Source organism: Heteronotia binoei, chromosome 12 (genome assembly GCF_032191835.1).
Source record: "Heteronotia binoei isolate CCM8104 ecotype False Entrance Well chromosome 12, APGP_CSIRO_Hbin_v1, whole genome shotgun sequence".
In the NCBI taxonomy this organism is placed as follows: domain Eukaryota; kingdom Metazoa; phylum Chordata; class Lepidosauria; order Squamata; family Gekkonidae; genus Heteronotia; species Heteronotia binoei.
The window spans coordinates 52,035,365-52,323,722 of NC_083234.1; the positions used below are offsets into that span (position 1 = coordinate 52,035,365).

Sequence of the window (288,358 nt, forward strand, 5' to 3'; positions counted from 1 at the left end):
CATAGAAGTCCAAAAGAACAGCAGTTAAAGTAACATTTGTTTTATGGTAAAGGGGGGCAAGGGAGAAGAAAAAAGGAAGAGAGGGAAGGAATGTAAGAGGAAGAACCACTGTGGGAATGGGGGGAAGCATTACTCTGAAACCAGCATCTTTTCTATAAAAGAAAGCATAACAGGCAGGCCTACAGGGGAAGGAGGGGAGGGGGTTGGAATTCCCCTTCTTTTCCAGGGCACTGGGACTCTGGCAGATTCTTTCCTCTGATTCATTTGCTGTAGAGCAGAGGCGTTGAATTGTGTCAGTATCATCCAGTGGCACCATCTCTACCACAAAAACATTTTCTGAATCCAACCTGAGACAATCTCAAGATGTACTGTTCAGTTTTGTGTCACATAAAGCATTAGTGAATGCTGAAAACAAGCTTGAGTTTCAGTTTTTTGAGGGGGGAAGGAGTTTAGAATTGCGAGAATGTTGCTTTCTGCAATAAAAAAGTTTCCATCCTAGTAACAAAAAGGGTGGTGGTGTAGGGATGCCTTCTAGCTGAGAGGGTATGAAAAGCAGGGCTCATTTATTAGGGATGTTTAGATCCAAAGGAAAGATTTTATTTTTTAAATAAAACCTATTCATCAAGCAGAGTTTCTAAAATGTGCAATATTGTGTATTTTCTACAAATGGTTCCTACAATTCACTTGGTACTCAATAGCTATCCCCTGAGGAAGACATGACCATTCAAAGACAGGCAGTTGTGCCCCCTCCCAATCCATGCATGTCCACCGCACATTCTTGTTCCCCTCCCAAGGGAGATGCTCTCTTTTGAGCTAAGCCTGTTCAGCCTTGCTACAGCGACAGGCACATAATTCCCGCTCCTCCCTCAGAAGGGATGCTTGCTTTCTCACTCAGACTCATGGGCAACTGCCTTTTGTCCTGCAGGGCCTTGGTTCCCGAATGGAGGCAATTACTGAATCCCAGCGCCTCCACAGACTGCCATAAATCTCAGAGAAGAAAGGCGGCCCTTCTGAGGCAGCCACCTCGGCCTCCTGAGTCATTGCAGCCACTGGGTGAATGGCTTGAGAAAGAAACAATCTGTCTGAATAGCAATGCGCAGGGCAGCCAGGATCACAAGAGAGCAGAATGGTGGCTTTAGAGATCCTTGCTTCGGGAAACCTGCTCTGCAGATGAGGCATGAGAGGAAAGATGGTGCAGAAAAAGATCCCCTGCAGGCAACTGCCCTGCTCACGACTGAAAAAATTAACATTGATCCAGGCAGAAATCATCAGGAGTAGATGTTAGTACAAAGGTCCTCTACCAGCCTCCTGGAATTCAAGAATCTTGTACAGCTTTACAAAGATATGCAGCTACTAGGGTTGCCATCTGGTTTGGGAAGCTCCTGGAGATTTGGGAACAGCGCTTAGGGAGGGTGTTCAGTGGGGATGTGATGCCCTCTGAAAGCTGCCATTTTCTCTGGGGGAACTGATCTCTGTACTCTGGAGATAAGTTGTAATTCCAGGAGAACTTCAGGCTGCAACCCTTGCAGCTGTCCATTTGCCAAGATGTTCAAAAGCAACCTTTGATTAATCAGTAGTGAGTTCAAGATATTTTGCTCATACTCAGGGGCACACATTATTTCACATGCTCCAGGGTCAAGTCTGGCCAATCACGAGTGGGCTATTGAGCTGAGACCTGGCTAAAAGCAAGTTGGTGTAAACCAGTAATCAAGTTATCTCACAGCTGTGAAGCCTTCCTGGCAACACGGCCTCCCAAAGCAGAAAGTCTTTCCCTAGCCAGACACAATTGCCAGATTTAGATCCTATGAACATACAAAGTCTACATCTTCAAGTGCCTCCTATCTGCTACTGACTATTTATTCTGAATTGTAAAGACTTAAGAATCTTGGTGGTTACTTGCGCTATTCCACCCAATGCTCTGCCAACTCTCTCCATATTAGGGCCCCATAGATTTCTTAAAACAACAACAAGAAGAAAATAGATTGGACTTATATCCTACCCTTCACTACCCGAATTTAGAGCAGCTTACAATCTCCATTCCCTCCCCCTCCCCACAACAAGCACCCTGTGAGGTAGGTGGAGCTGAGAGTGCTCTAACAGAAACTGCTCTTGGGAGGAGCAGCTCTACGAGAACTTGTGACTAACTCAAGGTCACATCAGCAGATGCATGTGGAAGAGTGGGGAATCAAACCCAGTTCTCCCAGATAACAGTCCATGCACTTAACCACTACACCAAACTGGCTCTCAAGCTGGCTATGCTCCTTTTCAGTCACTGGAGAGCAATGGCAGAAGGCAGTTTCATAGATGCCAGGTGAGACATCAAGTCACAGTTTTTAGCAGGGGCCCCGATGGACACCTTTCCCAAGACCCATCAAGTCATTTTAGAAGGTGTGTGGAGCTGGCTAGGGCTCTTGTTGAGAAGGTAGGCTTACTGTGTGCAAACTAATGGTAGACAAACTCCCATAATTGTTTTTGATGCCTGGTGATGCTCATCCGGTCAGCAGGTGGAAGCAGGCTGACAAAATTGGGGGGGGGGGGGAGTCCTTGTTGCTGCTTGATGATGTCACTTTCAGTGCAGCCCTGTAGCACAGCATCACACCAGAGTGACGCTCTAGCACTTGCCCAGAAATTCCATGGAAACCATAGATTAAGATAAAACTGTTTCAGGAGTAGCAGCAACACAGTGCTGGTTTTATTCTTTCTTGCTCCTCTTTCCAGTATATTTTTAAAATGCTTTTCTCCCCACTGCACTTGGGGCTTCCTCTGACTGTAGCTCCACCTCCTGCAGCAACAACCTCCTGTCGCTGCCTTTGCCACCTGCTGCAGCCATTTTGCTGTTGTAACCTCTCACCCCACCCCTGTGTCAAAATTGTAACAGTGTCCATAGGCTTGAAAAGGTTAGGGATCCCAGGCTTATAGTTTTGTAGCAGAAGAGATGCTTCTGGAAGGAAAAAAACTTTGATGTTTTCCCGCCTTCATTTTTAAAAGGAATTTACATTCTTGTTATTAAAATTAGAGACAAAATAGTGCCATTCCTAACATGGCCTAGGTTGTTTCACCATCCCCATGAACTATTCTTCACAAAGCTCCATTCAAGTAGTGGCCTGCAAACTAGATGTCCGGGTCTTGGGCTGGGCACAGAACTTCTCTAAATGAAAAATTAGTGGCCCAGACAGTTCCCATTTCAGAGGTTGGAGCAACAAATTTGATATCACTAATAGTCACTGTAAAACACAAATAGAAAATTATTATATTTTCTCGTCACCAGCACACAGAGATGTTCTTCACAAGAATATTTTGCTTTTCTCAGTGATGCACGCTGTGGAACTTCCAGCTGAAAGCAGTTTGACTTTCATTTCTCTTGTCTGCAGAAGAGGAGGAGGAGGAGAAGGAGAAGAAATTTGATTTGTATCCTGCCCTTCACTCAGCGTCTCAGAGCAGCTTACAATCTCCTTTCCTTCCTCTGCCCACAATAGACACTCTGTGAGGTAGGTGGGTCTGAGAGAGCTCTGCAAGAACTGCTCTTAAGAGAACAGCTCTGAGAGAACAGTTCTGAGAGAACTGTGATTGACCCAAGGTCACCCAACAGCTGCATGTGGAGGACTGGGGAATCCAGATTAGAGTCCATCACTCTTAACCACTAAACCAAACTGGCTCTCACTGCCTTTCCACCAAACTGAAATTAAGCCCTATCAGTGCTTAGTTCAGGATTACTGGACTGCTACCGAATATGTCGACATCCATAGCAGAAAAATGAAGCAGAGTCCCAAACCTTTCTATTTTCTTTCCCAAAGGTAGATGCTGATGTTGTGTTTGCAGAACCAGGAATTCTTTAATGACTTACCCCCCACCCACCCCCGCTTTCTCTCCTAGCAATAAATACATCCAGAGAGTTTGCAGTGAACTAAAACCACAAAAAGATGCCATTCTTAGAAAACCAGCTCATTTCACAAAGCTGCTCAAGATTCAGGCTGGAAATTTATCTGGATGCCAGGTAACAGATTGGGCAGTTGGTGTGTGAAAGTGAGAATTCAAAGACCTTAAAATGGGTTGAATGTTGGTATTTTTTTTTAAAGTAAGGCAGTGTGTCCACAGCACATATGTATATTTTATTAAGGCTAATGTGAGTCTGGCACAACAGGGCTTAAAAAGCACCTTTCCTAACAGGGAACAGCAGCTTTTGTGGATTAACTTTAATTCATTTAATAAACTAATTTATTTTAATTGGTTAAAAGTCAAGTGGCTCATTAAGCAATAGTCCAATAATCCCATCCAAGACAGCATTCTCATTTTTCTAATAAAAAAATTACTGCTGCCTGCCCACCCTTCTCCAATAAGAGGTTGGCTTCTGGTCCCATGGAAACCGATATCTGGCACCACCAACCACCAGTGACTATCCATGATGCCTCTGTTCACTCTTTGGATTCCTGGCTCATGGATGCAACTGTGCATTTACCATGGGGGAAGAAGAGACAGTAGGAGGAGAATAAGAAACTGGCCAGCATTCAAGTCTTTAGATGGCATTGTAATAGCTCATGCCGAGCGAGCTGTTAGCCCAGCAATGCACTTTAAAACTACTATGGCAGGTTTATGCTAGAGATGATCATACTTTCAGATGCCATGGGCAATACAGAGGTAGTGGAGTTCCAGTTAGCAGACATATATTTGCTATCAAGTTGCAGCCACATTAGGGTTTTCAAGGCAAGAGACATTCAGAGGTGATTTGCCATTGCTTTCCTATGTGTCGTAAAAAACAAAACAAAACTGAAGCAACTTTGTAAACACAATAAATGCAGATATTATGTTGCCAACAAGTAAGTGTTTTTGCTTTTCCTTAAGGTTTTTGAAATGTTGAGGACAGGCTTTCTTTTCAGTTTCTGCTTTAATTTGCAAGCATAGATTTCCAAGTTTCACTGACAATTCCCGTTTAGAAGGCAAGAACATACAACCTAGTTCCCAAACTCCTTCTTTCCACACAAACCAGTGGTCACTCATTGTTTTAGAGCTCTTTCACTTTTCACTGGACAAGGATTACTTTTCTTGACTAGAAGCTCCGTCCCTTTTCAGCTTGAATGGGGATCCACTGTGACTCACTCACTCCTTCAGCCTCTTTTCCAGGCTGCAGTCAGTGCTAAACTGTCTCTTATTCAACTGTCAGTTCCCAACTAGGGGTATGCAAAAAAACCCCACACAACCCTGGTATTTTTTTGTTTGGGTCTATTCTATTGAACCCCGGGGGGGGGGGGGGTGGAATCCCTCCCCGCTGAAAGCACACCGCCAGTGCATGTAAACCTGGCTAGGAGGGCTTCTGCTGCAGTGCAGTTTAAACTGCATCACAAGAGAAGCTGGCCCCAGGATCTGCATGGGGCAGGGAGCTCTCAGTTCCTGCCGCCTCAGCTGATCCCTGGCTGGCTCCTCTTGTGGTTCAGTTTAAACAGAGCAGCAAGAGAAGCCAGCCACAGCCAAGGCAGCACAGAGTTTTCATCTCTTGCCACCCATTCAGTATAGCTGAATATACCTAAATAAAAGCAAAAAATAAAAATCTGCTTTTATTCAGGCTCAGCTATACCAGTAGCCAATCAGATTCTCTGTATTCCGTTTAAATAATACCCCCCAAAATACTGGTAAGATGGGGGGATATTTTTCCGGCTCAGTCTATGCTAATTGGACACTTATAGCCCCTCCAACTGTCATTTCTTAACTGACAATCTCCACAGAATTCTGTTTGAACAGCCTGTCACTCAAAGGTTCTCAGACCTACCATGTGAAGCATTAACCCTTGATAGTCTGTCATACCTGGTCTATTGAGGTCAAAGCAGATGACTATTAGGGGATGACACCAAATCCAAAATGCACACTATTTTGCCTGCACAATATTTTATATCGTTTGGCCTTAATAAAAAGGTGTTGCATGGATTTGGTTTCTTATTCTGGATTTTGTGTCAGCCAGCATCTCCGTTCACAACTTTTTGTCTCCATCATGCCCTGCCTGGGAATTTCCAGAAAACAGCAGAAGATGCCAAGGGAAGACCATTAAAGATTAAATACACTTGAAATATCTGAATATAGAATATATTGAATAAATATCTAAATTTTCAAATAAACATCTATATAGAGTTGCTGGTCCACAACCCAAGACACATACAATTGCTCATGGCATATCATACATCAACACTGAGATACAAAGTAACATCACAGTAGCTGCGCTCACAGGCACTAATGGCATGGTCTGCACATAAATAAGCACAATGGATTGACCCTTCTTGCTTGGATGTAATAAAGGGGTCCAAAACCTCCAACACTTGTAAGTCAAGCAGAGGACAATCAGAGGGAAATCTCTCACAACTGAACACCTTTCCCAGGTAAGTGGACATTTCAGTTTTTCTTCTTCTGAATAAGCAGCTGAGTAATGGGACCCAAAAAGAGAATTATACTGACTACCAGTTCTTTTAGCTATATTGAACCTCAGGATTCTGCTGTTTTCTAAATTTACACACTAGGGATTCCTCTGTTTTCTTGCTACTTTGGGAATTCTCAGAGGCATTTCTGGAAACAGAATGAGGGGTTAGACAGACCTGTCTCTTATTTGGCAAGATGATATCCATTCCAAGTTGTTAATGCTCTCTGATCTGGAGGGATGGGGTAAAATAGAAGTGACAATTATTTAAGAAGATCAAAGAAAGGGAGAATGTATCTCCACCCATGCTTTTTCTTGTGTCCAGAACTAAGATGGGAATGACAGACTTGAGGAGATGGGTGTTGCAACTATGTCACCAAGGAAGAAAGGAGTCTGGCGGAAGCATTCAAGGAATGGGACAGTTCAGGCTAATATCAAGTCACAGCTGGCTTAGGGTTTTCAAGGCCAGAGACATGCAGAGGTGGTTTGCCATTGCCTGCCTCTGTGTAACAACCTGAACTTCCTTCCAAATACTGACCAGCGCCAACTCTGTTTAGCTTCAGAGATCTGAAGAAGACCAGATTATACCCTGCCCTTCTCTCTGAATCAGAGACTTAGAGCGGCCTACAATCTCCTACACCTTCTCCCCCCATAACAGACACCAGTGAGATGGGTGGGGATGAAAGGACTCTCACAGCAGCTGCCCTTTCAAGGACAACTCCTGCAATAACTAGGGCTGACTCAAAGCCATTCCAGCAGGTGCATGTGGAGGAGTAGGGAATCAAACCTTGCTCTCCTAGATAAGCGTCCGCACACTTAACCACTACACCAAATTGGCTCTGCTGATATTGCTGAAATATCTGCTGATATCGGACTAATCTGGGCCATCCAGGTTAGGGCATGACCTTTAGGCTGACAGAATTAAAGTAGTCCTTAACATTGGATTCCCTTGCTAGAAGGTCTGAGAGGCCAGCATACACATTTCTCCAGGACTAGAAACTTCACTCCTGCTGGAGGGGTAAGTCATGAAAAGCCAAGAGGAGCTGTGTATAAACAAATATGCAGGCTTATAGAGATCCCAGTTGCACCTCTTGAGCCTTACTGCTGGAAAGGAAAAGCAGCTAATTAGAGCCAGGGATCAGGGCATGGCACCATTACAGCCCCAAGCAATAAGCCACAGCATCCTATCAAAACAAATCCCAAAGCAGCTGCAGCAGCTGCATGTGCAAGCCAAGGGTTGCAAGGAGCTCCAGGGCCCCTGATGTGGCAGGCTTCCCATGGGTGTGGATAGATTCATGTGTATTTTTGAAAATTTCAAAGGTAGGAAAAAGCTTTACAGAAATGTGTAGAAGCTTACATATATTTTAGGGATGAGGAGGGCACTGTGAGTCACTCCTATGAAATAAAACTGCTAGAAACTAAATACAAAGGAGGGATTTTTTGTTAGAGGTGGAACAGACCAAAGTCTGGGCTACTCTAACCCACTGTCCATGGTTGCTTCTGCACAGAAGTGCAGTTCCACAGAAGTGGAAATAATACAGAAGACTCCCATGGAAGACCTGCTGCCAGTGCATACACCTCTTCATTTGCTGCCTAGACAGTCCCAAATTATTCAAACTGAAGAGCCACCATACTTTTGGAAATAACAAGGGAGAGGCATGAGCTGCACTATCTATGTTTTTGTGGTTTCTTCTCCTTCTCTTGACCATAGGATCAGCAGCATTCCAATCTGGGACTGCATGCCAATCTGAAGCTGCTTTGCATGAATGCAGTAGAGGAAAAAAAATGCAAGCAAGGCAGAGCAGGAAAATGACTCAGTACCTCCTGTGCTTTGACAGCCTTCAGTTGGCCTCTCAGCTAATTTTATCTGCTGACCATGGAGAGGCACCCTCTATGGCATGTTCACACAGGCCATGTAGCGTTTTGAAGCAGAGGAAGGGCACCACATAGGAAGTGGAAAATATGTTTTATGGTCTTTTCTCTGAGTGGAATGCACTTGAACTCACTTTTCAACAGAGATTCACCATTAAATATTAGGGATGCAAAAAAAAATTGTGGCGTAGATCTTTCCGCTCTCCACCTGTTTGTCACTGCCAGGCATTTCATGCCTTAGCCACTGTGGTGTAATGGTTAAGAGTGGTGGACTCTAATCTGGAGAATCAGATTTGATTCTGCACTCCTCCACACAAAGCCTGCTGGGTGACCTTGCATCAGTCACAGTTGTCTCAAAGCTCTCTCAGCCATCTACCTCACAGGGTGTTTGTTGTGGCGAGAGGAAGGAAAGGCAATCATAAGCCGCTTTGAGATTCCTTCAGGTAGAGAAAAGCGGGGTATAAAAAACTCCTCCTCCTCCTGAATAGCTCTCTGCTCCTGCACAGTCATTCTGCTAGGCCAGGGGTGGGGAACCTCTGTCCTGAGGGCCGTATATGGCCCTTGAGGTCACTTGGTGTGGCCCTCGGGGATTGCTGGGCCGAACTGAGCATTGTGCAGTCTCCCTGGGGCCTGGCTGGCCAGCAAGAATTGTGGGGCCCAGCCATGATGTGCAGCAGCCTCCCCAGGGCCAGGCAGGGATCACAGGGCCCAGATGTACTGTGTGGCAGCCTTCCTGGGGCCTGGCCGGCCGGCCGGCCAGAATTGCTGCCGGGCCTGGAAAAGTTACTGTCACAGTTCAGTTTGCACTTGATTATGCCAGATGGTGTGGCCTAATATGCTAATGAGTGTGTGGCCTAATATGCTAATATTAGGGGATGTGGTTTAATATGCTACTGAGTTCCTGCTGGGATTTTTCTACAAAAAAAAGACCTGGATCTAGGCATTTGCCTAGGGCAGTGGGGTGTGTGTGTGTGTGTGTGTGTGTGTGCGTGCCAGATTAGGCTCTCCCCACCTTTACCTTTGCATAACTTCAAATAGAAAAACAATTACTTGCATTAATTTTGCTGGCCTGAATCATTCTCCCTCGCAGAGCACTGTTTTTTATGGCCTGTGAATGATGTTATAAACATCCATATGGCCCTTGGCAGAAAAAGGGTTCCCCGGCCCTTGGCAGAAAAAGGGTTCCCCACCCCTGTGTTAGTCAAAGCCTTCAGCATTCTGAGGAGAGACTTCAAAACTCTTCCGCTCTACAGCCTGTAGCTGGTCCTTCAAGTGCTGCTGCGGGGACAGGCCTAGGAGCTAAGGCTTCCAGTAGTGTGAGGCTGAATGTGTCCTCAGATGCTGAAGAAGGAGAGGGGAGTGTGCATGAGCAAGTCAAAATCCTAAAAAATATGCAGGCAGATCTGTTAGGCCAGTTCAACCCACCACTGGTCAGCTCTTATCCAAGTCACTGCTGAAGACATGCTGGTTGTAGGCTTCAGCAGTTGCTACCAAAGTGTCCATCATCACTCACAGAGAAGGCCAATGGCTTCTTCCTTCCTTGAAGGGCTTTGCAGCACAGTCTGTGGATAGCAGCAAAACCAGCATTCTGGGCATGAATGTTTCTGATTACTGGCAGGTGGAGAGTAGTAGTTACATAGGCAAGAATTCTACATCCTGGGTTTGCCTTCAGTGAACAGATGTCAATGTTGCAGCTACTTTAAAATTCATCCTGGACTCACATTTGGGCTCTTGTTTGGGCAGAGACCAGTTTAAGAGCCTGCCAGAATGAGACTGTGCCATACAGTCTATGAGCCCTAACAAAGGATTCTAGCGAAGACTGTCATGTGGACTGGGAAAGCCTGGTCATTCCACACATCACATAATTTAACAAGGCCTTTTGCTATAGTTTGGTAAGCAAACACGAGGAGTGGAAATCATTTGGGCTAAAGGCCAAATCTTTGGCAGAGATGGGCCCCATAAAACATGTTCTATATACTGAAATGTGACAAGAAAAAATAAACAAACAACAATTTAACAGTAATAAGTAGTGACCCATTGCAAATGGAACTCCATCAGGGACTCTGGGGACTGTAGTTTTATGGATTCAGATACCTTTTCTGAAAGACCAGGACTTTAAAAAAAGAAAGTTCAGAAGGAAGACAATACAAGAAAGGGAACAAGGCAAGAGAAGGGACATGGCAAAAGTCGAGCTATAATTTTTTTTTAAAAGAGAGGCTTGGGTTAATGCATTTGGAGTTTTATAGTTAGAAGACAGATGATCAAAGAAATGGTAGAAGGAGATACAATAGAAACTTGTATATGAATTTAAAATATGATTTACAAAATTCTCCATGTGCTTCAAAAGTATATAACTGCAAGCTTCTCTTTGGTGAGATTGGACAGAAAGAAATATTTCATCCTGACATGTAACACCAGAATTTGGGATACCTCAGTAATGTATTGAAAGTTAATGCACAAAAGTACTTCACTGAACATTCAGTTTACTTAGAGAATTTGCTGTCACAAGACGGGGTTGGCCACTGACAAGTGGTGCTAAAGGGATGTTAAGACACATTTGTGGGAGGAAACGGATCTCTCAGTGGCTGTTAACCACAATAGCTTAATCAGACTCTTATACCCAGAGGCAGTAGACTTCTGATTCTGAAAATGAAATGCTACAAGCAAAACAAAACAAGAGAAATTCAGAAAGTCTGTTGCTGCCATGCCTTGTTTGTGAGCTTCCTTGGAGGAATCTAACCATCCACTCCTGAAAGCAGAATGGGGGGGGGGGGGGGGTAGAGATCTCTTGTCTGATCCCACTGCAATAATCTTCTGTAAGAATCCTTTGCACCTTCAGAAAATGACTGGGGAAGCCAAAACTCTTTAAAAGGCTCCCAGTTGGCTCAAAATCACAGGGCAGATGTAATTTTGGGGTAGAAGGAGCTGCCAAAGCTCCAAACAGCCCTCATTTATTTTAAGAGTATTTATGAAGTGCTGATAAGTGCACATGTATTATGTTGGAAAGTTACTGAACCAAAAACATTGGCTTGCAAATGCAACTCCTCTTTCCAGAGAAGTCTGATTTCTCTCTTAGCTCTAGCTACCTGTATGAATCAGCAACTGATGATGCAGAGAGAGCAAAGAAAGCCATTGCTTCTCCTAAGGGTACACAGGTTTGGGCCGAATGGGTCCTGCTCCCCATTTCATTCCATAGGGTTCATCTATAAAAGCACCCCACACCACTTCCACCAGCAGCACTCAGCCTGGGGACAATGTTGGTTCTCTGGCAGCAAAGAGCTGCCAGCGAAGGACCAGTGCACACTTTCCCTCTCCCCCTCTTTTTTAGTGTGGTTTTTTTTGTTGAGAGTTTTATTTCTGCACCTAGAAAACAAACCTCACCAGGGGCTGTTTAACAAGCTCCCATGGATGCGCCCAGGCCTAATCTTTCCCTTCCAGACCCTTCTTATTGTCTGGCCTGAAAAGCACAGCACAGAGGCTCTTCCATTAATTGCCAGTTTTATGTTTTCTCATGACAAGCATATTGTCTGTTGGAACAGACTCCATTGTGTCCTCCCACAGCATGACACCAGCTGTTGATACTACCAAGTCTGTGGGGGGGGGAATGGGGAGGGATAGAGGCACTGGGCTAGGAAGGATACTTCAGTGCCATCTTTCCTAACAAATCTGAGTAACCTAGGAATTCTTCAGCAGGAGAATGCCTAACATCTCTAGGATCTATCCTAAGTACCAAGTTTGCCTTTCTTTGTGCTCTACATCTAAACTTGTACACCCATTTGCCATTCACAGGAAGATTCAATTTTTTAAAATTTAAAAATAATTATGCTGCATGTATTGGAGCCTAAAAGAAGGCATTTTGCAGACACCAAAGTTTATAGCTCTTGGAAGGAAAAAAACCCAACCTGATCCATTTAAGTTTTTCATAAGGATGCACTGTGTGATGGAGAGGCATGGTAGGGTTGCCAGTTTCCAGATGGGCCCTGGAGATCTCCTGATTTTACAACTGATCTTCAGTTGGCAGAGATAAGTTCCCCTGGATAAAATGGCTGCTGTGAAGGGTGGACTTTATGGCATTTTACCATGCTGAGGCCTCTCCCCTCCCCAAACCCCATTCTCTCCTGGATCCACCCCCAACATCTCCAGGTATTTTCCAACACAGACCTGGGAACCCTATGCTGTAGATCTTTTGGAGGGGGGGGGTGAGCATCAAATCTTCCCCGAGCCCATCGTCAAACAATATAATGACAAACATCAGAGTGATCCACTTCAAAATGGACACAGACTTTCATCCTACTACTTCAGCTGAAACACACAAGGACTGAGCTAAAAGAGAACCATTCCCGTACTATGCCCAGTGTGACTTTTGATGTGGAAAGAACACTTTTGGATGGTACCAGGAAATTATTTGGGGGCTGCAACAGGGAGCAGAAAGAATGTTCCTGGTACATTTGGGGAGCAATTCTAACCAGGTCTGCTTGGTAGTCTTATTTAATGGGGTTTATTTCCAGGAAAGTGCGCTTAGGATTGCAGCCTTCATGCCTATTACTTTACAAAGATGGGGTGCCCCATCATGGAGGATAAATGCAGACTTTTATTCTGTGTGAATACAAAACCTGCTGGCTCCCTTTACAGTATAACCCCCCCCCCCCAACCCAAGATGGTTCCCTTTACAGGGCACATTTAGAAGGGTTGTGCATGTATCCCAACAAGGCAGCTTCAATGTAGGCAAAAACAAAATGAGACTCTAACCATTATGGGTGTGGAGATGTTAATAGTGCTTGGAGAGTGCCAGATCAGGACCACAGACTGCAGTGGGTGGGGGGGACACAGCGAAACAACCGGTATTTTATATACCATTTTTGCCTCCTTCACAGAAAGTGAAGGAGAAAAGAAAACGCATGTGTGCAAACAAAATAATGGTTTGCAAATTAGGATTTTTTTAATTTAAAAAACTGGGGTAGATACCACTCTGGTGGTTTGATAGACGCCCAGGATAAATGTTCAAGATAGCCTGTGAGAGGGCTATGGGATGAAAGATTCTTTTTCAAGCTGCCAAAAAAGGACACATTTTTGTTCAGGTCTGTATTAGTTGGCAGGCCTTAAAGTGCAGCATTTTGCCCTTTTGCCAGTGTAACTGCTTGCCCTCTTCTTCCTGAACAGACCTTTATGACTGCCAAGCAGCAGGGAGCCAAGAAAGTGGGAGGCACTGATTACCATCCAAGTCTTATTTGAAAAGAGTTGAGCTGTCCAGAGGCCTCCACTCTCTCTCAGTGTGCCAAGGGCCCTGTTTGCAAGAACGAGAACCATCGTCTCTCCAGCCTTTGGGCTAAGTTCACAACTGAGGACTGAACAACATTCTCCTCTCACTTTCCACATCTTTTATATTAATGATGCTCCAAAAGGATACTGCTTGAGTCCAATAGGTCTGCAGGCATAACCTGGTTAAAAGCCACACGTGACTGTCCACACTTTGCTTGTGGCCTCTCTGTTGCTTATTAGTTGTCACATCATATTGATTGCATTGACTTACACAATCTAAGTCTGAGTGTCAGTGAGAAAGGTGGCAGATAGATAGATAGATAGATAGATACCTCAGAGTGCTCCAGACAGGTCATGTGAAGGGTTTGCTAGACACCTTAGAAACAGCATGTACCACCACCAAACTTCCAAAGTGGGAGAAGGGCTGAGGAGCTGAACATTTCAGGGCTTTTTGTGTAGAAAAGGCCCAGCAGGAACTTATTTGCATATTAGGCCACACACCTGGACATCACCATTGTTTTGCACAGGGCATTTTGTGTAGAAAAAGCCCAGCAAGGATACATTTGCATATTCGACCACACCCCTGGCACCAAGCCAGACGGAAATGCATTCCTGCTTTTAAAAAAAAGGCCCTGGAATGGTTCACCCCGAGAAGACCAAAAGTACTGAATTTACTCAAATGCAAGTCTAGCACCCCCATACCATCAAAAAAATAGAGAATTGGCCTAAATTAACATATAGCTATGTACATATGAAGCTGTCTTATACTGAATCAGACCATCGGTCTATTAAGGTCAGTACTGCCTATTCAGAATGTCAGCACTTAAATATATATATATATATATATATATATATATATATATATATATATATATATATATATATATATATATTTAAATATATATATTTACTAAACTTAAATATATATATTTAAGTGCTGACATTCTGAATAGGCAGTACTGACCTTAATAGACCGATATATGTATGTATGTATAACATATTTTTTTTGGGGGGGGGTTGCCTTACATTTGAGATAATAGCATAACAATTACAGACACCCATTTGGCACTCACATGCTCCAATTCAGTCTGGGAAAGGGAAAAGCTCCTAATCAAGTATTGGAGTAGAGATGCCAGGATATGGAACTCTGAACAGATCCTACTAGACTTTCCCTCTAATATTTCAATACTGTTCTTCAGCTAGCAATTGTCTCCAAGGAATCAAAGTCCAAGACAAATGACAAGCAAAACATCCCAAATAACTCCTTTGTGTTCAGCCCTCCATGTAAAACAGATGAGCAGCCTCTTCAAGGTCCACACATTGTTATCTAATGCTCTATTGTTATGCTATAGCAATCACAACTGGATTATCCTATGTGAACAAGACAATACTGCTGTGGATAATTGCAACAGCCAACAATATATGGATGCAGCCTTGGTCTCTTTGTTTAAAATATTTATACCTTGCCTTATCCCTGCAAACTCAGGGCACCTAACAAAACAGCAGAAGCAACAGGATACAGACATCACAACTTCCCCACAAGCTAAAACCAATACAAAATTAAAACAGAGTTAAAAGCTAGTACACAGAGTTAACACAGTTAGAACAGTGTGTGTATTTAAAGTGCTGTCAGGTCACAGCTGATCCATGGCAGCCCCTCACAGGGTTTTCAATGCAAGAGAAGAACAGAAGTGGTTTGCCATTGCCTTCCTCTGCATAGCAACCTTGGACTTCTGCGGTGGTCTCCCATCCAAGCACAGCCAAACCTGCTTAGCTTCCAATTTCTGACAAGATCAGACTAGCCTCTGGGACAGAACACTCTGGAAATGCCCTCTGGAACAGAACACTCTTACACAGCTTCTTGAATGTAACACATGAAGACTCTTGCTGCATCCATTATGACAGGCCATTTCAGAAGAATAGACCTACCACCAGGACTTTTCTTTGGAGCAGGAACGCACAGGAACACAGTTCCAGCTGGCTTGGCATCAGGGTGTGTGACTTAATATGCAAATTAGTTTCTGCTGGGCTTTCCCCACAAAAAAAGTGTTAAACAATGGTGATGTCCGGGGGTGTGGTCTAATATGCAAATGAGTTCCTGCTGGGCTTTTTCTACAAAAAAGGCCCTGCCTACTACACACAGTGCCCATGACTGGACTGCAATCTATAGACTGCTGTGAAGCGACTACTGGGAGAAGGCTGTTGGAGAACACAACTGGTGCATGGGAGCATACTGGGACATACAGTTTGGGACATATGAGGGTCCCAGGCCATAAAGATGATAACTGGGCACTTTGAATTGGGCCTGGAAGCAAACAGGCAACCAACAGCATTGTCGTTATATGTTCCACACAGCCATTGAAGCTTCTAAGATGTTTCCAAAGGCAGCTCCACATACAGCACATTACAGTAGTCCAGTGTGGAGGTTCCGTTATTGTGGATCACCCAAGCTAACTCACCAGAGGCTAATTCAAGGGGCTAATTTATGAGTCAGATACAACTAAAAGAAGGTGCTGCTTACAACATCATTGACCTACATATGCATTATCAAGGTTGGGTCCCCCCAGCTCTTAACTTGTTCTACCAGAGAGCACTTTACCCCATCTAAGGCTGGTACATCTCAGCTGTTGCTCCCTTCATTGTAGTCTCACAATATACTGAATAAGACAAATACCTTGCCAACAATATGATGTTTTGTTCCTCAGAGCCCAGGTTTAAAGTACAGGGAAACAGCAAAAGCTGTGGGAAACATAATAGTTTTGAGGAGGAGAAATATGTTTTTAAATACCTCTCCACCTGCTCTCTGACCAAAAGGAACCCACCATCCAGAATGGGTTCAAAGGAAACTTGCTAGTCAAGAATATCCTAGGGCTAAACTAAACTTTACTGTTTATAAAGAGTTGAGTCTGGGTTTCATAGATCTAAATCATAGTCCCAACAGCTGCTGAGGGAATAGCTTCTTTTAAAAAGGAGAGCCCAAATGGGCTCAGAATGGCATTGTAGGAGGTAGAAGGGCTCCAATTTGTTTTCCTATGTGAAAACTGTGGTGGGAGGAGCAATTTCTCTGATTTTACTGCTCCATATGGAGGAGCTGTGCATGTGTACTAAACAATAATGTTTAGTTTGGCCTCTGGATAAAACTGCTCAGGTAAACATGCAGTTACATTTCTTTCTTCTTCTTTTTTTCTGGATCCATCTCTGTCTGTCTGACTCTCTCTCTCTCTCTCTCACACACACACACACACAGGCCAGGTTTTCCCTCAAGCTTTTCTATAATCTTCAGGGTAATGGATATGACTAGCTCAGGGTTGGTGACTCTGCCATATACAGCTGGAGGTTCCCTCTATCCGCTGCTGAAAGGTCAAGCTTTTTAAAAAGTACTTAAATAAACTCACTTTTAAAAATGTGACTATTTACTTATTAGACCAAACATGGCAGTATAATGTAGCATGTTCCCAGTCTTTTGGCAGGCTGGTCCCTCCCAACCCTGATATGCCACCTTTGGGCAGTGGGCCACCCTTTTATTCTATCTGTCTGTCACATCTTTGTCCTGATCTTCCTCCAAGGAGCTCAGGGAAGCATATGTGGGGCTTTGCATATTGTCTACCAGTTTGTATGCATATTAAGCTCATAGAGATGCTGTTTGCTTCATGCAGGATAATAGAAAGCTGCAGTACCAAACTCCGAGTCTGATCACCAGCCTCTTTTGACTTAGTTTTACTCTCTGTGGCTGTGGTGCCATTCATAACATTTTGCTTGGTGAATTTCTACTCTCCGCATCCTAAGAACATGGGAAGGCCAAACAAACGCAATATGCAAGCTAGTGGGCCAAGTACTAGAGGTCATGGTGCACTTGAGCCATTTAGTCTGTACTTGCTCACAGGCATTCTAGATCATGTGTTTCAGGCCTTGAGAGCCAGTTCCCACAGCATGCTAAAAGAAGGCCCTCAAGATGCAAGGGAAGACGCAGCCCAGCATTCCTACTTCATGCCTGGCCTGGCACCTCCTGAAAGCTTCTCTCTCTCCAGATTCCACCTTCAGGCAGCATCCAGACTACCTTCCCATCCTGCATGGATCTAGTTCAGCTGTGAATCCCCTCCCCAGAGAACACTTGTGATACATTTTAATGACATTTATTTCAGCGTTTCTTTTTAGTTCCTGTGAGCTGCTCTGAGAGCCAGTATAATAAACAAACCATGAAAAGAAATGCATTTTGAGCACACTGAACCATCCTGTGTTGTTTTCTGATGGCCCATGGGCTGCCACAGCAGCTCCATCTCCTGGACTTGTTTCTTTTTCACCGGTTCCAGGAAGATGAATGTGCATAACTTTCAACTGGACTATCTTGACCCTTTAAGAGGAAAAAGAAGCAAGGATAACTGCAGCCTCTCCCCATCCGATCTCTTGCAACTACAACAGCTCTCACTGAGGAATAAAGAGCTAGATTTGAGTTCGGGAGCACCTCAGAGACCGAAAAGATTTTCAGTGTATAAGCTTTTGAGAGTCAAAGCTCCTTTCTTCAAATACCTCTATCTGGCAAAGAGGCCTTTGATTCTCAAAAACTGATACCCTGAAAATCTTGCTCTGTGTTCTGGTCTCTGACCATAATAAAGCCGAACTGAACTTGTTGCTCTGTAAGGTACTACTGTACTCAAATCTAGCTCTTCTACTGTAGACCAACAATGGCTACCCTCTGAAACTATCTTCTCTGAGGAATATTCTTTTGAGTGGGCATGAACCTTCCCCACCACAGAGACAAAGCAATACATTTTTTGTAAACCTCATTTGGATGGGCCAACATGCCTCTGTTACTGATTGGCAAGGGTGTATGCAGTGACCCCTTGTTGACTTTTATTACTCCTTAGATGCCTGCTAACTCTGCTGAATGCCCTAAAAGAGGAAACTATTTCTCAGATTTTGAGCTCCTCTGTGTGTGTTTGGGTGTGTGTTTGGGTGTGTGTGTGTGTGTGTGTGAGAGAGAGAGAGAGAGAGAGAGAGAGAGAGAGACTGATTCTGGAAAGAGAGCATATCTTGCAATCTGTCTATACAGAGACAGACTTTGATTCCTGACTGTCTTCTGCTATTCCAAAGGAGTACCTGTATTAGTGTAGACAGAAAAAGCAAAAAGGAGTACTGTGACAACTTGAAGGCTGACAGATTTATTGTGGCATCAGCTTTTATGGACAAGAACCTTCTTCAGCAGATACACAAAATGAGGAACTTCAGTTGACAACTATATTATATATACACTTGGGTATAGTTTACCTTTTATGATGTTTTATTCAGACTCGCCTGTGGGATTAGGCAGTAGGAATGATGTTTGCTTTGCTTGTACCCCATAAAGATGTGGGAGGATCATGCAATCAGCACACCAACCTGCTTCCCTATAATTCTGATGACACATGAGCACAAGAGCCTTACACCCGTGTTCAAACCGCATTTCTGCTTCTTCAGATAAATCTATTCCTGACAACTGCTGAGCTGGTATTAGTTTCTTTAGACTAGGCAGACACGACGTCATGGTAAAGGAGGGTATGTCTTCCGGTTAGTGCTTTTGTCTGTTCGATGCTGTAAGCTGGTTTATTTCTGGCGCAACTGATGCAGAGATAAATAAACCCTTGCTCAGAGAGGTAAAGCAGATGCATTTTTTCCTCAACACGCGTGTTGTGTGGTTCATTCCAACAAGTGGCGCACCGAAACAGGGACGGCTCACCAAAGCAAGGACAGCTCACCAAAGCTCAGCTCCCGGGACAAGGAACAAGTTCCTGCTTTCAGGTATCACCTGGCATAGCCCAGCAGCTCAGCTCCTACTTATCAAACGCCTGGCCAAGGCCCCTTGAGTGCACTCTTTGTCATTCTCAAATGACCCCTTTCATTTGGTAAGTATGGGTGGACAGTTCTCTCAGGCTGAGAAGAAACATTTAGGTAAGTTAAAGTTTTTGATCCAAAGGTCCGGCAGGTCCGTGATTTCTGGCCAACTTAAGACTCTGGTACAAGAGATCAGTAAGCAATGCCCCTGGTATCCGAAGGGAGGTTCCTTTAAACTTCAGGACTGGGAGAAGATAGGGAAGACCTTTCACACAGAGCCCCAAGCTTCTATTGAACTTCTGCAAGTCTAGCATAAATGCAGGTATGCAGTAGAGAAATTTATGCCCGTTTCTAACCCAAGCCAGCTCTCCAAAGATTGTTTCCTAAAAAGCACTGGTGTTCAACTAGTGCCCCCTGACCCCCCCTCTTCTTCCTCCTCCTTTTCCCCCTCCTCCAGCAACAGATCCACCCATGGGCCCACCATCTAACGCCCTGGAACGCATGGTCTGTGAAGTTTTGGAGAAGGAACTTGATCAGACTAAATTGGAAGATGTCCCAGAATTGGCAGAAATGTTGTCTATTTGCCCTGTACATTTGACAGGGGAAGAGTTGCCTGACCTTTTATCGGTAAAGACTATCAGAGATATGGGCATAGGGGAAACCAATGTGCAAAATCTTTTAGAAGGACTCTCTAATGGCTACACTGTGAAATGTGCTTTACAGGCTGTTGTCAAGGTACCTACAGAAGGGAAACTAGCCCATAGTTTTGCAACTGTCTGTCAAAAGCCACAAAAGTTCTATTTAGACCTTATCGTCTTCAGGCAGCAATCAGAAGACATGTTGATAATCCTGATGCAGCAGGAAAATTGATGATAAAATTAGCCAAGGAAAATGCTAATTTGGATTCAAAAAGAGCCCCATGGTGCAGAGTGTTAAATCTGCAGTTCTGCAGTCTTGAGCTCTGCTTACGGCCTGAGTTTGATCCTGGTGGAAGCTGGATTTAGGTAGCTGCCTCAGGGTTACTCAGCCTTCTATTTTTCTGAGGTTGGTTAAATGAGTACCCAATTTGCTGGGGGGAAGTGTAAAAGACACACTTTGCTTTGTGGCAATGCTCAGTGCAGCAGGCTGAAATTATTACTATTCACTCAGGCTTTCAATTTAAAAGTTGATACCTTATATGCACTTAAATTGATTTATCAATTTCATGTTTTATGCATGTATCTCTCCAAATTGACCTTGATTTGATTGGCTATATTTTTAATCTTGCAGGTTTTAATTTCTTGTTGTTACTTTTCTCATTGCTTACTATTTAAAGTAATTTTAATCCTCCTGGTGTGATTGCTCAGGGCAATGCATTTGCTGACAAAACTTTGAAAGATGTCACTTCCCTATTTATTCTTTCTTTCAGTTACCTAAAAACCCAAAACACTAGACAAACCGTTCTTGTTGCTTTTGACTAGACTTTGCAAAATTGTTCTCTTGTGTTCACATTGGGTTAATAATCCCAGGTTTGATTCCCCACTCCTCCATTTGCAACTGCTGGAACAGCCTTGGGTCAGCCATAGCTCTTGCAGAGGTTGTCCTTAAAAGTGTGACTGCTGTGAGAGTTCTCTCAGCCCCATCCACGTCTGTTGTGGGAGAGGGAGATAAAGGAAATTGTGAGCTGCTCTGAGACTCTTGAGTGGAGGATGGAATATGAATCTAATGGTTTTTTTATGCATACACACATGCACATATATATGCATATCTGTACTGTGGCTAATAGCAACAGATGGACCTCTGCTCTATATTTTTATCTGCCCTCTTGGGACTGGCTATGCTTGTAGCAGCCACCACCTCTTGTAGCAGTGAATTCCATATGTTAATCATCCTTCGGGTGAAAAAGTACTTCCTTTTATCTATTTTAACCTGACTGCTTAACAATTTCATTGAATGCTTAGTAGGAACCAAAAGCAATTGGCACACTTACCCATTTTTTTCCTCATTGCTAACAACTCTGCTCTGAACTTGCACACCAGCCCTGCAAGGCAGGCCAAGTACAAATAGCAGGCTTGTGTAATGAGGACAGAAAAACAGCGCACAAAGTCTTACTGCCAATAGCAGAGCGGCAGATAAACAGATAGCATTATTTTAAAAACCCCAGCCAGATTTTTTTTTACAAAAGTTGCTCCTTCCCCCACAGAAGAATTTTTAATTAAAACAAACAAAGAAAAAAAATCTTAATCAGCCATGTGATATAGAATTAATTTTGTTTTTCTCTTGATTTAATCTCATGTGTTCTAATATTTTCCAAACTTAAGATATGGTCTCACATGCACACACACCAGCAGTAAAAATGCCCCTACAAGCATGCATTGGAAAACCTGTCCCCTCTGGAAACAGCAGTAACAAATGATGGTTCCAGACATACATCCTCCCTGTTGCAAGAACACAAGGGGGGGGGGGGTGATAATAGATTTTACTATGTGTCTGTTAGTTTTGTACATGCAAGACAAAGCCTCTGTCTACATTTTTGTATTTCTTTTGCTGAATCCCATTTTATTTTACCTGTTTTTCTGAATTTGTTGATTTTTGTACACAATGGAACATTTAATTCCAGCATGGCATTTCATGTAATTCCACAGGTCAAGCTATTGTGGAACATGCTAATCATACATTAAAAACCACTCTTCAAAAACAATTAAAAGGAGTGAAAATGAGGGTTCAAATTGAATTTTGTCTTATTAACTTGGCATGGTCCAGTTTCCCCCTTACCTGGGGGTACAGGCATGCTGCTGTGTTTTCCCTTGCAGGTCTTTTGTGGGTTCTGGCACGTTGTGTTTGCTCGGCTAAAGATGGCATGGCATCAAGGTCTCCCAAATCTGATTCTCAATTTCAATCTCAGCCTCAAATGCTGGAAGAGGCTGGGCAAGAGCCTTCTCCAGAGAATTTGGTGGCTGCTATTTTTGCAACTCACAATGAAATCCATGACTAGTCTCTATTGTTTGTATTTATGTATTTTGTCTCCTGTTAAGGCTATTAGTTTTACATTTATCACAATTTTCCATCTTATTGCTTCACAATTTTTATTCATTTAAATTTGAAAATTCTTTTTGTTGTTGGCTCTGAATTTTTTATTTTTTGCAAAGAACACTGTTTTAAAATTCTACCTCACAAATTTTGGTTCCTACAAGACCTCTTTTCATTTGAAGTTATAGCATGTGTTATAGAAGAACATCTTATTTTTATTATTTTTTATTTTATTCGATTAACATCTGCACTCTTCCTTGGATAAAACTACCCTCTCACTGTGCATCTTCTCTTTTAAGTCTTGAAAAACTAATACCTTGTCTAATCAGTGACCCAATTACTCTCAGTGTCATGTTTCTCATAGAAATACCTTTTCTAGATCTGTTGGTGATTCACTAGGCAGAATTCCTGAAAACTCTTGGTCTTCATTAGAAATCTAGTCTTTAATAATGTTCTGTATTCCTCAAATGTATATCTTCATTTGCTCTCTTAATGTCATTTATAGTTATTTTCATCTATGAACTGTACATATCAGTCTTCCTATTTAGTTATTTGGTGAACCTCTTACCTGTGGAAAGAGGCATCTACATGCTTATTTATTTTATTTTATGCCTCTATAGTATCTTGTTAGAGTTTAACTTTTTCTGTGTTTTGTTTAGAAAATCCTTTCTATATTTCATGTTCTTATCATGATAGGACTCCAGTTCTGCTTGATTTTGTGTTTCAATCCCGTCTACAGTCTTGGCCAGGCTTGCTACTGGATAACACATTTCCATTTGCTTGTTTTAAGTTTCAGCCTTTCCATTATTTCAACCATTCTTCACCAAGGTGCATGTTAGCACCCTGCTGTATTCATCACTTCTAAATTCTATCTTTGCACTGCCCCACACATCTTCTTGGCTGTGCAAGCTCCTTACTAGGTTTTCTCCTAAGTTTATATATACATTGCATGCTTATTATAAATAGATTTAAGAATTGTTTTGTGGTTTTGACCAGGTATTAACCATAATTTGATTTTTAGGATTTTTTCATTGTTTTATTAAGTTTGCTCATCTTTACTTTCAATATCCTGTGCAGAAAATCTGGACCTGCAAGTCAAGTTTGAATGCATGTTCATTATGATAGTTTTAAGAATTGCTGGTGTATGTCAAGAACTGTGTATTTAAGGATTAATTATTATTTGTTTTTAGGAAAAGCTGACATTGTTCTATTGAGGCCTCAGTTTTATTTTGTTTGTTTTTAGTTTTTTCTTATTTTTGACAATTTCATATGTTCCAAAGCTATAGCAAAAGTTTTTCTTTCCTTTTTTGTGACCATTTTTATAATCCAGGGGTAATTTCAACTCTGGAATCTTTTTTTGGAGCTCCAGTCTTGTGCACAATTTCATGTTTTCTTTTTAAAAAAAAATATACCTGTTGCAACAAAGTAAAAAGCCTCTCAGGAATCTCTAGGTGCATGCTTTTTATATGGGTGTACACTAGCCTGAATCATGAGAAGTGATGCATAAGGTTTATATTGTGAATTTGTATTCTGCATAATGTATGGTGTATAAAATTTGCCCTTTAACATTGGAAGGGCAGAGACATTGTCAAACTAAAACTTCATGTGAGGAGAAGAGAGTCTCCAGTCCAAAACAAACGTGGTAATTTAGTTATGGCAATTTGTGGACAATCAAGAAAAGCTTTAAAAGAAAAGAAAAAAACCTTTATTATTGCTATTTTGTTTGTTTGTTTCTCCAAGTATTTTTTCCAGGCTCTTCCATATCTACCCAGGGGTCCTGAAATTGCCTGGACATGCCTCACTGATGTTGGAAGGAAGGCCTCCCCCCAAACCCCATCCAAACTGAGTTATGGAGAAAACTTATTTCCAGGGAAATTCCTCTGCCTAACAAAAGGCTGGTGGCCCCAGCTAATCACAACAGCAGCTCCACGGCCACTTTTAAGTCGTACTTCCAAATAAAAATAATTCCTTTTGGCTGCAATAGACACACATTTCCCTGTGAAAAGATTGTCATGCATAAAGCACACAAACTCTCCATGAACTCAAAAAAGAAGACCTTTTGTTAGACTAAAGGTGGAGGGGAACAAGAAATGAACAGTGAAATGGTTTCTATATTGTAATAATGAGCCAGTATGGACTGCCCATTTCTGGCACTGCTTTCACCTATGTTAATATGGCCAGTATGGACTGCCCATTTCTGGCCATGCTCTGAATGTATCTTGATCACCTAGGCTACAATATGTTGCTTGCCGTAAAGGCACATGAATTGATTCAGTTGATAACATGTCACTTGCATATGTCCCTCAGTATTGCTTATGTGCCTAGAAGTTAAGATATTCATCTTATATTTTTGCAACATAGCTAATAATGTTTATTGATAAAAAAATTTCAATATCAAGACACATAGGTTTCCCTCATGCATGAAGAGCTTACTTTTTGGTAATTGGCATTCCCATCCCCCTCTTGTCTCAACTGTGTTTTAACCCTGGTTGTTTGAAACCTAAATGAGAGCACATCATGCAATTTGGCCTACACTCTCCAGGAATGGTACAGTGCAGGAAGGAGAACTGATACCAGGGTGCTATTGTATAAAGAGGGTAGCCTAGTTTCAATAGAGACCTGGTGGGCCCTCTCACGCTAGAGAGGGTAACCTAGCCTCAAAAGACATGGTGGGCCCTCTCACGCTAGCCTGCATACCCAGCCCCATGATGGAGACTTAAACAGCTCTGTAGTGGAAGGCTGGCCTGCCTAGCCAAAAGTATGCCTCTGAATAACCATTCTCCATCTACACATGCATCTTTTCTGGACGGACAATAAGTAAATACTAAGATGTGCTAGTGTGAATGCATAAATCTATCATTGTTTGTTTCCCACCTGTGGCTTATCCATTACCCCATCTTTATTAGTACACCTTTTTTATTAACTCATTGTAATGTCATTCCACTTCTTCCTGGGAATGTCAAAATCAAATTGTTATTTTGCTGCCCCTTGTAAGCAGCCATATAAAAGAAAAGAGTGGGATGTGGGATTAGGCAGTAGGAATGATGTTTGCTTTGCTTGTACCCCACGAAGATGTGGGAGGATCATGCAATCAGCACACCAACCTGCTTCCCTATAATTCTGATGATACAAGAGCACAAGAGCCTTACACCCGTGTTCAAACCGCATTTCTGCTTCTTCAGATAAATCTATTCCTGACAACTGCTGAGCTGTATTAGTTTCTGTAGACTAGGCAGACACGACCTCATGGTAAAGGTGGGTGTGTCTTCCGGTTAGTGCTTTTGTCTGTTCGATGCTGTAAGCTGGTTTATTTCTGGCGCAACTGATGCAGAGATAAATAAACCCTTGCTCAGAGAGGCAAGGTAGACGCATTTTTTCCTGTGGTTCATTCCAACACTCGACAATGGACTAATGGTCTTATTTTAATCTGATTTCATTTATACAACTATGTGATATCTATTTTATCCTCTTGTTATGCTTGATTTGTAATGGTCTATGGCTAAATACAATAAATATCTACTCACTCACTCACTTGGGTATATACATGAATAAGTTGTGAACTATGGAGTCCAAATGCTACAAAATGTACCCTTGAATAGTCACCAGATTTTTATCAAGGGAGGGAGAGATTTAGGCTTCACTAAGTACAAATCTGGGAGATGTAAGGGTCTTACAGCACAATCCAGAGGGGGGGGGGGCGGAAAGTCTTTTGGGAGCAGACGAGCCGCTACGTGGGCGCAGGAAGGGTTTGCACTGATGTACGACTGGTGCCGCCACAGCAGGAAGGGGGAGTTATGTGGGTGGGCAGCCATCTGAGTGCCGCTCCGCCCGAGGGCAGCGGCGCCTGAGGGCTGTGCCCGAGCATGGGCAGAAGCGAGGTGGAGCATGGCATTCAGGCGGAGGAGGGGGTGGAGTTGGGGGCGCAGCCGGGCTTAGGCTGCTTGTTGAGCAGTTTGGTCCATGACACGCCTCCCCCGAGAGGCGCAACTTTATGCCGGCAAAAATAGTGGCATGTCCCATAGGCACTCGTTGAAACCAAAAACAAAGGTTGCCTCTGCCGCTGCGGAAGCTCGCAAACCCCTTAGGGAGCAGTGTGATTGCCTCGCCAATTCCCTCGCACCTCAGGCTGATGAGGCCCCTCCCCAGCACCCAATCGCGGTCTCCCCCCCTCCTAGAAATACTTCTACTCTGGCCTTGCACAACTCAGTTGTTAGGGAGGAGTGCATGGTGGGAGTTCTGCTGGCGAGCTCCCGGCCATAGAGATTTAGAGTGAGGGACAGACAGGCATGTTGGTGACGGGTTTTGCACTGCATGATTGCTTTGACAGTATCTTTAACTTGCGAGAGGGAGAGAGAGGTCTCTCCCCTGAGGCTAACTGCTCTTGTTTCCAGGTTTCCACAGGTTCTGGGCTCCCAGAGGCTCTGCATGCAAGGACTGTTGCCCATGGCTGGGTAAGTTCCACTGTCCCCCCCCCCAGCCTCCCCCTCCCCTCGCTCTCGACTGCTTGGTGTGCAAGCATCTCTGGCACTTGAACTAGGCAGTGGGCTCCGGCAGGGTGCATTTGCTGACCCCACTCTCCTGTGCCGCCGCCTGCTCCCTTCCCTTGGTCTGCCCTCTGCCACGTTCCCAACCCCTGGCAGGGCACGGGGTGTGTGTGTGGCAGCTGCCCCGTTGTGGGGAGGTGGGTCAGAGACTGTCCCTTTAAGAGTGTGCTCGGCTAAAATGCAGCCTGCTCTTCCAGCCACTGCTCCTGCAGGTGCTCTTCATCTCTATCTCCATTTTGCAGGTGGGACTCCAACACAGAGGCTTCTGCCCTCCCCACTCCCTCAGCTGTTTCTGCCCATCACTCGAAATGGAGACCCACCCACGGCGAGACTGCCCAGCGCATGCCAAGGAGACTGTTGCACTCTGTTCTGGAAAAATAAAGTCTGAGCTGTGCCCTCTGTTGTCTCTCCTGCTTGGCATCTGCTGCATGTTCCCTGGGCAACCCCCCCTCTGTCAGTGGCCTCGCTAAGAGAATGCCTGGGAGGGTGGGCAGACTTGGTTTTTTGGGGGGACGAACGGTCTATGAGCTGCCATGCTCCCCCCTACATGGCTGGACAGGGGAGGGGAGCACCGCCCGGGCTGACAGCCTACCCGACCCCACAGAGCTGTTGTGCACAGAGCACTAAGGGGGGCTGTCTGATGAAGTGGACTCAGAGTTCTGCAGCTGATGCACTCGCACTCTGAGTTCCGCGGCCCCCGGGGGAGGTGTTCCGTGCACATGGCAGGGGGGGTCAGGGCATCACAGGGGGTCTCTGGGTGGGGAGATGTCTGCTGCTGGGCTGCTCACTCCCAGACACACATTCCAGCCGCTGTCTATGATAGCGAACTCCTGCACTTGGTACTTCCTGCTTGTCTGCCTGCCATTGGCAGAATCTCTGACAGCAGGAGGGTGTGAGGGGATTGACGGCTTCTCCGTGGTCCTGTGTGGCCCTGTCTTGCCCCTACCCCCGCCTCACCACCAAGCCAGGCTTCTCGTGCACACATGCCCAGCCTCACTCCTGTTCCCTCCCTGTATTGGTGGGACATCTCTCCTTTGCCTGTGATGGTCTGCTCATCATTGGCTCCGTTCTCTGTTTGGGGGCAGGTTGGGGATGGCTATCAGCTTCTCTGGGGCCGCCTCTCCCCATCCCTGACTGTCATGAGCCGCGGCACATGCGCCAAGACTGGCCAATGGGGGGGGGGCTGACCCTCCCCTCCGGCTGCCTCCCCCTCCCTTGTGCCTATGCCAGCAGTGTTGCCATGGCGACCGTCTCCCTCACTGCAAGCTACGCCTCGCCCCTTCCCATGCTTCAGCATGCCGAAGTCCTCAGGAAGTCTACTAGCAGTGCAGCAGCTATGCTGCGGCTGGCTGCCACTTATGTCTGGATTGGACTGTTAAAGTTTGGGGTGGACACATACCACATTTTTAGAAATTGCATTCTTCCATTATAGTTTGTTCAGAGTATTCAGGAAGCTCTCTACAATCTTGAAACTAAATCTATAATAACATTTCTTCCTTTTAACATTCCAAAGTTTAAGAAAAATTTAATTCCGAAAATAATGCTAAATAAATAACTTGTTCTCTCCCTCTCTATATCGATATAGATATATATAGATATACATTCCTCACCAGTCATATAAATATATATTGGGAAATAGAGGCTTTTTGCCTCCCATTTGCCTTCCCATAATGCTTCCTCAAACTTTGATAATCCACTCCCCTTGAATAATGGAGACCCTTTGTTAGGAAAGGGGCTATGTGAGATTTTAAATTTTTTAAAACAAATCTTTCCATGGAAATTAAACTTACCATCTTAAAAGCAAATAATAATAATAATCAATTGCCTTGGAAGCACAGAAGCCACAGTATCCCCAATTCTCCATGTTTCCCAGTTAAGAAAAATGCTGTTCTAACAACAAAGATGATTTTATTCCAATGATAAAAAGAAAAAGAAATTTACTGAAAAAAATAAAAGCATATCTTACATGGTACACTCATGTAGGTACATTTAACTTATTGTGAACAGATTTACATAAAAAAGGTTAATGCTACATCTGCAAGCCCAGGTAAGAGAGAGGAGAGGTCCTATATAAGATGAAACTGAAGGCAAACAATGGCCAAAGAGGCTCAACATCTAACCCAGGGGTGTCAAACATGCAGCCTATGAGCCACACGTGGCCCACACAGGGTTCCTATCTGCACCTTGAGCAACTGGCTGGTTCCTTCTTCCTTCTCCAGTTCTGCTTCCTCTGCATCGCAGCTTGGTCTGCCAAACTCTCTCAATTGCACAGGAGAGATAGCTGCACTAGTTGAGGCTCCTCCTTCTAGAGGGAGGGATGAAATGAGCCAGAGTTTGCTTCCTGGCCAGGTTCCCTCAATTGCATGGGAGACAAAGGCAAGACTTTCTTCCCTTCCATTGGCTGAGGTGCCTTCCCTTTATTTGGTTGCCTTAATCATACAGGAGAAATACAAAGCACCTTTAAGATCAACACAATTTTATTCAAGGTATGAGTTTTTGTGTGCCTTGTTACTAGGCTTGCCAGTCCCCAGGTCTGGGTGGGGGATCCCCAGGTTTTGCAGACTCCTCCCCACTGCTAGCCTGCTGGGGGAAGCCCCATCCCAACAGCCACCATGAACCTTTATATTTCAGTAGGCTTAGAAGAAGCCTACAAACTGCCTGTGTTTTGGACTATGTGTGTGCTTTTAAATCCTGTGGTTAGTACTTGGATGGGAGACCAAGAGGAAAGTGGGGAAGTAGGCAGAGCCATGTGGGGCTTCCTGGTGAGTGTTTGAAAATTCCCTCTGTTTGTTTGGAGGAAAGCTCCAACCCCCTATGCTGCTCTGGTTTCATTTTCTGGTTTATCTGAAGAAGTTGGTTGAAATACAGAAGATGGTTACATTCAGCAGTTCCACTGAGTAAATTGCCCAGGAAGATCACAAAAGTGTGTGCTCGCAAACTGCTTATTTTGGCTGTTTTGTGAGAGTGTGTGTGTGTGTGTTCACTTTAATTTAGTGGCGGGAAGCCTTTAAAGGCAAAAAGGAGAATGAGGAAATGAAGACTGTATTCAGGGAAACTGCACTGCTGTATTTTTATTTATTTTAGGGGATGGGAAAGTCTCCTGCCTCCATCCCCCAAATTTCCCAGCTCTGCCCCCAAAGTCCCCAGGTATTTCCTGAGCTGGACCTGGCAACCCTACTTGCTACAGTTTGTGTGTATTTTGTTGAGCTTGTTATGCTGTGTATGTGTGTTTTATTGGGTTTGTTATGCTGTGGCTCTCCTATATATAACTAGGTTTACCTCCCCTTATCACAGTATTCATGCCCTCATGACCCAGTCTTTCTCAGTAGGAAGACAATGTTTAGATGCGGAATAACAAGAAGCCAGGGAGGTGGATTAGGCTGAGTGTGTGTCCAGACCAAGTTCATCCAGCACATTGCCTTTGTAGACTGCGGGTTTTGAACCTAGGCTTTCCAGATAGCAGGCTCATGACCACTATACATGACTGTCTCTCTGTTTTTGCACTGCCTCATAGGAGATGCAATTATTTTTCTGGGAAGACTATAGTTCTGCAGACAAACATATAGCCCTCACTCTGTGTCATGATACCTTCACATTTTCTTGACCAACACACTAAGCAATTTATGTTTTTAAAAGTTTACGATGCCAGCCATTTGATATTTCCCCCTGGGTCTTAGCCTCAGAGCACTGAGCATGAGATTTCTGTAATGAATGTCAATAAATCAAAAGTAGGTTTGCAGTTTACATATACCTAGAGAGCATACTCAAGATTGCTACAGCACAGACATTTTGATGCAATAATTCAGAGCAAGAAGTGTCCGTTATCACAGACAGTTAAACAAAATATTGCAAGAATGCTAATGTTCAAAGCTTGTTTTTGTTTTAAGTTTTAAAAAATCTTGAATTGTGTTTGTGTTCTTTATAAAGTTTATATCTCTGCTACCTGGCATTGTACTGAATGATACTCGTGATCCAGCCTGACAAGGTCTCATTTATGCCAGATCCAGCTTTCACAACAAGTGAGAGGGTAGGGCCTACTGCCAAGTGTACCTATGTGAAATAACTCTCTTAACCCTTTCCCTCCCAGATCTTTTCACATGCAGCATTACAATATTCAACAAAACTGAGAAGATATTTCAGGCTGTGAACTCTCAACACCATATTTCTGGGCATTTTTACCATTTCCATCATTGCCTGATGAAAAGATTTCTCTAGTTGTACATGTGTAATAAAGTTAGCCACTAGATGGCACCACTGCCCTGAATTCAGTCTCATGCCATAGGGGATTTAAAAGTTAAGAAACTGGCATTGACAAAGGACTCTCATTTGTAATTAATATAAAACAAACCTGCTCCAGCTCAAAAGGGGTTAAAAAAAAAGATCAGTTCAGCAAGTGTGAAGCACAAGGGGCTTTGAAAACTAAGTCTGACTAATCTCTATGATGTCACAAAGAGAGCTCTAGAACAGTCCTCCTTTGAAAACAAACTGCTTTTTGTAAGAACAATGACTTAAAAAAAGATGATAAATGTTCATGCTATGTTTTCAACAATTATTTTTAAAAATGCACAGAGCCTACCTGAAATATATGGAGGGGAGGGACAAGACTGTCAGCAAGTGATTCGCTGTTCAACAAGCCTGTCATTTCAACTATGAGGTGGGTGGAGGGTTCTCTTTCTTGATATGCTGTGAGTTCTCTTGCATGATATTCTGTTTGCCTTTACCTTGCATGGGGAAATTATCTGCCTTTCAGTGCCTCAGTAACAGAGTACCCATACCTGGACATTCCAGCATGTTTTGCAATTGTACTTTAGCTTCATTGTGTGTTTAACAAAACAACTATAGGCTCCTGCAAGCCCAGGTAGTTGCTCTATGTTCTGTACACTGCCTGTTCTGAAAAGTGTGCTAGTTATCAAATCCTACTCACAGTGGCAATATGGGTCATCAGAAAGAGGCCATATTTATACCCGTCCATGGCACTGGGTTGCAGCAGGCTGGGTACAGGCCATCTCTCTGGAACTCTGCAATCAACACGCTATAGCAGAGGTGACAGTTCATCTATTTCTTCCTCCTTGCTGGGCGTTGTCCTCAATGGCTCCACCCTCCCTTACTCTAACCCTAGGTGCATCTGGCCACTTACTTCAGTGCCTGGCTGTGCATGCATGTCCTTCCCAGGTGTAGGTTCCCCCTCCCGGGCTTATCTTTACTTTTTATCTACCTGTTCATCCCAAGGACACTTACCATGCAACCATCCCCAGCTCAACCTGCTGATGTGTGGTCATACCTTCTCCCACTGGGCTTGACTACCTGGCTGGTTCACTCTTGATGCAGCAGCTACCTACCAGGACCAGCCTCCTCTTTCTAAGTATGGGGCCAGCCTCAAAGTCCTGCCAGGTTGTCCTGCCACACCCTGCAAGAGAACTGTGAATCTTGCCCATGCACTCAGCATTTTTCATTGGTGCAGCTTGTGTAACCAATGAGGAAAGCCACTAGTGCTTTTTCTTCATTGGTCATGGCAGATGCTGCGTTTAGAGCTGACAATAAAGGCCTGGCTGTGCAGCGTTCCTTTGCATACGTGCAAGTACCTCCTTTGGATCACAGCTTCCTAGGGCTACAAAGAAGTGTTGCGCAATTCAAACTCAAAACTGATTCTTACGACTACAGACGGTTAATCAATTCAAAGCATTAAATTATGCCTGTACTAAACTAACTTGAACATTGTGTCTACCTGTTACATTTTTTTTTAATGCTGCTCTTCTTCCAAGGGACTCAGGGCAGTGTACACAGTTCTCCATTTTACCATCTCAACAATCCTGTGATGGCTATGAGGGAGTGACTAGACCAGGATCATTCAGGGAGCTTAATCATTCAGGATCATTCAGGTCTCAAACTTGCCCTTTTTGGGCATAATTATTGAGAGGGCTGTGGCGTTGCAGTTACAGGGCTTCTTGGATGACGCTTCCACCTTGGATCCATACCAGTCCAGCTTCCGCCCGGGCCACAGGGTGGAGACGGTGTTGGTCGCCCTCATGGATGACCTCCGGCGAAATCTGGATCGAGGCGGCTCGGCGGTATTGCTGTTGCTAGACCTATCAGCTGCGTTCGATATGGTCAATCATCGGCTGCTGACCCACTGCCTCGCCGACGCAGGAATTCGGGGGCTAGCCTTACAGTGGCTTTCCTCCTTCCTTGAAGGCCGGGGACAAAGGGTGGCGGTTGGAGGAGAGATGTCCCAGAGACACCTACTTAACTGTGGGGTGCTTCAAGGGGCAGTTCTCTCCCCGATGCTGTTTAATATCTTTATGCACCCCCTTGCCCAGATTGGGCTAGGTTGCCATCAGTACGCTGATGACACTCAGCTCTATCTATTGATGGACGACCGGACCACCGACACCCCTATAAAGTTGGACCGGGCGCTGCAAGCTGTGGCAGACTAGATTAAGCTGAGTGGGCTGAAGCTGAACCCAGCGAAGACAGAGGTCCTTTGCGTGGGTCGCAGCTAGCTAGGGGGGGAGATCTCCCTACCAGTCTTTGACGGTGCATCACTGATACCAGTGCGCAGGGTCAAGAGGCTGGGAGTGCTACTGGAGCCCTGCCTGACAATGGAGGCACAGATAGCAGCCACTGCTAAATCCGCCTTCTTCCATCTTAGAAGGGCAAGGCAGCTGGCCCCCTTCCTGGAACGTAGCGACCTAGCAACAGTGATCCATGAAACGGTCACCTCGAGATTAGACTACTGTAATGCCCTCTACATGGGGCTGCCCTTGTGTCGAACTCAGAAATTGCAGCTAGTGCAGAATGTGGCGGCCAGGCTGCTAGTGGGACTACCTCGGTGGGAACACATGCGGCCTGGGCTGAGGGAGCTGTACTGGCTTCCAATTGTATTCTGAGTTCGCTACAAGGTGCTGGTTATTACCTTTAAAGCCCTATATGGCCGAGGACCTGCCTACCTTAGGGACCACCTCTCTCCATATGTTCCCCAGAGAGCACTGAGATCCAGCTCACAAAGTCTCCTAAAAATCCCTGGACCAAAGGAGGCCAAACTGAAAGCAACGAGGGAGCAGGCCTTCTCAATCCCTGGACCACTGGTGGAATCAGCTACCGGAGGAAGTGCGAGCCCTGCGGGACTTTAACCAGTTCCGCAGGGCTTGCAAAACTACCCTCTTTCAACCCTGAAAGTGACATCTAGCCTTCTGGATATATATCTCACTGAAATGTAGCACCTCTAATTTATTGTGGTTTTTAAATTTTATGTAACTATTTTAACTGTATTTATTAACTGTATTTTATCATATGAATTGTATTATAATCATGGTACACACCATGTCTTGTTAGCCACCCTGAGCCTGCCTCAGCGGGGAGGGCGGGATATAAATAAAATTTATTATTATTATTATTATTAATGCTTGAGAAGAGATTTGAACTTGTGTCTCCCTGGTCTTAGTCTGGCACCCTAACCACTGGTCTAACACTTGGTCATCCCTATGCTGCAAATATGTCAAGTAGTTGAAAGTGGGACCAATTCTCCACGAGGCTTGTTCTGGTGCCAGAGTTCTCTCCCCCGGCCCCGATGCTTCCGTCCAATTTCACACAAGCTGCCGTGGGGCTGTGACTTGCCTTGTCTTTTTCCCGTGGCAAGCAAGATCCTCTGAAAACCAGTTTCTGCTTGCCAAGAGAACGAGGTAGGGAGAGTTGCAGCCCTGAGGCAACTTGTGTAAAATTGGATGGAAACATTGGGGGGAAAGAGCTCCGATGCTGGAACAAGCCTAATGGGGAATCAATCTGGAAGAATATGAATTTTTGGAAGCAAATTTGAGTTGAACTTTCCTAAGCAAGTCACCTCCTTCATGACCCCCCTGGCCAGTCTTACCTCTGTGCTTCCACCAAGTGCCCTTCCTGCTTGTCAAGCTGCTCTTTCAAAAAGTTTGACGTCTTGGGGGCTCACTTCACGTTGCTGCTCATCCTACCCCCACCCTCCTGCTGCAATGCTAGTCAGCTCTCAGTATCTTCACTTTCTGTTCTGAAGGTCCCCCAAAGACTCCAGATTAAAAGCAAACTACTTCTCTATGGGCTAATGAACACAGACCTCCTTGCCTCTAGTCAGCTACAGCTCTGCCCATCAGGGGCTCATATAGGAAGCAGCAGATGCTTCTACATCAAATATTTGCCAAACTGTGGGCTTGCTGAGCCATTGAGTGCATTAGTCTCCAGTAGCTCTGACGTTGCCTTTTTCAAGTTTTGATAAAATGTAGGAAGGCGCATAGCTGCTTTTTACAATCTGCTTCAAAAACCTGCAAAACATGAGAGAGAAGGGGGTGGGGTGATCTGTGTGTGTGTGCTGGGATTCCTGTACTCCCCAGTTTCAAGTTCTCACTTGCCACTCAAGAGCAAGCCAGAGACAAGAGTGTCCATGATGCAACAAGCAGAATAGGTGTTATTTCTAACACAGCTAACACTTATTTACTCCAGTTATAGTTTGCCTTTGTCATGAAAAATCAAGGCAGAATATAAAAACGTAACAAACAATTCCATCACACATCTGACAAACAATGTAATAGGACTAGGATTAGAATTCAAAAACGGCACACAAAACCCCCATCTAAGACAGGGGTGTCAAACGTACGACTCATGGGCCACAACTGGCCCGCCCAGGGCTTTAATCAGGCCTGCTGCTCCCCCCCCCTCCTGTTTTCACCCTTTGAAGCTCAAGGTTCCCAGCTCCTTCTGCCTTGTCTTTGCCTGCTTCAGCAGGAAGCTCTTCTGGGCTTACAAAGCTGCAAAGAAAATGCAGAATGGAGTTTTCAGTAAAGTCTCTGCACCCAGATAGACTATTCTACAGTAGTCTATCTGGGCTCAGAGACCTTAATGGAAAATCCATTCTGTGTTTTCCTTGCAACTTTGTCTGGGCTGCAATGTATTTAATTTGAGTGGAGATCAGTTTCACTTTTCAGCATTCCTATATCCAACTGAAGCTCATGCTTCCTGGAGTTCTGTCATTGCAAATAAAGGGTTTATGCTTTGAGTCGGCTTATCTCTGCTGAATGGACCTGGGAACTGGTGCCTAGTGAGTACTCTAGCCTGGGAACCCACAGCCAAAGGGAGCTATTACACTGGAGAGCCATTTTCACTCTGAGTAGACCCAGAGTGGGAAGAGAAACTTGCAATGCCCAGCCATTTCATGTTTTCTTAGGCCTAGAGCATTTTATATGTTTTAGTTTATATATATTTTAGTTTCTGCTGTGATCCTTCTGCTTTTTCTTAAAGTTTTATTTTAAAAACTGCATTGCCAAATCCCACTATTCCTTCCACATTTCCATTTTAAACAAAATATCTCAAGAGTTTTAAGCATGTTTGTATTTTAAGTTTTAAAAATAATATCTTTAATTGTGTCTGTATCTTTTATAAAGTTTATATCTCCACTACCTGGCATTACATTTTATGACATGCATGGCATGACCCCACAAAGTCCCATTTATGTCAGTTTCAGCCCCCATAACAAATAAGTTCAACACCCCTGGTCGGACATGACATACCATAACATGAAAAGGTGATTGCAGAGGGAGAAGACAGAGCAGTAAAAGCAAGGTGATATATACAGTAAACACAGCAATAGACTACAATCTTATACCCTTACAAAAGCATCCTCCTGAGCTGATCCATTATTACTACAGTCCTTCCAGCCCCATGGAAAGTACTTCAGGATAAAAACAACAGGTTTGGTTATCTTCAAGCTGGCATCACAGTTTCGCAACATTCTCTTCATTCAAATGCTAATAGATCCGGCAGCAGAGATAATGCATGGGTCCAGATCTCTCCCCTCCTCCTAGCAGGGAACAGAGGTTTGGAGGACTTTAGCCTAACAAGGCCCTAGGACTAATATCCAGCAAAAAGCTGGAGGAAATGCTTCCTTGACTTGGTTTAAAGAAGGGGCAAATCCAAACTGGTTTCTGCTATCTCACCTTCATTTGGAGGAAAAAATCTGGAAGCACAGTGTATATGTATACACTTAGAAGTCATGGAGGAATGGAAGGGGCATACAAGTAAGCAAAGGCATTGGCTAGCTCTGAGGCAGAATCAACACACTTTGTATTTATCAATATATTTTATCCCACCCTTCCTCTGAGAAGTCCAGAGTGGTCCCCTCCTACTCTGTTTTGCTCTCACAACTACTCCACGAAGTTTGGCTGAGAGTGACTGGCATTATCACCCAGTGAGTTTCATGGCTGTATGAGGACTGGAACTTGGACTTTCCTGTTCTGATCTGACACTACATACCCTCAGCAAGCTGCTTCTCTCAAGCCCCTCCTGCCAGCTGCAGCCAACCCAGCTGGATGATCACTCCTTTAAACTCTGTTTGCATCCCAGAAAGGGCAAATATTCCAACTACCAGGCCAGACAAATGGCTGCCAGGGGTTTTTTTGTAGCAGGAACTTCTTTGCATATTAGGCCACGCACCCCTGATGTAGCCAATCCTCCAAGAGTTTACAGTAGGCCCTGTACTAAGAGTCCTGTAAACTCTTGGAGGATTGGCCATATCAGGGGTGTGTGGCCTAATATGCAAAGGAGTTCCTGCTGCAAAAAAAGCCCTGAATGGCTAACATTTATTTATTTTGTTATACCATGCCTTTCTCTATAATAAGCAGAGTAGCTTAAAGCAGCATTCTCCCCTCCTTTATTTTAGTCTCACAGCAATAACCCTGTGAGGAGGTTAGACACTAATGCATCGTGTCAAGTTTGTTCAACACCAACTTCTCCAGTTTCAGGTCTGTAATGGCATAAGAGAGGCTATATCCAAAAACTTGTCAGAAATGTTGTATGTGCAGCCTATACATCTCTCTGCCTGAAAAAGAAGTCTAGGTCTCCACCTAGTGGTGCATAATGCTAAAGAGCTGGAACTTTTGGTTGCCAGACAATCTTAGGAACTCCTGGCTACACTACACACAGTCATTAGACAGACAGACAGACAGACAAGATGATAGATAGATAGATAGATAGATAGATAGATAGATAGATAGATAGATAGATAGATAGATAGATAGATAGATGATAGATAGATAGATAGATAGATGATAGATAGATAGATAGATAGATAGATAGATAGATAGATAGATAGATAGATAGATAGATAGATAGATAGATAGATAGATAGATAGATAGATAGATAAGGCAGGCAAGACAAGAGGAAGGGATTTTCACATTTCAGCTTTTGCTTGGTTTTACTATCTGAAATGGGGTTTCTGGCTTAGAATGTTGCAATTTCATTTCCACACTACAGAAAGCCAGCCTGCTGTGGTGGTTAGAGACACAGACTAGGATCTAGAAGGCCCAGGTTCAGATCCCCACTCTGCTGTGGAAGTTTTTTGGGTGACTAATTCTAACTTATCTTACAGGGTGTTGTGTTTGTTGTGTGTGCCACACACTGACATGACACCGCACTCCGCCTCTGGGGAAAGGATGTTGTTATTTAACTCAGTGATTGAGAGGAAACAAATGGTGTGTAACAACAGAATCCATTTATTATCCTTGAAAATTAAGAAGGATACTTGCAATGATACTTATGTGTGATCCTTTTATTGTTGGTAAGTTGCAGTAGAGAAAGGAGGAACGAGGGGAATGAGTGAGTGAGGTGATTGGTTGGTGACAGAGAGAGTGTGAGCGAAGCTAAGAAGTATGGGGGGGGGGGCGAGAGAGAGGTCAGCAGTTAACTTTCAGCAGAGGGTCAGCAGCAGTTCAGCAGAGGATCAGCTGTGGTCAAACAGCAGTCTATATAGAGCAGGGGTGGCCAAACTTGCTTCATGTAAAAGCAACATAGAATAAATGTCAGATGTTTGAGAGCTGCAAGACATGAACAAATATCACACACACAAGTCTTAATACCCTCTTTGCACAGTAATATAAAATACATATGTATGCACTTTACAATGTGTTATGTGGCTATACTAGAAGATGACTTTACAAAGATCCCAAAAGTTGGGAATAACAGTCCCCATGAGACCAGCATAGGGAAAGGTTCGGGAATTGTTTTTTTGGCAACAGTGGGGCAAGGAAACACACATGTACCATATAAATAGATCCAAGTGGGCAGCTGTGTTGGTCTGAAGCAGCAGAACAAAGTAGGAGTCAAGTGCACCTTTAAGACCAACAAAGTCTTATTCAGAACGTAAGCTTACATTCTGAATAAAACTTTGTTGGTCTTAAAGGTGCAGTTGACTCCTACTATGTATCATATAAATCACCAGGCATGTAGCCACAGGGAGGCCTGTGGGGGCACTGTCCCCTGACTTCCAGGCAGGGCCCCCTGACTCCCAGGGGGCCTCCGGTGCGCAGTCTTCTTTTTTCATTTTCTTTTTGCCATGGCTGAGTCAGCGAAGTATCACTAGTGGCAGCCAGAGCCAGGAGAGCTGAGCAGCGCACAGTGCAGTGCAGCAGCAAAAGCAGCAAGTGGAGAGGAGGGAGGCAGAGGAAGCCATATGGAATGGGCTGGGGAGGGGGGGAGATGACTGGAGCTCCTGGCTGCCAAGTGCCAGGGTGGGAGAGAGGGAGGTGGAAGGAAACCCCCCTGCTAGCACGCAAGCTGCAGTCCCTTCTTCACTCCAAAGTTTTAGGGTTGGCTGCCTCAATTTGCCCACATTCAGAGCCTCCAGCTTTTGCCCCTACCCCAGAAAGCTTCTGAGAAGTGTCAAGCCCCACAGTGGATGGAAAAGGGTGCCCCCTGACTTTTTAAAAAGCCCCCCCTCTTGTAAAATCCTGGCTACGGCCCTGTAAATCACTGGCCACGGTTTGCAGCATTATACATCTCTCTTTGCCTTGACACCAAAATTAGCAAATATAGCTCCTACAAGAGCTATGAAACTAAGGGGGAACCCTGCACCACACTCCTTAATTCCATCCTTCCTTCCAGAGGCTCCCTCAGCTCTTGCCCTCTCTTCCCCCATTCTAGGTCTCTGAGCAACCTGTATGCTGGAGAAGAACTTGCAAGCCGGTCTATTTCCCTCTCCTTCCCCATTTCACACATAGTGGCAATAGCCACCTGCCTATGGGTCAGTGCTCAGAAGCTGATTGAGGTCCAATGCTAAGTATGCATACTTTAGAATAAGCCTGCATTAAGTTCCTCCTCGACCTCCAGAAGCCTCAAAATATGTGTGAAAGAGCCGCATGTGGTTCCTGAGCTGAAGTTTAGCCACCCCTGGGCCCTGGACTAATCCGACTGGAGGAATTTATTAATCACCAGAAGCTGCAAAGGAAAAGCTGGATATCAAAGTAACATACAATGTGGGGAGAAGCAAAAGCATTTACGAAGCACCACACTGCAAGAAAAATAATTTTAACATCAGAACCTATCATTAATTCCTTCTGTTATCACTGGATTCTGTGACTGGCATGCTTAAGTGAATGGAGAGAAAATTCAAGGAATTTTATTAAGGGGAATTTTTCAATTTAGATCCTCCCTTTTCTCCATGGAGTTGAATACTGTGCACACATAAGTTGCTAAGTGGTACTGGCTTGACTCAAGCCTGCTTAGTTTTCACATCAAAAGCCTTTGAACCATACCATGGGACATTATATAAAACAGGTGACGAGATTAGAAAACAGAGTTTCTGCAAGAAGACTTTCCCCCAAACAAAGGAAGATGTTGAATGGGGGGCTAGAAAGGACACGAGAGAATCACAGACTACAAGAGAGGAAAACTCTTGGGTAGGATGGCACAAGAACAGAATATTATATATACATCATGGGTAATAATATCCTCACTCCCATATTGACTCATATTACATTTTTAATATAATAATAATAATAATGTGTATTTACATGATTATACAATGCAAAGATAATGGAAAGTAAATAACTTCTTTCCACGGTGTGTTAAATGTAATAAAATAGGAGTGCAAGAGTCAGGAAATTAACAGATGCTAAAACAGATGCCCCATGGCACAGAGTGGTAAAGTTGCAGTACTGCAGTCGGAGCCCTCTGCTCACGACCTGAGTTCAATCCCAGTAGAAGCTGGTTCAGGTAGCTGGCTCCAGGTTGACTCAGCCTTCCATCCTCCCGAGGTCAGTAAAATGAGTACCCAGCTTGCTGGGGGGGAAGTGTAGATGACTGGGGAAAGCAATGGCAAATCACCCCGTAAAAAGTCTGCCATGAAAACATTGTGAAAGCAACGTCACCCCAGAGTCGAAAATGACTGGTGCTTGCACAGGGGACTACCTTTATCTCTTTCTTTTTCTTTTTTTTTTTAAAAGAGAGAACTACTAAGATATACAGGGATAAGACAGCTTTTCATTTTATAGATGCAGAATAGTCCTTCAGCACTAATGTGAGGATGTTGCTCAGTGCCTAGAGCACTTGCTACTCCTGCAAGAAGTCCCACGTTCAGTCCTTGCCAACAAATGGTATAATGGAGCAGGTGCTGCAAAAGACTATTTTCTGTGAGACCACCTGAAGAGCATCTGTTCACACACAATCATGCCCTGCTTGTATCTCCTCTCTCACTGCCTGACTTCCCTGGTGATACTCCAAAGTCTCTATATGGGGAGTTTTCACATTGGTCTGGAGGCCAGTGGCTGCTCTAAAAGCTGCAACAGTGCACCTCAGCTTGTCCCATCACAATACAAGAGGGAAAAGATCAAGATTTAGTCCTAGTATTTTGTGCATTCTATAAATTTCATAGCAGTATTCCAATGTATTTCTCTTTTAGAACAGTGTATCAGAATAATGGTTTTTTGTATTGACATACTCAAATATGGGATATTGGCTGTTTACATATACTAAACCCATTTTCACTATATTCTAATGCATTCCTTTTTTTCTTAATAGCAAACTAGAATGATGTTCAAAATTGATAGAATGATGTTTATAATGTATGTTACATGTTAAAAAGGAAATCAGGTGGATGGAAACATCACTAGGAAGAAGAAGAAGATGACATTGGATTTATATTCTGCCCTCCACTCAGAGTCTCAGAGCGGCTCACAATCTCCTTTATCTCCCTCCCCCACAACAGACACCCTGTGAGATGGGTGGGGCTGAGAGGACTCTCACAGCAGCTGCCCTTTCAAGGACAACCTCTGCCAGAACTATGGCTGACACAAGGCCATGCCAGTAGATGCAAGTAGAGGAGTGGGGACTCAAACTCGGTTCTTCCAGATAAGAGTTCGCACACTTAACCACTACACCAAACTGGCTCTCTTTTGTTTATCCTTTTGTTTAACCCAGACTTGTAGCAACAGAGCAATTAACAAGTAGCTTTTATTGGTTACCTACACAAATGCTATCCAGACCAAATATTCTTTTGATTTGTTTATCTCACTGTTTTGTCACTTTGCATTCTTAGTAAAATACAAATGGAGTGACAGTGTAAGACAATACAATATAATGTAATTAACCCGACACCAGGCTCCTCAAGAAATAATCACTTGCACGTGTTGTATAGTTCTGCCCACTCAGTCGCAGACGGAGACCCTGGGTTCTTTATTATTCCGTTTCACACTTTCTTCAGTGGTGTAAGCTTCAATCAAATAATATCTGGATGTGATGTAATTTTTGAATTAATATTCCAGTCTCTTTATTCCGTTTCAATTTCTTTATTTCATGTACAAACTGTTTACTATAACATCATTCTCTATGTGGAATCAAGCCAATCAATTCACGTCTTAACACAACTGCAAGTTGCTTCTACAAACAACAGTTTGTACATGAAATAAAGAAATTGAAACAGAATAAAGAGACTGGAATATTAATTCAAAAATTATAACATCACATCCAGATATTATTTGATTGAAACTTACACCACTGAAGAAAGTGTGAAACAGAGTAATAAAGAACCCAGGGTCTCCGTCTGCGACTGAGTGGGCAGAACTATACAACACGAGATTATTTCTTGAGGAGCCTAGTGTTGGGTTAATTACTTTGCATTCTTAACCATTGCCCACTGGCTATATGTAGTTTTGCTCACTGTACCTCATTCCATTGTCTGAAGAAGTATGCATGCATATGAAAGCTTAAATTCTGAATAAAACATTGTTGGTCTTAAAAGTGCTACTGGACTCCTACTTTGTTCTATTGCTTCAGACCAACATGGCTGCGCGCATGGATCTAGCCACTTGGGGTTTAGGTAAACACTTTAAGCCTTCCAAGTAACCTGTTCTCTTATTTTGGTTAGGTGCAATACAACAGTGAATGAAAGCAGGCGCATCAGTCATTTTACTCCAGTCACAGCTGCAGCTCAATGTTCCTAATTCTAGACACATCCAAAGACCAAGAGGGAAACAAATGAAAAACAAAGGAAAGGCAAGCTGCACACTGATAACCTACATTGTCTTTCAGACATATCTCTATAGCCCAATTCACACAACTCTAATGTTTGTACATTCTGGTTTGAAATCTGAATGCCCCCCTCCAGCAGTTATTCACAAGTACAGACTACAGTTTTGCACAGTCCATTTGAGAACCTTTCAAGCAATATGACAAACTGCTGTCTGCAAATTTACCCAGATTATTAAAAAATAAGCACTTTTTAATTAGGCTCATCTCAAACATAAAGGTGGTATGAACAGGCTCTGAAACATTTTTGAAAGTGCTGGAAGTAGCTGGGTGTTGGTATTGAGGAATGTTACTCATAAACAGACATTAATCTTCGTCATTATCACCTCCCTTATATTACTCCCACTCCTGATCAGATAAAAGTTGCTTTTGAGCATGTAGGAGATCACCACCTCACCAAACATAGAAAAATCATGCAACATCAGTTGCTGGGATTTTTGAGAACTAGAACATTTATGATCAGTTTCTAGGACAACAGAAGGAGATTACTTAAAATTCCAGCTTCCAGGAATCAAGTGTGGCCCGTTGTAAATGCAACTTTACAAATCATGTGGCATATGCTGAAACCTTCACGTGAGATCTCCTGTTTTTATAAACTTTAGGGCACCCATGGCCCAGGACACAGTAAAAGCAGATTTCAGTTACGAGGTACTAAGCCTCTAATATAGCTCCAGTTCAGACCCCCATTCTCTGTTAATCAATCTGGGTGCATGAAATAGCCTGCAGTTGCAGAAAAATTGTGTAAAGATGCATATGACAGCAGATGGCGCTAGAGCTGAGACTAAAGAACATTTGAAGCCGACTTACCTGCACATCTGCAAGAGAGCCAACCATATACCTGGGAGGATAGAAAGAGTGGCAACACCATTACTAGAAGGTAAAATAATAATTGTAGGACATCTGCTAAGTTGTCACGGACCAAGAGGGAAATAAAGCCGTTGTCCCTTCTAGCAAAAACCTGCTGTTTCGTTTTCCCCAGACTCCCAACCACCAACTGCTCTGCCGTTTGGATGCCAATCCAATTCTGACGCTTGTAATTCACCCCAGGGACTGTAGTTTAACTTCATCAAGTGAAGAGGAAGGGGGAAAAACAGAAAAAAAGAATAAGAGAGCATCTGGCAGTCGCATCATATCCTTTTACTATCATATGCTGCTAGTAAGGAAATCTGTGATCCCCCATCCGCCCAGTAAAGTTAGTGAAGGAAGATATAGCAGTAGGCAGTACCCTTGCTTGGGGGAGTGAAAGGGTGAAGAGGATACATCCAGGGCTTTTTTGTAGCAGGAACTCATTTGCATATTAGGCCACACACCCTTGATGTAGCCAATCCTCCTGGAGCTTACAGTAGGCCCTGTACTAAGAGCCCTGTAAGCTCTTGGAGGACTGGCTACATCAGGAGGGTGTAGCCTGATACTCAAAGAAGTTCCTGCTACAAAATAAAAGCCCTGCATATAACCACAAATCAGTTGGTCTACCTGGCCTATGGGGAGAAGCAGAAAAGTATCCACTCAGTTTACAGAAGGTACCAGGATCAATCCCAGCCATCAGGATCTCTGAAAAAGGCCCCTCTATGAGAGTGCTGCTGCCTGATGGAATCAGCAAGATTTGATTAGATTATCATATGACAGCATCCTATGCACATCAGGTTCCTATTTTTTTTTCTGGCAGGGGATGAGCTGGGGAAGATCCTGCTAGTTACAAGCGCTGAGTAACATCTTGCTGGATTTGCTTTCCTCTTTTCACTGGGGTATATAAGGCCTGGGCATATTCAGAGGTGCAAACCAGACAGCCCTTATCCTTCACCTGTGGATCAGAGCTGCATTAGCGGAGAGAGAAGACCTGCCAGGCAATAGGAGACCTCCCCTCCCTTTCTTGTTTGTTGTTTCTCTGTGTTTCTCTGTGTGTTGTCAGCTGCTATGGGTTCCCATTCAGGAGAAAAGCAGAATATAAATATGTCAAATAAATTAAAAGCAGGCTATCTGGTACAGGCTGATATCCCCCAAGTTAAGTGTTATGTGGGGCTCCCAGCTTGCCACCCTGGACTTTGGAAATGGGGGATCAGTTTAGGCACCTGAAAATATGGCCAGAAGAATCAGCAGCACATTTGCAGAGAGATTCACTGTGGTTCCGTAGCAGTGCAGCCCACGCTCTGCTTTAAGAGAGTTTCCACCAAAGACCAAGAATGACCCCAGACCCACCATTCAAGGAAAAGTCATCCCACATCACAGAGAAAGGAAAAAACAGTTGGCAGAACCCACACAGAGATGCTGCATGTTGTTAGGGGTCAACGCTTTAGGATACCTGGTACCAAGGTGATCTTCATCTCAGGTGCAGGCGCTTTGCTGGAGTCCCTGTAATTAGGCCCACACATTCACAGCTCTAAGCCTTTGGGCTAAGCAACTAATTTAGTGGACAGCCTGCTGTTATTGCCAAAATGCCAGCTTTTCAGCACTCGGTAGCTGAAAGGCACTTGTTAAACCCATTAAGCTCAAGCTGCACTTGCCACCTGTAAATCACAAAGGCTGGTTTCAGAGGCTATTTCCTGCCACCACATGAGTTGCCCCAGCCATCTCCAAGCATGTGCATGTGAGCAATAAGTGCAGAGCTCAGAGCTCCTGAATCTTAGCTACAGCTGCTTTGACGATCTCAGATAACTTGTACCAAGTTATGCAGGTTATCACCTAGATCAGTCCAGCTACTCTTGTCATTTTAGGGACACTTTTAATGTCATATTACCCCTGTCTTTTTTAAAAAACCATTTCCTTCACTCTAAGGATTTGTACATCCCCCCAAGTTAAACCAGCCCCTCCCCTCTTTGCTTTTTATAGCCACTGGGGCATTGACCTTGATTGTTCAGAACCTTTGAAGGTAAAGTTAGCAGAAGCCTGAGATGCAAGGACTGAAATTTAAATGCTGATACACTTTCAGTTGTATAAAAAGGCAAAATAAAACCTGATATTAGCGATTTAGCCATCACACACTGGATGCTGCCAAGCAGAATATAAAATTAGGGGTGTAGCTGGGCCTTTGAGGGATAGCATCTGCTTCATTTAAGGTCCCAACATCAACCCCTGGTCTCTCCAGCTATAAGGATAAGGTGATGTGAAAGACTTTGAACAGAGACCCTGGAGAGCTCCTGCAAGTCAAAGTAGATCATATTGACCTTGACAGACCAATGATCTGACTCCAGACAGCTTCCTGTGTTCACAAACTCACATGGGGAGTTGTAGGGTGTTTTGGGATCACTGTATCAAGAGGATTCATTACATTCCTTGTCACAGCTGCCTTACTGGGCTTGACATGGGCTGCAATTGAGATTTCTACCATACCAAACATAGTGTATTTATAAAAGTTTTATGTCCCACCTACTAACTGGAAAGGTTTTTGAAACAGATTACTGAATTTTAAAATACAAAAACACCATACAAGCACAAGGTAATAGTCATCCTTACAAAACACTATGAGCCAGGAGCACAAATCAAGACAATAAGCTCTATAATCCAGCTACAGATGCACCAAGTTAGATTGACACCCCATACAACTGCGAAGAGCTTCTCTTGTGTCATTCCTGCTAATGTCTTCTATTCCTGGGGCACAATTTCAACAGGGCATTCTGTGAGTGACCCATGCAGGATTCATATCTACAGTCATATTACCACCATTCTAGTATTCCTTCTGAAGTTATTGTGGGTTTCACTTCGACAAACTACAAGTTTGAAGTCACCAGTCAAGCACCCACACAGTTCATAATCCTACGCACATGTGCGAGAAAGCCTTGCTTCTTCTAAGTAGATGCTTAGATTCATTTAGCAAACAAATGTATCTCAAGTTCACTACAGAAGTTACAAGGGATATGCTTCCTGATAGCCCCTTACTATATGAATTTTAGAGCTCAAAGACTGGCAAAGGGACAGGCATGTCAAATGTCACTACTCATCATAGTTCAACTGAACCTCCATATTCAGAGGCAGTATACCAGAATACCAGATGCTGCAGATAAAAAAAACTTTTAAAGATGAGTTAACACTGAAATTGCAGAAGTTAATGAACATGGTAAGAATAAAATGGAAAATACCAAACACATGGAAGGAAGCAGTTATTTCGTTGATACCAAAGGAAGATAGAGATGTCACGAATGTTAAAAATTATAGACCAATTTCGTTATTAAATAATGACTATAAAATATATACAAGAATCTTGGCAGAACGGCTTAAACAACATTTGATAATTTTATAAAGGAGGATCAAGCAGGGTTTCTTCCCAAAAGGCAACTAAGAGACAATATCAGAACTGTTGTAAATATTGTAGAATATTCCGAAAGACATCCAGAAAAGGAAGTAGCATTATTCTTTGCGGATGCAGAGAAAGCGTTTGACAATTTAAACTGGGACTCTATGTTTGCAGTAATGGAGAAGATGGAGTTGGGAGAAAGCTTTATTAGAATGATAAAAGCAATAAATACTGAACAACGTGCAAGGCTATGTATAAACGCAGACCTTACAGAAGATACGATAATTAGCAAAGGCACAAGACAAGGTTGTCCGCTTTCCCCATTGTTGTTTATAATGACTCTTGAAATATTACTGATGCAGATTCATGAAGACAAAGAGATAGAAGGATTAAAAATAAAAGGATTTACTTACAAATATAGAGCATTTGCAGATGATATAATGTTTATAAATGAAAACCCCATACAAGTTACACCTTTGTTGTTAGCTAAAATACAAGAATATGGGGAGTTGGGGGAACTTTGTATTAATAAAGAAAAATCAATGTTTCTATGCAAAAATATGCAATTAAATAAGCAACAAGAATTACAGAGACTAACGGGCTGGGAAGTTACCTCCAAGGTAAAATATTTGGGTGTTGAGATAACAATGAAGAATATTGATCTATTCAAAAACAATTATGAGAAGTTATGGTGTAAAATGGATGAAGATATGTTAAAATGGAACAAACTTAATTTGTCATCCTACCATTATTCTACCAAGAATAATGTATTTGTTTCAAACTATTCCCATTGTGAAAGAAAGTAAACAATTTGATAAATGGTGAAGGAAAATTTCAGAATTTGTGTGGGCTGGGAAGAAACCAAGGATTAAAATTAAAGTTTTGACAGATGCAAAAGAGAGAGGAGGATTTCAACTACCGAATTTAAAATTATATCAGGAAGCAGTTTGTTTGGTGTGGATAAAAGAATGGATAACACTGTTAAACAAAAAGCTCTTAGTGTTGGAAGGTCACGGAAATAAATTTGGCTGGCACGCGTATTTGTATTATGGAAAAAAGAAGATGGACGTTTTTTCCTCTCACCATTATATAAGAAATAACTTGTTAAATATATGGATGAAGTACAAGAAATATGGGGATGAGAGAAAATCGTTATGGATAGTGCTGGCTGAAGTAATAAAAATAACAGCTGAAATAGGTGAAGACAAGTGGTTGTCATATAATCAATTATTAAAAATACAAAGTGGCAAAGTAGAATTGAAAACTGCTGAAGAGTTGAACAACAAATATGATTTGTTCCAAATGCAACAAATAAAGAGCTTGGTGGATAATGATATCAAAACTGAAGGGATAAGAAAAGAACAAACAAATGGAAATAGTTCTGCTTGGAGATAATGAAAAATTAATTTCAAAAATATATAAATTACTGTTAAAATGGTCTACGGAAGATGAAGTAGTGAAATCTCAAATTATTAAGTGGGCAATTAATGTAAATAAAGAAATACAGATGGAAACTTGGGAACATTTGTGGAAAAATTCTATGAAGCTTTCGACGTGTCATAGTATTAAAGAGAACTGTTTTAAAATGATGTACAGATGGTACATGACTCCTAAAAAATTGGCAAAGATGAATAACAAGATGCCAGATAGATGTTGGAAATGTAAAAAACATGAAGATTCTTTCTACCATATGTGGTGGATTTGTGAAAGGGCAAAAAAGTATTGGCAGATGATTCAGCAAGAAATTACTAAGATTTTGGGATATGAATTTAAGAAAGTTGCAGAGACTTTTCTGTTGGGATTACAAATGGAAAAATTTCCAAAAGAAGATAGAACTGTAATTTAGTACTTGCTTTTAGCTGCTAGGACATTATATGCACAGTTGTGGAAGCAAGAAAAATACCAGAGAAATGGGATTGGATTATAAAAGTTATGACATGGAGTGAAATGGACAAATTAACAAGAACATTAAGAGACTATGATTTAGGAGTTTTTAAGATGAAATGGAAAAAGTTTAGAAGATATGTAGAAAAAAGAGTGGAAAATAAAAGGACATTGGACAATTTTTGATAATTATTAAGTTTTAGAAGAAGAAGAATATAAGTTTTTGTTTTAATAGTTAAGGGTACCTTTAAATATTAGCATTTTAAGTAAATAACACCGGTGGGGGTCAAGTAACGGGGGTAGGGGTAGGTAAAAAGTAATATATGAGGTAGATAAAAGAAGTTATTAAGATTTAAGAAATAATTTTGTTACCATATGTTACCAATAAATTGTTTTAACCCAGATGCTGCAGAAGGGCTATTATCTTCATCAACAGAGTGGTAGACACAGAACGCCAGTCTGACATCTCCAAATCGCCAAGTTTTATTGCTGCCCCTCAAAGATGCAAACTTCTACAACCAGCCTCTTACTTATATAGTCTGGAAAATGGTAACCAGAGGAGAACCTTTTCTTTTGCCAGGCTTGCAGTATTGCCATCAGCAGTCATTGAAGGTAGATATAACAAAATCCCTCAAGCTGAGAGAATTTGCCCCTGTGATGCTGGCGCTATAGAGACAACAATACATGTTCTACTCCATTGCTCAATATATAATGAAAGTTGTTCAACCTCTATTTCTTCAATATTACCAAAAGGTTCTGAAAGCTCTGATGAAGAAATTGTTAGTAAATTTCTTTCTGATGAAAACACGGAGCTTACTAAAAAAATAGTGAGATTTTGCACTCAAGTGATAAAATTGCCCTCCATTTATGTTTCTCAAGGATATATGGGAACCTGATTTGCTTAACTGTCCTACTAGAGCTGTAAATCAGTGCATTTAATTTTAGATTGTTTTAATCATTTTATGGTTTTATTATTTTCTTCTGAGTGATTGTTGTAGTATCTATATATACTGGCCATGGGCCGTTAATAAAATCTGATCTGGATCTATTTTCTTAATCTCATTGCTTGTGGGCTTCACAGAACCACCTGTTTGGCCACTGCTAGAGACAGAATGCTGGAATTGGTGGATATTTTCTTTGATTTATATCCTGTAGGCTTAGAATGGCTTGCAGGTTTGTTTTTTTAATGCAAATATGGACAGACAAATAGATAGACCTCCCCATGAGGCTCACAGTCTAAGTAGTTAAATGTTTTGGACAATGAGGATGAATGAAATAAAAATAACATTTTATAGACATAAATCTTTATAAAACAAACAAAACAAAACATCACACTACCTACGCCAGTCCCAACAGCCTCTCAAAGTGTTTTCTGCCCACGACAGCTATTTGCTAGAAACAGTGCTGCCAAGTGGGAAAACTGGGTATGGTTCCAGGTGACTGTTCTAGGGCCACTGGAACTCTGCCCAAGAGGAAGCCAGATCTTGGAACACTTCTCTTATCCTGCAGCATTACACACACAAGCAGTGACACCAGTTGGAAAAAGATGTTATCTAGGCTTGGCTGGCAGAAGGGCTTTCCCATGGTCGTGATTAAGGTGTGCAATTCTGCAAGCTCTTACTTAGAAGTAAAATAAAACGAATTCACTTCTGAATAAGTATGTAACACTATGTTGGAGATCAACTGGAGATAAGGTTAAAAAAAATTGCTGCCTTTTCTTTTGTTGGATCCTGTCAGCTCTCCAGAACATGCCCTTTAAAAAATATTAATTATGTCTTTTTTGGTGTAAGCGGTCATCCTGTTAAAATTGAGACATCGAAGATAAGTAATTGTAAAAATCAAGGTTGGGAAGAGAGGGCTACCAAAAGCACTTCTGGATTTAAGGGTCAATTTATTTTTTGGCGAGGGAATCTCTCCTTTGCAGGCAAGCAATTCCACATGAAAATAAACTTTCTTCCATATTGAGACTTTGTCAAGTCTCATTCTAGAGCACACAAATAGTGCCAAGGAAGCGTACTGGAGGAATTGTGCATCTTGGTGCCCATAGAACAGTGGCCCCCAACCTTTTTGGCACCAGGGACCAGTTTTGTGGAAGACCATTTTTCCAAGGACTGATGGAGGTGCTGGGGTTTTTGCTGCCCCAGGCTGCCCCCATGCCTATACCTTGTCTCTGTGCCTCCCTGGGGGTCTTTAAATGAGGGGCAGGTGAAGGTCACTGCCATGCTGCCCCTTCCGCCTGCCTGGAACCTGGGCAAATGAAAGAGGTAGTACTTCGGAGTGAGGCTGCGCTGCCTCTTTTGTCCTCCTGGGACCCCGGGTGGGTGAAAGGGCTGATGCCTCTGCCTTACTCCACACAGCCCAACTGCTAACAGGCCACGGACCAGTACTGGTCCATGGACCAGGGATTGGGGACCCCTGCCATAGAAAAATGAACCTTGAATGAAATGCTTAGTTCTTGAGGTCCCTTTTTACATGTGCAGGGAAATGCTGTTCGCCACTTTGCGGTCAGGCAGCAATTTTTCTCCAGGTCAGTTTTGCCAGGGATCCTGAAGAGATTTTCTCACTTTTTGGGCATCTTCTGGACTTGAAGCAGGGGTCAGTGGGGGTGTGTAGGGGGAAGGTACTTGTGAATTTCTAACATTGTGCAGGGAGTTGGACTAGATGACCCTGGAGGTCCCTTCCAGCTCTATTATTCTATTCTTTCTCTAAGACAAGGAAGTGAAAAGTGCTAACTAGGAGTGGGGCACTGTTTGTAATGTGAAGATCCATCTGCAGAAGGACTGTGTGGCACATATAGGGATCAAGCAGTGACTATACCATGTTCCAAAGCAGTTTTATGCACAGTTCATGGGCACTCTACCACATCCACACTGCCATTAAATCAGGAGTGGTGCAAATAAATTACCACAAGTTGGCATTTCTTGTTGTGGCCACCAGTCATGTGAAAGATAATTTTGCAATTATAGCCCACCATCCCTGTCCAAAGCCACTTTGCATGATATGATCCAGCCCAGGGCACTATCAACAACGTTCTGGATATTTATCTGATGCATATGAATACTCACAAGACTAGCCACAGTTCCAGCAATTTCCTAGTTTACTGTATCACAACTATGTGAAACTGATTGTGCTCCTGAAGATCAGAGGAGGGCAAAAAAAAAAAAAGTCACATCAAGTCTGTTTGTAATTCTATGCAATCATTCTTGGGAGCAAATCTTGATATTGGGGTTTCTTTCCAAAGAAATGAGCATCCAGTCCTGAATGCAGTGGATTAAATGTTGTCCATCCTTGCTCTAGGTGGCATTGTTTAGCCAAGTAACTGAGGTTCCTAATCATTAGCGCTTAATTCCTATGTCTAAGAGTTCTCAGATACAGTTTGGCCAAATTATATTAGACAGGTATTGTAACCCTCAGATATTTTCCAAAGCCAAATGGCAGTAGATTTTTGGGTGTGTGCGTAAGCATTTGACTCACACTCTACTTACACTAAATTCAATGCATGTACAGCTGAATGTGTTCCTGAAATCTCACACTTATTCAGATGCCAGTTCTTACAAATCAGATGTATGCACATACATGCAGGATGTGTGTGTGTTCACTATATCATGTGAATAGTGCCACTGTTTTCAGGGATAAGAAACAATAATCATAGCTGAAAGTGAACTTCTGATGATGAAAAAAGGCTGAAGTATTATCTCCTTTCCAAACAGACAGGGCACATCACGCTTCTGCATGCTATTCCAACCCAAACAAAACCAACCAACCCCCACCCCCACCCCCAAACAGTAAACCTATTTTAAGGAAAAGAACTGGAAAGTTGGATTGGTACAGCCAAACTGCTGAATGCTTTGTAATTAGTGTTGTTAATATGCCATTGATCAAATTAATACACCATTGATCAAAATATGCTTTTCACCCTCAAGTACACACTTGAAGCATGGAACAAAAGTGAAAACTCCATTGACAGCAACTCTGAGCATAGTCTGCTGATTAAACTTGCGATTTGGACCCATGCCCCTCCTGGCTAATTAAGTCCTGCCTGAGGGAGCTTGAATGTCCTTTACGGGACATCATAAATAGATCCCTCACAGAGGGGCGCTTTCCATCATCTCTAAAAGAGGCTTTGGTCCGTCCCCTCTTGAAAAAAAGTACAGCGGATCCGGTCGAATTGGCAAACTACCGACCGGTCTCTAATTTACCATTTTTAGGTAAAATTATAGAGAGGGCAGTGGCGTCGCAGTTGCAGAGCTTTCTGGATGACGCTTCCATCCTAGACCCTTGCCAGTCCGGCTTTCGCCCGGGTTACGGGACGGAGACAGTACTGGTCGCCCTGGTAGATGATCTCCAACGGCACCTGGATCGGGGCGGTGTGGCGGTGCTGATGTTGTTGGACCTGTCGGCTGCGTTCGACACGGTCGACCATCGGCTACTGACCCGCCGCCTCGCCGATGTAGGGGTGAGGGGGTCTGCCTTACAATGGCTTGCCTCCTTCCTCGAGGATCGGGGACAAAGGGTGGCAATTGGGGGCGAGCTGTCCCAGAGGCGCACACTGGATTGCGGAGTGCCTCAGGGGGCAGTTCTCTCACCGATGTTATTTAACATCTACATGCGCCCCCTTGCCCAGATTGCCAGGAGACACGGACTTGGGTGCCATCAATACGCAGATGACACCCAACTCTATCTGCTAATGGACGGCCGGCCTGACTGCGTCCCAGAGAATTTAGACCGGGCCCTGCAGGATTTGGCAACCTGGTTGAGGAAGAGCGGGCTGAAACTGAATCCAGCGAAGACAGAAGTCCTTTGTCTGGGTCGGGGCGCTCGGGGAGGGGAAATACTTCTCCCGGTCTTCGACGGGGCGCCGTTGAAAGCGGCGCACCGAGTTAAGAGCCTGGGAGTTTTACTGGAGCCTGCATTATCAATGGAGGCCCAGATTGCAGCCACTGCCAAGTCAGCCTTTTTCCATCTAAGGCGGGCAAAGCAGTTGGCTCCCTTCCTAGAGCGCCAAGATCTGGCAATGGTGCTTCATGCAACGGTCACCTCGAGACTGGATTACTGTAATGCCCTCTACATGGGGCTGCCTCTGTGCCGAACCCGGAAGCTGCAACTGGTGCAGAACGCAGCGGCTAGACTGTTGCTGGGACTCCCTAAATGGGAGCACATACAGCCTGGGCTGCGCGAACTGCACTGGCTGCCAGTTACATACCGGGTTCGTTACAAAGTGCTGGTCATTACCTTTAAAGCCCTATATGGTCGAGGACCTGTCTACCTTAGGGACCGTCTCTCCTCATATGAACCCCAGAGAGCACTGAGGTCAGCCGGGAAAAACCTGCTGACTGTCCCCGGACCGAGAGAGGTGAAGCTGCAAAGCACCCGTAACCGGGCCTTCTCCTCTGTAGCCCCGAGCCTATGGAACCAACTTCCAGAGGAAATGCGGGCCCTGCGGGACCTAGAACAGTTCCGCAGGGCCTGCAAGACCTTCCTCTTCAGACTGGCTTTCCCTGATCGAAATGGAAATTACGAAGGAAACCGCCATCAGAAAAAGTAAATGTAGCACTAGCACTTTTAAAAAATTAACTTAATTTTAAAGCCTAACCAGATTTTAATTAAATGTTTGATGTTTGATGTAGTTTTATTCACCTGTATAATTTGGCTCTGAGCCATGTTGTTAGCCGCCCTGAGCCTGCTCCGGCGGGGAGGGCGGGATACAAATAAAATTTGTTGTTGTTGTTGTTGTAAACAACTGAAACCAAGGCATGATATAAAGGTGATGCTAGTGAAAAGGAAAGGAAAGGTCCCCTGTGCAAGCACCAGTCATTTCTGACTCTGGCGTGACGTTGCTTTCACAACGTTTTTACGGCAGACTTTTTACGGGGTGGTTTGCCATTGCCTTCCCCAGCTGGGTACTCATTTTACCAACCTCAGAAAGATTGAAGGCTGAGTCAACCTTGGGCCAGCTACCTGAATCCAGCTTCCACCGGAATCGAACTCAGGTCGTGAGCAGAGAGTTCAGACCTCAGTACTGCAGTACTGCTGCTTTACCACTCTGCGCTAAGTAAATGTCCATGCATGCTTTATACGGTCAGGTACCATCCCAGTTTAAACAAGATATAGTACAAGTACAAAGTACATAGTACAAGTACATAGCGGGGATGAGCATTTTTGGTTTTTGTCTTGCCAGCATCATGTGTAAATTAGGCTTAACCCAGGAATCCAAAGATGGCAGCACTGAACAAGGGCTTTTGGCCTAATAGATTATTGCCTTGGAGTGGAATCTGGGAGGTATGGGCTGCATATAGATGTCATGAGCTTGGCCGTGGCTTGGAGCACCTTCTGAGCAGAGTGGGATGGAAAGCTTCCTGGTTTGAGAAGCTTTCCATTTGCCATGACATCTGAATTCGGGCACCTGGGCCAACAACGCCAGTTGGATTCCTTCCTACAAACTGGAATTCTAAATCCACATTTTAATTCTGCTAATAGGATCCCAGCTTGTGGGAAAGAAACAAACTCAGCTTAGCACAAGGGCCTGCATTCGGCATCATAGTTAATTGAAAGTTTACTGACGACAAAAGAGTTCCATCTCCCTTATGCCATGCAAGGGGAAAGGGGAGGAGTGAGGCAGTGACCAAGCCTAGCGACAAGTCAAGTTCAAGCCCATTGCAAACAAATCACTGCTTGTCTGTGACATCTGAGTAATGCCCTCGATTAACCCGCCTCCCCACAAGCACAGACTCTGCATGGCCTTGGAAAAAGTCACTCTTTCTTCTTTTCAGTAGCCTACCTGTAAAGTAACATTGACCTGCCTCAAGGGGATGCTAAGAAGGCATATATTTAATAAAGATGATAAACCGCTTTGCAAAATAAAAGTGCCATGTTTGTGATAAGTAGTCAACTCATGTTAGAAATAACATCCTAATGATAATAGCACTTTACCCAGGGACTTATTAATGGGATGGGGGAGCTCTCCCTCATAAGGGGTCATTTGTTGCGGGATGCTTTAGCTTTGAATTTCTTGCAACTGAACAGGCAGTTAGATAGCCTATCTCACTTCTGTGATTCTGTTCTTACACTGCAACCACAGCTCTGTGACACAGCACCTGCTTTTGATAGAAGACCCAGGTTCAGTCTGTGACATTTCCAGTTGCAGGACTTCTGGTTGCAAGAGCTGAGGAAATACAGAGTAAGTGATTGCTGGGCTATTTATTTATTATTATTTATTACATTAAATTTCTATCCCACCCTCTCCGCAAGCAGACTCAGGGCAGCTCACAACATTCATTTTCACAAGTTAAAAACCTATAAAACTAATAAAACATAATTACAATTTTAAATTTTTTAAAAAACCATTTCATGGTGCTGTATCGCTATGATGTACAATAAAGGTGGGTTTTTCTTTTCAGACAGTGATCACCAAGTACTCTATATGATGTCAGGTGGCAGCTGTCTCTCGTTTAAATATCGAAGGCCTGTCGAAACAATTCAGTCGTACAAGCCCTGCGGAAAGTTGAAAGATCTCACAGGGCCCTTATGGCCTCTGGGAGAGCATTCCACAATTCTGGTGCTGCCACCAAGAAGGCCCTAGCTCGCATCAAACGCAACCTAGCCTCCTTTGGTCCAGGGATGGACAACAGATGGACCAGTGGTCTGACTCAGGACAAGACAGCTTCATATGGACTCCTTCAGTATTCCTACTGCATGGCTCTACTTGACTTGAAATAAGTGGGACTCACTTTATTTGCAGGTTTTGAAAAGGTGCTGTATTTAGCACTACTTTTCCTCTCACAGGAGGAGCAGTGAAATCTGCCAGTGCAGATGTAGAAAACTCCCAACACTATTGAAAGATGGTTGCAGTTATGCAAGTCCTTGCCTCAAGGGCCATGCCCAAACATCTCCAGTGTAATGGTAACTGGTCTTCTGAGGTACTCATATTTCAGATGCTCACTTCACCTTCAGCTCTATTGTATGGCTACCCATGTGGAGAGATCCAACCCAGAAGAACACTCCAGCATCAGGAGCAGGCCACTTCTGGGAAGCCCCATTTTCAGAGGCACTCAGTGGGCTAGAAGATGGCCAGCAAATATTCTAAGCTGCCTCTAACATCACACTAAGAACAGATTCTGTAGCAACACCAGCTTGGGATTAGCACATATGCTATGGTCAGGTTTCCTCTACAGGCTGCAATCCATGCTGGGTACAAGTCCTTTTTGTTATCAAAGGAAGAAACAAAGAGTAAGTAGCAATTCTATCTGTCCATGCCAGCTGCATTGCTCTATTTTCATCCCCAAGGCATGCTTACAGATCTGTAATTGTTTAAAGACAAACGGAGATGTTGGAAGATGATAAAGAGAGCCTGTGCTCTTGATGTATCGCACTGGTTGGTGGCTTGCCTGGAAACTGGAAACTCTTTGGATAATAACAATATGGGACTGCTTTCCAGTGCAATGGTTTGGGTCAGGGCTTTTTTGGTAGAAAAAGCCCAGCAGGAACTCATTTGCATATTAGGTCACACCCCCTAACACCAAACCAGTCGAAACTGCATTCCTGTGCGTTCCTGCTAAAAAAAAAGAGAAAGCCCTGGTTTGGGTTATCTTAAAGCAGCTCATTGTGGAAGCCCAAAGGTGAGGCAGAATACAGTTTCACCAGGCAAGAGTACAAGGAAAGATTTAATTACTCTTGATACAAGGAAACAGTTGATACAACTTAATACAACACCAACAATTTATTTTTAAGGTTTGTTTGTTTTTACATTTTGTGTGGGTGCAGGTGTGTGCCTGTGCCTGGAAGTCATGGAGACCTCTGGCAACTCCTCCTGGGGCATGGAGGACACTCAGAGAAGTGGCTTGATAGCCTGCCTCTGCCACAGGAGGTGGTGGCGGCCACAAGCATAGCCACCTTCAAGAGGGGTTTAGATAAAAATATGGAGCAGAGGTCCATCAGTGGCTATTAGCCACAGTGTGTATGTATGTGTGTGTGTGTGTGTGTGTGTGTGTGTGTGTATATATATATATATATATGTGTGTGTGTGTGTGTGTGTGTGTGTATATAAATTTTTGCCACTGTGTGACACAGAGTGTTGGACTGGATGGGCCATTGGCCTGATCCAACATGGCTTCTCTTATGTTCTTATGTTCTCCTGACCTTGGTTTTTTGGATCCAAAAACATGCCAGGGTCAACCCTGCTTAGCTTCCAAGATCTGACAAGATCAGGCTTGCCTGGCCTATCCAGGTCAGGGTCATTTATTTGGCTCACGCACATTAAAAAGTCCGCAATATGCATGCAAGGCAAGTTCAGAAGAGTCAGAAATCATGGTAGCAAGCTGATTATGTGAAAGTGCACATTCAGACTAATCGAAGAACTAATGGGATAGCAGTTGACAATATGGCTGGCCCAAATCATAACGGCACTCTAGTCCAGAATCCTTTTTCCAACTGTTGTCAGTCAGATGCTTGCAGGAAGCCCATAAACAATGGGGATAACTAACTCAAACCCAACCTGAATCACTTCTGTACTTTGAGAGTTAAACAAAAGCAATCCAACAGCAATATTTGGTAACAAATAGAATGTTTGGACCTAACCATTACTCTGGCAATTCATTCTTTCAGTTCCCAGGGCAGAGAGAGGGAGAGAGTGACTCAGCAGACATGTGCCTAATAGAGATGTCTCAGAAACTGAACAGTTTGCCTGTTCATGAACAGGACTGCCCCAAGCGGCATTTCTGTACACAGCATTTCTGTTTTCTGCCCCATTGCAAAATCTCAGTGGTTTGGGAAAGGCTTTCAGGTTCTATAGAAGCTCAAGTCTTGTGTCTGTGTGAACTATTTTGTCATCAGGAACTGCACCTGCTACACAAGTGCAAAACTTTGCTTATACCTGTTGGCAGGCAGGTCTGCACAGATAGGCAAGAGACAAGAGGTTTCAGGTTTTGTCCTCCCCTCAGTGACAGGCAGCATGCCTACTCTGCAAGAGATGACAGATATAAAGCCTCTGCTTCTAGGAGGTGGCTGTACCGAGGGGCAGAAACAGGAACTAAGGCTCCCCCTTCTGTAAACACCCATCCAGAAAGGGTGATGTAGTCAACAGGGTGTTGTACTCGGGAGACCCCTTTGTCATGAGATTCACTGAGCCCGAAGCATGGAGGAAGGAAGCATGGAGGAAGGGTGGGATTAATATGGCAAAGAGATAAATCAGAGATGAGGAGGAAGCTAAACCCTGCCACCTCCCATGGCTCATTTTGGGTCCCCACTGGGGGGAAAGATGGGGTATAAATTAAGTAAATAAATAATGAACAGATAAATAACTTCAGTGCTTGAAGTATTTGTTTCTGGCCATGCTCTAACACTAAAAGTCAACCAGGCTGGGAGAAATGTGCTTCAAGGGTTGGATACTGTGTGCAAAGGTAGAGGAAAGGCATGGTTCAGCTCTTCTTGCCCACACATCTCACTATTATTTTAAAAATAGATCCCTCAATCATCCCAATCTTTGGGATGTTACAAGAGGGGGTAAAACTTATTCACACCAATGTGAAAAACCAATTCAAGCCTCTGTATGCCTGCTGAGCAAGTGAGAATTTTAATTGCACATTTCTCAGAAATTTGGCCAGTGTGATGTTAAATAGTGAGTCCAGACAGCTCTCATCTCAACACAACTCATTAATAGCAAGAACAGTCGCACATAAACACAGGCAACACAACGAACGGTTTGGAATGTTTAAAACCCTCAGCAGATGCCAACCAATCCCATTTTGCTCTCCATGATCCTTTATTTGTATTTCCTGGAGAAACGTCTTGTGTCCTGATTGGCCAGTTCTGAGAGAACGGTCAATTGAATGTAGGCATCAGGATCCTGGAGAGTAATGGGCACTTGCCTCAAGCTCAAGCAACAGTAAAACATAACGACACTCAAAATATAACATATGACACCTCAATCCATGAGCATTTCAGTTGGGGGGGGGAAGCAGTTACAGGAGGACATGCATGTCCCAATTAAACCAGTGTAAATTAATAAAAGTAGAAAAAAAGAATCTGAACAGGAGTAATAAATACAATAAAGAAAATATATACAAAACTTCAAAAATAGATAAAATCTCTATGCACATTTCTAAACAGGAAGCACATAAAGGCAACAGCCCTTTTAATCTCCAGCTTCTGGTATTCAAAGGTAGACTGTCATTGAACCTGGAGGTTCCATTTAGCTAGCTAATAGCCGATGAGACACCTGTCCTGCAGGAATTGTCTTGGATAAAACTTTCATAACAGCTCTGCTAGAGACTAGTATTTTTACATGTTCATGGGGGTAAGGAAATAAAAGACCATATGAACTGTATATCAGGAGCACCCCCCCCCCCCATTTTACAGTACTGTTTGTAACAATTTTCAAGGGATCTGGAAAACATGAGCGTGCTGTTCAACTAGCAAAGTCAGCATTCCCCTACAGAAGGAGATGCATCTGATGGGCTATGGCACATGAAACTTTCTGCCACAATACATGTTAGCTTTTAAGGTGTCACATGTTTCTTATTTGGGTTTGGCTGTAACAGACTAACATGCTACCATTTTTGGAACCTACAGAAAGCTGAATTATTATCTGCTAAATAAATATTTCAAAACCAACTAGCCAACCAACCCATTGCAGTATGTCCAACAAGCCTGCAAACCTGGCTAAAAAAAATAATGCTCCCAGGCAGGATATACCAACAAAGAGCTTTTTTCAGGATTACTTCTGTTGCCTCTCAACATGCACTAATCATACAGGGCTCTTCCAACCAAATCATGCTTACTTTGGGTCAGGTAAAGAAACCTTAACGTTTGGAACACACACACCTTGTTATATAGCTCAAGAAAAAAGAAAGTGAATTTTTGTTTTTGTCAAAAAGGCCATCTGACTAACCTACACAAACTTTCCCTTCTTTTGCCAAAGACCGGATCCCTGTGCATGTTTACTCCCTTAAGAGCCCCATATGCCTCTGGCTCTGAAACATGGACTAATCCTCTCCTTGTTCCCTTGGCAGCCTCTAATAGATTTCTTAGGGAGCCTGCAAATTGTTCCCAACTTTTACTGTGCATTAGGAGTCAAATTCCTACAGGAGGGGGAGGTCAGCGTGGAGCTGCTGGAGTCTACCGTCAGACGACGCTTAGGTTACTTGTGCCCCACTTGCTAGAGGTCTAATTCAGCCAATTAGACTCTGGCTCCCTGCTTGCCATATTCCTGCTCAGGGCCATTTGTTTGTAGACCTTCCTCAGGACAAGACTTCAAGTGCTCTGAGCTCAGCAATAAGCTGGGGCCCACATGCAAGATTTATACTCAATTTTCTGCCTGAAGAGGCAACTGTCACTCACGCCTGATCTTTAAAGATTATGCATAACCTGATGAGATGTAACAGTCAAGGTAGTTTTGGACAACTTAGACATCTCACTAAGCAGCAACTACTCACCTGCACTAGTTGCAAACCTGCCACTTCACTCAGTGTTGAAGCAACTCTATTACCATGCAATTCAGCTGGTCATCAGCTTCCATGTTCCAGAAGCGTACCAGGATTTAATTTAAGGTGGAAGGAAGACATGCCAGGATCTGTCCCTATTCCTCAATACTTGGAAGGGGTGGGTGGGTCACCAGTAGATTTTGGAAAGGCAAGAATCAACTCCCTTGATTAGTTTAATCCCACTCTTCCTTCAAAAAACTCAGAGTGGCATATACAATTTTATCCTCTCCTCCATTTTGTCCTCCCGACAACCCCATGAATTAGGTCAGGCCAGGAACAACCAGTGAGATTCTCTATTGTGTAGGGATTTGAACCCAAATATCCCCAGTCTTAATCCAGTACTCTGATCATTGCACCACATAGACTTTTTGCAAAACAGAATAATTTGTTCTTTATTCAGTCATGATTTGGAACTCTTCACCAGCTTTAATTGAATGCTATAGCCATTTAAAAACCTCTAGAGAGTAAATATGCACATAAACAGTGCACAGTGAAAAATATTTAAGATGGAATGGAGAGTAGTTTTGCACTGAGGCAGCTATGAAAAAATATTAAGGTTCATCAGAGGAAGATGTTCATGTCCACGGAGGGATGGAATACAAGAGGGTCTCATCTCTTTTATGCCAAATCTCTCACAAGCATCTGAAACTCTTAAAGGGGTCATAATCAGAGAATAATATAGAAGCATGTTATCAACCGTTAACGATTATAGTACTGCACAGATTAATGTTAAAACATTTATTAATACTGTTCTACAAAGACTATGGCTACTGCAGGTCTCTGGGTACCATTTCTAGTGGATTTTTAAAAAATTGCTAAAGAGGAATTTCTTTTCTCTGTTTCTACTGCAGCTGCTCCATAGCAGGGATTGCAATTCAACCTATGTAGAAATAATGCGCTTGGGGGCCCATTTTAAAGTTTGTTCTTACCCTATACAATTAGAATAACAATGAGAGAAAAATAGCCAATAGGGGGAAAAACAGTTGCTGAAAGTTAATTGAAAAAATTGACATAAGTTATCTAGGCCAATTTAGGTCCACACACAGCAGAATGTGGTAACAGTATTCTAAATGGGAAGAAAGGACTGTACCATCCCAGACTGCATGTGGGGCCACTCACATCTTTAATCCTTTTTCAAGTAAAAACTCCCTGCAAATAAAATGGTGACACTTCAGGGAGAATGGAACATTGTTATGAGCAGGGCTTTTTTTGAGCAGGAACGCACAGGAACAAAGTTCAGGCTGGCTTGATGTCAGGAGGTGTGGCCTAATGTGCAAATGAGTTCCTGATGGGCTTTTTCTACATAAAAGCCCTGTGTGAAACAATGGTGATGTCAGGTGGTGTGGCCTAACATGCAGATGAGTTCTTGCTGGGCTTTTTCTACCAAAAAAGCCCTGGTTATGAGTGTTCCTCCTACTGAAAATTCAGGAAGTCATCCCAGCTAACTCCTCTAATCAGATCTGGAGGTAAAGCTACTGTCTAGTTTTCTAAGCTCCAAAGATGGAAGGGAAACACCACCCAATCAATTTGAGATTTCTAAAGCCAGAATTTTAAAACCTTCTATGAGAAAAACACTATGAAATACTTTCATCCCTGTTCAAAGAGCTGAGGGAAAGCAGCCTGCAATATACAGAAAAGAACCAAACCATAGTAAAGTTAGTAGGTAACCATCAAATCAAAATCAAATCAACTTTATTATAGTCAAATGACCAGCAAACTTAAAAACAGATAAAAAGACAGTTTTTAACATTGGTACAAAAATGCAGGACTTTTTTTGTAGAAAAAGCACAGCAGGAACTAATTTGCATATTAGGCCACACCCCCTGACATCACCATTGTTTCACACAGGGCTTTTTTGTAGAAAAACCCTAGCAGGAACTCATTTGGATATTAGACCACACACCCCAACACCAAGTCAGCTGGAACTGCATTCCTGTGCGTTCCTGCTCAAAAAAGCACTGCATAAATGTAGGATCACAGATAAAAGGAAATTAGTATTTCAGCATTTAACATTTTCCTTAATAGGTAACCATCAAATCTCATAAAGTAGACTAGCCCGCACCTGACCTGGATAGCCCAGTCTAGCCCAATCTCATCAAAACTCAGAAGGTAAGCAAGGGTCAGCCTTGGTCAGTACTTGGATGGGAGAACACTAAGGAATCCAGAGTTACTACCCAGAGTCAAGCAATGGCAACTAACTTCTGAATGTCTCTTACCTTGAAAACCCTAAGTCAGCTATGATTTGATGGCACTTTCCATCACCAGGTTAGTTCTTAGGAAACAATTTACTGCTCCCAGCTATGCGGGCTGGACATCCTCCTTACCTTTAAACCAAAAGAACACTAATGGTAACTCTCCAATATCTTATTTGCAGTCCATCCTACCACCTCAGTGCACTATCATCCCATTCTGCTGCATGGTTAGACCCAATTTAGCTATTTTCAAGGGTCACCATGAATTTGCTAGCAAGTGCCTAACAACCCTGTTTGATGTACAGAGTCTGCAAAAGAAAAGAAATAGAACTGATCCTTCCCCAATAAACATTTGCACTGTTTCTTTTTCCAAATCTGCTGCAGATTCTTCCTCAGCTGTACTCCAGTTGGGGCTAATGAATCCACACACACACACACCTTGCCCGCCTTGTGAACCACCACAGATACCAGAAATTCAGCAGATGGCGGACAGAATAAAGCAACTGCTAACATGACAAGTTTAATTGCTTAAAAGTCTCTAGGGCTGGGTCCTATAAAGACCTTATGCACTTGCATAACTTTAGTTAATGTGTGCCACTGAAATGACTCCAGTTAACAACTGTGTAACATAATAAATGGGTTAAGTCTCTAAAGGGCTGCATCCCAAGTAGAAGAAAGTGCAGAAAGATTAAATAGGCTAAATTGAGAGTCTGGTGAAAAACATGGGGTCCTAGGACATATATATACATGGAGGGCAGCTGGATGAAGCAGAGGTTCTACCACATATAATAGTGTATAGAAAGGACAGATTTTGGTTATAATGTTGTCAGTATGAGGAGAAGATGCAGCTCTTGAAATTCCCCCTTCCACAGAACAGAACCTGACTTTCCAATGGAAAAGGGGGGGGGGGGACGTTAGCATGAAAACAGATTTGAAGGCCATACTATTGTTTACTTGTTCCTCAGAACCCAAATCACATCAATTGTAATTGACTGCACCTAGCTTGTTGCTTAGTAAGGTTGTGAATCTTTTTGACACTTAGAAATAAAGATCACTTAACTCAGAGAACTTACTTTCAAGCAAAATATGCACACGATCAGACTACCTGACTGAACATGAAAGAACATAACAAGAGCACTACTGGATGAAATGGAAAGTCCATCTAATCCAGCATACTGTTGACAACAGTAGCTAGAAAGATGCTGTAAATGGAAGCCTCCAGGCAGCCTATGAAGGCCACTGTTCCTGCTTGTTATTTGCCCCACCCCACAACCAGATTCATGGCATACTACCTCTGTACATGGACACTCCATTTAGCCATATGGCCAGTGCAAGAATAATTCTCCATGAATTTGTCTAATCCCCAGTTTTAGAGCAATCTAAGATGGTATCCATCAGTATATCTTGTGACAGCAAATTCCAAAAAAGAAATTACACTTTCTTCTCTCTTTCCTGAATTTACTGCCTGTTAATTTCAGCCGGTGAGCCCAAGTTCTGGTTCTTCACACCATGCATAATTTCATAAACTGCATCCTTAGTTATATATATAAAAAGTAACTAACCCCCCCTCAATGCTTTAACCCTTCCCTTATAGGTAAAGTGCTTCATTCTCTTGCTCTTTCATGTACCTTCTTGAGCTGGGACAAGCAGAACTTTACAAATTATTCTTCTAAATGCAGCCTCATCATAGGTATCTATAAAGACAGCTGGGCAAAGCAATCCTGAGTCATGCCAGCACTGCAGCAGCAGGTCATGATGCAGCTGGGCTGCTGCTAGGTGGATCCTAAGGGTAAGGGGGAAGTTACATAACAGCTGAATGGGGGGAAATCTTGCTCAATCACACTGCAGGCTGCTGGGCTGGCACAGTGGCAGCCATGGCAATTCCACCTCAGCATTCCTTCCAGGGGAGGCTCCAGAGGCAGGGCAAGTGGAACCAATGAGCCACATTCAAGGGGGCAAAGCCCAGACTGTGTCACTGGTAGGAGGCATGGAGGGGTAGCACAGAGGAGGGGGTCCCTGGTGGCATACTCCCTGAAAGAGACCCATGACCCTGGCAAGCCTCCATGAAGAGCTAGTAGGGAGGGGCCATTTTGGGGTGTCATTTCCAAGGTGTGGACTGGGGTTGTCCTAAATTGGCATTTTACCTCTAGAGTGAAGAGATCAGTGCCCCTAGCAGAACAGGATGCTTTGGAAGGTGGAGTCCCTGGGCTCACATCCCATGATGGTCCCAGTCTTCTCTGGGCCCCATTCCCAAACACTCATGAGTCTCTCCTGGCCAGGCTCTGGCAACCTGCCTCCCCTACAATGGAACAATTCACATGTTTATTTATATTTATAATTTAAATGTATAGATTGCCCTTCCCTGAATACACAAGGCTCAGGGCAGTGGACAATAACAATGATAAAAACATTGAGGATAAAACAATTTACATAATACATAATTAAAACATTTCCAGATGGTGTTGAAATTTCAAAATTTCATATTGTGACCCTGTCTCATGGGGAAGGGAGGGAGTGCCAGAAGGATCCATCGCCAAAAGCCTTGCCTAGTGGAACATCTCTATCTTGCAAGCCCTGCGGAATTGCATTAAGTCCAGCGGACGCAGATGTTATTCAGCAGAGAGTTCCACAAGGTGGGAGCCAAGACTGAAAATACCGTCTGTTTTTTTTTAAAAAAACGAACTTTATTCTCCCCCAATTTAAGTAGTTCCTTCTTGATTCGATTTAGAACCCACTGCTTTGTCTTTTTGGTGATCCAGAGGATCTGTAAAACTCTCCACAAATGCCACATTTCAAATGAATCAACTTTCCGTCAGCTTCCTTTGTCCTCCAGCTTTCACACCCATACATTTTATTTATTCATATAACATATTAGAGGAGAATAGTGGTTCATGCAGCAACAGACCACTGGTTTGATGAGATTTTTTCCAGTCTATACCTCACATGCTATCTTAGACGGACCTCGATTATAAGCATGCTTACTCAGGCCTCTCCAATGTGTAAGACTTATTTATGTTTGTGCCATGTATGTTTCTTTACTCTGGCCAGACTTCAGAGATGCCAAGGCTCAGCCCTGCTGCAGAAATACAGGAGGTTTCACTGAGCTCCAAGGGACAAGGATTAGAAAAGTGATAAGCCCCTGGTGGAAGGGTTTCGAATCTGCAGTTGTGAAAGAAAAAACCGAGGCCTCGACATTCCCTTTTTGGCGGGGGGGGGGGGGAAGGGAGTAGGAATCGTGAGGGGTGGAGCTGAAACCGCCGGCCGCGATGGAGCGATAGCAGGATAGCTTCTCCGTTTAGCAAGCGGGTGACTCAGCAACAGCAGCGAGCGCGCCAGAGTCGCCTCCTTCGCCGGTTCCGTTTCCGTCTTGCAGCAGTCTCTGAAGCAAAGCAAGATGGCGACTGCAATCTCCGTTCTGCAGGCCTCGGACTTCGCTGGTGGATTCAGTTTCCACAACTGCGCCCGGTGAGGAGGCTGAGGGACGAAGGGAGGGGGATCGAACCGGGCAGGCAGGGCCGCAGAGTGGAAACAGGCGGCTGGCGCGGGGTACGAGGGGAGAAAGAGAAGCGGAAGGCTGCCGGTGCACCGTGACTCAGGCGGTACTGCGGCCTACAGGAGGGAGAGGAGACCTTGTTTCTCCTGCAGTCTGCTTTATTTATGCAGTATATTAATTGCGTTATTGCACCAGCCTGAGCCCCACAGGCGGAACCTGCCTCTGCTAAGACACACGAGGGGCTGAATGACAAGTTTAGATTCCCCGACTTGGCCCTACAGTTAAGCCCCACTTGAAAATCTCATTGCCTCGCGCCAGCCTCAGAGGAAAAGAACTGAGCGCTCCCTCCCCCCGGTCTTCCCTGTAAGGCTGTCTCGATCTCCGATTTGGGATGGATGTTTTCTTACGGGGTTTTCTTAAGGAGTGAGATGCCTGTGTGGGAGTTTTGAATGGGTGGGAAGAAAAGGGACAGTTACCTTGGTGAGCAGCTAAATGCTGGCAGTGCCCCCGCCTCCGTGACACTCCTGTTTATATCTCCCCCTTGTGAATCTCTTTCTCTTCTCGTTATCATTATCAGGAAATGGGAGGAAAGTATTAAAAGGTTTGGTTTGCCTGAGGTGAATGGACTGTATTTTTAGTTAATTTCCTTGGTCTGGGTTACATTTGAGGGGATGTTGTTTATTGCCAAGGATGGAAATGCACTTTCCAAATATTTATTTGCACCTGCTGTTTTGGTGCAACTTGGGCTGTTCACCCCAAACCAACTGTTGAGTGGCTGTTGGATAGCAGGCATCTCTCCGGAGCAGGTTCCTGGATTTTGTAGCAGTCTGGTTACACATAAGGTTAGTGTGAAATCTCAGAAAGCCAGTTCATACTCCCAAAACAGTTTTGGATTAGGTTGGAGTGTGTGCATCTTTTGTCTTGGTAATCTGGTTGTAGGGACTATCAGTGAGAACTAGAAGATAGGCTTAGGTAATTGATGGGAAGAACCCCTTTGTTATCTTTGCCATCTCTTCTGGTAGTGGTAGTGTAGCCAGTGGCTTACACTGTTCTTTTTTTTTTTTTTAAGTTTCGTAACAGTTTTTTCATTATTGTGTTGCAGGAATAGGCAGCTAGAAGCAGAGAGTGCCAAAAAGGGTCTCCAGCTCCCTTCAGCCCGCAAGACAGGAACCACTATTGCTGGGGTAGTGTTCAAGGTGAGACTTCAGTTGGTACTTTGATGTTTGTTGGAGTTTGTAGTATGCCTTTTTTAGTGCCATTCATTCTAAGAAAGCTTTTTGTTTCTATAGGATGGCATCGTGCTTGGAGCAGATACAAGAGCCACGGAAGGGATGGTTGTTGCCGATAAGAATTGTTCAAAAATCCACTTTATCTCTCCAAACATTTAGTAAGTGTGGTTCCCCTCCCCACCTGTGTCCACTGACTTTCTGGGATTATTGCATATAGGGAAAGCTACAGTCTGTTCCTTTCTAAGGATGGCAAGGCTATTGTTTCTACGAGCCTTGGCCTTGATGGACTAACTTGGTGGATGCCGGAGTGTACTCTTTTGGTTTTTTGTTTTGTTTTTATATTGTGTCTTATTTAAATTTGTTTAAATTGTATTATATTTTTGTAAGCTACTTTGAATCTCCACTGGGAAGAAAAGAGGGATAAATAATATGGGATGCAGGTGTACTTCAGCTAGCTGAAACTGATGCTGCTTACATTGCAGTGATCTCAACATCTCCTTTTGAACATGATTGTCTGTTTAAAGGGGCCCCACTGCCTAGTTCACTCCAGTTCCTTTAAAGTGGCAATCTGATGCCATAGTGTTTTTAAAGAACTGGCAGCTCATGGAATTGTGTTTAATTTGGTTATAGTTGTTGTGGAGCTGGGACTGCTGCAGATACTGAAATGACAACTCAGCTGATCTCTTCCAACATGGAACTCCACTTGCTCTCAACTGGGCGGCTTCCAAGAGTGGTCACTGCCAACCGGATGCTCAAGCAGATGCTCTTCAGGTACTGCCCTGTGCATGGACTGTGTGATGCTGAGTACCTGCAGAACAGTTTTTATTGCTTTCATTCAGTAAATAACAGTATAGCGAGACATGCAGTTGGGCAGGTTGAATACTTGAATGACTTGTTTCAAGGCAACTTTTTGAAATGAAGTTTTTGAATTTGCAACCCATTCCTAGTGTTGTCATTATGTATTTTTTTCTTACCCAGGTATCAAGGTTATATAGGTGCTGCCCTGGTTCTTGGAGGAGTTGATGTCACGGGGCCCCACCTTTACAGCATCTATCCCCATGGATCTACAGACAAGTTGCCTTATGTCACAATGGGTGAGCAATGCTCTTTCATATTTTAGAACATGGCAACCATACTAGTGGAACCCCACCGAATTTCACTTGCGTTTCCTCATTGCCGCATTTCCCCTCATATAACTAGTTTTACAGAACATAAAGTAAAACCATTGTTGTCTGATCAGCTTTCTTGATTCCTTATAATCATTTAACTTGTGGGTTAATTGTGATTCACTGAAAGAAATTCAAATTTCCTGGGCTTGGTGGAAAATCATATTTCTAAAATCTTGCTTCATAACTCAGGTTAGCAATTCTTCATCAGAACAGTAAAGGGAAAAAGATATAACAACCAACAGTAATGGAAAAAAGATATACCAACCAAAAAAGAAATACCAACATACCCTTTATGGAAAAAATGCTGAAATGGGTATTTACAGTTTTTTTAAAATAAGCAGTAGCAGCCCCATGGTCGGAGTGGCAAAGCTGCAGTACTGCAGTCCGAGCTCTCTGCTCACAACCTGAGTTCAATCCTGGCAGAAGCTGGGTTCAGGTAGCCGGCTCAAGGTTGACTCAGCCTTCTATCCTTCCGAGGTTGGTAAAATGTGTACCCAGCTTGCTGGGGGAAAAGTGTACATGACTGGGGAAGGCAATGGCAAACCTCCCGGTAAAAAGTCTGCCGTGAAAACGTCATGATGTGGCATCACCCCAGAGTCGGAAGCAACTTATGTTTGCACAGGGACTACCTTTACCTTTTTAAAATAAAATAAGCAGTATGGCTGATTTATTGACTGAAAGTCATAAAAATAAGCTAGCTGTCTGGTGGGTCTTTTGGGGATTTTTGCTTGTCTGTTTTGTTACTTGTTAAAACAAAAGTACCTGAATAAAAGTCTTAAAAGTCAGCTGACTGAAAACTTATGAGAATAGTTTTTCTGTAAGTGAGTATGAATGAGAGAGAGAGAGAGGTTTCATTAATAATTCTTTCAGTAGTTTGTAAATAGGTGACAATATGAATGTTTGCTAAAAATTGTTTGGTTCAACTCTGTCTTATCTATGTGAGTTCAGACTCATCTCAGTGGCCTTGCACTAAAACTGTTTCCTTCTGTATACACAGAAGTAGCAACATTGTTTAGTAGCACCAAATGGTATTGCTGAATTTATTAGAAATAATTAAGTAGGAAAATAGGATGCACTCAATCACAGAACTTTCCTTTTTATCAACAGAAAGTTCTTGCTAGTATTGCAGAAGGCATGTGGACTTTTTTTGATGCTCTTTCACACACATTTTAAGGGAGGGGAGTTGCGTGCATATGTAAGCAGGTTTTTATAATGTAATTAGACCAACAGGGGAGAAGAGGCTTTTTTAGGCCAATAGATGGTGCCATGGCACTCCACAAAGTAGTAAATTATTGTGCATAAAATCTATTTGTAAAAATGCTGTTATAAGATTTATGATGTAACATTCCATCTAAGCTCTTATAGAATTAACATAAAAGATAACATAGGATTAATATTTATAAATGTGTCCTGAAATGTATCAATTATTGAATAACTGAAATCTATCAATTATTGAATAACTGAACCATAAATTACCTTGTTCTGTGTATACATATTAAGTGATTAGTGAACCAAAACGAAAGGACTATTCTCTGCTTTATATGAGGCATCTTTTGATACTATTTGTTTGATACTCTAAAGAATGGCTGTAGTGTGAATATCGTTTACTGAACCCAGTAAAAGATTTTTTTCTAGTAAGGTCTCCTCTGCTAAGATGCAAACAGGCATCTAAGCCAAGGAAAACTAGCAGTATTAATCTGCCTTTTTAATAAATACTGCACATAGCAGTTTGTTTCCTATTTTAAAAAAATAAGGCTTCAATCTTGGCAGACTTCGGAACAAATCCCATTGAACTCAGTAGGATTTACTTCAAAAGAAGCATGCTTGGAGTTTGGATGTAAGCCTTTTCCAAAGCTGTACTTTTGGTATGCCACAGAGCATCTTGTACAAATTCAGTCAACCATATGGACAACTTCTATTTGCCTTTTAAAGAGATCATGTAAAGCTTGTAGTTGTCATGTTTAAATTTAAAGGGTCAAATGCAGGAAGATTATGTAATTCTGATAAACATTCCATACTTACTTGGTGTGAATAACTGTCTAAAATAATGTGAAATAAAATCAGACACTAAAATCCAATGTTCTGAAGCTCAGCCCTCGTCTCTGAAAACTGGCACAATTGTGAGTGTCTAACAAGGCATAATAATCCAGTTTTGATTTCTCTAGACAGAGGGGCGTATTAAGATCAGCACCATCCTCATAAATTACACTGTTTTGGCTTCTTGTAGTCCTGGAAAGGCTGATTGGTCTCTAATATGTTTAGCATATTAGCATATGTTTGAATTCAGACCTTTGGTGGGTCACGGGAAAGCTATTTACTGTCATTTCCATTCTGTTGGTTGTCCAAAATGGCATTTCTGTTAATTACTACTATTATTCTCCCATCTCTTCCTAAGGAGTTCAGGGCAGCAAACATCCCCATCATACAGCCAGTGACTGGTCCAGCTGAACAGAGGTTCAAATTGATCTTCCCTGTCTAAATTTTCACTTTAGCTGCTATATTGACTTGATGCTCAAAGTGCTAGCAATGGTGCAGATGCTTAGATCACTGTTATCTGATGAAATATTAAAGACTAAATATGCCACAAAATCATCCTAATTTTTTTAAAAGTAACAAATTCTCCATATTTCTCTGTACAGAATATTAATTACTCCACCCATGTTCATTTTGTTGTAAGCAATAGATTATGAAAAACTGGCATAAAGCAGAAAGATCTGTCTGTAATTGCTCACAATATGCAAAGGAAATAGTAATCCAGCTTGTGTCTGAACACAAAGCAGTATCCTCTCTCAGAAGGAGTTTAAAACATACTCAGTGCTTACTCAGGAGTGAAAACATCAAATTAAAGTGTTTATGCTGACAAAGGATAAATGTGGATTTCAGCAAACGATGCAAGATTGTCTGATTGCTGGCTTGTCTAGAAAAGCTTCTGGCCATAGCTATATAATGAAATGCGTGCATAAAATTAAAGCACTTGAAGTCTGCAGTTCAGACTTGGGAAGCGGCAGGCTGCATTCCGGTGGTCTCTAGTGGCTGAGCCTGGTCTCTTGGCACCAGTGTTGTTTCATATTCATAAATCAGCTCTTCATGCATTGGCAATGTCTGTCTGCTGCACAGGCGATGCCACCAAGAGACCAGGCCTCTCAGCCAGGAACCAGAGTGAAAAATGATGCCGATCGATGGGTCTGTGGAGAGCACTGGATTTCTACCCAGGATGAACAGCAAATTGAATAACAATGAGCATTTGTGAATAAGTGCCCTGTCAGGGACTGCTGACACTGATGGATTAGAGAAATCTAAATGTTACTCTCTTCACACTGCATACGTTCTCCAACGTGGCAGGCAGAGGCAGCAGTGGCAGCAAACAAGTCGTTGGGTTCTGAAGATGTGCACTGCTTTTTTGTGTTTTATCTTTTTTGCTAAAGAAAAAAAATTATACAGATGCTCATTTAGGTATTAGAATCTCCAATTCCTGCTTAACCTTGGACACTAAGATTAAAAAACAACAGCAGAGGTGTAGCTCTCCAAGGCATTAAGTGCACTACAATCCCGTGGTCTGATTAAGTGTATCAGATGCATATACAGTGATTTCCAGGATGTTTTAAATTTAATTACAGCCTAGCACTTGTGTCCCCATCTAGCCAATCCAAAGCATACACAGTTACTCCAGTATATACAACAAGCACCGTTTGAGCAGAAGATGTCTTAGTGCCTGGGCAGTGTTATGCACCTTAAGTGTTTTTACATACAAATGGGCGTTTGCATGCTGAGGATTCATAATGCTGAACAGAGCAAGGCAGCTGCTGAGCGACTTACTGGATTTTGCTTTTGAAAAAGGTCGTGGTGTTATGCTGCCCATGCTAAGAGTGTTGTATGACTGTCCTGTTCAGGGCCTCAGACATTAATATAATTATTGGAAATAACAGAAAAACCACCAGAAACAATGAAATTTATACAGAAACGTGTATAAATACGTTTTAGTGCAAGCTTAAATGAAACTTAAAACTATGGAATGCTGAGCTTTCAACATACGAATTTTCCCACACAGTCTTTCAGTAGCCCTGTAAATCAGCTTTCTTCAAGTAGACTCAGTTGTGGGTGAACACTTTTTCCTCAGTGCCTGACTCATAATGATGCAGAGAGAGTAAGGAAGGAACCGCTTATGAAAGGACTCCTCACGGTTTCGATCAGTTTGTCAGCCTCCTTTTCCCGATGCTATATGGAGCCTCAGCTCAATTTTTTCAACATGGGTCTACGCATGCTCTCATCACTTGCTGCTGACTCTCCAGAGAGCCGGCAGCAACTGATGAGAGCATGCGCAGACCCATGTTGAAAAAATAGAGCTGAGGCTCCATGTAATGTTGGGAGAAGGCTGACAAAGTGATCGAAACCGTGAGGAGTCCTTTCATAAGTGGTTCCTTCCTTACTCTCTCCGCATCCTTACTCTCTCCGCATCATTAGGAGTCAGGCACTGAGGAAAAAAGCATTCACCCACAACTGAGTCTACTCGAAGCTGATTTACAGGGCTACTGAAAGACTGTGGGAAAATTCATATGTTGAAAGCTCAGTGTTTCTTAGTTTTGTTTTGTTTAAGTTTCATTTAAGCTTGCACTAAAACACATTTATACACGTTTCTGTGTAAATTTGGTAGCTTCTGATGGTTTTTCTGTTATTTCCATTGATTACACCGGTTCCAGTTGTTTTGATCATTAATATAATTACAGCTGTGTTAACCAACCTAGATATTATTTTGTTAGCAGTCAGATAACTGCCAGATCAGTATACATTTTTTTTCTTTAATTTTAGTTGCTGGATTTCCACCCCCTCCTTTTTATGTTTATCTTTTTCTTGAAAGATGTCAGATTGGTGCTACATCTGTTTGCCCCATCCCACCTGAACAGGTAGATAAGGTGGGATTTTGCAGGAGACTGGCTGCTGATGAATTTTATGGCAGAAAATAGTCTGCAAGAGCTGCAGGGAAAATGTTACTTCCTTTGTCTCAGGGAATGTTTGGGGTGGGAGAGAGATGCTCCTCTACTCTGCTCCTGTTTATACTCTTACGTAACTAATAGTAGATGTTAAGTGGTTGAGCTGTAGCTAAAAAGACTTTTGAGGACAGCTGACACCAGAATGATCAGGCACAGGGCAGTTAGCCTCCATCCCAATTGCATTATTTGTCCGTATTTTGCACATTGGTATTTAGCTATTCTAGTTTGCTTGAGTACAGTATATGATGAGGGCAAAATCTGGTTTACCATGTTTTACAGGCAGGGTCTTTGCAAACTTGACAGCCCATGTATGTACGTATGCATCCTTACATTTTCTGCAGTCCTCCATTCCTATGATAATGGCAGTCATTTGCCTAGATATGAATGGAATAGCTGCCATCCATTCTGTTACATCACTTTTGGCATTTCTAATCAAGGCTCCATCTTGCTCAAAAAATGGCAACCTTATCGTCTCACCTCACCCCTCAACAATAGATGCATTTTTGTTGGAAGCAGTGTTTGTTTCATAAAGAGCATCCAGAGCACAGCTTCATTTTGACTTCTCCTTGTGGTTTAGTGCCATTCCTATTGTTTGCTGTGCTATGCTGTTTACATATTCTATGAATACTGTGTCAGTCCCTTAGAAAGTTTTCCAATTTTTTGTTCCTAGTTTTAGCTTTTTTTGAAAATGGAGCCATATGTGGTTCTGAGGCTGAAATGAATAGCCATTGCCTGGAGTATAAGAGGATGCTTTGAGCACCCCACTGCTTATAAATGTGATGTATTTGGTACTGTAAAGGTAATGATCCTCAACCACAGCAATATTCTATAACAGGAGTATCTGTCACATTCACTGGGATTACCATGTTCATTGATTTGTGTCTGTAAATCTGCTGCTTCTACCCTTTAAACTTGATCTATAATTGGACCTCCTTAAATGGTTCAGATAAGGTAGTCTGTATTTTCTCAGCAGTGTCACTGTCAGCTTCTCCCTTTTCATTATACATTCAGCAGACTTGATAAAATCAGCAGGACGCCTCATTTGAAACTGTTTAATCGCTGCCTTTTTCTTTTGCTAAACCATTGAGGTGGTCAAGCGATGTACACAAATCATTTTAAATGGAAAATACGGTTTTCTAGGTGACCCAGCTAAATAGATAGTGGTATGCAAAACAAGTTAAAAAGTAATAAATGCCAAAAAATCTCCTAATTGGCATAAAAAATTGTGGGTAACTTTGTTCAATCTCCAAAAGTAGAGTGGCCTGAAATACAGTCTGGGCTGCATAGAGACATCATGATGTCTCTGTCTCTATGCAAAGAAGGTTCTCTTCTGAACAAAGCAAGTTTAAAAATACAAATGGTGCGCAGCTGCTTCTTAAAGTCCACATGTAGGATGTGCTTGTGAAGCCTGTGATTTGGTTGGGTGAAAGGGGGCTCTTGCAGAACTATTCTTGAGATAATCTGATATGTATGAGGTGTGAATAAATCCTTGCATTTTTCACATCTGCCACTTTGTCTGCTTTACTTTTCAGAGCAGACAGTAGGAACAATACCAAAATGAATGCAATGTAATAATCTGATTTAATGTAGATGAAGAGAAAGAATAACCAGGAAGCAGAAGCCAGCAGCTTTCTTAATATTGCTGGCACATCTTCTATGCCACAGTGAATACACTGAACTAATTCATTAAAAGTCTGTTCCTTCCATCTGCTTCATATATTTAAACTTCTAGCCTACCTCAGCCTCAAAGACTCTGACTGGCCAGTAGTGGTGACATAAAATTATAGATTAAGAAATAGCTATTTTATTTTAAAGAAGGGGGAGTGGAATCTAAGAATAAATGTATGCTTTATAAGATTGTTTAACTGCCTTGTACTTCTGAGCAACAGACACAAAGCCCTGCTTCCTTAATAACCTATTCCAATTTGCTTTTTGAAGTCCATTCAGTTTCAAAAGCAGTTTTGAAGTGTTGTGGGTGTTGTGGTCCAAGGAACACAAGCTCCCGCCTCTGGTATGTGTATCTCTGTTTAATAATTCTGCTGCTGGGAATTTGCAAATGCAAGTTGGATCAAAAGATCCAATTCTCAAGCTGCTTTCAGAGTTGGGTGGTTGTAAATGCAGGTGAGGGGGATGCCTGCTGAAGTTAGTGATGATGCTCTCAATAAGGGACATTCAAATGGTCAGTAGCTAAATGAATATTAGAATTTTTGAAGAGCCAGTTTTTATGGCAAGTAGCACACCATTTTGCATTTCCATTTTCTTCTAAGCAAAAAATGCATTTCAGTGCCATTGCAGTAAAACTAAAATAAATGATCTCTCTGCTGATTTCAGGTTCCGGTGCTTTGGCAGCTATGGCAGTTTTTGAAGACAATTTCAAGCCAGACATGGAGGTATCCCCCCCCCCAACTCTTTCCACTGTGTATTTGCATAATTGTGACAGAGGTGTCATGTGGTATGTTGTTCTGACAAGGATGTACTGTTTAGTTTTAAAGCAGGCCAAGCCACTGCCCCAATCTCTTCAATGAACTTTCTTGATGTGTATTCTTCTATAAGAATAAAAGGGAAACAATATGTTGGGGAGGGCATTCTGGTTTTTACCTATAGCCTCATTTGTGGGTTTTGCCTGCCTATGATCCTACATCTGTTTTAATAATTAATTGCATAAAGCATATGGATCTGGAATAGGGTAACTTGTTTGTTTCTGAACAGTGGCTGTTAATAAAACAATATGGAGTATCATAGGATTGAGATGGCATTAATATATAGGTGGGTGTGGTGGTTGATAGTGTAGTGAGCTGTATTGTAGGTGTGTAGACATGAACTGGAGCACGGATCTCATGGTCTTTCCTTACACTTTGAATTTTATGAATTTTGTGATATAGAATTCTGTTTTGTTAATAACTTCCGTGTTTGTCAAAGGAGAACTAATTTTGCCACAGATTTTTTCAACTGAGTATGTTTGGCCATTTGATGCCCCCTCTCATCATTTGTGGTATTTGAGCAATTTATATTATTGTCAACCTACTGTGATTAGCCAAGGACCATGACAAAGGGATTTAATCTGCAAGTGCTCCCTGGGTGTTAATATTATTTGTACTTTGTTCATAAAGATGTGAGTATGCAGAGAGGCACAAAGCTGTAGGAGGCATTATCTCTCATACTGGAAAAATATGACATTTGGGCTTGTTTTGTGAACATGCAAGTGTAGAAATCTAGTCCTTGGTCTGCTGAAACAGGCTGCTTGAGCTTGAGTAGTAATTTAGCTTTAAAGCATCACAGTATTCTGGCACTACCAATCAGTGATGTGGGTTTTCCAGGAAAATTTGAACTGGAAAACTTCTCTACTCAAATTTAAATAAATAATTTGAATATTTAAGTAGTGTTAAGGAAAGGAGGCAAATGCATTATGAACAAGCTTAGACCATATACAAGCATTTAACATGATTGATTTACAGCACAACAGCCTTGACAATCACTATATGTACATATGTGTCCCACAACACTGACACCAGTTAAAAGTTGTGTCCGGTTAACAGATTGTATCCTACTATTCTAGTGAGCAAAATTTGCAGCTTTCTTCCAATTTCTGTGGCTTTTCCTCCAACAGAAGAGCCAGTTGGAATAAAGCATTTTCTTCCAGCCTGAAGTAGAATTACATGCCTTTAAGGTTGCTATTTTTTATATAACTGATTCTCATGCATATGCCTTAAAGCAGCGTTTTGAGCTTACTGTGTCAAGGAGGGATGTCAGAGAGTCCTACCTTCTCTGGAGACAAGAGAAGAATAAGTTCTTGTTTGACATGCTGGACTTTAAAGATGCTCTGGAAGTAGTGAAGTCTGGTGACAGGTTGGAGATGATGAGCCCTACCTGCCTTACTGCTGGTGATGGCACTTGTGGACTCTTGAGCCCAAGAATATGTTCTGATGAAATTCACAGTCAGCCATTAAGATTAGAATCCCATGCAAATGTGCTCATAGTCTCAGTGAGTTGGATTTTAACAGCAGCAGTTCTTAAAATGTTACTAGGGGATTCTCAGATGTTATCCTAATCAGTCTCCCACAAATCCATTGATTCTTCCTCAGAGATAAACAAGACAAGGCCATCATGTGGATAACTTACTGCCCTACTTCCCCGATTCAGAACAAAAGTCAATCACTCCTGTGATTAATTTGCTCTGGATTGAAATGTAGGGCAGCAAGTGTGTTCAGAAGAGGAAGGGCAGAAGCAAGACCAAATTAACTTGTGGCATTCATCAAGGTTGGAAGAACAAAATAAAAAGGGGCTGCCCCTTTTGTCCCAACTAACATGGATGGCCCCAGCATCAGCACAGTTCCCTACACTGCAGTGGCTGTGTTTAGACTTGCACTTGACTCTGTCCTAGGGCTTTGCTTGGTTGCATACACTGGAAATCTATTTTGAAGGGAAGGTGCTGTATCTCCATGAGATAAAAGAATATTCCAAACTAAAATAGGCAGCCTTCTGTATAATGGTTGCATACACTGCCACAAATATTTTGGTAGAGTACCATACAACCCAACTATGTATGTATCTGGTAAATCCAAGAGAAGGTTCATCCCTCTAGTTCATTGCCTTATTCCTTTTCTTTTGTCTTTCAGCCAGGGAGGCACTGTCTCCCATGTTAGACAAAGGATTTTATTGGACAACTGAGTTTTTAAAATCTGTGTTTGCTCCAATTGGTGTAAAATGGGATGGACTTTCAATATACAGGTAAAATTAAAAATGGCATATGCAGGGGTGTGAAATTATACTTTTGTAGGGAAAATATTCTGGCAATGACTTTTATCTTCCATCTTTAAGGGGAAACTGAGTTCTGCTTTTTTGTCATAAACAAACTGGACTATCTTTTTAGTTGAGTGTTCCAAGACTTCGTCACATAAAAGCATGAAAGGTTTGCTTTTTGGAAGGGCTGAATTATATCTGGCAAATCTCTAGGTATTGAAGTGTAATGTATGGAATTTGTTGACTGCTGTTGTGGTGGAAAGAACCTTAAAATTCTCCAGACTCCTATCATCAAAATGGGTAGAAAATTGGTATTTTTTCCTGTTAAGATGAATGCTACTCCTTTTTGCACTAATTGTCAAAATATCTTGATAGAGTTCTGAAAGGGTAGTGGTGTACTGCAAGACCATCACATCACAGAGAAATGATTCAAAGGCAAACTGTCCTGCACCCTCTGGTATCAACTTGCAAATTAGCATCTGGAATCTAATTAAACGAGCTTAATGAAAGTAGCAGCTGAATACTGCTGGAAAAGACAATCAGCCTTTTCCCCCTCTGATATATATTCTGTACTACTGAAGCTATTCACCAAAAGCATCATGTGAGCGCAGTTAAAGGCATTAGCATTTATTTGAAGGGTAGGGACTGTTTTTTCATTCTGTTACGCTTTTGGCATGCGCCGGCGTCCCTAGAGAGCCGTGCCACAACACATAGTGCACAATATTTATAAATCAGTGACAGGCAATAATAGCAACTTGAAAAATTTCTTTTGCTGGAATTTCAAGTTGAGAGCTGCCAAAAGCTGAGAGGATCAAACCTGCTCTGGCAGCTGCTGTGCCCTACAGTGAGAATAGCAGACTTTGAAGATGTTCGACTTAAAGAAACGAAGACTGCAGGCTTAGCCAATTTTTGCAGGTTTCTCAAGCTCTGGCTTTCTGCCGTTTGAAGATGAGTTGTACAAGCTTCTACCACTGCCTGAGGCAGCTTCACACCAGCAGGGCCTATTTTTCCCCCCTCCTAGACGTAGTGTGTCTTGAGTTTTTGGGTAGCACATGCATTGTCAGTGCCAAGCATGACAGCCCTTTCACGGGCTGCAGCACAGTGAGACGATCTCTATCCAACCTCCTCCAGGTAGATAGATGCAGGCCTCTAGAGGAGCTGTTATAGATTGCCAAGCTGGCAGCAGCTTTTGCCCTAAAGCTCTATAGGTGCCTCAAAACAAGATGCCGAGCATGTGACTGCTGTGAGTCAGGTACAGTTGCTCACGTGCGCCCCTATACACTTGACTGAAGTAGTGTAAGTGCAAGAGCAGCATGCTAGTGATTGAGTTCTTGAAGCAAAGCCATCTTCTGTTTTCAGTGGAATTCACTACTTGATACAGGGCAGAGAAGGTCCTACGTGCCAAGAGACTTGCTACATTTTCTGTTCTCACACCAGTCTGATGTCTGAGGTTTGATACTAATACATAAAAATTTGATTTCAGTTTGCAGGCAAGTAGAGAGCTTGCCAAACAGCCCTGCTTATAAGCACTCTACCTGGACTCCAGGAAAGAATGGCATCATGACAACAGCAGCCATTACTCCAGTACCTGTGGTCCTGGAGTCCTTTGAGTGGCTATTTATTTATTTAGAACTCTAATCAAAGTCTTACAAGGTGGTTTACAAGAGTGAAAATGGTAAAGTGATTGTTGCTGATGTTATTTAGTTTTATTAATGATCAAAGAATGCCAATAAAATTAATGGTAAATAACCACAGGGGATGTGGAATGATATAGTATAGCCTGATCTCGTCAGATTTCGGAAGGTAAGCGGGGTCAGTACTTGGATGGGAGATCACCAAGGAAGGCAGCAGAGGAAGGCAATGGAAACCTATCTTTGCTTAATCACGTGCCTTGAAAACTCTATGGGATAATGATAAGGTCTAGGTCACCACCACTGCCAGGTCTGCCTTCTTCTACCCTGAAATGGATCAGGCAGCTGGTCCCATATCTCAACCCCTCATGACCTGGCTATGTGACCTAGCCATCAGTGAACACTTGGCGAATAAAACTGGCGTCATCCAGTGCCTAAAACATAACAAAACTTAGCTACAGGAAAATTGTGGCAGGAAGAGAATCCCAGAATTAAGGCACAATGACAGGGAAGGTACTGTTGCTAGAAGTGAGCCTTTACAGAGCAGGACCCATGTAATGGTCACTTTCAGGTTGGACTATTTTAATTCTCTACATGAGGCTGCCCTTGTCTCTGCTCTGGAAATTGCAGCTGGTGCAGAACGCAGCACTGAAGGTGTTGACTTCATTGTCTGTGCAGACAAGTATCCACGCTGTGCTGCGTGAACCACACTGGCTGCCTCTTGAGTATCTGATCCATTTCAGAGTGTTAGTGCTTACCATTAAAACACTATACAGCCAGGGGCCAGCATACCTTTAGGACCGCCTCTCTGCATATGAGCCCCATAGGACTTTATGATCAACATCTTTTAGTGTTCCCCAGCCCCAAGGATGTCCGACTTGCCTCAACTAGGTGATGGAATGAGCTTCCATGGGAGGTCAGGGCCCTGCAGGACCTACTACAGTTCCGCAGGGCCTGCAAGACAGAGCTCTTCAATCAGACCTTTAGTTGGGTCATAGAATCATAGAGTTGGAAGGGACCTCTAGGGTCATCTAGTCCAACCCCCTGCACAATGCAGGAAACTCACAAACACCTCCCCCTAAATTCACAGGATCTTCATTGCTGTCAGATGGCCATCTATCCTACATTCCAACGGGTGCTCATTTTATATAAGGCCTGCCCTCCAGTGACCTCAAATCTAAGTGACCACCTGAGCCCAATTGACTGGATATCTGTTGAGGCACCTGTTAGTTATTAATGCTGATGTTCTGCTTTAGATGTATTTTAATTAGTCAGTTTGATTTGAATATGTGATTTTTATGATGGAACCCGCCTTGAGCCTGCTTGTGGGGAGGGCGGGATACAAATGGAATAAAATAAATCACTCAGCTACGACTGGACAGCACTTTACACAAACACACACCCAAATAGCCACAGCATCAGACCATGGCCATACTAACTAAAGCTTGTTGCATTGTAAACTCCCTGAACAGGCAAAGCAGAAAGCAGTTACTATTACCGTTTCCATTTACAGAATGAAAAACAGAAAGCAGACTACAGTAGCATATAGTCAGAACAAAGAATACAAAATTAGCCATTAGTGAACAGTTGGAGAATAAAACTGGCATCATCCAGTGCCTAAAACATAACAAAACTCAGCTACAGGAAAATGGTGGCAGGGAGAGAATCCCAGAATTAAGGCACGATGACAGGAAGGTACTGTTTCTAGAAGTGAGACTTCACAGAGCTGAACCTTTGAGGCAGTTCTTAGTGGCTGGCTGTGCCTAGTGATCTGGTTACCTCATGCTGTAGTAAGAGACAAATGCTTCCGTGCCTAACAGGTCTTAGAAACCAAGGGACAAAAATAGGGGCAGATAGATATGGGTGACAACCAGTGCAGATGCTGTCTGGAAATGCTCACATTCTCTAGGATTTGGGAACTGTGGCACATTTCTAGTCTCTCAAGAAGTGAACTACAAGCGATGATGCCTGAAGGAGCAAACAAAGGAGGCAGAGGTGGCAGCAGAAAGGCAGAGTGTAGAAGACAATAGTTTGCCCCACATCTTTCAGTTGGCCTCATAAAAAACAGAGTGTAAGGGCCAGTGGGAAGATTCTGAGATTAGCTGTGAATTAGTTTGCCATATGAATACTTGTTATTAGAATGCATAATTTAATTATGCCTATTGTTATAAGGATTAGAACTGCATTCAGTATTATTAGAACAAATGGAGTTAATGACCTTTGGAGAGAGAAGCTCTTGCCCAAAGTTCTGGATGGCCCTACCAAGGGAGGCCTGCCTGGCCCTATTATTGCACTCTGTCCAGCAGTTAGTGGAGATCTTGCTGTTCAGAGGAGCTCTGGAGTTGGGTGAAAGTTGACTGATCATTCTTTAGAGCTGCTGACAGGGAAGTCTCACTTCTGTGTGCTATGATTTCTTTCTGCTGTTTTGTGGTTGGCTTATTTTTCATAAATTGTTTTATCTGATCTAATTTTTGGTAGCTGTTTGGGTTTTGGAATGGAAAGATAATAGAATCATAGAGTTGGAAGGGACCTCCAGGGTCATCTAGTGACTAGTCCATCTCCCTGCGCAATGCAGGAAATACCTCCCCCCACGCATCCCCAGTGACACCTGCTCTGCACCCACAAAATGGCACAACTCCCCTCTCCCAAAACCACCTCCAGGATCCCTGACCAAACTGGCCTGGAGAAAAATTGCTGACTGACCCCAAAGTGGTAAACAATTTCCCTGGGTCTGTAAGAAAGGCCACAGGAACTAAGCACTGATGCAGCCCTTCTTGCCGTCCTCATGATCTGCCCAAGTTCACAGAATCAGCACTGCTGTCAGATGGCCATCTAGCCTCTATTTAAAAACCTCCAAAGAAGGAGAGCCCACCACCTGAAGAAGCTGAGGAATTGCTCTAATTGTCAGGACATTTTTCCTAATGTTTAGTTGAAAACTCTTTTGATTTAATTTCAACCTATTTGTTCCTGTCCAACCTTCTGGGGCAACAGAAAACAACTCCGCACCACCCTCTACACGACAGCCCTTCCAAGTACTTGAAGATGGTGATCATATTACCTCTTAGTTGTCTCCTCTCCTGGCTAAAAATACCCATCTTCTTCAACCTTTCCTCATAGGACTAGGTCTCCAGACTCCTCACCATCTTCGCCCTCTTCTTTATTATGTCTTAAATTGTGGTGCCAAAACTGAACACAGTGCTCTAGGTGCAGAGCAGAGTAAAGTGATATCATCTCTTCATGTGATCTGGACACTATATTTCTGTTGATTCAGCCAAAAAGTTGCATTTGATAGGATACAGTAGAGAGTTTGTGCCATTTGGAACATTAGAAAAGAGACCTGGGAATGAGGGATAGTTAAGATGATGAAGAGCATGCAGTTTTGCTGGGCATTAAAGCCCTGGTTATTCAGCTTTCTGCCAGTGCTGCCCTGCACATTTCTAAGCTGCTGCTATCTCAGCTAAAAACTGGCTTTAGTTTATTTTTTAGCAGTGTTTAGTGCCAGATTCATTGCCATCTAGCCGAGGGCTGTCTACTCAGGCAGTTGGTAGCTCTCCAAGGTCCCAGCCAGGCAGAGAGCAGTCTTCTCTTTTTGACCTGAAATCCTTTTAGTTAGAGCCACCAAGGATTCAGCCTGGAACCTTCTGCAGTGAGCTATGACTCTTCCCTCGTGAAAGCACCAGTGCAGATGTGCTGTGTGCAGTTATAGGCACTCTGTCAGTGCAATCATTAGGAGTTCAGCAGAGCTCAAATCCTTGTCCCTGGCCTTTTGCCCAGTAGAATAGGTTTTCTAGAATAATACAAATTAGAAAATTTTCTGGAAGTGATTCCAATGCCATAAATAAAGAACAATCTGATTTATGTTTATTTTAAGTTGGATTTTGTAAATAAAACAAAGTTGCCAGTACCCCAACAGTAACAAATTTGAACTAAAATATTAGATTAGAAAATTAAATGTAGTTTAAATGTCCAAAGCTTTATGTTGAGATTATTTTTTTGGCATAATATTTATAAGGATGTTAAAACAGTGTAGCATGTATGTTGCTCATGTTCAAATATAAAAGAAAACCCAAAGTCACTGAAAACTTTATGCACTAACCACACAATCCTGAGCAGAGTTGTATCCTTGTAAGTCCATTGAAGTCTTTGAAGAGTGTAACTGTGCTTAGGAGCGCATTGTAATGTTAATGCACCAAAGAACTGTGCATGATTTGCCATGGTCATATTTGACCATTCATTTTTTTTCAGTAAAATTTAAGTTTTGTCTCTGGAGATCATGATGGCACCTCATAACTTGCATTATTTGTTAGTTCAATATTAGATTGGTGATTACAGTATTCCTTTCACCTTGTGAGGGAAGACATAGAAATAAGTATTTTAGGTTTGGTTTTGATTTGACCTGTACACCTAGTCAGATGAATAACTTGATTTTTAAATTTTGCATTGTTATACGTATTTGTGCTTTAATCCCTTCCCCCCATCTCCAGTTTACATATCAAGAAGACATTATTTCAGTTAACATTATTTACACCTTTGAAATTGCCAAGTTTGCCTAGTATCATATGGTGCCCATTCATTGCTGTTTAATGAAACACTGATTCCTGTGGAAGTGGGGGAGAGCGGTTGACATTTTTCTACTTCAAATCTCTGTTATCTGTGGGTTCTGTAATCAGGTATCCTATCCACAAAGTTTATGGGATAGTCTGAAAGGGACAGTCTTCCCCCTTCCTTTCTTAAGTAGAATTTGTAATAGGATCCAACCCTCAGCAAGAAGGAAGAGGCCAAATGTTCTATTGGACATTTTGGACATATGGAATATCTAGTGGATGGTGTTCTTTGTGGGCATGAAACTGGGGCTTAGTTGGATTTGTTTTGGGAAATGAAGAAAAATGTAACTCTATATGGTCAAGTATCAGTTTAACTGCTGACAATAGGAGAATCACTGTAGTGTGCTAATTTTTTTTTTGACAACTGCCCAGACTTTAATCTTGATCAGGCACAGCAGCCTCATCAGTCTCATTTAGGCTGCTTGTGTGACTGACTGACACTCAGGAGCAGTGACAAGCTGCATATGAATGCTGGCTTCATTAGTGGGGCTGATCAAAATGCCCATGTCTCTGCCACAGGGGCTCAGGTGTGGGTGTCTTCTGGCTAATCCCCCCAGCTGACACTCGGAGTTTTAATGACTCCGTAGCAAGGTGGCCGCTTGCTGGGAGGTTTGCCAGCAGACAATGGAGATCAAGGGAGACCATCAGCATTAAGTTGGAGAGCTGCCTGAGTAACTTGCATCCCCTTTGGCAGAAAGCAGAGCTTAAGCAAATGCCTTAAAAAAAATTAGACTCCTTTGCAAAAAATGAGTGCCCGATGTTTGTATATCTGTGACAGTTGATGACTGGGAATGAGCATTGCCACTCTGGCCTTTAGTATCGATGCTCTTGTTCCACTGCATGACCTGCACTGTGGTGATCTTTCAAGGCACATTCTTACTAGGACATATCTGCTCTTGTTTCTCTAAGCAGAGGTGCTTTCCCCTGTTGATCCCTTTTAAATTCTTAACAAGGTTTGGGATATTTGGTTTCCCTCCATTAGTGGGACTGATCTAAAACTTTCTGCCTCCATTCCAAAACGCTGCCTAGAATTACTGTAAACTACAGAATAAATGATAAAACACTTTTTAATAACTTAGGTGTTCTAATGACTGGTGACCTTAATTTTTTTTCTAGCCATGTTCTCCATAACAAAATTGCTTATGGAGTTATCTTGATGTGATTCCTGTTCTGTCTATGGCAAGCCAAGCCTGGCACTCTGTATAATCTGAAAGCACACAGATCTGCCAAGGTATTTTGACTATACATTTTGGTTCATTCATTGTATGGCTGAATACAAGCACTTTCTGAGCATCTTCCTGAACTTACAGAAGAAAGGTACTAATACTTAGAATTTGGACTGAGTAATGTGGGCAGGTGTATTCACAAGCTGCTGATGTCTAGAGAGCCCTTTTCACTCGTAAGATAAGATGCAGGGATAGGTCATTATTTTTATTATTATTTATTAATTTAATTTATATCCCGCCCTCCCCACCAAAGGCAGACTCACAAACCAAAGGCTCACAAACCAAAATTTTTGATGCGTTTCTCAGGAGTCAGTGTTCAGACATATATTGCTTCAAGGATTAGAACAAGGAGGCTGTCTTGAAGTGCTGGATGGGGTTAAGAATTCTTTTTCAGGGAATTTGGGCAGAAATTTCACTGAAACCCCTCAGAATTCTTTAATGATAGTCTCTAGGTACCTTTGGAATATTGACACGGGGGAATGGGTGCAACTACAAAATGGCTGCCAGAGGCAGAGCCACTCACCCTGAGGAAGCCCAAGTGCAGGGGAGAAGAGGGGTAGTTTTAAAAATACTCTGGGAAAGAGGAGTGAGAGGGAATAAAAACACTTTGATGGCAGCTGTTGCTGAAACAACACCATTTTAATCTGCACAGCCACTCAGATCTTAAATGGCCAGTTAGTAGCCTACCTGGACAAGAGCCCCACCTGGTCCCATAATGCCCACAGGTGCCATATTGAGGACCCCTGATTTATTCCTTCCCTTTACCCCAGACTTTTATTTTCTGTTGTTAGGAAAACAGGAACATCCACACCTTAATACCCATCAGAGAGGTCACTGTTAGCAGCATGTCCCTTGCTGCAATATGGTGCACACTTCTACAGACACTGCTTGTTTCTCAGCTTACTTTTCTTGCCCACATCACTGAAGCTGAGATGAGGACAGACAGTGAAGACTGGATTTAAGAAATTGGGGCTCTTATGGCAAATTTATTCATGTGGTCTGTTCTTCCCTGTCAAACAAGCCTGGTTTATTTTGCTCTGAAAATCCTGGCAGTATCACAAAAGCACCGGTAATAAGTTGTGTCTGGGAATTTAGCTTTTAGTGATTTGAAAGCCCAAAGCAGCCTCCACGCATCTCCTTTGTGATGTGAGGTTTTAGCCAGTGGAATGGCTTCTCCTGCTCTTGTGAGGGATGAAATAGGAGAAGGTGACAATACAGAATGCTGGTTCTAGAATCATATGTTTTGTATCTTGGCTGGTAACTCAGCATAACTTGTTAATGTAAATTCAGGTTAGTAGGGAAGAATTTTTTTTAACTAAAAAAAGATAAACTGCTGATTAATTCAGTATAGAACACAATTACAAATTGAAAGGGCCACTGTGGGACTCCTGAACCCTAAAGACAACAGATGTTGAATTGATACTGTGGCATATTTCACACTGGTATGAAATATTAACATGGTTTATTGTACTTGTGGTGCAGGAAGTGAAAAAGGGGAGGCCAGGCTCACAGGCATATGTACTGATACATTGTGAAAATAGCATAAGTTCAGCCAGTTACATTTGGAAAGCTTTAAGATATAGATGCGTTACTGATAATGGAAAGAACAAAGCTCCAGTAAGCTTACATTTCTTCTCTTTTGTTAACAACACAAATCATGCAATGCTGAATCCTTTGAAATGCTTGAAGGCAAGGAAGACACACACTGAGTCTTGGCTTGCTTCATATTCTGCCAAATTTCAGGTGCAATAAAAATGACTCTGAACACATTGCAGTTCCAGTCATAGATGGAGTCTGTTTCTTCCCATTGAATATTTTTCCAAGTATTGCTTGAAGCTGCAGTGCATCAAAGGCTTCCCTGACACCGGAATGATACATCTACAAGGTGGGATACATGAATGTATCAGACATGCTTATGTTCTCTGTCTTTAACATGTAGAGAAGTTGGACCAACTTGGTTTCTCTTATGGTTGTTATGAGACCAGAGTGTGGGAAAGGAGGGGGTCAGAGGGAGGTCATCTGGGAAAAACCAGTTGAATATCCCTGGGCCAAGGGAGGCCAGACTGAAGGCCACCCGGGATCGGGCCTTCTCGGTCGTCGCTCCATTATTGTGGAACCAACTCCCCGAGGAGATGAGGGCCCTAAGATGTTTAGATCAATTTCGTAGGGCCTGTAAGACCCACCTTTTCAAGGTGGCCTAGCGATAGAATCAGCAATAAAGCTAGGTATGCTGCTGGAAATGTTTTTATTATCTGATGTTACGAAATCTAATGTTTACAACGCCATATTGTTATGTTAATTTTAATAATTTATAACTGTTTTAACCATGTTTTTATAATGTAAACTGATGTAATGTGTATTTTATGCTGTGAGCCGCCCTGAGCCTGCTTCGGCGGGGAGGGCGGGATAGAAATAAAAAATTATTATTATTATTATTATTATTATTATTATTATTATTATACTGCCCTGAAATCTTTGGAAGAAGAAGGGATACACATGCCAATAAACCAGTAGTTGTTTGGGAGATACAATAGCCAGCCCTGGACTTTATTGCAGCATCCTCAGCCAGATTTCATATGCAGACATTACATTTAGATAATGGGCATTTTTAAAGGCTTGCTAGGGCAAAGTATGCTTTGGAGATAAGAAGCATCTATAGATGTCCCAATCAGTGTTCCCTCTAAGCTGAGTTAGTGTGAGCTAACTCAGTTTTTTTAGCTTCTGGCTCACACATTTTTGTCTTAGCTCAGGAAAAAAGCTCCAGAACAACCTACTTACTACTACTTACTACTTTTCAAACCAGCCTATTGCCTATTGCTCTACTCAATGGGAGCTTTCAGCAGAAGCCTTTAATACTTCTACCTTTCATTAGGAAATAATAGGAATGTGTGCTACAGCAGTGTGCTCTTCTGTCCACATAAGCTTGTTCATCTTTCCCATGACCACACAAGTCTCCTCTGCCATGAACTTTGACATGTTAATCCTGAGTGGGCAGAACATCTGATCTCCTGCTTCAGTAGCCTATGTAGTTTCTGGTCATAAGTAAGAATATTTCATCTGCCTTATTTTCATGTGTGTGACTACAAAATTAGGACTGGAAGGCAGAAAAGGGGAGCTGCAAGTGATGCAATTTGGTGATAGGGAGAGCCTGATTTTGCTGTTCTGGAATTTGTTGTATCGATGAGGTTAATTCTTCATTGTAAAGGCAGCAAGTTGTATAAATATGCACTACATACTTGAAAATGTTTTATCTAATTGCCCCAGCTGTATAGACAGAGCAGCAAAGTTCAGTGGAAAACAGTGCAGCAGCAAGTGTAACCAGTTAAATATGACTGTCTTGAAAATGTCTGTGTACATGGCACGAAAGCACAAGTTTCTTTGGCTTTCCAGATTGTCTTGTTCATACTACAACCCAAGCACTATCAATTAATGTATTAATGTAGTGTGTAGAATGACCTGTTCAGTAGCAGAAGGTCTGGGAGTATTTGCAGTATTCTTGCAGAGAGTATTTGCAGTATTCTCACACAGGGATTGGATAAACATATGGAGCAGAGGTCCATCAGTGGCTATTAGCCACAGTGTATTGTTGGAACTCTTCGTCTGGGGCAGTGATGCTCTGTATTCTTGGTGTTTGAGGGGCCACAGTGGGAGGGCTTCTAGTGTCCTGGCCTGACTGATGGACCTCCTGATTATGCCTGGGTTTTTTGGCCACTGTGTGACAGAGTATTGGACTGGATGTGCCATTGGTTTCTCTTATGGTCTTATGTTCTTAGACTTCCTTGTTTTCGAGGCAGCTTTCAGTAGCCTGCAGCCACAGAAATGTGTGGCTTGACCATTATGTTTCATAAATAGTAGATGAATGGGAGAAATAGTGTGCTTACGCAAAGCAGTCTTGTCCCAAATAAGAACCATGCTGATAACTCAGAGAGTTTTAACATTTCCTGAGTGATCACTCAAAAGTGAAGCAAGAACAAAGCTACTTCAAATCAGTTTGAGGTTTGAGCTTCAAAACAGTTTATGAAGTGCATTCATTCCCTTCCCACTGCACTGCAGGAAGTATTGAGTATTAAAATGAAAGGTGCCTTTGCTTGTATTTCCCTATTGATTCCAAAGATGGCGTTTGGTTCACAGGCACATGCCAGATGTGAACCAACCTTTCTGGCATTTCCTCTTTGGGATTTCCCCCCCCCCCACAACTGGAGGGGGGGCAGACAGTACAGATGGACCATGAAGCAGTCAAACTCTTTTGATTTGGAGTGGCTGCCTGGGGTCACCCCCCTTCCAGAGCTTCCCAGTAGATTTAGTTTTGCTTCCCGTTATGTATTGATCTTGAGGAAATTTCTCCCAGAAGACAGGCGTATCCACATTTCTACACAATCAAGTCTGCCGATTACTCTTCCAAGGTCTAATTAGCCTTCTATAAGACCTGGTATCCTTCATGCCTGGTCCCAAACTCCCAATACTTTTGTATAGATTTTTACTATGGCACTAGCATTCCCCTGGTCGTGTCAGAGGTACACAAAGTAATTTGTACATTTTGCTTTTGGGGTACAAAAAGGGTGTTGAACAAATGTCATTTGTATGCATTGGAACTGCAAAGAAAAGTTTGGGAGGAAACTGGATTTTTTAGCAAGATACAGCAGTTTAAAAGCAAACCAGATACTGCTTTCTAACATGTAAGTGCCCTTTTGGTGTACTTAGAATTTCTTCCAATGGCATACAATAAATTGTTTGTAGACTAGAGCCAGTGTGGTGTCATTGTCAGACTAGGATCTGGGATACCCAGGTTTGAATCCCCACTCTGCCATGCAAGCTTGCTGGGTGACCTTGGGCCAGTTATACACTCTCAGCTTAACCAGTATTTCACAGGGCCATTGTGAGGATAAAACTGAGAAGCAGAAAATGATGTAAGCTGCTTTGGGCCCGCACTGGTGAGAGAGGCTAGATCAAAACAAAATAAATAAATATATATGAAAATTAAATTTTAGGATCCCTGTTTTTAATAGGATAGCATACCCCAGGCACTCACATTATTTTGTCTGAGACATTCAGAAATGTAGGCGAAGTGTTTCTCTCTTGAAAGCTTTTTGTAAGAAATTGTTGAACATTTGATACATCCTTGACCAGCTTCTTCCCTTGCAGAATGCTTGAAAATAAATTTGGGTGCTCTGCTCTCCCTGCTCTGCAAATCACTTAAGTGACTGGAGCTCTCTGGAAGACTAATGTAGAAAAGTTCTCTACCAGGGGAGGGCTATTTGGGACTCTTGCCACTGCAGTTGGAGAGAGGTAATCTATCAGTTTTGGAGTGTCTACAAAATGCAATTCTCCAGATAACAGGTTTAAAGTAAAGATTTAATACCGTCTCTATCTACTATGATGTTGCTGTGACAGTTTAAAACTCGTTCTCTAAATCTCAGCAGACTTTATAGCCAGCAGTGGGCCAATATAGAGTTTAATGGCATTACAACACATAAATCATCTTTTAAAGATGCTACCAGTAGCTCCAAAATTAAATGCAGACAATCTCCTCAGTTATAAATAATTTATCAAACACCATTTCGGATGAGCCTCCATGCCGAGTTATTTATTTTAGCCTTTACTGTTCAATTCCTCAGACGCATTTTGAAAGATCCATTACTGGTCAGTTTAATGAACTTGGGGGTCTGCTGTGCCCCCCTCCAGCAGTTTGGCACAGCTGTGGTGACCATTACGTGGCTGGCCTGGACCTCTTTGTGCCTTTTACAAGTGCTGCCCATTTGTCATGTGGCGGTAAATGGAGGAGCACATTGGAGTCCTGGGACACATTGTGTGATGTAGCAATGGTGGAAGCCGAGTGGTCTATAAAGGGCTGCTTGTCACAGCTGACTTGTATTACAGTACATCACTCTTACAGTAATCTCATTTAAGGAACATCCGTGGGCCCCAGAGGATGATATTCCCAGTTAGCTTGGTCTTTGCAACCATAAAGGAAGAAGCGTGCCTTTTATATACTCAGAACTTTTAGAGGTTTTTTTAAAAGATTAATTATTACACTGCGTCATTCGTGCCACCATCGTTAAGACTGTGACTGTCAGCACTTACAAGCCTCTCTTGTGATTCTAAAAAACTCACTTGGTGGGAGCTGGCATTTGGGGCTTATATGCAGGACCAATTTTTACTGAACAAGGTTTCTCAGTGCCATTACAACCATCTTTTTAAGCAATAGTAATACTGTAGTACATGTGACTGTTCTTTTAATAGGAAGGAGTTTGTTAAATCAGGTTTTTAAAAATGTTGCTTAGGCTTGATGTGGCAAATCTTCCTTTAATATTTTAATTATATGGGGCCTTGATATATGAAGTTTAGTTTCTCAATATCATAAGTAGTTTTAAAAGCTCCTCAAATACTATTGCAATTGGCCAAAAGTTGAGCAACCTTCAAAGAAAGATAAAAACCCTGTACAGTTGATCCAAGCTGTCATGTTGTTTTCCCCCCTAGTTTCAGATTTTTGTATCTGTTTCTGCTTGCTGTTCTACTGAATTATTTCTTGCTATGTTTTTTTTTTTAAAGACTAGGTTCAGCAGATTTTCATGGACATGTCTGAATCTTCCCTGGCATTACTGCGTTTAATGAAAATTATTCTAGAATTAAGCAAGGAGGAGCCATGTTGTGCTAGCATACACCAGTCATTCACAGGGTGACCCCAGGCCAAAGCTTAATTTGAGAGTATTTGAAAAATTTCCTCTTTCATTTGGCTGAAGGATGTCTGGCTGAATGCAAACCTCTTGGTCTGTGTCCTAATTGAGCGGTGAGAATTTGGGGGCCTCCATAGTAAGCCCCTTGTGTGGAGGATCGCTAGAGAGTGCTGAACATGTGCTGGGAAAAGGCACAATTGCACTTCAGGGGCCTCTTCAGTGATACTCATGCAGCTGCTGCTTAAATCTGAAAACCCCTTGGGTTTAGAAGGAAAACACACCCTGCAATCCTTATTCTCCTGTGAAGCCTGAGGCTGTGTCTGGAGGATTTTTCGGAGATGGGAGGAGTTGCTGTTTGCCCTCTGGCTACTGGCTGAGCATTGAGCTAGAAGGAGCCTTGGCATGGGCAGCTCTGTAAGGTTAGGTGGTCTGAAACTGGATTGTTCTGGAAGATGCAGAAGTGGGCTTCAGAGAGTAAAGCTTAGGTAAGTGCTCAGCTGGAGTGGAGAATTTTCCATACAGGAGAAGCAAGCCAGATCTTGAGGATACTGGCACTTTCAATCAGATTTTTCTACTGGTTTTTTTTTAGCCATTAATTATTATTATTCCAGTGGGGCTTTGGGGGTGGGGTGAGGATTGCAAATTTAGGTTTAGAAAGAAATTTGTAAGTAGTTATTGAAGGGGAGTTGCCTTTTTAGAAATCTTTAACTGGACAAGCTTTAAAGACAGGTCCTTCCACCACTGGCAGAATATCTTCTGTAATTTAACCTTCTCCTGGCACTGCTTACAGGTTACAAGGAAGCCCAGTTATGCTTAGGAAATCATATGAACTGTATCTGTAGTTCCACAGTGGTGGTATTTTATCGGCTGCTTCCACAGATTCTTCCTAAAATACTACAATCACAATTTGAAAACACTGTTTTACTTTTGGCTAGAAATGCTTGTCCAGAAGTTACTGAAACACAAATTTCCTTTCTTCTGTGAGTCTGTAGAGGGTGCTAATGTAATGGGAATTCCTTCCATTTCATGTTTATGGTAGAGGGTGACTCTTTATTAAGGGTATTTCTTGATGCACAGAATTGGTCACCAAATGCATCTGTTCTCTGCTGGAAAATCATCTATTAAAAGGATGACTCTGCAAAGTATTCATAGGAGAGTTTGTTCTTGTATAATTTTTAAAGTGCAACATGTAGTTACCTGTACAAGATGTGTTGCCAAAGTAATCTGGATACTGTTTTGGTGAGATTTTTAAAGGCAGATGGCCTGTTCCAATTTGTGTGTAGTTCACCTTTTGTTAACTTTTATAAAATTGGGTTTTATTTTCTAAGAAAAACACCAGGAAATACCTGTGATGGGACTGCTACTAAGTCTGTATCTGAACAAAGAAGCAGTGGGAGGGGGAATATTGCAGATTTATATTGTGTCAAAAATAAGTAAGAGCTGAATACAGTTGCAATTGCACAGGGGCATTTATCTGAGCCCCTCTCACTGGGCAGCAGAATAACACAGATCTGATCATAGTTTTGGGCTGAAGTTGCTTACCTGCAGAATTGTTTCCTTAGAAAGAGGGCAGGGTACATTTGAAGTTCAAGCCTACTGGTGGTGGTGGTGGTTGTGTTGAATGCTAACCAGGAATGGTTTTGCCTGGGGTGTATAACTTAACAGTATATGTTCACACAAATGCCAGGCATAGCAGGAAAATACATGGTTGGGTTCAGATCAACTGTTGTGGGTTGATCTTGCTGAGCTACTCAGGCATAGATGTAATTCAGTATGGTAATAGCGTTGTGCATATACATGCAAGCGTGCATGTTCGCACTGGCATATTTGCAGGAATGGCAGTTTCATCTCCTTCCCTCTCAAGAGTTACTGCCTTAATGTTTCTCTGCCTGTTTGAATGCAGTACCAGCTCATACCGTTTCTATAGAAGAGTCCCTCTGCCTTTCCAGTGTTTGTAGCCTATGATATGCTGAAGGTGTGAAATACTTGAGAGTTTGTGTGTGATGAACAGCTTAGCATAGCTGCTTGGAAGTGTGGCAGGACTGTCTCTCTAAATTTTTTTGGAACTTTTCTTCCAGGAAGAGGAAGCCAAGCAACTTGTGAGAGATGCCATTGCAGCTGGGATATACAATGATCTGGGATCAGGCAGCAATATTGATCTGTGTGTCATAAGCAAGAACAAGTTGGACTTCCTCCGTCCTTATGACACGCCCAACAAAAAGGGGGAAAGGTGAGTGTCTTGTACTGTCAGTGGTGCTAGAGTCTTTGAGTGCCTGTAGATTCCACTTGGTTTTCAGAAGCTTAATACGTACCAGGTGTCTGAGGAGTGCATCTATGGACTGTAACATTTGTAACTGGAAGTACTTCAGAGAATGTTGTCCTGATTGGAGTTGGTGGTACAAACTGTCCTAGCTTAGATAATTAATATGCTCTTTTTTGAAAAACAAATTAACAAAAGAATTGTTCCTGCAGCATTTGTCAGTCTGCAAGGCCTGCTAGTTTCAAAAGCTGTATGAGTTCATTGTGATAAAAACAGAGGGCTTTGAGAGAGACATTCACAAGGGTACAACAGAGCCAGCATTTCCTGAAGGAGAACAGCTGGCTGGCTGTGCTGGTTAAAATGGTCTGGATTGAAGAGGTGGCTCTTTGTGTGTGGGAAACAAATGTTTTCTCTCTGCTGGCTGAAATTTTGCTGTTGTAAAGTCCAGCATTGTAACACCTTGACAGGAGTGTCCGAATTGCATCTTAGCTCATGGAGAGTTGCTCCTTATTGTCACATATTAAGGAAAATGATACACAATAGCATAGTGATGTGTAATGAAAACTGGTTCACATAGACGAACCCCAAATCTCCAGCATCTAAAATCACAATAGTTCCCATTTTGTTATTATACAGTGCACATTCAAAATGGCTTCTGTGGAAGATCCACAAGTAATCTCCAGTTGTTATTTTTTCATGAATTGTCTTGGTTCTTGATCATGTCAAATAATGGGTTTCCATCCAGCCAGGAGGAAATGGTATTTGCTGAGGTTTATAAGTGCTTGGTCTGTGTCCACTGACAGGTTTTGCAGTCTGTACTTTCACCCCAAGTGCAAGGCACAATTGAGTAACCATAGAACCTGCTATTAAAAGCACGATAAGAAAGGTTTTCTGTAAATAGCATTCTGTGTCCTTATAGTGCTTAGCTCTTCTGGGTAAGGTCAGCTTTCAGAGCTTCCCATAGGTAAAATTAGCACACACTCTGCCATGACATCAGTTAAGGTGGTGAGCAGACTTTTTCAAAATTGTATGCCCCCCTTGACTGGGCTATGGGATTTTTTTTTCTTTGAGGTGTGTAACAGAAGCTGGAGTGTTGCTGTGCCTAAAATGCAACTTGAGTTTGATGCTTAGAACCCATTAACAGTCCTTAACGAAATTCATTTCAGTTTAAATTTTTGAGGAATATGGTGGAATAAATCTGTTATATCTTCATGCTTTGATTTATTGCTTCTGAGTAACACTACCCAGAATTACATAAGCAGAAGAAAGATTTATACCACATTTGGCTGACCCACTGGGGATACAGAGCAACTTACATTTCCCCCATCTCCATTGTATCATCACAACAACCCTTTGAGGTAGGTTAGGTTGAATGACTGGTCCAGCATTTCTAGCACGCTTCCATGGCTGAGTGGGGATTCAAACCTGAGTCTCCCAAATCCTAGTCTGACACTCAGACCATCAAGCTGTGTTCACAGTAACATTGTTTCTGCTCACCCAGGTCACAGCCAAACTAGATAGGACTTGAGAGCCAAAGGGTGCTACACTAAGTAATGCATTTTACATCCGGATTTTTGCTATTCTTACATAGTAAAAATCCGGATGTAAAACGCATTAGTTACTTTTGGTGCATTCACACTACACTATCTCATGTAATTCTGAACCTGGCCCCCATGCAGATCAATATACCTAGAGAGTAGCATCAGGCACAGGCAAGGATAATTTTTCAAGAGACCTGAGAATCCCTAGGTTTGCCAAAAAAAAAATCACAAACGCTAAAGGGGGAGGCTACAAGAATCCCCAATAAGCACTGTCTGTGCAACTACAGACCATGTCCAGCATGAGTGATGATGGCAATTGAGGTGAGGAGCAAAGAAGCTGGGCAGCCTGCGGGAGCTGTGGCTACTTTCCTCTTCCAAACTCTAGAAGGAAGATAAGCAGCAACAGCTACTGTGAAAAGGAGGTGGGGTGTTTCCAGAAAGGCAAACCCCCCCCCCCCGGGTGGCTGAGAAAACATGGGCACTGAGTTGCCATTTGTCCCCATCTCCCCTAGCATGGAAAGAACAGTGGCCAGGCTTTGGGTCGGCACTGCTGTCCTCCCCTCCTTCTGCCCTTGCCTCTCACCACTTCTAGCTGCCAAGAAGGTGAGGGGGGAGGTGGCTGGAGCTAGCAGTTCCTTAACACCAATTGTGTTAGGGCTGGGATGGACCCTAGGCATCCAAGGCCAGCTCCCATGACCTGGCAACAAGCCCCTTTTCTCTGCTTCAAATTGATCTGTGGCTGCCTTTGCTCCCTTCCCAGCACAAACACTACCAAAAGCTCAATGCCCTCCTCCTTCCCTCCTGGCAGCAGTGGGGGAATTTCCCAGTGAGTTTCTTTGCAGATCCCTGCTTGTTCACATCTAAAGCAGTTTAAAAAAAAAACATAGGTTAAAGAAAGCTAAATCCTGCCCCACCTCTCCTTGCTGCACTCTGGTACTGAAGCCAGGTTTTTGGTGGGGGGGGGGGAGGGGAGAGACAATGAAGTGAGGTAAGGAACAGGCAGTGTTTAGTTCTTCCACTGCCTTTATTAAAATGTTGCAAGACATGAACAGTTGCCCATGTGTATAAATACAGTTGAATCCCCATCTTGTTTAGTTGGGCTTCAGCTGCTGATTATATCCAGTTTCTTGTATGGTGTGAATCCTGTTGTTCCTGTTTTATTCAGTAACTACTGGAGGTTTTAAAAGTACCTTTTACCAAATGATGGATTCTTCTTCCAACAGGCAAGGAAGATACAAGTGTGACAGAGGAACCACAGGCATTCTCACTGAAAAAGTTACTCTGCTGGATCTTGAAGTGATGGATGAAACAGTACAAACAATGGACACTTCTTGATTTACTGAAAATTTTCAGGGCCTTGGAGTGGGCTAGGTGTATTGCTTTTATATTGAAACAGCTTTCTGTATGCTGGGCTGTTCAGAATTAATAAACATTTGGGAACTAGTTGATTAAGTGATTTAGTGTGGGGAACAGAGAGAAACTCACAAATAGGCAAGTGAGCATTCCTTATACCTCTAAGTAAGAAAAATTTACTCAGTGCTCGGTTACACACCACTCTAGGGACAAAATGTGGATAAACGTCTGGCCACACAGAGTAAGTAAACTTTGCTTATGGGAATAGGCAAGTGTAGCCCAACCCACTGCCTCAAGGAAGGCTTTAAGTATGGTATTTAGTGAGAGGTTCCATTACTTTGTTAAGAATAGGCTATTGACTTTAAAACTAAAGCTCTCACAGTAAATTTCAAAAAACATGTGCAGTGGCATTACTTTGTGGATGAACCTGAGGAGGAATAAACTTATTCATCTGCACATATTTCAAGTGCTACCCTTCTTCTGTGGTTCACACATATCTGCTTAAGATACCGGAACATGTTCAGCTGGCATTGAAAATTAGCCTAAATGTTCCACCCTCCCCCCTTCATGTGCATTAAGTACTATCGGAAAGTGCCACAAAATTTCAGGGGCACAACTGTTACACTTATTTATAAAACTTCACTTTATGTACATCCTCCAACAATCAAGCACAGACCTTTTCCTCTGGACAGCCTTCCCAAAAGCTTCAGAGAGATTAGCTATATATTATGATGCAGTTGGGGGGGGGGAGCAGTGATGAGGGGATGCTGATACCAGCTTTCAGCCCACCTTGGGTTCAGAGGGGACTTGAGACTGATATTTTGTTGCTAGCTTGTTCCAGACATACCTGTTTGGCCTTGAATCATCACTGTTCAGATGTTGCAGGAGTGCGCAGGCTAAACAACATTCTACTGTTTTTTGTAGGAAACCACAGACTAGATAAAACCTCTAAACCAAAGACATGCAAATTACCAACTGCATGCCTCAACACTGGGTGCTGCTTTTATTTTTACAAAGAAAACTGTTTATTTTGTAAATCATTTAAATCTCATCTAAAAATGCACAGTTGCAAAATTTTCTTTGGAAATAACATTTACTTAAGTGCTAAAAGATCTTAAGTAGCAAGAAAGAGACCAGAGTTAGCAGACTGATATTTAGTTTGAAACTCCCAACAGCCAGAGACTTATTCGGTATCACACATCAAAAAACTCTTTGCTTGCTTTTAAAGAAAAAAAGACCCTCCCCCCAGTTTGTAAGCAGCTCAGCACAGAATTACAGGTAGACAACTTCTGCAGAGCTGAAAATTTCCTGGCTCTCTGAAGAGAGCAATAGGTTGGACTTCTGTGGGCTTTTGTAATACATGCAACTTCACAGCAATTAAACAGATTGATATTAACATTGGAGGATTACTTCAAAACCATTTAGCAGTTGACATTGCCCTTTTCCCTATAAAGGCAGGAAGTGAGCTGCAGAAACTCACTGAAAGTACATTTAGCCATTTTATATTTAGGAAAAGTAGGATTTCCTTTGACGATTCAGCCTATAGAGGCCATACTCCAGTCCTTGAAGAACTCTGATGTCACACTCTAAATATTGTCTTTAAGAAATTCCGGAGTGCAGCCCTATTCCTAACTAGGCATTTCTACAAAATGATGTATTTTTAAGGACAGTGTATTAATTTGGCTGATTTAAAAATATGCAAGTGAAAAAAATTTAACAAATTTCCTTCAAATCAGCTTGTTTAAAATATTCACATTTATAAATGAGCTTTCACAGTTAAGAAGTGTTGTGATATTGAGTTAAAATGAATTTTCTTTAAAAACACTGCTTTAAGTAGTTGTGGGATTGCTGAACTACCAGTGATTTTACAAAAAGGTATCCCCTCAAACCCCTCCCCCCACTTCTGCTTTCAGTAACACTGGTCTTCATGTAAGAATGGCTATTGAGTTTCTCACAAGTTCTCTGCCAGTACAGGCAAGGAAAATTACAAAAAAGCTTTGGTGTGAGGCAGAATCTGGAGTCTTCCTCAGCTGCAGCCACATTAATAAATAAAATGCATTGCATAATAGCCATTTTAAAGTTTCAGTTTAAAAAAAAAACCTTTAGAGGTGTTTCCCTTTCTCCATATTCATTTTTGCAAAGAAAGGAAAGTATAAAAACTCCAGGCAGATACTTTTAAAAAATAAATGAACTAGAAACTGAATTTGCTATTAACCATTTGCAGAGGAGGCAAAGTAGCAGTTATACAAAATTACACAAATTCTACTGAAATTCTTACATTAGTATAAAGTGATTTCACCAAAGGAATTATTTCAATATTTCACATTAGTTAAAATACAAGGGGTGTGTCAAATGCACAATGAGAAACCCTTGCTCTTAGTCTAACCTAGATTACACACAACAGTTTTAAGAAAGGATCTTAAGTTATCTACGTCTGTAACATGTTATTGGCTTTAAAAAAGAATAACACACACCTGCAGCAGCATCTCACAGCCTTCACTGAGAGCATATCCACTCTGTGAGAACCCCTGCAAGTGGCCTGCAGAAATCATGAAGCATCTTTCAATGAAGGCTCAACTCTCCCGCTTGACTTTGGTGAGGCACCTCTTGGTTTCATTCTGAGACAGAAGGTTCAAGTAAGACTAAGCTGGGCTGGCTTTTCGTGGAGCACATTTGCTGACTTCAAGTGCTGGAGGTCCAAACATGCATCTGTTTTGCTAGCTGATGCACATAACCAATGTCAGGTCTTTGATCAGGATCTGGGTATATGCACATGCTGACCAGCTCCCGCAACTGCAAAGAGACAAAGGCACATAAGACATTCTGCAAGGGCTAAAAACAGATTTCCAATCTTGGAAGCTCCCAATCTTAGAACTTTCCATTGTGTGAATAAAAGCATCCCGTGCCCCCAGTGTTTTTATCCACACAGTGCTGGTACTCATGCAATGACCGCAGGAGATGGATCCCTAATCTGATAAAGTTGCATGTAAAGTAGCCAAAATCTCAATGTACACTATATTGTGGAAGATCCCACAGTTCTTATGCATCAACACCACACTGAAAATAACTGAGTCTTGAGTTTACACAAGTAGAACATTTCTAGTTGCTTTTAAGACAGTAAAGTATGTATATCGAAACACAAATGCACAACTTAAGTGTACGCAGTTGTATGTTAACACTGGTATTCGAGAAACTGCAAGAAAATCTTGTACAGTTTTGGACAAAGTGGCAGCATATTCAGTGCATATGACTGCCAACTTCAGATTGGAAAATTCCTGAAAATTTGGGGTGGAACCTGGCAGGGTTCGAGTCTGGCACAGCAGGTATGTGATGCCATGGAGTCCATCCTTCAAAGCTGCCATTTTCTACAAGGGAACTGATTAGTGTAATTCCAGGAGATCTCTCCAGGGCACACCTGGAGATTAGCAACACCATCAAAGCAGGATTTACTGCTTCCACATTGACTACTGCAATTAACCCCTGTGTTAGTTGAATCTCACCACCTCCATCTGTTAAATGGCTTTAAAAACACACAGCAAATAGTGTAAAAACTTCAATGACTTTTCATTAGCTATCTTGGAGAAACTTATTAAAAGCATTCAAAGAATGTAAAACATTCTAAAGACAGGTCTGCGGGAAAGCCCTTTAAAAATCAAATACTGCCTTTGCTACTGGTTCAAGGCGACTTATATGTTCCATTTATAAAAAAGACACTAAGTAACCTGGCCCAAGAAAGCTTAACAAGAATCACAAACACCACAGAGTGTACATAACCTCAAAGTATCCCACATCTGAGAAAAAGGGGAGAGGTGTGGTAGCTGATCAGGAAATGAGTGTGAATTGCTACCCATTTCTACACTGAACCTTGTAGTGCAGGCTGCAGAAATAAGCCTAGCGGCATCTGACACAGATATAACATGGCCAGGCATAAAGTCTACAAAGCCAGGCTATGGTTGTGGAGGTTAAAATAGCTCTTCCAAGAGCTCCTTCCTGTACCAACCTTGCTTTGGGCCCATTAGCCAGTTGAGAGAGCTGTGACCCTCTTGTTCACACCACTTTTGCTTGCATAATAAAGAACATACAGAAGTGCTACAACTTCCACTGCCCTAGCCTTTTTATTTTGTACTTGAAAGATGGGAGCTTTTAATTACACAGCCCCTGGAAGCAGCTTACACACCCTAAGGCACCAAAAGAAACAGCCATGAGCCTCTGATCTTCTCCCATCCTCCCAGTAGCAACAGAACCAATTATTTTAATGGTAATTAAAAGCATGACCATCCAGCAATCAGAAGCAAGGAGGGCAGTTCCCTGTGTGCAGCTGGGTTGGTTTTATATGGGTGTAGAGCACCACCTTTACTGAACTGAAGTCAGTCATAAGTATGAATAGAGACACTGAGCAGCTGCCTCACAGTATCCTCCAAGGGAGCCTTGATGCAACTTAGCCTCATTAGGGATGGAGACAGCACTGGCTTAGAAGGCCTGAAGCACAGCTCACCTCCTGGCTCACTGCTTTCAGTCAGACTGTATGACAGAAAGCAGCCTCCTGTGAGAGGGTGGCCACTTGCCACGGTTGCTCCCTTGTATGCTTAGCCCCAAACAAGGGTTATCACTTGAGCGATGGCAAGAGGCCCACCAGCAAATTCCAGGCCTCATTACCTTGTGCATCTCACCAAGTTAATCTGAGTTGCGTTGGACAAAACAACCTGCTAAAGGATGACACATCCACTCCCCAAATGACTTTTTCAGCAGGAATAGTGGATAGCGTTTTGAAATGAAAACTACATGCCTGCGGTATACTAGTCTTCATCATGTAGGTGATTGCTTTCCACCACGTAGTTTTGTGCAAGAGCAGAACAGCTCATCCTGTGATCTGATCCTGAGTTAGTGACCTGCTCCTTGCAGCCTGTTGCATGTAAAAGCACCATCTGGAAGGGGGTTCTCTGGAACCTGCCACTTTGGAGCTCTCCACCATCCTTCTCACCCTGAATTGCATCACTAGAATGCACACTCTTTAGCGCTGCCAGAGGGAGGCAAACCGACAGTAATTGGAGAGACAGGAAACACATCTGTCAACTCTCACTAATTCCTGCTGCCAGAAGGCAGATCCCGAAGAGCTGCAACAGCAGCTTGGCAAGGCAAAGCAAAGCATTCTCTCCAAGCCTGACTTGGCCACAGAAGCTTCTGGGAAGAAAGATTCCCTTTCCAAACCAATTTAACTGTGCTTTGCAAGCTTGTAAGTCACCACAAAAAGACCCAAGTTGTGTAGGTGGGGTAAGACATCAAGCCTTCATACATAAAGGAATCAAGCAGCAGGCTGCTGCAGAGGGTGGGTGGGAAGGCCTGGGGGCCTGTCCAAAGCAGCAGCAGTAGCCACTCCTGCAGCACAAACATCCCAGTAAGTAAAGGAATGCATGCTGGGGATCTGCCTACAGGAGGAGCCAGTTCAGGTCTCCCTCTATGTATGTATGTATTTAAAACAGTTCTAAGCCTTCTTTTCTCCCAGGTTACTGGGATACAACATGAGTGACAATGAACTCAGCACATCATAGCATACTTTTAAGAAAAACAAAATAACCAGCAGAAAAATTTAAAAATGAAATCCAAAAGAGACTGCTGTCTTTGAAGGTGCCCTGAAGGTTCTAAAGAATTGCTTGACCTCGGTGGGGTAGGGCGGGATATAAATCGAATAAAATAAATAAATAAATAAATAAAACTGCAAAGGATCCTCTTATTTCCTCTGAGAGGCCACTCTACAAACTGGAGTGGACACAGGAAAAAAAAACTGTGCAAAACCTACCCTTGTGGGAGTTGACTGACCAAAAGGCATCGCTGTGCTCAGTGATGGGCTCATATGTGACAATCCAGTGTGTGTACTGGCATCAGAATAAAGCAAACAGATTTGATAAGAGACAGACTGGAAGCTTTGAATAAGCCTTGACTGCCTTTGCACATCACCCAAAACATTTTCTCCATGAGACAAATGTCTACCAGCTTCTCTCCCTGGGCAGGGTCCAAGTGCATCTCAGAGGCTTGCACTGCACATTCTGCAGGGCAAGCCATATGTTGTTAATCCAGAGGTCGTTCACTTGGTTCTAAGGTGAGGATGGGGTGGTGGAGGAATATAAATGCAGAGTCTCTAGGGCTGCTAGACATCTACTCTTTCTTCAGTTATCACAGAGGAGCTGCAACACTCCCACTTGTTCGGGTTCTCTTAAAATATCATCCTGTGGAAATCAAAATAGGATACAACAGGGACACTACCAAAACAGACCATGCAGAGCTGGTAGGCATGCAACAAGTAGGTTTTCCTGCTCAGACTTACTTCAAATTCTAGAAGGTTGCATTTTTATAGGTAGTAGGAGAGAATGCAAACCACTAGCTTCTCTCTAGTACCCAACACATTCATTCTTAAGGCATGATATTTATTTATTTATTTATTTATTTATTTATTTATTTATTTATTTATTTATTTATTTATTTATTTATATTGGAATTTATACCCCGCCCTTCACACCGAAGTGTCTCAGGGCGGCTTACAACATAATAATTTAATACTACAATTTAAAACACTTACAAGTAGAATTAAAACCATAAATTAATAAAAACAAGATAGATAAAACTGGCGGTCTACAGATGCATTTCGTTCCATCCAAAATATTTCCTTGTCAGTCAGTATTATAGGCCTGCCGGAAGAGGGCTGTCTTACAGGCCCTGCGGAACTGCCCTAGGTCCCGCAGGGCCCGCACCTCCTCCGGCAGCTGGTTCCACCAATAAGGTGCCGTTATTGAGAAGGCCCGATCCCTGGTGGATTTTAGACGGGCCTCCTTTGGCCCGGGGACTACCAACAGGTTTTGTGAACCCGAGCGTAGTACTCTCTGGGGAACGTGTGGGGAAAGACGGTCCCTGATAGAGCCCGAATCATTAGTGACCAAGTGAAAGGGAGCCTTCTTCGAAGCAGAAGTCAGCAATAAGCAGTCAGGAGTAAAGACAAAGGCTGGACTGAATGCTGAATAGGCACAGCCACACTGTATCACTTGCATAAGCTGTCAAGTAAACCCAGCCTGTTCCAATGTCTCAGCAATGCTCTTTCTCCAATTATCACTTCCCAGTTTATCCACTGCCTTATGATATGTGCCTTAAAAGGGGCATATTTCCTCACTGTATCCTTTGAAAGTGAAGCTCATAAACACCAATTTATTCCTCACTTTCAAAACAGGTCCGTGGAAGCAGCCTTGTATTTTTTTTTTTAGGGCAGCTGCCTGAAGGGGACCTCAGTTTCATCCATCTGGGTGTGGGCTGTTGCTTCCTGAGACTCCCCACAGAGCATGTTCAGCTGCTCTACAAGTTGCTGTTTTGAGAGTGACTCACCTTTTCAGAATAATGTTCAGCTGGAAGAGGTGGGTAATCGCATTGCTCTATCTTTTGGCAGAGAGAAAACAAGTTCATTTTATCACCATAGAAGGGACTCTGAAGAGCTGCCATCTGGAATGGGGAAAAAATTGGAAGATGAATAAAGGCAGGAGAACATCAGCCATCCATGATGGTGCCCGAATTGCAGTTTACTTTTAGGCAGGTTTTGCATAATTGCCAAGCAGCACTGCAGACATTTTCTAGACAACAAATGAGATTTGCAAATTTCTGACATCATCATGTGCAGCTCAGAAGGTGACAGAGATTATGACAATTCTCCCTCAGTTACTTTGTAAAAAATGTTTATGCTTCTTTCATTAATGAACCCAACACTATTGGTGCAGCTGACTTTATCGATACGAACATCCATAGAATAGCCAACAAGGCAATGTAATAGAGAGCTTCTTTCAAAATAGACTGGACAGCCAAAATCTGCTACCTCGCGGGAGGAACACCCACTTCTTCATCTCTGCCAAGCATACTGAGGGTTCCAGAAATCAAACTGACCTTCAAAAGGAGGATAACCATCTCCCAAATTTAGTATGAGTGCGGAAAAGGCAAACAGAAGCTAATGTACATTTTAAGGACTTTATCTTCCTTGGGTCTGGGAACTGACACTATCCCAACCCCCAAAACTATGCAGAAACAGAAGGCCAGTCCCCACCACCACTAGGAAAAAAAGATAACAACGAACAGAACTTCCCCCCTTCCAACTTCCATCCAGCTCTAATAAGGTTCGTCATCAAAGAGAATGCCGCAAGCCAGCGGCACAGAGGCTGCTAAGCAAGTGCTGTGTCCCCTCAGCAGGCAGCCCACACGGAGCCCCAGCTGCTTATTAATCCATAATGCTATTCAAGGGCTTCCTGTCACTCTCACTGTCACAAGCTGCCCCGCCACAATGAAGTAATCCTCCTCCTAATGAAGCACTATTGGATAATTGTTGATATTATCTACTCTGGTTAGAAGATCTTTTAAAACCATTTTGCCGCAAGCTGTGGCAGATCGGCAAGCTTTTAAAAATTATTAGTATTAGTGAAGCCAATGCTTTGCACTGCTATTTTAATCAGCGGGCCCATTTGATAATTGTTAGTCTTTTGTTCATTACTATGCATGGGGAAAGCTTCCTAAAGAAATCTGCCTTTCTTCAGACATTCAGCAAGCTCCCAACAGCGTTTAAACAAGAAAAAGAGAGTCACTCCAATTCTCTCACTCAATTTATGGTTTTAACAGATATTAGCAGCAACATCTTAACATTTGTGCGGATTAGGAATTTGGCAGTGAGGCAAAGGGCTTCTATTTCAACCTGTGGATGGTAAGCACCTAATGTAATCCAGATTTAATACAAAAATCTATTTGCCTAGGCTGTGATTTGAGCAATCACCCTGCATTTTTCTTAATACATTATTCCAGATGACACTGCAAACAAACAAAAACCCAAACAACCCACTATTGCCATTTTGCAAACTGAATGTAAGCAGTTACCTCCATTCAGACTTGTTCTACAGCATCTCAGGCATACGCAGGTCAGCTATTTGATACCCTTTTGCTACAGGTCTAGCCTAGTACATCCAGCAAATAAAATCTGTGCTCTGCCACTGAGCTAAAGGGCAGGACCTGGTCAAGAGATGCGCATTGTGTGAATAAAACCCTTAAAAATAAGATATTGCAGCAAGCAGCCACCCTGGAAACAAAGGCTCTAACTCTCATTATTGTGAGTATAAATCTGAAAATGTGACAGCAAAATTTTCCAGCATGACCTTCCATGTTGTCTATGCTTTCCCATTTCTGCCAGCTAATCACCAGTGTAGCTCAGAAAAGACACTGGTAGGAGGCTACTGTGCGATGAGAGTAAACACAGCCATGTGGCTGGAGGCTTCAAGAGCTCTTGTGAACAGCAGCTTTATCTTGGTTTTGCTTTTGACATCTGGATTAGAACAATTATAGGGAAATGGCCAGATCTTCCTCTGAAACGGACCACCACGCTGGTCTAAAAAGTACAAGTGGCTTTCTGTGTTTAAACTGACTGCCTTGTTAGAACTGCTAAAGCTACTGCTTGCAGCTATTTTCAGAGACTGGAAAACTTATTTTTATCTCCTGCAAGTTATCTTGATGACAGATCCCCAAGAGATAGTGATGGCTTCCCACTATTTTGATAAGGTTTAATATAAATCAATGTGAGTTTGTAAGTGTCAGGTTCAGGTGACATTATCTGACATCATACACTTTTACTGCTCTCCGCCCCCCCCCCCCCCCTCAAATAACACTATCGTGAATTCCAACTGACATATGCGTCTCTAGGCAATCTGGAGACAAAAATCCCTCCAGTTTATCTGCACAATAAGGAAGAATGCTCTGGAAAGCAACTTACAGCCAGCCAATCATTGCTTTCTTCACTTTTAACAAAGCAAGAAAGAGAATAGAGTGTTGGCATTGACATTTTCTGTGGAATTCAGCAAGGGGAGGGAGGAAGATAAGGGATGTTAATTCACACCTCATTAGTGAGATGTGAATAGCTAGGGATTACCATCTATTACCACTGAGCAGTTGTGTTCACACTTCAACTCAGCCCAAGCAGCAGAGTGTTTGCTCAGGGGCAGGCCACATGTGTGAACATGCCTCTCTGGCATGGCACTAACAGTTGAGCTCATCTAGGCAAAACTGAAAGCCTACCACAAGCCCAGAATTACAGCAGACCAAGCAGTGACAGGAAGAACACTCTGGCTGGCTGGCCTAAGTATGACACAGAAAAAGAACCTAACCAAACTGCACCAATTCAAGACAAAAGGCCTTCCTTTGGGGTAAGTAATGTAGAAAAACCATAACTACATTCTTAGGGATAGATCCATGTTGGTCAAAAGCAACAGAATAGAGTCCAGCAGCACTTTTAAGACCAATGAAGTTTGATTCAAGGTATAAGCTTTCATGTGTTATGTAACACACGAAAGCTTATAGCCTGAATAAAACTGTGTTGGTCTTAAAGGTGCTACTGGACTCTTACTTTATTCTACATTCTTAGGGATTCATTCACCACCTGATGCTGGTTATGAAAGAGACAATGGAAAGGTACACCAAGAGCTGACATGCAATTTCATTTAGTCATTTATCAATCACATTTATTTTGTGCCTTTCCCCCCAATGGGGAGTGGAATAAATCATTCTCTTCATTTTATCCTCACAACCAGGGCTTTTTTCCTGGGGGAATGTGGCAGAATGGAGTTCTGGAACCTCTTTGTGGAAACAAAATTCTCAAAAAAAAATTTAAAGTTCATGAACAGCACCTGTGTTTTCTCCTTCATCTAGCTCCAATTCTGAGAGGAGCTGGTGAGTGCCATTTCAAAAGGGCTGCTACAGGTGGCAGACAGAGATGCAATACTCTACTACACACCTTGCAAAAAGAATTATCTGGAAACCAAACTGAACACATGAAGCTGACTGACTTAATCGGGGTCTGGCCAATGGTCTGCTGAGGTTAGTATTATTTGTACTTTGGTTGGAAATATGCTTCAGCTACTGGGAGGGCAGCAAGCTTGGAGAATGAGTGGGTGGGCTTCTACTCCTCAGCAATTATCTCCTGTAATAGAACAGCCCAGCTCCCTGGACTAAAACTAGAACAAAACTCCCTTTCTGCTTTACAAAAGATGCTCATGGTAACCAGGGCCGGCTCACCCGCTAGGCAAACTAGGCGGTTGCCTAGGGCGCCGAGAGGCTGGGGGCAGCAAATTGGTCTCTCCCCCCCTCCGGTGCCCCAGGCAAGCGCTTAGTTGGCCTCCCTCCCCCCTCCCTGCTGCTGCTTCTGTTAGCCCCCTCTGGGCCACCGCCCCTCCCCCAGCACTCCGCTCGCCTGCCCACCGCCGCTGCAGCGGTGCTTCATTCGCTCCCTTCCCCCTGCTCGCTGTGGCTAAAAGTAAGTTCTGCTGACTTTGCAGCTCACGCCTGCACATTTTGTCTCTTAACAAAATGCGCAGGTGCGGGCTGCGAAGCTGGCAGAGCTTACTTTTAGCTGCGGTGAGCAGGGGGAAGGGAGTGAGCGGGGGGGACAGGCGGAGCGTCGTGCCGGGGGGGGGGGCGGGCAGAGCATCACGCCTAGGGCGCTATTTGCCCTAGAGCCGCTCCTGATGGTAACATTCAGCCAGGCTTGAAAAAGGGGAATGGAACCAAACCAAATGTCTGAGGAAAGCCCAGATGCCTACCAGTCCTTTGATCCTCAAATGGCTAGCAGCCATGGAAACCCTTTCATTTGAATGGGAGCAGCCAATAACATGCCCTGCCCACTTTCTGAAAAATACGGTGGATAGCAGAGGAAGCAGTGGCAGATGCTAGGGTGCCTATGGCGAACCCTGCTCTAACCACTACACCCACATTGCCTTTGTACCACCAGTGAAAAATATTAGCACTAGTTACAATTTTTTTCCCAGGTCAACCTTTTAGAGAAAACAGCTAAATCCTGTTGCTGGTGGTTCATGGAAACAATGGCTGGCGATCCTCTACTTTCCATTACTTAACAACAGTACAAAGAAGGGATAACTCAGCAGGCGATGTAGTGCAATTTTTCTACCATCAAAAAATGAACAAACAGATGAAGAACACAGTTCCATCCATTCCTATTAACTGTTGCAGTGCTTAGTCAATAAAAACCAACCCAAATGACCGGGGGGGGGGGGGGGAGTTGTATGGGAAACAGAAACACTCGCATTTTCTTCTGTCCTTTCTTTTAAAAAACATAATGCCATCTGCCTTGTGGTAGTCAACTGGGCTCCTGGGAACTGAAAGGTTCTTTCTTCCCTCCAGCCAGGTTTAGACATCATTTCCCCCCACCCTCAACCTATAAGGGGGCAGACCTCAGCAAGCCCTGCTGCTGCTTATCTAGAAACAGCTCAGGTCAAGGTGTATGCCTTGCCACGGTTCTCCCAAGAGAGCTTCTCAGTCCTTACTTGAAGCTCATCTCTCTTTGTATTTTATGTGTGTTTATTCTTATTTATTTATTTTCTTTGATTTGTATCCTGCTCTCCCCAGGAGGTGGGCTCAGGACAGCTTACAGGTCACATAATATTGTGATAAGAATGAAGGTTTAAAATACAGACATTTAAAATTCAATTCCATACTAAAAACCAGAGTAAGAGTTACCAACAACACACAAATAGGAACCTTCTGAGCAGTGTTGTGGGATGTTATTAGTCACTAGACTGAGCAATGGCAGGGGAGGCCAAAAGATGGAGATTTGGGCATCCACTGTCTCAACTAAAAGTCTGTGTGCGCGTGTGTGTGTGTGTTTGTGTACATAAGCACACTTCACTTCTGGTGACCTCTACTGGGACTTGGATGTTCAGAGAGGGGACTATTGTCTGCCTCTCATCCTGGCCCTGGTATTCCTTGGAGGTCTCCCATTCAAGTATTTAGCTGAAGCTCATGATGTGTCATTTGCTTTGCTGCAGTGTCCTCTTGCTGGGAGGGGTGTGGGTTAGGTCCTTGTGTGTGTGTGTGTGTGTGTGTGTGAGGAACACACTGCTCTCAGTCCAACGTCTAACACAAAAGATCCAAGACCAGTTTGTTCAGCAGCAAACTAAAAAAGCTTCTTAGGGAGTTGTTCACACTGCAGCACACAGAGGCTCCCTGGAAAATCTAAGAGGAGAGTGCTTCCTGGGTGGCTGCATCCATGCCCTGAGGGCTGGCGACTGGAAGGGAACTCTGACTTGCTTACATTACCCATCTGTTTCCAGGAGGAGGCTTGCTACCCATTATGGTCCGAAGGCCAGGGTGATGGAACTTGCACAAGACAAGCAGAGGGCTATTAAAGTCATGCTGTGCTGCTCTCCCAAAGGCTACTTAAGCCCTGCAGCAGCAGCTCATTGATTTCATTTATTGACTTCCCCCGGCACTGATATTTCTCTCTCTGTCTCTCTATGCACACAGTGCTTTTGCACACTGCCAACAAATTAATCAGCACATATTGAACAGCTGTATGATTGAGGCCTGAAACCCTGACAAAAGCACAGTGTCTTGTTAAACAAGTATCTCTGCTACACCAGGTGAGATAGATCCAGATAGGTAGCCATGTTGGTCTGAAGCAATAGAATAAAGTACGTCCAGTAGCACCTTTAAGACCAACAACGTTTATTTGAGGTATAAGCTTTAGTATGTTACACACACACATTTTCGGATGCAATGAAATGGGAGAAAAGCATTCTAATTTATAGACAGGATTGAAAAAAATGAATCAGCATATAACATGATGTAGGTATTTTGAGACAAAGGAGGGACAATAAGCCAAGCGCACAGGATCAACAGCTGTATGGATCCAATTAAGGGGAAACAACATTTGATACAATAAAACGTCAAAATAGGAGATAGGTGTGTAAGAGAATCTTTTCTAATTGTGGGAGTGTTAACTTTATGGTGCCCATCTGCCTCCCCTCATGCATGAAGGTGACAATCATTACATGTTGTTCTAAATACTATACCAATATGTTGTTCTTACAGGTGCTGTGTCTGAAAAAAATCTATTCCTACATATTGCACTCTATTACAATCAGTATTCCACTAGGTTATTCAAAAGGGAAAAGAGAGAGAGAGGAATGCTTAAAAATACAATGGATGCATGTTCTTACAGAGGATGTATAGTCCTTTCTGGTGAGAACAAGTTCAGCATATGTAATGAGATAAGAATCCAATATCCGTATTAAGTCCTAGATGGGTGTTTGTTCCAAGTTTTGTAATAACTTGTAATTCAGCAATTTTTATGTATTCCTCTCTCTCTTTCCCTCTTTTCTATACATCTTCTATAAGGACTAGACATCCTATTATTTTTATGCATTCTCATCTCTCTCAAAATGTCTACATCATGTTAATTATGATAATTCATTTTTTTCAGTCCTGTCTATAAATCTGAATGCTTTTCTCCCATTTCATTGTATGTAACACATGAAAGTTTATACCTTGAATAAAACCTTGTTGGTCTTGAAGGTACTATTGGACTCTTACTCTGCACAAGGTGAGAGACCTCCTCTCCACTCCAGCAGCACATCCTAAGAGGCCCCTTTTCATGCACTTTAAAGGTTTGGTAGATACCCTCCTCAAATCTCAGCACAAAAAAAATGAGGTCTTCCTCTGAGTTGGGTAAGCAGCTGTTTGTCCTTTATTTCCAGTAAGTTAGGGGATCGCTGAAAATGGCTGCAACAGAATCCTGCAAATTTCTTAGGTTGATGCTAGACAAACAACAGCAAAAGTATTGGTTGACATCTGCAGGCAGCTCTTTAGGAGACTTTCCACTCAAGCCCCCATGTTTAAAAAAACCCTCATTTTAGCAAAGGGAGTGCTGAAAAGCAAACTGGAGGAAGAGCCCTGGTTCCTTCATCTGCAATTACTCGCAGGCGCACTTATTTTACAATAAATCTTCTTAAACTAGTATATTCAACAGTCTTACAATGCATTAATATTAGAGATCTTTGCTTCGAATAAGCCAGCCTACCTTTTACCTGTTCCCATCTTCAGCTTTTGAACATATGAACATATGAAGCTGCCTTATACTGAATCAGACATTTGGTCCATCAAAGTCAGTATTGTCTTCTCAGACTGGCAGCGGCTCTCCAGGGTCTCAAGCTGAGGTCTTTCACACCTATTTGCCTGGACCCTTTTTTGGAGATGCCAGGGATTGAACCTGGGACCTTCTGCTTCCCAAGCAGATGCTCTACCACTGAGCCACCATCCCTCCCCGTTTTCTACCTTTCCCCTCCCTGACAGCCAGGAAAACTATGGCTCAGTTGTGCAATGCCAACTCCCACACTGGGCCCAGTTGTGTTGTGTGGAACCTGTAAGGACTTGTAGGAGGCAGCTATTTTCCCTTGTATTTCCCTCCTTACACTATTCCTTCTTTCCCTCCTCCAGGCACTGGCCATATTCTTACCTTTTCTGCTTCCTTGTCTCCCTCTACCCACAAACCAACCTACTATTTAAAATCTCCCTATCTTCAGCTATATTTATTAGATGGTTTATTTATACCCTGCCTTTCTCCACAACAGGGCCCCTAGCAGCTTTTTATTCTCACAACAATCCTGTGAGGTAAGTTAGTCTGAGTGCATGTACCAGGCCCAAAGAAAGGCTCCTTCTCAAGATGGCGATCGGCATGCAGCCACATACTATCTCTCTGCTGGAGTTTTAGTGTTTATTTTGTCTTAAGCTTGTTTTAATTGGAGAAGTCGTGGCTTTGTTTTTAATCATTCTTGGCAATGATTAGCACTGCATATTCAAGTTGAACGGTTTGCTACTTGGAATAGCAGCTGTAAACCATGAGTCTTTGTAAGAACTGGGAGAAAAAATGGAGGATGGTGAACTCAGACCAGCCCCAAAGTTACCCAAACAAGCTTCCACAACAGACAGCTGTATGAACTTCCCAGATCCTGTTCTCAAAGTGTAACCCTTACACCACACACTGGCTTTAATTGGGTGGCTGCTGGAAAGACAGACATTCTTCATCTCTACAAAATTGGAAGAACAAAACATGGGACTACTTTATTTTATCAAAACTGGCATACTCATCGCAAACATCTCCTCAAACCTATGAGAAAAAAGGTAGTTGTACCATGGTTTCCTGTCGTCACCTACCTCTCCCAAGAAAACATTCTACTACAAAATCCTGTATACTTAAGTTTGATCTATTTCTAATTCTAACTGTGATTTATCGGTATTGTTTGAGTTTTTGTTCTTCAATAAAGTTTTTTTTACGTTTAAAAAAACTGGGCAGGTGTTGTTGGAACACTATCAAGCAGCTGTGTCCAGGTGAGCCATGCAAGTCAGATGGTAGCAAGTTGCCTGATGGGTCTGTCTGCAATCAACCCTCCCTCAAAGGTCAAAATAGCCCTGGAAAGGGCCCCGCCCCACCCCTCTGCCTTTTATTGACAGAATTCAATGCTTGAATGTTGGCAATACTTTTGCAGTTGCCTAGCAATGGCCCCCAAGGGCATCTGTTTCTTAAAGCTACAGGTGCTGCTTCTTTCATTTTGAAGGGCTTAACATACACACCCCTTTAAGAATTAATATTTTTCTGCAAGCCTGGAGTACTTTTCAGGCTTGTAGAAGTATTTGTCTCATCCGCTCATGGCTTCAATTTCCAGATTTAGATATCAACACGTTTGGCCATGATAGCAGCTACATGATTTACATAGAATTAAAAAAAACAATCTAAGAAATAAACTAAAGGCTGTTGATGAAACAGTGTTTGAAACTATGAACTAAGTAACTCAGATTTTAATGCTAACAACATTGTCAAAGTCTGCCATTTGAAGCACATCAATTCCACAGTTAAGCAACAGTTAATAGGTATCAGAAGCTAAGCAGGGTTGGCCCCAGTTAGTGCTTGGATGGGAGACTACCATGAAAGTCCAGGGTGGCTATGTAGAAGCAGGCAATGGCAAACCACATCTGAACACCTCTTGACATAAGTTGGCTGCAATTTGATGGCACTTTCCACCATCTCATTCAAACAATTTGGATTTATCCTTGCTTTTTTTTTTTTTGCCAAGAACCTCTGATCTAAGTCTGCAAAAATCCTGGGAATTGTTTGGTCACATAAAAACTAGACATTCTTTTCACATATGCACTCTTAAAACCTTCTACTATTAACTCAATACATACAATTAAATCTTTTTTGTCTAATTCATTGTCTTTCATTCATTTCCATCTTTCCATATTGTATGTGAATATTTAAGCAAGATATGCTTACCTCATATAATAAACAGCCCAAAGACCAGATATCTGATTTAAAGTTATAGCCATTTTCATGAATTCTTTCTGGGGACATATAGTAGGGTGTTCCCACTGTAAGACAGAAGCCAAGAAAAAGGAATTACCTTCTAGGACAAGGCAAAAGCTTAACTTTTAAAAGGCCAATGGAGCCTCAAAAGCTCATCAAAGTACTTATTAGAAATAAATGCTTGAAGGACAATTTGCAAACAAGCCAAAGAATCACAGCCTTGGGGGAAGAATATTACCACTATGACCCAGAAACCAAAAATCAGGAAATCAAAGAGAATATGAAGGTATTAACACAATGTATATTCTGAGAAACACGTTCTCCATCAGTCCCATGCCATGGATAACACTGGGAGAGGGCACATTCGATAGCTCATCGTGGAAAGTTGATTGCCCTCACTGCCACTTACATTAGACTTCTGCACCAGACCATTAAAGCAAAGACAATACTCATTAATCCATATCCAAGGTTATTTTTAGTTCCATGTTCAATTTTTCTACTACACTAAGAAACATATTGCGTTATGTAAGTTATTATTCCTAAAATCATGAAACATGGATTAGCCTCTGTTATTTGTACTGTATTTCAAACCCACTTACCATTTAGCCGCAATGTCATCAGAATCAGCTGTAGGGATCTGGTTTTTAAGATATTTTATGGTTACATTGTTTTGTTTACATTGTAAACCACCTTGAGTTCCGCTTGGTAGAAAGGTGGCTAACAATGTTTTAAATGAATAAATAGGACTTGCATAGCAGTGAATAGACTGGAGTAGTATTAAGCATATGAAATCTTTGACCCAGGACTACCCTGTTTCTGTTGGTGCTTTAACAAGCTAAGCAGAGTGACACATGGCAATACAACAGACTAAGAGAAAAGGTGGACTAAACATGTTTTAAATCTGGGTCTAGCTGTATTATCAACATACCATATTTTTCTCTCTGTGTCTCACTGAATTCCTGTCTAACTTAATGTGTCTGATTAGAACTTGGCACTGGTTTAAAAAATATAAATCCATCCTTACAGATTATTATTATTGCTACTGCTAATGTAACAATGCTTCTTGGTAGCATGCTGAGTACATTATGGTAATTCTCTCATTCACCTCTGAAAGGTGGTAGGAAATGGCCCATGGTCACCCAGAAGTGCCCTGACCTGGATGGCCCAAGCTAGCCTGATTTTGTCAGATCCTGGAAGCTAAGAAGAGTCAGACCTGGTTGGTACTTAGATGGGAGACTACCAAGAACTACCAGGGTTACTACTAGGGGTGTGCAAATAAATACCAGAAGATGCCTTATTGGTATTTTCAGGTATTTATTCAGATGAATCAGATCAGAGAATCTGATTTAGCTGCTGAAGCAGCTGCGCCCAAATAAAAGCGGATACCATTTGACTTTTATTCAGGCTCAGCCAGAAGGCATTTAAAGAGATTGCAGTCTCTTTAAATACTTTCTGAACTCCATTATACCCTATGGGGATGGTCATCATAAGGTATAATGGAGCTGAATAAATTCAGGTTTCCCAAATATTTATCTGAATCTCAATACAATACTAATATTGGGATTTGAGGAATATTCAGGATTATCAATATTTTTTCAGGTCCAAAAGACCCAAATTGGGGGGGGGGGGAGATTTTTTTTTTTTTGCACACCCCTAGTTCTTACATAGAGGCATGCAATGGCAAACCATCTCTGTTCATCCCTGTCTTGAAAAGTTCTTGAGGGATTGCCATATATTGGCTGCAACTTGACAGCACTTTCCACCCCCCACACATATCCAGAAGCACTCAAGCAGGCATCCTAGCCAACATCTCCCAATGTAAGACTACATTATGATCTAATCTCACTTTCCTGTCCACACCTTCCTCTTCTTAGGCATTCCTAGACAGTTACAATAACCAAGAAAACCTAAAGATTGTTACAGCTCTTTCCTGTATTGCAAGTTAACAGGTGATCTTTGTGAAACTCCAGCTGAGAATGGCTACTTTCATGATTCTAGGTCTCCTAGAAGCATATGACCACTGCTGAAAATAGGATGCTTAAGTGGTTCTTTAGTCTGGTCCAAAAAGGCTCTCCTTATGGCCAGACTAGACATAAGCATCTTCGTATGAAACATGGGGCTGCCACTGCAATTTTTAAGCCTAAAATTGGCAATTTAAAAATATTGTGAGGGCCCAATCCTCATTGTGCTTGCAGTACTGTGGGAAGAGGTAGTCATTTCCCCCTCCTGTAGCTGTGTCCAACACTTGGAAAAGGGGAGGAGTCTCACCCCACTGTACTACAATCTCAATCATGACCAGGTCCTTATAACATTTTTAGGCTTCAAAAAGGAGGTGGTGTCTCCATGTCGGAAATGAGGTTACCATCATGTCTACTATGACCCTTAGAAACAGTGCTTAATTTTGAACAAAGATAACAGAAATGCCTGTAGTTTCAAAGCAATGAACTTTCATCTCCCTTAGTGAAAGAAAGTAGCACTGCACATGCTCAGGGGCACTGAGCCCTGTTTAAAGCTGTGCATAACAGCAAAAATCACACAACCCCACTATCAAAATTTTTATTTGGTAAATCAAAGCACAAGTTCCAGAGGAAGGAAGTGCTCAAAACCCAGACTTCCTGATCACTATGCAGTCCATTAATTAAAAAATCAGCAAGTGTTTCACAGATTACAGCAAAGCTTTTGACTGTGTGGGTCATGAAAACTATGGTTGGTTTTTAAAACAAATGCATGTGCCACAACATCTGATTGTTTTAATGTGCAAACGATGCTATGGATAAGAGGGTACTGTTTGGACAGAATATGGAGAAGCAGAATGGTTTCCAATTGGCAAAGAATGTATTTTATCTACCTATCTCTTCAGTCTATATGTGGAACATACACGAAAAACTGCATTAGTTTAAAATGAAGGTGAAATGAAAATTGGTGGAACATCAAAAGGGGACAGACTGGGGAGGGCAGCCGTGAAATATTCTTAAATGTAAGGATGTCTTCCTGGTGACCAAGATGAAGATACCATTACTGTGTATGGGTGTGAATGTTGGACAATGAAAAAAACTGACAAGAAGAATGTGGATTCTTTTGAAATGTGATGTTGGAGGACAGTTTTACAGATACTACCGACATTAAAAAGGCAAATAAGGGGGTTCTAGATCAAACTCTTCCTAGAAGCTAAAATGAACAAACTGAGGTTACTCTAAGCTGTGGAGTCTTGTGAGCAGAAATTCTACTTTGTGAGCTACTGGCATTAAAGTTGAGAGCTGCATAAATTAGTGTGCTCAGGGGCCATCCTTCCTGAGCAGGCTGACCTAAGACAAATCTTTTGCCAGAGGCTAAAAAACTGTGAGCTAGCTCACATGAACTCAACTTAGAGGGAACACCAGTTACTGCACTTTGGCCACACTGTGAAAGGACAACAGTCACTGAAAATGACAATAATGCTAGGAAAAGTTAAAGGCAGCAGGAAAAAAGGAAAACCCAACATTAAATGGATTGACTCAATCAAGGAAGCCATGGCGCTCAGTTTGTAAGACCTATGCAAGGCTGTTAAAAACTGGAAGTTTTGGAGGTCATTAATTCATAGGGTGGCCTTATGTCAGAAGCCATCTGAAGGCAATTAACCCACACATGCAGCCCATTCATGGAAGATGATTGGGGGCAGGAGGTGAAAAGTTACAACTTTTTATTAAATATAACATTGGAATAATGCCTGGAAAAGGGCTCTGAATAAAACAGATTGACAGAGTTTATTACAGGAATGAGTGTGTCATGTTTCTTATTTGATTTCTGTGCATTAAATTGTGCTATGACATTAAACGGGTCTTTGTAACATCCTTTGCCTCACCCAACCCCACCTAAGTCTATCTTGCACATTTACTATAGCTATAGTCATTGTGGTGTTGTCAGCAAATAGATGAACAGACAGAAATCTGGGCTTTAAAAAAAAGAGAGACAGAGAAAGAAAGAAAAAGAAAAGGATGCATTAATTTTTAAATAATGGCCGGGATAAAAGACTGACAAGCCCAATTGTCTTTGGTTTGTCCAGCATTAAGTGGGAATCTCTTGTAATGAGCATCTTCTAGGAAAGTGCACAAGACTTCCAATTTAATCAGCCAGGCCTCAGCAGCGCATTACATCAGCCAATTTGACAAGAGGAGGCTAATCGCAGACTATTAACCAGAAAGTTTCCTAGGCATTTGCCCAGCAGAGAAGACACAATACTGGGGGTAGAAGAACAGCCTATGAAGCAAAATGGGCTGAAGCTGGAGAGTTGGGAGTTCTGGGATGCTTTCACTCACAGAACACCAGGCTAACTGCCTGTTTGTTCCAGGCACACACTGTGGCTTAAAGTGCTCTGCATGCTGGTGCTGCTCAGTTTGTTTTCTGGGGCAAGCACCACTGTACCAGAAACTTTGTCATCATTCTTCCCGAGCTGGAAGAAGAGCAAAACACAGCTCATAATTTTTACAGATCACTTTGGCTTGAATCTGGATTCAAAATATTCCCCTACTATGGACTTACTAGAAGCATGTACTGCCTCAGTTTCCCATATGCAAAATTGGAACAGCAGCCACCAACTCAACACATGCAAAAAGACTGTGCTATGTCCTTTTAAAGTTGCACTATTGAGGAAAATATTACAACTAACATGCAATTTGGCTTTTAAATGTCCACCCACACTTTTGGTTATATAAGAAATACAATTTTCTGTTATAGAAGTCTAAATTGTCAACAAGAAAGTACCTCCAACCATAGAGGTTGAAGAGACTGAACTTGGAGTAAAGGTCTAACTATGCAACACTGTTCCAAAGAATACCGGTTCTTTAAAATTAGTTTTGATTCTTGTTTCTTTGTTTTGAACAAACTCATCCAAAATATGAAAGTGCTTTTTCTGCACCTGTATACCTTCCAATCACTGAAACTACACTATTAGGTCTATGTAGATTCAAAGTCCCTGAGTTCAGTTATCCCACTGGAACTAGTATTTTCTACCACCCTGTCCCAAAATAACAATGCAGAAAAGTGTCCTGAAGTTTTAAAATCCACTATTAATTAAATGTCTTCTTGAAGCTATCCACACTGGAAAGCCATCTGCTCCTGTGATATAAAAAGTAAGGCAAGGTGATAAGAGAAACAGCCCCTCTATTATCTTTTAAATTCACCTTTAATATGGAGACGAAAAGCATTCTGAACCCATCACTTTGTTTCTCTTTCACTAGGAAATCATATATAAAATTCTGAACATGGACATAAATGTGGGACATTAAATCCACAGATTATGGCCATGTACAGAGAAAAAAGCAACTTATACAAACTTGGGAAACCTCCAGGTTTGCTAAAAAATAAACAGGTTGCTTACCAGTAACTGATGATCTTCGAGTGGTCATCTGTGCAGTCACACACATGAACCATTGCTCAGACTTGCTACAACCACTTCCCTCAACATTAAAGAACCTAGGCTGCAGCTTTAAAATCTCCGAGACGGATTCGTGGCAGAGTGCAGAACCCAAGTGTGGGACTGCACAGAGACCACAAAGAAGATCTATAAATTGAGGGGGATTTTTAAGCACCTAAAACTTAACTAACATTAAAGCAACCACACATTACAGAGATGCTGCCCTCATCAAGATAAATTTTGCAAGTATATGGAACCATTGCAGTTTTTAGGAACTGTTCATTGCATACAAAAAAAGAAAACACTCCTCTCAGAATATTCCAAATTGTTGTAAATTACATGAAAAGTCACAACCTCTTAGGCACATATATAAACTGTATAATACAGTCATAATATAAAAATCTCTGAAGCACTAAAAAAAGCTTTTATAAAATGGAAATATTTGATCTGTTAATATGTAACCATTCTCCAGCAAACTTTACTTGAATTAGCAATATTTTAATTCTACAGACACTAACAAATAACCCCAGAATTAAAAAAAAATCAAACTGGGGTTCAGTACATATTTGTACTCTAACTTCAAGATGCTGCCTGTCTTGCTGCAGAGATCTTTATTGTGAGCTCTTACTAGATAGTGAAGTGGTCATGGAAATGGAACAACGAAGAGGATGCTTATGTTTTCCAGTTTTCTTGCTCGCCAGAAATGGAAGCAACACAAGAACAGCTTTATTGGATCAGGCTAAGGGTCCACGAAGTCCAGCAACCTGTTTCCCACTATTACCAGTAAAAAGCCTCTGGAAAGCTCACAAGCAGAGCACAAAGGTCACCTCCTGTTTATGGTCAATCGTCTCTGAACATGAATAATCAATTTTAACTATCACGGTTAACAGTCACTGATAGATCTCTCTTCCTCCATCTATTTGTCTTAACATCTTTTACAGCTTTCTAAACTAGTGAGCATACATCTTAACGGCTTATGGAAACAAACTCCATAGATGACATGCATTTTATGAAGTCTTTCTACTTAAATGTACTGCCATCAGTTTTAGTGGTGAGTTCGAATTGTAGAAGCCAACTGCATAAATCTTTAGGCATCCCTGTCAACTGACCTACCTCTTCCTAAACTAAAAAAAAGCTGCCCTCCAAGAGGAGGAAGAAAAATGGATCTTAATGCTCAAAAGATGTAACATAATGGCAGTTTTTTATTCAAGGCCTGATATATGATTTAATCCCAAAGGAGGTCTTTCAGAAAGAATTGCAGTCTATGGAAAAACATGCACTTTATGCAGTTGTGAGTTGTGCCTCTGATCTGACAACTCATTTGTATAATGCAAAAGTGTCTCAAGCAAACACAGATGTGCTCACCTGTATGAATCTGAAGTAGAATAATTCAACAATCCTCATATGAAACTGGTCAGACCTTGAACATAAGCTGTGAGAAGACTGAATAGTGTTGGAAGAAACACAAGGCATTGTACAGATAAGAGTGACTGAACCTTAGCTGGAAAGGACTCTGCAGTTAGCAAGTGTGCTGCATGGTCTCCATGGTCCCTGCATTTATTCCCTGAAAGAACAGTTGAAAATAAAATATCCCTTGGCAAAAAGCACATGGGTGTACATAATGCTTTCCGCTAAGCTACAGCTGAATCAATAATGCTCTTCTGAAGAAAGCATCATGCCTTCTGGAAGCAACAGGCTGGTGGTCAAAGAAGTAGCAGCAACAGAATGCTGCACATATATTTGAATAAAGCCAATGTCACCATTATACCTGTAGGGCTGATAGCTCAGACATGCTTCTCTTCCATGTATGAATAAGGTTTTGGGGGGTTACTGGCATTAAGGACTCCAAGTGTGGAACGATGTGCACCTGAGTTTATTCTGCCAGCCTGCTGTCAGGTATTTGTTTAAGTGGACCTCACCCTGTCTTGCTTTATGAATGCAGACTTGCGGTAAAGAAACAGCAGCCTCAAAATCCATCCATGTAATTTGTCGTGCAGAGCCTGCTGCTGCTCCAAGCGAGACATTCGCTTGTATCTTGCAAGAAGTGTATGGGCAAATCTTTCATTTTTCTTTCATTACCCCGGCATGTACTGTCACTTAATTTTTATGTATGCAATCCTTCCTGACAAATATGATCTGCTGCTGGGTAATTCGTTTGACGTTCATTCTGTTCCTTGCTCTAATTATGGCTTCCATTTCTGACACAGAGGCGTCTACGCTGCCACAGCCAGGAGTACACCTGTCAGACAAGTTGTGGTACTGCCTAATGCCCTTTTATGCCAGTCTGATGTTAGCAAATACAAAGAAAAAAATTAGGTGAATCTATTTGCATAAGCCCTGTGCTCATTTCATGGGTCAGCAGCCTTAGATATTAGAGTTCAAGATGGTTGCCAGGGCAACACTGAAAAAGAAAAAAATCCAATATCACAGACGGAACCATTGTGCATATACATTTGCCACCGCCTCTTATCAAAATGTAAATTTCCACATTAAACTATACCTGCAAGACTGTGCCACAAGGAAACAAATAACACGGCAAAGTACTTTAAACCAGGTAGGATTTCAGGGTTTTATTTTGACTGTTAAATAAAACAGTCTTCAGAATGAAAAATGCCGACCGGTGTGTCAGATGTAAAAGTGAACTAAGTTGGGCTCCTCTGACATCTTTTGACTTTGTTTCCTGGATGCCATTTCCCTGAAGTACAGCAACAGTAGCCCCCAAGGAGGGCTTCAGAGAATGCACTCCTCTCAGTTGGAATGTCTGACACTCTCTGCCTTGGCTTCTGGGTATTACTAGATTCCATATTTAATTTATGCTTAATAACTACAACAAATAGGATAAAATCATAGCACTGGACATGAACCCATTTTTGCCCTCAGCTGATGTAATTTTAAATGGCTATGAAAAGGGAGACTTCTGTGGTATGGCACACCTTGCCCCCCATATACCTGAATAGTAGTAATCTGCCATTTTCTGTACAATGTACAAGAACACACAAAGTATCTTCACCATAGCAACCAGGGGGAAAGGAAGGAGGAGGAGAAGAAGAATAAGAATAGTTGGATTTCACTTGGAGTCTCAGAATGGCTTACAATCTCCTTCCCATCCTCTCCCCACAACAGACACCCTGTGAAGTAGGTGGGGCTGAAAGAGCTCTGAGAGAACTGCTGTTCAGAGAACAGCTTTGAGAGAACTGTGATTGACCCAAGGTCACCCAGTTGGTTGCATGTGGAGGAGGTGGGAATCATACCTGGTTCTCCAGATTAGAGTTCGCTACTCTTAACCACTACACCAAACTAGCTTTCAGTTTTGAATTAATGCTATAACTTCAAGCAACAACTCCTAAAAAAAAATAAGATTGACTCAAAGTGAATATGAGAAGCGGCACAAGGAGGATTGGTCAGATGGGCATCTCATAAACTGGATGGTTAAAAACAGGACATCAGGTACAACTGCAAAGACTTCTAACGTGGCCAGATGAGATAATACTTGAAATATGTTAATATAATCAAAGAGTTTTGGAATGGGTAATGAAAGCAATATGCTGTAAATTTAAAAATAAATAAATAAAATCACTGGGTTGTATCTGATGAGTCTATTCCACTAGCCTGCCTCGGCGGGGAGGGCGGGATATAAATAAAAGGTATTATTATTATTATTATTAAACAAGGCATCTTTCTCCACTGCAGAAAGGTTCTTTTCAGAGGAAGACACATTACAGTGGAAGGGAATTACCAGATCCAATCCACTGAAACTTACACCCTTTCCTATGAGCACAAAGACCAATCCGAGAGGCAAGTCTTACACAGTGTTCCCAAGAGCAGCCAACACTTGGACTTGGCAAATCTGTACTGAGGAAGAAGCTGCAAATGAAGGAATGTCACTATGGCATATATCTTTGTGTCCTTGCTCTCTGAACCTGATAGGAAAACAGTATTAAAAGGGCACTTTCTATTAGAGATGGAAGACTCAAAATAATGAAAATCTCACAAATGAACTGCTCCTGTGAAGCCAGAGGTGGCCAAACTTGCTTAACATAAGAGCCACAGAGAATAAACATCAGATGTTTGAGAGCCACAAGACATGAACATCAGACGTTTGAGAGCCACGAGGAAGGAAGGAAGGAAGGAAGGAAGGAAGGAAGGAAGGAAGGAAGGAAGGAAGGAAGGAAGGAAGGAAGGAAGGAAGGAAGGAAGGAAGGAAGGAAGGAAGGAAGGAAGGAAGGAAGGAAGGAGAGGTGGAAAGAAAGCAACTTTAACTTTAAATTCATTGGCTTCGAGAAGTGATTTAAAGAGAAAAATGCCTTTTCCAAGCCAGCCAATGGGGCAGTGGGGGCTTGGAGAGCCACACAATATGTGTGAAACAGCCTCCATTTGGCCACCCCTGCTATATGCTGTGAACCACCTGGCTATATGCTATATGCATAATTTGTTTGAAAAAGCCAGATCTCTGGATCTACATGCCCTCTCTTCCATTAATAATTCATGCAGTCTACTATAATTTAAATATAAAGCTAGCAAGCACAGAAGACTTCAGAATCCCTGAACAATTTTGCCCTTAAACTGTGGAGAGTGTTAAGAACGACTTTCAGAAAAGAAGGGATATCAAAGGTCACAGAAGGATGCTTATATACAAATCCAGTAGCTTCTTAGAAAGATGCTTACAGTCTATACAAGATCTTTGCTACATCAACTAGAACTTTGCTAGGCAAGCAGTAACATGTTTACTGAAACACATTCCTGGGACTTTTAGAAACACATAGAGAGGGTGTTCATGCACCCAGGGGTGGCCAACAGTAGCTCTCCAGATTTTTTTTGCCTACAACTCCCATCAGCCCAGCCATTGGCCATGCTGGTTGGGACTGATAGGAGTTGTAGGCAAAAAAACATCTGGAGAGCTACCATTGGCCACCCCTGCCATAGAATACTTGTGGCATTTCAAAACCTTTGATGATGAATTCATTCAGCTCATTATGGCTTAGGTTTTTATTCTACAAAACTGAATCAGGATTCACTCAATTGCATAATAAAATTGTATTTAAACATAGTAAATACAATTTTAGTATGCAACTGAGTGAATCCTGATTGGCTAGTACAAATTGGCTAGTATTTATTGAGAGGAAAATAAAATCTATGGGCACTGATTTAGATTCACTTCTTATGCTGTCCTTAAAAGAAGCTTTTTTGAAACTTAAGCTCAGAATTCTAGATATTGAAATGCAAACGTTATATAGCCAGGCCAACAAGTCCTGCTCCCCGCTGAATTTCGAACTTCCTCTCTCAGTAGGGAAATTAGCGTCGTATTTCTCCTCTCTGCAAGCTCCACAGCAACGGCGTGCGTTCTCGTTAACGAGATGTAATGCATTACCATCTGCTATCCTATTTGGTAGATTTAACAGGATTGAGTACTCTAATAGACACTGTCTTTGTAATTCCAAGTGTATTGAAACTTTTCCCCATGTACTACTGAACTGTCCTCTTTATGATGATATTCGTTGTATATACTTGAAAAATATCTTAGCAGATATGTTGGGCTGTGCTGATTCAGGCAAAGTCCACAAACTTTTAAATGACACTTGTGCTGAGGTAACTTTAAGGGTGGCTAGATTTCTCCAACAGGCCATGGAAATACGACAGAGAATGGTTCTGGAATGACCACATTTTATTTGTTTTAATTATTTTACTTATTTTATGTATTTTAGCTCCCTATGTACTTTATAATCTAGGATTTTATATTATTTTTATTGCTATTTTACTGCTAAATCTGTTTTATGCCAATAAATGCTAAATATAGTACGGATCTGGAAAAACTAGTTTGCTAAAAGAGGCGAATTAGGGAGGAACAGGCAGATTTTCGAAGGATTCTTTTGGAACCTTCTCAAGGGGCACTGTGTCCTTTGATACCCATAATGCAAATCAGTGACCACCATAAAATGGAAGTCATTCTGTATTGCTGTAAACAATATGTGCTTTCATCCAGTTCCTCCTCAAAACTGGGCTGGGGTGGCAAAGTCTAAACACATTACTCTTTGCAGTCTTGTATGACAACCGGCCAGAAGGTGGGAGATCTTCCCTTGGGTCTGATAAATTCTAATGTAACACTCCCTTTCTGCATTCTCTGAGAGTACCTCATTAGTATCATAATCACCTTTGTTTTCAGGAGTTTTTAGGATCACAAATTAAAGCAATAGCTCACGTACAAAGAACTTCTGGCTCAGCTTGTGTATTATTTTTAGTGCAGGGTCTGTTAAGTGTTTGTATGTACTCTAGCCACTGAACAAAATTGCCTTTTCTAGTTTTGCAATAATTCCATTTCTCAGCCAAAACTTTCACTAAATAAGCATTTCAGAAAGAACAGAATACTGCTTATGCAGTAAACCAATCTCTCAGATTCCTTGACCCACAACAGCTCTCTCTTCTCTCCCCTCCGCCACAGTTGAAGACCTGTCTCACATAGTCCTGACTCTGAGCATCTCCTGTGGATGACTGCACAAACACAAAATGGGCCAGATCCAACCAGCTTTTCCTGTGATGAAAAACGGATGGGGTTTCTTTCATTGACTATACGAAAAGATTACACTGGGGATCATGGGATCTATATAGACAAAAGCCGTATGGGATAAGGGGCTGTGGAAAGAAAGAAACCTAGGTGATACTGAGTGAAAAAGCTGACTGGATCAAACCTAATATAGTTCTGAGAGATCCACACCAAGATAACATGTTAAATACTGATTTTTAAGCCATTTGTTAAAGGCAAAGACGCTCCACTTCTTGGGCTTGGTTCATAAAGTCTGTTTTTTTCCAGTTTCTGCTCATGGCAGTAGAAGATCTTAAGGAAGCAGGAAGCACAGAAGAGCTACTAATATGCCTCCACTGAAAACTGGAAATAACAGCATTAGAGACCACCAAGTTTTCATGATCCTGAAGATCAGTAAATATAAGTCACAAGTCCAATTTTCAAGTCTTTAGACTGGGATATGGAATGCCACCAAAGAAAGCAACAGGGCAACACCACCACCACAAGCATTAATACTCTGCATACAGCAATGGAGTACTAGCTGGAAGGAACTCTCCACACAGAGAATTGTATGCAAGTTAACTGTGAGCCAGATAATAATAATAATAATAATAATAATAATAATAATAATAATAATAATAATAATAATAATAATAATACCTTTTATTTATATCCCGCTCTCCCCGCCGAGGCAGGCTCAGGGCGGCTCACAACATATAAATACAATGTACAATAAAACCATAATTCACAATAATTACAATTATATAAAACCATCATTAAATCATTAGATTTAGAAGTCAGAAGACCTGGACAGATTATAGCATGAAAGTGGCAATGACTCTGGAATTCTTTGGGACAAAGAATACAAAGTTCTATGCCCATAAGCCTTCTACCATCTTTTCCTCCTTGTGCTTTTACCATAACAGTGATTTATGGATACACCAAAATCAGTTCTCAGGAGTTTCTTCTTCAGATGTATTCAGAGATACACAATGCCCAGTTGCTGGATAAGTCTAATAAAGGGTAAATCGCAGGGAATCATCAGACCTTCTCTAAGCAGAATGCTATTAGAAGACAGAAAAGGGTCAGCAAACCATAGGCTGCAGTCATCTGACCAGGTAGCAGAGCTTCTGAATGGCCTCAAGGACAAAATGTATTCCACAGTATACACTTTTCCTAAAAGTCAAGACACAACAAGCTTTTCACAGTTCTGTGTTTTGAGGGGCACAAAAATTGTTTTTTAAAAAAGAGTTATCATGGTCAGCTGCAATGGACAGAACTCAGACTGGCCTTTGAAGAATGGTTTTAGAACTCATGCTAACATACAAAAAATCTCCTTTTCAAGTTTCGTAGAAATTTGCTCACCAACATATACAGAATGTTTCAGATCTTTAGAAATTGCTGCTTGGGGCAGCCAAGGAGAACAGTTGTGGCAAAAGTACCTTGTGAAGCTTTGGGTGTTGATCATAACAAAGATAACTGAACCATTAATAGATTTTTAAAAGCATCTTCTTAAATTGAAGTGCCAACTGAGTTGGGTTATTAACATTACCTAAGGAATGTGCTGCAGTGGTTTTGGAGCTAAAAAAGCGGCCCAGTCCAAGATCTCCCAGCTTCACTACTCCAGTAGCTGTTATAAACACATTGGCTGGTTTTATGTCTGGAAAGCAGGAGAGAAAGAAGAAGGTTAAATTCCCCAAGACAGCTAGCCAGTTTCCATAGTTTGCAACCTCATTCCTACATTTCCCAAGGCATTCGCCTATTCTTTTTTAAAAGTAAGAACATTTTTCAGTATATTTTGTGTACCAGACACAAATCTGAGTTTAGACTGAAAGTCCACAGCATAGAATGTTATGCTTTGAAAGACTAGTGTTCTTTTTCAAAACCCATTAACATTTTCAGAAAGCAACAATAATGACATTCTCACATAGACACACAAACACAAAAATCTCTTTATATTTGCTTGAGAAAAATCTGAACAAGAGCATTCCTCGCTTTAATTTTAGAAATGTGGTATGCGGGTACGGATGTCACAGCCAGGTGGTTTGCAGAAAGTGTTTCTTGAGCACCAGTTTCACATCTGTAAAACAGGAAAAGAAATAGCAACCTACCTCATAGGTTTCCTGTGCTGTTTACAATGGGATGAAAGGAAAGCTTTTTGAGATCTATTGATGAAAAAGCACTACATAGGAACCTTGAAAGAACAGAATACTATGTGGATTCAGCAAAATGTCTGCTACATCTAAAAAATGACAAATTTTAAAACGGCAGCAGGACAAGCATCTGTTCCTTTGTGGCACATTTGTATTCCCTAAAGTGTCTTTCTTTCAAAACACTGGCTATGCATTTAAAAATGAAAAAATATTGTTTTTTGAGAGGAGTCTGTTTGCATTAGTCTGGAGGATCCCACTACTGAAAGGGAACCATTGCTCAGACTTGCTACATCCACTACCCTCAACATTAATGCTTCTGCCGAAGTTCTAATGGAGGCTTTGACAATTTTACCAAATACTGGTGATGGTGACTGGAGGGAGCTCATCTTCATAATCCTCCTGATCAGCTTAGGCTGAATGCTTTAACAATCAGGCATCAGGCACAAGAAGAAATCCATCTTGCAAGCTCCACTGTCTCTCTAAACACACTGGCTGAACATCAGCATAATTGTTTTTGAATGCAGGCACTTACTAATTGGAACATTATACTATTATTCAGCGAAAAGAGACTGAATTAATGTTACCTCTGTGCATCACCCTGCGGGAATGCATGTGTTCAACTGCACTGCACAACTGCACAAAGTATTTCCAAACCGTTCTTTCTGGGATTAGCCGCTTCTGCTTTTTAAAATACTGTGGAGAGAAAATAAAAACAAGATGAACAAAGCAGCTACATGTCCCTGTCTCTCTGCTCTGGCAAGGCAACCATGACAGCCAGCTGCCACCTTGCCAGTGTCCTCAAGACCATCAGCAGAGAGGCTTAGCCTCCTCTTAACAGATAACTCCTTGCCTGGGTGTATAAACTTCACTGCAATTCACTAATTAACAGCATTATGAAAAAGATGCTTAAATAGGTTTGACATTTTTGAATGGACACCAATTATAATTAGCATTAATCTAGTTAATTACCATGCAGAACATATTTAATGCCTGAAAACAACAAATGTCGGGCATACTTTGCCTTAAGAAACAAAAGGATTTCTCTTTAAAAAACACTGAAGATGTTCATCATCTATCTTCAACATAACAAAAGAATCCTCTTTTTTGAGAGTCAGCAAGCCCTAGAATATTGAGTCTATGGTGTACTCCTCCAGATAAGGTGTGGCAGAGCTTTCTCAGCAACCTGCACATGGGTATAAAACCCAGGAATGCTGAAACATCCAAATAAAGAAGCATTGAATATTTATACAGTATCTCTCAAAACATACCGAGTAACACTGAAGCCTGTATGCACATGTGCGCAACAGAGATTCTGCACACAGAATTAAGTAAATTAGCATCCATATTGTGCTTCATTTGCATACTATTCTGCTTTCACTATTTTCTTCCAAGGATTTGGAACTCTGGCAATAAATAGGGTTGCAAAAGAAACAAAAGGAGGCTGGATGGGAAGTAAGTTCTTGGAACAACAGAGCAATAAGACACCGAATCTGCTTTCATTGCAAACCACTGAATTACAAAGACTGACCATTGACTACGCGCTAGAGACTCAAGGTATCGGTTTTGGGACAATAAATACATACTGTACATATATAGATACATCCTAGGAATCAATCATCAACATTTCCTCATATTTTAGCATGTCCCCTCCATATTATCTTTCTTAGCTGGATTATAACCAGAAATCTGTCTGTAAGATTCCAGATGCTAGGCTTCCTTGCTGTTAGTGAATTTATGGAGCTAACCATCCTCCTGTCTTAGGGACCGAGCCTACCTAAACCACTTCCAGAAAATGCTGATGGCAAAGGTCCCCAGTGTGGTGCCTATGAGTGCCATGGTGCCCACCAACACTTTTCCTGGTACCCATTAAGCGCTTTTAGAAAGCGTGCACAGCCAGTAGCATTTCTGTCCAGCAGGGCTTCTAACTAGCTGAGCAGATTTTTAAAAATTGTTTGGCAGCTGCTGCCACCATAGCACAAGGATCTTCATTGTGTGACTGAAGGTAAACTGTATGTATGAAAGAAATTATTTTTTTAAACAATAAGTTAATTTTAGAAGCCATTATGTTAGTCAGAGCTTCTTCCTGAAATGCTGACGAGTTTGTATCAAATTTTTGCGTAACCCCACTTCATGACATATTGAGGCTGATGCCAGCAGGGCAGTCATTTTGAGGTTGGCTCCACCTCCAGAGGAATCCATTTTGAGGTTGTGTCCATTACCTTGTGTCAGAATTCCAAAATTGTCAACAGGCTCAAAATAGTTTGGGACCCCTGGCTGAAGGTGTGAACAGATGTACAATTTTTTTTTAGAGGAGCTGGATGTGGAAGCATTTGCACTCAGTTTTGGTCAGGAATACAAACCTCTCTTTCAAACTCATTTAAAAGAAAACCCTGAGTTCTGCTCTGTGGCTAAGGGGACTGTACATAAGTGCCCTGAGCTACAGAAAGGCATGTCACATGTTCTGCTGTACTTATTATTTTCAAGTTGATGTTAAATGGAGCTGTTCTGCCAGGCTTTCAGTTAAGGCAATGGGCGTCCAAATTTCCATCTTGGCCTCCACTGCTGTCAGCTCAGTCTAGTGAGCTCAACATCTCATGACACTGTTCAGGAGGCTTCTTTTGTGAGTTACCTCAGTGGTAGTGTGTGTTACCTTAGTGGTAACTTCTATGAATTTGAATTGTCTGAATTTTAAACTCTGTAAGCTACCCTGAGCCTACTTTGCGGGGAGGGTGAAGTATAAATTAAAGAAAATAAATAAGGCTTCTTGTGAGAGTGAGCGTGATGTAGTGGTTAAAAATGTCAGACTAGGATCTAGGAAACCCAGGTTTGGGGTAGTGAAAAGAGGCAGCATTCAGAAAATTCCCACCATACATTCAAATAGAAGTTCAATCCCTCCAGGCACTTCCAGTGCAAAACTGTCCTGGAGCTAACCTGCCTTGCCCGGAGCCAAGGAAATCTTATTCATTTTAGTCATAATGGATTTTGCCAGCATTTCAAAGCAAAGCCTAGTATGAGATACTGCAGAGCAGCAGAGGGCGAAAAGTATTATTTATTCCCTAACACCAACTTCCTTCTCATTGAAACATGTAGGGGAGGGTATGCTAGGCCACAATTAGCAATCTTCTTAAATGTCATGTCCAATAAGATTTCCCTGACATTTAACAGAAAGCCAAAATTCTCCAGCGGGTTGTACTGCAAAGCAACCCTCAGTTACATCAGCTTTATAATGCCTCATAAATAATGCAGATGACAGGGGCAGAGCAAAGATGATCCCTGGGTTTGGGGTGTATTGGTTTTAAAACCTTCTGAGCATTACTACTGCTATTTCTACCAACTCCCTGGACACATAGGATAGAGATGAGGAGGAAGTGGTAGGAGTTTCCTGACAATTAAAGTTTCAAAACTTGGGTTCTACTTTAAAGCTGGAAAAATATTTTTTCCTCCAAAGGTATAATGTACAGAAAGCACCACAAAAGATGAATGTGAGAGGTGCAGTAATAAGCACATAGCAGAGATGCAGGAAGTAGTGCCACGTGTGTTTACAGACAAGCCCCTCTTCTTCAAACACAGTGTTATTCAGCACATGATGGAAACACAGGAAATACATAAACCAGGAAACAGACTTGGATGGTGCTCTGCTGATAATCATATTGTCATTTCTTTATTATACCAAAGTGCTTTTATGTTTAGTATTGTGTATTTTTATTTATTTCAAATACTTATATGCCTGCCTTTCTTCTGAACAACTTAGGAGTCAAGGCAGGTAACAATATGAAAACAGACTGGTAAAATAAACATCCAAATAACATATATAAAACATTAATAACCAATACAGAAATACATTATGGTCCCATCAGAAGAGTATTCCCCTTTGTCCAGCCTCAGGCTGCTCCAAAAGCTGTCTCGAGATACTCTGATTTGCATCTGTGCCATAAAGCCAGGATCCCAGGAGTCCCCTGGCCTCTTCTGGGTGGCATGGGGCAGCCACTGAAAAAGGCCTAGGAACAGAATGCAACTACATTTGCCTTAGACAGAAGGAAGTCACTGCTAGTAGATCTTTCTGGGACTTGTGAAGCTGCTGCATGGGTACATACAGGGATAGGCAGTTCTTCAAGTATGTAGACCATGGGTCATGAAGTGTGCAGCAGAACTGTCATTCTGTGACCTGCAGGCCCTCTCCCACCATGCCCTCCAAGACATCTGGGCCCCAGCGGTTGCTCAAGGTCTCCACCTGGCACATGCCACCCACCTGGTTTTCCCCAACACCTGGAGGGGTTTCTCTCTCCTTCTCTCCATTCAACTTCTGCCTGTCAGGCATTCCCTGCCACAGATAACTCTTTATCCAATGGGAAACAATAGACAGCAAGGCTCCCAAGCTCTTAACAAAGTTATTTCAGCAAAAGCTGCACACCATTAATCATAAGAACAGCAATCCCATTTAAATCAGTAGCCCTTCTGACTGGCATCGCCTCCCATTTTATCTGGATTCAGCTTCAGTTTGTTCTGACCACTGCATTGAGCCAGTCACTGGTGGCTTATTCAAAGTAATATATAGCTGGGTGTTGTCTGCCTAATGATGACAACCTACTCCAAAACACTGGGTGATCTCATCAAGGTGCCTTAAACAACATGAGAGATAACACAGAGCCTTGCAGCATCCCCCTTGTCAGCTCCCAAGGGGATGGATCACCATCTCCCACTGAAACTTTCTGTAATCAACTTGACAGAAAAGACCTCTCAACACTGTTCTTCCCAGATCCACCTCACCTTTCAGGCACCTCAGCACTGCAACAAAGGCTGCTGACAGATCTATAAAAAATAGCAGAGATGCACTTGCCTTTGTCCATCTGAAGACTGAGATTAGCCACAAGCATCACTAAAGCCATTTGTCCTGGCTTCATCTACCTCATTCTCTCCCTTCTCCCCCAAATACAGGCAGCAAACAATCATTCATTTATTTAGGCCATTATATGCTGCTTTTCCACTTTAAGAGAAGGGCTCATGGGTTGCAAATTTAGAGACTACAAACATGACACACAACAAACAATTTAAAAAGACAATGGGAAGAGACGGTGGCTCAGCGGTAGAGCATCTGCTTGGTAAGCAGAAGGTCCCAGGTTCAAATCCTGGCATTTCCAAAAAAGGGTCCAGGCTAATAGGTGTGAAAAACCTCAGCTTGAGACCCTGGAGAGCCACTGCCAATCTGAGTAGACAATACTGACTTTGATGGAGCAAGGGTCTGATTCAGTATAAGGCAGCTTCATATGTTCAAAGCAAATAAAACAGTAAGAATTTAACATACTTTAAAGCCAGGTGAGAACTCAATTTAAAAAGGCCTTCTAAAATAAAAAGCCTTCAGCCAACTTCAGAAATTGTAATTTCAGGGGGAGGGAGTTCCAAAGATATGGGGTGGTCAGTGAGAATGCACTCATTGCTGGGGGGAAATGAAGTTGTTCAAAAGTTCCTTTACAATAATCACATCTGTAACGGAACAGATGACTCACTGCATGTGTTAAGCATAAGTGGTCATCCCTCTAAAAAATTATCCTCACAACAACCCTATGGGGTAGCTTAGTTAGACACAATAAGTGGCCCAAGGTCCCCCAATAAACTTTGCAACTGATAGAGCTTTGCACCTGTGTCCCTCAGTCAATCCACTACATGACACTGTCACCATCTCTATGGCACAGATTTTAAAAAATGTCAGAGATGAAAAGAAAAAGGGAAATCTGCACATACAGAAGTAATTTATTTTGGGCTGAACACTGGTTAACTTTAAAATTCAATGACTAGCCTGGGCCACTGCCTCACAGACACTTTCAGCTCCATCAAAAGAGCTATAGAGAACATTAGCTTGCATCATCCCAAGGTCTTGGGGTAGATCATTCTAACAAAACATTAAGCTAAGGTCAGCCCTTGGCTTCATCCAAACCACCTAAATAGAGAGATTCTATAGCACAACAGTCATGCAGACTCTGAAAATGGCATTCTAGATGTCTTTCCAGTATGCACAGGTAGCAAAAGCACAGCAGACCTGGAATCAACATACACGTTCCTAAGATAAAACCCCTGGAAAAAATGTTACCCCAAATCTTCAAAGCTGGCAATTTCCAACTAACATGGATACTGTGGGATCTATTTTGGCTTCTGCTCTGTAGGATGCAGGGCTTTACTACTCAGAAATGAGAACAATGTTTAAGTTGGTACTGGATATCCCAAATTATGCTTTAACAAAAACAAATTCTTTGAAGGCTATGCAGCAATACTCTCTCTAAGCTGTGGAGTCCTGTGAGCAAAAATTCTATTTTGTGGGTTACTGGTATTAAAGTTGTGAGCTACTGCATAAGTTAGCTTGCTCTGCGGCCATTTTTCCTGAGCTAAGACAAAAATATGTGAGTTGGAGTCTGAAAAACTGTGAGCTAGATCACACTAACTCAGTTTAAAGGGAAAACTGAGGCTATGTTCCCTCATCTATAGAGCCACACACCTGTTTTTTGTCAAAAGCAGTGCATGGCTACTCCCCATACCCCAATCCCTTATGAGTGGTGGGTGGGATATCACACAACAGCTAGCACTGCAGCTAGCACAAGAATTACTCTAAGAATAAAAGCAGGACTTTCATGGGCACTGAGAAAACCTCAAAGCCTGGCACTAAGAAGGAGGCAAGCTTCCTAAAATGATTATTTACTATCATTTCACATCCGTGGTTGCAAAACATGAAAATATGAGAGGCCACATCTGTTCTCACAGGGCTGCCTCTCAAGATTAACATGTCAAAGAAACTATTAAAAACAGGTGATAACAGCTGAGCTAAAGCTAGTTGCACAATGCAAGGATTCCTGAGAACCGCATAAGGAAAGAGCAGCCATCTAAAACATCTCAGGCCTAAATCCAAGCAGGCAAAGAAGGTCAAGAGGCTTTTTGAAAAGCCTTCAGTTGCTCCCTCCCAATTAAAAGTGCTTGTCGATGGAAAAGCTCTCAGTCAACTTGGCCTAGAAGGGAATATCCTGTCACAGAGATCTGCATTTTCAGCAGCCTCAAAATTAGACTTTGGTCTGGATTGGCTCGGGCATCTAAGCACTTGGTGTTGTACCACCCTTAAGAAATTCAGCATTTTCCCCCTAATAATGGGAACCTCTCTATGAATCAAGTGTATTGTCACGTATGACTTTTACTGCAGCTCAGCTTTTTTATATAACTGATAAGTTCAAATTCTAAGGTGGCTTTTACACTTTGACGAAGAAGCTACTAGTTTCAGCTTATTTGTTCCCCAGATGCTCGCCATTTCCCAGTAATCTTGCAGTCCAAGAAATTAACTTGTCATTACCTTAATCATCTGAGAGAGGTCACCTGCATCTGCCAGTTCCAACACAATGTTAAGTTCATTGTCCTCAATAAACGAATCCAGATACTTGATTATGTTGGGATGGTTCAATTGCTGCAAATACAGGATAGGGGGAAGAGAAGGAAGAGATCACCTTGTGAGAGTATACCGGTACAAAAAGGCTCAAAGGTATACAGAAACAAAATGCAGGTAAAAGCAATAACTAAGATTACAGATTTCACAATATATTGCAACCAACTACTTTAACCCCCCACCCCAGTTCTCTGACAGATCCCAGGTAAATCTAATTCTGCTACAGACCCATACAGAAAGCTGAAAAAGTGCTTACAGAGTGACTATCTGTTGCCCTGACACAGACATGATCCATATTGCCTGCCTCTGCATAGCAACCTTAGATTCCCTTGGTCATCTCCCATCCAAGTATTAACCAGGACTGACCCAGCTTAGCATCTGAGAGCATGTTAGCTTGGGCTATCCAGGTCAGGGTGAATTGATCCATGCAAGCCTTTATTTCCATAAGCACAAGCAGAACCAACCAGGTTTATTAGAGATTTCTCTCCTCCTCTTTTGCAATGGAGATTTTTAATGTTCAGTATTTTGGGGGAGGGAAAACATTTTGTACAAAGAGAAACAACCTTCAAGAATACATTCTGAGACACTGAGAACATCTCATACTTACATACTAACTCTGAAAAGTAATGTTCCCAAGTCCTTATGTGTCTCAAAACTTTTATCACACACAAATAGGAATGCTCTCCAATTACACATCCCATTTGAAATTAACATGTTCCTTTGTAAAATCCCATACGCTGATAGACTATGAACTTGTGATGCTAACAGAACAGAAAGCCTGGATCATATTCTTTTGCATTGTACCTATTATTGTGATCTCCGAGCCTTGTTTTTGGAGCTGTTACTGAGAGACCAAAAAAAATCAACCCGATAAGAGGAAAACACTTTTTCTATTCTCTTAACTGTTGTGTAGTGACTATGGAAATGGTGGCCAAATTTTTGTATCTGGGTGCCAAGAGGAGAGACAGTATTAGTAAGTGTCAATGATATATTACTGCTATTTCCTTGCCTGTCTGTGATGCTGTCGTACGCCATTAAAGGTTGTAGTTGTTATTAAAAAAATTAACATGTTCCTTTGAAATATTTCTGAAAAATTTACATGGCTTAAAACACACTTAACTTCCCAAACCCAGAAAAGAGGGAAAAGTCACAGTGAGCTAATGCTGGGGGTAGGATGCAAAAAACAACTGCCCACAGTCCATTGCTAAGACAGATGCAGCTTCTCCAGTTTTTGACTAATCTGAGTTGCATTTCTCTCCACATCCTTCTTGCCAAATACCCAGTAAAAATAAATTGGAGGAGAGGTGCGGCAGGGAGAAGTATGCAGTTCATCAAGCAGGCAGTTGCTGTTTCTGTGTACCTTTTTCATGGATTATTAAGGTTACAGACACCAAGCTGACATAAATGCCTTTATGATAAATCAGGTTAATTCCTCATCTCTATAGCACATAGTTCTATACCACCCTTCCTCCAAGGAGTTCAAGAAGGCCTATGTGATTGTCTTTGTATGCTTAGGCAGAGAGAATGACTGATCCAAGTTGGATGCGTTTCAGTCCAGCTTTCGCCCGGGTCATAGGATGGAGATGATCCTGGTTGCCCTCACAGATGACCTCCTGTGGCATCTGGATCGAGGTGGCCCACCAGTGCTACTGTTATTAGATCTGTCAGCTGCTTTTGATACAGCTGACCATCAGCTATTGACTAGCTGCCTTGCCGACGTGGGGATTCAGGGGTCCGCCCTACAATGGCTGGCCTCTTTCCTCCAAGGTCGGGGACAAAGGGTGGTTATAGGGGAGGAATCGTCCCAGAGACACCCACTTATATGTGGTATGCCGCAAGGGGCAGTTCTATCCCCAATGTTATTTAACATCTATATGTGACCCCTTGCCCAGATTGTCAGGAGGTATGGGCTTGGGGGCCATCAATATGCAGATGACACCCAGCTCTATCTGTTGATGGGTGGCCGGTCTGGCTCCACCCTGGATAATTTAGACCTGGCATTACAAGCCGTGACATCCTGGCTCAGGGTGAGTTGAATGAAGCTGAATCCGACGAAGACAGAGGTTCTCTATCTAAGTCGCGGTGGTCCAGGAAGGGAGATTCCCTTGCCAGCCTTTCATGGGGTGCCGTTGATACTGGCCCCTAAGATCAGGAGCTTGGGAGTGCTTCTGGAGCCCTCTCTGACTACGGAGGCCCAGGTGACAGCCACTGAAAATCTGCCTTTTTTCATCTGCGGCAGGTACTGCAACTGGCCCCTTTCCTGGAGCAGTGCAACTTAGCATTGGTGATCCATGCCACGGTCACCTCAAGGAAACACTACTGTAATGCCCTCCACATGGGGCTACCTTTGACTCTGACTCGGAAACTGCAGCTAGTGCAGAATGCTACAGCGCAGTTGTTAATGGGGCTCCCTCGGTGGGAGCACATTCAACCGGTGCTGAAAGAGCTGCACTTGCTGCCTATTGTGCACTGAATCCATTTCAAAGTGTTGGTATTGACCTTTAAAGCCCTATATCGCCAAGGACCTGTCTATCTAAGGAACCGCCTTTCCCCAAATATACCCTAGAGAGCACTGCGTTCAGGAAGTCAACATCTGGTATCCATCCCCGGACCAAGGGAGGCCGGATTATGCTCTACACGGGTGAGGGCCTTCTCTGTGGCAGCCCCTAATTTATGGAATGCACTTCCAGAGGCCATGAGAGCCCTGCATGATCTCTCCCAATTCCGCAGGGTCTGTAAAACCGACCTTTTTCGGCAGACCTACAGTAACCAATGCGTGAAGAGCTGCCACTAGTATGTTACTGAATACTACCATCCATCTATAAGACACCTAATAGAGCAATACAGAGAATTAAGAACTATAATGAAGCTGGACCGCCTATGTAAAAAATTTTATAGCACCATTTTTAAGTTTTAAATTATAAATTGTTATATATGTTTTGATTTTATAACCATAAAGTATTGTATTGTGGTATTGCGACTGTGAGCCACCCAGAGTCCTTATGGAGTGGGCGGCATACAAATTTAAGGTAAATAAAAATAAAAACAAACAAGTTCTCCCAATGAGTTTCATGAGAAGGTGAAGACATGAACTTGGATTTTCCAGATCCAAGTCCAATATTCTTAACACTGTCTCTCATACTGGAAGAGGCAAGCCTCCTTCATACTGCCTGGATGCATGCTTGCATTAGAATTAAAACAATTAATGTGCAGGCACCTAGCAGAACAGTCAACCCACAAATCTGAGATTTGTAGTGCTTCCCACAAACAAGTTGGACATTTCTAGCCAAACAAGACAATTCAGATCTTACACAAAACAAAAAATGCATAACTCGCAGTTGATTCTGTATTAAATTCATGACATTCTTGGTTATGACAGTTTTCTTAGGAGCCACCATACTCCACATGAGCCAGCTTGCAAGCTAAGTTTGTCATAGGCCCTTCACTGGATTCCCCTGTCTTTGAAGATCAGCCAGGCAGCTGGAGATCACCTTCTCTATGACAGTACCCTGAGTGTGGAATTACTGGCACCACCTTTCTCTTTTAAGGTGCCAGGCAAAATCTGCTCACTGAGAGGTTAGTTTTAGATTCTTATTTGTTTGTTATTTATGTGATCGGAACGGGGAAGAGTTCCCTCTTTGCAGTATGTTTTTATTTGTTACTCCTACTGCAGTAGTTGTATTTGTTATTTAAGTGCTTTAATATAGTTTTATGTATTTATAAGGCAAATTTTCAAGGAAAGGTTGGGAGATTTTTTAATAAATCTCCTAGAAAGAATAATTATCATACTATCAACCCGCCCCCCCAGACACTAGTCAGACTTCCATGTCCAGTCTTCTTGTCTTAAATACAGGCAAAGCTGAAACTCTGATTATGATTATTTACTTTATGAAATCCAGCGTACTTCCCTGAATCCCATTTATAGAACTTCACATTCAGACAAATGCTCTTTCCACATTATCCCTGACTTGTATCTGCATGCACAAATAAAGACAGTGAATTCATCACTATATGCAGAGGGCTACAGAGATCTCTGCCTTTGGATGGGGAAAAAAGAACCACAGAACCTTCACTCCAGCTTATTCTTAAATGCATATAAATACTCTGGTTTGGGCAACTGCTGTTCTCTCATTTCTTTAATGCTGCCTAAAAGTTTGATGGAAGTGAATGCCTGATGTGTATGCAGAGCAATGCTGTCAGTAAGATGCATGCAAAAAAGCAAGTGGTCTCTAACTGGAAGGCTGAATGCTGGCAAGCCAGCTAATGATTAGGGCCACATTACTAGGCTGTCTCCACTCATTTTGCGGTTGAGCAAATGGAGAGATCGGGATGTGCCCGTTCCCAAATGCAAAAGGTTTCCTTAATTAATGTATTAAACACAAAATACTTATGTGTGATTTTAAGTCACACATGTATACCCTTTCTCATTCACTCCTCCTTCCCACCCACAAAATTAGAACTAGTACACTGAAAAACAGTAGTTATAGCACATATGCCACATCTTTTCCATAAAAGGCTATGGAATCTAACTTAGTCTCTACAGAACTGGGCAAATTTGTTTAAAGTGCAGTTCACATAAAATTTAAATATATGGTTTGGCATGAAGTAGAATTGTAACACAAAGATACAAATTTTGCAGGGACACAAGACTCCCAGAAGGCAAGCTGGTTGCTTGGCAAGCATACAGACCAAAATAAATATCTGTAGCCCTCTTTGTACCATCCACAAACCAGTGAAGAAAACTTGAATCTAACCCATGTTCACTGCTCTGCTGAGAAATAAGGCCTTCGCTTTGCAATCCAAAGAGTCTTCAAGAAAAAAGAATGGCTTCTTTCATTACAATTACTAATTGCTTAAACACGTTTGAATTTGATTTCACGTAATACAGTTACAACATGATCACATTTACACACTTGCTGCATCAAATATTCAGTTCCTACAGTTCAACCAAAAGCAATTTGGGTAATGTTTCATTTGTTCTTTTTGTTATGCTGTTGTTAAGTTTCCGAAGAGGCTTCATGTGCATCCTGGGTCAGATACAGCTAGTTGTGCTTACTCTAGAAAAACTAGCATGGCCCTTATCAAAAATTACTGTAAATCATATAAACAGTTACAGCTTTTGTCATAGCAGAAGAACTACAAAACAACATTTTCCAGGCACATTTCAAAGCTGTTCTGAGATTCTGCGTCTCTGGGTGGAGACTAGCTGGGAATTTAGACATTAGAATTTTACTCCTTTCCATAAAATGGCCCTAAAAATATATCTTGAGAACCTGAAAATTGTATATTGAATACAGAGTATATGCCTGAAGCTTTTGCTAGAGCAAAATATGTATTTTTTTCCTACATCTGCTTTCGTACAACAGAGCAAAATGTCCTTCAGTTTACATGTAACTGTAAGAGCAATCATTGGGGAGCTATCAATTAATAAGAGATGAGTTGCAGATATTGATTTGACAAGTTATTAGCTGTGTAAGAGTGAATGAAGCATGTTCCAATTGCTGATGCTGACAGACAGAGCAAAGCAGTCATACTGGAACCCTCCCTTGCCTCTAAACAAAACCTTGAACATCTCTGCCCTCTCCCATGCTCTGTGGGAAAACTCTGGCACCTGCACCAATTTACTAGAAAATGCTGACCTGCATCATGTCATTAAAAAACTGTTTCTCAGGTTGACATTAAGATCTTTGCTTTAATACATCCAGCTTTTCAGAGCTGAATTATATACATGTTGGGCAAAATCTGTCATGTTTACTTGGACTTTTCATTCAAAAACTTGGATACATTTGAAAGGAATGCCCAATAGGCAACATTTGCTAAGAGATCTCTTGTGCATTTGCAATACAATATGATTCTTCAAACTGACTTTTTATCTATGCTTTGAGAAGCAGCTATAAAAGTGTTTCACCAGCATGGACTGTTCTTAGCAATTCTTCATAAAGCTTCCCAACAAAGCGTGTGATGAGATTAAATGGGCTCCTACATGGGCTCCAAAATTCACAAAAGTCTGGTGAGGCAATCATGAACTGATGATCTCAGCAATGTTCTTATAAAGAAGAGATTCTCAAGCTTGGCAGCAAAGTGCCTTGAATGATATGCTGCAGCTCAGGTGGGAAACTTGCATGGACAGACACTTTCAAAGCCAATCTGATCACTTATGTCCCATGAGCCAGGACCAAGCAGCCATAAGGAACCTAGCATTAATGCCAATGCAACACAAATTTACGGCAAATAGTTTCTACAGATTATCACCCTCATAGACCTAACTGCCTACCCAAATCCCTGAGTCCTAAAGGCTTCAAGACATACCAGTGTTCCATTCATCACTTGTTATCACAATTTTTTCACAGACTATTCTCAGATTCAAGCCAACAGTTTATCTTCCTAGCACTTGGTCTGTCTGCAGAAGGCCACGTGTGGCAACAGCCTAGCAATTTGTTATTTGGTCACTGTGAGCCTTCCCAACTGTAGCCAAAGTGAAAAAAAGACAAGGGAATTCAAGCCTGTTAGGGGTCTCAAGAATACCACCCTAAAGAGTTAATGCAGTAATTTATTTATTTTATTTATATCCCGCCTTCCCCACCGAAGCAGGTTCAGGGCGGCTCACAACATAAAATCCCACAAACACTTAAATTCACGAGTATTAAAATTACACATTCAATAATAAAATAGATATAAAATGGTTAAAATGGTTAAAACAGAATACTGAGTTGGTGCTATTCTAGTAGTGACGGCTTTTTTCCACTTCTCTTAAATACCGGTGCCGAGTCAATTGAATGCCAGCCGGAAGAGGACAGTCTTGCAGGCCCTGTGGAACTGCACAAGGTTCCGCAAGGCCCTCACTTCATCTGGCAGTTGGTTCCACCAACAGGGGGCTACAATTGAGAAGGCCCTGTCTCTGGTTGATTTCAATCTGGCCTCCTTCGGCCCGGGGATTACTAATAAATTTTGTGATCCCGATCTAAGTACTCTCTGGGGAACATGTGGGGAGAGACGGTCCCTAAGATAGGCAGGTCCTAGGCCATATAGGGCTTTAAAGGTAATAAGCAGCACCTTGTAATGAATCTGGTATACTACTGGCAGCCAGTGACCGGCCGAATGTGCTCCCACCTGGGGAGCCCCAATAACAGCTGAGCGGCCGCGTTCTGCACTAGCTGCAGCTTCCGGGTTCGGCACAAGGGCAGCCCCATGTAGAGGGTATTACAGTAGTATAGCCTCGAGGTGACCGTTGCATGGATCACTGTTGCCAGGTCGCTGCTCTCCAGGAAGGGGACCAACTGCCCTGCCCACCTAAGATGGAAAAATGGGGATTTAGCAGTGGCTGCTATCTGGGCCTCCATTCTCGAGGCAGGCTCCAGTAGCACCCCCAAGCTCTTGACCTTGTGCGCCATTGCCAGTGATGTACCGTCCAACGCTGGTAGGGGAATTTCCCTTTCCAGACCACCACGACTCAAGCAAAGGATCTCTGTCTTCGCTGGATTGAGCTTCAATCTACTCAGCCTAAGCCATCCAGCCATGGCTTGTAGCGCCAGGTCCAAATTTTCTGAGACACAGTCAAGCCAGCCGTCCATCAGAAGATAGAGCTGGGTGTCATCAGCCTACTGGTGACAACCCAACCCATACCTCCGGGCAAGGGGGTGCATGTAGCTGTTGAACAACATTGGGGAGAGCACCATCCCCTGAGGCACCCTGCAGTCAAGCACATGCCTCCGAGACAGTTCACCCCCAATTGCCACCCTTTGTCCCCAAACCACCAAGGAAGGAGGAAAGCCATTGCAAGGCCAACCCTTGAATCCCTGCGTTGGCAAGATGGTGGGTCAGCAACCAATGGTCGAACATATCGAACGCTGCCAATAGGTCCAACAACATCAGTACTGCCGAGCCACCTCGATCCAGATGCCACTGGAGGTCATCCACCAGGGCGACCAGCACTGTCTCTGTCCCATGACCTGGGCGGAATTCCGGACTGGTGAGGGTCTAGGACGGAAGCGTCATCCAGAAAGCTCTGTAACTGTAGTGCTACTGCCCTCTCAATAATTTTACCCAAAAAAGGTAAATTCGAGACCGGCCGGTAATGTGCCAATTCGGCCAGGTCTAATGTCGATTTTTTCAGGAGAGGGTGGACCACAGCCTCTTTAAGACGTGTTGGAAAACACCCTTCCGCAAGGGATCTATTTACGATATCCCGTATAGGATATCTGAGCTCCCTCTGGCAAACTTTAATTAACCAAGAGGGGCAAGGGTCCAGATCACAGGTTGTTGGGTGTACAGTAGAGAGGATCCTGTCAACTTCCTCTAGGTTGAGTGTATCGAAGCGGTCCAGAACAGAACCAGAAGACAGGCACGGGGCCTCAAGTTCACATACTGTCTCCAATGTGGCGGGAAGGTGGTGGAGCGACAAGATCTTATCTGCAAAAAAGTTTGCAAAAGCCTCACAGCCGATCTCCATTTCCCTAGAATTTGGTCTGCCTTGTGGCAGTGTTGTAAGGGTCCGAATTGTGTTAAACAATTGTGCCGGGTGCAAAATTGCAGATGCAATCTTGGCCGCAAAGTAAGTTTTCTTTGTGGCTTTAATTGCCATCTCATAGGACCTCATAAACTCTCTATAAGATGTTCTAGTCACTTCGTCTTGAGTACGCCGCCATTGCCTCTCTAGCAGTCTGAGTCCTTGTTTCATCTGCCACAACTGTATGTTATACCATGGTGCTAGCTTAGAGTGAGGGCGCAGAGGACGCTGAGGTGCGATCTCATTGATGGATCTGGAGAGTCTGTCATGCCAGGACTCAACCAGGTCATCCAGGGAATCGCCAGGGGGGCAGGAATCCCGTAGAGCCATTTGGAACTGTTCCGGGTTCATCTGGCTGCGCAGACGAGGTAAAATATGCTCACTGCCTAAACGGGCTTGGGGTGAGACATCCACACGAGCCTTGAGGGCATAGTGGTCCGACCATTGCACTGCTTCAGCAGTAATACCGTCCACTAAAACTCCCGCCACAAAGATCAAATCTAGCATGTGCCGCGCCTGGTAAGTGGGCGTTGTAACAAGTTGGGAGAGTCCCAGTGTCGCCATGGATGACACTAGGTCCATTGCCTGACTGGAGGTCGCGTCATCGGCATGGACATTGAAGTCACCCAGGATCAAAAGCCTTGGGTACTCCAATGCCCAGCCTGTTACAGCCTCCATCAGGGATGGTAAGGTGCCGGCTGATGCGTTAGACAGACGATACACCAGCCAGATTGCCAACCCCTCTCCAATGTCTCATGCCAGACCGGCACATTCAATGCCATTAATCTCTGGGGCCGGGAGAGCCCAGAAGGAGTAAGCCTCTCGTATGAATAGAGCCACCCCTTCCCCCTGCTAGTTCGTGATTGGTGAAAGACTGAGTATCCTGGGGGAGCTGTCTGGGAGAGAGCTACAGTCGCACCCAGGTCTCAGTCACGCAAGCCAGGTCCACATCCTGCGTTAGCAAGAACTCCCAAAGGATTGAGGTCTTATTATTTATGGACCTGGCATTACATAACACCAATGACAGAGGCGAGTAAGTTAACCTGACCCCTCTACCTGCCACCGACGGGATGGGATGCATACTGGAAGGGGGCCGAGCGCTATCATGTCTTCTCTTATAATTCTGTCTGTTCCCACCATCATACCTTCCCCCTCCCCAGGAATACTGGAATCCCCAGGCTGGTCATCCCCTGCTGGTCTCCGCCACAGCCTCAGACCAGCTGTAAATAGGCCCGGCTCATCACCCTACTCTGGGTGTTAAACAACAAGCTAGCTCCCCAATCCTCTCTTCTCTTGCCAATCAGTCAGTTTCCTAATTTAAACTAACCTGCTAATAATTTAATCTACTAGTTAATTTAATCTAAAACCCCAACCCCACAATCTCCCCTTTAATTAATTAGCTAAAATAATTCAATTAATTCTGATGGCTTCTTAATTGCAAAGACCCTCCCAGCCAGTTACCCTCCCCCAATTAATTTGCCAGAAATATAAAATCCATCGGATAGTCAATCAATTAACCAATAGTAATCAGCATTTTACAGCCAGATGCGGTTCCTGCTTTATCAAATGAAGCTAGGCCTTTATTTGGCCACACAAGGACAGCCTTTGGGGGCTCAGGAAGACACCATGAAGTCAAGTGAAGGAGGAAAAATTCTGTCAGAAAATATATGGGATATTGGCACATCATAAATGGAAATGCTAATTACCCTCAGTATCATCATCTCTCATTTTTCTCTTCACAGCCAAGCTAAAATAACATTCACAGCTTAACATCTGGCTCCCTGGTGAGCTTTACACAGGAAGATCTGCAGTCGCCTCTGGACATCTTATACAGTAGGGCTGATAATTGACCATCTATATTCCCCCATCATTCTGAGTGTTTTGATTTTACTTGCCCATGATTCTAACACATGTGGACATTTTGGCCTGAATTCATTGAGAAGCATATGGAAATGCCCATCCCCATCTGCACCTTGTTTTGCATTCCAAAGGCACTGAAGACTTCCAATTGTTTAGCTATTTCTATCTACTTAGGCCTCACATAGAATAGTTCTGATGTAATCTCAGTTTGTGGGCAACATTGCAACACTGTTCAAATTCAGGTCAAGGATTTGGGCTGGGCATTAACAATATATAAACAGGTACTGCTTCAGCATTCTCCTGATCAAAAACCTATGAGCAGCAGCAGGGTGCTCTGTTAAAGCACACCTCAGTCAAATCTAAGCTCTGCCACAGTGGATGATCCGCACAATTCTCTGTTTCAGTGAGAACAGCTGCAAAGCAGCTGGGGCCAGACAGAACATTTATTTATAATTTAGATTTGTATACCACCCTTCTCTGAATTCACAACTGATCTTCAGATGATCCTAACACTTTTTAAACCAACTTGTAGCCTAAGGAAATGTTGGCAAAGAGCCAGATGCTTAATGAATACTTTCACTAAGCTGGCAGGTTGAAATGAACCAAAACTTCTACAATATTAAGACCCTGGCTTAACCATGCTGAAAGATTTTGGCAGGTGTCTCAGCAATAACAGGAAAAAACTGGTAGCACTTATGTAACAATTTTAATGAATAAGTGTGAAATGAACTTTCAAATCACAAAGATGTCCAATGGACTTTTCACCACACTCTATCTGAGCACAACATATAATTTTAAACATTAATTTGCAACAGCAACTCACATAGAGTGAAACACCTGAGGATATCTACAAGGGTATCTCCATCATCATCACGGATATCTCCAAGGATACCTCCATCATCATGATGAGCATTTCAATTTTTTAAAATGAACTGATGTGTCAGAGCTTGGCAATCAGAGCCTAAATAAAAGAACGCTTCTTACAGAAACTGTATACATTTCCCACCTATCTTTGGTTACACTAGAAGACAATAGCCTGCTCTGATTACCAAAACTTTATCACAGACCTGGATAAATTCTTACCTTCAAGAGGTCTATTTCTTTAATGCAATCTTGTCTAGCCTTGGCATCCATCATTTCAAATATCTTCAAAAGGAGAAAAATACCGCTTAAAATTCAAGCAAGAAATATGGAAGAACCCACACTTTTCAGTCTCTAAATCACCACAATCCTTAACTTCCTACATTAACAATAACCAAATTGCAGTCATCAGACTTCTTGTAGTTTAAAATCTAAAAACATTTGTAAACAAAAAAGACAATTTATCAACAATGTTTAGATAATGAAGCTAAAATTGGTGTGTGCGCGCGTGTGTGTGAAATGCGGCTTGTTAGTTCTTTATCAGTTTGTTGACCTCCCAAAAAACAAAGTAAATTACAGCACAGAAATAAATGAGAATCATAAGAACATGCTGAAAAGTGCTATGGAAACAATTACTAATAATGATCTAGCACTTCTCATATTGCACAATTATGTTTTTCCTTTCTATTGACAAAAATAAATTGCCTTCTTTTGTGTATTCCCCTCCGCTAATTAAAAGCAAGGAACATTAATATTCACTCACAAAATCAGAGGGCAACTCACTATTCAAGGATTAGGAAAAAATACTACAAGCAAAGATGATGTTAGCATAATCAATGCCACTTTACATAAAGTACCTTCATCATATATGTGGGTGGAGAATGTATACTCAGAAAGTACTCCAGAATATGTAAAATGTTAAATCTAGTCTACCTATGTGGAATATGAAATACTAAATCATACTACACACAAGAAACAAGAGTGAAATGCATGGCTAATTCCACAAAAAGATCTTGAGAAAGCTACTGTCTGAACCATATTCACAGGTGATAAAACATCAAACAGGAAAGCTGGCCAGGATATTTATGCCTGAAAATAATAGGAAAAGCTATCAATTATTTCAATGAAATTGGTCTTTTGGTCATTAAGATGCTCACCTGCACTTTTTTCAGTGCTACTGGTTTTCTGTCCAGAAGGCAAGTTGCTTTGTAGACTTCACTGAATTGCCCTCGTCCAATCTTTTTCTCTATCTGAAAATCTGCTAGTGTGCAGCGATATGGATATGATGTCAAGTGCCTCTGCTTGATGGGGAAAGAAAAACAATAGTGAGCAAATTAGATTAAGTGAAGCAGAACTTACACCATAGTTCCCAGATACACACACACACACACTCCCCTCTACTGCCATACGAATCATCAGAAGCAAAAAACAGTTATACTAAATCAGAGATCAGTCAGAGCAATGGTGTTAAAAAATGAAGCAAATCAAACTCCTCCCCACCAAAGTATTCCAGAGATACCTCCTGCTATTGCCCTCCAGAGGCCCATGGACATATGCAGCTAACTGTGTTTCAACACAACTGTAGCCACTCCATGGGATCAGTTTCATGGATAGCACACTACCTCTCCAGAAAACTTCCTGACATCAGCTGTGTGGGCATGCAGGACATTATCAGTGTACCTCCTGATTTGCAGGTAAGAAAAGAGGTATGAAAGAGCTGCCAAAGGAGAGTGACTCTCACTGGTATCATAGGAAATTCTGTTTTGACCCTCTCTCCTGTAACAATTCCAGTTTGATTCCAGCGGAAGCTGGTTCAGGTAGCCGGCTCGAGGTTGACTCAGCCTTCCATCCTTCCGAGGTCGGTAAAATGAGTACCCAGCTTGCTGGGGGGAAAGTGTAATGACCGGGGAAGGCAATGGCAAACCATCCTGTAAAAAGGTCTGCCATGAAAATGTTGTGAAAGCAATGTCACCCCAGAGTCGGAAACGACTGGTGGGTGCACAGGGGACCTTTCCTTTCCTGTAACAATGGGAGGCATCAAGTATCAGTCAAGAATACTCTCTTCATCTGAATGAGAACAGTAAAATAGTCTGACTAGGCTGCAGTTTAACTTCTCTCAGTTGTTACAGAAGTGCATAATTATGCATTTATGCTCCTCCCGAAATGTCTTTGTTAAACTGTTCTTTTAAAAATACCATCCCTGGCCCCTCTTAAGTACTCAATATGGCTCCTTGTCAAAGAATTCCAGCCTGCAGTGCTTAAATCCCTCACTGTTCAAAATTTCAAGAGAATCTGAGTGAGAGGAGGACACAGCTGCCATCAGTAATATAATAGTCATTTTCTTGGTACTAAAATCTGGGATTCCCCAGTGCAGCTGGTTAAAAAAATTGTTGTTTTCACAGTGTAGCAGGAAATAGTTGAGGCAATTCTCCCCATTCTTTCCCCTTGAAGTATTATGTAACTTATCTCCCACACCATTCTGGAAATCCCTTGCACTATATGCCTTATGGGCATTAGAAAAGATGTTCAAGATTCCACCACTGGTACTAAAGCTATGACTGCCAAGATACAGAGATCCTCTGAGACAAATTCTGGACAGCAGTTTCTATCACAAGGAAAAAGGAAAGGAAAGGTCCCCTGTGTAGGCACCAGTTGTTTCTGACTCTGGGGTGACGTTGCTTTCACAACATTTTCATGGCAGACTTTTCACAGGGTGGTTTGCCATTGCCTTCCCCAATCATCTACGCTTTCCCCCCAGCAAGCTGGGTACTCATTTTACCAACTTCGGAAGCATGGAAGGCTGAGTCAACCTCAAGCTGGCTACCTGAACCCAGCTACTGCCGGGGATCGAACTCAGGTCGTGAGCAGAGCTTAGGACTGCAGTACTGCAGCTTTAACACTCTGCGCCATGGGGCTCTCTGGTATCTATCACAAAGTGGTTTCCATCAAAAAGTGATAAAAGATCACAAAGTGGTTTGTGGTTTCTATCATAAAGCAGGTAGTAATAGAGTGGAGGCTTAAAGCTTAGATGGAAAGCTGGAGTAAGCACTTCCAGCATGGTTGGGACATAATACAACATATTTAATGTTCCCAACATCCGAGAGTGTCTCCAAAAATACACAAAACCCCCCAACTTGTACAAACGTTTTGACTTTTAATAAACTAATAACATTCTCTCATACATCCCAGTGTCACATGCGGCAATGTATAACCAAGCTTACCAAGAACATCATAAAAGTTTGAAACATGCACATTTTGAAGTCAGTATTCATATCGTTAACATTTTAAATCAAAAAAGTCCTTCAGTGCTTTCTTCACATCATGCTAGCAGATCAGCATGCTGGCTTTAACTCCTTGCAATATGGTTCAACCACAGAAATCAGCTTGCCAACTTCCATTAATTCTGGGTGACAACTGGACACCTCAGTTGATACACTCTGGCATTTGCCAAGACTACATCTGCACATTTACATATGCAATGACCTAGATTTGCATTTTCTACCACAGCCTATCGGACCTCATTACAACAATGGAGTCAGAGAGAAGATGATAACTATTAGCATAAACAAAAGCATATACCCAGGTCAAACCAGAACATGCCAAAATTTTCCTTTCCAATTAGGACAGTTCATTTATATTATATACAATACATAAAAATTACATATAAATATAAGGCTTATATAAAATATGGCACATATTTTACATTCAAGATAGCAGCATTAATTTTTTGGGAGAAGTGAAATCAGACACCAAGACCTTTGCCTGAGAATGCCACAAGATGCACAACAGAGGCATGTGATTATACAAACAAGGAATTTAAATTCCTTGCCAGTATAAACCATCAGGTTGCTAGTTATATGGGCCAGGTAAGAACAAGGCTGTTCAGTGCCAGGCCAGGAGTTAAAGGGCAAGGCTGAGAAACTGAGCCAATCACAGGAGCTAGCTCCTAAGCAACAGTGCATTCTTCACTTAAAAAGGTAAAGGTAGTCCCCTGTGCAAGCACCAGTCATTTCCAACTCTGGGGTGATGTCGCATCATGATGTTTTCACGGCAGACTTCTAACAGGGTGGTTTGCCACTGCCTTCCCCAGTCATCTACACTTTCCCCCAAGCAAACTGGGTACTCATTTTACCGACCTCGGAAGGATGGTAGGCTGAGTCAACCTTGAGCCAGCTATCTAAAACCCAGCTTCCACCAGGATCGAACTCAGGTCATGAGCATAGAGTTCAGACTGCAGTACTGCAGCTTTACCATTCTATGCCACAGGGCTGCTTAGCTGGTAGCAGTTATGACCAGTCGGGCAGTTACAGGTTTTTGGTTTTTGGGGGTTTTTTTTAATCCAAACCAAGTATCAAAAGCATAAACTTTGCTTGGAATGTTTCATTTTTTTTTTTAAACATCAAAGATTTGCCCAATTAATACTTTACAATCCCATTACATTTTTAACAACAATTTGAATTTTAATTATTCTTGTTGTCTGCAGCGTTCCCCCCCGCACACACTATCTGCAATGCATCATTAATTTTGTAGTTTTAAAGTTCATATCTTTTAAAGTTCATATCTGAGTGACGTTTACTGCTAAGTGCTTTCACTGTTAAAAGTCACATGCAATGGTATTTTCGGAAGCTATAACCTGCACAATATAAATTAGATACATACTAAACAGTAACTTAACAGCAGCACTGTCTGTCCTTTATATAATATGATGAGTTTTATATCCTGCCTTATGAGTAATGTAGCGTTGAAAACTGAAGTTATGTTTTCAGTATTGATTTTGGAATGCCAGAGATACAGTGAATATAATATAAAATCACTATAATTTCTCAGATTAGACAATCTCCAATATTTATTTCTTTAGTTTAATGAAGAAACATTATAATCTTAAACTAGCCCTTACTTCAAGGACTTTGGGAAGTAACTTCTGCTCCTCCCCTTCTCATTGACTCTTGTGAGTTCTAGTGTTTAAGTGTGGCTGTTTGTCCTTGACCACCTAACCACTCTGGTCACCTTTGAAGGTCCTTCTTCACTCTGGTCACCCCTACCATTTAAGGCTAGAAGGGGTGGCAACCTGAGACAGGGCCTTCTCAGCTGCACCAAAACTTTGAAACTTCCTCCCTTTGGAGATTCATCTGTGTCCCCTCTATTGTTGTTTTCCACCAGAAGATGAAGATTTGTTGTTGTTGTTGTTGTCACTCACTCACATTAGCTTTCATCCTCCCTGTTTGTGTGCTTTTATGTATTTTTATATTATGTTTTGTGTTTTAAATGTTTCACATATATATAGTTCTACATCAAATGCTTCTTAATGTCTCAGATGTTTTAAGGTTTTGTTTTAATGCTCACTGACTTAGGAAACCTGAATCAGGAGGCAAGGCAGAATAGAAATGTTTTAAATAAATAAATGTAAATAATGCTTACAACATACCCCTCTAGGATAGGTTAGAGCGAGAAGTAGAGACTGGCCAAAGATCATCCACCGAACTTCATATGGCTGTGTAAAAATTTCAATTCAAACCTCCCAGATCTTGTGTACTTTTCTACTCACTCTACCACACTATCCCTAAGCCCAATATCATAGCTATTTCAATAATTGAACTTTGTTTTTGCACAGTTCTGAGGCACAAATTAATAATTTAAAGCTGGTAAAAAAGATTTTACTGAGTCTTGGATCACATTATAGGGCTGATAAAGCAGGTCAGATATACTACTGGCTGACAAGGCAGGTCAGATGTATTACTAACTCTGCTAAAATCTAGAGGATGAAAGCAGAAGCATGCCTGCCAGAGTAGTTTACACTACAGTTCAATGCCAACTGCAGGCATTTGTAAGACACACCTGACCAGCTTTGTCAGCCTGGTAATGTGACTCCATGCACAATCACATAGCATGCTGTTACTACGCTAAACATTGTAATGCATATGCCGTGACCAGGACAAATCCCCTTGCATGAATTTACCAGACTTTATGAATAATATTTCTGCTTACCACATTGGTTCCAATGTCTGTAGAATGTATTTTGATAGAGGTCTGTAGTTTTGTTTTGTTTTTTGAAATTTTCTGTGACTGGATGAATTAAGTCTTAGCAATTTCACTCACCATGCAACTATTTCATTCAAACAAGCAACTATTACCCGCCAATGCGAAAGAGCACACAATCCTCAATTCCAAAGTATAAATAAAAAGGTAAAGGTAGTCCCCTGTGCAAGCACCAGTCGTTTTCGACTCTGGGGTGACGTTATTCACATTTCCACGGCAGACTTTTTACAGGGTGGTTTGCCATTGCCTTCCCTAGTCATCTACACTTTCCCCCCAGCAAGCTGGGTACTCATTTTACTGACCTTGAAAGGATGGAAGGTTGAGTCAACCTGGAGCCAGCTACCTGAACCAGCTTCCGCTGGGATCGAACTCAGGTCGTGAGCAGAGGGCTCTGACTGCAGTACTGCAGCTTTACCAGTCTGCACCACAGGGCTCTCATAAAGTATAAATAGATCCCCTGAAATGATAACTGATCTCCAGATTACAGAGATCACTTCCCCTGGAGAAAAAGGTTGCTTGGGCTCCATCCCCAAATCTCCATAAATTTCCCAACCTAACCTAAGTGTAAGCAATATGCCTCAATATAGCCTTAAGTAAAGACCAGGGTGCTTTCATACATGATAAACAATGCAGTTTCAATCCACTTCAAGCAACTGTTTGCAACTTGGATTTTGCCATTTCACACAGTAAAATCCAGCAACAAAGTGCACCGCAAGTGGATTAAAAGTGCATTATTTAGTGTGTGTGAAAGAGCAGTTCCACAATAGAGAACAAGCAAATTGATTTAAAAACCCCCCAGCAACACTGGAAACCAGTTCTGCACAAAGGAACCTGAAGTACCCCATATTAATATGTAAAATAAAGGAGAACTGCTAGCTGCCTTCAGAAACAAGATTTATTAGATCATTGCTTAAATCTCACTTAAGACGATAACCAAATATGTTGCGTTGCAGATCTGTAAGCACTTAAGAATGGCTTGATAGAAGTAACAGATCCAAATTAATCTAACATAATAAAATGCAGTCTTCAAAAATATCATTAAGAATGGCAAGAAATTTGGATTGCCAACTTCAAGCAAGGCAATTCTCCCTCTCTTCTACAACCTACACTAATGAAATGCTAGCATGACGACATCCTGCACAGTCCAATCAATATATATGCACTTGCTCTAATTAGAAAACTTCTAAATAAAAAGTTCTATTGTGAGTCATAAGGAAAAGGTTAACTAAAACACTAAATATAAATTTGGCATATTAGCAGCAAGGGATGGTTCTTAACCACCTCTTCAAGGGTTCTGTGATGTTTTCAAGAATATGTAACTCATAACCAATTTATCTGTCAATACTTTAACTGTATACCCTTTCCCCAAAATGATCTCTCCCCATCCCACTCCACCAAGTCAAGTTATAAAACATCATTCTACTACATTCTCCTATTTTGCATAGGTAAATACATAATTTGGAATGCTTGTATTTCCAAAATGAAGCAGAGTTTACACACCTGTACTGTGTCTGTTTTGGTCAAATAACTGCTTTGGCCTTACTTTAAACTGTGAACACACTTGACCACTTCAAATTCAAAAAGTTGTAACTTGCAATGAATTACATAGGTCATCATATACTCTAACTTCCGCAACAGCAACATTCTCTAGACCAGGGGTGGCCAAACTGTGGCTCAGGAGCCACTTGTGGCTCTTTCACACCTATTGTGTGGCTCTCGAAGCGCCCCCCCCCACTGGCTGGCTTGTACAGTGCATTTAAAGTTGATTTCTTCCCACCTCTCTCTCCCTCCCCCATCTATTTGCCTTCCTTCCTTTCTTGCAGTTCTCAAACATCTGATGTTCATGCCTTGTGGCTCTCAGACATCTGACATTTATTCTATGTGGCTCTTAGTTAACCAAGTTTGGCCACACCTGCTCAATACACATTCAAACCTCCTTCAGTATTCTATACATTTTGAAATTTTAAAAAATTCTACATTTTATCAAACCATCATTAGAGATGTGAAGTCCAAGTAGGGGGAAAACACTTTCTTCCTTTCAGCTTTCTTCACTGTCCAATTTTCATATCCATACATAGTAATAGTATGCTTTATCTTGATCTTGGTTGCAAGTGACACATCCTCACGCTTAAGGATCTTTTCTAGCTCCATCACGGCTGCCCTTTTTAGTCTCTGTTTCCTTCCAATTTCTTGGTTGCAGTTTTCCTTTTAGTTGATGATGTAGCCAAGGAATAGAAAATCTTTAACAGTTTCAATTTCTTCATTATCATACATTGTGGTCATTCCTTTTGTCTTCTTGATGCTTTGGCACTTTCTACTTTAACCTATATCAGGAGGTCATTTCAAGTTTTTACTATTTTCTGTCAGTAATGTAGTTTCATCTGGATATCGTAAACTATTAATGTTCCTTTCATCAGTTTCCATTCCACAGTCATCTAACTCTAATTCAGCTTTCCTTATGATACGTTCTGCATATGACAGGGAGATTAAATACATCTTTGTCAGATCAGGGCTTTTTTGTGTGTGTAGAAAAAGCCCAGCAGGAACTCGTCTGCATAGGTCACACACCTTGACATCACAATTGTTTCACACAGGGCTTTTTGTAGGAAAAGCCCACCAGGAACTCATTTGAGTATTAGGCCATGCCCCCTGACACCAAGCCAGCCAGAACTGCATTCCTGCTCAAAAAAACCCCTGCTATTATGTTTGCCTGCCTCTCACATGGCAAACGTTAAAATGTGTGCACTAAGACAGGAAAGTGCAACACTATGCAGGTCTCTCTCAAAAATTGGGCATATTCATATGTTTGTAGAAAACTAAGGCAATTATATGTCTGAATTCTTTAAAATTTCAAGTCATAGTTCTACCAATTTTTAGCATAAATTTCTAACAGAATCAAATTACTCAAGAAATAAATGCATACCACAGATACCACATACTACCTTAATCATTGTTCACAATTTTTGCAGAATAGTAACCTACTTCAATAACCCTCTGCTACTGAAAATGCATTTTACATTCACTCTGGTTTCTCTTCAAATCACATTTTACATTAGGTTTTTAATTACTGTAACACCAAACAAACTATCCATTAACCATTTCACACAAATCATTATCTCAGTGCCATACTATATAATCAAAAAGGCAAGGATCTCATACACTGTGACAAACATTAAAACTCAGCTTCAACGTTATTCTAGCAAAAATATTCTAGTTTTCCTGAAGGTTTAGTAACTGGCCTGACTCTTTTGTTATTCACACTGATTAAGGTATTTATTATAAAACTTGCCTTCCAATTCTTTTCTATTAAACATTAATTTAAGAATACTGGATAACTGGACTTTTGATCTTTTAAATCACTTAATTCTATTTTGTGATCAACACGCCTTCAAGCTTCTTCTTTTCTGATAAGACATTCACATTTAGCATTTCTAGGGAACCCTACTATGGCAGCTACTAAGCTGTAACTAATTTCTTCCAATGCATCTTGAGCTACTTTAGCAACATGAACATTTTTTGTTTCAGGGTGTGTGTGTTACAACAGAAGTCTATTACCATCTTGTCTTACTATCTGTTGAAACTAAGTATGATAAATTCTACTGCAAAGAATTACTGAAATTGATTCAATTTTTTTAAAAAAACCCAACCTCTCCAAAATAATCTACCAATCTTAACTTCATTCCCATAACAGAAAATCATTTAACAATACTGTTATTAATATAATCTAAATTTTACCAATATAAAATAGTATTTAATCATTTTTAGCCCAACTTTTTCTAAACAAACTCAAAACTACACAGATAAAATTTAATGAAACTAATCAGAAAAAAAATCTACTGAATCACAGTCAGAAGCAACAAGCTTATAACAAGATCAAAAGTATTTTAAAACAACAAACGAAAATTGTTGAGAGCAAAACAAGTCCCAGGGGGGACCCAAAGACTAGGCCTCTCAAAAATCCAGATGACTGTCCACATTCTAGACATAACTTGCTCCATTGCTCAGTTCTTGGTTCAGCCAGGGACTGTCCTTATATTGCCACTCTAAAACCACACCATAACATTTTGAACACATCACTTATTGTTCCTCTCTGGAGAGCTCTTTCAATACTTTCTCTGTCTTCTCCTCCTTTCTCACAATCAGAGCCTTCAAGATATTCAAGAACTGCTACTTATCTTCCCTTTTCAATTTTTTCTCTGAGACGAATAGTCCCAAATTTGCTAAGGCTCCCTAGAGAACAGGCTGTGCAAACTCTTACGAATCTTGACTATTCTTTTTCTAAATAATTCCAGCTTCATTTTTGCCTCAAGTGAAAGACTGCAGAGACAGCCACAATATATAAACAGAGAATGGGGGAGAGTGAAAAATGTACACTCAAAAATAGTCGCACATGACAACAAACAGTCCTAATGTGAGGCCACCATGAGAACAGAGTTATTATCTACTAATTAAAGTTAACCATGCCGTTTCAAATTCCAACATGTACTTTAAAGATGCTATTAATGTATCCGCTGCGTAAGAATACTTCCTAATCTTGTTCATGGAATAATTACATGGGTTCTATCCTGCCAAATGAGACTTTAATTAACCCTAATTGCTCAAAATGTAACTTGGCTAATTCAAGGAGATCAATTATTATTAAATGACTTAATATGACAAACTGCTGCATTAGGGAAGAGGGGCCTGCCTTCCACACAGGGTATTTCAAAGCATCGCTGTGCACCATGTGTTCACAGGCAAGTCATTGTTTTTATAAACCTCATAGTTGTGCTTTGCTTCTGCTCTTTTAATGAATTAGCTCAGCAAATAATGCCTCTATTCTCAGGTCTCAGGTTTGGTTTCAGGAGACCAAAATTTTATCAGGTACAACCATACCTTACAAATTTGGCCCACGGGTTTTTAAGATATTTTTCTTTTGATTAGAGTATTTCAGCATACATTAACAATTTTCTCATTATGCACAAATAAACGACTGTGTATAACCAACTGTGGAAAAGAGGACAGTTGGAGCAACAGGCTAGGTGAAATGCTTACAAAGGAGTGGTTGGCTGCCACCTCCCAGTTAATAGGTACTGTTCTAAAAAACAAGATTTCCTCTAGTGACAAGTGCTCCAGTAATTAACAAGCCACAAGCTTCGCAGAAAAACAAGTAATGTCGCTAGTTAGACATTTGTGTATGCACATATATTTGTCTGCATCCTATTTGTATCAACACAAGTCAGGAATCCATGAGGACTCACTGGGATGTAAAACAGGGTTGCACTTACCTGTAACTGTTGTTCACTGAGTAGCCTTCTGGGCAGGCGCACATGGGACTGTGCAGGCTAGCCATAAAGAATGATATTCTAGCTTTCTGGAAGATTCAAAGTTCTAAGAGTGCTCCCCCTCCCCTCCATGCACTGGAGTTTTCTCACACAAACGCTCATGTGACAGAGGCAGGCACCGTGCTCCTCCCTCAGTCCATCCTTCACTGCCATGAAGAAGATAAGCCCTCTGAGCAAGCAGCCCACAGTAGGAAAAGGAGAGATGTGTGCCTGCACAGAAGTCCACTCAATGAACAACAGGCTTTTTTTTGTATTTTTTACATGTGTGTGTGTATGTATGTGCACATGTGCACCTGGAAGTCATGGCAACCTCTAGTGACTGACCCCTACTGGGGGCCTGAAGGATATTCAGAGAGATAGCTGAATAAAGATTGCTCCTGCCTCCTGACTTCTGGTATTTCAAGTTCTCCACTTAAGTACTTGCCAGAGTTGACCCTGCTATGATGATGATGATGATGGATGACAGTGGTGGTGGTGGTGGTGATACATGATGCATGAATTGCTGAATACATATGTGATTCATACATCATATAACCATAATACAACTTAAAATCCATTAATAAATATTATAAAACCTGATATTTTCTAGCCTAACAGATGATCTATTATAATAGGTGGTGCTTCAGTTTATCAGTAACAATTAGAGCAGTCAACCAGAAAGAGGGGAAGGCTTCTTACCTGAGTATCATGCTGGTATTCTTGACTTGCCACTTTGCAGAGTGGATTATTCTGGTCCCCTAGATGATGTGGATGATTGTGTTGTCCTTCCATGGTAACATGCCACTATTTCCCGTCGAGCTATACTGGAATAATAACATAAATGTATTAAAGTAACTGAGCACAACAAGACTGAAAGGAAGAATCAAGAGAATTTTTCCTTTTTATTGTGGCAGATGTAAATAAGCATCTGAAGCAGGTGTGCTTTCCTCTGCTCATCATAGGCAAAAGTATGATGACACTGCCTCTACACTCTACTCCAAGTTCCTTAAATAGGTAGCCAAAAATCAATTCTGCCACTAGCCCTACTCCTTCACCTCCTTCATTGTTTTTGGCAGTTATAGTGGCTAATGTTGGGATCTGGGAAACCCAGGGTAGAATCTCCACTCAGTTAAGGAAGCTCGGTGGATGATCTTGCATCAGACACACACACTCAAGCTAACCTACCCTACTAACCTATCTAAACTACATATCTACTAGAACCTGGAACTGAAGGGTGGGAGATTCAGGTCAGACAAATGGAAGTATTTCTTCACACAGAGTATAGTTAATTTGTGAAATTTGCTGCCACAGTTTGGTGGACGGCTTTAACTTGGATGGAAAGGAAAGGAAAGGAAAGGAAAGGAAAGGAAAGGAAAGGAAAGGAAAGGAAAGGAAAGGAAAGGAAAGGAAAGGAAAGGAAAGGAAAGGAAAGGAAAGGAAAGGAAAGGAAAGGAAAGGAAAGGAAAGGAAAGGAAAGGAAAGGAAAGGAAAGGAAAGGAAAGGTAAGGTCTCCTGTGCAAGCACCAGTCGTTTCCGACTCTGGGGTGATGTTGCCTTCACAATGTTTTCACAGCAGACTTTTTACAGGGTGGTTTGCCATTGCCTTCCCCAGTCTTTTACACTTTCCCCCCAGCAAGCTGGGTGCTCATTTTACCGACCTCGAAAGGATGGAAGGCTGAGTCAACCTTGGGCCGGCTACCTGAATCCAGCTTCCACCGGAATCGAACTCAGGTCATGAGCAGAGTTCAGACCGCAGTACTGCTGCTTTACCACTCTGCGCCACGGGGCCGCGGCTTTAAAAGAGGAGTGGACAAATTCATGGAGGACTGGACTATCAATGGCTATAGCATGATGGAGATCTCCTCCCTCTAGTACCGGTGGTAGTATGCACAGACAGGATGATGCTGCTGCATTCTAGATGGACCTTTGGTCTGATCCAGCATGGCTCTTTTTATGTTCTTACCTCACAGGACTGTTATGAAGATAAAATGGAGGAAAGGAGAGCAAAGTAAGCCACTTTAGGTTCCTACTGGGGAGAAAAGCAGGGTATGGATGAAATCAGTAAATAATAAAATTATAACAGCCTGAGCATATAATATGCTCATGTAAAAGTGCAGCATAAAGAAATAAGGAGCTGAAACAGGTAATCTGCTCAGAAAAGGAACATGGGTTGTCTCTGCTTCACTCGCCACTCAACAGTACCTTCCCAGTATTGCAGGATCTGCAAGGAGTAATAGCAACCTGGGTCAGTGGGCTGCAGCAGAGGAAGAAGGGGATGGGATCACTCTTTCCTCTCTCTTCTTTCAGCAGGAAAAATCTGCATCCATTAGCAACTTCTACTGACAGATGGCTCAAGGTAACAGGGACCAAGTTACTGTCAGTCACTATCAGCAGCTGTGTGATGATCTCAGGCCGAGTATGGGCTAGAAGACAAGGGGAAGCCTGTGTAGGAGTAGATACAGGGGCCTACATCTCCCAGGATTCCTTCTGTCCCTCTGATTGAGTAGCAGAGTTTCTGGAGGGAAAACTAGCCCAAGAGGGGATGGGACCTGAGAGGAAAGCATAAATAGGCTTGGCTGTTCTCTCTGGAAAGGCTGCAAGGAGAAAGGTTCTCTCTGGAAAGAAGGCAGCTAGAGGGTTCCCTCACCCAAGGAGGTGAGTCTGTTTGATATTGAGAAGGGAATGTCTAGTCAGATGTGCCGGGTCTTTAATTTATTTACACCAACCCTTACTGTTTCTTATTTCACTTTGCACTAAATGTTTTACTTCCCACCTGTTGTTCTAGAGCACCTATATTAAACTTCTTGTTAAACTGCCTGGATCCTCACGTCTCTTTGGTCATGGTTAAAAGGTACTTGCTAATAAAGAAGACACAGGGGTTGGGTGGGTGCTCTGGGCCCTCCCAGGCAGACCCTTACCAGAGTGGTGGCAGCCAGCAAAAGGACCTTCCTGGTCCCCCGCTATGTGACAAACTGTTTGCATGTTATGGGCAACAGTTTGCAGGAAGAAAGAGGCTGATTTACTCCACAATTTGACTGAGTATTGTCCAACTTGTCCATGTAAGCAGACAACAGGACTTTGTGGCATTTTAGGCAGAGGAAGGCATGATTAGTATGGCTGATTTCAACGCAAAACACCCACATTCTGCTACCATAGAAGCACAGTTCACTGTTCTACATTACTCTATAAAACCCTTCCCTTTGCTAATTTAAATGTGTGCACTGTAATTTTATGTACTTTAGGGTACTTTAACAATTCTGTTTGCCAAACAATAATAATAAATGTGAATTCATGAGCAACTGACAGTAAGAATGAGAAGTGCTTCCAGAAGCTCTGCATTCTAGTTAATGATGAGAATTTTATAAATATTCTGTGAATTTTACATCATTATACAAAAAGAAGAAATTTAAAACATTTTAAATAAAAGCATTAGACTTCTATCTAAGAAAAAAAACCCCAAGTATCTTCCTTCATCCATTTTTATAAGGAAGAGCAAATATCCTACAAGGATGTTGAGAAAAACAATGAGACCTTGAAGAAGTGATAATAAGTTGAAGCATACACAGTATTTACAACACAGTTACAAACTGGTCATCCCATGGAAAATTCTCTGCTGCCAGAGCAACGTACCAATGTAGGCTGAAAGTGAAGCAGAACTCTAAGCCAGAATTCTCCAGCATGGTACCCATGGGCACCATAATGTCCATCAGTACTTCTCCTGGCACCCACCAGCTTTCCAGAATGTGGGTAGGACTCTTGTTAAGGCAGGGCTTAATATTGGCTGCCTACAATCAAATGAAAGAGTTTTCTATGGCTGCAGTAGTAGCTGTAGCCACCTGATCAAGAGGAGTAATAAGCCCTTAATGCTTCCCTACTTTTATTCCCTCTTCTCTTTCGCCCTTCCTCCCATCAGGCATTGACTGCTTTCTTTTTATTCCCCTTCTGCAGTTCTTTTACAAAACAAGGAAAGTGGTACTGTCGTTGATTCCTCCTGAAGCAGCCAATTTTGGTTTATTACCGCCTTCTCCTAAAGCCATTTGAGGTTTGGCTTTGCCTCTGGCAGCAGCCATTATAGGGTAGCAGCACTCACAATCCCCTCTCGAAATTTCAAAGGTGCTGCTCTAAGCCTATGCACTCAGGTTAGCTGATGGGACACTAGACTTAAGATTCTGAAAGTCTAGTTTCAAATCCCTGCTCCACCATGAAATCACTGCTTTGGCAAGCCCCATGTTTTCTCAGACACAGCTTTGTATTTGGCAGTCTACTCCATAGATTTTTCTGAGATTATGGACAATGATGAAACACCACATGTATTAAATATGCTACAGAAACGATATACAGTGAACTGCTAAAAATTTCTCCTCTTAATTGTGCCCAGAGGTATTTCTGTGACAGAATTAATCTCTAACGACACACTTCCAACAACTAAAGAGACAATAATATCTTCCTTCCATTTAAAATCTGTTTTTAATTTGGCATATATCATAAATTAAGGAAGGAGGAGAAGAAAACAAAATGGTGAAGGATTATCTGGACAGGAAAATGAGTGTCGTTCAGATGCCACAAAACAGAGTGGAACCAATACAGAAATAAAGAAGCCGCCCTAAGCCTGCTTCGGCGTGGAGAGCATGATATCAATCAAATCAAATAAAAATAAATTTAAAAAAAAGAACATTCCATTTTTACAGCTTGATCCACTTCAGCAGCACCTTAGAGAACAACAAGATTATTTTGGGTATAAGCTTTGGAGAGTCAAAGCTCCTTTTGTCAGATTCCATTTCCAGGGAGCTTTGACTCTTTAAAAGTTTATACCCCCAAAACCTTGCTAGTCTCTAAGGTGTTACTGGAATAGAACTTGGCTGTTCTACTACAGCCCAACATGGCTACCTTCTGAAACTAGCTCCATTTTTACAGTCACCTATCAAGATTCTCTCTCTGACCAAATAAGGAAGGTAACTTTTAAACATAAATGTATGGAAATCAAGCTACAATAACCGGTTCTTCTCTCACACCTACTTCTAAAAAGTTAAAATCAGATACCAAGCCCTCTTTTCCTCTAAAGGGGAAAAGCATCTTGCAGCTCAATAAAGAATTACATCTGGGCAGTTATAAGTGATCAAAAGGAAGAAATGGTTTTAGAATGAAGCAAACTAGACAGCACTATGATGTTTGACATTAAACACAGCTTTTCCTACAAATGTAGTTAAGCCTCCTTCTGAAGGCTCATGCCATTGCTAGGGGAACCTCCTCCCTAGCTGACCCAAGAGTGAACAATATAAGATAAACCATTTCAAAACTGTACAGATATTCAGTCTCATCACTTCTGAAACTTGTTATCTAGGTGAGGTGTTATAGGTGACTCCAATCCCTGTTTAACGCAGTCCTGAGCAAGCTGCAGTCCCAAGTGGAAGAAAACCTACCACCCCATGCACATCCCCTCCCCCAATTTCTCACTAGAAGCATGACACTCTGCCAAGGCCATCAGCACTAACAGAAAAGCAGCATTAAATCTAGACATAAAGAAATGCTCTCCTGGAATTTAAATTAAAGGTGGGAATAAATTCCAGAAGAAGTCATGATTCTGGTGAATGAACACAAATTATTTTGTGACAACTTTAAGGCTAACACATTTATGGTGACAAAAGCATGTATGGACTAGAATCCAACTTCTCAGATGTATGAAATTGTATCCTCAGCTGACAGATTACACAGAGAGAATTACACTGTGATGCAAAATTTAAAATGGAAGGAATAGGGACCATTCAAAGCAAGAAGTGTGTTATTACCAATCCTCCAAGCTCTTTTATGCTAATTTAAGACATATAGTATGAGAAATTAAGATCTGAATAAATAAAATCACATTTGTCAATACATTATAAGGATGAAAGTAATTCATTCAAACTCCCATATGAGGAGATCTTGCCTGAATAGCAAAACTGAGTTTTAAACCAAAATCTTGTAAGCCATTAACTTTTTAAAGTGGCATAAACTGGGCATGGGGAAAGTTTTAAAAAGGACTCTAACAATTCAGATAATTAATCCAAATCACAAAAGAAAAAGCAAGACACTTGCCAAGGTGAGAGCAATATAAATTAAGGTAAAAGAAAAATACTCCAGGTGCAAGCAGGGCCAAGTGCTAGAGAGTCAGCAAGGTAGGTCATCACCTAGAGCATCATCTGGTCACAGGGGCAGGCTCCTGCATGCACATGAAAGCCCCTCCCACATGCTGTGCACATGCCCACCCTCACCTTGCCTTCTCCTGCGAATGCCCCCTCCCTTTTCTCCAGTTTCCCAACAAGATGGCAGCTGCCAGGTTCTCTGCACTTCCCTCCTCATGATGCTGGGCAAAGGGAAGGGCGAAAGGAGGAGGGGAGTTGGAGCAGGGGGAGAAAGAGAATTGAGTGGGAGAGCAGCACATATGCTGCCTTCCCTCCCTCTGTGGTGCAGTTCCTAAACCAACAGCATGGGAAGGAGGGGAAGTGAAGAGGCCTGGTGCTCTCTGGTTTGGGGAGCAGGGTGGCTGAGTTGGGACATTGTTGGGGGGAAGGGGCCCTAGAGAGGGGCGCATACGGACATGTTGCCATTGCCTGGCATTTAAGGTTGACTCAGTGCTTTAATTGCTGCATTTCTGAGTCATTCCAAGGGGGGGGGGGAGAGAGAAAGGAAGTGGTATTTACTGCCTGACTACCTCACACTGTGAATGGCTTTACTACCCCACTGCATAAATTATTCTTTATTTTCTCTCCCTTCCCCTTGTTTTTCAGTAGAGATTCCCCCCTCCACATTTCTTTGTGAGGCACTGCCTTTAATGCCATCGCAGGCAGATGCTTGGGTTATATGGTAGATGGGGAGTGAGAGAAGTTCCATGCATGAAACATAGGATCTCTTTGTCTCATCATCATCTGATAAAAGGTTTTTTGTTTGGAAGTTTTGGATGAAGGAAGCTTGATTCTTTCAAACAGAAACGCAGGCAGCTGACTCTGTCATGGGCATTTTGTGTTTTGCTGCTTCTTCTTTTTTGCCATGGTTCCATCTATTTTCTCCTTCTCAACTTCTGACAAACAGTACTGCATTGCAAGCTATTTGTTTGGTCAACAGACAACTAACCAGCAGTTCCTGTTAGCTCCAACCACATTTTTTTAAGCTGCTTTCAGGGAGAGTATAGATGGAAGTGTGTGTGTGTGAGAGAGAGAGAGAGAGAGACAAAGAGAGAGGAAGGTTCACCTAGGGCACCAAAAAGCCTGGCACTGGTGTTGCAAGACAGCCTCCAACAGTTATAAAAGATTCTTTAGTTTCTACTTAGAGAGTCTAAGATCACACTAATGTTCCTTTTTACTGAAACGGAACGAAGTATATGTGCTGATAAACAGTGCCATCAGAAGCAGCCCTCAGAATCCACAACTAGGCAATTAAGCAGCACATATTCTAATCTGACCTCATCCTGTAAAAGCAAAGAAAGCAATGCAAATGGCACCACCTTTAGGGCTAATCCCTAGAGCCTATGGAAATGCGAGGTCTCCACATGGAAGCATAATGCAGAGGTAAAGATGTAAAGGCTTGGATTGTAAACCTTGTTTTCACTAGCACAGTGCTATGGAGGCAGTTCTCCAGTTACAGGAAAAACAGGTTGGTTACCTGTAACTGATTATCTTTGAGTGGTCATCTCTGCAGTCACACACTTAGTTACAGCGCCTGCACTGGACTCAGCCTCAAAAGCTTCCAGAGATAATCCCCAGTCTTTTTGGCAGGCTTTTTCCTCCACTCTGGGGAGCAGGCATTGGCTGTGCATGCCTGGAGCTGAGGAGAAAGCTGGCACCTGCTCAGTTCCTTCTAGCCACTGGCAGCAAGTCTCATCAACTGAAGGGAAGTGACAGAGCAATGCCAGCAGTGGGGAAGACTGACCACCCAAAGATCATCAGTTAAAGATAAGCAGCCTGTTTATCTTTTTTGTGGTCTTTGCGCAGTCCCATGCCTGGGTGACTAACAAACTGCAATCGGGTAGGATTGGAGGGTGCTGGCAACAAACAAGAGATCCATAATACCAGATAGCAGCTACCGGTACTTAAATAATACGTCATGTTATGTAAACCTTAGACTCACTGGAGGGGTGCCAAATAGCAATGGCTTCATTGGAAGATGGATCAGAGGACCGCTTGGCTGAAAAAGGTATTCCAGCACTCTGATGTCCAAGGCATAGTGAGATGCAAATGTTGAAGGAATCAACCAAGTGGCAGCATTACAGATGTCGCTGATAGGAACATCAGCCAAGAATGCTGCAGAAATCAATACAGTCCTCCCTCATGGAGTGAGCCCAGGGGTGAACTGGTAAGGATTGACCAGCCAACTGGTAAAACAAATGTTTGGCAGAGGAAATCCATTTAGATAGATGTTGGAGTGAAATCTTGTGACCCTTCATGGGGTTGGAATAAAAGATGAACAAATGTGAGTCCACATGGAAGAGTCATCTCCTGACGCAATAAAAGGAAACAGCCCCATTTTAGAATGTGTAGAGCTTGTTGAGCAGCAGCATCAGGGTTCAGGAAAAAGACAGGCAATATACTCAGTTGTGATAAGTGAAAAGATGAAACAACCTTTAACAAGAAGGAAGGATCAGGGTTATGAAACACAGTAAAAGGTGCATCAATGCAGAAGGCATAGATTTCACTAGCACTCCTGGCAGACATAATAGCGACAAGGAAGGCAGTTCCATGACATTAAATGGAGAGATGAAATTGTCATAGGCTCAAATGGTCTGCCCATGATTTTAGCCAGTGAGACTCTAGTCAGGGACAACTGGTTTTCTTGGTGAATGCAGTTTTCTCAGTCCTGAGAAAAGTTTCTGTGGTCAAAGAGAGAGTGTCCATCTATCAGATCATGGTAGGCTGACAGAGCTGCCAAATGCACCTTGACAGAGGAGAAACCAAGGCTGGATTGTTGAAGAGAGACCAAGTAGAAGAGGACATCTGATAGGGGAGTTGATTGAAGGTTGTTAGAAGAAGAGACATAAATGACAAAATGATTCCACTTTACTTCATAAGAACAATGCATGGAAGGCTCTTGCACACTGAGGATGATGTTAGCGACCTCGTGTGTGAAGGTCAAGGTGATATCCTTTGTGATAGCTGACTGAGAAAAGATGGGTTGTGGCGGAAAACCCTGCCATCTGGAGGAAACCTTCTGTATTGCCCCTCTGACAGATGAAACAATTGCAGAAACCATGGTTGTCATATAAAATCTTCTGCAGGATGCATGGAATCAAGGAAAGCGGGGCGGGGGAGATATAGAAGAGGGCTCCTGTCCACAAATGGAGGAATGCATTCCCATGAGATCCCCTCATTGGCTGACCTCCCCCACCCCCCCACAAGTATAGAAAACTGCACATTTGATATTGCCTGTAGAGGCAAACGCAACCTGGGGTTGACTGAACACAGTGAAGATTGGTTCCAGGTAAGTTATGTTGACAGACCTCTCGTGCTCTACAGAGCTGGTCCAACTCAGGCTGTTTGCCTGAGTGTTCTGTATGCCTGGAACATGAATTGGCGTAGTGGTTAAGTGTGCGGACTCTTATCTGGGAAAACCAGGTTTGATTCCCCATTCGTCCACTTGCACCTGCTAGCATGGCCTTGGGTCAGCCATAGCTCTGGCAGAGGTTGTCCTTGAAAGGGCAGCTGCTGTGAGAGCCCTCTCCAGCCCCACCCACCTCACAGGGTGTCTGTTGTGGGGGAGAAAGGTAAAGGAGATTGTGAGCCACTCTGAGACTCTTCAGAGTGGAGGGCGGGATATAAATCCAATATCTTCTTCTTTTTCTTCATGCACTAGGCAGGCACCAGTCCCATAGTGTGATAGCCAGTTGGCAAAGCTTGATCAAAGACATTCACTCCCTGCTTGTTTATATACTACATGACTGCCATATTGTCAGTGGCAACTTGCACCATTTTCCCCTGCACTAAAGGCCAAAATGACCTCAATGCTCTGTGTACTTTGAGAAGTTCTAAGCAGCTGATGTGGTACTGCTGCTGAGACCAGCAACCCAGAACATGAAGGTCCTTACAATGGGCTCCCCAACCCCAAAGCAAGGTGTCCATGAAGAACATTAGGACACAGTCACACCTTTGACTCAAGAAATTTGCAAAGTATCCAAGCAACAGATAAGTACTGTCGTCACATTGTCTTTTGCCTCTCCAGAACATTTGTTACCTCTGTGGCTCTACATTGCCATGCCTGGCTAGTTCTACCTCGATGGTATTTACTGCCTGACCACCTCACCCTTGTGGCAACAATCAATAGCCATCCCATTTCCCATCAGAAGTCAACTAACTCTTGTCTAAACTGTAAAATATAACTCAGCAACAAGAATGAAGAATAAAAAACACTACTGTAGCGATAGCATAAGTATGACATACAGAACTTAGAATGAGACAGAACAGATCAGTAAAAAGGGAGTAGCAGAATAAGACGATGGTAAGGGCAAGAAACAAACTTGTGAAATAGTTAATCAAGATAAAGCTATCTATAAACAAGTTACGTGACTGGCTATGCATATCACTACATATTTCTTCTTTTACTCATTCAGTTGAATGACATCACAGTTACTTTCCTCCTGACCAGTACTGTACGATGGCACATGCCAACATTCTGAGTCAATGTATTGCCCTGTGACTACAGGAAATGTGTTTATCTAAAGGGGAGGAAATCCAGCACATAACAAATAAGACTCTAATACCCTTAACTCTGCAGTGAAGTGTTCTAGGCTAGGCTGTCTCTATGAATTGCACAGCCCAAAAAATATACATGAGGCAGAAAGCAGCAGACAACTAATTGAATGAAACAGCCCAATAAATGAAGCCTAATTTGCATAGGTTTTCTGTGTCCTTTAAAGATCGTCATTATCAACATAGTTCAATGCTGTAGTCTCTATGGCTTTTTTTTTTTATTCTCATAGATCAGTTTTTTAAAGAAGTTTTTTCCAAATCCAACAAATGGATATAAAGCTATTTCATAAAGGATTACACAAGGATGGTTTAATATCAGTGAATACTGCTTGCTTTTAAGGAATATGCCAGGGGTGACCAACAGTAGCTCTCTAGATGTTTTTTGCCTACAACTCCCATCAGCCCCAGCCATTGGCCTTTTGCCTACAACTCCCATTAGCCCCAGCCATTGGCCATGCTGGCTGGGGCTGATGGGAGTTGTAGGCAAAAAAAAATCTAGAGAGCTACCGTTGGCCACCCCTGGAATATGTAATTTCCATTATGCAAAAGACACCAAACATTGGAAAAGGGACCTGGGGATGAGAGATGGCTGAGATGATGAAGAGCATAAGAACATAAGGGAAGCCATATTGGATCAGGCCAATGGCCCATCCAGTCCAACACTCTTGTCACATGGTGGCAAAAAAACCCAGGTGCCATCAGGATGTCCATCAGTGGGGCCAGGACACTAAAAACCCTCCCACTGTTGTCCCCCCTCCTGTCAAGAGTCACTCCATCTTGTTCCTCTTGTCATGTGTATTCAATTGTACAATGCTATGCTGTGCTTCAATGCTATGCTGTGCTTGCTATGCCTTTGATATAACTGTAACTTGTTGTTTATCTGGGGGGAGGATGGCATGTCTGGGAATTGGCTAGTTGCTAGGTAACCAAGGGCAAGAGCCGGAGGAGATGCGAACCATGAACTGATAGTGAGCACCTGCAGTGATGAGCTTTGCAAAAACCCCATGCAAAAAAACCCGCTTTTGCTTGGCGTGCTTCAGCTTGAATTATAACAGTCAGGGCAAAGATTTATAAGTTGGTGGAATTGACAGAGAGGTCAGTTCCGACAACTCGTGTGTATGCCCATGAAGCTGGAATAAAGATCTTGAACTTCAACTGTCTTTTCTTTGACTCTGGGTCTGACACCTCCAAGCACCAAGAATACAGAGCATCACTGCCCCAGACAGGGAGTTCCAACAATACGCTGTGGCTAATAGCCACTGATGGACCTCTGCTCCATATGTTTATCCAATCCCCTCTTGATTGGAAGTGTTGGGCATTAAAGCCCTGGTTATTCAGTCTTCTGCCAATACCACCCTGCACATTTCTAAGCTACTCCTGTCTCAGCAGCTAAAAATTGACTTTAGTTTATTTTTTAGAAGTCTTTAGTGCCAGATTCATTGCCACCTCGCTGAGGACTGTCTACTCAGGCAGTTGGTAGCTCTCCAAGGTCCCAGGCAGAGAGCAGTCTTCTCTGCTCTTTTTGACCCGACTGGCAGCAAGGAGGACCTTAAAAATTGGGGAATCCCCCACCTGGACCAAGATGCTAGCAAGCTAGTTCCCAAGCTCCAAAAATGGCCCAAGTTTAGCCTAAATTTTGTCTTGTCATGAGTAAGTTCATGCCCATCCCTAATTATGATTTCCCTAGTTTAAAAGTGACTCTCTTACAGCCCAGTATCATGACCCGCTTTGTGTAGATAGCAATGCTCAAGTAGAAACAAATTCTCTTCTGAAATTAAGTCCCATCCATCAGGAGAACAGGTATGTTCACTCACCATGACAGCACAGACAACAGAGAGCAATTTACCACAATTCTGCAAAGCCACAGTAAGTATTTGAGGTGGGCTAGTATTTGTTTCAAACCACTTTTTGCTAGCTAACTTTGTAAGAGGTAAGAATGAAATATCAGTTTTGAAAACTGATATGCATCTGCTCACATGACACTAGGACTGATTCTTGCTGACATCCAAGGGACGTGGTGTCCTGCTCAAAACTGGCAGCTATTCTGGGATGTTGGTAGCAAACATAGTATAGGTACAGCAGCAATTGAGGAGGAAGGTACTCTGATACTCTGTAGGTACCAGACTGGCCAAGAAAGATACTCCAGAGATGTGCCAACTTGACTTTCAAAGCAAACACATCTGACCGGCCTGTGGTGGTGCAACTGCAACTTACAGATTTTGGTTGATGCATGCATTAGCCAAGACAGAAAACATGTCTGCATATTCTCTTTAAACTGGATATGACAGGCAAAATGAGCAACCAACAATTTCTTGAACCCTCCTTATTTCCAGATGCCAACGATCACTTATGTTTTAATTCTTGTTCCAGACTGGTTATATATAATTGATTTTTAGGAGCAAACTTGGTATTTTGCCACAACCATTTTCAATATGAATAAAAAAATCTTAACAATACAAATGTCTTAGGAATAAGATACACATAGCATTTTGAAGCCATGCTCCTACTCCTACCTCCATTTTTCTCATTCTACAACGAACTTGCATGTGAAGTGCTGCCAAGCCAGTTCTGACTTATGGCAACCCTAAAAATTAATGTCTCACTAAAATGTCCTATCATTAACAGCCATTCTCAGGTCTTTCAAACTGAGGACCATGGTCACTATATAGAATACATATGTGATATGTAACATATCACATATATGCAAGGGTCATTTTGTAGAAAAATAGGTGGTGGAGCTCATCCAGGGATTGTTATGCAGCTGCACATACTATTTGATGGACAATGAGGTGGAACTCTCAGAAGGCGGAGGGGGGAACTCTCAGAAAGGTTCAGAAGCTGGGCTCCTGTGAGCTCCCACTGAATCCAAGGCCTGCATATATATAATATTAAAGTCACATGAGCAATGGTTTCACTCATGTCAGCTGGGCTTCTGCAGGTACCAACCTGCAAACAGGCAAAATTAACAACTGCCTGTACATGTGTCTTCTCTGAAAGGTTCCTACCTTAGGGAATGGCCAGCCAAGGGAGGCCAGTAAAGCTCCCACTCTCCTTCTTTTCCACAAATTATGCAGAACTTAATTATTCAAGAATGCTTTTCTGCATAGCTAATAGGGTTACACTGTACAAAATGGTTAACAAACTTACTTGGATAAATGATTACAGAGTGTGATCCATACTGCTCTGTACAGCATATTGTAAACAGGATCTTAATATTTAATTTTTGTACCACTTAATGTGTCTTGTTGTACTTATACTATGCATCAGTTCTTTTTAGTTGTACCAGACTTCTAAAATACTAATCCATTGGTTTCTGAATGTCCCATTTTGTTGATTGTATTGACTGACTTTGTGACACATCTGGCAGGTACTTCTACCTCTACTTTTTGCTTCGCACTTCTATTTCTCAATTACAGGAAGACCCATTCACAGATTTGTAAATACCTGTTTAATTGCCTCTTGGCAACCAGGTGAAGGAGCTTTTGTAAACTGAGGGACAGTTTATTCTCTTTTCCTTTCAGATCACTGATATGGCATATATAACTAACAGTACAATTCTAATAACAATTTTCTGGAAGCAAGTCCCACTGCACAGATTTGAGTTAAGATTCTGAGTGCAACTGTTTAGGATTGCTCTCTAGAGGAGGTATGCTTTGGTGGGGTGGACTACTGAAGTTATTTATAAGATCTTGGAAAGCTGGACATTATTATTGTTCCCAAAGAATTAAATATTGGACAACACCATGACAGTTTCATCATAGCGTAATAGGTTGGGTTTTCATTCCTGAAAAGTGTGTCAGGGTAACTAGATAATGCGCTCTAATCTCCACTGCTAATAAATGAAATAGTGCAAAGGAGAAAGCTTTCAGCACCGTTCTTCAACAGTGCCATTTTTGGGAAATTCTGATGCTATTTTAAGATTAAGTAGAAGCTCTGATTGCCATAAACTCTTACAAACACTTATTGGTGTAACAAGATCCTAAAACATGAATACAAACTTCACTTTAAAGATGAATAAAACCATAACCCTCAAACTGTAAATTTGTGAAGGGGCAGTGTCTCTCTACATCTCCTTAAAGGGGAGTTTTGTTCTCACATAAAAGTTGAGATGTGGAGACTCGGGGAGGAAAAAACTGGGGGGGACAATCTTTAGGGGGAAATCACACTAAAAAAACCCTATGAAACATCAGAATAAGTGTAAAATGTATAGCAAAAAAAAAATCTGAGGACTTTTTCCAGTTTTTCCAGTGGAAACATTGGGAAATTTGGGGGAACAGTGGGGAAAAACCTATCATTTTTCCTTTTCAGAATGAGTGAAAAGAAACAAAAGGTTTTACTGAAAACGTGTAGTATGAAAATGTTTTACAGCATTAGATAATTCTTGTGTAACTGGTTTAAATGTAAATAATTTTGGTAATAATCACTATGCTATGATGTGTTTAATAATACATTATTGATGTAAAGCATAATACATTATTAAAGAACTCAGCATTTCTAATGTTATATTTAACATGGTATCTGAATACACTGGTAGTCCTACCTACTGTGACTGTATGAGTGTTTTTGTTCATGTAATATTTTCTTTTGTTTACTACATAATTTTGTTTTCTATTTTCAACTTTTATTTATTTCTCAGATGACAAAAATTAAGATCCATGTGCTATGGTAGCATAGGATGCAGCAGTTATAACTTTTCTCAAACACTGCGTATGCTTCCAATATTTTCTTATAGAATATGAAGACACATTTTTCAATTGCATAAATATGTCTAATAGTACAACTGTATATGCTAAATTATAAATTATGCATTTTATGTTGTGAAGTTCAATAAAAGAAATTTAAATTTGAGGAAAAGTAAGTTTGTATAATTTCATTTTTTTCAGTGATTTGGAAGAAACAATCACAATGCTGTAAATAAGATCTCCTGTTCAATTACATTTATACACTACAGAAAGAGCACAGGAAATTTCAAGGTGAATGTAAGGATCACCATGACAATTATCTGGAATGCATGCACATAGAGAGCAAAAGAGTTGTGTGCAAGACCTCCAGTCAATTTTCTCTTGCCAGGTTAATGTTTGAAGTGCCAGCCTCCAAAAACATCAGGAGCTCTAAGATTAAAATTTTTAGTGCAACTTTAAATACTGTTCAAACCAGGAATCTGGAGTTAAATTGTAGCAAGATGAACAAGGCTGCTGCATACAAAAACTACCCAGACATGCTCCAGAGCAATGTTTCCCAACCAGTGGATTGGGACCCGAAAGTGGGTTATGAAGCCTCTGAAAGCGGGCTGCAGCAGGCCAGCCCTCCTTAAAGACTTTGCATTGCTCTCTTTCTGACCTCTTCCTCCCTAAAGACTTTGCATTGCTCTCTTCCTCTTTGTCAGCCCTGCGGTACCCCACTGCTTACCACCCTCCACTGCGAAAATTGCCCATTTATTCTCATTCTTCCTATTACTCAGCCGGTTTTTGATCCATGAGAGGACTTGTCCTTTAACCCCATGACTACTGATCTTACTTAGGATGCTTTGATGAGGAACTTTATCAAAAACTTTCTGGAAATCAAGGTAAACAACATCTATCGGGTCCTCCTTGTCCTCATGTTTGCTCACCCCCTCAAAGAACACTAACAGGGTGATGTCTTCCCTTACAGAACCCATGCTGAGTCTTCCTCAATAACTTTTGTTCATCAGCATGCCTACTACTTCTCTCTTTAATAATGGTTTCCACCAACCTTCCCGGTATTGATGTCTGAGTGACTGGCCTGTGATTTCCTGCATCTCCTCTAGAACCCTTTTTAAAGATGATGACAGAGGGAGGACCCTTACTCTCAGGGACTTGACTTCAGGGGCGGCCTTGTGAACTCTCCACTTGGAAAAAGCAAATACTTTGTAATAACCCCTTCCCCCCAATATGTGACATGGTTTATGGATGAACTTTGTTGCTGTAACAGAGACCTCTTAATTTTCCTATTCAGCCAATCTGTAATGCGTGGTCTAAATCTGAAGTTAACACTTCAACCACTATGAAAGTGGTTAAAGGTACACAGAGTTAAACAGATCTGAGTAAACAGCTGTTGAGTAGCATCTACCCTCTTGTGCATAGTCATTCTTATGCAATGGTAAAAGGTCTGTCTCCTAAATTTAGAGGGAAAGTAGGGTTCTTTCACAGTTTATACCTCACCAAACCCATCATACTGTCCTGAATTACAAAACTAGGCCATTTTAATGTGATTTATTTACCTGCATTGAAATTACTGCTTTGTAGAGAAAAGAACATATGCTGTCATGTGCGATGAATGCAACCAACTGTGCTCTCTCAGTAAGCAAAACATAACATTTGACTATGGATGATAGGAATACACAGTTTCCTATGCAAAATAATATCTCTGTAGGAAAATCATAATTTGAGAAGTGGGTCCTAAAAGAATTAACTTCAGTGCACAATTTGAGCCAGGGCTTCTGACCTGTATATTTTGACCTACATAATTTGACAAGCTCTATCTGTTGGTGGACAGAAGCCCGAGCTTCGTCCCAGGGAAGTTGGCCAGGGCACTGGAGGCCATGGTTGGATGGCTACAGCAGAGTCGTCTGAAGCTAAATCCAACAAAGACAGAGGTGCTGTACCTGAGTCGTGGTGAGATTGGATCAGGTTATCAGGCTCCCACCCCTGGATGATGCAACACCTGCACCAGCCCAGAAGCTGAAGAGCTTAAGTGTGCTCTTGGATGCCTCACTTCCTATGGAAGCCCAGGTTACCACTGTTGCTAGGTCTGCCTTTTACCACCTTTGGCAGATCAGGCAGCTGATACCCTATCTCTCCCCCCAAGACCTAGCTACAGTGACCCACACAAGGACTACTATAACTCGCTCTACGCAGGCTTGCCCTTTGGACTGATCTGGAAACTCCAACTGGTGCAGAATGCAGTAGTGCATCTGCTAACTGCATCGTCTGTGCAGGCTTCCATTTGGCTTGCGCTCCACCAACTGCACTGACTACCAATTGAGTACCAGATCCATTTCAAGGTGTTAGTACTAACCTTTAAAACCTTGCACAGCCTGAGACCAACATATTTGAAGGACTGGCTCTCCCCATATGTGCCCCAAAGAGCTTTATGCTCAGCTAATCAACACCTACTGGTTGTCCCCAGCCTGAAAGATGTCCGATTAGCCTCGACCAGAGCGTTTTCTGCCCTGGTTCCAGCCTGGTGGAACATGCTCCCCATTGAGATCAGGGCCCCGCCAGACCTTCTGCCATTCCACAGGTCCTGAAAAATGGAGCTGTTCCGCCAGGCCTTTGGTTGAGGCAACAGGTGTCCGTGTAATTTGGACCCCCTACAACAGGATCTCTGCATGGATCCAGTTCTGAGAAATTTGTGCTCAGATGTGCCAGTCTCTGTGTATTCCTGGCCAACAGCTGTCTTCTTTTAACTTTTAACTGTTTAATATATTCATGTTTTAACCAATTATGTTATTTATATTATATATGTTGTAATCTGCCCTGAGCCCGCTTGCAGGGAGGGCAGAATATAAATCGGCTTAAATAAAGTTGTTGTTGTTGTTTTTCTTTATTGAATATTGATTGATAAATAATCAAGAAAAATGTGTCCTGATGAGTTACTACAGTGAGCTTCTTAGAACCTTAAGGGAGATTAGAGGGAGTAATGGAGAAGAAGAGGTTGTTCAAAGGCAGGAATGTAACCATAGTGCAACGGCTGTGTATCTCAGAGTGCCAGTTGTTTGTGGTTCATATTGGAGGCAGCTGCAATGTTTGTTGGTTTCTCAAAAACAACTTGTTGATTGCTGTAGAAAATGGAATGCTGGACTAGATGAGTACCAAAGTGGTAGTTTGCCTGAAGTGCCAAAGAAACCCTTGGGCTGCTCCTGGATGGGTTATCATAACTTGTAAAGTTGGACTTGTGGGTCACCAACCTGAGAAGGTTGGGAACCACTGCTCCAGAGTATGCAGCTGCAACTGCTAATTCATTTCCTTTAAATCTAACGCAACTCACAATGTGAAGAAGCAAAATCCAAAGGTCCAAAAACAGGATCTGGCAACATGCTGGTTATTACACTGCATCACTAAGCCACAAAAAAAATGAAAACTTGAATGTGATTAGGAGCACCATTGGTATTTGTTGGACTAGCTTTTGAATAAACCTGGTCAAGCCTGGGCTGAAAGTCTCATTAGTCAATGCTCTTTGACAGAGATAGACAAATCTTTGAAATGTTCAGGACCCAGGAAAAAGTGCTTCAGTGGCAAGGCATCGGGGATTTTTCCAAACATGCTTATCAATCAGAATACACTGAGTATAATTCAAGCCAGCAGTCATCTTCTAATGTATGTTGTTCTAAATGAAGAAATTTAGAGCTATGACATTTTTCTTCAGCTGAGCACTTAATTCTATCAAGAAAAAATAACAGTAAGGGCAACTCTCCTTCCCAGAACTAGACTTGCTTGTTCTGCCTTCCTAAGCAGTTGCAGGGCAGGAACTTACGATTGAATGGTTTACTTGTTCCTGAATCAGCAGGAAACCCATTTGCAACAACACACACAAAAAAAGCCTGCCCCTCAGCAGCCAGGTAATTCTACTAAGACTTGCCCAATCTATAGCAACAGGATAACAATGTGTCTAATGAAGTCTGCTTGCACATGAAAGTCCAAGGAGGAGGTGAGTTGTAAAACATTGCAGATTGTAGCCCATATCCTGCCTGAATACCACTGATTGTTTTATGAAAAGTACCTTTAATAAAGCTGGATATCGTTTGGCTTGGAAAAAAAGAAAGTTCACCATGAAAAAAACCTTGTTGGTATTAAAGGTGCCACTAGAATCTAACTTTGTTCTGTTGCTTCAGACCAACATGGCTGCCCACCTAGCTCTATAACTGCATCTCTCTCCCTTTCACAACACGCAAATGCAGTTTTGGATCTCTTTTTGAAAGGTAATTTTCAAACTGAAGGGTATCACACACACTTTCCCTTCAAAACTAATATTTCAGCATGCTAGGAAAACAAAATATTTCACTACCCCCTTTCAGAAAGCAAAAATGCCCGAAGTATTCAGAAGCAAAACCTAAGAGACCAGAAACTAATTCAAGAATAGAACTTTAGTGGTAGCCAGTATTATGCTCCCCAATGCCTAAGGTGCACTCCCTTTTCAAATCCAGCTCAGTAATAGCTATGATCAGCTCTTTCGACAGCTACCTCACAACCACAGATCAGCCTATTCTCCCAATATGTCTAGTGATGACTACTTCTGCAGCATATAGCACTGGAGCAAGAACTGCTCCCACCAAGTGCCTATTTACCTGTGCTAACATGCCTACCCTCCTTTTAAGTATATCCAGCTGCTTTCCATATGGCTGGCTCTCAATTCTTCTGTTGTATATAATGCCACAAGCATCCAGATTTAACAAACTTTCCACCAAATCTGACACACAAAAGAATGTTTTTCATTTTGTACAGAGAAATCTCTGCCTCATTACCCATTTCAAACAGGAACTTTCCTTAACCGGCTTCATCTCGCGAGAATTTATAAGCACCCAGGAAAGGTACTGTATACAAAGATTACAACAGATCTACATAACACTGTCATCAACCACCTTTTTCCCTGGCCTCTGCTATCTCCATGGTAAAGACAATGTGCCAGGCCTTATTAACTAGGCACCTAGGAACCTGACCTTTGCACTGAAGAATTTAAAATGGTTTTTCTAGGTACCACGTCTATGAAGGACCTTGAATCTAAAGCAACTCAAAGCTAGCCAGCACTTTAAGTTTCCAACCAGGACAAAGAGGATTGTTCAGTTCATTTTGGAAGAAGTGTTAAGCAACTATGGACAGGCAAGTATACAAAATCAGAATATTAAAAAAGAGCATGGGAAATATGGTACCATTAATAACAAGCATGCACACTAAGAACAAATGCACTTATTACCTCTGTCCTCCACTTCCCTTACTATTTGGCCATATGCAAGGAAGAAGGAAAGTGGTTTTATCTGCACCAAAGCGATTAGCTACAGCAGTGGTCCCCAACCTGGGGTGCATCATCTCCTCAGATGCCAAGAGCGACAAGGAGATTGACAACAGGCTGGCAAAGGCAAACCGTGCATTTGGCCGACTGCACAAAAGAGTGTGGAGCAACCGGCATCTGAAAAAAGGCACAAAGATCAATGTTTACAAAGCGGTTGTGATGACAACCCTCATCTACGGCTCCGAATCGTGGGTTCGATACCGTCATCACCTGCGACTCCTTGAGCGCTTTCATCAGCGCTGCCTTCGCACCATCCTCAACATCCACTGAAGTGACTTTGTGACCAACACTGAAGTCCTCAAGACGGCGGAGGTTACAAGCATCGAGGCACTGCTGTTGAAGACGCAGCTGCGCTGGGCAGGGCATATTTCTAGGATGGAAAACCACCGCCTTCCCAAGATTGCTCTGTAGGGCGAACTTTCCACTGGCCATCGAAATAGAGGGGCACCAAAGAAGAGGTACAAGGACTCCCTGAAGAAATCTCTTGGCATCTGTCGCATCAACCATCACCAGTGGTCTGACCTAGCCTCAGATCGCAAAGCATGGAGGCACACCATCCACCAGGCTGTCTCTTCCTTTGAGAACGCAAGCATAGCTGGTCTTGAGGACAAAAGGAGATTGAGGAAGAATCGCAATGTTGCAGCACCAACCCCAGATCGGACTTTTCCCTGCAGCCACTGTGGCCGGATCTGCCCGTCCCGCATTGGTCTTGTCAGCCACCAGCGAGCCTGCGGCAGACGTGGACTACTGCACCCTTCTTGAATCTTCGTTTGCGAAGTCAAGCCGAGAGAGAGAGGTCCCTAACCTTTTTGGCCCCAGGGACCGGTTTTGCAGAAGACAATTTTTCCAAGGACTGGGGGGGGGGGGATGATTTCGGGTTGATATAATTGTGCACTTTATTTCTATTATTACATTGTAATATATAATGAAATAATTATACAACACAACACACATCCACAATGGGAGTCTGTGGGGGAGGGGTCCATTTTGCAGTGTCATTTTAGGTGTGATGCCTCAGAACTCACTCTGCATAACCCAACCAGAGTCCAAAACAGACTAAGACTATAACACAAAGTGACAGAATATAACACTAAATGACTGTACCCAAAGGAAGTCCCCGGAAAGAGGGAACAGGGTGACAGGCAACACCTCCTAAATTGGCTGCAAGGAGTCTGCAAGATTTCACAACTGCATTGGGCAAAACCGCACCTTGGGCTCACCAGTCCTTTCTCTCTCTTCCGGCTGAGTTCACACCTACCCCGCCACTGCTGAGCCTCCCTCCCTCCATGGAATGAAATCACGCCTCTAAGAAGAGCCCCATCCATCAGACTAGCTAGGCCCGCCCAGCCAACAACTCTCCATTTTCCCACCGCTCCTTCGCTGCAGCTCACTCAGTGCCCAGGACCTGGCCAACAGGCCAAACAGATCCAACAGATTCCACCCGCTCACTGGACTTCTCTGCTGGACTTTTCTCCTGCCACCACTCACTCATCCCTTCCCTTCCCTCCTTCCTTCCCTCCCCTCCCTCTCCACCATGCCAGACCAAATCTCCATGTCAGAATTTGTTTTGCCCACTGCCTCCAACTTCAGCACCCAGTTGGTGCCTCAAGGAAGTGAGCAAGGGAGAGCAGCCAAAAGGTGGCAGAGACCCACCAGCCCAGCCCCTCCTTTCTCAGAGAAGGCAGGAGGTGAGCTGGAGCAAAGACAGCTGTCTGAAGGAGAAAAAAAAATCCTGATATGCATTACTGTCAGAACTTAAGAACTTCAAACGGATCCCATACTTGGTTTCAAAGCTAGGATTTTATTAGAGAGAACTAAGTACTGGAAGAGACGAGATAACAGTGATGGCAAGGGCCAACACTAGTACAGTTTTATACACTAAAGCAAACACATCACAAAGCCACAATTCACACCATTGCAAGCACATCTGTCTTCCCACCATCCACTATCAGTAAGGAGGTTACCTCCTCGTTCTGAAGGCCACACGGCTTGGCTTCAAAGGGCACCAGTGTGAGAATGTGCAGAGACACACCATAATTCATTCTACAGCCCTAAATATTTTGGATACCAGTAGGGCAAGGTTAATTGCTACATAGGCACTCGGGGTTGTTAAGAGGTTACAACATGGAGTCAGTTTGGTTCAGTTACAATCTGAGCATAGGCAATACTGAAAGTACAAGGCAGGTACTGGTTACATTACAGTGAAGCCTCAGCAATAGTTACAAGTTCTGACATACTGCCCCCCCTAAGCGCCCCCCCCCACGGGGAACCAACTTGGGCTTGTGTGGGTACAGTAGGTGAAACCTTTTCAGCAGTTGCGGAGCGGATACATCCTGTGACTTGACCCACTCGTCACAGCTCGGAGGGAAGTGTTTCCATCTGATCAAGTAATACAACTGGCCCCTTTTTACTCTGGAATCCAGAATTTCCTGGACCTCATGGTGACTCTGACCCCTCACTGTCGTCGGAGGGGGCGGCGGGGCCCTGGGATGGAATGACGTAGCACCAGGGTCTTTCCGAAGAAGGCTGCAATGAAAAACAGGATGGATCTTACTTAGAGACTTGGGCAGGTTCTACGGTTACCTTGTTTATGACCCTTTTGATTTTAAAGGGCCCCAGGAATTTTAGAGCAAGCTTGCGGCACGTTTGTGGGAGGGGGAGGTTCTTTGTAGATAAGAAGACCGTATCCCCCACCCTCAATTCCCACTCGGGGGAATGTTTCTTGTCGAACCGCTTTTTGTATGCTTTTTTCGCTTCCTCCAGATTTTCCTGAATACCCTTCCAGCCTTCACGAAGGCCCTCCCACCATTGTTGGCACGAAGTGGGCTCGGATGGGCTGGCGGGGAGGGCGAGCGTGGGAAACGGCTTGCCCTCGTAGCCGTTAATGATTTGGAAGGGAGAAGTTTTGGTAGAGCTGTGGAGGCTGTTGTTATAGCCATATTCAGCGAAGGGGAGGAGGTCCACCCAGTTGGACTGTTGGAAATTAATAAAACATCGGAGATATTGTTCCAGAAGGCCATTGACCCTCTCAGTCTGTCCGTCCGACTGGGGGTGATAGGCGGAGCTGAGACCCCGTTCAATGCGAACCCGATAAAACTTTGGAGCTGTTTGCGGGTTCTGGGGGGTTCCCAATCCAGCACCGCTTGGACCATTGCGGGGTCCATCGACAGTCCCTCCCCCGACACTCGGAAACCCAAATAGTCAAGCTCAGTTTTGTGAAATTCACACTTTGCCAACCTGGCGTACAAGTTGTGTTTACAGAGGGTGCTTAACACTTTCCTGACTAGCGGCACATGAGATTTGAGATCTTGCGAATAGATAATGATGTCATCAAGGTACACCACCACCCCCTTAAAGAGGAAGTCACGTAGCACTCCGCCCAACCCATGGAGTATAGTTTCGCCTTGGGAAGCCGTTTGAAGTTCTTAAGTTCTGACAATTACATGTCTTGCTGCTGCCGCCCTCCCTTTTGCTGTGTGGCCCAGTAGTTAACAGGCCACAGATGGGTACCAGTCTGCAGCCCGTGGTTTGGGGACCCCTGAGCTACAGCATCATTCAAAGATGGCTGTGTAGCATATCAAAAGCCAAACAGTGGAGAAGAAGAGCCTTTATAAAAACTTAGAGAACAGCCTATGACCTAAGCTGATGCCAGCAAAATAATTTGCCAGTCACTTAGTCATCCACAGATGGGGCCACAGTGCCATATGAACTACCTACCATTACCAGCAGCAACCTGTATGAGGACAGAACTCCTTCCACCACTACAGTCTACCCCTTTTCTGTCAGTATGTGCATACCAATGTTGACACTAATACAAAACTTCATTATTATGCTTTGCCACACTGAAATTAAGAATAGTTTATGGGAATGAAGGTAGTGAGGAAAGACTGGGATCTTATCCAATAAGAAAGTCTTGCAGAAGCCCCAGGTACATAGCACCCCAACATAAGTTCCAGTGAAATGGACAGGCTTTATTTCCATAAAAACCTGTATAAGTTGAAAGGAGAGCAAAAGTGCTGTTTACTGAAGCCTCCATGAAACAACAAATCAATGCAAACTATTTTACAAACTAAGCACCAAAATAATATTGCTTACTCCCCCCCCCCCCCGCCTCACTGTCCAATAATGTTCTCTCTTGCCGACTCATAAAATAAATCTGTCAAGATGCTATACAAGATTACCAATATATTTAAATGATGGTCTTGGCTCATGATTACATCCTCTCCTGGCTCACTATGTGTGCGACAAGGCAGCAGCCCTATCCTGGGAGAGTATTATTTCCAAGTGACTTTTATTGTCCATTATCTTACAGCACTTATGCCACAGCCATGATGTCTTGTAGGAATATTTCACAACAGAAATATCTTTGTCGTTAGTATTCTCACTGCAATTTAGTCAGATCAACCTTTAAATCCCATCCATCATACTGAAGAGCTTTGGCAAAGCAAGCAACAGTAATAGATGCCTCCTTGTAGAACCTAATTACCAGCTACGTTAAACAGCATCAGCTCCCTCTCCCTCCTGTAGCATAAGCAAACAGAAAACACTCGAGCAGCCTTTGGATTCTCACTCTCACTTTTTCTGGGTGGAAGTACATAACCAGTTTACCGCAAGAAGACTGACACTGTCTGGCACATGACAAATATACTTGAACCTAACAATTAAGCTTCTGACAGCAATTTCAAAAACAAGGAGCATTTACTGTAAATTCTTGACAAGTTTTAACTCCTTTGCTTGCCTTTCTCAGGAGTCAGTTCAAACGACTTGAAATTACCATAAGCAGCACAGTTTAACATGAAAAGCCACACAAAAATATGACAATCTGTAACATACACCTTTCAAAATTTAAGTGCTGCTTAAAGGGGTGATGGAAGAGCAACCACTATATGATGCAAAAGAGAGTTGTGCAAGAAATTAGTAAGTCTCCAAGGAGATTACCTAAGACTGTACTTTACAGACCTAAGACATCTGATCTTCAACTGACTTTCCTTGAAACACATGTTTCTCCTCCTCCCCTAAGAAAATTCATAAGCTGATACCAAGGGTTAAACAGGAAATGTTTTTTGGGGGGAGGTTCCAGGTTTTTAATTTTTGCATTCACAAAATGCAGAAATTCCTCTTCCTTTCAAAACACAACCTAGATTAGATTACTGCAATGAACTCTACATGGGTCTGACTTTGAAAAATGTCTGGAAGCCACAGTTGGTACAGAATGCTGCAGGCAGAAAGTTGACTGGAGTGGGTCATAAGGACCATACTACTCCAGCCTTGTTCCAGCTATGCTGCCTCCCCATTTGTTTCCATGCCCAATTCAAAGTGCTGATACTGACCTTTAAAGCCCCATATAGTTTGGACCAGTATACTTTAAGGACCATCTTCTCCCATATGAACCTACCCATCCACTTCAGTCATCCTCAGAGGTCCTGCTTTAGGTGCACCTGCAATCTGAAGCTGAACTGCTAGCAATCCAAGAAAGAGCCTTCTTAGTCAGGTTGCCAAGAATTTAGAATTCCCCCTCAAGTTTTTGGTGTTATGTCTGTTTATACGCTTTTCTTGAATTATTGTATATATAATTTATTTTTAATGCTGAAATGTTTGATGTTCACCACCTTGGGGGACCCTATTTGGATGGAAAAGAGAGACTGAAATGTTTTAAATAAATAAAATAAGAGTTATTTTAAATACAATAACAGTTATCTGACTACTCTGCAGCAGTCTCTGGGACTGTGTTATGTTGTTTTCACTGGTCTGAATAAAATGCATTATATCATCTGAGGAGGGGTGTCACAGTAATCTTGGGCACTTAAAAAGCTTAAATTTTAAGGCAAGATTGTCCAGCAATATACAACTAGCAGCCAACATTAGAAATCTATCATGTTAACTATATTCCTAGGTAATAAAGTCCACAAAAATTTTCAACTCTTGAAAATATACTTTTCAACTCTTAACTCAGTTAAGGTATACTAAAAGCAACCAAGTATTTGGTAACAAATTAATGAGTAGCCAACTTATTGGGCATGAGTTTTTATAGACAAGACCCTAAAATCTGAGCAGACCCACCTTTTAACACATATACTGTTGAGTACACATTCACCCTCAAGGGGAGAGGCTATGAGCATTACTTCCCTAAAACATTCACAAAACTGTTTCATAAAGGCTCAGGACCTATATGTGGGACTTCAAAGAAGCCATGAAGAAGAACTACTTGGGTCTTCTCTGGTCTGCGCAAAGGGGCTGTCACATTATGAGCAAAAAGCAACATTTTGAAACAGGAAGGTATCATTACATCCTAGAGGAGATGGGAGGGTTGATGAGGGGAACCTGTCAAAGCTGTTATTCTGGATTCCTTAGATTTTAACATGTATCCACTTGGGCTCTACATAGAAATGTCACAAACCTTTTATAGCCTTTGGCTCCACTTCAACAATTATTCTTTTCACTGTAATGATACAGAGATATATGTATACTAAGTAGGATACACAGCAAGTCCAAGGTACCACAAGATACACAATTTATGAGCAGAATTTATCCTTGGGGGAGAGAACCCATAGAAATGACTGTCTCCCCATAGATATGGATTCTGGACCACTGGAACAAGGGCTACTCCCCCAGCCTCCACAAAGCTTGAAGGAAATTTCTCAGGCCCCTATTTAATTTAATTTTTCAATTTATACCCTGCCCTATCCTGCAAGTGGGCTCAGGGCGGCTTACAGCAATGGATGATAGAACCTGAGCTTCTGCTCCTTAATATAGGAGATGTGTGCTGGTAACTGAGGATTCCTTTGAAAGGGGTAGAGGCTAAAGTGTGCCAACTGAACTTGTTGCCTTGAGAGGTATGCTGTCTACCAGGTGCATGCATCCAGGATGTGACAGAAAGGGCAGGAAGACTCATCAAGCCCACAGATTATTATCTTCTTGCTCATCCATATGGAAACAAATAATACTGCCTGGCACAGCCCAGAATGTATTAAAAGAGACTATGTGGCTCTGGGTAAAAATGTGAAGGACCTGGGAGCACAGATTATGTTTTTGTCAGATCTTCCAGTTGAAGGCTGTGGCTTAGAAAGGGAAAGAAGAATACTGCAAATAAATGACCGGCTACATAGATCAGGAAAGTTTGGAGTTTTTGGACCATGACCGATTTCTCACTAAACTTACGCCGCTCTCTGTCATGGGTGCTGGGGACCCTGCAGAAGAAACCGAGCCTGCAGAAGGAACTGTGCCCCTGCCACCTGCACCAGTGCCCCTGCCTCCTGCTGAAGAAGATCCAAGCCCCCCTGCCTCGCCCTCTCGGGTGGCTCGTGTGCGTGACCGCCTTCGTCAGGACCTCAGGGATCGGAGGAGGGCGGCACGCTCACAAGCAAGACGCTCCCTGAGCCCTGAGTGGTGAAAGGATTCTGGCCCTTCTAAGTGTGAGGATGCTTAAGTTTCGGCAGGATCCTGGCTGCTGCTCTGAGACAGCAATTAGCCCAAATGAGCAACAGGCAGCAGAGGGCTATATAGCTGTGGGCTTTGGGAGGAGGCTTTGTGGAAGCAACTAGTCACATACCTGACATCCTAGCATCCACTCCGGCTCTTGACTTTGGCTTTTGGATTCCTGACTTTGGCTTGGACCTCTGGACCCCCTGACTTCGGCTTCTGAACCTCTGACCTGTGATACCTGGATTACGATTCTGTTTTGGCGCCTTGGACCCTCCTTGCTCACGAGTTGCCGACCTTGGACTGCCCCTGGACTTTGCCTGACTCAGCCCCAGCTCGTGACACTCTCACTCTCCTCTTCTCCACAGGGCTGCTGCTGGATTTCACACAAACTGCCCAGGACCAGCGAGTTGCTCCGCCTCTCTTCAAGTTCTCTCTGAAAACGGCCCATTGGACTTACCGTGAGGGGTCCTTCTCCTCAGAGGTTCGGAGGACATCTCTGTGGGTTATTCCTACTATTCCTTCAGGGAGGCAGGAACACTTTTTCAACTTCCTGTTGGCGCCTTCGGAATAACCCCGCCCTCAGTTGTGGGACTCTGAAAGCAGTGTCGTCTTCCCTCTAACTAGAAGGACTATAAACACAAACTAACAACTCGTTTTAACATGTAAACTGTAAACTTGAACTCCGATAATACTGAAAGTAACACAGTACAAGGGAGATAGGCTATAGAAAGAAACCTAAGCGATGAAATGAATCTGGGAGTGGCGAGATGTCCTCCGAACCTCTGAGGAGAAGGACCCCTCACGGTAAGTCCAATGGGCCGTTCTCCCTCAGAGGTTGTCGGACATCTCTGTGGGACCTATCAGAGCAGTCCCCTTTAATCGGGTGGGTCTTTATCGCTGACCTCCCCCAGAACATGCAGTAATACCTTTCTCCCAAATGCTGCATCTGCTGATGCCATGGAATGGATCTTATAATGTCTTATGAATGTAGACGGAGAGGACCAAGTAGCAGCTCTACACACCTCTTCGACTGAAGCCCTATTCAGCAGTGCCGCGTTTGTGGAGGCACTCCTAAGAGAATGTGCCGTGATTCCTCCAGGTACCTGTAACCCTGATGCCCTGTATGCTTCGCCGATACAGGCCTTCAGCACTGCACTGATGGATGAGTTAGACATCTTGTCTCCCACTCTTGGAGGAGAGATGTTGATGAACATGGATTCAGTTTTTCTAATTGACTCAGATCGTAGAATGAAAATCTTCAAGGCCCTGCGCACATCTAACGTATGCCAGACTACCTCCTTTGGGTGTTTGGGTTCTGGACAAAAGGTGGGTAAGTAGATTTCTTGTGAGCGGTGGAACCTAGAAGCAGCCTTAGGAATGAAGGAGGGATCCGTGCGCAGAACCACCTTTTCTTTGTGGAACACGCAAAGACCCGCCTTCACTGATAAGGCCCCCAGCTCCGAGACTCGACGTGCAGACGTGATGGCTACTAAGAAGAGAGTTTTCATTCGCACCCATTTTAAGTCCACCTCTCGAAGGGGCTCAAATGGCTTCTTGGTAAGCGCTGATAAAACGGTATGGAGCCGCCAAGACGGAAAGCGATGGACTGTCGGAGGAGATTTCGATTTTGCCCCCTGCAAAAATAATTGGATGTGTGGATGTTGAGATAGCCTATACCCTCCAACGACCGGTAAGACAGTGGACAGGGCAGCTATCTGCCTTCTCAGCGTAGCTGGTTTTAACCTGGAGTCCAGGCCCTCCTGTAAAAACGCTAGTATCTCCGCAATGGAAGGGGAAAGCGAAGGAACCTTTTTCCTACGACACCATCGGACAAAGGCCTTCCAGGTGGTGTTGTATATGCGAACTGTGGAGGGCCTTCTTGATGCTAGCATAGTGTCCGTCACCTCCGGAGAGTAACCTAGATTTCTGAATGTCTCCCGCTCAATCTCCACGCGGTCAGATGAAACCACCCCGGGTCGGGGTGCCACACCGGACCCTGATGAAGCATGTCGGGAGGAACTGGAAGTGACATTGGAAGGTCTATTGATAGCTCTGTCAACATTGAGAACCACGGACGCCGTGGCCAATAGGGAGCTACCATGATGATTTCCGCCTGTAGAGCTCTCACCCTCCGCAGTACTCGAGAAACTAGAGGGACCGGAGGAAACGCATACAAGAGACCTGGAGGCCATATGGCTGTCAAGGCATCTGTCTGTTCGGCTTCTGGATGGGAGAACCTTGTGAAGTACCTTGGTAGTTGCGCATTTGTGTTTGAAGCGAAAAGATCCACCTCTGGTAGACCCCAACGCTGGCATATGAGGTCGAATATGTCTGAGCTGAGGGCCCACTCGCCCTCGCAGATTTCCTGTCTGCTTAACCAATCTGCCTGTATGTTGTCCTGGCCTCTGATGTGTTCCGCCCTTAGAGAGGCCAGATGTTTTTCTGCCCATGTCAGAATTCTTGATGCTTCCCGGTGCAACTGAGAAGACCTGGAGCCCCCCTGGTTGTTCAGATACGCCTTGGCTGTGATATTGTCCGTTCTGACAAGCACATGCTTCTGGAACAATTGGGTCCTGAATGCAACCAGGGCTAGACGAATGGCTCTGATTTCTAGCAGGTTGATGGGAAGCAGACTCTCGGACTGAGACCACCTGCCTTGGACTGGCTTGTCCTGAAGAGAAGCTCCCCAGCCCCCCAGGCTGGCATCTGTGAATACCTCCAGGTATGAGGGAGGATGGAACAACTTGCCCTGGCGAAGATGAGACAAGTCCGTCCACCATCGCAAACTCCTCTTGACTGACAACGGAATTATCAGATTTATGGCCTTTCTCTCCATTATCTGAAGTTGAAATGGTCGTAGGAACAGTTGAAGAGGCCTGGAATGGAATCTGGCCCATTGAATCATGTCTATGGTCGATATCAAAAGTCCCATTAGTTTGGCAAGCAACATCAGAGGTGATGATTTGCTCTGGATGACCCTGGAAGCCAAATCCTTGATGGCCCTGGCCTTGGACAGAGGTAGAAATAGCGAATTGCAAGTGGAGTCGATCATTGCGCCTAGGTGCTCCAACCTCTGACTCGGCTGAAGTGAACTCTTTTCTTTGTTCACCAGGAATCCGTGAGACTGAAGACACTGAATGGCCAGAGTTGTCCCCCGAAGGGATTTCTCCTTGCTGTTGGATCTGACCAAGAGGTCGTCCAGATAGGGGTGAATGTGAATACCCTGCTTCCTCAGCTGGGCTATAGGGTGAATTAACATTTTGGAAAAAACTCTGGGCGCCGTTGACAGGCCAAAGGGTAAGGCCCTGTATTGGAAGTGCTGATTCAGTACCACGAACCTTAGAAAACGACGATGAGAAGGGTGGATAGGGATGTGGAGATAAGCTTCGGTCAGGTCTATGGAAGTGAGGTACTCCCCTGACAATAGAGAGTCCATAATGAATCTCAAGGTTTCCATTCTGAAGTGACGTACTTTGACATAGCGATTTAGAAACTTGAGATCCAAGATGGCCCTCCAGTCGCCATTCTTCTTGGGTATGGTGAAAAGGATGGAGTATACGCCTTTCCCCTTCTCCGACCCTGGGACTAGTTCGACTGCTCGAATGTCGATAAGATGCTGAATTGCTTTTGAGGTGATGAGACGTTTGTGCTTCTGCTTGGGGGAAGGTGATCTGACAAATCTGTCTGGTGGAATGCGGTGAAACTCTATTGAATACCCCTCTTTTACAATTTCTAAAGACCATTGGTCTGCCTGAGAGGCCTCCCAGGCTTCTGCAAAGTGGAGTAGTCGAGCTCCCACCGGTACGTGACCGTAGTCATGCCTGCTTGGACTTGCCCTCTCTGTCAGGCTTGTCCATTTTGGAGAAGTTATTACGATTGAATTTGGAGCCGAATGAGCCTCTTTTGAAGGAATTCTTTGGTGTTTCCCAATTAAACTTCTTTGATTCAGAACGATATCTGGCCAAGGAATGTTGGGTCCGAAAGGACTGAGGGCCCCTCTTTTCATTCCTCCGAATGGATTTGGGCATGGCCTTCTTTTTATCCCTAGTCTCTACTAGGATCTTGTCCAGAGCGTCCCCGAAGAGACGATCCCCTTGAAAGGGATAAGCTGCCACTGTGGATTTAGAGAGGAAGTCAGCTTGCCAAGCCCTAAGCCACAGGAGGCGTCTAGCCACAGTAGCGGAAGCCATTGTTTTAGAGGCAAAGGTCAGTATATCTAAGGTTGCGTCAGCTGTGAATGACGCTGCCTTAAGGATGCGTGAGGCGCCCTCTAACATGCGTCTGTTGTCCTCTGGTAACATCTGGAGTAACTTACGTACCCAAACAATGGACGCCCTGGAGACCAGGGAGGCCGCGGAGGACGCCTTAACTATCATGGCCACAGATTCGTACAATCTCTTCAAGGTTGCCTCAGCTTTTTTGTCCAGGGGATCTCTAAGAGAACCCTGGCCGTCCTCTGAAACCAGTCCCGAAGACTGTAGAGCTGCTACTGGGCCGTCCACAGTTGGAGCTTGTAACAACTCATTGGTATAGGCAGGCAGTGCATATAACTTCTTTACTAAGTGAGGAAACTGCTTAAGGGAAGCTGGCTTTTCCCATTCTGCTCTAACCTGCTTTTCAAAGTATTCTGGAAAAGGGAAGACCTGTTCAGAAGCTTCCCCCCTGGGCAAGAACTCAGAATTACCACTGGTTCTTGACTTAAACTTCTTAGATCTAGCTACCTTGATTTCCTCATCAATAGGGCCCTCCTCAATTTCTAAGGCTGAAAGCGTTTTGGCTAGAAGGAACTGGTAATCTTCCTGATGGAAGAAACGACTAGCCTTTTCAGGAATTTTAACCTCCTCCTGTTCCTCCTCAGAGAAACATTCCCCCTCTTCTCTGTCTTCCTGGTCAGAGTCAGATGCCATAGTCTCGAGCTCTAAGGATTGGGAAGACTGCACTGGGGCCTTTCGCGCTGCCTTAGTGGGCCAGGAGAAAGAGCGGGGAGGATCTGCAGGAAAGGTTGATCCTTGAGGGAGAAGCCCCAGCCGGGCGCAAAAGGAGCCCATTTCCTCCTGCATAGCTCTTCTAATAAAAAGCATAGCCTCTGGATTCAGAGGGTTGCCCATTTGTACATTACCCCCGTCCTGGAAACCTTCGATGCGCGGTTGCAGGTAGTTCCGAGTCTCCGGAGTGCCTGCTCCTGGGGGTTGGAAGGTCTGAGAGCTACGCTCCGCACTTCCAAAATGGCCGCCGCTGCTTGCTGCCGCCCCGAGGGACGTAGCCTGGGCCTTCATTACGCGCCGTTTCTTGGCGCTGGCAGCTGGCTCGTCTGCGGCCGCGTCAGGAAGGGCGCGAACAAGCCGCAAAGGCAGGTCGGCTCCTTCGACGTGAGTCGGCGCTGCTAGAAGCGCGGCGCGCGACTCTCCCTCCTCGTCCGATAGGAAACCGTCCCTACTACAGGCCATTCTAAAACGACCCAGAACAAGTTTCCTCGGTAGTCTTTGATCAGCAAAGGCAGAAGGAAAAGGAGGGATAAGTAGATATGGAAAGGAAAGGATATGGAATGGAAATTGAGAAGAAGAAACAGAGAAAAAAAGGCTGAGCCTAGCCTTGTGCTGCTGCTCCCTGTAGAGGCAGGAACAAAACTGAGGGCGGGGTTATTCCGAAGGCGCCAACAGGAAGTTGAAAAAGTGTTCCTGCCTCCCTGAAGGAATAGTAGGAATAACCCACAGAGATGTCCGACAACCTCTGAGGGAGAACGGGTTTCTGTCTGCCACTGAGGGAACTTGAAAAGGGGCGGGGCAACTCACCAGCTTGGGGAAACTTGTGCGAAATCCAGCAGCAGCCCTGCAGGGAAAAGGAGCAGTAACACCGAAACAAGGTGAATGGGAAATCAGTCCATGGTTTACGCTTTCGAGATGAAGTTCTTCTATTGGGAGATGGTTTGCACCTCAAGAGGTTAGGCAAAATATGTTTGGCAAGAGCCTTGCAAACCTAATAAAGAGGGCTTTACACTAAATCCTATGGGGAAGTGAGACAAAAATTCAAAGCCTAGTATGATGCCAATAACTGGGCATAAGAACACTAAAGATTTGTGGGGAGTATCACATATGCTAGGAAGCATTAACTTGCAGGTAAGTACAGAAATGAAAGCCTCAGGGCACATAAACCATGGATTCCAATGTCTCTACACTAATGTGCAGAGTATGACAAACAAGCAGAAGGAATTGGGAGTCCTAATACAGGAAGGAGAATATGACATAATAGGAATTACTGAAACTTGGTGGGATGACACTCACAATTGGAATATTAGGACTGAAGAGTATAACTTGTTTAAAGGGAACAGACAAATAAGGAAGGGGGTGAAGTAGCATTATATGTAAAGGAGGCATGGGTTTTTTTGAGCAGGAACACACAAGAATGCAATTCCAGCTGTCAGGGGTGTGGCCTAATATGCAAATGAACTCCTGATGGGCTTTTTTGTAGAAAAAATGTGTAAAACAATGGTGATATCACAGTGTATGGCCTAATATGCAAATAGGTTCCTGCTGGGCTTCTTCTACTAAAAAAGCCCTGAAAGGAGGTATATACTTGTAAGGAAATACATCAATCTGAGCATGGAAGTTCAGCTGAGAGCCTCTGAATAAAAATAAAAGGAGTAAGAAATATTAATGATATTATGGTGGGGGTCTGCTATAGACCACCAAGCCAGGCAGAGAACTTGGATGAGACACCCCTAGAATAGACTGCAATATTCTCAAAGAGATGGGACACAATGGTGATAGGAGATTTCAGTTACCCGGATATCTGCTAGAAATCCAGCTCTGCTAAAAATGAAAGGTCAAATTCCTGATTTATCTTGCTAACAACTTCATTTTCCAGAAAGTGGAGAAGCAAACAAGGGGATCTGTTATCTTGGACTTGATTCTCACCAACAGGGAAGAATTGGTTGACATGGTGAAAGTAGTGGGCACCCTCGGTAACAGTGAAAGTGACAACATAATTTTGAAGTTTACAGTCTTGGGGAAGGGAAAAGCTGTATGTAGTCAGACATACAGATTGGACTTCAGGAAAGCAAATGTTAACAAAATTACAAATTATGCTGGGTAGAATCCCATGGTCAGAAATCCTTAAGGGGCAGGGAGTTCAAGAGGACTGAGAGTTTCATAAAGGCAAAATATTGAAGGTACAATCACAAATGACTTCTATGAGAAGGAAAAATAGGAAGAGCCTAAGGAATCACACACACACTCACAGGCCTTTAATGGCATAATAGTACAGATAATAAGGAATAAAAATACAAAGCTAGGCACCAATAATTAGCATAAAGAAACCAAGGTGGCTCTATAAAAAGCTTTCTAAAGATTTGAGGAATTTAAAAAGTCTAATTCAGGAAATGGAAGGAGGGTCTTATAATCAAGGATGAATATAAAACAAATAACCAGCGCTTGTAGGTACAGTGTTAGAAAAGCTAAAGCTCAGTATGAGTTTAACCCCAAACTGAATGTATTATCAGCACTTACTGGTGTGCGGCCCGCCCCCCCAAAGTGGATTACAAAAATAGATAATTGATTTTCTTCAGACAAAGTTTGGTTATTTCACACCTGTAAAAGGTAATGGTATTAGGAGATAAGAATCCCCCAACACATAATTATTCGCTGGAAAGGTGGCCCAGCAAGTTATTCACACTACCTGGCCTTTGCATCTCCTCTATTCTGCCTACTTTTTCTTCCTGAAAGAGGGATGGAGCTACAGATGCTAAGTTACTACCTGAGAGCTGCAGGGGCCAGGCAAGGAGCTGATGTGACCTTGTTCTACATGTTGACGTCACACTTGGACAAAACTGGGATATGGTATCAGCCAATGTTCTAGAGATATCATCAAGTTTCTAGAGCAGTGGCTAATACCATGTCCCAGTTTTGTCCAAATGTGACATCAATGTAATGTCACATCTGTGGCACACTGTACAGTCCAGAGAAAAGGGCAGGTGGGGGGGGGCAACAGCAGAAGAGTATTCACCTCAAGGGAGAAACTGGCATTTTTAGAGGGAGCAGACCTGCAAGGGTTCATAACTCCCTCAATCATTGATGCCTTCGGACTCCATGATATAGAGAGGATGGAAGCGGGGTGACTCATAGTTTGCCAGGATAGCAAGCATCGAACACAGACAATCAACCAAACAGACATGGGGAAGGCAAGTTTATTCCAGCATAAACTTTTAAGAATCAGAATTACTTCTTCAGATGCATAACCAATATCACCAGGAGAAAAAATGTGGTGTGGGTAGCCTGTCATAATTTCTTCAGGTGTGAGTTTCTGGGTAAGAGACTCTGCATCTGACGGTCTGATTCATGACAGTGTATGCTGGAGTAAACTTGGTTAATCTTAAAGACATTACTTGACTCCTATTTTATTTTGCTATAACAGGCTAACAAGGCTGCTCTTAAATTATTTAGATGGGCACATGTTAGGAAAAGTGACAGGCAAGATGAGGTAGGCAACTAGCTAAAGTGTACAATTTGTCCATTCCATCCAGTCAGTTCCAGAACTGCTTTTTACAGAGTTGCTTATGGGGGAGGGGTCTCCCATCCCTCTTTTCTTGGTGATCTCATCTAAGGTTCAAGCTTGTGGCTTCATGTGTGTTATCACTTGTGTCACTCCATAAAAATAACACTATCTACAGCCACCTCCACTCTGATGTAAGCAGCCAAATCTACAGTCTGGGTCAATGGGAGAGTTCAAATGTATTATGGTAGATTCTCTTTTGTGTACTCTTCTAGCAATGTGGGTAGAGATTTGTTCTGTAGAATATGTAATGTAGGTTCTAGCATGATCGCCTCTTCCTTTTGTTGTCATAGTTGAAAGCATTCAAAACATTTTATTTTACATAGTTGAAAAAGCATTCAAAACATTTTATTTTACATTTATCCGTGGCAGAACCCAAAACATCCTACATCACAATGACATTTCCCACTAAACTATTGCAGAAATAAAAATGACAGCATTGTTCCCTGTTGTTGTACAGTTATGTCTTCTTTCTAACTTGTCTTGAATCCTTGTCTGGGGAGCCACTGTGTCTTCCTGTGTAGTCTCTCTTAAATAAGTTATGTTTGGATTCCCTGTCCTTCCTTCCCTTGTCCCATCAAAAGTCTGTTTGCAGGCTTGGGTGTGTGTAGCATAAAACTGCAAGGATGATGTGTCATTTACAGGGCACCTGCTGAGTACACTGTAGCAGTTCATAGCACTGTTTTATCTTCTGGATTGTGTCTTGTGTGTACAGTGGGGTCACATGCAAGCTCTGGAATGACCATGCATGTTTCATATAGGTCACTATTAGCATACTATTTTGTGTACATTGGCTGTCAGCAGTGAAATCATGAACTCTGTGGCTGGTACTATGCAATCTGTTGATTAAATATCCTTTTTTTCCTTTCAGCATCTGTGTGGGAGTGCACAGAATACTGGTTCAGTTATGCCAACATTACACAGCAACAGCATCTCACCAGTACATATAACTTTTTTAAAAAATAAAGCACAATGGGTAGCTCCTTCACTTAAACACGTTTGTACCACCACTAATTCTGAAGGTCCATATTTTTGAAAGAGATATAAATGCTGTTCCATTCTCCTCCACAAAGATCTGTACAGTGTGTTATACCCAAGAATACTTCAAAAGTTGCTGTCCTCCATAAGAAAGAATTAGTTTTCCACTAGAAAGTAAGGAAAAGTGTAACTAGAACAGTAACTCCTTGGGGGACTTATTAGATCCTCAAAGAGCTGCTGTGATTGCTGAAACCTGCTTCTGCCAGCAGAAGCTTCATCTTACATATATACAAGGGGAAAGCATGAGAGAGGGAAAGCCCTGAAGACTACACTTCAACATTCTCAAATAATTGAAAAAATGCATTTCAGTACAGAGTGCTTAGCCTGCCTGCCCTTGCTGCACTATGCTTTTTCTTAAAAATTTCCTACCATTGCATGAATTGCAGAATTAGAATCCAGGGGAAATTCTGTGCAGACGTTTTTGGACAAGAAGCAAGCTTTCTCCTTGTTTCTCCAGGGCTTTTTTGTAGCAGGAACTCCTTTGCATATTAGGCCACACACCCCTGATGTAGCCAATCCTCCAAGAGCTTACAAGGCTCTTAATACAGGGGTGTGTGGCCTAATATGCAAAGGAGTTCTTGCTACAAAAAAAAGCCCTGCCCTGGACCTACAACTAGATGTGTTAAGAAAAACAGCTCTTTTTTTAAAAAAAAATACTGAAAGAAAAAATGGGCAATTCTATGAGTCATCAGTCATCCTTACAAGAAATTGTAATCTCTCAAATTTGAAGCTAAGAAAAAAGACAGGAGATGTTATAAAATTACAAGATGTATTCAATTAAGGGTTTCTTAAAAAGCTATCTTTAGTCAAACAGGATGGATGTAGAACAGATTTAAAAAACCTTTCCCTATAGCAGAATAACAGGATTCCAGCCACTCCCACAGATGTCCCCACACCCATATGACAAGCCTATTTTTTCAGACTTTTACATCAGTTGTGCTTTAGGGAGGAGGGGGAGTAATAAGAGAAACAGCAGCAGAAGTTCTGACAACAGTGAACCATTAGGCATAATGGAATTCATTCATTCCACTTTGCCATGATAACCAATACTATGCTGAGCAAAAGGCATCATCAAATAATAAGCAAATTTAAACCATAGTCTCTATGCTAAGAAGTGTTCTCTAATCTCTGAAAAATCAAATCAACCAAGTCAAATATTATACAACGTGGTGTGTATTATTAGAAAGTAATGTTCTTACAGCTGACAAGACATTATAAATTGAAGTAATTGACCTGTGAAAGCAGTAAGAAGTTCAAACAAGTTTTAAAAATTATACTATAAATACTATAAAGATTAACAGATCTTTACTATCCACCCAAGAAGCACTTACACTAAGTACAATGATTATGGTAACAGATAATATTTACTATGTTGGGCTGACTTTAATATATACAGCTTGCCACAAAAACCAGCACTGGTTCTTAATCTTCCAAGAGCTGAAAGTCATCATTTAAATCTTCCAAACTGATTAAGTATGGCCTGAAAAGAAAATATAATAGCTTCCTCTTGCATATCATATGTGAAGAATCCTATATATAGTGTAATGTGACGAATCCTATATATAGTGTAATATGATCTGTCTGACCCAACTGGGACTTTGAAAGACACTCCCTGCCCCCAAAATCTCATGCACACAGATATCTTCTTCAGCAATAAAGATGTAGCATATAATGCTGAGTGGGAAAATAGACAACAATGCCAGGAGCATCCTCCTCCTGATTATCTGGGTATGATTATCCTATACAGGGTCAATGAGCAATTTTACCCCAAAGTGTAGAAAGCAGCCACAGTGTTTTACTGCTTTATCCTACATCTCAAAGCTTCCAGCATTGGATACTTTAGCTTGGTACTATCTCCTTGTGACGACCTGCATATGACATGTATACAGCACCATCAATGCAGATGAAAACAGCACACCTCTGTCTCAAGGACCTCACAAACAAATCTTAACTGTTGCCTTTTCACTGTCAGAAACAAGGAAAGGGAAAAGCAACTGGCAAGGGAGACACACGATTTAACTCAGAACAGAATTCTTCCTTGGGACAGTGAATTGTGTTAAATTCTAAAAATTAGGCTATATGGGTTAGGTTTAATTCCAGAGGTTGCAGCCAAAACTATAAAGTATTTTATGACATCTTAAAGACTCAAGCACACTGTGACAGCAGCCATCATGTGCCAGAGACCACTTTGTTAGATGTACAACTGGGAAAGATGATAATTACATCGCTTTCAACTTGATTACTGTAACATATTGGAAACTCAAGTCTTTCCTACCAAGGAGAAATTCAGAAGCTGAAGCATTTGGAAAAGGCTGCTGAAAAGCAAAGCTTTGTCACTTTTCAAATCTTAACTTTCCCCCCTAACTGTTCTCTATACTTAGTTACTCAAAAGTGTTACTTACAAGTATTGTACTTTGGGAAAAATGCTTACGAATGTCACAGGTTTAAAGCTCATCCAACCAGTCCACTGATTCTCCTGGAAAGCACCCTCCCAGGTATCAAGGGAAGAGAAGAACAAACTTGGTGAATATTGATAGATTCCTGAAGAAGCTAGCAAGTGAGGAAAAAAATCATAAGTCCTCTCTGTTCATGATGCAAAGCAAGCAAAATAGTCAAACCCATATCTCCTAAACGAAAGCCTTCTACAAGTCAGCTTTTGTACTGGTTGGCCAGATCCATTTATGCTGCCATTCTGCACAGAAAAAAGTATAATAGTTTGCAAGGTCTTGCCCTACAATGTCAGGTCCCACAAACATACTTATTTTCTGCAGTAAAATATCCTACATTCACCCTTCTCCTTGGCACAGATGAAAACTCACGACATGCTTAGCATTACTCTCTTGTAGTAATAAGGACAGCAGTTGGCTTGTTGGAAAGGGGAAAATCTGGAACTTGAGCCATCCTACTCCCACTTGAGCCAAGAGCAGACTGCTGACTCAGAGGCAGGCACTGACAAGCAGAAGTCTGGGTTCCAGTCCCCTGCACATCACTTTACTGATCTGTGAACATAAGGAGTCTCTCACGACACAATCCCAGCTACCCCACATCAGCTTTTCTTGCTAACACAAACCTGAGTTTGTGTTTTATGTTCATGAAGCCTTTCCAAAAGGCTGATGGACATCTGACTGAATAATACAAAGATATCTTACATCTCAATGATAATGCAATGCAAGTCATTAGAGAAGTAAACATCACTCCACTTGTCAAAATGGAAAGCTTGCAAGCTCTCTGAAAGGGCGCGGGCTACCACCTGTTATAAGAGCATTCTAGGCGGGGGCAAGAGTTCACAGAGCCTATCAATTTAATCTTCACCTCTGCAATATGAGGGCACTAAACCAGAACATTGTATTTATTTCAAAGTATTCAACAAGAAAAACATAATGGAGTCTCCCAGGAAGAAGAAAACTAACCACCCCAATCCTTCTTGCCAGTACTTTAAAATATCCAATAGGGAGTTACTTTCCACAATTCATGGTTCTGGTAAAATGTCCAGTTTATGAACTCTTAAGAGTCATTCCATTAAATAAAACCAACTAAAATTTAGGTACTGCAACTCTGTTTGCATTACCTTCAACTACAAAAATTATATGTTTTGCTAACTATGGGATTTTCATTCTGTGTCAAAATGCTGAACAGTGCAAAAGGCTCTACTTTTATGACAACAGTCTTACATCTGTTTCCTTTGAGTCTCTGCAGCACAGGTAATTATGACTGGGGAAAGGACCTGATATTATTAAAGAATCCTCTAGGCTCCCTGACCCTGTGGTGTTAAAGCAAGAATAGAAGAGAATATCACCATGTTTATTTTGATAAAGTATTAAAAAAATTTAAGAAGCAGTTTTTTACAAAGCATAGGAGAGACATTAAATGCATGCACTTACAAGAGAGTCACTGCGGCGACACAAGTTGAATTCCAGGAGAGAATTATTATTTCAAAGCAGCTCTGGGCAATATGTCAAAATCAATATTAAGCAAAGTTATCTGCACTTCTAAATCTGCTCTTTAAAGAAAGATCTACAAAGCAACGTGCTCAGCCTCTTGAGTCAGAACCATTTTACTCAAAACTGTTAAGTTCTAGGCCTTACATTCTATTATACACCACAAAGGTCTGACTCAGATTTATTTGAAGTAGTACAGGGTGATCTCTCCTAAAAAAAAAAAAAGACTGGAAAGCCTCACATAGCACACATTGGGCCCATGTTGAAGAAAGTGATCCAAAGACGGTGGGCAACTTCTGAGTGATCCAAATCATAACAGTTCTTCACCACAAAAGAAAAACAGGCTTCCCAGTTTAGCTTTTTGCCAGCTTCTTCGAGATGATGCTTGTTCCCACTTGAAACCTAATTCAAGAAAACCTCAATATGCAGGTCAGCTAGGGTTGGAGGTAAAAACCAGAAATATTTAAGCACGCAGTGCCATCCTAAACAGAATTACACCAGTGGACTTACATTGAAGTCATTGGACTTAGAAGGGTGTAATTGTGCTTATGATGCTACTGTAAACACTAAAAGCAATTTTTAAAAATAAATGCCTAGTTTATGAAGATGCAAAACCTGACTGCACAGCTCTATTGCTGGGTTAGAAGATGGACAATGTTTTACTTTTCAATTATCTCAGGAGACTAAAGGAGTTTTCTTTTTAATGATAAACAATATCATTAACATGCACAAAGCAAAGCCTAAACCCCAGTTCTCAATTTAAAAAAAGTCTGGAGCCAAAGCCCTCTTGGAAGTGATTCTATGATTTTTATGTATGCTAGACAGAAGAGAAATAGATATTATGTATTAAAAATTAGTATTACTAGTAACTGGTATTAATAACCGAATGAGTCTCTTTTTTTTTGCAGACACTGAATGAGTCTTATATGCTTTCTTTCTCCAGCACTAGAGCACACATCTTCCCCAACTTCAACTAAAATATAGTGAAAATAAGTATAGCAATCCCATGCAAATTCTGTATTCTCATAGACTTTGGAACATGAATTTGCAAAGGCAACACACTGACAGGAGAGGAAAGGTGCTCAATATCTCTTGCTTCTATATTCCTTGCAAATGCTTCTACCAAGCAGCACAGTTGTTCTTAGTGCCCCTGGTGGTGAGCAGCTGTCTCCATTTCTCAGCCCCTTCCTCCCACCAGGAAGCAATAAAGAGTGAGCTAGAAATATGAGTCCTGGACCAGTAAAGGATGGGCCTTTGATACCACCTCCAGATCCCATTGGCATGTTCAAACACTCCCATCAACTCTTTCTCACCAGAACCATCAGGAGAGAAAAATCTGCTAAGGAACCTTAGTTAAGTATGTTGAAAAAAGTGCTTTCCATTTTATTGCCTGGAAGAAGTATGTCTGCTTCCCATTTGGCAAGTTGGGAACTTTTCTGTGCTGCTATGTTCAGGGCTTATTTTGAGCAGGAACACACAGGAACGCAGTTCCAGCTGGCTTGTGTGGCCTAATATGCAAATGAGTTCCTGCTGGGTTTTTTCTACAATACAAGTCCTGGCAATGTTTATTGAGGGGAGTAGGATGCTGAGAAATATCTGGCACTCTTCTCCTGATTCTTACATCTGCTTGTGCCCCTCATCCTCCCATATGGGCCTCAGCATGGAAAAAGAACGGGTTTCAGCATCCAGTTCCTTCCATTCTGCCATTCAGCTCAACTTTCAGCCCCCTTCCAAGCCTCTCACACACTTCCCAGTCTTCCTACAGAAGAATGGAGAGTACTTCCTCCATCATCCCTGCAAACTGTGCAGTCACGTCACTGGCTCCTTTGACCCTGCCTGCACATCCCAGGCGATGGTTCTAACACTGCAACCAAGCCAGGAAGCAATCAGCCTTTTCCAGCTCTCCCCTGGCAGCACTAATGGTGGCACCTTAGCCATCTGGGTTTTCTGCTGCCTTAGGTCCACTGGGCATGTCAGGTTACTACTTCAGGTGTGGAAGAAGGACGGAACCTACAGGGGGTTGCCTCAGAGGCCACATGAGATTCTTGACAGGCCAGGTGTAGTCCAGGGCCCATATATTTGTCACCGTGGCTCTATTCCTTCGCTCAGTTATTTTGTTTACTTATTTAAAGCATTTTGTGTGCTGCCTTTCCACCTAGCTATCCAGGGTGATTAACTGGGGATAATAACGATTGCTACTTATTGAACTCTTTCAGATGCATGAATGAAAGCAGTAGATGTGTCAAATATCTCTGCATGTTCACAGCACAAGCTCTTGGAATAGAAGACCACAAATTAGAGCACATACAAGACTGACTTGAGGGCTAATGACTATTTTAAAGGTTACGGTCTTTTTAGTTGACATGAGCCCTTTAAAATCATGATACGCTGTGACTAGTGATCACAGGTATATTCCAATCACCTTTTATTAAGCATTAAAATAAGAAGTTAAAACAATCTGCTTATGAAAACTGATATGCCCTCCCAATAATGCTACTCCAGACAGTACTCAGTAGTAGAATTTTTTTCACTCATAGTACATTCACACAACACTAAATGTGTTTTATATCCAGAATTTTGCTATTATGAATGTAAATGCAAAAATCTGGATGTAAGATTCATTATTTAGTGTAGTGTGAATGCACCATCAGAGTCTTTACTATCCCAACTTGCCCCACTGGAGTTCTTAATGCTTACCAAGATACCACACGTTGGGTGGAATGCTTCCCTCCAAATTTTGTTCTAGAAACAACTGTACTATGCTCACAAGCATCCATACAGCATGATATAACTAATCCTGTTAGTGATTCCATCTCAAAGCACACAAAATGATCCATGTGCCAGTAATTGCATTTCCAGCCCTCTTATTCAGAGTCCTCTATATTAATATGACAGGCATTTCACATAGAATATAACTCACAATAAAGGAAGATTAAATACTAATCAAAGTAATAATACTAAGCAAGTTTCCGAGGCAGTTTGTGCCTCAAAGTATTTCTTTAAATGCTACTATGGGCTTGTTTGCTCAGTGTTAGTTTCCCAACAGAGTCTACAATTTTGCTTTTCATCACCAATCACACTGTTGGCACTAAATAAATGTTAAATATTAGAAAAACACTAAACAAATCCTGCTGTCATCTCAGCTGTAGGTTGTTTTGCTGGGGGTGGAAGGAGAAAGAGTATTTTTGTATCACAGTGCCTTCTGTCTTCTACTGAACTTACATACAAGGACAAAAACAGCAACCACCTCTTAAACCATCCACCACTCATTATTGAGAAACAAGAAAAATTACATATTTACAGTTATTCTCTCAATTCCTATTTGGGCAGTCCACTTAGAAATCTTATTTCTATCTAATCGCTTTTTTGCCTCCCCACCCCCATTGCTATGAAATATATGAAATAGTCACCATTTCCTGTTTTAAGCCACAGGGACTGCAATTCATGTCCCTTAGCTCTGGAATAAACAGGCTGATTGATTGATTGGTTTTAATTACTAGATAGGCTTAATGACTGCTACTTTAGACTGATGCAACATGTAAGAATATCACTCTAGGAAAACTGCAGCCATGGTGAATGTCATGCATACTAAATATATTTCACTGTACAGATTAACAACATTTTAAATGTAATAATACACTGCTACAAAAAGAATAAATGTCCCTTATTTTGGGACAGCTAGCCTAATTAATGTTTGAGACCATCCTAAACAAATCTACTCAGAATCCTACTAAGGAGAGGCTTGGTCATCCTTCTAAAGTGACATAAAGCCCTTCACTGTTATTTATACTGAATACTCTGAAGAGGAGTATGCCTGCCTGAATGCTACTACAAGTGTAGAAGAATGGCATGGCCTGATAAGATGCTTTTTTTTTTTTGCACTAACATTTTATTTTATGGATCAGCTGCACCATCCATGCACAGGCCATGAACCCCCTCATTTGCCATGCAGAGATATAAAGAACCAGAGCAGACAAAAAAGACTGGGGGGGGGGGCGAATCTAATTTTAAATTCTTTCCAAGGAGCTGTACAGTTTGTTGCATAATCCTGTTAGTAAGAAATTAAGGTAAACTAATAAAGAGTACTGGCTTTCATAAGGTAATTTAATCCTCTCAGAGATGTCTGTTTTTAAAAAGCTATATGAGAATGTCGATCCTAGGGCATGTATTTTTACAGTAGTGATAGCACCACCAACACTAACTTTAAAAAATGCTACCTGATACCAAAACAAAATATAATCCTACTTTTTGCATAATTTCAACCAAGGGAATCTCACTAATAATAAATTAGACTATAATTGTACACAACTGCAAAGCAAGAGTCCATCTCATCTCACTTCTCAACCATGAAACATGTTAACTCATGAGCAATCCAATTTCTCATCCAGACTGTTTAAGATCTTTAAGAAATAATTTATTCCCTCCTTATTTGAGTTTACATTCTATCAGATATACACCTGCAATCATGTTTGGCTCCCTCATTATGCTACACTGCAATGTTAAATCCTAGATCACTTCCATTCCCAATAAATACTGTCCACCTCAGGAGAACAAACTTTCTGCCTGCTCACTACAAGACGTCCATTTATCAATTTCTATGGGACTGTTCTACAAAATGCTTCATAGTTCTCATATGTTACATTCTAACAACAACACTGGGAAGTCATTTGGGTGAAAGGTGATGCCTTCCTTCAGACCACCTAGTGATGTCTATGGATGAGGAGGAATTGGAACCTATGTCTCCAATTAATCACGCTTAACCCCAGCAGAAGTCACAGAAGATACCTAAGGATTATTATATATTATTTCAAAATGGCATACAAAATAGTAGTTACTGCTCTTGAAACGTGCATTGTATCTCACAAGTTATATAGTAAATAAAGATTTTATGTCCAAAACACATGATATACCTAGAGAGACAGAAACGTGCTATTTTAGACTTTAAGAGCTGCTCAGAGAGAGACTAACAGACAGAATGAGAAAGACTAACACTATGATGTCAGGAAATCTGTAGTTGCTTGCTTGAGGGAACTCCCATCAGCAGGAAAAGAACTGCTGGGGATGAGCAGGAGCTTGTTACAGCAGCATATCACAATTATATTTTATATATACTCATTGTTGCCCTACCATGAATCTTCAGGAATACTGAATAAGTAAAACCAAAACTGATCTCTGTTCATCTGTCATTTTCTTGTCTTCTCCGTAAATTTTTACTCCATGTAGCCGCAGGGGATAAATGTTACCCATGTGATACCATATGAGGAAATCTAAAACTGGTTTACCTCAAGTTCCTAATGTGATTAACTGCATCCTTATACCCTTGGTTTGTTGGTTTAGGGGAATATTTTCTGTTTAAAGTGCATGGTTCTTTATTCACATATTGGACAGACCATTCTTGCCTGGTAAAGAACAGAGGCCTGTAACTAAAAGAATTAGAGGTAAGAGCATAGGTCAGTAGCAGAGACCACATTTTCATAAATTAAACTGCAGGTTCAGTCCATAGCATTTGCAGTTATAAGGTCTCAGACAACAGAGCAAGATCTTTCTAAACCTCTAGAGCATTTCTGCCAGTCTGAACAGAGAATATTAAACTAGATAGACCAACAGTCTAACTCAGAATAAGGCATTGCTGTCAATTTTTAGCAGTGTTAAGTATTTATAATTTAACACTCCACTCTCATTAAAAAGCCTAATTTACAATGTTAATTCATATTTTAAAGTCACTTTCATCCTAGCATCTGTGAAATTAATACAGATAAAAGTATGGCCCTGTATATACGTAACACATAACCATCTACAAAGTACACATCGAAGAAGATACTAGAGAGAGCTGCCAGGCAAGATCCCCCAAACTAGTATATAGTTGAACCCAGTCTCCAAATAAGCTGACAAAAGAACTATACAGGCCTCGAAATTCTGCATCCAAGAACACGCTATGAGCCAAAATAACAAAAGCACAAGAGAATTAACACCAGGCGACTTGTCCATTTCCTAACCATGGCTCAACTGTATGTAGGAGATCATCTGATTTGCGCAACAGTGATGACACCACACCATGTGCCCCTCCTGAAGCACAGTGCAAAAAACCGCACTCCAATTCACATGGTTACACCTCACTAGTTCTACTTTTGAGTTGCAGCAAAACAGCCTCAGCAACAACCCTGGAGAGGACTCCAGAAGCCATACACCCACCGAGGACCAGCATATGTAAAAAAACAAAATTAGAAATGGAAAGAAAAGCAACAATAAGCAAGGTACAGGTAGATCTGCAGGGCCAAGGATGCAACAGGGATGGGTAGAAGACAACAATTCTGTCCAATTATATGTGTGTTGTGGGGGAAGAGATCCTATGCATTCTAGATCACAAAGCAAGCAAAAAAAAAATTGCCCATTAAAAGGTCCAACAAAATACCAATAATAAGCAGCAATCTTTAACTATGGATTTTACTGCTACTGTTTTAACTTTTTCCATATTGGTTTTTGAGGTCATTAGTTTTACGTTTCTACTTTATCAATATTTAATCGACCCTTTAGGAGACTGCTCTTTTAGATACGTATGTTAAAAATATTTTAATATGTTCCCTTTTCACTAATCTGAGGATGTAAGCCGCCTCGAGCATTATTTATAACTGAAAGACGGGATATACATTTAATAAGCGAATACATAAACAATCCGTGGAGTAGCACGGAGGAGAGATGGCTAATGCATATAGAGAAGGAGGGGCAAGGCTAATGGCAAAGGAAGGAAGGGGCGAGGGACACCTGAGGGAGCTTTCTGCGGAAGAGAAACGGGCACCCCAGCTGTAAGAAGGAGAAAAGCGCTTCGGGGGAGGCGTGGCGTGACCCGACCCCATTTCTTCCATCCTTCCTGGGAAACAGCCAAGGCGAGGCCTCCTTCCCTTACCTGCTGCTTCTGGGAGGGAGGTGTCCCGGCTTCTCGGGCCCCGTGCCTCAAGCAAGCAGGCAGCCAAGCGGGCAAGGAGTCCCGGACACAACTTCGACCCGCTCGTGCTCGTTCGCGCGCTCCCGCTGCCAATCCTACCCCCACTCGTTTTCGCTCTCGCACTGAGTGACCGACTCGTTCTCTTACTCACGCGCACGCGCGTTCCTTCGCCCGCACAGCAGTTGAGGACGCGAGCTCGCCCGCAAGTCGCTCTATCGGTCCTCGGCTGCCACGCAGGCCTCCCTTTGGCCCCTCCCTCTCTCTCTCTCTTCTTCGGGAACGAGCTAGTGAGCGCGCGCGCGCGCGCACACACACACACAGAGCCCTCGCTCTCTTTGCTCCACCACTACCAAACCGAAGCAGCACGATGGCGGGACTCGGGAAGGGGGCGTGGCCTGGGCGAGGCTCGCGTTGACTACCTTCTCTCCCTAAGCCGAAGGGGAGGAAAACGGAGGAAGGCGCGCGCAGGGGCCGTTGAGGGGCGGGGCGACGGGATTTTTCCCTTTTTACCTCAGGCGCCACGTTCAGGCAAGTGGTTGCCTTTTTCTTCAAGTATTGACAATTGCGGCGTGCGACGTACTTTTCCTCTTGAGGCCTATCCTTAGTTTTACAACGTTGTAACCCCCAGTGTCGCCCGCGCTTAATGTATCATTTAGTTGGGATAATTGTTCGTAGGCTTCTCCGTAGAGTCTCGAAGTTATTTTGTATCTGAATATTGTAGAACTGGAAGTAAGAATCAGAGTTTATAATAAAAATAGCAAGATAAGAGATGCAAAGTACTTCTTTCAAAAGTCTGGCAATCCCCAGTTGGTGACAGGGGATCTCCTGGTTTGGAAGCTTTCTGATAACCCTGAAGCTAGGGAATGTCCTTACTCCATTATACTCCATGGAGATTCGTCTCCATAGGGTATAACAGATGATTGATCTGTGGGTAATTTGGGGGCGGGAGGCTTTTTATTTATTTTTTTAGATAGAGACATCAGATTTTCAGCATAGCATCTGGTGCCTCTCCTCAACACCACCCATTTTCAAAAAGATTGGACCAGGGACTCCTTACTCTATTACAAGCAGTGGCGATCATGAGATTTCACTTATATGGGATCACATATATTCCTACACCAAATGTTTTGAAATACTTCAAAGTAATGGCTTTGCCTACAGCCCAGAAATGCATAATTTGTCATCAAATTAACACAAAGTAGCATGGCATATACATCTCTTTCTAAGCAATTTTCAAGATGTTAATTTCAGAAGATGGGTAGCAGATTCAAAAATTGGTTATGGATAATAGTAAGCCAATTTGGGTATTGGGTAGAATTTCAGTATATACCAGGAACATATAGGTATGTAGTGGAGATTTTGAATTGTTTATGTTTATGCCTCATATTCCCTGTTAACATGAGAAACAGAACAATACCTCAAAAAGCAATAAATTATAGTACATTAGTAGAAATTATGGCAAGAAATGGGGACATACACAGTACAGGAAAATGCTTAGGAAAATGATAGTATTTTTAACCTGGTAACTAAAATTTAAGCTTAGTGCCAGATGAACTGCAGTGGGGAGAAAATGCCGAAAGTTGGTGTGCCACAAGCAGGCAAGGGCTACTATTTGGTTGCCACTCATTTACACTCCAGGCTGTAGGCATACAGAATAAAGGCAGGTTCATATGGGAGCAGATGCTCTTTCATATGCCAGAAACATTGGTACTCAGCATGTTTTTCAGCTGATGTTCTCTGTAACTTACATGTAACTGGTATAAATTATAATTGATATTCTCTATAAATTTATTTCAGCCTGCATTTTTGCTACAGCATTCTGAACTGAATTTTTAAAACAGTTCTGAGGAAATTTCTATATACAGTGTGTTACATAAAATGTAGATGAACATAAATAAACTAGTAAACATACAAATAAACGTTAACACATCTTGAATCAGATGCATGCATGGCAGCCCAAAGTAGCCAAGGACAATTTTCAGAAAGCTGGTTTTGTGCACACTAGGCCTTGTGTTGAGAAAATTGTAATGTTTCTTTTTGCAGTACAAAGTTGAATCTAGATGCTAATGTTTTTAAACTGTTGTTAGCCTATCTGGGCCTGTTGGGGGAGGGCAGGATATAAATCTGAGATATACATAAATACATATATGCTTTGCACGACGTATGCTCTTTAAGGCATATTGTACTGTGACTTTCTTCCCAAATTTGTAAGGAAAAAACCAGTGCATATTGGAAGAAGAAAGGCGAGAGAATAGTGACTGTCGGTATAAGCTAGGTGTGAATACAAACATAAAGAGAGCACAGTATTCTGTTTTAAACAAAATATTTAAAGCTAGGAAAATTATCTCCAGCTATGATGCCAATAAATGTCAAGCCTTATAACTCTAAAGCGTTGCAGAAAAAGTCCCATTCCTTTACATGCTGGTGCACTGTGCTCAGCCACTACATTGATAAGTTTGGCTCTTCTGACTCTCAACAACTCAAGTAATATGGACATCTCTGTGTCAAATCTGAATTTTATTTCCAGTTTTATATTTCTAATTTAATATATACATCCAGTTTGAAGAGATGGTGATTAAGTTCTGTATTTCTTAAGACAGACATTTCTCTGCAGTCACCAAACCTAAACTTTTTTTTCCATTCCACCCAGTTACTTCCAAAGATTTAAGCTCTTACTGGCTAGCTGAACCCCTAATAATACAGATTGTGGGTACACAAAGCTAGGACTTCAAGTCAGCAAACTCTTGCTTCCTCAAAACTGACATGCAGCATTCAGAGAGATCTATTTATCAGCTGCATCCTGTGAAGTGGAGCTCTGAAGTTCTCCTTTTGCAGCTCCTTCTTTCCATGCACGTACAGCAAACACACAGCCGGATTCCCTAGAATGTCTGCCTGTTGCAGGCTCTGTTCTCATATTTCTGTAAGGTCTGAGTCCCAAAGGAAGCATTAATGCTAGAGGAATGTATGGCAGCATGTGACTTGTGTGAAAAGAACTTGAGAGGAAATAAACTCAAGAAAGCTCCTCAGGATCACTGTGGGAAACAGTTCTGATTAAGATTTGAGGGTCAATTTTATATTTTTAAATTGATAAAGAATCTCAAAAAGAAGAGGAGAGAAACAAGCTAGAGGCTTGGTATTCAGAAAGATAAAGCAACCTAGACAGGTCATGTGATCCAGGAAAGAAATCTGGGCCAGCTGCCTGTAGATCTCATCAGGGGAATATGTAACTGATGGCAAACCATGTGTGTGTGTACGTGTACACACATACTCTCCCCCCCCCAGCATGGGATCTGAGATAGAAAACTACCATGCAGTAAAATTGAAATGGGAAAGTATGATGGGGAATATTGTGGGTTTTTAGAGTTTGCTTAATTTCTCAGAGGAAAGTCTTTGATTCTTTTCAGGCAAGGAAAAAATGTATTAGGAAGCAGATTTGCAAAATTGCTGGGATAAATTTATTTATTAATTTATTTATCAGATTTATATCCCGCTCTCCCCCAACAGGCTCAGGATCCATAGTAAGCATGAGCCATTGTCCATCTGTACTCCTACACACTCCAGTTTTGAAACTGCCTGTTGTCATTGCCAGCATCTGTCCAACTCCGTTCTGCCCAGGAACATCCTGACTTTAGGACAGCGCCCCCACTTGGCATTTATCTGCTATCTACCAGTAGTGTATATTGGAACTTCTAGTTGACTATTGCCCATGGGACAATCTGTCACCTGGTGACTTACTCCAGCTGTAACTATCAGGTGTGTCAGTGAATTGTGTAATCCTTTTCAGAGTTAGGAAAGGAAAGGTCCCCTGTGCAAGCACCAATCATTTCTGACTCTGGGGTGATTTTACGGGGTGGTTTGCCTTCCCCAGTCCTCTACGCTTTCCCCCCAGCAAGCTGGGTATTCATTTTACCAACCTTGGAAGGATGGAAGGCTGAGTCAACCTTGAGCTGGCTACTTGAAAACCCAGCTTCCGCCGGGGATCGAACTCAGGTCGTGAGCAGAGCTTAGGACTGCAGTACTGCAGCTTTAACACTCTGCACCACAGGGCTCTTCTTCTCAGAGTTAAACAGAGTGTAAATGGGGTTACCAGTCATTTTCTATCCAGGCAGTTGCCAGCTCCACACCTGTTAGCTTCACAAAGAAAAGTACACCAGGTGCCTTGAGAACATTCTCTTTTCAAGAGCTGAAGATAAATAAAAAAGGTAAGCCCTGACCTGGATAGCCCAGGCTAGCCTGATCTCATCAAATCTTGGAAGCTATGCAGAATTGGCCTTGGCTAGTAGTTGGATGGGTGACCTCCAAGGAATACTAGGGTTGTTGTGACACAGAAGAAGGCAATGGCAAACCACCTCTGAAACATCTCTTGCCTTAAAAAAATAAACCTAGCTTTCCACCTCGTGGTGTATAATACTAAAAGAGCTAGAACTGCTGGCTGCCAGACAATCTTAGGATCTCCTGGCTATACTATGCATACTGCCATGCAATAATTAATTAAATTCAATTGCATCTTAATTAGAACTCACAGGCTCTGAGTACAGCAAAAAGTTTGTGTGGGGAAGATAACTGCCTGTTTTTAAATTTAAAACATGGACAAATGGAATTCATTAATATTCTAATAATGATATTCAGTATTTATAGAGAATGTTCAAAGTCCTTCACATACAATTATCTTTTGAGATAGGCCAGTATCAATATCCCCATATTGCAGATGGGATACTTAGAGAATAGTGGTTTGCCTAAGGCCACATGCTGAATTCATAACAGCAATAAAATTTGAATCAGGGACTTCCTGATTTGCACTTCGGACTACAACCCTATGCATACTTAAGTTCCACTGAAATATATATAGGATATATACATACAAATAAATGTGTGTAGGAGTACCATGTACATCTCATAGTTAATATGCAACACCAACTCTATTTATTTTAAAGTATTATTTAAGCAAAGGTATAACTTGTTTTTCAGCAGGCAAGACTCTCCAAGCAACAGAAATCAAAACAATAAATATATTAACATAAATGAGTAAAAAAATTAAAACCACAGTTAGAAAAAAGTACCAAGCAGCCTAATCACCAAAGGCCTGGATGAATACATATAGGTTTAAAGGCATTTTAAATGGACCATCAATCCTGGTTTCATTGCAGCAGAGGCTTGGTCCTATGGTCTGGGGAACTCCATAAGTTCATTCATTGGAGGTTCCCATCATAATATATGGTGGTTCTCTGAGAAATGATATCAGTTTGAATGATCTTTCCTTGTTTTAAATATACATTTAGGGAAGAGGACAAGATTAATTGTAATATTTCCAAATCCAATCTCTGTGTATTGTAATCTCAGCATGACAGCTGAGAAAAGGGTCAAGGAGCAAAAAGCCCAAATCTGCCCTTTCTGATAACTGAATATTAGCACATTTGTGAAACTGTGCCTTCAGCTGCTCTCCCCTCCAAATATCTTGCCCTTCATAAACAAGCTCTGTGCACCAAATTGTAGCCTGTTTTGCAGTTGGTTTCAGTCCAGTTCCTTTGCAACCTCACATTCTCTCTGTGCTTGAGCTCTCAACAATGCTTAAATCTTTATTTTGTAGAAACACAGGGTTGAATTTTGGCAACTAAAGTCATTCTTTTGTTTTATTTTGTCCCCTTTGCCCCACTTAAATTGAAGCCAGATTAACCAGTTGTGACTTTAACAATGCAACCCTCCCCTTATTTTTTCCCCCTAACATTCTTCCTTCCATTCCAAGTGTTTTGGGGCAAGTTTCTCTGGAATGCACAGATTGGCTCCAGTTCTATGTGCACTGGCTGCTGTTATATGGAGAGAGTTGGCTAAGGCTTCAGCATTCACAGCCAGATGTTACAAATGTGACCCAGCCAGAAGCTGCAATGTGCCCACCTTCTTGCTCCAAGCTGTGAAACACCATGTGGGATCTTACTAGGCTCCTTGGAAATCAGAATTATATTTTGCTTGCTAGTTACAAACCAATAGTACAAGCTCATCTGCAGCAGCTGCCGTGAGCCCTGAAGGGGATAGGCAAGTTATAAATGTTTTAAAATAAATAAAAACTGCAAGTTGCTCCAAAGGAGAGTCAGGCCTTTTTTGTTGACTGATGTTCTGCACTAAAATATCCTGGATTCTGTGGCCAGTTTTTTCCTCTCTTTTTTTTTTTTAAAATCGAGCTCTTGATATAATTCAGGAAACTTTGCAGGTTTTGTAGTTGAAGCAAAGGATGGAGATTTAAGCACAAAATATGGGGTGCTATCACACTGGGAAAGTGATGAGACAGTATCTTGAGGCAACCCCCCCCCCCCGATTCCATCAGATACATTTTAGAGCAGGGGTCCTCAACCTTTTTAAATAGGGGGCCAGTTCACTGTCCCTCAGACTGTTGGAGGGCCGGACTGCCGTTACTGTACAAGGCCGCGGGCCGTCAGTTCTCCGTCTTCTGCATCTCTCTCCCTTCCCCACACCACACACCCCGGCCTGGGAACTCACCTCACCTCGGTATCGCCTCACACTCTGTCTCCGCCGCCTCAGCCCAGTGCCGGAAGTGTGCGTTGCTAACGCGAGTTTAGGTCGAACGTCACTTCCGGTCTGATTTTGCCATAACCCGGCGGGCCGCATAAACGTCCTCAGCGGGCCGCATCTGGCCCGCGGGCCGTAGGTTGAGGACCCCTGTTTTAGAGGGATCAAACAGCCACTGCTGAAGTGGCAGGATCCCAGCAGCCATCAGTGGTTGCACATTCAGACTGCTAGTGCAGCTCAAGCATGGAGCCACTGCAGAAAAGATTGCTTTGTTTTGTTTTTAAAGCCACCTGTGTGTGCGCTCGGGCAGAGAAGCGCACAAGCGCACCTTGGAGAGGGGTTTGCGGGGAGGGAAACAATTGTGCAAGAAATGGCTTGGTGCAATCACACAGCTCTTCTGCTTATGAGTCACACTGGGGCATTCAGACAGCAGCTGATTATGCAACCTGCATCCGATTCGGGGACAGTACCGGAAAAATGGAGGCCCAGGTTACCACCACTGCCAGATCAGCCTTTTTTCATCTGAGGCGGGTCAGACAGTTGGTCCCATATCTCGCCCCCCACAACCTGACCACAGTGACCCATGCGATGGTCATCTCCAGGCTAGATTATTGTAACTCTCTGTATGTGGGGCTGCCCTTGACCCTCCTCCGGAAACTCCAGGTGGTGCAAAATGCTGCTGCACGGATATTGACATTGTTGCCTGTACGGGCACAGATCCATCCTGTGCTGTGTGATCTGCACTGGCTACCTATTGAGTACCAGATCCGGTTCAAGGCGTTGGTACTTACTTTTAAAGCACTATATGACCAGGGGCCAGCATACCTTCGAGACTGCCTCTCCCTGTATGAGCCCCATAGGTTTATTTATTTATTTATTATTTATTTATTACTTTCCATTTATATCCCGCCCTCTCCGCAAGCGGACTCAGGGCGGCTTACAACATCATAAAATACAATAAATCCAATAAAACATATAAAACCATAATTTACTTATATCAATTTTAAAACCATTCTATAGCGCTGTTTCAGTACAGTATAGGCGGTATTGAATTCTTGACTGTGATCGCCAGTATTCTATAAAATGTCCGGTGGCAGCCCTTTTTCAGTCAAACAGCAAAGGCCTGTTTAAACAGTTCGGTCTTACAGGCCCTGCGGAACGCAGACAAATCCCGCAGGGCCCTTATGGCTTCAGGAAGGGTGTTCCAAAGTTCTGGTGCTGCCACCGAAAAAGCCCTGGATCTCGTCACATACAGCCTGGCTTCTTTTGGGCCAGGGGCAGACAACAGATTTTTTGTCCCTGATTGCAGTGCTCTCTGGGGGATATATGGGGAAAGGCGGTCCCGTAGATAGGCAGGTCCCTGACCATAAAGGGCTTTGAAGGTTAATACCAACACCTTGAAGCGAACTCGGAACACAACAGGCAACCAGTGCAGCTCCCTCAGCACTGGCTGAATATGCTCCCATCGTGGCAGCCCCATTAACAGCCGTGCCGCAGCATTCTGCACTAGTTGTAGTCTCCGGGTTAGCATCGAGGGTAGCCCCATGTAGAGAGCATTACAGTGATCTATTCTTGAGGTGACCGTAGCATGGATTACTGTCGCTAAGTCGTTGCGCTCCAGGTAAGGGTCAGCTGCCACGCCTGCCAAAGATGAAAAAAGGCAGATCTAACAGTGGCTGCTACCTGGGCCTCCATTGTAAGGGAGGACTCAAGAAGCACGCCTAAGCTCTTGACCTTAGGGGCCGGTATTAGTGGTACCCCGTCAAGGGCCGGCAGCTGGATCTCTTTACAATCAGTGACCCAACAGCTTTTGGTAATACCCAGCCCCAGAGACGTCCATCTGGCCATCTGGCCCTGTCTGGTGGAATAAGCTCCTCCTGGAGATCCGGGCCCTGCAGGATCTGCTCCAATTCTGCAGGCCCTGTAAAACAGAGCTCTTTCACCAGGCTTTCAGCTGAGGCAGTGGATGTCACTTGTTACTGGCCTCCCCCCCTTCATTCCATCCCAGTGCTATAAGATCTGCTGGACCTGGACAATAGGCCATGTCTGTGAGGCAGAACCTGCCATTTTGGTCTCTGTTGTCGCTCCGTAGCTGTAGTTTTTATATATTTTAAACTGGTATTTTATTGTTTTTATTGTTGATTGTTTTTATGTTGTAACCCACCCTCAGCCTGTCCTACAGGAAGGGCAGGGTAAAAATCGAATAAAATTTAAAAATAAAAACAAATCTAGGTAGCTTTTAAATGTGGATAGAAGGCTTCTGGAGATGGAGTGAGATCGGGTGCAACTCAGAGGGCAGATGTGCTCGTGTGATTGTACACTTTTAATCCGAATGGGAGGCAGGGCTAGGTCGGGCCAAATCTCCTCTGTGAAACCACCCGTAATGCCACCTGCTGGACCAACCGTTAGGCTGCTAATGCTCTGGTGCTCTTAGTATGATGCAGTCTTGGGGAAACATGTCAGTGGCAAGAGCAGACTTATTCTGTGCTGGCAAATTCTCTGCTGTTTGTTTCCTTATGACTTTCCATTAGACAATGGTTACATACCCAGGTACTGTGAATATTAGATGAACACAACCAATGGTGTGAGCCCATGGCAAATATCTGGGACTGATCTGTCAGCCAGGAGTAAGAGCACTTGGTTGGGAAGGTATTTTTGCCCAGATATCCCTGGCATAAACAACAGATACCCCTTAGCAAAAGCTGTACTTCAATTACTAGATCAAAATCAGGCAAACAGTAGCCTCACATGCTAGTTCAGTATGCCCAGGGATCCATCAGAAGTGCTGGAAAAGAAGCAGAGACTTACATGTTCCAAGCAATTATAAAATATGAGTTTGTTCCAGGGAGCTTTGGAGGCTGCTGTTTGTGACAGATAAAGGGTTAAGGGGGAAATATTCAAGGTGCAACAGCCATCCTGACCCTTCTCACCATCAGTCCTTGTCAGCAGAGCTGGAGCTGCTGGGAGCATCATTACAACTTCTATTTCGATTACACAAGCTAGGGCAGGGCACAGGGTGATGATGGGTGGTGGACTCTCCTTCCTTGGAGGTTTTTAAACAGAGGCTAGATGGCCATCTGACAGTGATGAAGATCTTGTGATTTGGGGTAGGTATTTGTGGGTTTCCTGCATTGTGCGGGGGTTTGACTAGATGACCCTGGAGGTCCCTTCCAACTCTATGATTCTATGCTTTTTTGCAGTTCATTAGTGACAGGAGCAGGCAGGTGGAGGTGGGAAAGGACACCAGAATGGTTTGAGCCAGTCTGGTATGCAAGCAGTGAGTTGTATAATATTAGGGATATAATTATGTGGAAACCAGAGCACTAAATATATGCAATTTGAATTGCAACTTTCTAAAGCCGGTTTGGTGTAGTGGTTAAGTGTGCGGACTCTTATCTGGGAGAACCAGGTTTGAATCCCCACTCCTCCACTTGCACCTGCTAGCATGGCCTTGGGTCAGCCACAGTTCTGGCAGAGGTTGTCCTTGAAAGGGCAGCTGCTGTGAGAGCCCTCTCCAGCCCCACCCACCTCACAGGGTGACTGCTGTGGGGGAGGAAGGTAAAGGAGATTGTGAGCCGCTCTGAGACTCTTTGGAGTGGAGGGCGGGATATAAATCCAATATCTTCTTCTTCTTCTTCTAAAGGTGGTAAGCAAAGAAAGAAGAGAATGAAAGGAAATTTCTGTACAGGTAAATTTGTAATGTTTGCCAGAAAAAGTCATTACCTACACAAAGCCTTACCTAACATGAAGTACATTTGAGGTTTACTGGTCATATCCTAAGCTGGGCACAGTTTTATTTTGCTTTTTACAGTACTTCCCATTAAGAACAAGATTGTGAAGGCTCCAGTAACATCTTAATGCAGTTCAGGTCTGCTGGAAGCCTGCGTGAGTGTGTGAGGCTTTGGCTATGTTAATGATGAGAAGAGAATCTTGCCCTGTCCAGTTTTAGTGGACCAGCCATGTTAATCTTCTGTAGCAAAAAATGGAAAAGTTGTTTTGTTATCCTCAAGACAGAGTGTAATAGCAGGAATTTGTTTGTGGATAAGAATCTGTTTCATTAAATGCTTCTTGCGGTGTCAGAAAGCTGAATTAATTTTGGGGGGGGTCAGGGGGGCTTGGAAGTTCTTTAGAACTAGGTCTAGTGCTATCATGAGATAAGTTGAAGCCCCTTCCTGAAGTGACAGATTTGGAATGGATGTTGATGGTGCATTTCTTCTCAAAACTGATTTCTGAAGACTGTAGTTTCAGCTTTAGAGAGATTAGAAACAGCCACCAGTTTTGAGAGAACATGGAGCAGGAGCAACCAGGCACAGATGACTTGCTGGCACTAGTTAATTCTATTCCCATATATAATAGAATACAAGCAGCGTCCTATCTTGCTTCTGGACTGATGCTTCAGGTCACCAGTGCAGATGGGCAACCAAATAAGAGGGGGAGAGCAGGAAAAGGAGAAGCAGATGCCACACAGGCTGGTGGGGTTTCCCCCCCCCCCAATCACAGTTTGCTCCTATTGAGCCAAACATTCTGTGCTCCTGCCCACACTCCCACACTCCATTGCCAGTGTAATGTCTGGCTTGCTCATTCCTTTTCAAGTACTGTAGATAATTAATTCTTGAGTTTTTAACAGCTGCTTTTCATGCATCATTTAGAATTTGTGATGCAGATATGGACAATCTATGTGAAATGCCCTTGACTAATTGAGTGGGGGGGCAGGATCAGTGACCTTCTTGATCTGACAAAATGATGCTGAAGCTGTAATTGGCTCAATGGAGCTTAGAAGACCAATTCCACATGGTTGTGGCTTTGTTCTGGCTTCAGCATTGTAAGTGTAAACAGGGGTGTGCCCCAGATAATCCATGCTGGCATCCCATATCCAAAGCATGAAGCCAGTCAAGGCACATGTGCAAAGTATAATTTCCATTCAGGTGCCTCAGCTGCATCCCAAAAGGGTCCTCCCTTACCTTATCCAGAATAGGGGTATCACATCAGACACTTCTCCAATGGGAAACAGTATGATTGGGATTGTGCTCAGTAACGTTAGGGGGATGACATACAGTGGGTGGGTCCCACCAAGGAGAGTCAGTACTGGGGAAGACCTTTCTCTGACAGACATCTGGGAGAGCCGCAGCCCATAAAAGACAATACTAAGTTAGATGGGCCAAAGGGCTGACTTAGCATTAGGCTATGCCATTTGTCTGTGCTGCAAATCTGGTTAATTGCAACATCTGGGAATGGGAAAGAATTTTTATTCAAGGCAAATTGCTTAGTGTTCCTGAGTGATGTTGCCTTCTTTAGCAGCCAGTTACTGAATTTGCTTGAATGAGTCACCTGAAGTCATTGTCCTGTAAGTTCCTGTTGCAGCACCTGTGCTGACTGTCACACCCAGTGATTTGGATTGCTTAGGGTTACCTGAAGAGGAGTAGAGAATTATTGGACTGGAGCCTTTTTCCTTGATGCTCTCAGGATGTGCAGCATAAAATAATCTTGCTACTGTCCCTGTCATCCATATGACTTGGTAGATGTTCTTGCCTCCCATTATAATAGCAACTGGGTGTTCTGAAGCACCACATACCTCTCTGTGTTACTGTAAGAGCTAGAAACGTGGGATTTTTGAAAATGAAAAGCAGGGTTTTGAAGAGTCATACTTAAGCAAAATGTGTTAAGAGACTTCTCTGTAGTCAGTTAATTTGGAAACTCCAGATGCTGACTAAACCCTCTTGCCCTATCGCAGTGGTTATTCTGTTCCCAGAATGGCCTGCAATTCGTCGTTATAAATAATTCACTAAAAATTGTCCAGAAATTACTCAGAGCCACTGATTCAAAGAGTCGGGCAGATGTGAGGCTCAACAGGAAGAAAAGAAAAATACAGCCAGGCTCTGCCAGGGTTGTCAGAAATAAGGCAGAGACGCAGCGGAAGAGACCAAGTGTCAGGAAGGAAATGGAGTCACAGCCAGACAGTATAATGGTAGTCTGGAAAAAGAGTTCAAATGGCATTACAAACCACACACTTCTAATTGGACAGGCCAGGGCACAACCAAGACCACAATATATTTTCCCCAATAGCTGCTGTCAAAATAATTATTTAGATTTCAGCTCATCTAGAAGATGAAACCCTGGCAGGTAACCAAAAGACGAGTCCATAAATACTTTTCGTTTCCCAAAGCTCATAATGTTTGAATGTGAAAAACCCTGTAAGAGGGTTCCTGAGCATGTGCAACAGCAATACACACATACCCTTCAAGGCCCTATGACTTCAGTGGTTTCTTAAATGCCTACGTTTGTACAGCACCATTAGCTCATAATAACTTCAGTGCTTCCCCAGAGCAATTAATTTCCCCAGAGCAACCTGAATATTTTGTGCTGACGAGCATAGTAACTCCAGTTATGTCCTCAGAAAGTTTTGGGAAAGATCTATTGCTGCCAGAGATGCTGGAGAGCTGCAGTTAGTCAGAGAAGACAATACTGACTTGGTAGACCCATGGTCTGCCTTGATTTATGGCAGCTTTATATAATGGTTCATCTAAAGCAGACATAGCCATCCATGACATTATAAAAAACATTCATTTCATCCAGTTTCTCATGTAAGCATAATCTTGATCTTCCATACCTAAACCTTCCAAGCTGGAGACATATTCCATACCTAAGCCTTTCAAGCTAGAGACATATTAATCTTTCTGCCTGGAAGAATAAAACACCAAAATATCAAGAGGCCAGTCACGTTGAAGGTCAGCACCTGGACTCAATGGGAGAAGCAGAGCAGCTAAAAAGCAGCCCTATCTGGTTCTACCGAAACACCACCCCAGCAATCCTCTCTTGGTGGAAGGAGATCAAATTGCATAAATATTAAGACGGTGTGTTGCCATTGGCTCTATTTTCTGCCCCAGGAGGCAGGTCACTGCCCTTAGCAGATAAATGGGATTATGGGAAAGTCCAAAGCAAAAGTAGAACTTAACCCTTTCCTTCCTTCCTTCCTTCCTTCCTTCCTTCCTTTCTTTCTTTCTTTCTTTCTTTCTTTCTTTCTTTCTTTCTTTCTTTCTTTCTTTCTTTCTTTCTTTCTTTCTTTCTTTCTTTCTTTCTTCCTTCCTTCCTTCCTTCCTTCCTTCCTTCCTTCCTTTTTTTTTTTTGCAGCAAACAGGTTTGTAACATCAGCATGTGTTTCCAGCAGCATGTTGTGGCTGACTTACACCACTACTTTTTGAGGGACACAATCAACAGGAATTGTTTTGTTTTGATTTTGGTGACCAATGGGTTTGGAGTGTTTTGTTTTAAAGTAATCTTGTGAATGCTGTGCAGACTGCAACCTGCCATGTGTCCTGAGTGAGGGAGCTTGAAAATGTGGACTGAACTACAGCATGAAAAGTTGCCACTGAGACAGTTTTGATCAATCTACAAGCCTGTGTTCTGGATTGGGCCCGGCATTTATTTGTCAGAATGGGCTAGGATCAAACAGTGAAATGATGGCAGCTGTCCAAAAAGAACAAATTGTAAGCTTGGGTCACTCATGAGCTGAGCTTCATCTCATAAAATGTAACCTAAGGGTAAAAGGAAACAACACAACATAGTACAACTCTGCTCCAGCCCACTAGGAGCAAGAGCGACAACAGGGCTTAGAGTGGACTTCCTGTACCCACCCCATACTGTTGATGTATGGAACCAGATCAGTTTAATGAAATGTCTTAACTTCCTAGTTTTGTTTTTAAACATATTTTCTAATTGTATATTAAAGTAACTGATGAAGAGCTTGCTTTCTGAAATTCCAAAGGTCTCCAGCATTTGTAATCAACCTCATGCTCTACGTACCTAAGGTCTAGTCTTTCCACTCTGCCTTTTCTCAGGAAGAGTTATGTTCATCTTACAGCAACAGATATCCATTCATTACAAAGTCATTACCAGGCCTGGGAAATATTATGTCGCATTTGAAGTGTGAGAGAATTTGCATGTATCATGCAAAACTCTTAATCCCCTCTCCTACTGTTTTTGTGTGCATGTGATTAAAAACAAAAATACTGTTTTAAATTCACTTATATCCTGTTTCTTAATTGACTGAAGCCAAGAAGGAAAGTGGGTTTACAATCATAGGGGCACCTCCTTGTACTTCACACATGCATGCATGGTTTTGGTCTAAAAAATGCTATTACCTACTCCTATGTAGTCTTCTTTTAGAGAAGTCACTCCCCTCATTCTGGAGGAGGATTTGAGACTCCTATTTCTTCCATTTCTTCCCAACCACTCCTCTCCTGAGATCCTGCTGCACCATTTTTTGCATGCCCTTGGGGTTCTCTGTCTGCAAATTCCTTCTCACTCATCCCCGCACAATTGTGTTAATATTTGGATGAATTCATCAATGACCTATGTTTATGAACAGGCCTCATGGAGCTGCACTACAGACTGGGTTGCTTTTGCTGAATCAGCAGCAGAATAAACAGGTAATTACATTCTGCCATATGTGTCTCTAATTCTGACAAAGGCAGCATCCAAGCAGCGCTGTGTGGCATTACTAGTGGACGATGGGAAGAAGCAAGGAGTAAATTGGTCCCTAAGGCCAGAGAAAGAGAGAGAGTGGGGGCTTTGTCAAATCCCTCTGTTTTCTGTGGCACAGAGAAGCTGGCTTTGCTGCGATAGCATTATTTAATACTGCTAAAATGTCAACAGGAAATCCTTTCAAGCATAGTTTGATACATTGTGATGGAAAATCATTCCAAGCAAGGGACAAAATGGCCTGTTCCAATGTGAGGGACGGGAGAAGAGAGTTAACGTTGCCTTCAAATCACTATATAAAAATCGTGATTTGTTCCATGACCTCCCAGAGCCTGACCTGGAAGTCTCATCCTTTGTATCTGAAGAAGCCTGCATGCATAGGAAAACTTATCCTTGCATAAAATTTTGTTGGTCTTAAAGATGCCACTGGACTTGAAAAGTTGCCTTTGTTCTCATCCTTGGAAGAGGCAGTCTCCTAGAATCCTAGCAAGGACTTGCTTGCAAACCCCAGTACTGTTGAGTCTGCCACGAAGAACCCACCCTGGATGCAGCAGCCATGGGAGCCAGAGGTACTATCCTGGTCTTGCAAGTTGCCATCACAAGGGCCAGTTGGCTCAAAGACCTAGAGTGAAATAGCCCAGCAAGGCAAGGAGTTGCATGTTACTGAGGGAAGAAGCACTGCCTGGGTACAAGCTGTCCAGTAGCTGGGTCTCTCAGAGCAGATCAAGAGCTGCAGGAGGGGAATGTTGCAAAAATTCAGGCAGGTACTCAGGTTTCATAGCTCGCTGTGTAGCCCCATCTCTTCCTCTGCATCTAGAAGACTGTTGTGGACCAGCCAGCTGCCTCCTCCTTTGACAAAGAGGAAATAGAAGAGTCAGGCCACGCACCAGTGGAATACCTGCCTGAGCAGCTGGGTCAAGAAGCAAATCCAGCAAGAGAAGTATCAGGAAGCAAGAACACTTTCCAGCTGCAGCTAGGCTGTTCATTCTGGCATGAGAAGAAAGAAATGGCAAAGAGGTCAGAGCATCATTCAACACCAGTTTCTCCTGAACCAGCAGACCACAGAAGGACAGAATGCTTGACAGCTGTAGAGAGATGGAGTGCCTGTCTGGTTGTTTAACAGTGATCAATGTTAATTTCTGAAGCAGAGTCTTTGCAGGAGCAGGAATGACACGCTAATAGGGAAGGAAAGGACTTGCACCTGGAGGACAATGGATTCAGCAGTAAAAAGCAACACCTGGATTTTGGGGCTGAGTCAGCTAATGAGGCAGATAAAAGGAAGGAATCTTGCATGTCCCACACCTCTATGAGCTGACCTGCCCCCTTTGGTATTTTGTCCTTTCTAACCTTTGCTTGTGCTCACAGTTAGAGACCCATACCTTGTATCCTGCACTGTTTCTAAGCCCTGGGTCTTGGGCCCTGAAATCTCTTTTCCTCTGATCCCTGGACTGACCCTTTGGCTGGTTTGTAGACCTTGCTCTTGTCTCTTCCATTGTTGATTGTCACTGTATTTGTGTATTCTTGTCACTTTGTCACGACCTCCCGGCCATTCTTGAGACAGTAAAGGAACTTGAGGCTCCGTGTACGTCTTCTAGTCAGCTTCTGGATTACTTCACTCTACTCAGCCTGGACGCTTTCTACCACTCAGAATGCTTACTACTGTACGTCCGACTACTTGTAGTCTGGACCCATGTCCATCCTGGCTTATAAAGGCTGGCCAGGATGAACTATGAGTTCCCCTGAGGGAAATTGTAAACCTGTCCCTATCTGAAGGGACCTTCCCTCAGCCTTTTAAAGAGGCAGTTTCTGCCCCCTCCTAAAGAAACCATCTCTGGACCCGGCCATATTGGCAAATCATTGGCCGGTATCAAACTTGCCTTTCTTGGGCAAGATTGTTGAGAGGGCAGTCGTGGTGCAGTTACAGAGCTTTCTGAATGACGCTTCCATACTGAACCCTTTTCAATCTGGGTTCCACCCGGGCCAAGGAATGAAGACAGTTATGGTTGCTCTCATAGATGCCCTCCAGAGGCATCTGGATAGAGGTGGCTCAGTGGTACTGATGCTTTTAGACCTATCGGTCGTGTTTGACATGGTCGATCATCAGTTGCTGACCTGTGGCATCGCCGACACTGCGATACGGGGTTGGCCTTACAGTGGCTCTTCTCTTTCCTTCAGAGTTGGGGACCAAGGGTGGTGATAGGAGAGGAACTGTCTCGACGGCACCAGCTTGTGTGTGGTGTGCAGTTTTATCCCTGATGTTCAACATCTACATGCGCCCTCTTGCTCATATTGCCCAGAGGTTTGGGCTGGGATGTCATCAGTATGCAGATGACACCCAACTTTATCTACTGATGGGCAGCCAGTCCAGCTCCTCCATAGGAGATCTGAACATGGCGCTTCAAGCTGTGGCAGGGTGGCTCAGGTTGAGTCGACTGAAGTTGAATCCGGCAAAGATGGAAGTCCTGTACCTAAGTTGTGTTGGTCTGGGACCCGAGGTCTTACTACCAACCTTTGACAAGGCACTACTTACACCGGCGCCCAAGGTCAAAAGCTTAGGGGTGCTCCTGGATCCCTCTTTAAATATGGAGGCCCAGGTGGCAGCCACCGCCAGATCAGCCTTCTATTATCTACGATTGATAAGGCAGTTGGTCCTCTACCTTGAATGCAACGACTTGGTGACAGTGATCCACACCATGGTCACCTGAGGATTGGATTACTGCAATGCCCTCTACATGGGGCTGCCCTTGTCTCAAACCCAGAAGCTTCAACTAGTGCAGAACACAGCAACCAGGTTGTTAATGGGCCTTCCTTTACAGGAACACATTCAACCTATGCTGAAAGCACTGCATTGGTTGCCTATTGCATACCAGGTTCGTTTCAAGGTGTTGGTTCTCACCTTTAAGGCCCTATATGGCCAGGGGCCTGCATACCTTAGAGACCGCCTTTCCCCACATGTTCCCCAGAGAGCACTTTGGTCTGGATCACAAAATCTACTTACAAACCCCAGCCCTAAGGAGGCCAGGCTCATGACAACTAGAGCCAGAGCCTTCTCTGTAGTGGCTCCACACTGGTGGAATGAGTTGCCAGAAGAGGTCAGGGCCCTGTGAGAGCTCATACAGTTCCACAGGACCTATAAGACGGCACTCTTCCACCAGGCATTTGTAAACTAGACTGCTGGCCACTACAGTTCTAGACAACATACGAACTACCCCTTATAATCTGCTGTACAGCAGCTGCGGAGAGGACAACTTAAGATCTGCTTTACAGAGAATTATAAATCTGAAAACTTAAGATCATAGCACCAAAATATTTGTATGCATTTTATGTTTTATATTACTCTATGTTTTAAGTATGCAGATGATACAACGTTGGTAGGGCTCATCTCTGAGGATGATGAGTCTGCGTACAGGAGGGAAGTTCAACAGCTGTCCCTTTGGTGTAAAGTAAATAATCTTATTTTAAATATAAATAAGACGAAGGAAATTATAGTGGATTACAGGAAGAGTAGTTTGGACACCCAGCCGTTGTTTATTGATGGTGTTATGGTAGAACAGGTGACAGAATGGAAGTTTCTGGGAATTACCATGAAACAGGATCTAACATGGGGGGCAAATACTTTAGCTCTAGAGAAAAAGGCCCAGCAACGACTATACTACTTAAGACTCTTAAGATCACTACAACTGTCAGGGAGTCTGCTGGTTGCCTTTTATCGTAGTTCCATTGAGAGCATTTTATCTTATTGCCTCTGCGCGTGGTTTGGGAGCTGCACGGAAGCAGAGAGAAGGGTGCTCCAAAGAGTGACGAGAAGAGCACAAAAGATTTGTGGATGTTCTCTCCCCTCATTGGTGGATCTGTATAATATGGCATGTAAAAGGAAGATACAAATGATCCTAAGGGACCATACACATCTGGGCCATTTGCTTTTTGAGATCTTACCGTCAGGTAGACGATATAGAGTGTTGAAGGCTAGGACAAACAGATTTAAGGACAGTTTCTATCCAAGTGCTGTGGTTAGGTTAAATGCAGGGTTATGAAGGATTATCTGTTTTAGATGTATTTAATGGTTTAAATGGTTTTAATGGTTTTATGAATGTTTAATGGTTTTATGAATGTTTATTTAATGGTTTAAATGGTTTTAATGGTTTTATGAATGTTTATCCGTTTTAGATGTATTTAAATGGTTTTAATGGTTTAAATGGTTTAATGGTTTCAGATGTATTTAAATGGTTTATGAATATGTGTGTTTGATGTGTTGGTATGTTTGTGGAAGAGCACCTCATTTCGTTGCTCTCTTTTTGTTGAGAACAATGACAATAAATTCATCTATCTATCTATCTATCTATCTATCTATCTATCTATCTATCTATCTATCTATCTATCTATCTATCTATCTATCTATCTATCTTATGGTTTTAATGTTGTAGCACTATGTCTACTCATGCATATGCATGTCTATGTAAACCGCCCTGAGCCTCAGCAGGGAGGGTGGGATATAAATGGAATAAAATAAATAAATAAATAAATATCCTGGAAACCCTGGGTAGAGTAATAGTGCCAGGCTTTGCCCTGAATGCGACACAGATCTTCAATATTCTCTGACTTGTGAGGCAGTTTTCTTCCCAAGCAGAACTAGCAGAAGGGGAGCTTAGTGAGGCCAGATGAGCACACTCTGTCTTCTGCTCTGAACTGCATCTTGAGCCCATCACCATTTCTGCTTTTGGGGTGTTGGGAAGGGGATAAGGATTTGACTGATTCTGGAGTGGTGAGCCCTAGAGGTGGTGTGGGGAGTTCCCCTGACTCCCAGGTAGGATTGAGGCGCATGAGTGCCTTTGTCCAACCAGATTGCTCCATGCCCTTCTCCTAGGATATTGGCTTCTTGCTGATTTCTGCTGGCAATGATGCATGCAGAAGGGACATTTACTGCGATGTAGGGGGTCTGCTGACTCTGCTGCTTTCTCTAAGATCTGAGCTTTCAGATCCAAGCTCCGGGAGACTGTGGGACAGGACAGGCATGCTCGAGGGGGGGCGGGGCATCGCTTGAACATGGTGGATGCGTTTTAAGCAAGCTCTGATCTCTCTCCCTCTATACATCTAATAAAGACACTATGAATAGCTTCATTCATTCCGAAAAATGAGGAGAAGTGAATGGAAGAATCCCAGATCAGCCAAGAAGACAGCTAAAATGGTAGAAAGCTTCCCCCCCCCCTACTTCTAACAGAAAATCCTCGAGTGATAGCGGCTCTCCACAGAGGGACAAAATGGCGCCCATTACTAACTCTCCCCGTTCTGATTCCAATGTAGTGAATGACGAGGCCCCTATCACAAAAAAAGACTTATCTGTTTTTAAAGATGAGCTTTGCATGTTTTTTACTAACTCGATGACCAACTTACTGCAACCAGTAAATATTAAACTTGACTCACTTGCGACAGACCTGAAAGAAACCTCTAAGGTGGCTGAAAACTCCACAGAGATGTTATATGCTGCACAAGATGAAATCAAGGCCCTTCAAAGCTTTGAAACTAAGGCAACAGAGAGAATTATGGCATTAGAAAATCACTGGCACGAGCGAAATCTGAAAGTAAGGGGGAAAGAGGAGGGTGTGGAAGATAATAGATCAATAACAAAAATTATGATTGAATGGCTTGAGAAGACTGTGAAATTTGAGGGTATTTCTCTAAATACCATTAATAAAGCATATATAATAGGGTCAAAAGCTCTCATTGGAAAAAACAGACCCAGAGATATCCTCATACAATTTAACTCCACTGAGCTTAGAGACGTGGTTCTGCAAGAGGCACGAAAAAATTATTTCAAGTTTAAAGGGAAGAAGGTGCTTGTCCTCACAGATCTATCGCCAGAGACTCTAAAAAAGCGTCGATTACTGAAAGTTGTTTCTTCCAAACTCTTTGAGAAGAGAATTAGATTTTGCTGGAGTCTAGCGTCAGATATTCTGGTCTTCAAAAATGGCGTGCTTTTTCAAGCCTCGGATGGAATCTCAGGAAAAGCTCTACTGGCAGCTCTCGACGTTTCTATTACACAGGAAGAAGAAATGCTGCTAGCCACTACTCAAACGGAAAATTAGTCCAGTTAACTGCTTCTTTGCTTTTGTGCTATACGATGGTTTAAAGGCTGATGCATATGATTTATTAATCTGCTTTCGTTTCGTTCCAGAGGTGTACTTCAAAAAAAACTGCAGGATGGAAAGGAACAGTCTTTTTGTCATTATGGAGACTAAGGGGGTATCTCTGTTGATGAGAATTCCACAAGATATTCATTTGAACTCTTATTTAAAAAGAGCCCAATAAATATAAACATTACACCTATGCTTTAAGTTAACATGTTGTAAATAGTTATGAAGTAGTTCTCTGAGTTTATAAATGTATTTCATACTCATCATAATAAATGGATTGTTATAAATTATTGTTTAATATGGATTATAATGATACTCTTAGATAACAAATGTTAAGCATTATTCAATTATTTACTACAGTTTTAACTTTTTATAGGAATTTAGATTTGCTTAATAATTTTGTTCTGCTGTAGTATAGGAATTCTAATGGGTAATTTGAGAAGATTAAGAGGAAGGTTAAGTAACATATCTAATTAATTAATTAGTATAATTTAGTGATTGGAATGTATCCAATAAAGGTTTTAATGATTAATAAATGCTATTTTTCATAGGCTAAAAGGTTAAGTCAATAATTCCTATTTTTTTTAAAAAAGGTACTTAATTTAAAACTGTATAAAGTCAAATAGAAAGTATAATATAGATGGTTAGTCAAGTAGTTTATATAGGTGGGGGGGTAGATAAGGGTGGGGGGATAGAGTGAATAGGAGGGGGTAGGGAAAGGGAGAAAGAAAAATATATATATACATATTTTTAAAAATTAATTTAAAAGTACCATTATTATTATAAACTAATAATCTTTGATGTAAAACTATTGTATTTTAGGTAGTGTTCATGGATGGCATTAAGAGCCTGGTTTTAGTTCTTGTAAGGGAGATAGTGTTGATTTTTTTTTTCTATACAAAAATTTTACTACATATAGCTATGAATAGTAATTGTATATAAGACTTTAGAGGGTTTATCAATTATGAGGGATCAATAAGCATATTATTCTCAAAGTTTTTGTGTGTGTTTTTAGAATTGTATGAGAAGTGTAAATATGGTAGATACTCATAGAGTATACTAATGCTAATTTTGGTATATATTTTCTTAAGGGCTCATTATTTGAAAGTCACATCTATTGTAAGTATAACATATTTACAAAACCAAAGCTCTGACAACATTTGAATAAAAGATATAGTTCTGACAATCAAATATTTATCCTTATTAGGTTCCATGGCAATTATAGGAAATAATAACAGAAAGGGAGAGCTTGATATTAGACAGAGGTTGAATATAATCCAGAAGAAAAGAAAAGACTAAAAATAAAAAATTTTATATTTCCAAGAGCTATACATAGTAACATACTATTTTATAATGGAGGGAGAAGCTGTTAATGTAACTATACTAAAGAAATTAAAACGGCCCCCATATTTGTGTTATTAGTAATAGTTTGATAGTTAGCTTCAGTTCCTTAATGAGAGTATTTAAATTAATTCTCTCTTAAGCCTCTTGCTTAATAGAGGCGTGGAACTGTGTCCCACTAATAGAGAATTGTTATATTGTTAGCTGTTTTTATAGGTTAGTTTGTTTGTTAAATTTTAGTTGTTTGTCGTTCTGCCAAGCCATACAAAAATAGGTTGACATTAATTTAGAGATAAAAATGACTAAACATATTAAAATAACCTCATGGAATTGTAGAGGTCTAGGAAATCCTATTAAGGTTAGAAGAATCTCAAACCAAATGTACAAAAACAAAATAAATATTCTGTGTTTGCAAGAAACTCATCTTTAAAAAACTTATGGTCCTCTTTTAAAAACAAAATGGTTCTCACAAAGTTTTCAAGCCCCAGGTTCTTCCAAGGCGAGGGGAGTGGCCATTCTGATATGAAAATGTACCTCTTTTCAATTTCAAAAATCATTGGTGGATCCTCAAGGTAGATTTTTGTTTATCCAAGGCGAACTTGAAGGTAATCCAATAACAATAGCAACATTATATGCCCCAAATAATAATCAGTTAGAGTTTATAGAAAATGTTCTTATAAAACTAAGTGAATTTAAACAAGGTGAAATTGTGCTTGGGGGAGATCTCAACTTGATAGCAAATCCCATTATGGATAAAACTTACAAAAATAATGCTTTAAGGAAAACCGAAAAGCACATTTCAAAATTACAATCTTTATTTTCAAAATTTGGACTTCAAGATGTCTGGAGACTGTTGAACCCAGGGGTTAGGCAATACTCTTTTTTCTCACCGTTTCATGATACTTACTCATGTATTGACTACTTGGTTATGACTAATAAAATAGTACAACAAATAACGGAGTCTGATATTGGCTCCCAATACATATCTGATCATTCCACTGTTTCAGCCACTCTAGAACTAAATAACTCTGAAAACAGTAGTCATACAAGGTCGGTAAATACTTTATTTTTACAGGATCAAAATTTTTGTGACACAATTGCAAAACAGATAGAATAATGTTTTCTTTTTAATGCAAAGTTTGGAGTTAAGCAAGAAACCATTTGGGATGCATTTAAAGCGGTTACTAGGGGCAACCTTCTGTCTTTGACTGCACACTATAAGAAAGAAAAACAAAAAACAATAAGGGAATTACAAAATAATATTAAACATTTAGAATCAAAACACATGCGATTCGGTGCTAAAAAAAATTGAGAAAACTAAATTTTGAACGCAAGAAACTAGCTATTCTTGAAACCACCCATATCCAAAATATCCTTATTTAAAGCAGAGATATGTAACTAAAACTCCCAAATATTTGAAATTGTTAAAACATAGGGTTATTCAAAAAAAATCTTCAACATTAATACATGCCATTAGATCTTCACAGGGTTCTCTTCATTTAAAAACCAAAGAAATCATTTCGCAATTTTTAGAGCATTTTAAAAATTTATATACGTCAAACAAGCCCCAACAATCAAACATTGAGGATTTTCTTAAGAAAATTGATTTTAAAAACAAAATTACAGGAGAACATCTAAAGCTATTAGAAAAACCGGTTAGTAGTATAGAATTGCAAAAAAATCATTAAAAACATGAAAAACAACAAAGCGCCAGGAAGCGATGGTTTAGTAACAGAATTCTATAAAAAAAATTTACCAAATATATTAACTCCTCTGTTAGATACCTGCAATTCAGTCCTACTGTGTGGCTCATTCCCAGAATCATGGAAAGAAGCTAGAGTAATTATTCTTCCTAAACCTGACAAAGATAAATTAAATTTAGGTTCCTATAGACCAATTTCTATTTTAAACCATGATTTTAAAATCTTTTCTTCAATTTTAGTGGCAAGATTAAACGAGATTATATCAAATTATATACACAAAGATCAAGCTGGATTTATTCCAGAAAGGTCAATTACAGACAACATAAGAAAATCCCTTCACATCATTAATTACTGCAAAAATAACAAAGTTGAGGCAATCATACTCTCATTAGACGCTGAAAAAGCCTTTGACAAGGTAGAAATTCCCTTTCTCAAGGCAGTTCTTAAACACATGGGATTTGGCCCGAATTTTATGCGTTCAATAGATGCAATTTACAAAGAACCTAAAGCTCATCTTTCAATAAACAACTGTAATTCGCAAACTTGGACTTTGGCAAGAGGGACTAGGCAAGGGTGTCCGTTGTCACCTATTTTGTTTGCTTTATCGTTAGAACCATTAGCACAAGCTATACTTCTGATTCTCAAATTATTGGAGTAGCAATTAGTTCACCAAAAGTTTCTTATAAATTGAGTTTATTTGCTGATGATGCTATTTTTTACTGTACTAATCCAATGACATCCCTATATAAATTGATGGATTTAATTGAAGAATTTGGGAAGATAGTAGGATTTACAATAAATTTTAATAAATCTGAAATATATCCTATTTGGTTGTCAGATAACATGGAACTTGAAATAGAGGGGAACTTTCCTTTTAAATGGGTATCAACAGCCTTCAGACATCTAGGTATTATGATCCCTCTAAATTTACAGAATTTATTAAAGGCAAACTTTGAACCTTTGATAAATTCATTAACAGTCAGTTTCAAAGACTGGGGGAAGCTATTACTGAATTTACTAGAAAAAATTGAACAAATCAAAGTTTTTATTTTACCGAAATTTATATTTTTATTTTAAAACCTCCCTGTGCTAATTAAGTCTGAGATTTTTTAAAAATGGAAATCTATGATTTTAAACTATATTTGGGCAGGGAAGAAACATAGAGTTTCTTACTCAGTGCTAACTAAACCTTTAGCCCATGGAGGCCTTGCTCTGCCTGATCTGGAAAAATATTACTTGGCCGCACAATTAAAATATATTATATATATATTATATTATACTCTACACCTAACATAGAAAAAGACTGGATGCAAATAGAGCAAACATATATAGAACCAGACCTACTTCATGAAACGATTTGGAACCTTCCTAAATCTCATAAATCTCATAATCCCAATATTTACCATAATCCCTTTTTAACACTTACCTTGAATGTGTGGGACAAATACAAATCTAAGCTAGCTTCTCCTCCTTCTCCTGCAACAGTCTTTTTATGTCAGGATTGGTTTCCTGCTGCTAAAGTTAAAGCTAATTTTCAAAAAGGAGTTTACAGATTTAAACATTTGAATATAAATAATGTAATGAGAACACATAAAAATCTAGAAAGCAAATATCACCTTGTTGTTAATTGGTTGCAATATAGACAGGTACATCACCTATTGCATACCTCAGATATTTCATCACAGATCTATAGACCATTAAATGCCTTTGAAGAGTCACTGACAGACTCAGAACCTAAAATTAAAGGAAAAACAGCAATTATTTACAAAGCACTCAATCAACATTCATTAAACATAGAAACCTCCCAACAAAAAGCCTGGAATAAAGATTGTGGCCAACAAATAACAACAGAAAATTGGTCCAATATATGGTCATCAAAACTACACCATACTCCTTTATTGAACCTAAGACTACAAAACTTTAAAATATTTTCTAGATGGTATTTGACACCTGTACAAGTATTTCATGCAAAGAGATCGAATGACACAAATTGTTGAAGAGGATGTAATATCATGGCCTCATTCATCCATTGCTAGTGGAATTGTCCTTTAATTTTAAATTTTTAGAAACTAATTCTACCAACAATTGAACAAATTATAAAACATAAAATCTCGTTCTCTCCTGAATCGATCCTGCTAAACTTTTGGAAATCTGAAGTGCCAAAACATAAAGCAGAAATTACTTCTTTGCTACTTTTGGCTGCAAAAATTTTAATAGCCCAACAGTGGAAATCAAACTCTATGCCATCTAAAAGATAATGGTTTTTTTAAAATTTGGGATATTATGACCATGGACAAAATTGCAAGCAATCTGCAACAATCAGAAGACAAAGATATGGGAAACAAAAATAATTTTATTGAAAAATGGTTCCCTTTTCTCAAATTTATTCAAACTCACCCAAGTGCTTTATGTAAGTTACCAGAGAAATATGTAAATTTTGTATATTATCAAGATTCTTATTAATATGATGTAAACATGGCTGAATGGCAAAAGTTGTAATTATTGTTATGGTTTGATATTTAGGTTGTTTGTATTGTATTATATCTATTTAATAATAAAAATGGTTTAAATTAAAAAAAAAAAAAGACAGGCATGCTCATTTTTGCATTCCGGGGTTTAGCAACTTGGGACCTCTTACAAATGTTCCATATGCTCTAAGACCACGGAAGATTATGAGCTCAATCAGAAGCCAGTTACCGAAGCTGGATCCCTCGCTTGGCAGCACAAGGACTGACTTCCAAGGAAGATTATGAGCTCAAGTAGACACCAATTTAAAAAGCTGGAACCCACATTTACCAGCATGAGGCCTAACTTCCAGTAGTCCCACTCATGAGGAAAAACTACCTAAGAATGGCTAGGATCAGGTTTGGAAGAAGAAAAGCTAAGAGGAAGAGGAGTCTTGCTCTGAATCTGCTTCCTGTGCTGAACAGAGCTGGACAGTTCCTGTGCTTTTTGACCCATTGGGCCTGTTTCTCCTGTCAGAGAAGTCAAGCCACACAGCTGCAGTGTTAGCAGTAAGAGGACATTCAACAATAGTAATGGCCACCTTTGCCTGCAGGAAGGAAGACCATTTTAAAGCATTTTTTCCCCTTCTGCGCCCAAGTGCCAAGCAAAGATATCAGCCTTCAGCAATGTCTCCAGATCCTATCAGAGTTAGGAATGTAAAATGTTAATTGATATAAATTATATATACTTCTACTAGTTTTTATTTGAATGGTCCAATTTGACTTCAATTCTAAAGTTTGACATGGTCGACCATCAGTTACTGACCCACTGCCTTGCCAACGATAGGATCCAGGAGTCAGCCTTACAGTGGTTCTCCTCTTTTCTCCAGGGCTGGGGACAGAGGATGGCAATAGGGGAGGAGCTATCCTGATGGCACCCACTTATATGGACTGCCACTTATGTTGGCACCAAAGGTTAAAAGCTTAGGGGTGCTCCTGGATCCTTCTTTAACAATGGAGGCCCAGGTAGCAGCCACTGCCAAATCAGCCTTTTATCACCTTCGGCTGATAAGACAGTTGGTCTCCTTTCTTGAATGCAACGACTTGGCGACAGTGATCCATGCTAAAGTCACTTCAAGACTGGATTACTGTAATGCCCTCTACTTGGGTCTGCCCTTGTCTCAAACCCAGAAGCTTCAGCTAGTGCAGAATGTGGCAGCCGGGTTGTTAATGGGACTTCCTGTACAGGAGCATATTCAACCTGTGCTGAAAGCACTGCACTGGTAACCTATTGCATACCAGATTCATTTCAAGGTGCTGGTTATCACCTTTATAGCCCTATATAGCTTCGGGACCGCCTTTCCCCACATGTTCCTCGGAAAGCACTTCAGTCAGAGTCACAAAACCTGCTTTCAATCCCCGGACCAGAGCCAGGGCCTTTTCTGTTGTAGCTCTGTGCTGGTGGAATGAGCTCCCTGAGGAAGTTAGGGCCCTGCAAGAGCCTCTTGCAGGGCCCTAATTAGCATTTGCTAATTAAGATGGACAACAACAATAGACATTGAACTATCTGGCCCACCTCAAATGCACAATCATGACCTTAAGATCTGTTTCCTGATAGAAATCTAGTAGTAACAGCTGAACAACAAAATTTGACATGGAATGAATTGGAAACTATCCACCATCATTTTAAAATCAATATAGCACCTGATACTGTTTTATGCTTTTATATGTTATGTTTGAGGTTTATATTGATTACTGATTTTTATGTGATTTTTTAAAAAGAAAATGTAAGCTGCCCTGAACCTGCTTTGGCAGGGAGGGTGGGATATAAACCAAATAAATAAGTTATATGTGTATGTGGATTCATCATGGGGGGATAAGAATAAGATTTGTCCTGTCCTCTATCCTAAATCAGAGAACCTTCCAAAAGAAGAAGAGATTGGATTTTTACACTGCCCTTCACTTGGTGTCTCAGAGCAGCTTAATCGCCTTCCCTTCCTCTCCCCACAAGACACCCTGTGAGATGTGGGGCTGAAAGAGCTTTGAGAACCATTCTTGAGAGAACTGTGACTGACCCAAGATCACCTAGCAGCTGCATGTGGAAGAGTAGGGAATCAAACCCAGTTCTCCAGATCAGAGTCCACCACTCTTAACCACTATACCTGTCTCCAAAGCAGGCTGTGTCACTGCTGGGCTAATTCATGGCCAAATTTCCTGAAGGGTCTTCTCTCTTGGATCAGCACAAGTTCCTCACTCCCTGGGCTCCATGCTGCATCTTTGCCAGGAAAGCAGAGAGAGATTCTCTCCAACTACTCACACAGGTCTTTTGCTGGCCAGTCTTATGTAAACCAGGTATTAGAAGCAAGAACCAAGATTTTGCTATTTTTGGACTCCAGTTCTGTGGTCTGTGTTTTGTCAATAAGCCTAATTTGTTATTAAAGTAAGCTTCTGTATTTTGATCTGCAGAGATCCAAACTAATCTTATCACAGCTCTCATTAGAACTATTTGCCAAGTTACTGAGGATGTTGACCCTTTCAGGGAAGTGGAATGTTGAGACTGCAAACTGGCAGAGTGGTAATCAATACTTCTGATGGATCATTCCCCACCCCCAATTGATTTAGTTTCAGTGACAGCAATAGATACCCTTCTAATCTGGCTTTCCAAAACAGTCTTTTGCCTAATCCCTAGAGTGCTAGGGTAATGGCTTCCCAGCTGACTTTAAGCACATCATTGGTCATCTATATTACATTTGACAGGGGGAGGGGAGTGAATTGAGCACATATTGGGAATAGTAGTTTTTGAGGGTACAGGAAATTATCAATAGCTCCCTTTCTGAGAACTTCAATACTGGAGGAATTTTTGGAAGGGAACCTTGGTAAATAGTCTTAAAATTGGTTTCTCAGTGTTGTATAGACACAATATGGTCTGCACGACCTGCTGCATTAGGGGCCAATTGTCCTACTTAAAATTATTTTACTCATATATTAAAAACATTATTTTCTTGCTTTCTAGAAGTGGTTTACAATTATAAAAATCAATTAAAATGCATTAAAAGCACAGAACAACTCAAATCCAACTCTATACATGGAGAACAAACTGACAGAAAACAGGAAGGAATACAGGGCCAGCAATGCTAATGATCCAAATCCTTGATTAAAAGGCTGAATTAAAAGGCTCACTTAATGGAGTTTAAATGATTTCCCAAAAGGCTAACAGTCATTGCAAGGTGAAGTTACTAAGGAAGAGAGTTCAATAAGGGCTACCACAGCAAAGGTCCAATATTGTATAAGTATCTGCCAAACCTCAGGAGGCTGATAAACTAAGCAGGATTTCTCCAGGTCTTTTCAGTGGTCAAGCATGTTCATAATGGCCTGCCCAAGGAAGTCCTGAAAGCTGCCCTCTCCTGGTCTTCCACAGACTATGAAAAACTGAACTCTTCAAGAGGGCTTTTCTGCCCAAAGTTTGGTTCACAAATTTTCTTGGCTAAATGATTGAGACAGTGGTCTATATTGCCATGTCTACTACAGTAAGTAGGATCCTATTATGTAATTTCTATACCACTTAATGTGTCATGCGGATTGCAGATGCAGGGCCTAGTAAGGAGAGGTATTACAGAGATCCACAAAGAAAAAACACCACACCATCTTTTTGGAACAAAACCAGGCCACAACTTTTAATGATTCCAAACCAGGGAACATTGATGAAGCATGGGGGTGGGTCCAAGAAGATTAAATGACCCACCTGCCGCTCAATCACAGCATCTCACAGCTCATCTGCTGGGGGAAACCCAGGTGTGACAAATACTGTACGTTGTCAAAGGCTTTCATGGCCAGAGTCCATTGGTTGTTGTAGATTTTTCAGGCCACACAGCCCAGAAATTCTACAACAACCAAAGTGACAACTATTGTTGGTATCATGAGGGCGGGTGCAGTTTAGTGGTACCAGTTTGCCACCTGGGGTGAGCCTGGGCACGGCCTCTGAGCTAGGCATCCCACATGGTGGCTCAACGCCAAACCCCTTAAGGGAGTCCCCAATAGGGGGGAGGTGGACATGCAGGCCTGTCTCTCCCCAAAGGATCTGCCCAGATGTGCAGAACCACTAGCTGTGAAAGAAAATAAAAAAACAACAAAAAACAGAAACTGGGGAGGGAGGGTGAGTGGTGATCCCACAAAATTGCACTGCTATATACACTGTCAGTGTGGCTTAAATCACCCTGAGTGGGCTCCATGTCATCACTGCATGAAGCCCACCAGGATTTTAACTGGTCAACTAGAATACCCCCCAGGTGACACAGGGCCAGCCAGTGCAGCCACCCAAGGCTCCTGTCTTTCCACGGTTTGTGAAAGGGGGCAGGGAACCTCCTACAGCCCTCCCCTGCCCATGCAGCAATCCGACCCTTTTGGGTGAGTCTTGGCTGTGTTTCTTATGCTATGCTTCAGTTCTTTTTGGTGGTTCCAGACTTTTTAAATTCTAATGCATTGGTTATTGAATGTTTTGTTAACTGTACTTAGAGCATCAAACTCATTTGTTATGAGGGATGGAACTAACATAAATGTGCCTCTGTCAGGCTGGGCAATGAGTGCCATGAAACGTTATGCCAGGTATCCCACGGCCAACTGGAACAGCATCTCCAGAGCTGCAGGCTGAGCAGAGAGGCATGCAACCTCACCTTGAAACCTCAGCCCAGCATGAATGCAGCTACAGTGGCTCTCAAGTTACTAGTGAGGCCGCCACAGAAACAAAGGGGCACTGCTTGAGTGTTGCAGATGAGATTCTTCTGCCATGCTGAAGCCACAGTCAGAGTAGCTCCGCCCACTCCCCCCCTTCAGTTCCTTCCCTTCCACCAGTTGCTTGTGGGCCGGATAAGAGTCCTGGGCAGGCTAGTTCCGACCCCCAGACCTTATGTTTGACACCCTCGATTTAGGGCCCTCAAGATTCTAACTAGCACCTTCAGTTGGGATCATACACACTGGGGAGCCTTTTCAGATGCAAGAGTACAGCTTTAATATGCTCAGATTAACCTGTTTCTGTTGAAAGCAAATGCATATTGGACTAAGTAGTGTTATAGTAGTCCCAGTTGGATGAAACAATAGCCAGACAGATGCCTTCCCAGTGTTTTCAAATAGAGCATTCTGGCAACATGAAAGCTGCACTTTTGACCACCATTCCTCATTGCTCACAGCAAATCTGCATTGTATGTTTGAGTTCACCCTTTTTGAAATGCCCTGGTTAGCAGTTCTGTAACAGTGGGTTCTGTGGGGCTGATTATGCCTCTGTAGGTGAAGAATTACCTTTGTTGCTGGAGAGACTGACCCTACTGCTGTTATGGCAAATCAAGGGCCATGAATTGCATGGGAAAAGATTCAAGGCTGTGACGTTCCAAGTCTTACCCAGCAACTTTTCTCTTGCTCAATTCCTGACTTTCTGGAGCTGTATAGGGGAAAGAACCAGTGCCCAGTCAGTTAATGATGTGGAGACTGATAGGCAGGACCAACTTGCCACAGCCCTGAGAGACCAAAGTGACCCTTGCCAAGATCTCCTTGCCAGAGGGAAATGGTTTGGGAGCTCATTAGGGAAAGGCCTGTTAATTAGGCAATGATACTTGAACTGTAATGCAGGAACTGCCATGGCACAACTGTCCTCTGAATTTTGGAGTCATGGGGGGGGGGGAGTTTTCTCTTATAGTCCCCAGACTTGGGTTGGCATCATCAGGAGGGCAGCTGTCACTTCTGTTGGCACTTCAGACCATGCTTCTTGGTGGTAGATTAATATTGTTCTTCTGTTCAAATGCTGCCCCTTCTTTGGGAGAGATTAATAAATACTCATTTATTAATAGAGAGCCAGTTTGGTGTAGTGGTTAAGTGTGCAGACTCTTATCTGGGAGAACCGGGTTTGATTCCCCACTCCTCCACCTGCACCTACTGGAATGGACTTGGGTTAGCCATAGCTATTGCAGAGGTTGTCCTTGAAAGGGCAGTTGCTGTGAGAGCCCTCTCAGCCCCACCCACCTCACAGGGTGTCTGTTGTGGGGGGAGAAGATAAAGGAGATTGTAAGCCGCTCTGAGTCTCTGATTCAGAGAGAAGGGTTGGGTATAAATCTACAATTCTTCATTCTTTCCCACAACAAAAAATAGCTATGGGGCACTTCTGAGTTGGAAGTTGAGCCTAACATATACCCTTAAGGCAAAGCACATTTTTGCAAGGAGGTCTAGCATCTTGAGTTAGTGCAAAAGGGCCCAAATTCCTCTTCCTCCTGGTGAAACTTCTTTTCCCAGAACTCTACCAGGCACCCAGCTTGAGAATTTACAGACCTACCAACTCTCCCAAAATGAGGGAACCTCTGGTCTTAGGACTGACTTCCCTTTTGAAATCTGGTCCCTTGACTTTACCTTTGCCTCTCTTATGGCTTATGAAGCATTTCAGCTGACAGCCATCCTACACACTGTTGCACTTTTCTAAGCCCTCTGAAGTCAGAGGTCATAGAAGGGTATAACTCTCCTTGGGATTATGCTGTAAGCAGTCTACACTCCTGCAGATTCAGCTGGTTATGTCAAGTAATATCTGTGGTTTGCAAACCAACATTTCTGATCTCACCATGCCAGCTTCTTCCTATCCAGCCCTAAGCCCCCATGCTCCCTTTTCTGTTACCTTGCTACAGAAATGCACCTTTATCTCCATATTTCAAGTCTTAGTCTCAAAACTCTTTTCTCAGTCCAGACTTAGTTCAAACCATAGGCTCTCTCTCTACCTGAGCCCATCTGTCCTTGAGTCACACCTGCTCAGGCCTCTGCCTGACTGAGAGGTTCCTGAGAGCATCAGTCTTTCAGTTCTGGCTGCCCTCTCCAAAGGCTTAATGACTCCAGCCTCTCTACCTCACCATCCCTTTAAGGCATAAGGTATGGAGCAAGCAGCACAGGGGGCTCATCTAATTATCTCTGATTGTATATGACGTTGTCATGTTGATTTACTAAATATACGTGGGAAATCTCTTTATTTTACCAGCCGTGGAGGATATAATCTAGAGCTCCCAGGAGCAGGTCTGACACCAATTCCCTCTGGTTATGTTACCTGTCTTTTCCACCTGCAATTGCATCGATGAAGCCCGGGAGGAATGTCAATAACTAATTTATTCATTTTGCTTCTGATATATTATAAAAAGGAGCAGATGTCAGGACACACTTGTCTGGAGTGACAGTGAAGCTGCAGAGCCTTCAAGAAACTGATGCCTTATCAACAAGCAGAAAACATCACTCACCCCTCTAGTGCAGCTCTATATGAAGGTACTTCAGATGTCCAGGATCATAGATATGATGGTTTGAAACTTTTTACTGCCTTGTTGCTCCCACTAAGCCAATGGTTTTCAAACACTGCCCTTTCCTCACGGATGTACCTGCCAAGAAACATCTACGGTTCTCTCTCAAAACTCCCAGTGACTACTTCAGAGGATTCTGTGCATAGTTTAGAGTGCATGCATAGAGTACTGATTGTATTAATTTGCCGTATAACAAGTCAGAACACTGGCCTCTGTAACCAGTACTGCATCCTGTGATTGGCAATGGCACTTCATGGTCTCATGCAGAGGAAGATCTTTCCCGATATCAGCTACCTGAGATCTTCAATTGGAAATGCCTGGCATTGAACTTTTAGGACCTTCCACATTAAATACGTGTGGTCTACCTCTGAACCACAGCTCTTCTCCAATATTCTCATGGGGCATTGGCCAAAAGTCTAAAGATCTGTTTGTCCCTATTGTTATAAGGACAAACAGATAAATAAAATTGTGACTTCAAATGCACCCAGTGCTTTCGTGCCAATACAGGATAGTGATGGGCCAGCTATTTTTCAGGCAATCTTTTCGCTGAGAAGCCCAGAGGAATCTCAGCATGCCACAGAACTAGACATGAACAATTTTTAGAAATCTCAAAGTTATGGGGGTGGGGGGATGTTTGGATATTTTAAGAAAAATAGAAATATATGCAGTATTTTGTTTCTTATGTATGTAAATACCATCAAGTTGCAACTGACTTATGGAGACCCCAGCAAGAGTCTAGCAGAGGTAGTTTGTCATTGCCTTCCTCTGGAAGTCGTCTTTGATGGTCATCCAACCAAGTACAGACTCTGCTTAACTTCTGTGATCTGACAAGATCAGGCCATACCATGCCGCCTCCCCTCTCATTTTCTTTCTTCTCAAACCTAAATGTATTTTACTATTTAACATTATAAAATTAATCATTTATAACACAGCATGTAAAACTGTACAGTATTGCATATATAAATGTCTTTGTTTTCTAAAAGAAAAAGTGCAAGTGTACCTGGCACCCAGTAGTATAGAGAGAGAATCAGAAACTGCTGCACTCTATAACACATTAGCTACATTAGTTTTTGCCATATTAGAGGAAGGAAGAAAATAAAAGTTATAAACAGGAAGCACAAATTTTGTAGTAAACAAAAGGACACATATTATTTGGACGAAAATAGTCTTATGTGATTGAAGTAGAACTAGCATATGAACATATGAAGCTGCCTTATACTGAATCAGACCCTGGGTCCATCAAAGTCAGTATTGTCTACTCAGACTGGCAGCGGCTCTCCAGGGTCTCAAGCGGAGGTTTTTCATGACTACTTGCCTGCACCCTTTTTAGTTGGAGATGCCGGGGATTGAACCTGGGACCTTCTGCTTACCAAGCAGATGCTCTGCCACTGAGCCACCATCCTAGCATATTTAAATTAACCTTTATAATAGTAAAAACACTGAATTGCCCAGTAGTGGATCATACTGTGCACATAGCTAATTAATTGTGAACAAAATTAGTAACATTTAAGCAACAACCATTTCCTTGAAAATATGCTTTCCTCATTAAAAAGCAACCAAGCTTGGTACTCTCAGTAAAAGGCGGTGGGGGAGGCCCTTTCAAGTCCTGTTTTGGCCTTTGAAGAGAATTCATTGGTTGACTCTGGTCCTTTCTCCTGCCTGAATGGCTGTTGCTAGCAGGCCAAGCTGCTTCTGTCAGTCAAAGGCAACCAACCTTGGTTCTGGCAGTTTATGGCTCTCCCTGCTCTCCCACTGGCTAAGCCACTTGTTGCTCTGCTTTGCAGAGGAGAGAAAGAAAGCCTTCCCTCAACTGGCTGAGGGATAGAGGAGGGAAAGTGCCATAGAGAAAGCCTTCTCACAATTGGCTGAGGGAGGGAGGAGAAAGGAAGGCTTTATCTGGATTGGATGAGGACTCCCTTGTCTGGCTGAGGACTCTCCCCTCTCCTCTGGAAGAGAAACAAACAAAGACAGGGAAAATGGCATCCTGTACTGGCAGGTCAGATACAGAAAGAGAGATAGGGAGGGAAAGCAAGAGACAGAGACAGATTGAAGTCCTGTGCTTAAGACCAACAATGTTATCAGAGAGAGTGTGTTGGTCTGAAAGGTATCACTAAAGGTCTGTGAGGGAGAACTCATTGGGGTCAGTCCTAACTAGGGCTGCCAGTTCCAGGTTGGTGGGAAATTCCTGGAGATTCTGTGGTGGAGTTTGAGGAGGGTATAGGAGTTGGACTTCAGAGTGGGGTCTGCCAGACACAGGATCTTGCTGTGGAAACTGACTGGGTGATTTTGGACCAGTGACAGACTTAGGGTTTTGTTCAGATCAAAGCAGGGAGAGGAGAATGATGTAAGCTGCTTTGGTCCGCACCACTGTGGAGAGAGACTGTTCTTTTCTTGTAGATTGCAGAGGCTGCAGGGAGGGGGAAGGCAATGGAAAGCTGAAGTCAGATAAAGATAAGGAGATAGGGTTGTCAACTCCAAGCTACAAAATTCCTGGAGATTTAAGGGGTGGAGCCTGGAGAGGGTGGGGTTTGAAGAGGGATGGGACCTCAAACAGGTACAGTGCCATACACTCCACCTCCAAACCAACCATTTCCTCCTGGGGAACAACTGTTGCCAATCTCCAGGTGGGGGCTGGAGATCACTCAGGATTATAACTGCTCTCCAGATGGTAGAGATCAGCTCTCTTTGAGGTAGGGGGGAATGAATGCTCACTTGGGTGGGTGGGAAGACAGCAAGGGTGGGGAGCACTTGCCCAGAGCCTCTTTCCAGAGCCTATTGTATTTTTCTCTTCAATGGGCCTTATTCCTAGTAGTATACATGATAACTATATCATTACTATCTGTAGTTTGTTTTGCATTAAAAAAATACTACACATTTTGTGTGAGTAAAGCCTTGTCTTAAGAAGCACTCAATTGATTCAGTGCTCATGGAAAATTTGAAAACTATCCAGAACACAGTTTGAAAGCCGTTATAATAAGTTATCTCCAGAGTTTCATTTAAACAAGTCTGCCACATCATCACATTTGCTCTCATACAAATGCCATTCATTTCATTTCCTGCTGGATCATGCTCAGAGCTTTTGCCATACCCATGCAACATAACAGGCCAAAAGCATGCCTTGAGGTCTTTCTCAAAGAGATTTTGCCATAAATCCAATGTCCCCATCTTTCCCCAGAGATGGGTGGATTCTGCACACAGCTTTGCAAGTGGTTTGATTGGTTTTTGAAATAGGTAGTATAGTTCAGCATGTAATACAGGGAACAAAAAAATATTTAAAATTTCAAGGAAGAGCTACATTGTTTAAAAACTTGTGGAAATCCACTCTTTGATCTTCTGGCATGTAAATTAGGTATCACTACTAAAATCTAGGACTGTGTGGAATACTAAATAAAATGCACTGCTGTTTCTGCAAAGAAGAAAACAAACAAAATGGGGAATTTTAAAGAACTTGGGTCAAGTTAGCATTGTAAGCTAACATTACTAGGCTCTACTGACATCCAAGAAATATAGAACAGCCTTTCAAACGTATGGGGGGGGGGGGCGTCCCAGTCCAAGAGGGAAGGTTCTGCATTCCATAAGACAGCATGGGAAGTCAAGCCCTTAAAAGAAGGAGCTCTGGTGTACATGTCAGAATGATTTCCCTGCCCTCTTGGCATTGGCTCCAGGAACTTCCATCCGGTAACTTGCTGAGTCCTGACAGGCTTTCCTTCATCTCCTCCCAAGCATCACATTCTTTTCTTGCCTCCATCATGCCAAGCCCACCAACTTCCCTTTGTTCATCATTCTAATTGTGTTCATTTACAAAGCATTCTTACAGAAGGGAATGTTTGGGGGAGGGGAGAGACAGAGAAAATCTGAAGCTGGAATACTTTTCTGAAGGCCTGCAAATCATCTTTTGTCAAAGCTTTTGGTGATGGGGGGTGCTGTAGCAATTGTTCATATTTTTTATCTGCCTTAAGTAGTTTTATGGATATATTTTCTTGTACAAAACATGCTGCAAATTCAGATAAAATAAAGTCTATTTTAAACCATCACTCCTTCTTTCACAGCATTACAGTTCCTCTTACTTCTTGCCCTTCCATTGTCCCTAATTTTGAATCATTACCATATAACACGTGGGCATCTAGTAGAATGTGATGCATCAAGTCAGGTCACATTTAGGCTTATCTGGACATCTCTCTCTCTTTGCCCAACGAGCCTTTTTGGAGAGGGCTGCATGGCAGCAGAGCCTTTAGAAAAACCTCCAGCATTATGTCAGGGCACATGCAGATCTTCCAGATCACTGATCAGCAACTGAGCTGCCCAAGGGCATCACATCAACACATTAATGGCTCACCGGACATGGATCCATTTTCCCATCACTGTGGCTTTAGTAGGCATGTGGTCTGTGACCTTCCAGGTGTCCCAACCAAAAGGGTAGCTGCTGGCAAAGTGAAACCCCTGATTGCTTTTTAATGTTTCTTCAACAACTCTTTGCTTTGACCCTTTTTAAAAGGGTTAGGAATAGATCTCTCAACTGCAGTTAGCTATGAGAGTTCAATGGAACTCCCATGTTGAGAGGCAGTGTATCTCCAGGGGCTAGAAGGCCTGCTGGCTCACCACTGTTAGAAACAGGATGCTGGACTGAATGGGTTTTTGGTCTGAACTGACAGGACTTTTCTTATGCACTCATCTCCTGCTCCGTAGGACTGCAACCCCAGATCCCATTAGGTCAGTTTGTTTCTCCATCACTTTCCTTCTATGTACCCCATTGATTGCCATACAGCTTCTCCACTCTCCCCCCCCCCCCTGCACATTAGGCGAACTTGCTTGACTCACAACAAACTCCTTTCATCAGCTGCCTTTGAGGTTCTTTGGAAAATGGAACTAATTAGGCCTGGTTATTTCCACCATTGCAGAGAAGGCTGCTGTCTGATCTTAAAGGCTTTCCCATAAAAGTGAAATAATAGTCCCAATTAAATGTATTTTGTTTATGCTGTGAAGTTCAAAAAGAGAGGGATATTCCTTTCCCAACTACACAAAGCAGGTTGCATTTGTTCTCTCAAAACACTGTAGAGGACCAAACATGGTAGAAATGAGGACCTGCAGCTGGCCAAGTCCACAGGCAAATGAAATGAGGAAGCTGTCTGATTTGAAAGTATTCATAGCTGGGAGAGCCAATGTCTGCCTTTTGGGGTGAAGCTTGCAAACAACAGTCCCCCTTTTGTGCCCTCCTCTTTGCAACCTTGAGTTGGTGCAGAGTGGTAAAGCTGCAATACTGCAGTCCAAACTCTCTGCTCACGACCCTAGTTCGATCCCAGCAGACTCAGCCTTTCATCCTTCCGAGGTTGGTAAAATGAGTACCCAGCTTGCTAGGGGGAAAGTGTAGATGACTGAGGAAGGCAATGGAAACCACCCTGTAAAAAGTCTGACATAAAAACGTTATGATGCGACGTCACCCCAGAGTTGGAAACGACTGGTGCTTGCACAGGGGACTACCTTTACTTTTACTTTAGCTTGAGGACTAGGAGGTGAAGTTCCAGCTGATCCCAGCCATGGCCACCTCATTGCAAACACTTGTCAACGCACTTCTGAATCAGGCATACATGTGGGTAAAATGTAATATGCTGCAGGGATACCAGTTCAAAATGAGGTTGGTTTAATATAGCATCATGACTCACAAAGCCCTCTCACTTGGGCCTAATGGGGGAATTACTGAGGCCCTTCCCAGCAAGTTGGCATTTCCCCTGCAGCCTTCTCCACTTCTGTTTTCATTCAGCAGCTTTTTTTTTAACCCTCTCCAGAAGCCTTGCAGAAGGCTTCTCCAGAAGTCTTTCCTTTTACACTCCACTCATTGCTGGCTTTTGTGGTGTTCCTTTCTGAGATTTGTACAGCTTCCTTCTCCAGAAGAAGGTGGTGGCAGCAACACAGAATCCAGCCTTGAGGTTTTGCACACACAGAACCTAACAGAATTTATCTCTCCATTCACAAATGCATGACTCATTTTTTTCTGTCACCATCCAAGGCTTGAGGTCACTTCTAAGAAACAGAAGATGCAAGAGATTATGCAAATCTTCACTGAGAAGAACAGGATGTGTGACTCGCATCCTACTCTGTGAGAGACATGAGTGGGCATGCTGGATTAATTTTATTTACTTGTAAAAGCTGTTTACTGCCCTTGTGTGCATTACAGCATTGAAACAGAAGATATTTGTACTCTCATTTTAAAGTACAAAAAACATAAATTCATATGCATCAGGATTTCCAAATGCAGTCACCTGGCTGAAGCTAAACAGTAGGCAGTGCAGAACAGTGGGCAGAGTGTACAACTGGGAGTTCCATGAAGTGCCCAAATTTTAAAAAAATGTTGGGTGTGAAGCCCCAGTTTGGATTAGGATCATGTCATGAGGGAAGAGGTAACTAATCCTTCCTCCATGCCATTTTCCTGGTGTGAAATGGCCCCAGGGAACTGCTATTTCCCCCACTATGCAAAACACCCAGGTACTGTAAAAACATGAAAGCAATGTCACCCCAGAGTCAGAAACGACTGGTGCTTGCACAGGAGACTACCTTTACCTTTTTACTGATGTATATATTTGTGCGTCTGCTCCAACAGGGCAAATACCTTGGGCCAAGGTTCCAGTCAACATAGGGGGCCCTCCTTTGCTCGGTGAGCTACAGACAGACACTCTCTCTCATACCACCTGGGATAACAAAACAGAAGAAAGGAGAGCTGTGGACACTACACTGAGCTCCTTGAAGGAATGGCTTGATAAGATTTAATGGGGGAAAATAGACTAGTCTGGGCCTAGGCAGTGCCTGGGTAAGGGACCTTCTAAGATTTGCCTCCCCATGTAAATTGGCTTAACATCCAATCAGAAAGACAAGTGGGACCTGAAATTAACCAATAGCAGCCTTCCACCCATTTACCTAAGGGCCCTAGTCTCTTGAGTACTTAGCATAAGTATTCATCTAAGTCTTGGTCTTTTAAATACAGTAACCCTGAGAGGAGGAGATGACCAGGGATGGCCATGCTTAGCATAAGCAGTGGAAACCAATATGGCATAAAACAAGTATCCTGCAGGGCAGCTTTAAGGGGAAACAGAACCAGGGAGAGGTTAAAAAAAACCAAAACCTGCTTTGTCTGTTCTGAACCAAAGTTCAAAGGTTTCAGCACAGGCAAGAATCTCCAGTCCAATCCCATCCCTTTAAGTATCAATAATAGGACTGCTTACAGGGACCCACATACAATTCAACCCTTATCTTTTATTTATAACTGCCGAAGCTCAGAGAAGAGTAAAAAAAATCATAATACTTTAAATAATTGAAGGCAGAGGTATTAAAAGTATCTAGGCAGTTACAGTTGTGGCAAAAATGCATCCCCACAGACCTGACGGTGCACACACCGGCTGCATTTTTAATTTTTAAAACATATTTCTTTCAGAATTATCCGGTAATACAAGAGAGCCACATTTATGAGGTGATAAATTACTGTAATAAACTGCCTGTTGTCCACCAGCAGAGGCAGTGAGCCACAGCAGGCAGCAAAGCAAATGGCTGAGCCCCAGGAGAACCAAGACCTGTAAGCAGAAGAGTGCGGCACAGTTCCCCTCACTTTGCCTTAATTACTGGAAGGGCATCCTTCTCGGCTCTGAAGTGCCTGTTTGGTTCAGGTTGCGAATCCTGTTTTGCTTTAACACCAATCTCTCTCCCTCTCCTAGTCCCTCCTTCCCCTCATTGGTGTTTCAAGGAAAGAGCTTGAACTTCCAGTGCTAAATTCCCATACAGAAATCTCTATTCCATGAAGGAACAGGGATGATATAAGAATGTATGAAGAAAGAGTGAATTAGCTTGGTGTGTGGAGGAATTATTAGGTCAAGGGAATACATTGACAGGATTCAAACATTCCAAGTGGCCACGAATATCCTTCATTTTTGTGGATTATTGTCCACACAAATGTTTACAGAAATACATTGTCCACACAAACATCCAATCCAGTCTCATACATGGAAAACTCCCTCCCAAACAAGACACACCCATAGCACCTCAGTAGATTCCACAGCTGTTACTGGCCTGACCAGTGTTCTTCTCAGTCATATGGGGATGGCTGGGAACATCTCTATTGTGGATCAAGCACAAAAACTAGAATGGTCATATCCAGGCCCGTAGCCATGGGGGGCCCCAGGGGGGGCACAGCCCCTCCACCCAACTCCTCTCAGACCTTTATGGCCCCTCCTTTTCCTGACCCTGCTCTCTCCACCGCCACTTTACTCCCTGGCGCCCCACCCCCCTCTGCGCATCACCTCCCCCTCCAGCGCTGAACTTGCTGATCGCGCTGGAAAGCTGGCTTCGGCAGGGCTTTTCACATAATTAGCGGGGGGGGGGGACCTTGCAAGAGCCCCAGGAGCCTGCTCTTTACAGTTTCACCCGGTGGGTGACTAGGTGGCTGGGTGGGAGGGAGGGGCTGCACAGAGGGGACGGGGCCACCAGAGCTACAGGGAGAAAAGTGGTGGTGGAGAGAGTGGGGGCCGCCAAAGGGGGGGCCCTCCATCCAAAATTTTTTTCCATGGGCCTCCCCCCCAACAGGAATTTTCTGGCTATGGGCCTGTTTATCCCATCTTGGCTCTAAAAGCTCAGCAAGTGACAGTTGGCAGAAATGCTTTAAGATCCCACTTAACACATTTCTGGGGCTAAGTCCTGACTCATACTGAGGCCTGCTCTAACAAGTGCTCAAGCCCACATATCCTCAGGAAAGCCTGTTTCATAAGTGTCAGGGCTCAAGCCAAGCACTTTTGTTCATCTACAGGCAACCCTTAGCTCATTCAAGGTGGCAAACACTTCCTAGTCTTAGCCAACTCTTAGTTGTAGGTAGCCTATGTAAAGCAAAGCAGACTTGCTAGGTGCTTGGATACAATAGACAGATGGGCTGGGATACAACAGACAGACAGTGAAGCAAGCAGACAAACTGGAAGCAAAGCATATAGGGAGAAGTCATGGCTCAGATATAGAGTGTTGGCTTTATATGCATAAGGCTCCATATCTAATCTGTGGAGTTTAAATGGTCTCAGGTAGCAGATGTTGGAAAAGCCTTTCTCTGTCTGAGATCCCAGAGATTAATTGCCATTCAGAGGAGACATGGTCCAGTGGCAGCTTAATGGGCTCATAAAGTCTGATGTGGAAGTATTTATAGACAGACCAATGTCCGGTCTTGACTGGGTGCCTGCACACCAGAGTCAAGTTTATGCCAGAACTCTAAAGGGTAGAGTCGCTCCCTCCCAAGGTGAGAGATCAGGTTTGACTGAAGGCAAGCTGCAGAACATTGGATGTTCTCAAGACAGACTACTTAGTCAGAGAGCGGCTAGAGCCTGTCTAATGTCTTAAATACCAGAGTGGGATCAAGTAGATCCAGTCAGGTTTTATTCCGCAAAGTTAAGGAGTACTTCTTAAAGGGCCTGTGCTTGCATGTGGAGTGCAGCATTCTTGCAGTGCTCTGTAACCTCCTGGTTGGACCTTTTGTCATCTCTAGCAACTGGATGACAGTGACCTTGGAGCCTGTTGGGAAGGCCAGTCTTCTGGATCTCTGGCTGCATACCTGGGAGATGGCTGGCACTGGGGTTCAGTTCCAGAAGAGCTGCTCCCTCCACACCAGTTCTCCCCTGAATGGGGCTGATGGATTGGCCAAGCTGTATAGTCCTGAATCAAGGCTGGACCCAACAACTCAACTAAGTCAGCTTCTGGATCACTGGATGGGAACATGATGGTGGGCAGACAACCCATCTGGTTTTATCCAGATGGGGCCAGCTGGAAGATAATAGTTGTGGCCTTCTGTCCTCCACAGGTTCTTGGCTCAAGATCCAATCGATCCTGACAGCATCCAAATATGTGCCACTGCACACGTGATACCCTAAAGACTAGGGCAAAGCAAATAAGTATGTGAGGCAGGGAATGGTAGATCAGGGGGTATCCCCCCAAAATGTTTTTCCATCCCAGTAGCTTGAGAGGAAACCTTCTAGCCACAAGCAACCAAACTACTGCCTTTATCAGCCAGTGGTCTTCAACAGCAGACAGTCTGGGAATGGGACTGTCTCCAGCAGCCTCCTCCCTAATGGGAAACACAGACCCCAGCCGCACAAGCAGCAAAGTTTCCTTCACCCCCAGCTGCTGTCTGCATTTTGCCTTGGAACCCTGGATGGGGTTGAGAGATTTTTCAGACAGTGTCCTATTATGTTACCTAAAGTATTTTCAGAGAGGGTATTTGCTTGCCTGAAAATTCTGTTTGAGTTAATAAGAAGTGACAGAGTTGGAGAAAAAGCAAAATACGTGCATTTCTGGAAATAATCTTTTTAAAATTTGTATTAAATGAAGGCCAGACAAGGAAAAATTTGACCTGAAGGAAGCCAAAATGGCAAAAATGAGCTTGAAATGTCTGCTGCTGAAGAGAGGCAGATCTGTTGCCTGTTCTGTTCCCATTCTGCAGTGATGGGGAGGGGGAGAGTGCTGCATCTGGGCCCCTGTTTTGGAAGGGCCCCAACATGCTCATTATCCTAACGATCTGTCAGCTGCCATCATATTTATACAAAACATTCTTACTCCATTGGGGGGTGGGGTGGAACGCCCAGGTTTAGATTTCTGTTGCCCACCAGAAGTTGGACCTGCTTGTAGTGCTGGCTTTGCTGTCTCACCTTCGCCCTCTGCTGTCCCTGAGCAGCAGAAACAGAAGCAGCAATGAAGATAAATGGTCCTTTCCAACACTCCAGCAGCCCAGTTATCTCTACCAGCCTGTGCCACCCACAGCCATTTGCTGAAAAGTCCCTCAGTGATAAGCTATTGCTATCATCAGCAGCCTCTGGGGAGGGTTGTAACACAGAACTGTGCAGAGTAGAGTGCCAAGGCAAAAGAGGTGAACCTGGCCTGGAAGCAATGATAGCCAGACCATGTCAGGACAGCCCATGGAATACTGGGAGGGGGGGGGGGCTACTGACTCTTCCCCTGTACTGTCTTCTCTGCAGTGGCATTTCTGATGCACATGTGCTATGCTCAGAAACAAAAAGAGAGAGAAACAATATCCTAAGAAACATTCTTCTAACTTTAGAAAGCAGCTCTTCCACAATAGCTGCAGCCATTCAAGCCAAGCAGAAATACTACACAGTACTGAACATTTGTAGCATGAACAAAGCAACTGTATTAATGCACTTCTCTAGATTCCTGTCATGCCACCTGAGCCAGTACAGGCTGGTAATGATTGCATTGGTAATCTCCAGACAAGGAGAGGGGAAGAGACCGTCAACAAAAGGGCACTAATGGGTAGTTGCCATGAACAGTCACAGTTTGACTAAGGGGGCCTAGATGAAGCTTCCATGTGGTTCCTTTTGGGGAGGGAGAGAGATGCAATGAGAAGTGAACAACAGACTATTGCAAGTGCAATCTAGAGGGACTGGTTCAGAGCTGCAAAAACCATTTCCCAGAAGGCCAGGACCAAACTGGAGGATCCTACCCCAAGTTCTGCTGGTATTACAGAGCTACAGGCCTCAGTACAAATGCAGATGCTGCAGCTTCCCTTTGGCTTCTGACACTGGAGGCAACATTATCTAATGAGTTAATACCAGCAAGATGTTTTGAGGGACACTTGGAAGACTGACTTGAAGCCCACGAATAGGAGAGGATGCAAAGGGACAGGCTTGGTCTTCCAAGTGTCTAATTAAATACCTCTTACCTGTGCATGTAGAGACCCTTTTCCTTAATACTGTTCTTTGTGGGTAGCATTTCTAATCTTCAGGTGTGGCATGGAGATCTTCTGGAATTACAACTGATCTCCAAACTACATGGATCAGTTCTACATGGAGAGCCAGTCTGGTGTAGTGGTTAGGAGCAAGGACTCTAATCTGGGAGAAGAAGAAGAAGAGAACCAGGTTTGAATCCCCATTCCCCCACATGAACTTGCTGTTGTGACTTTGAGTCAGTCACAAGCTCTCTCAGAGCTGTTCTGCTCAAGAACAGTTATCGGAGAGCTCTCTCAGCTCCACCTAACGAGGTGTCTGATGTGGGGAAGAGAGGGGAAAGGAGATTGTAAGCCACTCTGAGACTCCAAGTGAAGAGTGGGGTATAAATCTAATCTCTTCGTCTTCTCCTGGAGAAAATGGCTGCTTTGGAGGGTGGACTCTGTGACATCGTACCTTGCTGAGGTCCCTCCCCTCTGCAGGCTCCACACCTAAAATCTTCAGGAATTTCCCAACCAAGAGTTGGCACCCATATTTGTTGATGTAGCTTGGGGGGGGGGGTCTTTCTCCTTGATAAAAATGCATACATATAATCTACCCTTCCCCAAATATAAGCTGCTTTCCCTCCCATTCAGATTTCTGTTGGTGCCTCTCCTGCCCATGCAGAGAAGGAGGAGTTGGACTTGCTCATGCTCATGCTGAAGCCTTAATTAGATAGTAGTGTAACCTACTCCTAGCCTTTTGTAATAAGAAGAATTCAAAACTGATCATTAAAGGAAACAACAGAGCTTTTCTAGGCAGCATACTTTAGGTAGCGGCACTGGAGCAGCAGCTAGATTGGCGATTAAACAAGTGGAGAAAGTTCTAGCAACTGTTGCCTGGGGTGTGTATTTGTGGGTATGATATTTTGGGTCTTCTTGTCCCTTCCTCGCATGTTCTTTTCTAGTCCAGTCAGTATCCCCACCCCCCATAGCCAATGCTGTCATTAGTGACCATAGTATCTCTTACAAGCCCAGGCACTGGGAGTGGAGGGTGGGAAGAGAAGATACCATTTTACAGGAAGCAATTTATAGCTGCCATGAGAGCAACTTGTGTATTGCATGGCAAACAAGGCAGCAGGGCGGATGTGGGTTGAATTATACTGACTCAATCTTCATAGATCCATTGCCAGAAAGAAGTGAGAGCCCGAGACCTCAGATGTCCCATGAAGCCTGGGAATGCCATGAATGGGCTTGGCAAGGACAGCGTGAGGAGTCTCAGCTCCTTCGTCTGGAGTGCTGCAGAAATTAGAATAAAAATGGTCCCTATTGCCACACTGCAACCAGCATCAACTAGGATTGGGATTGTTTTGTTTTAATTATGTTTTTGTGTATTTTTATGGAGTTTATTTTAATGTAATATGTATTTTATCATTTGCGCTTTGAGCACACAGGAGATGCAACCCAGCAGTCTTATTTCATAAATAGACACAAAGTCCAGGTCTCAAGGTCTTCAGTGCTTTCTTCGCAAAAAGGGAGGAGCTGAGACTCCTATCCACTGGCAAGCCACGACTTCCAACTCTGAAAATTCTGTCCATGTTCTCCTCCTGTCCAGCCAGGCACCAGTGCCATACAAAACTATGACTTCAGTGGCTCTACTGAGGCAGAAACATGTGGCCTTGGCAATATTTTAGGGTGTTTCCTTTTTTATCAATAGGGATATGGCAAAAGAATACATGAAGATGTTGAGCAATTACCATTCCTTGCAATTGACACCACTGCAAACACTCTGATCTCCATGTGGCCCACAGGAATGAAATGTCAGACCATTCCAAAGGCAGCTGGCTGTTCTCTCTTTGAGGGGTTTGTAATACATTTGGATGTGTTGAAAGTCCCTTGATGCATGCAGCTGAATATGCTACTGCAGACACAAATTGCACCTGCCAAATCCCGTTCCACTACACAACAGCAAGATCCTTCTCATCTACTATTGGGCAATGTCCATGTGACAGTTACAAGCTCCTTTCCCGACAACTAATAATGGGAAGGAAGGTAGCATGGTGTAGCCCAATCTTGTCAGATTTCAGAAGCTAAGCAGGGTGAGTACTTGGATGGGAGGCCACCAAGGAAGACTCTGCAGAGGAAGACAATGACACAACACCTCTGCTTCTCATTTTCCTGGAAAGCCCTTGCTAGGGTTACTATAAGTTGGTTGTGACTTGATAGTACTTATGTATGCACATTTTGTTGAGCTAGGTTGTAGACTTTTTTCCACTCTCCAATGAAGATTGAGATTATGGCTGTTTGAAATTATAGTGACATTTATATGGATAAAGTTAATTCTTTTATGATTTTATAAACCATGTTGCACAGTTTATTCTAAAGTGCAGCTGGGCACATTTTGTGTAGGGAAAGATACAGTTTTTCTATGGCTGAGGATCTGAGACTTAATAAAGAACTAGCCTGTTTATCTGAAATGAGTAGATGAAAAAAGGTGAAAAGATATTAAAAGAGGGGGGGATTTTGTCATCTTCCTTTTTGCCTTCCTCTCGATAATAAAATTATTTGCTGTGTGCATATAGATGGAGGGGGGCACTCGACTGGCTGTTTGTCAATGGGGGTAGCTTGGGATAAACCTAGAAGACCACACTGGTGAAACAGTAGAACACACATTTTTCAGGTAAGTAAACAGACGGGTTAGACTTAACGTCCAGTGCAACACTTCAGTCTGTTGTATAGTTATTAAACATTCCCATATGTTTTCATTTCAGCTATTATTAGCAATATGTTTGGAAGAGTGTAAGCATTAATCTCAAAAATTTGCCATTTTTTGATGGAGTTGTCTTTACTTTCTTTAATGGGTGATTGTAGGGGGAAATATGGACAGAACTCAAGGATCCAGAGAAGGATCCTAGAATGTCCTGCGTTCAGAAGTTAGAAAGGATCCACTCCCACCAAAATATCTTCATTGCTGGAAACTTTCCCTTAGCATAAGAGGCAAAACAATTCCATGCAGTCTTTAGCCCCAGGTTTTGCTTGACTGATCAGTATATAAGCAAACGATGCACATTAAATGTTTATCTCTGTTTTGATCCATTTCTAACTGAAGTATGTAATATTTAATTTCCTTTAAGGAATGTATTCAATTGATTTTTCCCTCTTCCACAACATGTACCATAAGTCATTTTGATGAGTGCCCATCGGCTTTTAATGGAGAAACCGATTAGATAAACATCCTGTGATCTTTAACAAAGCTGTTGTACAGTTTTTACAAGGCACCATCCACCTAAAAATAATTAAAACCTATTGTGGCCACCTGGGAATAGAATTGGAATGAAGCTAGAGACTTCTTTAAGACAGTTAATGGGAGACAATGATCACAGAACAAATTAAATGATCTTTGATTAAAAGAAGCTGTGTAGGCAGCTTCCCAGAAAAACACAGGGCCACAATCCAACACAGAGTCAATAGTACTTAGCAACATTGATATGGATCAAAGGCACTAGTTGTTAGATTGTGGTGAGATGTGCAAGAAGACATCTTGCTTGATGGGGTGGTGTTTTGTTTTTTTTTAAAGGAAAGAACTCTTCTCAACAGCATTGAAAATAAATTCTATTAGAGATGTTAGGCTTCCGCAAGAAGCCTGTACCTGGCCATATCCCCTTTCCCAGCCAAAGCGTGTGACTGGCATTCTGCAACAGGGGTGGCTTCTTGGCAGAAGACAGTTTCTGTGTTGCATGAACCCTGCTCAGAATTTCAGCACCCTTGAGCCTGGGTGTGTACCTCACAAGACAAGCAAACAGGCTGTGGAAAAATAAACTCTTGTGCCATAAAGCTCAGAGCAGCAATTTGAATGTGGAGGGAGGCTGGGCTGGCAAAAAGCCAGCTCCAAAAAGGAATTCAAATTCCATCTGTCCCCACACTGAGCTTTGCAGGTGTCAGGGGTTTGCGTGTGTCTGTGCATGCTTGTGTGGTGTATGCTTGTGCATACACATGCCCTTTCTCCATAATGCATCTGTAACACAGGAATGTCACCCGGGAACATATGAAATCAATTCTGGCATTTCTCATTTGGTGAATTTGTCCATGAACGAGTTGAGAGATGCATGTAAACATGCCTTTACAAAGAGATGTTAATGCACAAAAACATATTCCACAAGCTTTTTTTCAAAAAAAGGCCATGTGTAAGCTGTCTATAGCAAGTGTGCAATTGAGCCAGGATAATTTATTATCTTATAAACAACTTCAAAAACAGCTGGTGTTTTTTTAAAAAGGCTTTGTGGTACAGTGTCTTTCTATAACCTGGGGGAAGTGTGCTAGCAGTTTGGAATTTGGAAGGGGCCTCAAACCACACACACGCCCACACATCTGCCTGTGCACACAAACATAGAAGCACCAGCCAGCCAGGTACTGTGACTCATCATGCCTTCTTGGCCTACTAGTTTCTTCTTATCTCAAAGTGCCTTCAAATCAAGGAAGCTCCAGAAAGTAAACCTGAGAAGGATTGGCGAGTGTCAAGTCTTAGCCCTAGGGTTGCCAGTGCTGGCCTGGAAAATTCCTGGAGATTCTGCAGTGGATCCTGGAGAAGGCATAGTTTGGGCAGTAGAGGGATCTCAGCAATGATGTGGCGTCATACAATCTACCTTCTAAAACTGCCATTTTCTCTGTAGTCTGGAGATCAGATGTAATTCTGGAAGAACTCCAAGACCCATCTGGAGGCTGGTAGCCCTCAAAGACTTGATTGCAGGAGGCTTGTCCTCTACCCTGGCTCTACTGCAGAGTACCAAAACTTTTGCATCTGTTTTTGGGCACTTCCCAAGGAAGTGTTGCATCTGGGTTACGCAGAACCAGGATTTGTATTGAGGGCCACAATTCCCATGCTTCCCTCTGAGGAGACAGAGGCCTCCAGACTGTGCCAAGGGAACCATCCAGGAAGCACTGCAGAAGCCCAATATGATGCTGCAGGAGCAGCTTCCCAACTCACCACAGCACCCAGAGATGCCAAGAAGGCAAGGAACCACCATCATCCCTTTCCTTTTCTGAGGTTTTTCCCCCAGGGCAAGCCCTACTAAAGGAACCCTGGAGAAGGAGACAGCCCTAGACTCCAGCCCAGCACCAGAGTCTGACAATTTGGTATAATTTAAATTACCCCATCAACTCTGCAAAAGCTGTGAATGGCAGCATTGTGGGAAGGGGTTGTGACTCAGTGGAAGTGACTCTGTTGTGCGTACAGAAGGACTTAGTTTCAATCCCTGGCATCTCCAGCAAAAAGAACCAGATGAGCAAGTATGTGAAAGATCTCTGCTTGAAATCCTGGAGAGCTACTGCCAGTTTGAGAAGACAATACAGACTTTGATGGACCAATGATCTGATGTGGTATAAATCAGCTTTGTGTGTATGTTCCTCCTCTTAACAAGTTCTGGGGTTTGTGTGTTTGGCCCTACATAATCTGGAATCTGGTCCACCTTAGTGGAAGTCAGCAGGGGAGGGAAAAAACAATTCTTGCCTCCCCCCCACCCCCCAGCCTGCTGTGAGGGACAGTATTCCAGCACCTGCGCTGAAATTTTATATCAAAACTCCCAACAGGGGGACACTTAATATTAGATAATTCTCTGCTGCTTTTCAGGGGGTTTTGTTGCCAGGCTGCCTGTCATCAAGCAATGGATATAATTTCAGGCTGTATTCTATCTTTTTTTCAACAGGATACCAAAAGTTAAGATTGACTGTCTGAGTGCCATGAACACACACTGTCCCTTTAGCCATCCTGGTCAATTGCTTTCCTGCTGGTACAACATATGGCTGAATCATATGTGGGGCCATCCAGTTGCCAAGCTGAGAAGTACAGAGAAATCTCCTGAACATTTTGATGCCACAGAAGCACATGTAAACAAAAGCTGATGGTTGGAAACAGTCAAGAACTTGGAAGACATCACTGCTGGAGAGAATGAATAACTCAGCCAATTTTTGATTCTGACAAACAGGTGCGGCATGTTTTCATCTCTCCCCCCCTAAAAAAAACCTGTTTGGTCAGGACAGCAGGAAAAAAATGTGTGCGCACACCATCAACAATTTTTTTCAAGCCATTTGCATCTATCTTCATAACTGTTCCTGCTAAAGCCAATCCATTAGCTCTTCCATCCCAGTACTGTCTTCTTCAATTGTTCCTTATTGTTGGCAGAGTAATTAACACAGCAGTGGTACACAACCTGATTAAAAAGTAGTTAAAGGTTTATTTAGGAATTAATATACTTGATAGGAAAGAGGTGAGATAGAGATAGGTTCCAACTTCCTAACCACATCTCTAGCTGAGAGAGGGGGTAAGACTGAACATGGCACTTCCAAGAAGAATGGGGAATTTGCCCCAAGAGTAGCAATCTGGAGACAGAGAAGGAATGACACTTAGCAGGAGAGAAGGTGCTGACTTCACTATCCTATCAATTGTCTTCTTGCTGCCCGCTGCAGGGTCGTCTTCTCTCCTTTGTACACCAGATGTTGCCTTTTCCAACACTTATTTGCTAGTTCCTCAAGCAAAAACATTTTTCTTGTCTTGACTCACTGAGATCCTTTGATATCATATGTCAGGGATTGAATCTGAAATGTTGTGAATGCAAAGCAGGTACTTGTCTCCTGAGCCACGTTTCCTCCCCTAAACATACTACACTGCCTCAGGGCTTTTTTAATAGCAGGAATGCACAGGAACGCAGTTCCAGCTGGCTTGACATCAGGGCTGCGGAATAATATGCAAATTAGTACTTGCTGAGCTTTTTCTACAAAAAAGTTCTGTGTGCAATGATGCTATCAGGGGGTGTGGCCTAATATGCAAATGAGTCCCTGCTGGGCTTTTTCTACAAAAAAACCCCCTGCACTACCTTATCCAAAATGTTGGTCCCCATAGCTCAGTACTGGGTCCTGAGCAGCACTGGGTCCCCAGTGTCTCAAACACAGAACCAGCTTTGCCAACATTTGCTCCCGGAAATCCTTTACTGGCTAGGGTCATACCTGGGGCTTTCTGCAAAGCTATGTCCTCCAAGGCCTCTTTAGCTACAGGCTGTGCAGGCAACCCTGCAGGGTTAAGACTATCCCTTTCAGCCATCCCTTTATTGATTTTGGTTTCTGCTTGTTGGACAAAGGATACTTAACAAGAGAACTTTCAGGTGATATGACACAGCATTAGCTTGTATAATTTTGTTGATGGGCGACTGCAGCCCAATTTGGGTCACTTGTGTCACGTGCCGAGTCTGAAACACAGCAACAGGCAACCCACCCAAGAGATGGAAGGTTCAGTGCAAAGGATATCTTCTAGATTAATCTGGGAAAGATGCATTGACTCTCAAGTCAAAGCCAGAGCAGGAAGTCAGGAAAAAAGCTCACGTCCCCTCTTGCAATGTAAAACACATCCCCACCCAAACCCACCTCTTGTTTGGACTCCTGCCACTCTTCATTAGGTTGTATCAAATGCAGAGCAATATCAAATGGCAGCTTGAGAGATGGTTTATTCCACGTATGCTGTTACAAGGGAGGTAAGTGCATTTGACCTACTGTAGCCACTCCTGGGCCACTGCAGTCACCCAGGTCCCTGGCACCTCTCTGTGGCCCTGTTATTCAGGCAAGGCTGTTTCCGAACCAGTGCCACAAACTCCAGCAGCCTTCTGCCTGAGCATCCACTCTCCCGGGACCCACAATCCTCCAGCATCAATATAATACTTGAATCACACTTGTATATCACATTAGCACTCCTGCCTCCTATTTTCATCTCGATCCACCAACACTTACTCCTGGCTTTAAATTGTTCTTTATAAAAGGGTCTGCGGGGACCTTGTTATTTTTATTGCTGCAATAAGGCAGCTCCACAAGAAAAAAGGGGGGGAGAGAGTTTCAAAAGAGCCCCAAAGACGGCATCACAGAGAGGGCTTTGCTGACAGCTGGGAGCGGCAAGCACCCAGGTATCCTTTTGGAAAATAGGCCTTTCTTGGAGAGGCCATTTCTCCATGTTAGCCTTCTGGAGGGAAGTGTCACCAAAAGATTGTTTCCCACCAGGTCTTGACTAGCTAGGACTTTGCTCTACAGTTTATCAGCATGATTAATCCAGGCTTGCCCTGATAAGTTAGTAGCCAAAATCCCTGCACTCCAAAAGCTCTCAGTGCATCTTTATGGATCTTATAAGGCCACACCTGAAATGCCTGTTGCGATGGGCTGTCCTAATGTTTCATTGTCTATTTTGTTTGATTTTGGTTCAAAGATCTCATTATTTAGAAGCATCATTCCTCCCCTCCGTCCCCCAGAAATGGATGGTGGGGAGTTAAGGGTAATGTACTTAATGCAGAATATGGAAGAACCAACTGCTTAGTTAATTACCATTTCACTGAGGCTTGGTTGCTATATCAAGCTGAATAGCTGAATCAAAATTCATGCTCATTAGCACTTGTAAAAACATAATTTCTACAGCACCATTAATTAGCTACCAAGAAAAAAAGAGTCATCATAAGGAAATCATTGTTGCTGGAAATTCTAGGATCTAAGATGAGGACTGGCCTTGGAGGTCCTCAGAAAAGGATGCTGCTGTCACTGCTCTCAGCCTCTGTTAGAGCTGAGTAGTGATAAAGAAGATAGCAGCTCTGAACATGTACAGAGTGCCCTTATACAAAGGCTGATCTGAAAGAAAGGCATCTGCTTTTCACAAACATTTTTGCCAGCATTGTAAAGGGTTCCCCTGTTTTTGCTCTATTTTGGTAATGTATTTTAAAGGAGTAGAACATGTTTAAAACCTATGAAAAATGCATTTATCTCAGTGATATCAGCATGTAGCCAAATCTGATTGGCTATGCTATGTCATTATGTGATTCCACATTACACCACTCCCAATTGGCTATGTTTGTTCATATGACTAACTGAGGAAGACAATTAGTAGTGAGAAGAAGAAGAAAATTGTGCTGAAGCTAAAGCAAGAAAGATGAACGGTGGCAAAGAATAGAATAATAAAAGCCTGAATGTTCTCACAATTGGGGACTTCCTCCCCCCTGGAATATTTCTGCCCTTCCCTAAAAACACTTGTGACTCAAAAACGGGTACAGGAGAACATTAAGTCAGACACCTTAAATATCAAACATAGGATTTCTGACTTCAAGGTGGGGGAGTTCTCCCAGTTGATCTACAAATTACAGAGATCCAGGACACAGCAGCTTTGAAAGATAGACTTTACGGCATCACATTCATGCTGGGCTCCATTTCTCACATCCCACTTTCCCCAGATACTGTCTCCAAATCTTCAGGAATTTCCAGAGCTGGAGCTGGCAACCCTAAGTGGCAAACACATTTTATAGTAGTAACAACTATGGCTTCCAGGCATGTTTCAAAGCCTGCAGCTTTTATTTCAGAAGTTAAACTTTATTTGCCACAGGGCTGCAGCTGAATGATGCAGTGGTACAAGGCTGTGCTTACTGATGCTGTGCATTGACAGCTGTCTAGTGCCACAGTTATAGTCTAGAGAACCGCTATTCAAGAGAATAGACTAAAAACCAGCCCTAGATTTGGAGGTGGTACAAAGATCTGAAGTTGTCAAGGTATTGTCCAGATTTCACAATAAAATGTCAATGCAACATATTGGTCTGCCCCATGACATAAACAGTGGCCAGAGTGATCAAGAGTTTCTGGTGCTTTGGAAAGATAAATGGAATCAGAGAAAGGATAAAAACTGCAAGTGGCTAGTGAAGGCAACCAGAAAGCCATCAGAACAGCTTGCCCTGCCCACGAGCCTTTTTCTGGCCATGGGCTACAGAAAACAGGTTCAATCCAAAGCCAGAAGTACAGAGGCCCAGGATCAGGCCAGATCAGTCCTGAGGCTCCGTATTGCTGCCAATTCCAGTACGTGTTGCCCTACTTCCCTGCCCCTTTACAGCCCACAGTAAGTCTCTGATTCAGATGAGATCCCAGGCTCACACCATGAGGCTCCTCATTCAAGCTGCAGTTCCTGCCCCAGTTGTGCCTTGGGAGTGTGAAATCAGATCCAAAACTCATTGAAGATGTCAGTTGACTTGATAATCCACCATTGTCTCACTGGCTACAGTTTACTGGACTTCTTTACGCTGCTTTAAGACCTGTCTTTTACGATGATGGATTTTATGGTGGTTTGTTTATTGTACCCTTTATGTTCTTTATGACATACTGTAAGCCGCCCTAAGGTTCCTTTCCAGGCCTGTGTTGAGAGATAAATCCCAGAATAAACAAACATAAGTAGGAACGAAGGAGAGAGCAGCACCTTTCCATCATGGACTTCCTTCATGCTTTACTGGCACCAAATCCCACACTGCATTGACAGAACGGGTAAGCTGGCATCACATAACCTAGATGTGAGTACAAAGAAGCTTCACTTTGATTTTCAAGGCACAGAATCTGGATAGTATTTTGCCCTGTTTCTTTCAGCCAGGTCATGTGATATAGGAAGCAGCTCCCCCAAGAGCAACTGTCCTGTGACTACAGTATAGCAAAATTCCTGCCATCTGGCAATACCACCAAAATGGCAGTGATTCTCTTCTGGAAGCAGAAGTCCACAATCTGGAGCTGGAATTTGTGGTTTTACACCGTATGTTGACTAGGCAGGTCTCTATTTTAGAAGGATAGGGGGCAGAGCTGGATTTACGAATGAGTTTGGTAAAATACAACTTAGGGCCTCACAGTACAAAGGGCCTCCAACTAAGAAAAAACAACAAGTTTTACTAAGATAATGTGTTTTTTCTTCATGCCTTCACTTTTGTGTATATGAGAAAATAAAGCTTCCATGTTTATATTTTTTATGTTCTTTTTGCGAGCATAATAAATGACATTGCTTCTGGCTTTCTTATGTCATTATGTTTTATGAGGTCACCAGAGATAAATCTCTGGACCTACTGGTGAAATTTAAAATTTATAAGTATCCAGGTCTTGATGGCATACACCCAAGAATTCTTAAGGAACACAGATGTGAGATAGCTGGTCTACTAACCCATATAAGTTAGGGTTACTAAATTCAGCCACTGTACCAGAAGACTGAAGAGTAGCAAATTTTACACCAGTTTTTAAAAAGGTATCCAGAAAAGAACCAGGAAATTACTAGCCAGTCAGCTTAGCATCTATCCCAGGCAACTTAGTAGAAACTGTAATCAAAGAAAGAATTGTTAGGCACATAGAGAGACAAAGCCTGCTGAGAGAAAATCAACATGAATTCTGCAAAGGGAAGTCCTGCCTCACCAATCTTTTGGCGTTCTTTGAGAACAAGTGAACAAGTATGTAGATGGTGGTGACCCAGTAGACATATATCTGCACTTTCAAAAGGCTTTTGACAAGATACCTCACCAAAGACTCCTGTGAAAACTGAGCAGTCATGGGATAAGAGAACGGATTCTCTTACAGATTAAGAACTGGTTAAATGACAGGAAGCAAAGAGTAGCAATCTATGGACAGTTGGTTCTCACAATGGAGGGAAGTAAGCAGTAGGATCCCACAAGGATCAGTATTGGGGCCAGTACTATTTAATTTATTCATAAATGATCTGGAACTATGGGTGCGTAGTGTAGTGGCCAAGTTTGCAGATGACACAGGATGGTGAAAACCAAGACTGATTGGGAAGAGCTCCACGTGGACCTCCACAAACTGGGTGAATGGACAACAGTATGGCAAATGAAATTCAGTGTTGGTTAAGGTGGTGCATACTGGGACAAAAAAATCCCAACTCCAAGTACAGACGAATGAGGTCTGAATTTGCTGAGACTAAGAGGCACAAAGATCATGGGGACATAGTGGGTATCTTTAATCATCATATCTTAAACAGGACATTGCAGAGCTGGAAAAAGTACAAAGGAGTGCAACCAAGATGATTAGGGGACTGGAGCACCTTCCCTATGAAGAAAGGCTGAAGAATCTGGGACTTTTCAGTTTAGAAATGAGATTATTAAGGGAGGGCACATGATAGAGGTTTATAAAATCCTCCATGGGGTGAAGAGAGTTGACAAAGAGAACTTTTCTCCCTCTCCCAAAATACTAGAACTCAAGGGGATCCAATTAATCTGATGGGCATTAGGTTCAAAACAGACAAAAGGAAATATTGCTATACATAGAGAGTGATTAAAATGTTGAATTTGCTGTCAGAGGATGTAGTGATGCTCATAGGAATAAACAGCTTTAAAGGGGGTTAGATAGATTCATGGAGATTAAGTTTATCAGTGACTACTAGCCATGGTGACTAAGGGGAACCTTCACATCCCAGCACCAGGAGTTAACATCAGGGGAAAGTCTGTCTCTATGCCCTGTTGCTGGCCCTCCAGAGTTACTGGTTGGACACAGTGTGAGATGACATGCTGGGCTAGATGGACTGTTGCTCTGATCCAGCAGGGTTCTTCTTCTGTTCTTAATCCAGCCCTAATGGAATGGACTCTTATTTCCATCCAAATCAGGTTCCATCCCTTTTTTCCCCTATAACCATTTGGTTTTTCCTCCCCCCCTCCTTATATGTACCCCATCACCTCCTCTGCCAGACAAGACAAGAAGCAAATGGAGGCACACTTGCCTTGCTATACTTTTGATAGAAAATACATCCAGCTAGGAGACGGAAAAAGAAGTTTTCCTACCAGTGTTTATAGAGTGATTGGCAGGCAAACACTAGATATGCTGCTGCAAAATTCATCAGTCCATCCCAATCAAACTCTGCTGGCCATCTTACCAGTGGTCACAAAGCCATCTCTGGCTCAGCTGCCTTGGAACAATTAGTCTTTCACGTTTCTCAGTTTCTCCCAGATCTGGTGTAATCTTTGCAGCCTTTTTTCCTATGTTCTCAGACCTATTTTCTCATCAACTGCAAAAAGACCAGACCCCACCATTCTGGTCTCCTACTGCACACACTTTCTTTATGAAATTGCCTTTCATCTTCAAAGGCTATTCTTCACACCTCCCTCTTCCCTTACTCCACTCCTGCTCTCCAACCAATTTACAGTCAGTATGCCAATTCTTCCCCTTTCCGACTCCCTACCTTTTGACATTAACCTCTGGTGTAGGGACCCCCCTGCTGAAGATTCAAGAGCCTCTATGGCTGCCACTTTGCCTCTTGTCTATGTTGACAAGGAATGCATATTCTGGAAGAGAGAGAGAGAGGAAAAAAAACATTTCCAAAAGTTAGTGAGGCAGAAAAGGTCCTTTCCAGAAAGAAAACAGGCTACTTTTGGTCAAGCTGTGCTTTTCTCAACATGCCATCTTTAATCTATTAAAACATTTTCTAAGACTTCCCTTCACCTGAAGGGAAACGAACTTGCTTGCAAGACCTTGGTACGTGGCTGGGTTGTTCCTCAAATAATGGCATGAGGTTGGCCGCTTTCCACCTTTGAGGAAGAACCTGCAAAAACACGTCGGCTTTGTGCAGTGGAGAGCAGTAGTTCCTTTAACCTTTTAATAAGCAAGACGCAGAAGCACCCGACCTTCCCCTTCATGCCCTCCAGTTCTGCCCCCTGCAAGCTACAATTTTCCTGCATTTCACTTTGCTACAGAGGAAGAAAGTCTGGTTTCCACCTTTCTACTTACAAGTTTGGTTCCAGCAGCACTTCTGTGATTCAGTCTCCCTGCCGGCAGCCATAACCTGACAGTTCCATCTGCTTTGTCAGCATTTCTCCCCCTTCTGCGCTGGGGTACATTGGAATTAAAATGAAATTGTAGCTCTGGTCTTTGCTCTCCTGCTTGCTGGAGCCCAAATACCACCAACTCCTCCTCCACTCCATCGCCAAGTTGTCCCCAATTACCAAGGATTCCCATATATTCTGCTTCCATGTGATCATTCCCACAACATTATTCTGTGGCTGAATTCACGGCCTCTGCAAGTAAAAGCAGTAAAGCTGTCTCAGCCTGCCATTTTACATCCACCCATTGGCTCTCAGCGGTCTCCAGAGGAATTATGTGAACTCCAACCTCACAATCTCTTTCCCTCCTTACTGTTCATATTGGGGGGCGGGGGAGTACTTGCACGTTGGGCCTTTTGCATGCTGAATGAGGATGTGAACATCTTATATTGTGGGGCACATAGCACTACATAAAGTGGCCTTGTGTAGCTTTGTGTTATTAGAAAGAGCCGAGTGGCATGCTCAAATAGCCACCCGGGTGTTAGTTAAAATGTATCATGCTTGGGAGTGTTTTATACTGAGTCCTGTGTATATCTACATTTCCTCAGGTGGAAGTAGGGGCAAGTTTTGCATGAGAAAGTTAAAGTCCAGATAACCACTTTGCAAACCAAGAGTGAGAGTTGATGTGGCCTACAGAAGGCTGACGAAAATGAGCTGGCTGGTTTGGATGTGCCCTGAGAGGAGGCTGTACACTTGAAATTGCCTTAAGGTGAGTCAGTGCACTGGTCCATCAAGATCAGTGTTATACACTTTGACTGACAGTGCCTTTCCAGGGACTCAGGCTGAGGTCTTTCAAATCTCCTCCTACCTGATCCTTTTAATTGGGAGTGCTAGGGATTGAACCTGGGATCTTCTGCATGCCAAGCAGAAGCTCTACCACAGAGCCACATGCCCTACCGTAAAAACGCAAACTCATGGTGCTACTAGAAAGACTGGCATTGGGAACCTGAGTCAAACTCTGGAAAGGGCAGGGTTGCTAGCTGCTGAGCAGGAGGTCAATTCCAAGGAGTCCCATGCAAGTCAGAAATGTGGGTGGAAGAACCCAAGAAAAGGACATAAGGAGACTGGAGTGAAGTGAGTGACAGAAACAGCAGAATCCTAAAGGTTGTAACTGGATTGTTGTAATGTTCAGCCAGTGTTGGCTTGCCAATTTTTTTAATGGCTACTTTGGACTATTTTGTTCTGATAGTCAAACAAAAAAAGGGAGCAAAGTTGAAACTGAGGGAAGATGGAAGGTCCAAAGGCACCTAGGACATGCCAGTTCTGCAGCAGACCCCATAGACAGGTGAACCGGGGAAGCAGAGTCTGAAGAGACCAATTCTAACCTCCACTCCCAACCACAATGAATGAGAAAACATAGACAATGTATAGGTTCCATACAATAACCATCCTTCTCATCTATTGCAAGGTTCTTTGCACATGCTGATGTGACCTTGGATCAGTCACAGTTCTTGAAAGAGCTGCTCTTTGCAACCCTGCAGCCCCCTAACCTAAGCTCAGCGGCCAGTTTGATCCAAGAGGTATGTTGTCCTTCTCCCCAGCTATGCAATATGAATGGACAAGGCAAGATCCTCCCATTGTTAGTGCAGCTAATGCAGCTCATTAGATTTGTTTTAAACTCTGGAAAGCAAATGAATACCTAATGAGATTTCCCCCCAGGTGTAATTAGTGACAAAAGCATCCCATTTCTCTAAATATAGCCTCTATTTCTTCCTCCCTTCTTTAACTATGTGCGGAGGGCCCAGAAAACCCCACAGACACTTAATGAACTGAACAAAGCCGATCGGAAACAAAGAATATTTTAATTGTGTTTATTTAGCCTTCAGCAAAACAATGGGAGAGATTGGTCTGATCAAATTAATTTCAGAAATGTGCCCCTATATGTTGTCCAGCCAGGGGAGACATCTGCACTGATAAGCAACAGTGGACTTTGCTCTAGTGGAGCAGACAGTTGAAAGCGCTTGCCAGAAAATGAAGCCATGCGTTTTTAGCAAAAACAACCAACCCGTTTTTTTAAAAACCCATAGATTTAATTGTTGTTGTTCAGTTGCACAGTTGAGTCCGACTCTTTGCGACCCCAAGGATCAAGTCGCGCCAGGCCCGTTTTCCACCATCCTCCAAAGTCTGCTCAAATTCATGACGGTTATATCAGTAATGCTGTCCAGCCATCGCATCTTTTGCCGTTCCCTTCTTCTTTTGCCTTCTGTCTTTCCAAGCATCAGGGTCTTCTCCAGTGAGTGCTCCCTTCTCATTTGGCGGCCAAAGATTTAGTTAGTCAAGAGGAAAAACTCAGATGCTGTTTAGTTGAAAAGGATGCTTAGGTTGCCCACAATAACACACAGGCACCCTGTTATAAAGAGGCTGTGAATTAAACTGGAACAGAAGGAGTTTCTCCATAAGGCTTGTTTTATTGCAGTTGAAGGCCAAATTGTCTTGGGACTTGCCACCTGCTCTGGAAGCATCTAGAAATGGGTGCAATTGTCAGAGTGCAACTGCTTAGCATGGGATAGGCACGGCTAGACTGCCAGTGTGGTGTAGCAGTCGGAGCATTAACCTAAAATCTGGGAGCCTTGAGTTTTCAAATCCCCATTCCATCATTCAAACTTGGAACAGTCACTCCCTCTCAACCTAACCTTCCTCACAGGATGGTTGTTAGAATCAAGGCTGAACACATGAAGCTGTCTTTTACTGAATTTTAGTGGAGGCAGTAGCTGTCCAATATGATCGGCCCCTCCTGCCTAAGCTGCCTGTTCAAACTATTGGCCTGCTGTCTGGTTCTGGCAGTCTGGAAACCCCACTGACCATATCTGATGCACTGAAACTTGATGCAGACCCAGGGTTACATGATGCCATCTTACTGTCTGTTACTGCAGTTTGAAATTGATGTGATATTAGAGTTTAGATATGGTTTGTATGGACCCTTATAAGAACATAAGAGAAGCCATGTTGGATCAGGTCAATGGCCCATCCAGTCCAACACTCTGTGTCACACAGTGGCCTATATATATATATATATATATATATATATATATATATATATACACACACACACACACACACACTGTGGCTAATAGCCACTGATGGACCTCTGCTCCATATTTTTATCTAATCCCCTCTTGAAGCTGTCTATGCTTGTAGCTGCCACCACCTTCTGTGGCAGTGAATTCCACATGTTAATCACCCTTTGGGTGAAGAAGTACTTCCTTTTATCCGTTTTAACCTGACTGCTCAGCAATTTCATCGAATGCCCACGAGTTCTTGTATTGTCAGAAAGGGAGAAAAGTACTTCTTTCTCTACTTTCTCCATCTTTCTCTACTTTCTCCATCTTGTAAACCTCTATCGTGTCACCCCACAGTCGACGTTTCACCAAGCTAAAGAGTCCCAAGCGTTTTAACCTCTCTTCATAGGGAAAGTGTTCCAACCCTTTAATTATTCTAGTTGCCCTTTTCTGGACTTTTTCCAATGCTATAATATCCTTTTTGAGGTGCGGTGACCAGAATTGCACACAGTATTCCAAATGAGACCGCACCATCGATTTATACAGGGGCATTGTTATGCTATATCCCGCCCTGAGCCCGCTTTGATGGGAAGGGCAGGATAGTAATTGCATTAATAAATGAATATAAATAATAAATATAAATAAACAAATCAGACCCTTGGTCCTTCAAGATCAGTGTTTTCTACTCTGGCAGTAGCTCTCCAAGGTATCAGGCAGAGGCTTTTCTTGTTATCTCCAACCTGATCCTTTTAACTGGACATGCCAGGAATTAAATCTGGGGAATTCTGCATGCCTAGCAATTGCATTACACTGAGCTATGGATAAAATGGAAGATGAGAGGATTATCTTGTAAACCACATTGGGTCCAAACAGAGAGCCAGTTTAGTGTTGTAGTTAAGCGCATGGGCTCTAATCTGAGAGAATTGGGTTTGATTCCTCACTATTTCACATGATCATGCTGATGTGACTTTGGGTCTGTCACAGCTCTTGAAATAGCTGCTTTCTAAAGAGCTCCCTTAGCCCCACCTACCTCACAGGGTGTCTGTTGTGGGGAGAGAAAGGGAAAAGAGATTGTAAACTGCTTTGAGACTCCAAGTGAAGGGCAGGATATAAATTCAATCTCCTCCTTTTCTTCTTTCTCTTCTTCTCCCCACCCCCCCAAATGGAAGGAAAAGTGGGATATAAATATCTAACTAAATCAATCTTACCCCTCTCCCAAAGAACTACTTCCAGAATGCCAGTGATCAACTGTGAATGCAATAAACTGAAATGCAAAACCGTATGATTACAATATCGAAACATCAACACAAAAAAATGCTGGCAGGTCACATTGCAAAAGAGCAATACTCACTCAGCTGCTAATGCCTCATGCAAAAAGGAAGCTTCCAAAATGAAACTTGGAATATTAAGCCCCAAAATCTAACTTCTTTTAAAGTCAACTCCCTTCAGTCTTTCACTAAACATGAGAACCATTTTAAAAAAGATCTTTCTGGAACCGACCGAAAATAGAACAATAGGACAACTGCAACCATCAGCACAAAGTTTAGCTCACCACAAAGTCCTACACAGGGAAAAGTCAGAATTGGCAGATCGCCACTGGGTGTTGCAATTCACATCTGACTTTTATCCTTCCTCCGACTTTACTCATGCAAACCAAGTGGATCTAAAGCCCCTGAAATGTCTTTCTAGGCCAATAAATGTCATTATTCTGTCATGCTATGAGGAGGGGGGGGGGTAGATAAATTGAGCTCCCTGGTAGCCTTTTCCCTTCCTCCTCCTTTTTCATTTCCATAGATGTTTCTTGGAATCCAGGCTTTATCCAAGAATTGGGCCTTTTCACCACCCATTTCCAGAAAGTCACATCATATCCTCTGCTGACATATCCCCCATGCTTAGATTGCCTTCCCCCTCCAGATTTCCACTAATTAATTCTGACCATCCCTAATGGTCTTCTAGGTCAGAAATTGGTGGTTCAGCTGCACTAATTTGATCTCTAATGTCTTCATCCTTTATATTCTCTGCCCGATTAACTTCCTGAAATTTAGTTTCGATAAGTGGAGATGAGCTGGGCAAAAACTTCCAAAGAGATTTCCTTCATGGGCAAAAGAAGGCTGAGCCTCTTTGGACCTGCAGGGAAAGTGCACGGCCATTTTATTCAATTTCCCAGCAATCTTGATGGATGCCGTGGCCTAGGCACACAATCTGGGTCATTCTGCCAGCCCAGAAGACTTCATAAATGCAGAATGGTTTATTTGTACTGAATTGCATGTTACTAAGAGGAGAATCTAAAACAGAAATGGGTGTTCTGATCTACTTCAAAGTCATGCTTAGAAAAAGATCTCTGTAAACATCCTCTGAAAGCAAGGGTGCAAATTCATTTATGGTTCTAGCCCTCATGAATGCTGACAGCATTTAATACCTCCATGTTCTGAGCAATAATCCTGGGATGAAGTGGGTTAATAAGAGTGGGGAAATTTTAGGCTTTATGCCCTGCTTGTAGGCTTTCCAGGGGCATCTGGTTACCCACTGTGCAAAAGAGGATGGCTGGACATCATCAGCCAAAATTAATCCCTGCTCTGAATGTCTGGGCTGCAAATAGGCGACAAGTCTCTCACAGCACATTAAAGCACACACATTTGCCAAACTGCAATAAGAAGCATTTCTAGGTTGGAGGGAGTGATTTGCAGGCAGGTGTAACCCTGGAATCTTCCACTTAAGCAATTAAAGGAGTGGTTAATTGCTGTCTCTCCCCCACCTCCTACACTTTGCAACATAGGTTTGAATCTTCCTCTAGTTTTATGTCCTGCAAATCTCTTGAATATAAGCACACAAGTTAAATCAACAAATGGCTCATAGTATGATTACAAGCAAAGGACTATTCCCTGGATGGCTGACAATATGTCATTCTATAGATATATTAGCTTCACAAACTCCATAAGCACATTTTTTACATTTTAGGTGGTTTAAACTTATATTCTTTCTGGCTTTACAGTTCTATGCTCCTATCCAAATGATAACATTTTAAAGATTTTTTTTTTTAATCAAGGTGTCACCAGCAAATTATGAGACAAAATTCTGAAAGTGTGCAGGATTTCACAGTCTGAGGAAGGCATATGGGGTGGTATCCTCTAGGACCACAGTGATCTCTGGCCCCTTTCCTCCCCATTAAATGAGGAACTGGGTATTGAAATCATTAAATGAGGGACTGGACATTGAAATCATTCAGAATTTAGTATTCCCACTTCCACATTATTGCTATGCCTTAAAAAAAGGTAAAGGTAGTCCCCTGTGCAAGCACCAGTCGTTTCCGTTTCTGGCGTGATGCTGCATCACATTTTCATGGCAGACTTTTTTTATGGGGTGGTTTGCCATTTCCTTCCCCTACACTTTTCCCCCAGCAAGCTGGGTTCTCATTTTACCGACCCTGGAAGGATGGAAGGCTGAGTCAACCTTGAGCTGGCTACCTGAACCCAGCTTCTGCCAGGATCGAACTCAGATCATGAGCAGAGTTCGGACTGCAGTACCACACTGCACCACGGGGCTCTATTCCTGCAACTTTTAGAGAGCTCTATTTCCGACCATATTGCTGAAGGAAACACTTCCTAAAGCCATTACCAAGGTAGTGTTCTTAGGCTTGCAGAGTGCACAACGAGTTGTCAATTGGGGCAGAACATGTAACCCCCTTAAGTTGAGAATGGAATATCAGTCGGTGGCTGGTCACTGGAACACTGAAAATCCAATTCTCTTTAAATAAATTTTGGATTGAGTTAGGTTTTTGCAATTCACAGTTGCCCTATGATACCTCCCCCTCACGCTCTGGGCCTGACCTCAAGCCGTCTTTGAGCAGTGGTGGCCTGGCCCACACCTTTCCCGGAAGGAGAACCGCCAGTCTCCCTGCCACCTGCAGTTCCAGCGACAAAAGCAGCCAGACGCTCCGGGCTGCAGAACCACGGAGGCCCTGGGGGAGGGCGGGGGTTCGACCCAGAAGGGGGCGAGGAAGCCAGCCCTTCGCAGAGAGCGCGGGGCGGCCTTCAAGGGGTCTCCCGGGCCCGAATTCTCACCGACCAGGCCATGTGCAACCTGGACCCTTTGACCGGCTCATTGTTGCGTTGCCAAAGGGCCCTGCGCAGGAGAGAAGGAACAATGGGCCGGCCCCTCATTCACCCCCCGAGAGCAGCCTTTTCAACGCTCCCTTTGGCCTGCCCAGAGTGACAGCTGAATTGCGGCGCGGCTTCCCAAGAGCCGGAGCGCGGGCGCCTCTGCCAAGAGCGGCCGGTTGTATTCATAGCCGCCGACACAGCTGCACTTGCCGGGAGGTCTGGCCATTGTCCTGCCGCAGAAGAAAGCGCACTTTTCCCTCCCCCCCCCCTCCCCCGCTCCGCTCAACTCCGCAGACCTCCATCGCTGACCGGGGCAGACACGAGGCAGCTTCCTGACAAAGATTGCCTCGGCTCCAGACTGGCCCCCGTGCGGTATAGGGTGGGCTACGAAGGGACACCCTGAGTTCCTTGGGGAAAGGGCATCGCTCCCCCCACCCAACAGCTCTGATCCAATCCATGAGCAGTGAATAGGCAGTAAAACAGAAAGAGGAGCCCCCAAAAAGGAGTCAGGAAGAATTCAGTACACAGACAGGACTCCCCCCCCCCCTTCCTTCTGGAGGACATGCAAGCAGGAGGGCCCAGCGTTACATGCTGGAACCCCAGTCTGCTGCCCCAAGTGTCACCTTGAAGAAATGCACCCTGCACATATTCAGAAAACCCTTCATTAACACTTCAGCACCCATGAAGATTGGGCATTCAAGGGCAGCGTCAGGGAGGAAAATTGAGCAGATTGGTGGTGTTCTTTGGGTTTAAAGAGATGAGAGGGAAACCCCTGAAAAGAACATCACCCCATCCTCAAGACAGCTCTTCCATTTTCCCTTGCAAAAATGCACACTAAGATGCCTTGGGGTGAAGCTGAAAGCTAGCCAGACTACCAATCTGTGAACCTATAACACTGACATTCCTCTCTTTTACCACCCATTATCTGGGTGACAGGGAACACATACACACACACACCTTCAATACAAGCTTGGGGATGCATTGTTTGGTACTCCAGTACAAGAGTGCAAATTTCTGAGCATGTATGTGGTTCTTACTCTAAGATAAAAGGCAAGGGTCAAGTCTTCAGTATTTTCTAGATGGCTCCCACAATTAGAGCTTTAGCAGCTTCTATCCCCCAACCCACATCCCACCATCCATCCTTGTTCTGCAAAAACCGAAACATAGGTGGGAAGAGGTACAATTTCAGTTTTGCTCCCTTGAAGAGATTCTTCACCTAGAGACCCTTCTGTACTGTAGTTCTAAAATGGTCTTTCCCACTGACTTGAATGACAAGGTTTCCCTGAGGAACTCTGGAAACTGTAGACTTGCAAGGATCCTGAGACGTATGTATTGAAGAACTATTAACTTGAGACACAAACTAGGTTCCAGAGCGCCTTGTGATACAAGGCTTTGACTCTGGTTTTAAACTAAGCAGAACTGAGAAGCAAAAGGTGACACTTGCTCCCTTTTATTACCCTTGTTTCATTTCTTAGCTTTGCTGTTCTCTCCCTTCCCTTCCTGCTGTGATCTCTCTCTGCACTCTCTCCAGTCTCCTCGGGGCAGGCAACTTTCTCTTTTGTCTTAGCTTGTTCTGTCAAGCACCACTGTTGCTCTATGTATGGCTAAATAAATAATTATTACAAAGAAGAATCAGAAGCTTGTGCGGACAAAGCTTTAGAGCTGATAGATCTAAGAACATTTTAAGAGTCAGCTGTAAGCTCAGCAACCGCTAGATGTCAGACTCAGAGCCGAAAGAGAATCTCCTTCACCCCACCATGTGGATGCCACGATGCTTCGATCCTGGGATTTAGGGGAGTACGGGGTGGTGGGGGGAGGTTTAGGATGGAGGGGAAAGATGCTAAGCCTCTCGAAAATACTTAAACGGCTGTTTATGAGGCTCAATCTGCATGTATCAAGTGTCAAATTCAGTCCCTGGCATCTCTATTTAGAATGGATCTGAAGCTGTAAGTTTGGAAAGAACTCTGAGAGAGACTGCCAGGATAAGACAGTTTTGCAAGATTCTCTCTCCTGCTGCATGGGATTGGAGTCTACAGTCAAATAAGTGAGCATAGCTGTGCCAACTGGGGCTTTGGTGTTCCCATTTGCATCTCCCAAACTCTCTGTATGTGAAATTTCAGAGACTGAGTAATTCATCAAATAGGAGCTGTTGCCCTATTGTCTTTCTTAGAGTTTTAAAAGATAAAGAAAAGGACAGGCTGTGGCTCAGTGGTAGAGCATTGGCTTTGCATGCAGAAGGTTCCAGGTTCAGTCCCCAGCATCTTCAGTATGTGATATAAAAGACCTCTACCAGAGATTCTGGGCAACCACTGCCAATCTAACTAGTCAACACTGACCTTGATTGACCAATAGTCTGATTCAGTATAAGGCAGCTTTATGTGATCAAAGAGAATGGAAAATTACTATAAGCAGCTTCATTACAGTTGTACATGGTATCCCTTGTAGGAGGAGATGAGGCCAAAGTGTTGTGGGGAACTTCCTGGTAGGTTGTGCTCCTAGGATGAATTTATACCAGAGTCCTGCCCTTAAAGGTATCCTAAGTCTGCTGTCTGAGATAAAGCCACCTGTGTTCCTATAATCCCTACTTTTAAAGATGTGTCTACATCGGACAGTTAAATTGCTTTAATAATAGTAACCTTTCTAACTCTAGTCCTCTTTAGAGATCAATAGGAAAAAAAATATTGAAACACTACAGTTCCCAGGATTCTTTGGGAAAGTCATGCTTAAATTTAAATTGTTCCAGTCGAGATTTTACAATTGTAAACCTCCCCCCCCCCCTTTGTACAAAGCAGCATGCTGTGAGGATTGCGTGAGACCTCGTAAGTATGTGTGTGCGTAAAATGCCAATTTATGGTGACCGGTAAAGGGCTTTCAAGGTAAGTAAGAAGCAAAGGTGGTTTGCCATTGCCTTTCTCTGCAGAATATTACTTGGTGGTCTCTTGTCTGAGTATGGACACTGCTCTTAGCTTACAAGGTCTGATGAGATCAGGCTATGCCAAGCCATCTCATCTCCCTTGTAAACAGTTTTCCTCTGTCAAGTTACAGCTTACTTACGGTGACCCCAGGGCAAGAGACTTCAGAGGTAGTTTGCCATTAGTTTGCATAGCAACCCTGATATCCCTTGGTGGTATAGTCTCTTATCCATTTACTAACCAGGCCAAAGTAACCCTGTTTAGCTTCTGAGACTGGCGGATCCTGGGGTATCCAGGTTCTAGTTTAGCTCTTTGTATGCTGTGCTAGTTTTCCACATGCAGGGAACTGTTAATTTATAGAGGAACTTGGAGTCATGTGATCCTTCACATGTAATCTGAAGTGGTACAGTCCATTGTACCACATCAGTTGTCTGCTGCCACCACAGAATTCTGCTTCATATGACATGTAGCCCTGGCCCAGATCTCCTTTTATCTCATGTAAGCTAAAGAGCTGGAACTTCTGGCTGCCATACAACTGTAGTTTCTCCTGACAACACCGCACACACGGAAACAATCAACCAATCAAACAGTCCTTCTCAGGATTACTTGACGATGTATAAGAGAGAGCATCTGAACATTAGTATTTAGGGGAACTGCCCAATCAGTCTGCATACCCATTTTATCCACTTGTTTACATATTTTATATTATGATATGCTTTCTCTCTGTAACTCTGTGACATGATAAATAAATAAATGTGCAGTCACTGGCAAACATTACTCTTGGCCCATCACAGCAAGTGTTTGTTGCATATCCAGTTGGAGAGCCCCTCTTTCTGTTCTCAGGCCCTAGATTAAACACCAGGGCATAATTCTCAGGGATGATTTTTTTTTCCTCCCACCTGATTAGGATAAATTGCAGCATCCTCTGCCATTGAGAAAAATAGTAGATGATTTCATGGCTTCTGTGTCTGTGGCTGCTCATGTTAACCCACAAGCCAGAGAAGGGGTAACTGAGCTTGTTTGGTTTGGCTTTTCATTGCCTTTTTTGTTTTGTTTTGATTTGTTTTTATCCCTCCAAATTAGGATGATGGTTGCAATCTGTTTTTAGACAGAGACAGAGCCACAAGATACAAGAATCTGCTCATCTGCATATTTTGCATCAAACTGCAGCCGCTGCATAATTTAAGCTTGGTGTTAAAAAAGCTGCCCACAGATTTCAAAGGCTGCTTGGGTTTTAAAAAGTGAATAAGACACACGGCTTCTCAGTTTCACACATTGTGCAGTTGGCAAACAGGATTTGCCACCAAAAGGGCACTGCGGCTCATCTTGGCTTCCAAATAAGTGTATGTACAAGACATGTCTTTCCAAGTATAAACCCTTGTTCACTCTTCACATTTTCAAGTTTACTCTTAAAATATCTCAAGTGTACACCTTTTGTAAAAGGTAATGTGATTGTCAGGCTTGAAGTATGACATTTCAGATTTAAAAATAGCCCTCTGCAGGGCTATTTTTGTAGCAGGAACTCCTTTGCATATTAGGCCACACCCACCCTGATGTAGTCAATCCTCCTGGAGCTTACAGTAGGCCCTGTACAAAGATCCCTGTGAGCTCTTGAAGGATTGGCTACTTCAGGGGTATGTGGCCTAATATGCAAAGGAGTTCCTGCTACAAAAGAAGCCCTGTCAAGAAGTCAAACCCAAAAATGTATACACCCACTGGAAATGCTTTTCCCCTTCAGCTGATGAAAAACAGGGCCTACAACCAAATACAACACTGAAATACTGAGATTGATTCCAAAGTTAAAATAATAGTTTTAATTTTCAGCATATTAGTTTAGTATTGAGAGAACCATTTCTGCTTCTCCCCAAAATATCATAACTTGTGGGCAATAAATTCAGAATAGACAAAAGAAAGTAATTAATTTATGGAACTTATTGCCACAAGGTGTAGTGAAGGCTGCTAGCTTAGATGGTTTTAAAGGACTTTTAGAAGAATGCATGGGCAATAGATCCAGCCAATAGTCTAAATTTCAACTCCGTATTCAGAGGCAGTGTACCACTGAATGCTAATTGCTCTGAAGCAACAACAGTGGGAGACTTGGCCTCTGTTCCCTACAGCCAGTTTGGTGTAGTGGTTAAGTGTGCAGACTCTTATCTGTGAGAACTGGGTTTGATTCCCCACTCCTTCACTTGCAGCTGCTGGAATGGCCTTGGGTCAGCCATAGCTCTTGCAGAGCTGTCCTTGAAAGGGCAGCTTCTATGATACCTCTCTCAGCCCCACCTACATCACAGGGTGTCTGTTGTGGAGGAGGAAGGTAAAGGATATTGTAAACCACTCTGAGTGAAGGGTGAGGTATAAATCCAATATAATCTTCTTCTACTACCACTTGTAGATTTTCCAGGTACTGCTGGCTGTCCACTGCTGGAAACAGGATGCTACAGAGCTATTCTAATGTTCTTATGGTGGGATGGACTTACAGATCCTGTAGATAAATAGCAAGGCTGCAAGAATGACATCTGCCTTCAATTTTAATCCAGGAAAAATAGTCAATCCACTACTACTCCTTTGGGGATATAGCAGACAGGCCACTCACTGAATCCACAGGTGAAACAGACTTGAACTCATGGCTCTAGAGTGCCAGTCCTGCAGGTGCATGCTGTTTCTTGGGGTCTAATTTTGCCTATGCAAGGAACCATGCATGTTTTGTTCCCTTTCTGCCTCAGGCTCTATAGCCCAGCCCTTCTCCCTGATGGCCCATCAGTCGCTTCTTTAAGATGCCTCTTAGAACCTGGCATTTCCCCCTCCAAGGCAGAGCTGGAAGTCTGGCTCCCTGGAGCCAGCAGGTTTCAGCTCAACTCAGCTGACTGCCATCGCTTCCTTAGGCTGCCTCAAGACACCTTTAGATGGGCCTGGATCCCCCCCTTCACTTCTTCCAGCTGAGTCTGTGCAATTCACTATCCCACAGAAGCCAGAAAGGACAGAACCTGACAGTGCATCGCATTGCAAAGACAGCCAATCAATGTGACGTCTCCCCTATTCTCTCCCCAACAGCTGTAGCCCAATTAAACTCAACAGTGCACAGGTGTTTGCTGTAATGACTTTAACACAAAAAAGTGCAGCTCCCTTTAGGGCCCTTTAAAAAAATTTAGAGCTCTTTAAATTTTATATACCAACAATATCAAACCAAAGTAGGAAATAATAAAGGAGGAGAGGAGATGCGGCAAAGGGAACACCTGACCCCGTGCCAACAGTGTCAGCCTTGGCCAGGTGCTAATTAAACAAAAGTAAACGGGGAAAACACACTTTGCTTGCCCTCAAGAGATGATCAGGCTATGGAACCCAAGAAGCCGGGAAGCTAAAAGGTCTCTCCAGGTTTTAATGATTCCCCCCTCCTCTGATCCCCAGTGCCAGCACTTGTCAGGTCTAGCTGTCTGGCAGGAGCTGACCAGGCAAACAGTTGGAAGACCTGAACACCAGAGTCTGAGAGCAGTTCTGTACCTGAAGAACCCATGACTTATCCTGACAGTTGGAAGCTTTATAGGCCCAGGTGGGACTCCGCTAGCCCTGGTATCACCTGGCCCCCCATGGAGCAGCTCTGTAGCTAGAGCCTGTGAGTAAAGATGCCATTAATTTCATGCTGAATGTTTTTGACAGTGTATTTATTTATTTACTTACTTCATTTGTTGTCTGCCTTTTTTCATTGAGATTCCAGACAGATTAGAGTTATAAAAGACAATAAAGTAAAGATAGTATAGCGCATATTGTAAACAATGCAGTAAAATCAGATTTCACAAATTAAAAAGCAATGGAATAGAAACACTATAATACATTGCATAAACTGGATTGTTACACTTAGAGAACTGAGAGCCAACAAACTGGATTTCACAATTACAGGATGCTGGACAAGATGGTGTAGTACAAAATTTTACTGTATTCAGCTGTGATGCTCAGATGTGGGCTAGCCACCAGATTTGTTCAGTTTAATGTTGAATGGCTTGAATGTCTGCCAAACAGGTTTGCATTGGGTCTTTGCAAAGCTGCGCATGTGTGAAAATGCTGCTGATCCACACAAATTGGAAGCTGTTAACATTGCTAAGGTGTGCTTGGATGAACACCAAACAGTGGGGTTTAAAAAAAAATACAGCATTTATTTATATGATTTGTGACTGGTTTAACCAATTACCTGCTGAGTACAGCAGTGGTATGGCAAGAACAGAATGGAGGGAAGTAAAACTCTATCAAATTGTGTGAGAACACACATACAAATGAAAGGCAAATTTTGCTGTCCTGCCCCTATTAAGATGAAATACGGTGAAGCAGCCTGTGAAAAAATCCATGAAGAGGGCAATGAACAATCCATTGAAAAATGGGTTTCCTGTTTGTAGCTAATGAAGAGGATGCAAGCTGAACTGCTGAGTGTATGGGTATCCTTACCTGTGACTATTTGGCCTTTCTGCTATGGTGCATTTTCCAGTATGCCCACAAATAACATGAGTCTCATAATACAATTGGTGGGTATCAGGCTTACAAGAATCCCAAAGAATCTCCTGTATCCAAAGTAACTCATAGCATACATGGTTGAAGCCAGTGCCATTTGTGCAAAGGACTTGAAGGCTTTTGCAAAGCTTTGAAAGGAGGCAGCCTTCTCTCCACAGTCCCCAGGACTGACCTTGCTGCACACACCCCCAGCTTTGTCAATCTGTAAACAGCAGCTGAAAAGCTTCAGCCAAAGTACAACCAATATGGTAGCATACACAAGTGTGTGTGGGATATTTTCTGCTGCACCTGTGGTTCAGGAGTCTTTGTAATTATGGTACAGAATGAATGAATTCCTAATTTCAGGTTGGCACACAACATAAATCCTATGGTTTTATAGATCTTTGAGATAATGGGCACATCTTGGCTCAACCATCTTGGTTCAACCAGAATTTGCAATTACTGAATCTGTCAAACCAACATGGGTCTTAAATATGTGGTTGATAGGGAACTCACTATTCTTAAATGAATGCAAGTTCTGTCTCAGATAAAGGACTCATACCAGCAGTGCACACTTTGCTTTCTCGGATTGGTAGGAATCCATACCTAGTATGCTACTTCCAAAAATCCACAGCGCAGGCCTATGTAGAGTTACTGCAGTATAAGCCCACTTATTTCAATCAGTCTAGATTAGAGTAATTCTGCACTGGATTGTGCTGTGATTGCATAATGTAATGGCAGCCAAACTAGTGACAGCCAGACAATAGGAATAAGAAACCATGAAAACCAAAGGGCTGACCAAACAGACTTTAGTGATGGAAAGACTTAACCCCACCCCCTTCTTATACACATATGAAGTGGCAGAAGATAAGCCAGTTTGGTGTAATGCAAGGGTGGCCAACAGTAGTTCTCCAGATGTTTTTTGCCTACAACTCCCATCAACCTCAGCCATTGGCCATGCTGGCTGGGGCTGATGAGAGTTGTAGGCAAAAAACATCCGGAGAGCTACCATTGGCCACCCCTGATAATGGTTAGGAGTGCAGGCTCTAATCTGGGAGAGCCAGGTTTAATTCCGCACTTCTTCACATACACCTGCGGATGTCACCTTGAGCCAGTCACAAGTTCTCTCAGAGCTGTTCCTTCTCAAGAGTAGTTTCTGTCAGAGCTCTCTCAGCCCCACCTACCTCACAGGGTGTCTGTTGTGGGGAGGGGAAAGGAAAAGAGATTGTAAGCGGCTCTGAGACTCCAAGTGAGGGGCAGGGTATAAATCCAATCTCTTCTTCTTCTGTGTAATCTATTGATGGTGTGGTTGCCTTTGCTGAGATACACTGAAAGTTGCAACATGGGTTGTTCCAGGCCAAGTAGCGGTGCTTCAATTTCTGTTTATAAAGGAACAAAGTATGAGTCCAGTGGCACCAATAAGACCAACAACATTTAATTCTGGGTATAAGCTTTCATATGCACGCACACTTTAGGTACATTTCTCAAGGAGTTATGATCACATAGGTATAGTCCTCAACCTGATTGGTATATGCATATTTTATATTGTTGCTCTTCCAGTTATGATCTAAGAGCGGAAGAAAGTCCCCAGGAGATTTTATTTACTTATTTATTTATAGGACTAAGGTCACCCAGCAAGCTTCCATTGCAAAGTGGGGATTCTAACCCAGATCTTTCACGTTTGTCCAACATTCTAACCAGTACACCACATCCGTTTTCTTTTCTTTTGTTGCTATCAGTTATCCATTGTTTTATTGTAATTTTCTACCTGAAAAATAGTTAATAGGAGCTATCCATAAAGGACATTTACATCCAGTATATGACACTGGTAACAGATATGAAGGTAGGGGTCCTGCATCTGCAGGTACATTTATTCCTCAGCACCAGGAATGGACATTCTTTGCTCACTACAGAAGGAGCAGTCTAGAAGGATGTTGTGTATCTGATGAAGTGGGCTCTGGCTCCTGGAAGTACCTACCACAATATGAAAATTAGCCTAAGAAGGTCTACTCATAAGCAAGCCCATGTTATTCAATGGTGCTTTCTCCCAGGAAAGTATCTTTAAGATTGTAGCCTAAGTTTGGTATTCATTTTGGTGTCCAAGCCTGTTATTGTGGTTTGCGGCTAGCCTAACAGGATGCGGAGTCTCAATACTGAAACATTGCATTCAAGGGCTAATGAAACTATGAGTGAAGAATTTACAGAATGTCCTTCTTGCTCCATTCAAGGAGATGTTAAAACAGGGGTGTCAAAGATGCATCCCACTGGCCACATCTGGCCTGCCCAGGGCTTAAATCTGCCCCCCCCCCCCCCAAGCAACTTCATTATTCTGCTTCTTTCCAGGGCTGCAGCCAGACCACAGCCGGCTTCTTCCCAGCTCCCTCAGTGGCTCCTCACTTCCTTCTTCCCATTTCTTGCCTGCATGCCTGCCTCCCTCCCCCCCCCCCCCCCCCTCACACACACATACACAAGCAGGCTCTCCATGGCTACTTCCTACTTTGTGTGGGAAAGAGATTAAGACAAGCCTCGATCTCTCACTCACTCACAGACACACACACGCACACAGCTTCTGCTTCCTTCTCAGGGGCTGCTCCTCTTTTTGAGGGGGAAGGAAAGAAAGAGAAAACAGCTTCAAGACCAGTGTTTATTCCAGGTATAATCTTTTGCATGTAAGCACTCTTCTCCTCCTCCTTCCCTCCTCCTCCTGAGGGTGGGCTTCTTTTTTAAAAAAAGGGGGGGGGGGGTCACTAAAGTGATCACGTTCTGGTTCCTCCAAGCAAGCTCCTTTAGGCTACACCTGTAGAATAGACTCATTCACAAACACTATATTTGACACAATATTGACCCGTGATAGATGTCCTTGGCTGGAGCAACCACTTCACAGTCAGTATCGTATCGCCTGCAAAGTTAATGAATCTTACCAGGGCTTTTTTAGCAGGAATTCATTTACATATTAAGCCACACCCTCTGACATCACCATTGTTTCACACAGAGCTTTTTTGCAGAAAAAGTCCAGCAGGAACTCATTTGCTTATTAGGCCACACCCCCTGGTGCCAGAATTGCATTCCTGCTCAAAAAAAGCCCTGCATCTTACACTGGAGCAGTCCTGAATCAGGGAGCTGTGGGAGGGCCTTCATCAATGCACATTAAGCTGCCTTATACTAAATCAGGCCTTTGGACAATCATGGTCAGTACTGTTGACACAGATTGGCAGCAGCTCTCCAGGGTCTTAGGAAGAGGTCATTCATACCACTTATAGCCTGGGCCTTTTAATTGGAGGTGCCGGGGGATTGAACCTGGGACCTTCTGCATGCAAAGGGGAGGCTCTTCCACTGAGGTATAACCTCTTCCCTAACAGAGAGGAATCTAAAAGGGAGAAACCCAAATCACTCGGGTGAGGCCTAGGTGTGTGCCACTTGTGGATTCTGGGAGAATTTAAAATAAAAAATTGGTCTGTGATGAGGGTCTCTAACAGTGAAACAGTAACACAAGAAATTTTGCTGGCCTTGTGTTGAATAAACCAACCAGTAATGAAACCTGACAATGGGGAGAACTATTCATTAGCCATGGAACAGAAAAAGCCATGGAAGTATAATGAGTTAGGAGGTGGTCAATCTTGTTTGTTCTGAGGTTCATAAACCCCTATTTTTGGCACCTCTGTGTCCCCCCCCCCCTGGTCATCCCAAGATGCCAACTGGCAAACACAGGATAATAATAACATCCATCAACAAGAAAAGCCTCAGCCAGGTGCCCTCAAACAAGTCCCTAAATCTGAATAAAGCTGCAGAAACTTGCTGGCAAAGCCATATTTCCCCCCCTTTCCTCAGCTTAGTTTCAATTTATAGTTCACACAAGCAGCTTAAACACGCCGATTTGAGATCAAAACAGAACTGGAGGTTACAGAGCATCTGTTCTATAGGAGGGTGCCGTGTGCCTTGAGATAATTTTAGACGAATGTGTTATAAACAAGATCTGTGGAACTTCGCAGATCGTGGCGTGCTGTGGGGATAGGTGCACGTGGGGTGACTTGCAGTTTAAATGTATAAAATGTTTTGCTCTGAGCTGTGAAGTCAACTTTTGTTTGTTTTTAAGAAATATTGGGCAGGAGGGGGGAAATTGTTTGGTTGCTCCAAACAACCATTAATAAGCAGGCGAATGAAAGAGCATAAGCCTCACTGGATTGGGCCATGGTCCAGCTAGTCCAGCAATCTGTTTGTATGAATAATAGCCAACCAGAGCTCACAAATGTGCTGCTTTCCTTAGTCCCCTGCATCTAATCAGTGGTACACTGCCTCTGAACCTGGAGGTTCCATTGAATATCCAGAAGCAATTAGCTGACTGCTGTTGTAAACAGAATGCTGGACGTTTGTCTGACTCAACAAGGCACCACCGTCCTCTAAGGCCTGGGTAAGCACATTTGTTTTAGAAAAAAACTGAATCAGAGGGATAGAAATTTGAATCTTTAAGAAAAACCCTAGGAACTAAGACCATCCCCCCATCTAATTCTTATGCAATTCCATTGGCTGTTGAATAGAATGAAAACGTGAGCCATGAGCATCACCCCTTGAGTCAGCTGACCATATCCCCAAAAAGGAAACAGCTTTTTTTTTCCTCTCTGGAAAATATTAATCTGCAAAGTTCTGTTTGTCATGTGAACACAGGAGAGAGCTGCCACAGCAACATTAGAAGAAAACAGGCCTGGTCAAGTGACAGAAGTTATTTACAAAACTACAAATTATCCCAATTTCTTTCTCTTTCCTGAATGACATTCTATGTGCATTCCAAATCCCCTGTCCCAAACAGCCCTGAAATATTTAAAATGACAAAATTTGATTCTGCTTCACTACGGCAGTCACAGATGTCGACATCATCAGCTGTGAAACAACATGTCAAAACTTCTATTGAAAACATGAAATGTTATCAGTGTTTCAGCAGCAGCCTCTGAGCTGTCCATCAGCAAAATGGTGCTGGGAACACCAGTGTGTATTGGGGCCCTGTTGGGGCCACAGAGCCAGTCAGGGAAGGTGAGCAAAAGATGGCAGGTCAAGTCATGCCTTATTTTAATATTTCACATTGACTCCTGGAGTTGCAAGGAATCCAAAGGCCATCTAGAGAGCCAGTGTGATGTGGTAATTAGAGTGTCAGAAAGGATTTGAACAATCCAGGTTTGGATCCCACTCTTGGATCCTGTCCATCAAAGTCAGGTAGATCTACCACAGTGTAAGGTTTCTCTTGCAGTAGAGCCAGCAAAGATGCAGGAGGAAATGCAAGCTGTGGCACACTGAGCACAAAATTTCATTCTCTGAATATCAGATTTGGTTTCTCTAGCCCTTACGGTTGCAGAAATGTACGAGCAACACTGATGGCCAAAGCCTCAGAAGCCAAACAAGAGCTTTAATTGACTGTTCAGAAGATGGGACTTTGGTGCTTTGTGTGTGGGCAAATCCTACAAGAGAGAGAGAGACAGAAAACACACAAATCAGGCTCAACTTGTGTAACTTACAGAGGTTGCCAAAGCTAAAATCTCTTAGCATTCAGACAGCCTGCCCAGGGACTCTGCAATGCTCTCTCTCCCCAGCCACTTCCATCCATCAACCCACTTGCAACCTGAGATCATTAGGCACAGGGTTTCAGAGTATATATTTAAATAAGCCCTTCTGTTGAACTCCGAATTAAATATATCACACTTTCATCTGACACCATGAGTGGAAATCAAGAGGAGGGAAAAGGGAGCCAAGAAGGGAGACTTTGCAGCCAGGCAAATTTGTTTGGAGGTGCAAAGGTAACAGCAGCTGGAATCTTAGGCTTCTGTTGCCTGGTGTGTTTGGAGATGCTGTTAGCCACAGATGGACAGGTGCATGCCAGAGTGCTGGGTCTTGTACCATATTCTGTCTAGTCACAATTGC

The 288,358-nt window shown here is 42.6% G+C and overlaps 2 protein-coding genes across 5 annotated transcripts; one reads left to right on the forward strand and one right to left on the reverse strand.

The window, feature by feature from the left end:
• Positions 1–67,097: 67,097 nt before the first annotated feature.
• PSMB7 (proteasome 20S subunit beta 7) lies at positions 67,098–98,985 on the forward strand. The gene is made up of 8 exons (XM_060251143.1): positions 67,098–67,452; positions 68,583–68,676; positions 68,770–68,867; positions 69,340–69,480; positions 69,688–69,803; positions 77,198–77,256; positions 95,820–95,971; positions 98,766–98,985. The coding sequence occupies exons 1-8, from the start codon at positions 67,382–67,384 to the stop codon at positions 98,875–98,877; spliced, it is 843 nt and encodes a 280-aa protein (XP_060107126.1). The 5' UTR covers positions 67,098–67,381; the 3' UTR covers positions 98,878–98,985.
• Positions 98,986–99,896: 911 nt separating this feature from the next.
• On the reverse strand, positions 99,897–209,030 carry NEK6 (NIMA related kinase 6). Of its 4 annotated transcripts, none has more exons than XM_060251139.1 (10): positions 208,686–209,030; positions 160,795–160,914; positions 149,914–150,057; positions 148,979–149,041; positions 137,440–137,550; positions 130,697–130,805; positions 129,512–129,619; positions 116,021–116,115; positions 106,264–106,377; positions 99,897–101,688 (listed from the first exon to the last, which is right to left on the reverse strand). In XM_060251139.1, the coding sequence occupies exons 2-10, from the start codon at positions 160,885–160,887 to the stop codon at positions 101,578–101,580; spliced, it is 948 nt and encodes a 315-aa protein (XP_060107122.1). In that variant the 5' UTR covers positions 160,888–160,914; positions 208,686–209,030; the 3' UTR covers positions 99,897–101,577. The 4 variants fall into 4 exon arrangements, with proteins under 4 accessions (XP_060107122.1, XP_060107123.1, XP_060107124.1 ...); XM_060251140.1 differs by having other exon boundaries at positions 208,876–209,028; XM_060251141.1 differs by having other exon boundaries at positions 149,914–150,054; positions 208,686–209,027.
• Between the last annotated feature and the right edge of the window lie 79,328 nt (positions 209,031–288,358).

Bases quoted from the DNA above. Each gene is read 5' to 3' on its own strand.
- NEK6 (XM_060251139.1), bottom strand. From the start codon at position 160,887: ATGGAAGGACAACACAATCATCCACATCATCTAGGGGACCAGAATAAT. The intron at 149,042-149,913 runs GTGAGCATCTTA...CTCCTTTTGAAG, and splicing joins TAGCACTGAAAAAAGTGCAG to ATATTTGAAATGATGGATGC. The intron at 137,551-148,978 runs GTAAGAATTTAT...CTGTATTTGCAG, and splicing joins AAGAAATAGACCTCTTGAAG to CAATTGAACCATCCCAACAT.
- PSMB7 (XM_060251143.1), top strand. From the start codon at position 67,382: ATGGCGACTGCAATCTCCGTTCTGCAGGCCTCGGACTTCGCTGGTGGA. The intron at 69,481-69,687 runs GTACTGCCCTGT...TTTCTTACCCAG, and splicing joins CTCAAGCAGATGCTCTTCAG to GTATCAAGGTTATATAGGTG. The intron at 69,804-77,197 runs GTGAGCAATGCT...TGCTGATTTCAG, and splicing joins GTTGCCTTATGTCACAATGG to GTTCCGGTGCTTTGGCAGCT.